The sequence below is a fragment of the Molothrus ater genome, chromosome 7, assembly GCF_012460135.2.
Source record: "Molothrus ater isolate BHLD 08-10-18 breed brown headed cowbird chromosome 7, BPBGC_Mater_1.1, whole genome shotgun sequence".
In the NCBI taxonomy this organism is placed as follows: Eukaryota; Metazoa; Chordata; class Aves; order Passeriformes; family Icteridae; genus Molothrus; species Molothrus ater.
In genome coordinates, this window is record NC_050484.2 from 35,926,960 (window position 1) to 36,214,378 (window position 287,419).

Sequence of the window (287,419 nt, forward strand, 5' to 3'; positions counted from 1 at the left end):
ACACCACCCTCTATCCAGCATCAGTAAAATATTCAGAATTACCGTTATTTAACAAATAAAAATTGTCAATTTCCAACTGCAAACCAAATATCACAATTCTACACCAGCTTTCTGAACAGATTTATTCAGAAATAAATCTTAAAAGCATGACTGAAGTTTTTTAGTCAGTAAATTGTATTAGGGATGGGAATGCATAACTTCAAAAAATAGTGCCAAAAATAGGAAGTTCAGTAATCTGTGTTTAGAAAAATAAGAAAATATTCCAGATATTGATGGGATACTCATTAGGAACTTCCTGAATGCAGTTTTAAATCATTTTATTGTTTATTATTTATTTAATAATAAATAATAATTCTATTAATAATAAATATTAGTCTTTATTTATTAATAATATTATGTATAATTTTTGTATATATTATCACCATTATTAATATATCGATTCTATCCAAAACCATCCAAAAGTTCTTGCTGGAAAATCCTTCATATGTTCAATTCTGGCTGCTCAATAAATAATTCCTGGAAAAACTGATGCTCCTTGGGCTCTGAGCAGCCCTGAATTCGTTGCTGCTTCTGTGACTCCTCAGCTATGATAAATATGCTGCAATTAAGGGCACATGAATGTCCTGAGACCTTCTCTGATATTTTTAATTGTAGCCACCAGAAAAAGGCAGTTTTAGTGCATGATTCTCATTAACAGGACATAGTGAGCTCTCAAATGTCACTGACAGCTTGTGCTGCTGTTATTTGGGTTCCCTGGGGAAGCCCAGGGATATATTATTATTATTATTATTATTATTATTATTATTATTATTATTATTATTATTATTATTATTATTATTATTATTATTTTGAACCCTACTAAACAAACAAGGGTTTGGGTTTTTTTTCCTTTTTTATCAGGTCATGAAATGGAGAGTAACTGGTGGGTAGGGGTGGATTTTATTGTCCAAGTTATGAGCTCAGGTGAAACAAGCAAAGAATAAATTTGCACAGCTGCTGGAATTTCTGGCACGTTTGACCAAGAAAATGAACTTGGCCATGGTGCCCAAAATGAAAGGGGCTCAGAGAGTTATGAGGGGAAAATGTGGGAAACAAACTTCATCCAGACCCAGATCACTCCAGAAGTTATTTCTTTTTGAAACTCAGGCTGAAACTCTTCTCAGTTTGAAAGCAAAACCACTAACAATGACTTTATTTGATGTTTCCAAGGTTTAAAAGTGTTTATTTCACCAAAATAATTTGTTCTAATTTCATAAGTGAAGTTTCAAGCAGTGCTAATGAGCCCAATTCTTCTCTTTAAAGTTTCAGTACAAATGCACACCCAGGTTTGTATCTTTTTAATGAGTTTATAGGATTTTATGAGGAGTCTTTGAGCCTCCTTAGTTCAGGCACAAAACTTCAGCTGAGCGCAGGGAAAGCAAATCATGGGCAGGAAACTCCCGCCTCTCCTAAGGACCTGCTTTTTCTGGGAGAAACAGAAACAAGGCTGAGAAAAATGATTCCTCTCCCTGCCAAGGCCTCAGTGCTTCCTTTACAGCTGTTCAAAGTGACTTTTTCAGTGTGGGTTTTCCTGCTTTCTCACCTCACTTTGGAGGCTCCCAGCCCTGGCTCCCCAGTAGCCCCAGCAGTGGCAAGCTGGGCTTGCTGTTCAATCCCAGCTGGTCAAGCTTTAGGCTAAACCCCCCTGGAAAACTGCTGTGCCCGCCTTAGAGCCCAGACCAACCGTGTGAACTGGGCCTAAGAGGATTCTGCTCTAATGCCCAGGGGAATAAGGCTCTTTAATGCACAAAAAGCCTCCAAACAGGCTCTGGGGTCACTCCTCAGTCCCCAGCAGCACCCAGAGCTACCTGGGCAGCTCACAGTGCTCCAACCTGCACTTGCTGCCCTTCCGATGCTAATTAACCACCTCAATTAGTCTCTCTTAGCCAGCAACATCCCAATTGGAACTGCTCCTTCCCAGCTTCCCAGTTTCCCCCAGAAGTGTTGGCTCCTGAAATTTGGATTTCGGGATCGCTCGGAGGCTCCTGTGCCGCAGGTTCCCAAAATCACCCATTTTATTTAATGCCCGACTATTTGGTAATTGCTCCTATTCAGTCTCACACCAGCTTGAATGATTTCAGCTTTTAATGTGCCTCATCTCATTCTGAGGCACATCAATCCAGGAGGAGATCGCAGCACCTTGAAATACTAATGCTTGTCACACTCTTTAATCTCCTCTAAAAGGTCTTGTTCCTTGTGTGCTTAAATCTCTTAATAGCTTTTCCCTCTCCTTAGGTTTTTACTTTTGTGCAACCCATTCTAGTTAGGCTGGAGTTTGTTTAATTTTCATTTCAGTGAAGAGCAGGAGCAATAATCTAAAAGCCTGGATTATTGCTGTATTAGTAAAAAAAGGTAAAATTGCTTTTTCTAAAAAATTACTTTTTTTTCCTCCCCAAGCATGAAACTCCCTTAAAATGCATCTGTAGGAATATAATAAACTTTTTAGAATGTAAAAAACCTGCAAGAATTTACACTTGGTAATATATGAGGATCACTTGGAGCACAGCTGGATCTCACAGCTAAATTTCTGACATTTTGGAACGGTGGGAATGATTGACACTGTGCTGCTAAACACCTCTTACAATAACGAGATTATTCTTTTATCCCAGACTCTTTTTTATGCTATTGCCCATTTAGAAATGCTTACCTGGTGCTGTTTTATCTCCTTGCACCATTCCTGCTCTGGCCAGGCTGCTGAGGTTCCTACAATGCACTCACAGTGGGAGGGGATCCTTACAAATTCAGCTACAGCAGAACTGATTTTTGCCATTTCCCTTCCAACATTCCAGCAAAAATCTAATTCAAAAGAATTGCTCCATGGAACAAACCTGCAGGACTTCCCAAACCCCCTCGGAGACCAGCCACACTCCCTGGGACAGAATTTTAAGGCTAAATGAACGTCACCTGCACAAGAGCAACAGTTGTTAAAATCATGTTGCTCTGGAAAGTTAAAATGATGGTTCTCTGGAAAGCTGCTGCTATCACATACAGACTTTTTAAATCCTTTACTCGTTGCTCAATCCACTGATGTGTTTCAGATTCATCAGTGTTCACTCAGACCTTCAGCTATCTCCAGGATACACAGAAACACCTGTGCCACTCAGTATTAGGCACCTGCTCTGTGATACAGAAAAAACCCCAAAAATTACATTTAAAATACATTAAAATATATAAAATACATTGTATCCCCAATGTGAAAATCTTACACAATCTTTAAAGTTTGGGCTTTTTTTCCTCTCATTGTTATCCAAAATGCTTAATGATAATTGTCCCCAGTTTTTGAGACAGCTGCAGTTCAGCCTTTATTTGAAGGGAGTGATGCTTGGTGCCTTGAAGAGCTCTCACACAGAGTTTTAGCAGCAACCAGGGATGGGGCAGGGTTAAAATATTGGCTTGTTTTAGCCTGTCAAAATACTCCTGGGAAGGAGCATATCTGACCTATGACAATATTGCTGGGGAGTGTCTGCTGAGCACTCAGGCACGGAACTGATCCAATGGAGCCATCCAAGCAGCATTTCTGCTGGCTTTTGGTTCTGCCAAAGAGAGGTTCTGCCCCAAAACCTCCACCTTGCTCTCCATCTATTCCTGTATTCCAAACCCTTAAACTCTGAGTTTCCCCCCCTGTGATATCACACACTTCTATCCAAACTGCACACCCACAATCCCAGTTCCACCATTCCATTTTGGAAGCTTCTCCACGGCCCCAGGTCAATGCAGTGTTCTCCTGGGGGTCAGTGCCTGCCAGCACAGAGAGTCTGAAATTCCCAGCATCCAGAACTCCAACACATTCCCACTTTGCTCTCCAGGAAAACCTGCCCCTTGTCCCTCCAAAACACAGCACAGGGCTCTCCCTGCACTTCTCCACAGTTCTTCCTATTTTCTTTCAAAGCTCTGAGGCAAAGGAGATTAAAATCAATACCTGGGCTGTTCATGAAATGTCACCTGGGCAGTGCAGGAATCCCACTCTGTTCCATCAAAGGTGAGACTCAATTTCTCTGTCAAAATATTTACCCAAGAAAGGATCCTCTCCCAAGGTGCTGGTATCCCATTTTGTGAGAATTTCCAAGCAGTTTTTCAGTTGGGACAGAGGGGTTTTTTCAAAGAATTTCAGATTCCTTTGGGTTGGAAGGGACCTTAAATCCCATCCTGGAAGGCAGGGATTTTAGCCTCCCAGGCTGCTCCAAGCCTCATCCAGCCTGGCCTTGGACATTCCAGGGATCCAGGGGCAGCCACAGCAATCCTGGGAATTCCATGCCAGGGCCTCCCCACCCTCCCAGCCAGGAATTCCCAATTCCAAAATCCCATCCATCCCTGCCCTCTGGCAGTGGAACCCATTCCCTGTGTCCTGTCACTGCCTGCCTGTGTTAAAAATCCTTTTCCCACTTTCCTACAAGCCCCTTTCAGTCCTGAAAGACAAAGACAAGGTCTCCAGAGCCTTCTCTGCCTGCTTGACCTCTACACACCACTCCTGTAATTAAGACCTCACCAAACAATCAGGAGCAGCTCAACAACCACCTCAATGCTGATGCTGAGCTCAGGTAACACCTGAAACCCCACATTCGTCATCCCAAACCCAAAGAAACTCAGTTCTGGAGCAAAACTTCTACTTTCTACCAAATTTTTCCAGATTTTGTGGGAAGGAAGGGAAGTCCTGAGTGTCTGTTCCACCACCCTGACTAACTCAGGGTTTCTCTTCTCTTCTCCTCTCACTGTTCCAGCAGGGCCAGTTCCAGAGCCCGGGGAAGAAGCTGCCAGTGCCCACCCCTGGCAGGGGACAGGAGTGTTTATTCCCCCCTGAGTGTGTGGGATTTCAGCAGAGCCACACTCAGGGGACCAGAGCAGGGTCACGTGTGTCCCCAAGCAGGGCTGGCTGCCAGGACCTGAACCTGTGGTTCCAGAGAGTCTACATGTCCGTCTGGGAAACCCAACCTGCTGCCTGGAGCATGAAACCATCCCCAGTTTAAACCTGCCAGCCTTATTCCTCTGGAATGTCCCTGTGCATGAGTGGAATAGCCAACCCTGCTGGATAAGCACATGAACTGGATGCTTTGCCTAAAATGATCAGAAGTAAAATAACTCTGCTGGCATTTAAATCACCAGAATTGCCTGCAAAGGCAGCACTGGGGAGGAGCAGGAACATGGGTTATTCCATGTGCTCCCACACCCAACCCCATTGCAGAGGTCACCTGCAATGAAAGAGTTGTCACAGGGACACGTGGTCACGTGGCCATGATAAACCTGGATGGGATTCCACATATTCTGTAACAATTAATTGGGAATGTTGCACCCACAGAGCTGCCTGAGCAGAAAAGAAACAATCTCAAACAGTTTTACCAATTGCTAAGTGTTGATTTTTGCCATGATCAATTGTCATTGACAATATTTTATTAATTTTCCCAACTACCAGCCTGCTGATTCCTTTGTTTTTTGTTGGTTTGTTGTTTTTTTGTTTTTTTTTTTTTTTTGTTTTTTGGGTTTTTTTTGCTTGGGTCAAGGTTGGGATTGAAAGTGTTCGAGATGGTATTTCATGTTCAGATACAGATGTTTATTATTTCTTATCTATGTCACAGTCTTAGAAGCTGTGAGTTCTACAGCATTTCACTAACAAGCTACAAAATGGCCCTGTATTTATCTCTACAAGATCTTTTAAGGAAAAGCCATTTAATTAAGAAATGAGACCTAAATTATTTTTACTTTCAATCTAATAACTAATTACTTATGTCTTGAAATGTGGACTCTTCTAATTACAAAATACTATCCAAACTCATGAAGAAGAAGGACTAGCTACTGTTCTAAAACCTCTTAGTTTTATATATATTTCTATATTCTAAAACCTTAAACTCTAAGTTTCCACCATGTGATATTACACACTTTTATTTAAAGGACACACTTATAATCTCAGTTCTATTCGTTAATTTTGGAAGCTTTCTCTATGGCTTCAGGTCAAATGTAGTGATTTCTTGAGAGTTTGTGCCTTTCAGCACAGAAAGTTCAAAACTCTTTGTATTTAGGGTTCTAACAGCCAACTGCCTTTAAAACTCTTTCAGTCACTGGTGATTAACAGCTGCAATAACCATAATTGGGTCACTGCAGCTTTAATCCCCACTTTCACACCTAAACCTAAACAACTGAAAATCAAATCAGAAACAAAGCAGCAAAACACACCTTTAATTTCTGCAGCAGTAGCACTGCTCTAACCCTCCAGAGGTAATTATCATCCTTAATAACTCCAGATATGATTGAGGCTTTTAACAAAAGGAATGCTGCCTTGGAAGCCTCTGCCACGACTCAGAATGTGACTGCTGTGAGAAGTTGTCAGCTGAGGAATAAATGTGCTTTATTAATGATGGGTACGTGAGGGGATGTGCAAACTCTGCCCAGAAGGAGCTGGGAAAGGTGACATTTTTTGACTCTTACAGGGAGGAAGTTGCACAAGAGGCCTCAGGCAAGGCTGAAGGGAAGGACTTGGAACCATGACCTCAAAAGCAACAGGTTTGGCAAGGAGGGTTTGGGCCAGGGTTATTTGTGGGTAGGATGGATTTCCTAAATATTGAGCAGAAATGTTTCTAAATATTATTGTTTAAACAACAGCTCTTTCCATATCCAGTGTTGTTGGATGCTGCAACCAACAATCAAACTATTAACCCATGGTTTTGAGATTGGAATGAGTCAAATCAGGCCAAATTTATCAGGTAAGATAATTCCATTTTTCGTACACTATCAATTCTCACATTTCCTGTTGAAAACTCATGAAACCATTTTTATTTCAGCCCTGGGAAGGGCACTGCTGGTTTTGAGTTTGAAGAAATCAGGGATGTTAATAAATGCCTGAAATAAAGGAGCTGTTCTTTGTGAGTTTTCCCCAAAGGATTTTGTGTAACTCAGCGCCAGGCTGCTCTTCTGTGTTTAAGACATGGAGCAATCCAAAATCACCCACTCAGAAATGAAACAGTATTGCAAAAAATTATGCCAAATTATGTTATTTCCAGACAGTAGCACAGTACACCTGTAAGGATGTGATCAAAAATTAGGAATATCCACATAGCCAAGTAACAGTCCCAAAAAGAAAATTCACCTGATCCTGAGAGATGCTCTGCAGATTGCTTTGTATTTTGAATTTCTAAAGCAAATACCAAAGCGGTGATTATGATCTGCTAATGACTTTTCCACCTACTCCTTGAAACTGTTTAACAACCTCGAGGTAAAAGTTTGAACAGAAACCATTCGTTTACCTGGGATACTTTCTCTGGAATGTTTAAAGACACTTCTTTTTTTTTTTTAAGAGGAAGATTATAGCGAATAATAAAAACTCTGAAAATTAACCTTGCAAAGCATTGCTGCTGGAAACTCCTGCCGTTGGGATGGGGCCGTGCCAAGTCCAGGATTGCTCCCAGGGGAGCCCTCAGCTGCAGGGCTGGAGCTCCACAAGCTGCCCTTTCCCTGCAATGGTGTTCACATGTGTGCAACGTGCAGGGGAAGCACAGATGGATTTGTGGAGGAAGATTGTGCTGTGCAATTCTTTGTGATGTTACAATGTTTTTCACTTTTTTGTGATATTCCTGACCAGTGCTGCTCACTGGAATGAAAGCTAAGTCATGGCTTCTGCCCACCCTTGCTTTCCTGACATTTACATGTTTGTTTGCAGTACTTATTCCTAAATACTACAACAAGTACTATAGAAAACCCTTTCTGTTTCTCTCTATTGTGTAGTGAAAGCCATAAAACTTTTCTTTTTTTAAATTATAAAGGAAGCCTGGGACAAACTAGGAAAGGAGCATGTATTTCCTGAATCTGTCAAGCACTGATGGCTTCCAGAAATGATCCCAAATTCACCTTTTCCATTACAAGAAAGGAAAGCTGTTTGACACACAAAATCCGGGATAACAGAATCCTGGAATGATTTGGATTGGAAAGGACCTTACAGCCCATCCTGCTGTGTGCAGGGCACACCTTCCACTATCCCAGGGTGCTGTCCCAGCCTGGCCTGGGACACTGCCAGGGATGGGACAAATCTCAGAAATATCAGATGGATCAATATCAGAAGTCACCATCCACCAGAAAAAGGGATTGTAAGAATGTGAGGACAGAAGAAAATTAGAGAAGATGGGGCAGAACATGCAGAAATAGCAGCAAAGTTGTGCAAGAAGTGAAAACAAAAGACCTCAATGCAGCATTGACTGAGGAGAGAATTCCTCTGGGAATGATCACATTATTAAGGAAAGGAAATTCTGACAGAGCTGACTGAATCCATGTCCCAGGCAATTTGTATTGTACATACACCAGGTACAGCAGCACAGCTCACAATTATGCTGCTCACCAACAGAAAGGGGTAAAACTCCATTAAACAAAATCTAATTTTTTAGATTTAAAATCCACAAACCTCAATGATTGCTGTGCCTTGAACAAGTGGTCAGTGTGAATTCTCAGAAATTCTCCCAGTCTCACTCTTCCAGCACTCTCTGCTCCACTATAAACTGTGTGATTATAAAAAGTGAGCTCAGAAGTTTTCTGTCAGAGGGTTTTTCTTCCAGCAGGGAAACACCAGCAATCACCAAGCTTTTCTACAAAGAATTCAGCTCAAATCAAGATAGATCTCAACTTTGACACTAAAAAAGTGCAGGGAAACAGATTAGCTGGCAGCTTTTTAAGCAGCTGGCAGGGAATAACTATAAATTCACTTCTCCCACTGGCTCCCAAGGAAATTTGCTTTCCTGATTACTGGAAAGAGACTCATGGGGGAGGTTGGTGCAATCAGAACATTCTGTGGTGCAGCAGCACTTCAGAGCTCAGAAATCCTTGCACTGAGGTTTAAACCATGTGGGCACAACTTTATTGTCTAATTATCCCTTTGAAATTTTGCATGGAGTTGTTTCAAAAGAAATGAACTTAGCTCCCCACATTTATTTGGTCCTACCTTTGTGGTTTTTAGTAAAATCTTTTTCCCCATTCTCTGTAGCAGCCACATAGGTGGGGGTTTGCAGTTCCTGGCTGCAAGACACGAGGGCAAATAGTTTCATTTTAACTCACAGCTCATCATTTTAAATTTTGTGTCATTTTAACTTCGCATCCCGGCTATTTCCAAGGAAATAAACAAGGCAGGGAGACGCTGCCACTCCTAATCCCCCTGCTGGTGCCAAGGTCACGGAGGGAACGCCGGGGCAGTGCATTAAGTGCTGAGTGCCAGTAATAGCTGCTCTTGCTTGGAGATGTCACTTTGCATTTGTCTGGAGAAGTCAGCAGAGGAGTTCAAGCCACCCTGATGGAGGTGATGGGCAGAGTGTGCCGTTTTTAATCAGTAAATTGGTTTACAGGAGCAAAACTTTCTGTTCAATTGGCTCGCAGCATTAGAGCAACGTGCAAGAAATTTCATTTTACCTCAGAATTATTCTTGCCTCATGCAGGTTCTTTTTGTATATTCCTAATTCAAATCCAGGCTCTGGGCTTTATCTCAGATGTGAGGTGATAAGAAAACACCACAACTGCAGTTAAACAGGGAAGGTAAGAGCCAGGCTAACCCATCCCTTCTCCAGTTTCCCAAAAAGGGCAGTGCTTATACCTCCTTTTCCTATGAATATCCAATATAATTCAGATATTTAAATGTCTTGGGCTCCTTTAAATCACAGCATTATTAGAAGGCTTCAAAATATGTCTTAATAAAGTAAATTTTTTGTCTGCTTGGGTTTGTTGGGGATTTTTTTAATCAACCTTGTTGTGCAATGTGGCGAAACGTCTGAATTCCCAGCATTTCTTCTGGAGTATTTTCTTCCTGGGAAGGAACATAAAAGGTGAAAGAATGGGAAGAGCTGTAGGATCTCTGCTCACTGTGTGCTCTGAAGGCCTCAGGAGTGCTCATGTTGACTATAACCAGATGGCTGCAGGCTGCTAAAATATTCCCATCTCCAGCACTGCCAATATTGCAGTGGTTCCTGCTTTTCTCAGCAGTGTCACTGACTGCTCTGTGCCCCTGCTTTTGTCAGGTGTCCCATACAAAGCTGAACAGTGATTCCCAACCTTTCCCAACCTTTCTGCCCTTCACACCTCACCCCCACATCCCCAGTTCTGCCCCAATTCCAGCTTTCCCCACTTGGTGACAAACCTTCTCATAGACATAGTTCTGACTTAATTTAAGTCATCCTCTTAATGAGCAAACCCAGCACAGCAATGTCAGGTCTCAAAAATGATCACAGCTTTAAACACAGAGTCTTTTATAACTCAGAGCACAGCCAGGGATTTTAGGAGAGTTCTAACAGATTTACTGTATTGAATAAGTTAACTAACATATGGATTTAATAAATAACTCTCTCAGCTTGAAAGGTGTAGCTGGGTGTATATTCTACCACCATCTGTCAGAGGTGGGGCAGTTATCCTCTGTTCATGGGGCAGTTTTTCTTTATCTCTCCCACGGCCAATCCTCCCTCAGGAGATCTCTGCTGTTCATGGGCCATTAATTATTAATTATCTTCTGTCCATGGCCAGTGAGTGTCCCTGCATGGCTGATAAAATTCCATCATCCCATGGGGAGATGCTCTGCCCAGGGGAGGAGCCAAGCATTCCTACCTGGGTACAATCTGAGCTTTGGGACAGCACAGCAGCCTCTGCCCCCTGCATTCCCAGAGGAGCAGCTTCTGCTGCCCTGCATTCCCAGAGGAGCAGCTTCTGCTGCCCTGCATTCCCAGAGGAGCAGCTTCCTGCTGCCCTGCATTGCCAGAGGAGCAGCTTCTGCTGCCCTGCATTCCCAGAGGAGCAGCTTCCTGCTGCCCTGCATTGCCAGAGGGAGCCCAGGCCCATCTCCAGCAGCCCTGGAGCTGCAGAGGAAAACTCCCCCCTTGTGCAGGATCCCTGCTCCAGCAGAGCCACAGCTGGCACTGCAGGAGGGCTGAGCCCCCATGGGATGGGGCTGTGCCACCCCCTGACACACAGGGGGTCAGCTCCTCTTCTGACTGTCAGTAGTTTTTTTGGTTTTTTTTTTTTTTTTTGTACTATTGCATTTATAATTTTTAAAATTTTTCCTAGTAAATAACAGTTATTCCTATTCCCATATCTTTGCCTGAGAGCCCCTTAATTTCAAAATCAGAACAATTCAGAGGGAGGGGGTTTACATTTCCCATTTCAAGGAAGGCTCTGCCTTCCATAGCAGACACCTGGCTTTCCAAACCAAAACAGAAACACTGTAGGATATGAAAGGGTTGTGATGTCCAACGTGCAAGGGCAGACCTACAAAGAAACCCCAATGTCCCAGTGCCCCACCCTGCTCCATTGACCCAAATTCCTGCTCCCCACACCTCCTGCACCTCTTCCAGCCAGCCCCACTCCTGGTGCACCTCAGCACCTCTGGGTCTCAGATCCCTCTCCCACTTCCCCTCCTCATTTCCCATCTATTTCAAATTGTTTCCATGCATCCTGGACCCGCACTGGGCAGAAGCTTCCTGGGACTTTGGTCACTTTTGGAGTACAATCATACCAATAAATAGACGTCACTCTTGGAATACAATCACACTGATAAACAGAAGCTTGCAAGGTCACATCAGTTTGTCACATCCTGGCTGAAGGAATTTTTCATTGCAGAGGACAAATTGTGTGTGAGAGCCTTGATTATCCAACACCAATTCCATGGAACAATCCATGAGAGGTCTCAGTCTGCTCTGGAAGGTGGAAATCATCCCGTTCCAGCCAGCTGAAAGGGACTGAATCATTTCTCTGATTGCCCACACCTCCCACAGAAAATACTGGGCAGAAAAGATGATTAACATTCCAGTTAACAGAGCCCAAAGCTATTAGTAATAAATCCATTAGAACTTTTAATTAAAACCCCGAAACTCGTCAGGCAAAATCCACCCCATACAATAAAATAAATTTATAATATCAGTAATAATTAGCAATGCATCCTGTAGGATTAAAAATCATTAAAATAATTACATTTTGAAGTATTTTTAAATAGGTATAGACTGCTTCAAAGACACTAATAAAATTATATTCAGAACCTGTAGGCTACTGTCCAGGCAGGATATACTCTGAGTGTAGTCTAAAATAATCAACTTTCATGTAATTAACATGTAGCAGGCACTGGATAATTATTTTTAATGATCTTGCCTTCCTTCTTGAAGATAACAAAGATTTGGGGCCCCTTTGAGCAAAATTTGGAGACAGTCACACTTTGTGTGTTGCCCAACATCCAAAAAGACACAGGCTCTAAATATTCCAAGACTACAGGGGCACACAAATAGTCTGGAGCCCAAAATTCCTGTTGAGGAAAATCAAAAGTCAATTCAAATATCAGTTGTCCAAGCTGATAAGAACTGGTTTTACCTGCAATTGCCAAAATTCAAGTTGTGTTATATAAGGCTCAATGGACTTGGTCAATATTAGTCTGAAACCACAGGGAAAATGAGTCTGCAGATAAATTCCTGAGCTGGTTGGAAGTTTGGGGATTTCCCTTGATCTCCACTTCCAGAATTTTTGCAGAAAATATGCAAAAGCCTGAAGGAAGGGGAGAGAATGATACAGCTTCCATGAAATGAAAGGTCAGGGGACAGAGCTCCACATTTCCAAAGCACTTCCACTCCACTCTGGGTCCCAACCCCGAGCTGAGCAGGATTTCTGGGAACTCCTGGGATCTCAACTGCCCCACCCAGCCCCAGTCTGCCAAACTGGTTCATAAACAACCCCAGGCAGAGATGGATGGAACTGCAGGACAGCTCCACCTAAAAAACTCCCAGTAGGAAACAACTTCCTGGGAAAAATTATCAGGTGCAGAGGAGTGGAAGTAGCTTGTCAAAATTAAAGCTTAATTAAAATATGAGGAACAGACCGACATTAAATGGACAAGCTGGACCTTTAGTACAAGCTTAGATGAAATGATACCACTTTAAAAAGCTCTTTGTACGGCACTAAATCTCCAAAATTCAAAGCCCAGAAGCGATGCTTTACTTTGCCTGAAATAAAGATTTGTCTCAAGATTTAATTTGGGGTTGAAAGGGAGCTACTAATTTTTAAAATTCCATTAAAAATTCCAGAATAATGCAACAGCACTGCCAAAGCAGCATGGTCAAGCATTCTCAGGTGTTTATCAACATCCCCTTATCATTTAGCTTATCTGCAAGCAGAACACCAGGTGAGATCGGCAGATGTTTGGGGCTGAGCTGCTGACAACAGCTCAAAAATGCACAGCCAGGATTGTCCTCAACAAGGAGAATTTGGGTAATAAAGCACCTGAAAGGCATCAGCACGTGGCTCCTCCTCCCCTGGTTGATGTGATCAATGGGAATTTGCCTGTTCCTGAAAACATTTATCTGATTTAACAATTTTTTTAATCGTGGAATGGTTTGGGACACTTTCCACTGTCCCAGGCTGCTCCAAGCCCATCCTACCTGGCCTTGGACACTTCCAGGGATCCAGGAGCAGCCCCAGCTTCTCTGGGAGTCTGTGTATCATCTTCCAGCCAGGAATTCCTTCCCAAGAGCTAAACTATATTCCAATCAACAACTGGGCCAAAAATTAAATTTTTTCCACACCATCCACTGGTGTTTCCTGGATATCCATCCAATACCAAGGCTGCACATCCACACAGAGACTGAAAATCACCACGCAGTGCTAATAAGCAGAATGTAAAACAGTCATTAAAGGCAAATGTAATGAACTGTTAAGTCTAGACTATTCCACAAAGACTGGCAATAGGCTGGATTTTGAGCTCTTTTATGATGTGTTCTGGAAGAAAAAGTAACCAACATGAAAATGAAGTCTAAGGAAAAAAAAATCCCTCAGAAGATGTTACAGTTTTAAGGAAGAATGATAAAAAGTGTTATAAAGAGGAATAAGAGAGAGAGCAAACTGATAGAGCAGGATGAAAAAAAAATAAAAAGAAGATTATCTGAAATGCTTCTTCATGAGAAAAGTAAAATAAATAAACCCAGTCATCAAGGTAGTGGTGAAGAGCAGCTCTGTGAGTGAGAACTGAGCTTGGCAGGAAAATAAAACTGAAGTGGTACAAACTTGCATATGCTGGGAGTCCAACTGAGAATTGTCATTACCACAAAGATTCAAATTAATGACAGGAGATTCGTGGAAGAATAATAAAAAATTTAAGTGAGCAGGGACAAATGAGAAATCATTAAAACTTTGAAAAAACCTCAGATGTAGACAGCATAGCTTAACACAACTCTGGAAAATTGGTGGAAAATGAGTCCTGCCTATTCATTTTTCAATGGGATAAATATTAGTGCTGCAATTGTAATTCACTCCCTGGGGTTCTGTCATTGGCTTTATGGGACAATGACTTGACTTGGAAGCAGGAAGGGAAAATTTTAAGGTAGAATCAGAAAGCAGCTTCAAGTTTGACTTGTTAAATCAGTTGGCAGTGGGGTATTTTGACCTGAAAAGGCCATGTAAAGGAAATTGTGGAGTTCAGCACAGGGTGCTTCCAACAGCCTGGCAAAGCCATGGCAGGTGCAGTCCTGCCCTGTCAGCTGGGCTCAGTGCTCTGAGCAAACCTCTGGGGCTGGGAAATCCTCCAGTCCTTCGCAATAAAGTTGAATGGATTGAACTTGAATAGATTAAATAGATTCAGTTTTTTTCTGCTAAGTTCAATAGATTGTGCAGAGCCAAAGTTGGTACCCACCAGCACTAATCCTAAAAATGATCCCAGCCCTCTGTGCCCTTGTCCATCCCTTCTCTGTACTCTGGCTCTGAGTTCGGGTGGTTTCCATCTCCTCCTGCTTTGCCTGGTTGGGATTGAGCTGGAATGAGACAGCAACACTCTTATTCAAACTTCACACTCGTAATCTCAGTGCTATTTTTCAATTTTGGAAACTTTCTCTACGGCCTCAGGTCAAATATAATATTCTTTTGTGGGTTTGTACCTTTCAGAACAGAAAGTGTAAAATTCTCAGCACCAGGGTTCCAACACCTGGGACAAAGTGATGGAAACTTGTGGGTTCTGCACAGAGCTCTATAAGATCCCAGCCTTTACAGCAGAGAATCACAGAATCATTGGAAAAGAACTCCAAGATCATGGAGTCCAAGGTGTGACAATCCCCACCTTGTCACGAGCACTGAGTGCCAGATCCAGTCATTCCTTTAGAACTCATGGTGCACAGGCCCGCAAGGGAATATTGGCCCAATTCCTGTCCCTAATTATTCCTTTTCAACAGAGAAGCTCCCTTAGAAAGTGAGGTATCTGTGCTGGTGTTGGGTACGAATGTGCTGTCACCCCAAATGAGCAGCAGAGCCCCCCTCAAGCAGCAGTCCCTGACGATGGAAAGCCTCCCCTGGCCCCCAGAGGATGTGAGCAGAGGGGAGGCAGCACTGCAGAGGCAAACTGGGCACAACTGGGCCCGAGTGGGAGCTTTGCAGGGACGTCAAGGACTCAGGCCCAAAGCTGGAAGTGTTCCCCTGACAAACACAGCCAGAGCTCAGCCCTGCAGAGCTGTCACGATGTGTAGAGATCCAGGATGTTTCCTGAAGCACAGTAATTCCTGTATCCAGCCACTCCTGCCGTTGGATCAAGTCTGGCCACTTGAGGGACTGGAGAAAAACAGGCAGTAATCGAGCTCAGGCTGGGATTTTTGCACTTAAAGCAGAATTATATGGACTTACATCACCTCTCCACCTGAAGCAGGCTCATATTTACCAGGGTGGTGTGAAAGAGCCCTGGCCATCTGGGATTTTTATTGAAAGAAGAGACCAAGCCTAAGAAGCAGCTAATACTCACTGCAGCAGCTGTGCACTGTCTCCAAGGAGAATTATGGGACAGGCATTGCATGCGTGGCATTGCTCTGGGAGGAGCTGATTAGACACACTTTGGTGAGGAGAAAAATGTTCTCCATCAAATAAACAGTTGGAGAAGGCAATTCTGGATGCATCCTCACACGTTTTGTTCTGTAGCACATCCAGGGTGATTCCAGAAACTCCTTTGTTGGTTTTTGTAGAAGTAATTAATTCTGGCTATGGAATAGGCAGTGGAGTTAATTACAGATGGAAAGGATCCATAAAATGAATTAAAATTCACAAGCAAACATAGCTGAAGGAGTTGACCATTTATTTTTAATGCTTTTAGGAGCATCTATACTTGCAATGAGGAGCATAACAGCATCCAGCAAAAACTTCTCTTTTGAAGAATATCATTTTAAAAAGTAAAATACTCAGTGTGACTGCATTTAAGATGTTATCTTACACGTTCTCCAGCTACTCCTGACACATATGGTACAAATTCTGTTGTCTTTGAAGTCATAAGCTGACTGTGACACTGGAAATATACTGAGGATTTAGTTAAATTCTAGCTCTACCTACATAAAGTTGTAGAAAATACCAATTACTTCTGAATTTTGTTAATTATTTATATCTATCTAAGCTGTCTGAACTGAAAATAAATAAATTCTGTTGCTGGAATACAATTCTCAATTTCTGCAGGCACCACAATTAACTCCTGCACAAATATTGCAGCTGTAAAATCGTGTTACGCCCCTTGTGATACAGCTGAAAACCCCAATTATTTAATGCCTGACACAATCTCCACATTCTGAATTTCTCTATTGCACAAACCCTTTTTCTGATGTAACATTTTAAACACCTGTAAAACTTAATGAATGGACCCCATATATTGTGCATAAATCCTCATTCTTTCCTGTTAATAGAAGGAAAAGATTTTTCTGTGGGATTGATTCTCCAAGTTTTTGGAAACTGCTCTAACAGACAGATTCCAGCATGGAAGAAGTAAGGATGCCAAGGTTTGTTGTTTTAATCCCAAGAGAAACGAGAAAAATAATAGCAATTCTCATTTATATAATTCTTTTGTACATGAGGGTGCCTGGTGCTTACAAATTATCTTGGATGGTGGTTTTTGTTCACTTTTCTAAAACTGAAGAATGAACAAATGGGAACAAACAACCTGCAATAAACAAGTGGCCATTCTTTTCTTCCAAAGATTTTATACATCAGTGGCTTGAAATAATATGGATGCTATTTCCAGCCACTTAAAAATAACTCCTAGTGCAGTATTTTCTTGTTACTATTGAGGGTGGGAGCAAGAATAGCTTTCCAAAAGAATATTTGGCATAGGAGCAGTGTGCTATATTTTTTTAAATAAAAGATCTCATGACACAAAGGCATCTGAGACTCAAGGACATGGAAATTCAGCTGGAGCCCTCACATGAAAAATGTACCTTATATCCCCCAAAAATTCTTGATTGGTAAAGAATCATTATAAATAATGATGTGGCATTGGAAATATTAAATGGAGTGCAACAAGCTGATTTATGGTAGCAAATAAAAACATACTCACAGGCTATTAACACACTACTCAGTGTAGTGTTTACTACACAAGTGTAAATAAATTTCTTCCAGTAGATCTTTATTGGGACCTGCCAGTCTATTTCCACTTGAGACTCAGCTGGTTAGATCCTGACCCGGTGCAAAATAAAATAATTGACAGGATTTCTTTATAGTGAACTTAAGAATTAAAAATAAAACAAACTGCACTGGGATTAATGCCTTTGTTGATGATTAATTAAGAAGTGCTTTCTGCCACTCTTCATTCTTAGGCAGCAGTGGATTCTTCCCAAGAATGCCAGCAAGCCCCTGCTGAGCTCTCTGATCCCCCCTCAAAGCTAAAAGTGTAGTGCAGGGTTACCAGGATGCCTGCAGGGACCCTGGGCTCAGAGCACCCAGCAGTGACTCCGTAAGGACAGCCTGGCTTAAAAAAGAGCCCCAAAGAAATAGGAAACTGCAGCAAACCCCAAAAGGCTGCAATGATCTCACCCCGCATTTCAGGAGTCTCTGCATGAGCAGCAAAGAGAATATTGGGACTATTTTGGCCCCAGCTATGCAGGGGGGTTGGTTTGCTGTCTGCAGGGAAAGCTGGGCTGTGGGAATGGCTTTGGAGTGACCCAGTGCCACAGGGAGCAGCTACAGCTCTCAGTGGGCTCAGGGAGCTGAGACAGGAGCAGGAGCACCTCCCAAAATCCAGCCAGGAGACCATTGTAATGGGTCAGAGATCCCACAGGAACCTCTCCTAAAATCTCACCTGGAGACCATTGCAATGGGTCAGAGATCCCACAGGAGAACATCCCAAAATCCAGCCTGGAGACCATTGCAATGGGTCAGAGATCCCACAGGAGCACCTCCCAAAATCCAGCCTGGAGACCATTGCAATGGGTCAGAGATCCCACAGGAGCACCTCCCAAAATCCAGCCTGGAGACCATTGCAATGGGTCAGAGATCCCACAGGAGAACATCCCAAAATCCAGCCTGGAGACCATTGCAATGGGTCAGAGATCCCACAGGAGAACATCCCAAAATCCAGCCTGGAGACCATTGCAATGGATCAGAGATCCCACAGGAGAACATCCCAAAATCCAGCCTGGAGACCATTGCAATGGGTCAGAGATCCCACAGGAGAACATCCCAAAATCCAGCCTGGAGACCATTGCAATGGGTCAGAGATCCCACAGGAGCACCTCCTAAAATCTCACCTGGAGACCATTGTATGAAACCACTGAAAGATTTAAGAAGTGCAACAGAGCAGCTCTGGCTGCAGTTCAGCCTGGCTGCAATCCCCCACTCTGTCCTGGACACACCCATTTGTCATTTCAGGACATCACCAGGTACCATTTCTCACCGAATTCCTGCATTCTCCAGCTACATTCCAGCACAAAACCTGTGAAATGTTTAATTTGTACCTGTGCTGGGAACCAGTTAAGTGGGATTGGTGGAGCTGAGTGGGATGGAGGCAGGGAAGAAACATTTCCATTACCCTGTCAAGGTGAATCCCACTGGAATTCTGACTCAGGGGCTCCAAGGTGGAATCATGGCATTGTTAAGGTTGGGAAAGCCCTGTGAGATCATCTCCAACCATCACCAGTGTCCACCACAGTCCATGTCCTCAAGTGCCACATCCATACATTTTCTGATCACTTCCAGGGATGGGGACTCCACCACTTCCCTGAGCTGTTCCAATGTTTTACAGGCCTTACCTTGAAGGAATTTTTCCTAATATCCAATTTAAACCTTCCCTGACACAACTTGAGGCCATTTCCTCAATTGTTACCTTTGGAAAAATTGACTTTGGAAAAAAAATTGCTTTGGAAACAAAACTGATGCTGTGGATTTTGATTTTCTTATAGCAAAAGACAGCTCTTGACTTTGTTTTCTATTCTTAGCCCTCATTTAATAATCCAGAATATTTATATTATTAAATAGTTATTTGTAACAATCATGCTGACTCTCAATGATTCAAAGACATTTTCCTATTTAACCATTTGCATTCTTTGTCTAATAATTATTAATTTTAGTGATCCTAAATACCTCATTAAAGACAACTGGACAGAAATTGCATGGAAGAGAACATAAATTACATCAACTGATAGAACTCAGACAGAAGAGACAGATTTTGGGGCCCTTCCTCAGGAGCAAAAGTGCCATAGAACTTTTTATAGTGCTACAAGTGTGTTTTCTGATTTATGGTATTTAAGATGAGATTTTGAACTGTAAATGTTGATAATTCACTTGTCAGGTATGGCAATATCTGCTGTAAAGAGATAAAAGGGGAGGGCAAAACTGGGATCTCACTGTGATTAGTGAAGTGCTACAGGGAGCAAACCCCAAGGAGTGCACACTGCCAGCAGATGGAAAAGTTCCTGTTCTAAGATGTTTGGAAGTAACAAAAAACATGGACAGGCAGGAAATTGAAATTCACATCTCCCAGCTTTGAATTCAAAATTGTATCAATGGACCTGGATTGATTATTCAGACACAGCAGCCAAAAATCACTTAGCAGGGAACAGAATCTACTGCAACATTCCTGCAGCAGCCTTTGGAATCTTTTCTCCATGGACCAAAAAACTTCAATTTCAAGAGCTCATGAGAAAGAGAGTGGGCCACTATTCTATTTTCTTAAGTTTTAGAATAATGAGCCTTAATTTCTTGCCTAGAAGCAAAGAAAGGGAATTTTTATGGCAAATCATTTGATGTAATACTGTATGAAAAAAAAAAAACAGGTTTTTCATTGAATTCAGATTGTCAGCAAAAGCCCAGGGATATATCAAAAACTGTCCTCAAAAGCAGGGATTTTAATCCTGATTTATAGGATTCCTCAAGGCACACAGCCTTGATAATTTTTTTTAATATCCAAAAAAAAATGGAGAATTCTTGTGAAATGCATGTGATAGAGTGTCTGGACACAGCAAAGACGAGTTCAGCCACCACCCTTAACCTACAAGGCTCAGACACAAGAAAGAAATTAAGACATGAAGCAAATGTTTCTGTCAATCCATCCCCAGGATGGATCCTGAAGGATATTGATATCAGCAACAGAAGTGCATAAAGCAACAGAAAAAAAAAAACTGAATTTACCCCAAATTTTAAACAAAACCTGGAGTTTTTTTGTGTAATTATTAATAATCAGGGGTTGTAGAGAGTTATGGATTACTAAGCTCTCACCAGCCAAGCAATGGCAGATTTCAGCATTAATGGATGGAGAGAAAGGATTCCCCAGTAATTTCAGGGGCAGCAGAACCTCAGCTTGAACTGCTCCCCAACCTCTGCTCTCAGTGGTGAACTTCAGCATCTCCAGAGTGAGTCAGAGTTTGCACAACCAGGAAAACTCTCGGGATGAAAAGGACTGGACAAGTCATTCCCAACACCACGAGTGCTCCAGGGCTGGAACTGCATGGAAAAATTCCCTCTTACTGAAAAAACAAAGGATGCCTGTGGAACATTTGGCTCCACATCCCAGCTCTCCCTCCACCTGTTATCTCTGTTATTTTTGGCAGCAGTGCTGGGGGAGTCCAGTTGAAGTGTGGATTTCACTGCTCAACCTGTTGGCAAATTCCATCAAGGGGGGTTTCTCCATGCCTGGTGTCATGGCAGGGAAGTGCAATCCATAAGAAAACAGGAAAATCAGAGGTGAGAGCCCCTGTGGAGGCATTCCCACCCAGGATAACGTGGAACTGGGAGAAGGAAGCCACAGGATGAATTCTGCAGTGCTCTTTGTGTCTCTGGTCTCTCCCAGTTTGCTGCTGCTGCTCTGGGGTCATTTCCCTTTGGATGCTGTTAAGATGGCTTAAAAAGAGAATAAAACCCCTGAGCTGAAGACCAAGGTAGATTTTCTGCACTATGGACTGATATCAACAAAATTCATTTTCTAAATGGTTCTAGTGATGCCAGCAAAGGGAAACCACGAGGTGAATATGGCCCTGACAAAATCCCTAATTGGGGCTGAATAATGTTCATCACCTCATTCTCCTGGCTGGGGATGTCACCAAGGCCTGTAACACCTCCAGCTCCTGCAATCAGCCCTTTAGGATCTTCCTGAGCAGGAGTCTGTACCCTGAGCAGTGGTTTTGTGTGTGTTTTTAGGGTTTTTGTTTCACTTCAATAGCCACTGATGGTGATTTAAAAATCTATTCATGCTTTTGGCCTCCGCAATCTCCTGCGGCAGCGCATTCCAAAATTTAATTCCGTGCTATTTAAGAACACTCCACGTTTGCATACTGCCTGGTTCTTGTATATGAAAAAGGATGAAAAATGATGTTCTGTGCACCTTTCCCACACTATTCATGCATTCAGAGGCTCCCCCCATAACTCTGCATTTCGTGTTCTCATTGCAGAGTGGAAAAATCCTAAAGAATTCAATCTCTCCTCACAGAGCAGTTGCTCCATAATTTTGATCACTGTGTGTGCTCACTGTGACATCTCAAGTTACTGTCTAAGCTTTGCAAGACCAGTTACAGTTACCAGACCACAGTTACAGTTAAAAAGCAAATTATAATCATAGCTGAAAACGTGGTTGTTGTCCCTTTTATAAATTCAGGGGAAAAGCAACACTCACAAGTGACTAACAGTGCTGTCATGTGAGATGTTGGTCCAAAGGTCTCTCATAAAAAAAGTCTAAGTAATAAAAAGACTTTTTATGGTATATAAAGTCATAAAAAGATTCTCTCTCACACATGAGAAGGATGCTGCCCTTATCTGTAACTAGGGAAAAGCAGCAGCTCCAGACAGGTAAACTCTGGGCAGTGGGAGGGCACAAATTCCCAGTGGAGAAATACCCCAGGGAGCACATGGGGCAGTAAATCAGCCCCTGGGCTAAGGAGATCTCAGACAGGCAAAAAGCAGCAAGCTGGAACAGCTGTGCCCCAGGAAATGCAGAACAAATGGATTTGCCACCTCCTGACTCCAGGGATCCCAATACCTCTGGAGAGAACAGCAGGGCCAAGCAGGGAAATTGGGAATTGTAATTGGATTTGCTAAACAAGTTAGAAACATCCAAATTGCTGCTTCATTTCAGTGCTAAATGTGTTTTGCTCAGACAGGAGAGTAGAGATGACTGAAATTAACAGAACTCTGAACTGGGCTCTGTTTCACACAGGTGTCCCAGACCTGGCACTGAGCATTCCCAGCAAAACCCATAGGATTTGCCTTTCCACACTTTTATTTACCCCAAAGCACAGAGTGCAGCTCAGAGGGACACCCCAGACTCTGATGGGTCCTGGTTTTGTGTGGCACAGAGAGCAGGGCAGGTCCTTAAGGCTGTGCAGCTGCTCTGAGGAGCCCAAACCAGCCCCAGAGAAACAGCAGGACCCCAGTGCAGCCATGGAAAAGGTGCCCAGGCACTGGGAGGGACTGGGAAAGGGGGGAATCACCATGTCTGGATGAGCAAGGAATGACTGCACAAGGCACTTGCTGCAAATGGGGTTGATGCCAGGCTGGACTCAATGCTCTTTTCCAGGCTGGATGCTCTGGGATGCTGAGGATGCTGCCAGGGCTGGAGTGTGGATCTGGGCAGGTCAGCACGGCACTGCAGTGCCTGCCATGAGACATCCTCTGCTCCCAGGGGTCTCTGCAAAATAAAATGGATGGGATGGGGCTTTAAAAAAAAATAAAATAGGGCCTTTAGCATGGAGATGGAAGGTGAGAGGGGCTGAGCAGAACAATTCCTACAGGGATGATGAGCTGATGATCATGGCCAGTGCATACCCAGGGCAAAGTCCACTGGAACTGTGCTGGGAGCAGAACGGGGGTGAGAATTCAGATTGCCCAAATTACAGCCCATAATAAGATGTATTTTTGGGTTCAGCTGACTGACTGGATTGAAAGATCACTGCCTGGCTGGAGGTGTCTGCATTGCCATCTTTATTGTCCCTAAAACCTGTCACAACCTCTCTGTCACGTGATTTCCAGGTAAATGGTCTCTGATCCATCCCTAGCACAAAGATCCAAGTTCCCACATCAATGGGAATGATATCAATTATATTACTGGGAATTGTATCAATGACATAATCAATCAATACACTTCCAATATGTCAATAATTCACTTTAACCTCAGCCATTTAACAGAACTGTATTAAGAAACTATGTGAAGCTTTGTAATGAGTTTTTCAGTTGTCTCCTGTATAACTCAAGGCCAAAACTGGCAATATTCTTTTGGTTAAATTAGAACTCCTTTTATCCCAAAGAAGATTTTTCTTGAAAAATTACTTGAGAATGAAAAGCTTTCTTCGAGTTTGAAAAGAAAAAATAATTCTGTTTTTAAATCAGGACGTGAAAAACTCAAAATTCCCTGAACAGTTCAAATTCATAAACTGAAGTAAACTTTGAAAATGCACAGAGGGGTTTATTCCAGATTGGCACATATGTTAGAGGAAATTAAGATTTATTTATGATAATGAAATTAGTAAAAAAAAAAAAAAAGCAAGAAAAAAGAGAAGGGAATCAGTAACTAAATTTACTCACATTTGACTAAGATCTTTTTCAAAGTGTTCTCACAGAAATATCCAGTTCCAATCAATTTTACTGCAACTGTTTTCATGAAGGATGTTTGATGAGTGTAAGTACATTTAGACACCAAAGTTATTTATTTTCATGTTTATCAAAACCAATATTCAGGATTTAACAAGTCTCCAAAATAGTAGAGTCAGTTAAGTAATAAAATTGATCATAAAAGTTTATTAATTTGCAGTTGTGATCAGGAAATGGGATTCAAATGAACCAGCTTAAATTAATTTCAAAGTCTTCTCTTGCCCAACCATTAAATAAATTTTTAATGTGTCTAAAAGACTGTAAGTATTAAGATATGGCAAAAAAATTCAAGCTGAGCATTTCTGTCTACCAGCAGTACATATTTCAGAATTGCAATTCTCCTTTCTTTTTCTATCCACCCATTTTAAGCAGAAATCACAGCTGAAAACAGCTGAGTCAAATATATTTTATTTGGTCTGTAATGAGCATTTTTCAATGCCTCCCTGAGTGTTCCCAATAAATTACTTTGTAATTAGAGCACTGAATTTGGAGTTGATTTGCCGATATCTGTGTGGATCACGGGACATTATGTTTTTTATCAAAATTGCCTGAGATAAGGAGCACAGCAGGTTTCTGTTGCTGTGTCTTCTGAATTCAGGTGAGGTGGAATCCTTAAACGTTATCAAAGCACTCCCAGTTTGCTTTGAAATCCAAGCAACCTAAAAATAGGCTGAAAGAGTTTCTGGAAGGAGGAAAGCGTGGAGTAAACTTATTTCAAAACAGACTTTTCCCAGCAGAACAAATAATCTCTAAGGCAGGAGATGAGTGACGTGAAAAAGGATGATGTGCCATTAAAAAATCTTTATTTTATACTAAGCAAGGTATCTTGTAAAAGTATCCTTTTCTCTTATAAAAGAATCAGTTCTGCCAATGATAACCTATTCTTAAATTCTATTTACTTGCTGTATATGCTATCATTGTTTACTTGAAGTGCCTCATAAAGATGCCTAACAAAAAATAGCATTATAATATTAAATTAGTCATTGATCAGCAGATACATGGGATTTGCTTCTCCTCAGATTACCACTGACTTCAGACCAGGTGAAGTTGTGCTGGATTTATTACAGGAAAGACTCTGGAAACTCTGAGGTTCCAAAAGCCTCCCAATATGGGGAGTGCAATGTCCCATGTCCCAGAACCTGCTGGGTGCATCAGTTTTGTGCTTCCAAAGGATCCATTCTCCTCCATGTGAGTTCAGTGGGATACTGAGATGACCCCATCCCATTAATCCACTTGCTCTACCTCAGTTTTGGGGTGAGGATGATTGCTGTGCTTCCCAGGCAGTGCTAATAGTCCCTTCCTAAATAATCCCACGGAGGCAGACGAGGAGAAGAGAAGCAGCATTAATCAGAGGGAGCTGAAATGAGTAGAATTAGCACAAAATAGTCCAAAATAGAAAAGCTCTAGACCACAAGATGAGACTTGTTTCATTAGCTATAAGTAGCACCATGTGTAGGAGCATATAAAGTGTGGCTACATTTCAAATATAAAAATATTACCATGAGGCTTCTCCCTCCCACTCTATTATACTCTCCAAGAGAAAAGAGAGTAGGTAGACAATGAAATTCTTAGTTCACTGCCAAGAATTCCAGTGCAAACAAATTATCAAGAGAATCAGGTAAGAATAATGATGTGATATTGATAGAGAAAGCAGGAGCTCCGTATAAATTAAAGTTTAAAATAAACTGTAGGAGTGACAGAAGGAAAAGGTAAAAAGGCAAGCAGAGAGAAAGCTCAGTACTTTGACAGAGGGAAGGGATGGACACAGCAGGAATGCACAGCACAGGCTCTTTCCAGCTTGGATAACAGGGGCAGCAGCAACACAATGTCACAGACACATTTTATGGAAAATCCTTTCCTTAGGATGTTTCCTCCTGAGAAGCTGAGAGACCTCAGGAACAAAATGTACCCAATGGTTATCTGCTGCTGTGGGATGCAACAGGAACAAAATGTAAATAACCAATGGTTATCTGCTGCTGTGGAATGCAACAGGTGCAGCTGGGATTGGGCTCATGTGGTTGTTTCTAATGAATGGCCAATCACAGTCCAGCTGGTTTGGACTCTCTGTCTGTGACACAGCCTTTGTTATTCATTCTTTCCTTTTCTACTCTTAGCCAGCCTTCTGATGGAATCCTTTCTTCTATTCTTTTAGTATAGTTTTAATATAATGTATATCATAAAATAATCAATCAGCCTTCTGAAACATGGAGTGAGATCCTCGTCTCTTCCCTCATCCTAGGACCCCTGTGAACACCATCACAACACAAGCCTCTCCTCATGGAAAAAAACCAGGAATTCCAGCAGAAAGCAGCTCCTGATTGCCAAAATTAGCCTTTTGGAAAAGAGACTCTACTATTATCTTCACTAGGCAGCGGGGAGCAGAGGTGAGTGTGCTGTTTCTGAGGAAGTCTGGGATTAGAGCAGCTCAGTCCATTTCCCGTGGCTCCTGGGAATATTCCTGTTGGCTCCTGAGCTGAACACACCAGCAGAGGTATTTTTACCCTGCCTGGCTTACTTTCCTTCCCAAGGTTATCCAGTGTGAAGTGATCAGGGCTGAAATCCCAATTCTGCTCCTTGAGCAGTCTCAGGGATCGTTTGCTCTGACCTACTTTTCCTCCTGCTGGATGCTCCTGCGCCTTCCTCGGCTGGATGGGATCTAAATCCCCAGGGAATTCCCAGGAAATGCAGCTCCTTCTGCTGGAAACCTACCTGGGAAGAAACTTGGTCCTTCCCACAAAGAGATAACTGCAAAATCTGCCAAATTATAAATTCTGGGATGATTTTGTTTGGTCATAAATTCAAATTTCATCGGTTTGCTGAATTCGTAAAAGCGTTGGACAGAATCACATTAAATCCATTTAATGCAAATTGGATCAGGAGACCAAAGGAATTCCAAAGAATCATTGTTAAAAGTGAAAATAATGTCAAGAAAATGAAAACAATTAAGGGAGAATATGTTTACCAACACATTGAATGTGCTCCCACTTAAAGATGCTCCGAGATGAAAAGTCAAGCACTTGAATAAAAAATTTCACTCAAACTTCTGAAGATGTGAACAGAACTGATGCAAATATTTTATATTCTTTTCCACACAAAAGTCTGCCTGTAGAAATGTTCTGCTTTCCAGCTCTACAGATGGTTTTTCATACAGAGAAAAGTAAAATTGTAAAATAAAAGTAAAATTTAAAAAAGCAAAAGTTTAGCACTGGCCTTCATTCTTATCAAGAGGAATGACTGGAAGTGAAGTTGATCCATTAATGTGGATAATTATTAAAGGAAAAAAAGGGAAAATTAAAAAAATATTACTTTGGGTATATGTAATATATGGGTCTATATGGACATGAAATGAATCACATGTAAATTAAAGGAAAAAAACAAACATTATAACCAGAGGAAAAAATGGTCTAAAATTCTGAAGACTTCCACATTTTGCACACCTTAACATGATTATGTAGAAATTGGTAGCTCACAAAACAAAAATTTCTGTTATTCAAAGAAGACCTGAGATAAATTTCATAAAATCAGGAGGGTTTTTGTCAAGATTTCTTCCTTCTGTTTTATTTTGTATATGTTATTTTATTGTATATATTGGGGCAGCATAACAGTTTCTCAAATAAAACAAAACTAAAGATTAAAGTGCTTTAATCCCCTGTGTCAGCAGTCAAACAATATCAATAATTTTGATAGAAATGTCTTAGAACTCATGGAAATTAATGTTATAAAGAGTAGAAATAAATAAATAAATATATTTATATATATATATATAACTGTTTCTCAAATAAAACAAAACTAAAGATTAAAGTGCTTTAATCCTCTGTGTCAGCAAACAATATCAATAATTTTGATAGAAATGCCTTAGAACTCATGGAAATTAATGTTATAAAGAGCAGAAATAAATAAATAAATAAATTTATGTATATATATATATAACTGTTTCTCAAATGAAACAAAACTAAAGATTAAAGTGCTTTAATCCTCTGTGTCAGCAAACACTATCAATAATTTTGATAGAAATGTCTTAGAACTCATGGAAATGTATGCTATAAAGAGTAGAAATAAATAAATAAGTATATACGTATATAAGTATATAAGTATATACATGTATATAAGAATGCCAAGCCGAGTATATATATATATATAAGATATATATATATAATATATATAAGAGATATATATAGATATAGATATAGATATATAGATATATATAGATATAGATATATAGATATAGATATATAGATATAGATATAGATATATAGATATATAGATATATAGATATAGATATAGATATATAGATAGATATATAGATAAGAATGCCAAGTGCCAAGACTGCACAATAATAAAGTTACATGGATTTGTCTGAATGGATTCTTGAGCATTTAGCATGCAATTACCCCTTTCCAAATGAAAATGTATCCTGTTATTAATGGTTTACACCTCTGTCCTACCCTGCAATTAGAGAGCACTACCAGGCTGCACAAGGTTTCTTGAAGAGCCCCAGAAATGGTTTTTTGGGAGTGTCCCCCTGCCAGGGAGGGATGTTCAGGTGAAGTTTCCCCCCCGCCCCGTGTGCAGGGTTTGTTTTGGAGGAGTTCCACTCCTGTGATTCTTTAAGCTCTTTACAACTCCCTCATCTCATTTGCACTGCTGGAGATCTTTAAAGCCACTCTCTTCATAGTTAAAAACAACATAACAAGATTAGGCTGGGAGCCAAGGAAATCAAGCCTGTGCCAACCAGGCCTGGAATTCTAATTAGAGCATCGTTTGTATTAACCTCCATTTCCCAGCAGAAGGACAAGGTGATCACTCCTGTGAGTGTAGCAGGCCAGGAATTACTGATCCCAGCAATGCACTGCAAGAGGGAAACCAGGAAATGGAATCCCAGCATTCTAGGGTAGGGTTAATAGGGAGGTCATTCAGACAAAAATATCTGTGAATGAAAAATGCTTCATAGAAACCAGAAAATGTAATCCTAACAGCTCAGCTGGGGGGAGGTTATTCAGACAAAAATGTATATTAAAGAAATAAATAAATGGATATATATGTTATTTAATAGGGGGTTATTCAGACAAAAATATATATTAAATAAATAAATAAATAAATAAATGGATATATATGTTATTTAATAGGGAGGTTATTCAGACAAAAATATATTAATTGAGTTATTTTTAAAATATATTAATTAATGGGGAGGTTATTCAGACAAAAATATAAATTAATTAAAAATATATATTAATTAATATGGAGATTATTTAGACAAAAATTAATTAATTAACAATATATATTAATTGACTAAACATATTAATTAATTAATTAATAGGGAGGTTATTCAGACAAAAATGTATATTGAATAAATAAATAAATGGATATATGTTATTTAATAGGGAGGTTATTCAGACAAAAATATAAATTAATTAAATATATATTAATTAATATGGAGATTATTTAGACAAAAATTATTAATTAACAATATATTAATTAACTAACATAATAATTAATTAATTAATAGGGAGGTTATTCTGACAAATATATATATATCTATGAATCTAAAAATGCTTCATAGAAACCAGAAAATGTAATCCTAACAGCTCAGTTGGGGGAGATTATTCAGACAAAAATATATATTAAAGAAATAAATAAATGGATATATATGTTAGTTATTTAATAGGGAGGTTATTCAGACAAAAATATACTAATTTATTTTAAAAATATTAATTAATGGGGAGGTTATTCTGACAAAAATATAAATTAATTAAATATATATATTAATTAATATGGAGATTATTTAGACAAAAATTAATTAATTCACAATATATATTAATTGACTAAACATATTAATTAATTAATTAATAGGGAGGTTATTCTGACAAATATATATATATCTATGAATCTAAAAATGCTTCATAGAAACCAGAAAATGTAATCCTAACAGCTCAGCTTGGGGGAGGTTATTCAGACAAAAATGTATATTAAATAAATAAATAAATGGATATATATGTTATTTAATAGGGAGGTTATTCCGGCAAAAATTTATTAATTAATTTATTTAAAAAATATATTAATTAATGGGGAGGTTATTCAGACAAAAGTATATATTAATTAATTAAAAATATATCTTAATTAATATGGAGATTATTTAGACAAAAATATTAATCAATAATATATATTAACTAAACATATTAATTAATTAATTAATAGGGAAGTTATTCTGAAAAGTATATATATCTATGAATCTAAAAATGCTTCATAGAAACCATAAAATGTAATCCTAACTGCACAGCTTGGGGGAGGTTATTTAGACAAAAATATTAATTAATTAATTAAATATATATATTACTTAATAGGGAGGTCATTCAGACAAAAATATATAAAAATTAATTAATTTTTAAAATATATTAATTAATAGGGAGGTTATCCAGACAAAAATATATATGAATCTAAAAATGCTTCATAGAAACCATAGAATATAATCCTAACTGCACAGCTTGGAGGAGGCTATTTGGACAAAAACTATATATTAATTAATTAAACATAGATATGTATTAATAAGGAGGTTATTCAGACAAATATATATATATGAATCTAAAAATGCTTCATAGAAACCATAAAATTTAATCTTAACAGCACAGCTTGGGGGAGGTTATTCAGATAAAAATATATATTAATTAATTAAATAAAAATAGATATTAATTAATAGAGAGGTTATTCAGACAAAAATACATATTAATCTAAAAATGCTTTCATAGAAAAGTAAAAAGGAGAGAGCCATTTAGCAAGAAGGATTTGATAGCCAGGACTATGCACAAGGGCATTTATGTCCTAATCTGGTAAAAACTCTTTCAATGGCCTTGGAATTTGGCATTTGGTGAAATTTTCAGGTTTAAATTTCACACCATCATGTGAGCCACTACAGTGAGACATTAAGTAAAGGAATTTCTAGGAAAAGGGAATTTTGTAGAAGGATGTTGTTTGGTGAGTGATCTCTCCAAATCCAAAAGATATGAGCCACAACACTTTATCATATAAAAGAATACATTTTAAAGCCAATTTTTATGAGAATTTGAATACCCTAATGAACCTACAGACAATTCTGTGACTTAAATAGGTACTGTGCCACTCACAGGTACTGTATCACTCTCTTGTATTGGAGAGTTTGAAAAACATGGCCTGAAATAAATATTAAAAATACACCTATAGCACTAATTCAACCAGCTCCAACCAGTGAAATTAAAATAACTTTCATATTTCAAACAGAAAATTGCCTAAATATCAGTATTATCAATGCCTTGCTGAAACCTTTGCCATTCTTTGCAAAATAAACTTAATACAAGTCCAGCAAAAGCTGGGGATGTGTGGAATGAATGTGTTTATCCCAAGCTGTTTACCACAGCAGAGTCATATATGAACATGAATCTCCAAGTGTGAAAACACTTATGGCACATGTTCTAGCAGTTGTTTTGCAATGGAGATGCTATTTTTGTTTCCATATAGAGACAAACGCTAAAAATGAAATTATAAAAACCTTTTGAAGTTCACTATCCTAGGAAAAAAATCAGCTAAGCTTCAAAACTTTGATGAGATTATTAATTGTGCTTTGAGTGATGGGTGTGGAGTTCAAATCATACTTCTATGTGACAAAAACTGTCTGAAAAAACAATTCAGTTTGTCATAGGATACCTTGAAATTATTTCTCATCTGTGAGAATTTAAGAACATTTCTTCTCTGTGACAGAGCAGGTTAAAAAAAATTGTGCAAGGAAGAAAGTTCCTATAAAAACAGCCATGAAAATATTGCTGAATTTTTTAATAACTCATTTCTGTCCCATGTCCCAGGCCAGGCTGGATGGGGCTTGGAGCAGCCTGGAAAATTTCCTTACCCCTGGCAGGGAATGGGAATGGATGGGGATGGGAATGGGAATGGGGATGGGAATGGGAATGGGAATGGGGATGGGAATGGGGATGGGAATGGAATGGGAATGGGATGGAATGGGAATGGGGATGGGGATGGGAATGGATGGGATGGGGATGGGAATGGGAATGGAATGGGAATGGAATGGGGATGGGAATGGGAATGGGATGGGAATGGAATGAGAATGGGAATGGGGATGGGAATGGAATGGGGATGGGATGGGGAATGGGGATGGGATGGAATGGGAATGGAATGGGGATGGGATGGGGAATGGGGATGGGATGGGATGGGGAATGGGGATGGGATGGAATGGGGATGGGATGGAATGGGAATGGGGATGGGATGGGGAATGGGGATGGGATGGGATGGAATGGGGATGGGATGGGATGGGATGGAATGGGGATGGGATGGAATGGGGATGGGGATGGGATGGGGAATGGGGATGGGGTGGGATGGGATGGGATGGGGAATGGGGATGGGATGGAATGGGGATGGGAATGGGAATGGAATGGGCATGGGGAATGGAGATGGGGATGGGAATGGGAAAGGGGATTGGAATGGAATGGGATGGAATGGAATGGAATGGAATGGAATGGAATGGAATGGAATGGAATGGAATGGAATGGAATGGAATGGGATGGGATGGGATGGGATGGGATGGAATGGAATGGAATGAGCTTTAAGGTCTCTTTTTTTCAGGTTCCTGCACAGAACTTCCCAAGTTCGGGCAGCCAAGTGGGAAATGCAGATGGGAACTTGTTGCTTTAGGCTTAAATCAAGCCCAGCTGTAACAAAACCTTTTTCAAATATCTTTCAAGGCTTTCAGAACTCAAAAAGCTTTGGTTGGTGTTTTACAAGTCACTGGGCTCAGTTTCATTTAAGAAGTTAATTTCTATTTTGGAATTATCTGGAAGAAAACCATCTGAGAGGAACTTGATTCTCCCCAGAAGTTTCTTGCCTCTGCAGCTCTTGTGAACACTGAGCAGAGCAATCTTACATTTTAATGCCTTCAGAACTAGGAAAGTTCCTTCCCCAGGAAAATATGATTGATTGTTACAATGACAGTAATTGCATTTTAGTAAAAGTAACCATTATGGTAATTTTCCTCCAGAAAGAGACATTTAACTAACTTAAGTAACTTGTTACTTTTCAACACATTAACTTTGACAAATTTAACATTACAAACGTACAGAGTTCACAGCCACAACAACGTGCATCACTTAGGGAGTGTGCACACTTTTTATTTCTATATATCAAGCAGTGTTTCCAAATAGGAGATGCTAAAAAAACTGTGCATACATAACACAGCATTAATTAAACTGTTAAGAGCAGCTCTAGCACATCCAGTGCCAAGTCTCCTGTTGAAAAATCCTGCCTTCCAAGCAGCAAACTCCTATCAGAATTTCATTGCAGGGATGCTTCCCAAGCACCTCTGAATCCCAGCCTCACCCCCTGAACTCCCTGCACCATCAGAGAGCTCCTGCATTTTCTCCAGCCTGTAATTTATAAACATTTCATGCCACTCAGCTTGTAGTAACTTATTAAAAGTGTAGTTTCTGTAATTTAATCACCCAGAGTTTCCTTCAGACAACTTTACATGACTTAAAATAAAAATGCTCTGCCTTTGCTTTAAAGATAATAATCATTCCTTGTGCTTTAAACTGGAGCTCAGTGAATTTCCATACTACTGAACATTTTTACACTAGAAAAGAACTGAAATTAATCTGGATTCAAACTTTGTTTTTAAGAAATTTCCTTTAAATGGAAATATCAAAAATTTGAATTGCAATCCAACAGATTTAAGATTTTCACTTCACTTTTCTAACTTCTTTGAAGGAACAGATTAAGTATTTAGCTGGAACAGTCAGCGGGTTTACCTTGCTCTTATTTAAAGATCCCAGTCACATTTTAAAGAAAATAATATAAATGATATAAGGTGGAAGAGAGACCAGAGAAAATTACAGATTGGTAAAAAATAAAAAGAATATTAATCTGTATTCTCTCAAAGTCTGCTGAACTGCTTTTTTCAGCAGCAGCCTAACAGCAGTTTAAAAAAAAAACCTTATTTTTCTTTTTTTATTATTTTTAAACTTTATTTTTAACTTTTAAGAACTTAAACTTGTAAATTGGTCAATGATTTTCTTGGCTCTTATAACCAAAAGCAACTCTTAGGTTGTAAGCTCTTCCTGAAAGAAAAGCCAGAGCTGAATAGTCAGAATGGATTGGAAATTCACACAGTTGAAGGAACCTTTAATTCCAATGTTTTCAGGATGTGCTGGAGTCCCCATCCTGGAGGGAGTTAAGAGCTGTGTGGATGTGGCATTTGGGGACACGGGGCAGGGCTGGCCCTGGCAGGGATGGACTCCATGACCTTGGAGGTTATTCCAGCTTCAACAGTTCTGAGACTTTCTAAGATTAAAATCTTTCCACTCCAGCTCATCATCTGCTCCATGACAGTAACAGAATATTAGAGAAAACCCCAAAATTCCTTTGGTTGTTCAAAGCTGAAGTGAAATCAGGGATAACTCAGTGGAACAGCCAGAGCCCAGGACACACGTTAGGAGCTCTCATCCCACCACGGAATTTTGTGAGATTATTTTTGTAACTCAGTGCCCCAGTTACTGTTGAGAAGAGGAGGAAACTTCCAGTTTAGACAGAATTGGCAGGTGACCTCTATAATGAGTCCTTTATCTTTGCCATGTCTCCTAAATGACACGAGGCAAACTCCACACCTGAATTTTGCTTGGCAGGGGGCAGAGTTAATTCTGCAACATTCGCTAGGAAATGGAGATTTGGTGGTGTCCTTGCAGGTGCACAGGTGATCTTTTACTCAGTACAACTCCAAATAATGGCTCCATCTTTGACCTGAGATTTAAAAAACCCCCCAAACAAACCCATCAGCCAGGGGTGTAGGGTCAGTGCTCCTGCCCATGCCCACAAACTGCCTGCTCCCTGTAAAGTTCTGTGCTTCTGTGTCTAACAACAAAATAAATGTAATTTGGGATGAACAAACCTCTGTAAATCCTCGTAATCCAAGGATAAACCACTTGTGAAACTCGCAGATTAATTTAGCAGAGTTTTGGAGAAAATGAGCTGCTCCAAGTGTCAGATTTTAACACTGATAAGTCACTCAAGTCCTGTATTTTCCTTCCATTGTTTTGTTGCATAAATACTGACTGAAACTACCTAATACAGAAAGTATCTGCTGTCAGAGGATAGAAAAATATTTCAGAGGGTGTGGGAACGTGTTTTGCTTAGAGACAGTTGGGATCACAGAAGATACAATTTGATGTTTTTAAGAGAAAATTAGTTAAAGGCAGGCAGGTGATGGAGACAAAATTAGTCCAGGGTCACACCCTGGGTTCTCTCCAAGGTGTGCCTTGGGAGTCAGGGCATAAAAATAAGACCATTAATCCTCTTGTAGAATATTTGGCTGCTTAACAAGGAGCCACAGTTTAAACTGCAATTCCTCAAGCCCTTTAAAAACCAGCCCTTGCAACAAAAAAAGCAGCTCCTGGTTTCCTGCACACACTTGTTGTGGTGTGTTCTCAGCCTGGGAAGGTGCAGACCTTCAGGCCAGCATAAATATTGGAGAGGCTGGGGAGGAGCTGAGTTCAGAAAGGAGTTGAAGGCTGATGTTTTTGGCTTCTTGGCTGGGCTGGTTTTAACCCAAATCAGTTCCCCAATCAATTAAATGTGCAGCTGCAAGAACATTTGTGCAGGGCAGGGCAGCATCTCTGGCTTATGCTGGCTTAAAGTGTTTGTGGAAGTGCAGCAGGAGTGTAACTGAAGAGCTGCTATGGTCTAACATTGCCAATAATCCACAAATGCCATTCCACAACACAGGAATAGTTAAAGCTCCTGAATGCTCTGGCCATGTGCTTGCCAGTGGGGCCTGACAGAGGAGAGCTTGGAAATGGCTGTAACAGCTTGAAAAACATCTGAGTTTGGAGGTAACTGCTTGTTCTGAGAGCAAGGACAGAACTCTGCTTCCCAGAGTGGTCACAGGGTGCTGGATGAGAAATGTGCTCTGCAGAAGGCACAGAGCAGCTCCTGGGAGGCAGCTGGGACCCAGCTGGGCTGTGGTCCCCAGCTCCCTGAGCCCAGCCTGCGCTGCCATCACAGGAGCCTCTCACAGCCCGACTCTGCCACTTGCCTGCTCTTTATCGGCCACTTGGAAACCTTCCTGCTCAAAACTCCCACTCATGATCCAAAGGGAGCAGAGAATCCAGCTGAGGGAACAGCAGAAGCACCAGGAGAATCCCCCTGGAAATGACACCCCCATTTTTCCATTGCTACTTTATTATAATATCAACACAGGCCACAGACACTCTGATTGCTGGTTTTGTGTAATTACACAAAAAGTTGGGCTGGACATGTGCAGATCCATATTTGTTGTCTTAACCTGGCCTCAGGGTACCCTACATTTTCTATTCCATCTGAACACTATCTTCATTTCTATATTGACATAGAAGTCCTACAATAAGTATTATTCCAAATGTTTGAAGCTGTTTATAATGGAAAATAATGTAATTACATTCCAGTTAAATTAAAAAAAAAACCAAAAAACTTCAGCAGAAAAGCACATCTTTATCTGGTACAAATCTCAAGTAGAATTTAACTAAACCAGTAATGGAGAAGAAAAGTCACCTGTTAACATAGGTTACATATTGTGCTCATCCCACTGAGTTTTTCTCAGATAATAGCTTTTATAGATAACAGCATGCTTATTTTTTAAAATAATCGTTTTTTAAAAGGTAATTTCAATATTTTGAAGCTTGTTTGTTAAACATTTGGCAATAATTCTTCAATGCAGACAGGATTCTTCCAGATAATGCCAGGTAATATGGATGGAACATCCAGCCACATCTTAGTCCTCTCCTCCAGCAGCACAAAACACGCATGGCTCAGGGAATTGCCTCATATTTTAGTGATAATAAAAGCTGGAAACCAATCTAGATTGGGACTATTGGCTGTAAGAGGTCATTGAAATAGAAATATTAACCAAAAAGGAAAAACCTGCCTGTTTCTTGCCTTGGCCTGAGAACTCCCATGGCAGTATCCATTAAACCTGGGAAGGGATCTTGTCTGAGCTTCCCCAAATCTGAAACCTCAGCAGGACCTGAGCAGTCAAACATGGAGCATCCTTAACAACAACAAAAAAAAAGTCAAACCAAGTAGTGCCATGCACAGTTCCAGAAGAAAACCTGATCTTTCAACCCAAACTGCAGCCAGGCAACTGTTCCAGAGGAATAAGCCTTCAAACCCATGGGAATGTCTCTCCTGGGAGCTGTTTAAGCTTCCTTAATGCTCTTAATCCACCTTGATATTGAGCTGCCAGACACTCTGGCACCCACCTTCCCACTTCCAAATAGCTGCTCAAGTGCTGGAGCATTTCTCTCCCCTCCGTGGAGATCCTGACAGCTCTAGGACACCAAGAATTAGCCAAGTTATCAAGCAAGTTTTCCCCCACTGTGCTTGTGGCCTTCCACCTCGCTGGAAGTGAAAACCTCTGGTGAACTTTGAGAAAAACCAAGCCATGTTTTAGTTAAAAACTCCAGGATCCATGTGTGTGTGTCCTTCAACTCTCCACATGAAACAAAAATACTTTTCCCCTTGCAGTTTCATGAAAGTTAATTAGTTGGTATTCCTAAAACTGGCTGCATGCACTGTGTATCACTACAAAATTAGAAGTACATTTTCATTGCCTAAAGAATTTCAAGGCAAAAAAAAAGAGCCTTTCTATCAGAAAGGTTGATGCTGTGTACAAAATTTTTTAAGTAAATGGAAAAAATTTTGTTCATTTAAAAGAGCCTGAACTGAAAAAACTTCTCACTCTTGGGGGTAAACAGAATTTTGCCATCTCAGATATTAACATTATCTGTTCAATGTCTGAATTGGAATTATTATAAAATTATTTGCAGATGAATGAACTCCAAAACAATTCAGCAGTAGAAGCTGGAGGAGGATTTAGCTCCCCAGTGGCCTGAACAATGGGTAAGAGCACCAGGCTGGGATGTTCTGCTGGTTGCAGAAGAAAGATTCTGGGTTTGAATTTACAGGATTTCAAATCCCTGGAATGGCTCAGCCCATCCATCCTGTCAGAGCACAATCACCAGAGAGAAATGTTCCAGCTGGATTGTGCTCATGAAAAAAGGAGTGGGCAGCTATTAGGGGCTCCCAAGCTGAGAAACTTGTCCTTCTTAAAATCTGAAATAGGTCAAATTTGGGAATCTTCCACACTTTTTCCTCTGAAACCTGTAACGTGCCAGATTTTCAGGAATTACAGCACTTGGGGAGAGGAATTATTTCTGTCCCAGTGAACAGGAACAAAGGGGTGCCTGAGCTGCTGTTGGCAGGATTATTTTAATGCTACTCAAATTCTGTGCAGAAATTATGAAATCCCTAAATCAGGGATTATGGGCTGCAACCAAAACACATTGACTTAGAGCAATTCACAGGCATTGTCCCAGAGTCACACCTGGGACTTGATCAGGATTCCTGCTCCATTCCCACATAACTCCTCTAACAAAGGCTTCAGATAAGAGCAGCAACAGCAGCAGCTGCGTTGCTCTTAAGGAAATGGGCCTCCAATCACGGTTCAATCATTTTCCTTTGCAGAAAGGCTTTAGCAGCCTAAACCTGCTGCCTCTGGAAGCGGGATAACTGCTCGTGCCACGGCGTGTGTTTGTAAGGGTTAATCCTGCACCCCCCAGTTATCAGCAATAAAAACGATAACAGTATTAGCAGATTGGCCATTGCCATGGATCTTCACCTTCCTCTTGTAAAATTCCAAATGGCAAATTGGCAACTGCAACAGCCGGGGAGGATCTGATCAACACTTGACTCTCTGTTGCCATCCCTTTCTGAAGCCGATTAGGCACATTCTGAATCCTCAGCTTTTGTAGTTTTTAGCAAAACCAGTAACTAATATTTGAGTCCCAGAATCCTCCAGTCCATCTGAACCTTGCAGAATTCCACTTCCCATTATCATTCGATAGCAACACTGCAGGAAACTTTATTATTTTCTGTTGGAGCAAAAACTGGCATTCATTTGTGCTCCCCAGCACTCATCTTCTCTGTGACATTGATCTGAACCAAAAAAAATATTTCCAGGAATGTTCTCCTTACTGAGGTTTTTAATTCCCAAAGTATCAGCCAGCTCTGCTGATGCCACCCTCCAGAAAGCTTCCAGGATATTTTGAATGACACCAGAAGTAATTACAGCTATCCATGGATTTGTATTCCTAAACAAGCAGAAGTCATATTGACACAATAATTCTGAAGAGCACACAATTGAATGCTCTGAAGATCTGACAATCTCTCCACACTTGGCCACTTCACACTCCTACTTCTTATGACTATTTAATTACAAATTGTTGGCCTAAAATATTGAAATCTTTATCTACAAATATATGTATCAAGCCTTTCAAAGGCAGTGCAAAAGATCTTTAAAATCTGCTATCACTGTCAGGACGCTGTAGCAAAAAAACAACAAACACTTGTCACATATTTTAAGAATCTTTCAAAAATAACGTTGAAAACATGACAATGTTGCAGAACTTTTGCATTCTGTGATGAACACAGAGTCAGTTTATAACTGAATATATAAATTATGGTGTATTCTGAGAAGGGAGATCTCCACACAGACCCTGAGAACTTCCTTTTCATAAAAAAGGATTCCACAGTACAAATGAGGACTAGAGAAAAATATCCAGAAAATGCAATTTTGCTGTGAAAGATGGATGAAATCATAGCTGATAAATGCCACAGTGGTAAAACCCTGTGACACAACAAAGTGCCCCTAAGAGACAAGGGAGTGTCTGAAAGCAACCAGAAGCTGCAGGGGGATGATCTCTTCTGACAAGACTCTGGAAATCCAAGAAAGAAACCAGGAAAATTTCTCCTCCAGGAAATGAGGTTAGGTAGCTTGGAATCCCTGTTCTAAGGAAGCAAAAGTCTGGCTAACAGGTCAAAATGGAAAAAGAATCCTTGATTTAAATGTAGCTTTTGTGGAAACAACTCGATGAAGCTTGTATCAAGGTAATTTCTGTAATATTTTGTATCTTTCTTTTTAAACCTGAGGCAGGAACAATCCCTGGTGGTGTGGGGTCTGCAGGCTCCAGGTGTTTAATTGAACAGGGAATTTGTTACACACAAACTCACTACAAAAACAGCTTTACAGAACATGATCCAGGCCAAATCCTGACTCTGCTCATGTGAACAAAATGATCCCACTTTAGCCCAGCACCAAAGCAGGGCTGTGATTTCAGCCTGTATTTCAATTTGTGGATACTCAGCTGGATTCAACAACAGCCTCTAAAATCTGTAAGTTTGGTTTAAAACATTTTGATGGTCACCTATATTGCCCCAACCCAAAAGCATTGCAGAAGCAAGCTTTGGATTTCATTTCAGTCCAGCAGCAGCATTTAAAAGGCTGATTAATTCCACATTCTCTCATGTTTTCAAGTTGTGCTACTCATATAACTTTAAAGTATCTCAATAGTTTCGGAGCAGAGTATAAAGTGCAAAATAATGAATAATTTGTAGGAATTTTATTATCTGTCCACAGCAAGAGAACTGAAAATTTGTATTAAAACTCTTGTGGAACATGATGAGTTTCATGTAAGTCATACATATGGAAGTAAAAATACTTGAAGGCAGTTATTTACCTTTTCTAAAATAAAATAATTTAGGCTGTCATCCAGCACAGTTTCCCAAAGGAAAGTGAAGCTGGCTGGTAAAGAGGGCAGCCCTGGGAGACATTAATTTCTTGCCATTTTGGTCCATTTTTTTTGGTTTGGTTATATAAGGACAGTGCCTGAATGGGGTCTTCTCTTCCTCCAGAGTTTCAAAGGGGGAATGACTTAGACCACAAGGAAAGATGAAAGAGATAATGATAAGGATTGTCTCTGTTGGTGTCCCTCCTGATGTTATAAACCCCATGGTTCCCATTTTCCATTCAGAAATGCTTCTCTAGGTGTTGTGAATGAGTTCTGCACAAAAACTCCTTCCCTACCACGTTGGGTTTTGTGTTGATTCACTGCTAAGAGTGGGAATAGCAAAGGCACAGCTGAAATCCTCAATTCCTAGCAGTGCTCCAGAGAGAAAAATGAGCCATTGCTGGGTTTTAACTCTCCTCATTATTCCCTGGAAGGAAAAGTTATATTTGTGCTGCCTCTAGGCAAAGGCCCATCCCACATGAACAAAAGACTGAAGCTAAGATCACATCCATTTCATCTCCTCCTGCTCTCCACAGATGCTTAAGTCCCTGACACTGTGTCTTCAGTGCTCATATGTCACAGTAAATGATTCATTAAAAATGCAGAGACAGATTGATCTTGGAAGGGGGGAAAAAAAAAGATCTGGAGTTGAAGGCGAAAGGAAAATAGAAATGAGGAGCCAAAAGGTGAAAAAGGGAAACACCCCCAAAATTCACATGAGAAAGACATTTAAAAATAAAGAGCAGACAGCAACTGTGCTGACATTTAATGTGTCTGCTTGGGATAAAACTCATCCTTTTACTAGCAATAAAACAACAGCCTAGCCCAAAGCCCTGGGAGCATTTTGCATCAAGTCCCTCATAAAAATGCTTGGCAATTTCTCCTAAGGTCCGTACAAGATCTGCACCAAACTTGCTTTTTTCGGGTAATTCAAGGGAGCAAATCCCCAGTGCAGGTAGGGAGAGCTGTCTGATCCCAGGCACCAACACTCATCCTCCTTCCCAGCCCCCTGGCCATGCTCCAAAGTGGGAAGGAAAAGGCAGGAGCGAGCCCTGCTTGTGATTCCCGTGGTGCTGATAAGCAGGGGATTGACAAGAGCAGCCCCACAGAATTTGTTGGTAACATTTCCTAGGTGGCCAGAGGGATTTGCTCTGCCAGAGGAATCCTGCAAGCAAAAAGCAACCCCTGCCTAAGGATAATGAGCTCCTTGAGTAAGAGACACCTCCTTGCCCTGACATCCGTGCAAATTCTCTTATATAGGTGACACGTTTCTTCTATTTTTATCAAAAACAACTTGTAAAATAGAAATATGGACCATAATTTACATTCTTTCACAAAAAAAAAAAAAACAAACCCTCTGACAACTAAGCTAAATCCCTGCAATGGGAAGTACATATATAAATATATATATATTCACACACACACCAGCAATATTTTTAGCTATGATTTCCTACTCATGTGGCAACATGACCAGTGTTCTGAAGAAGCTGAGCCAAGTGAAAACACAACCTGCAGAACAGGTCACGTTTAAATATTCTGCTATTGAAGAATATTAAAAACTACAGATTAAGTAGGAGTGTTGTAACATTTAACATTAATTAAGGCTTGTAAATCATTCTGAAATACTTGGATAAAAGATGGCATAAAAGGTGTTGCCACATGTCTTGATGCTTCTAGATGTGCACAAGCCCTGACATCTTATTTTGTGTTTGGGATGTTTCAAATCATAAAAAAAAATTATGGTCACTGGATGAATTTAATGCTGGGAAGCGTTAGGACACGACAGAGAAACACCAGGGTTGTCTGATTAAGAACTCAAGCAGACATCTCAATGCAAAAAAACTGAAATAGATCCATTTCTTGGATCCTGGTGGATCACCAGATCTGTGAGTTAGAGCTTGGCAGTGTTGCTAAGCCTTGACTTGGCTGTATATTCATATATGTGAAATACAGATCATTTTCTTTCCAGTCTAGTACCACCAACTATTCACATCCCCAAAGACCCCTCTTAGTCCATGCCACCAAACAGTTTGAAAAGGAATCTGGAAGCACTTAATACCTATCTGGGGTTGGTGAACAGCATAACCAGTTCTCAGAGAACTTGGCACTTGTTGCTTGTGCAACTACAGGTCTTTATAGAATACAGAAATCAAAGGCCAGCACTAAGGCTCTTGTGCTTTCCCACGTGGATCTCCAGATCCAAGAGCCACATCTTCCTTTTTATCCAGAGACAAGAGATGTATGTTATGGCATCCATTTAAAAACAAAACAAAAAAAAGGTGTAAGGAGTGACACCAAACTCCTGAAGGAGCAGAGCTAATGAATTACCTGGACAGGACACGCTGGGCAGCTGTTCATGGTGCATCTCACATGGGGCTGAGGCCACAGACACACTCCAGGCACCTCCCAGCACCTGGGGGAGCCCACCAGAAACACAGAGAGAACAGCACGGAGTCACAGGGCAACTGGAATGGATTCCAACTTAAAAGAGGGCAGGTTTCAATTAGATGGGATATTGGAAAGGGATTGTTCCCTGTGAGGGCATGCCCTGGCACAGGGTGCCCAGAGAAGCTGTGGCTGTCCATGGATCCCTGGAAGTGCCCAAGGCCAGGCTGGAGAGGGCTTGGAGCAGCCTGGGATGGTGGAAGGTGTCCCTGCTCCATGGCAGGGGGTTGGAAATTAATGACTTTTGAAGGTCCTTTTCAACCCAAACCCTTCTCTGACTCTGATTCTGTGCTGTAGCAGCAGTGATGCTCCTGAGCAATGTGCCCACAGCCGTAGCTCTCACCTGGACTACCCGTGGGACATTTTCAGGGACATTTTCAGGCTGGGCTGGGATGAGGCGGAAGATCAGGCTGACATTTGACCCCAGAGGCAGCGCCCCCAGCCTCACACCGTCGTGTACACGTTACACCGCTCTGACCCCTCCCGGCGAGGTCCCACCGCGTGGCTGCCGGCAGCGCTTTGCCTCCATCACCCGAGTTTGGGAGCACAGCACAGCCCCCCGACACCCCGAGGGAGCCCCGCGAAGCTGAATTACGGACACCGAGGGGGTCGGGGCGGAGCAGGGCGAGGGCGCTTGAGGGGCCGCGCCCTGAGGGGCGGGAAGGGCGGGCAGGAGCGCGCCCGTGAGGCGGCGCGCGCGGGCCGCGAGGGGCGGGGCCAGCGTGGGGAGCGCGCTCCGCCCCGCCGCCGATAGGAGGGGCGAGCGGAGGTGGGCGGGGCTAATATGCCAAACCCGCGTTGTGATTGGGTGGTGTGGCTGTCAATCCGGGGCGGCCGCCGCGGCCGTGGGGAAGGAGGGGGAGGCGGAGAGGAAACAAAAACAATCGCCCGGGCGCCGCCATCTTGGGCCGGTTCTCCACACGCCACACGGGTGAATGGGTAGATATGAGATTACCACGGGGGAGCAGCGGCAGCAGGGCACCGAGGGCTGTTCCGCGCTGCCAGCGACACTCGGCGGGCTCTAGGTACGGCCGCCGCCGCCCGGAGAGAATCCCCCGGCTCGGCCTTTTCGCCTCGCCAGCCCCTAAGCTGCACTGCTGGAGGGACAAAGTTGGGCTGAGCCGCGCTGCCTCCGCCGCCCGGGAGACCGAAGAGTTGAGCCGGGGTCAGAGTTAGGGGAGAGGGTGACGAGGGGATCGCTCCCCGCTCCGCCGTGTGGGAGGCGCGGGGAGAAGGCTCTGCCTCCCCGCCCCTGCCGTCTCCTGCTGCTCGCTCCTAGGAGGAAAAGAAAAAAGAAGAAGAAAAAAAAAAAAAAAGGCAAGAACTGGATTGAGCTCGGAGGAGTGGATTTTGTGGAGTCTCCGTTTGAGCAGCGGCGGGACGGCGAGGAGGAGATGTGTCCGTGAGGAGGGAGAGGAGCGTGGATCCATCCAGGACCCGTGAGGAGCCAGAGGAGCCTGGATCCATCCAGCCCCAGCCCGCCGTGAGGCGCAGCCGCCTCCCTTCCAAAGAAGCCCGGTTCTCCTGGAAGCACGGCACTCGGCAAGGATTTGCCACAAAGAATATATACCACCCTCCTCCCCAGCGCCTGGATACTGTATTTTAATTTTTTAATTTTTTTTTTTTGTTACCCCCCCCTCCCCAGCCACTCTTGTGTGTTAAATACCAAATATAGCCTCTCGCGGGGGGAGGGGATGGAAATCTCCTAGAAGAATTGGAAATCTTGCTGGGATTCGGGAGTGCTGGTGCTGGAGAAGGGCGGTGAAGACGGGGGGATGCACTGCTCTCGCTGCCTGGCCAAGGACTAGAGATTTGCCACTTCCCGGGGAGCCCGAAGGTTTGTTTGTTCCCAGACTGTTGTTTCTCCCCTTCCCCTCTCCTGGGCTACGCTAAATCCCTTAGCATTTATTAAAGAAAACCCACGTGTAGCTGGTGGCTGGTTTATAAGGTAGTTTTTCATCGACAAACTGACAAAAAAAAAAAAAACCACAAAAAACAAAACTTCCTCTCTTCGCCTCGAGGTTTGGAACTGGAATGGAGCTGCTCTTCTCCCAAACACTACACGGGGTGTGAAGGGGGGGAGGCAGGACGAAAACATCGCCTCGGACTGATCCCGATCCGACCCCCGACACTCGCACCCACGAGGGATGATCCTTCACGGCGCCTGATGTGGAAAACACTTGGAGACTCAGAGACTTCGTCGTGCTCAGCAGCTTAATCGTTGACTTATTTTGTTTTGGTTTTTATTTTTTTTTTTTTAAGTGGATTCGTAGCATTACTTTTATGAATTGAATTTTGCCACCGTTTGTACAGAAGCCAAATGACACGTGTGTTTTGAAACACGGTTCCAAATATATTTATCCCTCCCTCAACCCGGATTCTCTCTAGAAAGAGCCGCGGGGAGGTCGTCAGTGTCTAAACAAACCTGATTTTTAGTGTTTTATGAACACTACCTGCTGCAGAAATGTTGCTATAAATTGCTTTATAACGGTTCAGCAAGAAGGGAGATTTTTCCAGCTTGCAGGACCCAGAAAACTGGATACTTAAAGTCACTTAAATGTTTTAACAGCATTGGAAAATGGGAGCTGCTACTAAGTTGGCGTTCGCTGTTTTTCTTATCTCTTGTTCATCAGGTAAGTGAATGTTCCTGGATTTGTCACTTTAAACTGAGGGCTTTGGGGTCAGCGCTTGGGAACTTGGGCTGGCTCTGTATGAATGGGAAGAAATTTTTTTTTTTTTTTTAGGTGGCAAATGTTCGTGGATGGCAGCGACTGTAAAGGCAGAAGCTGCTTTCGTGTTTATTCTTAAAAATATATATAACGTGAGCACTTGAAACGCTCCCAGCGCTTGGATTTCAGCTCAATTGTGTGGAATAAATGTGGAGACATAACCACCTAGTGTCACATAAGTAACCTGGCAGCGCAGTTATCGGTGTTGGATGCTGGTTTTAAATAAGAATTACCCAGCTGAAATTGCTCTTTCCTTCAGTTTGATCTCTCTTAGCCCGGACTATTCACTGGTGAATAGCGACCTTGGTTAATGCTTCATTAATTTGGAATAGGTGCCGCTCTGAAAGGCTGAGCTCGTCCTTTGGTGATAGCGAGAGGGGTGTGTGCGTGTAGAGATGTACCAGCAGAATTGGGGTGAAAAGCCAGGCTTTCCGTTCCTAAAGAGTCATTTGTAACCCTTTGTGTTTTGCTATTCGTTATATCGCAGAAAAAAAAAATCTACTGATTTTTCTCTTTAAAACAGTAGAGTTTGAGGTGTTCAAATGCCAACTCTGAGTCCTGGGAAGCGAGCGGGGTGTGAGGACTTCCCCACGCTTCTCCAGGAGGAAAATTGTTACGGCAGCAACCAGTGGTTGGGCAGCTGTTGGTCCATTTGTGCTCGGAGCTCCGTCAGTCCCACAAAAACCCTCTTAGGAGCTGTGCGAGGATCTCACGCGAGTTTCCAAGCCAGCCTGGCGCTCCGTGCCCGCATTTGGAGCGTGCATTTGGTGCTCTGTGGGGGTTTTTAGCATCCTTGCAGGGTGTGCAGAGCTACACTTGTTTACCAGGCTAAAAGCGCCCAGCCAAGTGCCCAGGCTGCCCGTGTGACCGGGAGAAGGGAGTAATGAGATCCCTGTAAGGATGCCTTTTACATTTCCAGCGTTAGGAGCTGCAGGATTTTGCTGAAGAGGCCGTTTTGCTGTGGTTAGTAAATGGAATAAGTCTCGTCTTGTGTCTGTAGTGCTATCGATCCGCGCTGTGTGCGCTAAATGTGCTGTGAAATGGCGAGCGCTGCCAGGAGAAACCCAAAAACCCTGCCTGTGCTAACCAGGGAAACAGCTCAGCGGGTTAACGACGGCCAGAAGGGTGTTCGGGACGTTTAATTTTTATTCTTCTTTTCAAACCAAACATGATTTCTGACAGCTTTAGCCTCGCAGTAAGGACGTGTGTGTGTCGTCTTTTCCTAAAGCCTGGTTTTTCAGCTCAGCAGCGTTCCCTTAATTCAGCAATATGTTTTGTAGGGAAACTTTTTTCCCCCCTCTCTCTCGAACAGTTTCTGAAAGACTTGCTGCCATCTGCTCTCCGTGGCTGTCTCTCTTCCACGTCCACCTCCAAGATCCTTTTGCCTAGAGCACAGAATAGTGGTTTTTGTTGACATTGCCTATCAGACTTCATAAAAAAGAACAGCTAAGCAATAGAGAACGTCTTTTCTTGAACGTTGCTCGCTCGGCTTGTCCTTGGTAAGGTGAAAAGAATGTTCCTCTTGCCTGTGAAGAATTAATCTTGGCTAAATGAGCAGGAAACTGCCTGCAATCCGGGCTGCTTCTCATGTTAATGACATTGTTTTGGTGGTTATTCCAGTATTACACATTAAGTGTTCCGGTACTTAACAATTATTATACTATTTTCTACTCACACCAGGACTGCAGACGCTCTACAATTTTAGGCAAGTCTAAAAATAAATAAATTCAACAGTAAACTGTTGGGTTTATGATCAGAACTACAAGATTATGTAAGATTTTAAGCTTGAAGTGCAGGCGTTTTTATGAGTAGTGTTTCTTAACTGACTTATTTCAGTTTAAAACCCTACCTGATGGATTGGTTCTAACATCATCATCACCAGGATTTTTTTTTTCCAGTCTTTAGTGTGAAAATCAGTCTGCCCATGTCCTATATTTCGAAATATTGGCAATGGTTGAGAAAATCCTGGAGTTCAGGTGTGGAGGTGCCTCTCTCTGGTGTGCAGCTCCAGCTCCCCTCAGCCTCTTTCAGCAACTGGGGGTTTGGTTTGCTGTATTTGTTCATTTATTTTTAAATACAGCTATTTTCTGCAGATGTTTACATGGCCAATTAATACCGGGGTTCTTTTAATAGGTGAAAATGTTGTGGTTTTTTTCTGCGTGGTGGGTGTGGAAGTGCTATTTAGGTTCAAAGCGATTTATTTTATTATCTGTAAACTGCACTATGAAATCCTGTAAATGTACTGCAAATGGACAGGAATTTCCAGTGAGTTTAATCATCTTTGTTAAGAGAGTGAAAATATTTCCCTGTTCTGACTAAGATATTTGAAAAAGAGCATCTGTGTTGTTATTAGGCTTTAAAATATTTGTAGATGCCTGGATAGAAGTGGGTGTAGGTTTGCACCCATCTGTAGGAACTCCAGAGGCTGAGATGAGTGCACATTAACTAAACAAGAAAGCAAAGTGCCCGGGTCAAGGTTCTCCGTGTGCCCTCTAATACACTTCTCAGATAAACCTGTGGGCAGGTTTGATTTCAGAGGGAGCAGAAGATCCTGAAGTAAGAATAAAATACTTCAGAGCAAGCTTCCTGTGCCTCTGCTGTAGGTGAGGCAGGATTGGAGGGAAGCTTCACAGGAAAACTTGTGACTGAAGCAGCTTGTTCATCAAAGCAGGCTCTCTGCAGATATTATCTGGGTGCTCCCCTCCCCAGGGAAGTGTGGTTGTGTTCTGGTGGTTTTGTGATTGCTGAGCTGCACTTCAGAGCATTTCAGGAGCAGAGAATGGGCGCTTCCATCGTTTTCGGAGATTTTTGAAACGTACACCCCGTGCAGCTGAAAGTGTGGGGCGTGCTGAAGGAGTGGATTTTCCTCAGCCATAATCTTAGTTTAAAACCTCATCGTTCCTCTTGTTGCTCATAAACTCCTCATTTCCCAGCCCATCAACTCACCTGAGATACCTGCCCTGCCTTTGGTACCTGGGTGGTCCCAAATCCAAGTAGCTCTGCAGTCTCCTACAGGAAACAAGACCCGGAGTTTTTGGAACAAGCTAAACCAAGCTAAAAATCACCTAAACAAAAGGAACCATATCAGAAAGTGTTGGTCCTCTCTATTTCTCCTGATGCCAGATCATTCCCCAGCCACTCAGAAGGTCTTGAGTAATTTAGTGAAGGTACTGGCGTGTCAAAGACACCTTTGTAGTTAAAGTAGTATTTTCACTGCATGGAGGATGTTTCATTCTCTGATTTTAAATCTATCATTCTCCTGTGTCACGGCGATTATTATCAGAGAATTTTTTTTTTAATTGTATCTTTCCCCCCCCCAAAAAAAAAAAATCTATTGAGAACTGTAAAACCTACTTTCCATGGTATGACTTTACAAGCTGAATGGTTGGGTGTCCTGAAGGAATTGAGGGGGAACATGAGACTTTTTCTTTGATTTACTTGTGTAAATGTCTTTTTTTTTACTGTCCTTTCATTATAAACTTGGTAACCCTTGAAAATCCTGCCACAGGTTTGAGAATGTTTGTGGAGTTGTTTCTGCTGGTGTGTTCCCTGTGAGCTGTCCATGATTGTGGTTGGACTCTAATCACTTTATTCACTTTATTGTGGGATAATAAACTACTTCAGAGTTAGTGCTGCTTTTAAAGTAAAGATTCCTTTATTTTATCAGAGTGTATAAGTTCTTTATTAAATGTGTTACCACTGTGCACTCCTAATGTTGCTGTTAAGAGCAGGACTTGTTTCATTCAATAAAACTCTTTAATACTGTTTTCAAGCATAGAGTGAGTTATGGGGAGCTTGATGTTATAAGTGACTACAGCTCAAAAATCTGTTAACTATTTCTAAGTAATCTGTTAATACTTAACAGTTATAAACCCCAAATCTTCTGGGCTCTGAGGAGAGCTGTAATTGTGCAAATGCAACATCGGAACGTGTGAGCATCGTTTGGAACTCTGCTTTCCAAACATTTCCAGGGAGATGCTGCTGTCCTGAGTTTATTTGCATCTCTACCCTTCACGCACAGGGCTTTGCTGGAGAAAAGCCTTCCAGAAGTTTGTCTGCATATGCTGGGTGTAAGTTGAGGGGCAGGTGTTCTGTGTGAGGGAAAAGCTCTTTCCTGCAAGAGGAGATCACTGTTTGCAGGAATGATAGTTTTCAGCTGGGTTTCATGAAGAGTGTTTGAATGGGTTTTGTATTTTTCCTGTTCTCACCTTTCTGGAATTTGAGGGTAAAATCCATTAGGTGATGAGTTTGGCTGATCAGCAAATGAGGACAGACTCAGACTCAAAAAAAAACCCTTTTTTTCTTCTCTGTTTAACCTTAGACATTAACTTTTGTCATATTATTACTTCTAGGGAAGCGGAAAAATAACAGCACCTCCAATATTTTTCATTCCTATTCATTCCACCTTTTCTTCCAACCTTCCCCACTTGTAGTTTTTCCAGGCTGTGAAAAGGGAGAGGTTGACAAGGAATCTGATTGTGGAAGAGGTTTCTTGGTGTAGGAGAGATGCATTTCCACCACTTAATTAACTGAAAGCAGCTTAATGCAAATGCCTGCTTGAGCTGGTTGGTAGCATCCATGAGCTGTTAGCTCTCTGATGTTCCTGAAAATGAAAACTCCCTAAAAAGATCAAGAAAATTACGGATTTTACAGCCAAGTTCTTGTGTGATGAAATCTTAATGTGTTTTTGTTGCCTTGGTGCTTAAAATTCAGCACATCTTATTTCCTGTTATTTCCATATGGAATCGAAGTGGTATTGGATGCCAGTGACTTTATGTGGCATCTCTTGTCTTCTCTCCCTGCACTGTCTGTGTGGTGGTGGAGGGGGTTTTTCTTAGAAATAGTTTGTGACTACAGTGCCAAACAGCAGAGCACATTTAGGCTTAATCCCACAGAAAATGAATATTTACTGCCATGTTGTTTACGTTGCATATCTCTGAGGCCAGGAATCCCAAATGTAGATTAGATGCATCAAATCCTTCAGTTGTTGGTGCAAGGAGAGCAGGGAAGGGTTTTTCCATTGCATAATTATCGTCGTGGTTTCACAATAATTTCATTCTTGATGAGGAAAGTCAACATTTATGGTTTTCTTCAAAATTTCCTAGTTAAAGCTGTAACTGGAAACAAGAAAAACAGACAATTCACGTACTAACTGGAGCAACCAATCTTTGGTTCACCCCAAATCCTGGGGACTTCACAGCGAGGCCCTGCAGCAACAGCAGCACTCGTGGGGTTGCCACCTCCTTGTTTTGTTGGGTTTGGGAGGGAAATTAAGTGTTTCCAAATTCTAAAAAACACCTTGTGAAAGGCTTGGTCATTTTGTGTTCTGCTGGTGTTTCTGGTTCAAGTGGTGCAGGATAATTTGTTTCGCTCAGGATGCAAAATTGCAGTGAATTTCGGTGTTGTTCCCGAGTTACCACAGTGCTCGTTGGGAGCTGTTAAACTGCCCTGCCTGGCCCCGATGGGATGTTGGGGACTGTCAGTTGGCAAGAGGGCTACAAGCCCTTCAGTTCGTTTAAATGGCCACAGATCACCTTTGGAGATTGCTCACTTTGTTAAAGCATAACTTCTTCTTTTAAAGGATTTCTGTGGATCTGTAATTAGGCGGTAATTCAATACAAAATGCTAAAATGACAATGTAATTAAAAGCAAACCCCTATGTACTCTTAACTGTGATGGGCATGTAAGAAATGCCAAGATGCATTTCTCTGCTTTTATAACTCTTTAATTACATGAGGGAAACATTGTCTGTAGTTAGTGGATAGATAATGAAGATGAATGCTATATCTTGGCCAAAAAGAGTATTTCTCAAATTCTTTTGCTTTCTGAACTTTGAGATATTGATCTGCCTCATTAAAACTAAGAATTAAGATTGTATTTTGCATTTACAGCGAAATTGTGTATCGTAATAATAACAACATTTAGGCATTGCTGGCTGATCTGGTTTGGGTTTTTGCCTAAATGAGGCTGTTGTCACACTTGGGAAGATTTCCACTTTCTCTAATGATGGCAGCAAATGAGTTAAGTTTTGCTGGTTTAATTCTGAGCATTGGCGCTGTTTTAAGCTGATACCTGAAAAGTTACTGAAGATGTTTAATCTGAAGGTTCTGTTAGAAAGTATCTGTATAATTATTTTGAAAATGCTAAGAATCTGTATAGCTCAGAAGTGTGTTACTTTTTTAATAACTTTAACTCTTTGTGTGCCTTTTATCCCTGAATGGGATACAATGGGATAAGAAAACAAATTCATTTTTCTAACAAATTGCAGCGGTTCTTGTGGCAGATTGACTTTTAAAGTTGGATGCTACATCTATCCTTGAAATGCAGGAAGGAGACAGTGCTCAAAACCATTTATTTAGGATATGATTTGTGTATTTTCTGAAAGATACCAAACGTTTTACGAGAGCAAGACATCAGTTTTCATTTTATTTCTGCTTGTTTGGTTTGGGGTTTTCTTGTTTGTTTGTTTTTTCTGGAAAAAAAAATGGAAATGGGTAAGGCAGCTTAGTGATTGCTGTTTAATTATTTTGTGTGAGTGACTGTGGATGTGAAGAATGTTTTGGAGAAATCCGTGGCTGGTCTCTTTTGCCCGTTTCTGGAATTCCCGGTGAAATGAGGCTGCGGGGGGAGCAGCAGCCCTGCTCAGTTCCCAGTGCAGCCCTGATAGTGTTGTAGCCGGTGCCAAGTGGTGTCTAATGAGATGACACAAAGCACGGTCTGAGGGCAGTGCCAGGAGGCAGCGCAGGCAGGGCTGAACCACAATTCCTGCAGCTTCAGCACTTCAGAGTTCCCTCGTGGAGAGTGTGCCATTAGTGTGCTGTGAAAACATTGGCATCATTTACTGCCTCCCAGCTCAGCCCTGCCTTCAGCTGGGAGCTGTCCCACTTAGAGAGCAGCTCTGGGCCAGGGCAGCCTTCCATGGAGCCCCGGGCAGGGACAGGGAGCTCCAGGGCTGCATGGGCTCGCTGGGACCAGTGCTCTCAGGGGAGGCAGCAGTCCTTGGCCCAGCTGGGATCTGCAATGTAGATGGATACCTTTCTTTGCTTCAATTATTTATTCAGGTTTTTTCTTCAAGTTATCTATTTCATGTTTAAAGGTGATTGCTGAGATGATCTATTTCATTTTTAAAGGTGATTCCTGTTGGAGGTGAGCATTGGCAGTTTGGGTGCAGTTGATTTCTGTAGTCTGCTGCCTGCCTGGTTTTAATGTCACTTCTTAAATGTCACCTCCTCCTAAGGGCTCTGAATAGAAATGGCCATTTCCTCTTTGAAATTACCTTTTATTGTGGTGCCCACCACCCACCAGGTTGTTTTCAGCAGAGCTGGCACCATCCTGGCAGTCCCCACTTGCGCTGGTGCAGTGTCCCCGGGCTCAGGACACCACATTGATCCCTGTGCAATTCCATGGAATTCCCGCGTGCCCACCCCTGGAGTGCCAGCCCTGCCCCTGGCACCGTGTGCCGCCCCCGGAGCTGTTCCCCACCTCAGGAAGGTCTGAACCAGGGTGGGTCCAGGGAAGTCCTTGAGGGTCCCCGTGGTGCTCCTCATCCTCCCCCAGGCCGTTCCCCACAGGATCAGCTCTGTCCCGTCCCAGCCTGGCTTTATCTCCACATCTCTGCTTGCTCACTGGGCTGATCTGGCTGCTTTCAGCAGCTTCCTGCCTTTTGGTGCCTCACCAAGTTGTGATTTAGAGGTGGCTTTTATTTGGAACTGAAGCCTGGCCTTATTTTTTCAGGTTGAGAGCTCTTATCTCACCTAGATAACACTAATCTCCATTCCTTAAATGCTGCCTAAAGATTGGAGTGGTCTTCATTCTTTTAGCTGGATTTTGAATTCTTAGATTTCAATATCAGCACATAAGTTCAAATTTGATCTGTTGTTGAAAGCTATTTTTAAATATGACCAATCAGTTTATCAAGCCTTCTAGCATGAAAAGCTGTTTCCTTCTAGGAATTTCCACATAAACAGGGAAGTGGTTTAATTTTGTTGTTGAGTTACAGTGTTGAGTGTACAAGACAAAATTAAACTTTGCAGTAACTGTTAATTTTAGAAATTTTTGCTGGTGTTTGTCAGTAGAGGGTACAGATAGTTCTCTTTAGCTCACAGCAATTACATGATGGTAGAGTTTTCTTTAAATATTTCTGTGTTTCAGTGTTGAAAAACATTTAGGCTGTGAAAGTTGCAAAATGGCACACAATTGTTTGAATTACTGTACTTTATATAAAGAATTAGGTGATTTATTTGTCATCATTTGTTTATAAAGCTGCTTTAAAAGTAGCATAGAAAACACTACTAGTTAAATATTTTCATTTAAACTCTGATCTTAAATTTTGGAAAGGGTCTGTTGTGCAAGTTGTCCCTGGGGATAATTGAATTTTTATTACATTGAACACAAAGCCCGTCAAAAAGAAAAATTGTAACAGCTTGGTTACATTTTATTTAACTTCACCTTGTGTCGCTGGGACAGACCCCAACACGTGAGGGCTCATCTGACCTCGCCCATTTGGGGTGATAGAGATCAGCAGTGAGCTCTCGATGGGTTTTTATGTGCTGTGCTTGTACTAAAACCCAGCTGTGAAACCCTGATGAATTTGTGAGAAGGTGATTTCAAACCACGAGATGTTTCTGCTTCCATTCCTGCCCCAAACTCAGCATTTAGCACTTCTCTGGAAAAGCACCCATGAAAACAGAGCTTTCAGGTGAAAGTTTTCTTTTGCTGTTCAGCTGAAAAATTCTGACTCACATCCTCTTGGGCCAGAGGCTTCCAGGGAAGCCAGGAGAGCACAGATCCCACTTTCCATTCCAGTGGAAATGGACTGCATCCCTCCTGAAAAATCCTGATGCTCCAGAGTGCAGCTGGACTTTTCCAGTGGCTTAAAAGTATTCAGATGGATGGCAAATCAAGCAAAATTAATTTCCTCGAGTCCTGTTTGCATAAATATTGTTCTGAAATTTAATTATCCCAGAATTTTTCCTCTCAATATCACAAATACTTTGGTGTTGGAAGCTCGCTCATTCAAAGCGAAGATGGGAGAGAGGAGGTAAATGATGATCTCCCATTTCTCTCATGTGTAAGAGTAAAAAATGTGTTGGAATTTGGCTTTGATGGATTGGAGATATTTACATGCTGACACAGTGTGTTCTGGGGGAGCTTCTGTTGCCCATCTGAGCTCTTCTCCCCACTGTTCTCCTTCTTTCTGAACCAGAGGTTCAGGAATGCAAAAATTTTAGAAGCAAGCCCTCAACATCCACGATTTTTAGTTGTTCCTCCAGCAGTTCAGCCAGTTTCAAAAACCTCTTAATCACCTTGTACTTGTCCAGAAAGGTTGTTTTAGTTGTAGGCTATTTAACAAAAACTGCTGGGAGAACAGTGAGAGGAGAGTTCCTCTTCTTTGTATGTGATTCCTCCCCCACATCCCCATTTTGTGCTGCTGTCACTCCTCACTCCGGCTCAGCCCTCGTGGCTCTGCTGGGTTTGGGCTGGGCTGATCCAATCTGCTACAGCAGCAGAAATGGCTGGAAAAACAGCACAGAGCTTTCTGCACTCAGCATCTGTTGGATTAGGGGTTTTTTTTTGACTTAGAGATGGGGTAACAGAGGTGCTCCAGAAACTTTTATTCCATTTTCAGTCTCATGAGAAGGGTGAGACAATACAGATGTTGGAATTCACACCACCACAATCAGGAGCTAAATATTTCCTAATTACAATACATTGTAAGTGCTTCTTGGCCTATCAGCTTTTGCCACACCATGCTGTAAATGCCTTAAAGCCAATCATCTAGAATTACCCCTCGTGGCTCCTACTACAATGCATCTTTCATAGCTCTATTCCTCCAAAGTACCCAGTCTTGTTTACAAAACCATCCTTTAAAACTTGTTTCTAGTTCCATTTCTCTCTCAACAATGTCTGTCCAATTCCATGACATTTCTAAGTCAACATTTCTTATCTCAAACAGTTACATACAGATACACACTATGTGAGCTTTCTGTCAAGCTTGAAGAATTTCCTACAAATCCATTTCCCACGAGGATCAAAGGCAGGAGCTGGGTGAGAGATGCTGGAGCAAGGAGAGGCATGGATGGAATAAGGGCTGCCAGGGAGGCCTGCATTGTCCTAGCAAGGGAATTGTCAGGGCAAAGCACCTCAGTGTTGGGGAATGGAGCTGTTCTGGGGGTGAGAAAGGGAAAATGCCACAATTCAGTATCATTTTTAATAACCTCCATCTTCAGAAAGAATTTGCTTCTCTTTTTCAGCGTTCTTCTGAGGATCTCAGTGCAGGCCTGTTCTCACAGGGTTTTTGTCCTCTTCCCTTGCTTTTTAAGTATCTCCATATCACATTTTTCTCCAGGGACTCTAGACTCAAGATTTCCAGGCAGAACAGCAGAGGGGCCTGGCACAGGCTCCCAGAGAAGCTGTGGCTGCCCCTGGATCCCTGGAAGTTTCCAAGGCCAGGCTGGAGCAGCCTGGGATAGTGGAAGATGTCCCTGCCCATGGCAGGGGCATGGAATGAGATGAGCTTTAAAGTCCCTTCCAACTCAAACTGTTCTGTGATGCTGTCATTCCAAGGAATAGGTGATAAAATTCACTCCTGTCTTGCAGGTTCTCTGGTAACAATGAGGTGGGAACTAAATAAAAGATTCAGACTGACACAATCACAGAATGGCTGATACAGTGATCAGTAAAATGCAGTTACATCCCAGGTTGAAGAAAACTGTTTGGAAAGACTATTTGCAACATAATCTTAGCAGTATCTTAATTTATGTTACTCGGATTTTGGCTGCAGATGTCCTCAGAAATTTATTCTGAGCAGGTGGGCATAAAGCTTTGTGCTAAAATCAGATCCAAGAAGAGAACAGACAGCACTAACAGGTCTGGAAATGTTGAGGGGAGAATGTAGGGGATGTCCTTTAAATGTAGAACCCTAACTGATAATGCCTGTATGTACTGAATCAAAACCCAGCATCAGGAATCCCAGTTACAAACAGGGGCTGGTGAATTTTGCAGCTGAACAGCCACGAGACCTGAGAGGTCTCAATCCCAGGGGCATCTTCAGTTGCCAGGGGAGAACCAGGGCACTTGTCAGGAGCTTGTAAGCCATAAAGCAGGGATACCTTCCAGTCAGCAGGGCACAGTTCTGGGCAGAAAAGCTCTGGATGAGTTTGTGGTGCTGAGAGTTCAGCTGTGAGCCAAGTCCTTGGGACAGCGCCTGAACTCGTCCCCTTTGTTGCACTGCAGGGTGAAGCCAGCCTCGGGCTGTTGTTGGGCTTTCTGCAGACATCCTGTTACTGTTAATCTTCCCTGAAATTCTACATGAGGACAGCTTCTGTGCTGAGATCCAAGCATGGGCACTGAAATGGAGATAAATTGGTCTCTAGTAGCTGTGGTTTGAAGTGCTGCATAGAGCGTGACTGAAAGTCAAATCAGTTTAAAAACACAGGGCATTCTTACCTGAGGGATTATCCCAGCCATGGTCTCTCCCAGCTCAGCCTCCCTTGTGGGGAAGAGAGAAGCCAGTGTTCCAAAGCCCAGGCTGCTATTTCCATCATCCTCTTGCTTTTTCAGTTAGCTGTGATATTCAAGTTGATTTTTACTTAAAGCAGAATTTTTAAACCCTTCTTTGAGGTGGTGGCTTCTGTGGCGGTACAGTGCCACCACTGGGGAGCAGAGGCCTGAATGTACATTGGTTTCTTCTGTGCCCACCTTCTCTCCAGCAAGGCTGATCATTCTTGGCATCCGTGAGGATAATGTTAAATAAATGGTTCTTGGCATCCTGGGAGGATAATGTTAAAGCTTTTCTGTGGAATTTCCAGCAGGTGCCTTTTGCAGGAGAGCACGTATGTGGATTCCTTAAAAAAGTTGTTGGTGATCTAAGCAGATGGCCTCAGTCCTGGGAAGGGGTTGTACAGATATGTAATAGTTGGCTCTCACAATTAAGAGATAGATATTGTATAGCTGTATAGTAATATTATTATAATATGGCATTCCACAGTCCTCTTTTCCTCCCCCTTGTAATAGCCTTGGTAGCCAAGACATGTACAGGAGGCTGCCTTGGTACCAGGAGGCACAGCAGAACAACAGCTGACACCACTCACGGTGCCAAAGGTAATCTGCACCAAAGGATGGCAGAGAAAGAGTTGACTGACAAAACTTTCAGGGGACTAAGGGTATAAAAGGCAGAGCATCCATTTTGTAGATGGCCCGTGTGGCTGGTGGGGACTCTCAGCACTGTAATTTTTCTTTATTTAGTCCTCTGTTGTAGTTTTGTTCAAGTTTAATAAAATTCAACTTTAACAGTTTAGCTTAAACTGTTAACATTAAACTTAAAATGCAACTTTAGCAGTCATTTGTCACAGGGTGGCTGGCTGAGGCATCGAGTCCAGAAGTGCAATGGCTGTGGGCAGGGTTGGTTTGTGTGCTCTGTGCTCCCTTCTGAGGTGCCCAGGGCAGCTCTGTGGTCAGGAGTGCTGCATTCCTGCTGGGACTCCACAGGGAAGTGGGATGCCAGAGTTCAGGGCATTACCAACCTTGGTATCTCTGCATAAATAATACTTAAATAAACATCCCAAGAGGAGAAGCTGCAGCGTGACACCCACCTGAGCTGTGGGACACGCTGCTGACTGATCCAGGGTGGAGGGAGGTGGCAGGCTCTGCCTCAGCTGCCTTTTCAAGGAAGGGAGCTCGGGAAAGCCTGGCATTCCTGGTGTGGGCTCCATAGCACGAGTCTTGTTCCTGATAGGACACAATTAACCACTCCTGAGGGTGCTACGCTGAAAGTTGAGTCATTGTTGCTGTTTGGCCAGTGATTTATTAAATATCTGTTCCTGTGTTGGCTGTCTGGAGGTAATCATTGTCCTGGGGGAAGAAACCCAAACAACAAAAGCCAGCCAACCGAACAACAAAAAAATCCAAATGAAAAACCAGACAATTTTTCTTCTCCTTTGCAAAGGGAAATTCTCCTTATTGATCTTGCTGATAGAACTGTTTGTGTTCACGTTCAAACGCTCATCGACTACCACAGGATAAACACCTGGAGCAGGCAAGACAGGAGAATTCTCCCATAAATTTTTTTGTTGCGTTTGTGAAGCTTTGGTGTTCTTCTGGCCTGCCAGGAGGATTTATTGCTGAGTGAATTCCTCAGCTGTGACAAGAGGAACACCTGTTTCTGTGTGAGCACAAGCACTTCTCCATCAAACACAACATCTGGCAGTAGAAGCCCTTAAACTTGTGTTTATGACTGCTCTGGGTAAGAGACTCCAAATACAACTTGGGAATTTCTCTGGAGAAAGTCAGCAATCCCCATGACACCGATGCTTCCTATCTTAAGGAAAATAAAGCTGTAACAATACAGCATTACTCTGTCCCTTAATACCTGGAAAGTTTTCATTTTGCTACTAATGAAAGACATTCTTTTGGATGTAGATATTTCTTTATTCCCAATAGCTAAGAATAAAGGTTCCATATGAGCACATATATAACTTAACTAAATATAAACAACTTGAAATCTGCTGAGTTATTTTCTGTTATAAAAATTCCCAGCATCAAACTTGAAGGATTTCCTTTTAAGCATCATTCTGGTTTAAATCAGGTTGGGAATTGGAAGTGAATAACCCAGATACTGCTAAATACCTGTAATTCCTCCATCCCAGTCCATGCCAACATCCTACCTTTGTGTGAAAACCATGGAAATGCATTTCAGGCTGCTTTGGGGGCTGAGTACTTTGGTAACTTGTCCTGTCTCCTGCTCAGCCTGCTGGCCAGCTGCTTCACATCAAATCCACCCAAATGATTGATGAAGGTACTTTAAACAGAAAAAGTACATCTACTAATGATGGGTAATTAAACTGTAGAACTCAGTGTTTCAGAACATGTGGAAATAAAAAATGATCTCACAGATGGACAAATTCAGGAAGGAATAGTTTGTTCAGAGGTGATTAAACTTGGGTCTGCATGGAATTTCCAGATCAAATAATTGCTGAACGCTGCTGCCATAAGCCTTTAGTTCACCCTACAGTTCAGATTGTCTGAGGCTTTTGAAATTCTCCTGAAAAGGAGAATCTAGCTTAAAATTAGGCCGACCTTCTGTTTGTGTTTGTGTGTTCGGACACGTTTGTTTCCTCATCTCTTCCAAGCAGTTGTAGCCTCAGAGTTTGCGCTGAGGAACTTTCCAGAGCCAGCATTGGAGCAGTGTCCCTTGCCCTGGAGATTCCCTGCTCCCTGTCACTGGATTTCTCTGGAAGGGAGCAGTCCTTCCCTGGAGCCGGTGTGGCAGGAGGGAGGGAGGGAGGGAGGGGGTGGATCATGGATCAGCCCTGCTGAGCCCGAGCAAAGTTCACTCAGCCCGGTCACCGTCTGTTTCTGTGGAGTTCACTCCTGTTTCTGTGGAGTTCAGTGTGGCTGTGCTGGTGATTCCCTGCTCCTTCCCTGGGCACTGTCCTGGGGAGGATCCTGCAGGGGTGAGCAGTGCTGTCTGTCCCTGGCAGTCTGTCTGTCCCTGCCAGCCTGGCCTCATGGCTGGATTCCCTTCACACTCAGCGAGCCCCAGACGTCCCTGTCAGCAGATTCAGTGCTGCTGGCTCCTCTGGGTGACTTTAGGCACACTGAGACATTGATTGCAGTGATATGGGCTAATCCAAGCTGGGTGTCCTGGGCTCTGCTCACTTGCTTTCATCTCTCAATCCTCTGCTTCTTTATTAGCAGTGCTGCTTGAGCAGAACAGATCAAAATGAGTTGATGTGATTTGTACTCCTGGACTCAAGTATAGTTTTTTTTTATTTCCCCTGGTCTTAAGACTCATGCATTGATAAGTTCTGAATTTCTAGTTTCCACACCCTGGCCTGAAAAGTTTCTTCGTATATTTATTACACAGGCTACTCCAGGCTGCTCTGATCTTCCAAAATGCTGTGAAATCCAGAATTTCTCATGTTTAGTGAGTGTTAGCCCATGGGAGGTTCCTTGAAGAGATCCTTCTTTGCCTCTTACTCACCTGCCTCCACGTGCAGTGGGTGGAATCCTATTTCTAGGGAATCCTGCGTATTGCAGGCAGCCACTTCACTTCTGGGGAATTCATACTTAACAGAGGATGGCATTAATAGACAGAATTGTAGCTTAAATGTCTTTTTTTTTAATCTTTCATGCAGCACAGCTTAAAAATTGTCATTTTCTTCTCTCACTGATGTTCTGGTAATTTCCTAGGAGTGTTTTTGAAGATGTGTTAGCAGCTCACCTGTCTGGCAGGTCCCTCCCAAATAAACTAATGCAGTAGATCCACAGTCATCTTTGTCCTCTTATCTTTGAGAGGCAGGAGAGATTCACCCCATTGCCTCTGGGCACAGGGAGTACCCGTGGAAAACGTGTTCAGGGAACCCTCTGGAGCCTTTTATTGCCGTGGAACTTGGAGTTTCAATCATCAAATGTAAGGCTGTTACTTTGTCAAAGTGTCAAGAGGCTTTTAAATGGAGTAACAGCATTCATATTTTGGCTTTGAATGTGTTCTTGAATAAGAGCTAGAAGGTCAAAACCATATCCTAAAGTGCCTTCCAGATTTCAGGTCACTAGATAACATTTTCTTAATTGTTATCTAAATTTAGAAGACAAATTATCTTGTAGTAGCAAGTGCAGTGCTTTTGCCTAAAGCTTTTGTTTGTGGTGTTGTTTTCTTGGGTCACGTACCCGAGATTCCCTGATTCATCCCTGGACTTTGGAATTCTGGTTTCCTCTGAGAGTTCAGTGAGAACTGTCAGAACCTGCCTTGTCTTTAAATGGCCACAGTGTTATTTCTCCTAGGCCACGTGGTTCATTCCATGAGATGAGATAATAAAAATTGAAGTTCATCTAGCTGGAGTTAGGATTGAAACTAAATTTTATTTGCTGTTTTAAAAGCAGCTGTCTAGTTCTAGTTATTCTATCAAATTTACCTCATTAAAATTTTGCAGCCCAAACCAATCCCAGGGTTTTGAAGATAAATAGCCAAGCTCTGAGAAAGCCTCTGCATTATCCTACAGCACTTTGAAATTTCCTGCTCTACCTAAATACTTGTAATTTGTTTTAACTTAAAGAACTGTGGTGGTATTGATCAGATAAGCAAATTAAAAATTGGCCAGAAAATAGATTGCCTTGGTGTGGCTCTATGAGATGCCCAGTTAAATAAGAAAAGAACACCAAGAAATGAACTTAAATCATAGTATAGGAGGGTATTTCTCCAAGCATTCCAATTTCCACAGGTGTAGGAGTCTCAGAAGGTGTGCAGAGTCTCTCTTTGTTCAACTGCTTTTTGTGGGAGGTTAAAGTTACATTAAAAAATAAAAAAAGTGTTGTCAGCAGGCCTAAAGATAGGAAATTCTTAAAATAGCTCAGGCAGATGAACTCCAGCACTCCAGGAACGCTGCAGAGCTTCAGGAGGATGCTGCAGGCCTGAGCAGGGAGAATAAACCAGGTGCTTTTCCACAGAAATTCAATGAAATCTCCACTCCTCAGGGTGGGATGAGTGACTGGGGCTTTGCTGCTGCAAAACCTCTGTTCTGCAGCTGAGAGTTGCAACAGCAAAGCGACCAGACCGGGGAGGATTTGGGGAAAAAAGGATTCAGAATTGCCTTTTTGTCTGTAAGTTTGTGGGGAGGAATCTCAGGAGCAGCAGGATGGCCAGCAGTGCCTGCAGAGAGATCTCCAGAAGGGATCTGCAAAGGGATCTCCAACTGAAAGGTATCAGTAGAAATCCTAAAAATCCCTTTTCCCAGTGACTCCTGCTGCAGGGGAGGCTGCACACTCTGCCTGCTCTGAACTGAGGAATTTAACACCCAGATTTTTGAGTAAGACTCATAAATTTTGGATTTGCTGCTGCGTTTCACGAGCTCTCCTGTGGGATGTGGGGCTGCTGGAGAAGCTGAGTTTAGTGCAGAAATTCCCAGTTTTGTTCTTTGCCTCTGTGGGTTTATAATGTTGTAAATTGTCACAGCTGTTGCCTCAGGGTTGTAAGATGATGGATTTTTTTTGTGGATTTGTCTCTGCCAGGCTCTTGTTGAAGGGTAGATTGTATGAAAACCTTGGCAGAAGGGAAAACTTTAATGCAAGACACTTTAAATAAAATAAATTAAATGATTGCTAGTGAGTAGGCAAAATCATAAGGGAGAATGGACCAGAATATAAGCAAAATAAACCAAGGTAAACAAGAAATAAATTGCTTTTGTATAGAAAGATGTGCATTATCACATAAATACTCTATATGTAGATATGCACCATCTCTCAAATTTTTAATTCCCCTCTAAAGTGCAGGAGCGAGATAAATGTTTTTTATAGAAAGAAAATTGAAGGAAAGCTGATTATTTATATTCTCAAGTTATTTTCTAAAGCTAAAGAAAACTGTACAGAAAATGTTTCACTTTATTGCTGTCTGCTGAGTTGTGGTCTGAAATGCAGAGGAGCAAATCAGAACTTAATTCAATATTTTGAGAATTCCCACTCTGTACCAGTGATGTAAAATAATTGTTACTGTTCACCAGGCTTCCTTACCAATACTTTATTCCATTTTTTGTCCAGGGAGCTCTGCAAATGTATTTCAAATTACATCAGCTTATTTCAAAGTGAACAGAGCAGCTTTGTAATCAGTGATAAATATCTAATTTAAAGATAATTAAAAACGCTTGTCACATAGAAGCATATGACTTTTAAGTAAAAGTTGTTTCTGCTTGCTTGGGAGGTGATAAGATTGTGGACTAAATGTGATTAATGTTCTTTGCAGATGTTGCTTTATATGCTTAGGCTTTCAAAGTAAAGCAGTCTAGACTGTCTGTCTGCATTCTCCTGCAGCTTTGATCTTGATTAAAACTGGTTGTATTACATTTATCATCTTCCTTTCTCGAATGCCAGAAACTCTCTTAACTGGTTTTTTGTATCTGTATTTGTTTGTAGAGAAAGAGGCTCAGTATCATCCCTAACTGCTAGAAAAATGGCACATTTGGATACCTTCAGCGAGTGGCAAAAATGGGGATTTTGTATCTAGAAAGGCTTTAATGAGTCCTTTGGGTTATTTCAGATGCAGCAACTGTGCTGCTGAACGTTCAGCTGGCAGGAGGGAGCCAGGTGAGCCCTGAGTGGGTTTTCCCCTGCTGCTGGATGCAGATCTGAGGGAAGGTGCAGGAAGCTTTGATCTGGATCTCTGCTGCTGGTGATCTGCTGCTATCTGCTGCCTGCTGCTCAGGAGAGATTCTGGGGCCCCATTTTCCACCCTCTCAGCTCCGGGGGATGGAGCTGGCTTGCTTCAGGCTCCTGAAAGGGGTCAAACACAGCCAAGTACCCAAATAAAGCACATTTTCTCGGGGTACAATTTCAGTTCTGTGTGGCTGCTGAAGAGCTGAGCGAGGGGAGTTCCTCAAATCTGTGTTCAGGGGTTAAATCTGCGCCTGCTTAGGGACGTGACTGCTCCTCATTTGTGTGCACCAAGGGCAACTGAAGTGATTTCTCTGAGATCTGAAATATTCACATGTGCTGCTTGTTCCCTTCTTTATTCATTAGCATTGTTTAGGGCCCATTTGAGAACTTGATGTATTTTATGGGGAGGTTTGAAATGAAGGTAAACCTTTAATACTCAAACAATTTGTCAGTGAGTCAGTAAAACTGGGTAGTTCTGTTAAATAAATATTCAAGTTGCATGGGGTTTGTTTTATATTTCAATTTTTGTTGGTGCTTTATTCCAGTCTGTTGGTTAGATTCTAAAAAATATTTGTAGCTTCTAGACCACAGTGGTGTTTTAAATCCAAGTTTGGGAACATGAGCTCATCCAATACACAAAACGATGGAGAAGTAACCAGAACATAAGTTAAATAATATTTAGCTGTCAAAAACCACTTGGAAATCCATTATAGGAGTCAGTGAGTTGTGCATTGCTCTGTATTTGGTCATTACTTAATTTTTTTTCACCTGATCTTTATGAATTCTAAAACTGTTGTGGCTTTGTTGTGACTTAGCAGTGATTTAAAATTTATTTTTCTTCAGTTCTGTAGCAAAAAATAATATTTTTATGTTGCAGCAGGGTTATCATTCTGGAGATCTGTAATCTTGCCTTGTTGATGCAGCATGGGGGGGAAAATGAATTAAAATAAAACATTTTAATGCAAGTGTCAGCCAGCAGATCTGGATTGCCCCTGATTTAAAAGCATCACCCAGTACAGAACTGATGGACTGGTTGAACTGGAGTTGCTGTTCTAAATATAGATCCTGGTGTGCTGGGATCTGTGCAGGGCCTCCTGAGAGTCAAAATTCCTGGAGATGATTTAATATTCCAAATCAGCACATTGGGAAGTTAACGCTGCAGGTTTGTCCAAGGTTTTTGTAACAAATGGGGTTCTAAGGCTTTCTTGCCAAGTGAAATGAAGCAAAAGTGGCTCAGCTGAACATTGAAGGCAGTTTTATCATTGAAACTGAAACAGTTTGGGATTATTGTGCTGTGTCAGGTGTGGGCTGGAGGATCAGGGGGGGTTTTACCAAAATTCAAATATCCAGTAACACTTTTTAGTTTTGGATACTTTTCCTAACAAACAGTGATGCTCCTGTTGACTTGCATTCCCCATAGCTTGTGTGAATGGTTCATAAATGAGATTTAATTTAATTAATTAATTTTTAAATGCTTAGATGCTTAAAACTTTTAAAACGTGACTTAATTTTTTCATACTTAGGGAGAATTCCAGCAATAGCCTTGAGTTTCTAACAGGTATTTTTGTGCTGTTAAATGAGATGGTGGAGATTAACATCAAATTTGTTACTCATACAGAACCAGAAATAAGAATATTTTTTTATTAGTTGGATTTTTCCTTGATGTTAGTATGTTATATATATAAACTACTTGATGTTAGTAGGTTATATATATATATATATATATATATATATATATATATATAATTCTTTTTTAATCCTCTAAATTTTTATTTTAAGGAATAGAGAGATTATTTACAGGTTGTTAGAATTGAACTGCAATTCTTTCTAATGAGGTGTTTTCTTAAGAAGAACACCTAAAATGGAAATCTAAACCATTTTCAAGTGCTTTAGGCAGGTAAGAGAAATAAACCCCACTGTCCTGGGTTACTTTTGTGTTGATTTGATTCTCATGTTAAAGCAGAGCTGATTTATTTAAAGCAGCTGTTGCAGGAGTGGCTGAATATAATGTTTTAATGACAATAAATGTGCTGGATGGCCAATGTGTAGCATGTTTTAAAGTCTCTACTACAGATTTGTGCTCTGAAAAGAGTTTTTAAATGGTAATTTTAAATTTTTCCCCTTTCCAGTCAGTTGTTCCTAAAGTTCTGATAAAAAATACAAAAAGAGTTAAGTTTTAGTGTGTGTTATGCTGACTTTAATAACCTCCTTTTGGTCTTGAAATGCTTCTTTTTTGGATTTGTTCTTTTGGGTGTTGATCTTGCTTTTCTGGATATAATTAGTATTAGTATTAGTAGTAACATTTTTAAGAAGAGGATGAGTGGATCAGCTTCATGGGAATCCATAAAGACTAGAAAAATTGAACAGAAAATTAGTTTTTAATTGAGGTATATGAGGAACTTGCTTTGCTGTTCCATTGCTGTTTTCTTCTTCTAAATCTTAAATAAATGATATTTTCTCTAGATAACTGGTCACTTAGATCCAAATTTGTTCTCTGTAAAGCCAGTCCTAATAGTGACTTGTAGTGAAATCTGTCAGTTCTCATTCCTGAGGGAAGCTCACTTGGAGTGCCCTTGGAGCAGGGCAAGGCGATGATGGGGGTTAAAAATGCTGAGTATTTAAATAATGAGTGAAAACATTTACTTAACGAAGACCCCATAAGGTAGTTGCACTGGATTTCCCTTAACCCATTGAAAACAAGTCCTGAATAAGAAACTTGAGGCAAAAAAAGTCTTAGTCCTCTTTTCTTGCCTCCCTCAGAGGTGGCAGGATCTGCTCCCTGGGGCTGGGCTGCAGCTGAGCCTGGAGTTGTGTTTGGAGCTGGCTCTGGAGGGGATGTGCTGGCCATGGCAGCAGTGCTTCTGTCTGTCTGTCTGTAAACAGGGTTGTTTCCAGCTCTAGAAACGGGATTTTTCACTTAATCTTCAGATTACAGTCTGGCAAAATGAGGCAGCCTGAGAGGGGACAAAGAAAATCCATTTCAAGTGACAGCCACTTTAGCTGGAGGTAAAGAGGCAGTTGTGCTGGATTCTTAAATGTAATCAACACTGATCTCAGAGCATGAGGACACAAATGTTAAAACTCTTCCAGTGTAGACAAGGTTTGGAATTTGATCTCAACAGGACTGGACAGTAGAAATGGAATGAAGCAGACCCAGTGAAGTTTGGGGTTATGTAGATGTTTTTGCTTTAGGAAGAGAGTTCAGCAGTCACAAACATATTAGCATTTTTGTGCTGATAGGTATTTACTCAGATGTGTACTGCTGCAGCCTGACATTTATTTAAGTTTAGTGGCTGAAGGAAGGAATTACTTCCACTCATTTGTGCCACTTCAGCTGTTTGAGGCCGCACAGCCCAGTTGGATTTTTGATTGTGCTGCAGCTCCAAAACGCTTTTCAGACTGGGCTCCTGCATCAGGGCAGACACACGAGCTGCCAATGCCATCCTTTAGAGATGCAGCTGATCCCAAAGCGCTTCTGCAGGAGTGTGTCCCAGCAAACAAACCCAATATCCATCCTGGAGAAAGCCTTGGGAATGGCTGAAGGGTGTGAGCAGGATGAGCTTGGCAAGCCCTGGTGGGATGAGGTGGGGAAATGAAAATGGAAATGAAAACACAAAAGCCCGGGGTCACGGGCTGTGTGGAACCAAGACTGAAGCTCAGAGGGCCCATTCTCCATCAAATGGAAGAGGAGGAGTAAGGCAGGTTCCCAGCTCAGTGGAGCAGGAGCAGTGGAAGGGTTGAATTTCTCAGCACTGAGTTCTGCCTTTTCCCCTCCACTTATCCTGTTTGCCTGCAGCTCCCAGGTAATCCCTGTGTGTGTTTACACAAATGTGGGACCTGTGTCTCCTCCTTTGAGCTGCCATCTGGACAAGGGCAGCTGGAGCTTGTCTGGCTGTGCACTGACCATCCAGCTCCTGCCCATGAGCTCAGCACTTGGGAATTTTGCTGGGCGAGCTTGAAGGAAAAAGATACAGCTGATGCTTTAAAAATTAAAAAAAAAAAAAACAAACAAACAACAAAACAAACAACAAAACTGGTTGTAAGTGTGTTTAGGCTGGGGTTTTGGTTGTAACCACAGAAAAAAAGAGACGTATAAGGATGGCTAAAGAATTAGAATGTAAATAAGAAGCTTGATCAGCACATGTAGGAGAACTGGGTGGTGTTTTTGCTTGCAATAGCACCGAGTGGGACACGACACCCACAGAGAGATTTGTTGGAGAGCTGACTTGAAGGCAGAATCACACTGGTCCTGTTGTCTTTTAAATAGTTACATAAGGTCCTGTAAGACAGAAAAAGAAGTGGGGGTTGGATATATCATGTGGAGGAAACATCAAATGTGGAGTTGGATGCTTGCCTCTTAGATGTCTTGACTGTGTTTTTGTTTGACTTGGTGTGTGGTTCTGTTTGCTTTGCAGTCAAACTGTTACATTTGCATTGTGCTTGACTGATTTGGGAGGCAAAAGGTAGAATATTTTGTTGTAATTAGCTGGAATTAACTCTCCTGGGTGTGTCTTTGAGGGGTCAGGAGGGAATCTGTGGAGAGGAGACTCCTTCTTTGTCTTTTTAAATGCAGGTGAAATACTGACACTGATCCTGCTGAACAGCCCCTGGAAGGGGTGTGAAACAAACAGTACAGGAGGAGGGCTGGAGAAAATCTCATTTCTTGATCCTCTCTTACAGCCTAACCAGGGAATGAAATTTGAAGACAGCTAAAATTGACAGCTAAAATGAAGCTTTCCCAATGCTTTTTAATGAAGTGATTAATATGTTCAAATTTCCCATCTCCATGAGGCTGCAGGAATTTTAACCCTCCACTGGAGAAAATTCTAAATGTTTCATAGCTCACAAGTTCTCAGGAAGTTTTGTAGCTCAGAGAAGAACCTCCACAAACACCAACCCTAAAAAGGATCATTTTGATCCAAAATCCTTTGGGATTCACAGCTGGATGTTCCTGAGAGGAGCTCCCATATCTGATGAGCTGCAGGATTGTGCTGGTTGGGGGTTCTCAGATCAGAGAACAGCTCTGACAGGTATCTGAGATCATTCCTGGGAAACTCCCTGGCAGGTCCCAAAATAGAAATGCTGCTGCTTGCCACCAGCAGCATGAGACTCACCCCTGAGAAGGATTCATCATTCCTGATCCAGTCTGTGTGTCCCTAGGTGGTTTATTTAGCTGCTTAATTGGTGCCTTTAGTGCTGAAGGGCCTCTTTTTGAGTTTAGTAACAGCATTCCAAGACTCTGGGTGGGAATGGTGTCACTCCTGTGTGCACTGGGAGAGAATCCCTGGCTCCTTCCTGGGCAGCTGCTTCCCTCAGCTTCATGCAGAGGCAAGAGGAGGTGAACCCTCCTGGATAATCAGGGTGCAACTTTTATTGTCAAATGAATCAAGTTTTCTCCTTATTATTATGCTTTGTGTTTGGGGTTTTGCGCTGGGGAGAGGACGATAATCCAAACTGGGAACTGAGTATTTCTACCCAGCACCTGTTGTTTGATTGTTCTTAGGTTTTTAGAGCTGGGGCAGCTGAGAGGCATTTTAAAAGATTTTCTTCTATTCTCAGATGAAGAGTGAGACACAAGAGATGTAAAACTCAGTGCCATTCTATCAAGAGCAAACCAATTTCTTGGTTACTGTTTGGCCCTATTCTATTTTTTCCAACATCTGAATCTTGTAGAATTTCAACTTTTCAGTTTTGAGCCCTGTGTTAGTGATATTGGAATATTTTAACCATCTGGTAATCATGCCAGGAAGGGGGGATTGGACCAGCAGTGACTGAAAGCCACCAGCACCTGAGATGAGTGCAGCCCCAAGGCTGTGCCTCAAACCCAACCATTTCTGGGATCTTGGGAGCTTTTTCCCCCCTACAGAACTCGGCAGGCAGTGGCTGGGAGGTGTTTGTGCTGTGTGCTGCTCACACCTCGCAGTGACAGCAGTGGCATGTTTGAACTTGAAAACATCAGCCTCTGTTTTACTGTGTTCCCTTGAAGTCAGGGAGTGTGAAAAATAACACTTAACTCCAAGTCTCTGGAGATCCCCAAAGGATGACAATCTTTATCTCAGGGCTGACAGCTCTTGGTGGCACTTTAATTTCTACCTAAAGAACAGAGATGGCCACTGAGCCTTTTTCTCCATTTTCTGCCACGTGCTTTGCTCTGAAAGCATTCCGGAAAACTCGGCCACCAGAGATCTGGGGGTTTTCCCACTTCCTGAAATCCAGGCTTAAAGAAGATATTTGGAAGTAGAAGGCAGAAAATGGAAGTTCTCTGCAAAATCCCATTACAGCATTATTAATTTCTTCTATCAGTGGCACAAACTGCTGGGAGGGACTGAGGGGAGCACATTGGAAAAATAATCCCAGCTTTTTTTTTTTTTTTTCCTTCAGCCAGAGCACCATGCAAATAAACCCAAGATATATCTATATATGTAAAATAACATCATCTAGTGGTTAAAGCAGCTGATTTATTTTCCATACTGTAAGTCCTGAAGACTCAGAGTAAAAAAAGGTTTTTTTTTTTTGTTGTTACTGTCCACCAAGCAAACCAGGGGCTGCAAGGGGGTTTTTTAACAATACAGATATTATTCCTCTCACCTTCCCCCTCTTCACTCTCAGTTCTATTCCCTGTTTTAGGTGACATCATCCTCCATAGTTTCCACTCTGCTGTAGAGCCTTTGGCTTGATCATCCTTCAGTTTTCCAGCACTTTATTCTTCTCTCCTTCTTTTTCAGAAGTGTTATCTCAGCTACAGAATTTCATACTTCCATGGCAGGCTCGTCCTTACAAATTTTCCATTTTGAAAAGGTGTGAACTGCAAAAAAATTGAAATATTTTCCAAGTATATGATGAGATATCTTAGCAAATACAGATTTCCTGTTGCTCCCCCCACTCCAATCCTGGAGAAAAATGCAGCTCTTGCTGTACAAAACTACACTAAAGCTTACCAAGTTTACCCCTGTTCAAGTTGCAAACTCATTTATTTTTAAAGACTATTTTAGAAGAAGAAAGCAGCTTTCTGGAGCATCAGGTTAATCTTTAAATTTTGAATATTTACGGGGCAGGGTGGCAGCAGTGCAGGTGATTTGGTACCTCACTGCCTTGTTTATCTTTGCTGCAGTTCTTGCCTTGCCTGAGCTAATTGCTGCTGTGTTTGGATTTAATGAATGTACTTTGGCTCAGCTCATCTGAAGTACAGTCCTTGTTTGACCTGGGAGCATTGAGAACAGGGATAATAGCACTAATATTAGTCTAAAAATCAACAAAATCAGTTTGGGGACATCGTGGCATGTAAAAGGAGGACAGAATCCTTTCTCTTGGAACTCGGTTTGCTTTATTAGGTTGGAAATAACTTCTTTCTTCTTCCTTTGAGAAACATTCCCCTGGGTGTTATCAGAAAAAATAGAGAATGATAAAACCCTGCTTCCTGCTCGCAGGAACATCAAAGCTGGGCTTTTTTAGTCTGTATTTGTAGTCTGTTCTTAGATATATTTGTAGGGCTAGGAAGTGTTTGAGATCACTGTGGAAACAAATAGAATAACACACATGGGCAAGTACTTGAGAAAAGGTACCTGTGCAGCAGCTGAAGGTTTTTTGTGTAAGGTGTTAATTCTATTTATGCTTCATTTTCTGTTCTTTTCTGCTCCTCTGGAACAGCGTGTTACAATTCTGGTATTTTGGTGAATGGGCCATTCTATCTATAAGTTACTCAGTCCCTGTGGTGCTCTGCTGGTTTATTCTAATCAACTGCTCCATTCCTTGTATTTCAGTACTTAAAGAGTTCAAATTCATCTCAAATATAACACAATTTAAGTAACCTTTTGTTACAGGCAGAGGTGTCTGCCAGACTGAACCTCACCCTTCAGTTCTTTTATATATTGTAAATTCTCTAGGCAATAGCAAAAAAAAAAGTGTCCTTGGCACCATTAAACTAATCTTTGCAGGCTTTTCATCAATTTTCATGACTTCAGCTTGAAAATGTTGTTACATTTCATAAAGCAGTGAGAGATCACAGATTCAGTTCCTTTGCCCTTTGTGTCTTTCCGTGGTGTCACCAACTAATCACGCAGCAAAAGCAGGGTTTGGAGTGAGGGTAGGACGTGGGAAGTGTTGAAGTCTTCCCTGGAAAGGGAGGGACATGATCATTATCACATCTCAGATAAAGTATCAGGAAACCATTCCTGCAGCACAGACCATGGGCTTGTGTTGCTCAATGTTAGGTTTAGTGGATGAAGCTGGATGATGAACTCCCAGCAGTTCCTGTCTTTTTTTTTTAACGATACCTGCAAGAGACAATTCCTATTCCATCCAGCGCCTTTTCCCAGGGATCCTTCCTGAATTAAGGCCATGTTAGTCCTTGGGAGCTGTGCACTGTTTGCCCCTTTTTAATTAATTAACAAACTGGTCGATTTTTTTCAGTCATTCAGTCTCCCTGTTTGAGAAATGGCAGCCAGTGCTTCCAGCTCCTCCTGGGGTGAGGTTTTCCAGGCTGCTCTTGAACTGTCTGATGGAATTGCTCCCAGGTCTGCTGTTTCCTGTATTAGGAGTGGTTCACAAGTTCAAATGTTGGTTTTGTTCCCCGAGAGCAGCTGTGGTGGATGGACAGGAGTGTGAGGGATGGCAGCACTGGGATGGGAATACTCAGATATCCAGTGGGATCTGGCTTAATGGGCCCAAAGTAAACTCAATTCTGTACTTTATGCCCTTTGCTTTCCCAGTGTGTTTACCCCAAGCTTTCAGACCTCCTGTTCCATCCACAGGACACTGCTGGAGTTTGGCTTCTTTCAGCAGCACCACTTTCCTTTTTGAGATTCAGGAATTGGTTTCTGAGGACCTGGCAATTCCCTGTGCACTCAGAATGGATACAGCAGTTCCATTAGAGACCTGCTCTGCCTAATAAATTCACTTTATTGTAAATGCCAGCTGCCCTTGTCCCCTGGGAGCTCCATCCCTGTGGAGGGGGTGGCAGAGCTGCTTGGAAGCAGATGGGCTCAGGGCTGCCTTCTTTGTGTGGTTCCCCTTCTCCTCTTACCTTGCTTCCACCGCGTTCCTGCTTTTCTGCTTTGAAGGATTAATCCAGGATTGTCCTGCTCTGCTCAAGCCTGGCTTAGTCTGGCCAGACCCATTGCAGGTGCCTGCTCAGGTGAGAAGCCCCAGCCAGATCCAAGGTCATTAAAGCAACAGTGGCTGCTGCCAGTCACTGATTGGAGCATTAATGGATTAAAAAATAGGTGGATAAGAAAACCTGACTAGAAAGAAGACAGGAACAAAGAGAATATTTATGCAAAGTTAGTTTTACTGCAGTTGTTGAATTTTATAAATTTCAGCTTGTCTGTGGTCCTTCAAAGCTGGGCTTGGCAGCAGGAGAAAAGCAATGGCACGTGTGAGAGAAATCCAGGACTTCTGCTTTATTGCACTGACAGAACCAAATTGTTCAATCTGTTGCCTCATCTGTTTCTTGCCATAGCTGAGAGCTGTAAAGGTCAGGCTGTGGCAGCACAAGGAATTTAATGGTTCCCAGGCTGCCCCTCGCAGCGTTCCCAGCTGGCTCCTGCCCCTCTCCCATTGATCCTCCAGCTCCTGCCTATTTTGGGAACACAGGCAGAGCAAGGTGGGATGCTCAGGACGGGCAGTGCTGGGCTCAGCTCTGCCTTCCTGTGCTGCTCTCCCAAGGCTCAGGTGGGAATAATCCTCATTCTCCTCAGGAATGGCTGCTGGGTCACATTTATTGTGGATAAACGTGGGTAAAGGAGGTAGTGAGTGATGCAAATAAACATGTCAAAAACTGCTGTGGGAAACCTTTTCTCTTCCAGTCTGGTCTTCAGTGTGCTGGGCAATGTAATGTCTTAAAAATTGTGACTGTATGGATAAATACAGGCAAAGTGCTTTGGCATCCTCCTGAGCCTTCCTCAGTGGATGCTCTGGTTCTCCAGCTCCTCCATCTCCATTTTCCCATGGCTTTAACGCATGTTAAATGGTGGAGCTCCCATGGAGATGAATGGCACGCTCTGGTCAGTGTCTGACAAGAGAAAAACAGAAATAAAAGGCAGTTCTCACTCCCTCCCTGTCTTCTGTTAACAGTCTTGCTTCCCAACAACCCTCCACCTTTGCAGGAGCCAGGCTGGTGCTTTGCATCCCATTAACTCTGGAGGGATCTCCACCCAAATCCCAGGAAGTTCCTAGATGGTCCCTAAATGCTCTCTAAGGTCCTTTCCAACCCACAGCGTTCTGGGATTCTGTAACACTTGCCCCTAAACACTTGGCTTTTTGGGGCTTTCTGAGATGAACTCCCTGCTCTTTTGGCTCCTGTAACAAGATAAGAAGCACAAATGCCTTTTGGTGAATTTTCCTGGCTAAAGCTCCTGGTTTGGCGAATATTTTAATTAAATCTTCCCTGCTCAGCATTCTAAATTTTCTCTGCTATTGCTATTCATGGAGAAGTATTGCCATGACTTGTTCTTCATTTCTGCAAATCTTGCTAAGTTATGCAAGTCACTGTTTGACTTCACAGAAGATCTTTGTTTTATGTTTCAACACTTGGAATGCTGCTGAACTTTCCGTGTTTTCTCTCTTTATTAAAAAGGGGGGAGAGAGGGCACATTGGTACGTGCAGGAAATGATATTTTTATACAACCTGCATTTCTTCATGTGCCTGATCCTGCAGAATTCCATTGAATTGTGCTTCCCACCCCTCCAGGTGCCATCCTGGGCAGATCAGAAACACAGGAGTGCATCTACTACAACGCTAACTGGGAGAAGGACAAAACCAACCGCAGTGGGATCGAGCCCTGCTATGGTGATAAAGATAAAAGGAGACACTGCTTTGCCACATGGAAGAATATTTCTGGATCAATTGAAATCGTGAAGCAAGGCTGCTGGCTGGATGACATCAATTGTTATGACAGGTGAGTTTTCCTAGGAATTTTTGCAATTGATTTGTCACTGTAAACTCTTTTGCCTCTCCATAATTTCTACGTCATCCCCTCCACAACCAGTGAGTCTGGGAATAATTATCTTAGTTTCAGATAGGGACCAGATTCCATGTGAGTACATTGTCTTGGTTGCAGAATAACATGTTCTACCTTCTTGAATGAGCCCAGGTATTTCATTTATTCTTTTTTAGTCCATTAATAATGGATTCTGTAGTGCCTTGTTATTGCCAAACAGTGCAAATATAATTATTGCAGCCAGGATGCAAAATTCTCTCGTTGATATTTCCAAAGTCTTTAGAGTTGGAAAGTCAGCACTTTGTGTCTGCAATTTACCAGATCATGGAAGTATTTTGGCAGTTTATTAATAAGCTCAATGGCAGCTCTAAGAATATTCTAAATTTCCAGTTATTTTGTTGATAACAGATGGTCCAGAAAGAACCCACAAGCAGTAACAGCAGGACTTGGGGTTTGTTAGATGCTGACTGAATAAAGGTCATGACTCTCTTAAGCAACGGTGTTGCAGCTTTTTAAATACTCTACTGGGTTTTATTGGCCCAAAACATTTATTATTTGGGAAGGCAGAGAATTAAGAAATAGATCCACAGAGGATCATCGTTAAAAAGTATTGAGGAATTATTTCAGTAATTTTTACAGAATTTGTATTTCTTTAAAGTTGAATTTTTAGAAGAAAGCCTTGCATTCCTTTCTCCCAAATCAAATTGTCCCCCAGCCCAGGCTGTTTTTTGCTTTAATGACAAGTTTAAAGCTCAGTCCCACAATCTAAAAAAAACCTAAAATCATGAGATTAAATTCTCCCTTGAGCAAAGAAAAGAAATTGGAAGAAGAAAGGAAACGCAGGAAGGACAGTGAGGAAGGAGCTGGAAACTGAGTAAGTCCTCATTAAGTGACTTGTGCTAATCACAGGCAGTGCTGTGTTTGTCCAGAGCTGCCCAAATCTTATCTCTGGGGCGTGGGGTGCTCTGGGAGTTGTGGGGGTGACTCCAAACAGCAGCAGATTCAGGACATCAAAGAGAAAATGTTCCCTGGAAGTCACAGGGCAGGGTGACAGCCAGAGCTGGCTCCAGGGAATAACCCCAAGTTTTGAAGATGAGCCCAAAACCTCCCTGACAATCTTCAGCTGTGTTTAAAATCCTGCAGTATTTCTTCAGCCTTTTCCAGTTCTGCTGTCAGGTTGGCTCCTGGTTGCTGCTTTTTCTCTCCTGATGGGAATAGTTTCAGTTTATTTGTTAGCAGAATATTAATGAAAAAGCCATTCCTGCAGTTAATTCAGGGAATAAAACAAGCTCTGTCCCTGAGCATAATGTAGGCAGAGGAGATTGTGGAAATTTCATCATTTCTTTCTACAAATACAATAAAATTTAGAAATCTTCCTTCTCACTTACCTCCAGCCTTGTTTGTCCTGTTTAAATCTAGCTTGTGAACTGCTCCTCAATCTGGTGATGGTGGTGGTTTTCTTTAACTTTGTCCTGCTGGTGGTTTTCTTTGACTTTGTCTTAAAAATGACAAAAATGTGTTTCTGCTTTAATAAAATTTCATTGCAACATAAAATATCAAAGTTTTAATTTATCTCATTAGGTTTAGCTGTTATTTTGGTCACGGTCGATTTAACAAAGTTCACCTTGGAAATCTAAAAGATGGGCACAGTATTTTCTCCTGAACAAAGACAACCCAGCTGGAGATGAATGAACTTTTCCCCCTTCTCTCCTGCAGGAATGATTGCATAGAGAAGAAGGACAGCCCTGAGGTGTTTTTCTGTTGCTGTGAGGGCAACATGTGCAACGAGCGCTTCTTCTACTTCCCGGAGATGGAGGTCACGCAGCGTAAGTTCCTGCTGACAGCACCGCTCCACATCCTGCTTCTTCTGCAGCTCACACTTGCCCAAAAGTGCTGCCTTTCCTGCCACAGGGTTCTGGGACAGCTCTGTGCAGTGCCACTTCATTTATTCCCCTTGGAAAGGTGCTTGCCTGTAAAATCAATAAAAGGCACTTCAGCTCTTTCCAAGGGTGGGAAGGAAGGATAATCTGAAATAATTGCCTGGTTTGAGATGTAGAAGTTACTGTCAAATCTTACCTTAATTACATGGTTAAGCTCCTTTAAGGGTGTAAATTTTTGGGCCAAAAGCTTTCTTATCCCTGTATGTTGCAGACATCCTTTTTCACTAAAAATCTTTCCTTGAAGATTTTCCCTTCTGAGGAGCTGAAGCCTCAGAGACAGAATGTAAACAATAGTTACCTGCTGCTGTGGAATGCAACAGGTAGACTTTTGATTAAGCCATCCTGAATGTTTATAATTAATAGCCAATCAAGACAGAGCTATCTCAGACAGAGTCCAAGAGAGCTGCCTTTTGTTTTCATACTTCTTTTTCTATTCTTAGCTTAGCTAGCTTCAGAAGGAACCTTTCCCTTCTTTTTAGTACAGTTATAATATAATACATATATATCATAAAATAATAAATCAAGCCTTCTAAACATAGAGTCAACATTCTCATCTCTTCCCTCACCCTGTGAACACAGTCACACCTGTATTCCTGTGCCAGCCTAGGGATGCTCCTTTTCTTCAAAAAAGAAGAAAAGGAACAGAAAAGGTTCCTTTTCTTTCTTCTCTGTAAATGGACACAGTAACCTCTAAAAAGGGGAAAAGAACTTTCTCCCAGATCACAGGATCCTTGTGGGTTCTTCCACTCAGCACATTCTGTGGTTCTGAAAGACAATCAAATTAGCCAGACTTAACAAATAACTATTTTAAAAAACAACAGCTATAAGGTGATTGGATTTTTTCTTGCCCATCTTCTTCCAGTCAGGAATCTGCTGGAAAACCAAGGGATGTTAATAACTGAGCTGAAACCAGCAAATGTTTCATGTATCCAATAGCCAGAGGAAGTTGTTTATGAAATGAAAGAACATTTTCTGCAAGATTAAAATAGCCTTTGTTGACCCAGGAGATACTGTTGTCATTTTTGTCAGTGATGCTGCTGAGGCAGTAATTGACATTCCTCCCTCTCCTGAGCCCTCTCTTGCCCCAGGGGGCTGTGGCTGCCTTGGAAGCAGCTCCTGCTCCTGCCGAGCCTTTTCTGAGGTCATGTGGAAATGTCTTCACCTGGAGAGCTCCTCCTTGCAGCCAGGCACAGGAGTGCTGGAGCTTGTTGCCAAATCTCTGTATTGATTGGTTTTAGTTCATGAGGTGATGAATTCTTGCAGTCCCCTGGGAGTTCAGCCACCCCCTGTAAGCTGCCTGGAGGCCCAGAATTCCACTGGGATCTGAGCTATTCCCCTGCTTTCCAGAGTGCTGCCTTTTAACCAGGTGTTAGTTTGTGCTGGCTAATCAGGTACTGGGAGCCTGCTGTGATGATGGCAGCAGCTGTTAGAAAATCAGGCTGCTGCACATTTCAAACACTGCCTGGTTTTGTTCCTTAAAAGCTGTGTCTTTTTTCTTCCCCCTTCAGCAACTTCCAATCCTGTTACACCGAAGCCACCTCTGTTCAACACCTTGCTCTACTCCTTGGTGCCTATCATGGGGATTGCAGTGATTGTGCTCTTCTCCTTCTGGATGTACAGACATCACAAGCTGGCCTATCCTCCCGTGCTTGTTCCCACCCAGGTGAGCCCCTGCTGCAGGATTTGGGGTTTTTTAAGGGCCAAACCATGCCTGAAGGGGATCTGTCTCATGGCTGGTCTCTCTGTTCCCCTCCTGGTTTCCAGGTCCTAACGCTTGCTCTCCCCTAAAGCAGAGAATTAAGCTTTACTTAAACAGCCTTATTAATTATTCTTTGATGAACAGATGAGCAACTACTTCATGTTTTTATGCATCTCTTTGTTCGGGAGGAGAAAAACTGAATACACAGTGAAGGCATGGTGAGGGCTGAGCTGTAATGCTTAGCTGGAAACAAAAAAAAGAGTTGCCAGTTCATCTTGGCCATTTCAGGGGTTCAGAAAATAGCAGCTAAGAGAGAATGAGCTGTGTTTAAGGACAACTAGAACTGGGATGCAGGTGTAGGGAATGTTAAGAAAATCTTCATAGCTCAGCTCGTGCATTGTGGTTCTTATCATCTTTTTCCTCTTGTTTATGTGTTTTCTGTTTTGTCTTGAAACGTTTCAGCTTTAGGGGTGTTTGTGTTTCATTTCAAAAGGATGAGGTTGTGGGCTCCACACCTGAATGTAACCTGGCCATTGTGAGCCCAGACAAACCTTCTGGGGTTCTTGTGTGTGGAATTCCTGCTTTATCATGAAACATTTCAGTTTTAGGGGTGTTTGTGTTCCATTTCAAAAGGATGAGGTTGTGGGCTCCACACCTGAATGTAACCTGGCCATTGTGAGCCCAGACAAACCTTCTGGGGTTCTTGTGTGTGGAATTCCTGCTTTATCATGAAACATTTCAGTTTTAGGGGTGTTTGTGTTTCATTTCAAAAGGATGAGGTTGTGGGCTCCACACCTGAATGTAACCTGGCCATTGTGAGCCCAGACAAACCTTCTGGGGTTCTTGTGTGTGGAATTCCTGCTTTATCATGAAACATTTCAGTTTTAGGGGTGTTTGTGTTTCATTTCAAAAGGATGAGGTTGTGGGCTCCACATCTGAATGTAACCTGGCCATTGTGAGCCCAGACAAACCTTCTGGGGCTCCTGTGTGTGGAATTCCTGCTTTATCATGAAACATTTCAGTTTTAGGGCTGTTTGTGTTTCATTTCAAAAGGATGAGGTTGTGGGCTCCACATCTGAATGTAACCTGGCCATTGTGAGCCCAGACAAACCTTCTGGGGCTCCTGTGTGTGGAATTCCTGCTTTATCATGAAACATTTCAGTTTTAGGGCTGTTTGTGTTTCATTTCAAAAGGATGAGGTTGTGGGCTCCACACCTGATTGTAGCCTGGCCATTGTGAACCCAGACAAACCTTCTGGGGCTCCTGTGTGTGGAATTCCTGCTCTTGGGAGGCTCCAGCTGATCCTGGAGCTGTAATTAGTGCTACCACTGGAACTCCTCTTCCTTCAGTCTGGAGATCCAACTGAGATTAGGAGGCTTTTATGGAAAGAGTTAAAGCAGGAAATTCTAGAGACCAAAGCAGAAAAGCTGGAGAAAATGTGGTTGTGGAAATGAAGAGAGAAATTATTTGGATTTTTGCAGCAGAATTAATTTGAGCTTCCAACTCAGTGCAGTGACCAGAATACACGACCTGTCCTCCAGTGATGTTCTTTATGATGAAAATGAAAACTCCTGTTATTTTGGGTAGGGTTGCCAAGGATTGATCTCTGTGTGCTCCAGCTCCTGGGATATTTCCAGTGCTGCTGCTTGACAGGAGGGTGCTGCAGGAAGCAGCATTGCCTGGGGTTGATAGCTCAAGTGTTTTGGTTTCAGTTTCTCAGTAATAGATAAGAGGAATTTGGGGAGAGGCAGTGGCCATATGTTGTTGCCAAATGAAAAGAACATAATTTAGAGGAAAAAAGTCTGTTTGCTGTCCTTGCAGAGAGGATTGCAGCTCCTCAGACTCCCTGCAATCTGTCAGCATAATTAGTTCATCCAGCTCCCATTTTATGGATTTGGGACTTTACATCAACCCAGTGGTCTTTGCTGGGTGATCAAATTCATAACTGCTAATTGTGGGGATCATTCCAGTGTGGGATTGACTTCCTGAAGAAATTAAGTCATGGATAAAGCCATGGAAAAGCAAGAGAATGTTAAATATGTGTGAGGTTTCAAGAACTTGAATTCTGATTCTCCCTTCTTTTGCTGCAGTTTTTTCCTTGCATGGATTGTGTTTGGGGCAGGATTGACACCTGAATTTTTAATAAATAGGATAATCAGCTGTTGTGTTTATGCTCAGATCGTATCTTTGGGATAAATGTACCTTGGTGCTTGTGGGGCAACAACATTTTCCTATCTTGTGGTGAGCAGGCATTAAGGCTCATGTGGAAAGTCAGGAAAAGCCACTTGTGCCTGAAAAACTACCCAGAATTATTATGTAAATCCAATGTGTAAACACTCTCCCTTATGCAGCAGAGCAGTGGTTCCCACTTGAAATTTAATTACAGCTGGTTGGAACAGGAGACAGGGGAAGCAGGAAGGGAGGGAAACTGTTGGGAACTTCATAACCACGAATAAACTCTGAAATATTTGTGCAATTAATCTGTTAATAGTATATTTAATAACTGGGGCATGAGTGGAGTTTGTAGGCAAATGGATTTGGTTTCATTCTTTATGTAGCAGTGGTAGAATGGACAGGTCAGATGTACAGTAGGAAAAAGAGATTGCTCCATGTGAGATCCAGAGAAAAGTTATCCCTTTTCCCTTGCTTTATTCCCAGAAACAGTGGGAATGCTGAGCTGGTACCCAACTTCCAGGAAAAAATGAATGGGTGGATGGATGAGGAGTAAGCAAAAGATAAAAATGAAGAAAAATAAGCAAAAGATAAAAAAGAAGAATGAGAAATGGTGAAAGAATTTGGTGATAAGTAAAAGATTAGAGAGCAAAGGGAAAGAAATAGTTTGGAGTATTTAAAAAGGAAAAAAAAAAAAGGCAAGAAATACAATGTAAGAAATGTTTGAACCTGTAAAGAGACACAAAGGACAATTAGTCTTGGCTTGTTTGTGCTGCTCACTGTGCCTCACTGCTGTGTGGGGAAGTATCCAGTGAAAGCTGTCAAATTCCATCAAATCTGTCACTTTCTGTGCTCTGCAGTGAGTTATTAACAAATCCATGTTTGCTGAATGCATCTGTGTGTATGGAAAACACTTAGGAACTGTTCTGTCTCCTTATTTCTATTTGCTTTAGCAAACATAATAAATCCATCAGCTGATAAAATTCACCCAAAGAATCAGATTGCTCTTTTAAATATTTGAATTTTTCTGCAGAAGGAGCTGCTGGGACCTGGTTCCTTTTCCCTGGGGGATGCAGTTAGGTGTGATCCAGGTTTCCCCCCAAACATTCCCGATAAATCTGGGGCGAGGCTGGCAGGGAGCTGCTCTGTTGTGCCCCCCGGCTCCTGGCAAGCCTTGAGCTGGTGCCAGCGCTGTCAGTGCAGGGCCCAGGGGGCTCCTGCCACCCTGGCACTGATGGGTGCCACTGTCACCCTCCCACAGCGCTGCCAGCAGCCCCACCGAGCAGGGAACCGTTCCCCTCCCAGCCTGGCAGGGTTTCTCTGCATCACTGCTGCGTTTTTGGGTTGGTTTTCAAGTGATCGTGGTGTTGAGAGGCTTGAGAAAAGGCTTTGCAGATTCGCTCCATGTCTTGGTGACCTGTTTGGGGGATTTCTTCTGAAATGGTTGAGCTCTCTGGGGTCAAAGATGCATCAGGGTTTGAATTTCTGACCACAGGAATTCCTAAATCTACCTGAGGCACTTGAAATTTCTGGGAAGGTCTTTCCACCTGGGAAAAATCCCAGTTTCCTGCTGAAGAACAAAGAACTAAATCAGCTGTTCAGGTTTTCCCCATTTTGGTCTTCCAAAAGCCACGTTTTTTCTTCTTGTTGTTACAGATACTTTAGTAGAAACATCTCAACACTGGAAAAATGCAAGGGAGAGGGTGGGTTTTTTCTCAAGGATTGAATCCAAACCTGGGAAGATTAATGGCTGCTTGAAAAATACACAGGGAGAAGCCAGGTGCTTATAGAAAATGGGAAAAGAGATTGGAAAGTTACTGCACATCAGGACCCCTGAATGTGAATGTGCAGTGGGTGAGGAGCTTGAACTGGATCCTTTCTTTTTCTTAATAGAATCCATGGGCTGCTACAAGTTAAAATCTATAATAGAGGGAAGAATTTGTATGAAAACACCCAAAAGCCAAGTGCAGCTTTTACAGATCAGAAAATGGTTGTGGGTAGCCCAAATTTTGGGAAAAACCCACACTACTTAGGGTTTTATTGTTCTAATTGCTTCCAAATATTGTAATAGACCCATTAGAGTTGGTTTTCAGGCAGCATAAACAGCAGTGAGTGTGTTCATGTACATTTGTGTGGGTGACAGGGGTTCTGAGGGGGGTTAACTGCTCCCAGCTTTTGTTTATCAGAGGTAATTCCTGACATAAATCTCAGCTTTGCATTTCTCTTGTAGCCTGACACCCTTTAACTGCTGCCTCCTGGATTTCTGCTGGGAGCCCGAGGTGATGCTCTGTGGGCTGCAGGGGAGGACACTGCTTTATAATCCAGAGGTGTTAATGAGCATAAATACATCCCTGGGAAGTTTCCATGTGTGTGGAATCTGTCAGAGTTTGGGGGAAGCTGATCCCTCGGGGGAGGAGTGAGAGCTTTGGGACAGGGCTCATTCCTCAGAGCTTCATTTTTGCAGTTTCTCATTATGGTCAGAGCACAAAGGTTGAATTCATACATATTTCTGCTTATTGCTGAGGAATTTCCATAATTCTCCAGAGCTGGAGAACTTTAATAATGAATAGGCCTGGGAAAAGAAAAGACTTTCAGCCCCTTGGGGTGGGTTTTGCTCTGCTCTGGAGCTGCCCTGATGATGGTGGAGGAGATCCTGGTGGATCCCAGTGCTCTGAGTTCTGTCACAGGTTTATGGAATGAATCCTCCTGGATTAATTATTGGTATTAATCTGGTGAATGAATTATTTGGAGAAAGGGAAGTGTGTGCTCAGCACTGTCCAGGCACAGGGAAAGGCTCCTGTTGGCTCCAGAGCATCCTGAGGGTGTGAAGGCACAGGGGGAGAAGGAATGGCAGCTGGAGACAGGGGCTTGAATTCCCTCTCTTCCAACATCCCATTATAAAGGACAAAGGAGATGGCTCAGGTGAAAGAGCCACAGAATTCTGGAATAGTTTCGGTTGGGTGGAAACTCAAAACTCATCCCATCCATGGGCAGGGACACTTCCACCGCCTCAGGGACAATTTTCACCATGCCAGGCTGCTCCAAAGCTCATCCAAGCTGGACTGAGACACTGCCAGGGATCCAGGGGCAGCCCCAGCTTCTCTGGGAATGCTGTGCCAGGGCCTGCAGTGCAGGACACAGAACGAAGGCAACTCCCCTGAGGTTGTTCAGGAAAAGGGATGAAAGCTGCACAAACAAGGGGTCACTGCAATCCTGGGATGTGGCTTTATCCTGGATCTCATTCCACTCTCTGTAAACTCCTCACAGGATTGTTTGAGGGAATGAATCTTCAATACTGGGATTTATCAGTATGTGCTGATTTATCAGTATTTGCAGAGTGTTGGAGTTCCCCTCTCTGGGGATATATTGATCAGGTTTGGTGCTGGAGCCCAGCTCTGAGGTACCGTTCATTGATCAGGCCTGGTGCCGTTCATTGATCAGGCCCGGTGCCATTCACTGATCAGGCTCAGTGCCGTGCATTGATCAGGTTCGGTTCCGTGCGTTGATCAGGCCCAGTGCCGTGCATTGATCAGGCCAAGTTCTGTGCATTGATCAGATCCAAGGTGCCGTTCATTGGTCAGGCCCGGTGCCGTGCATTGATCAGGTTCGGTTCCGTTCATTGATCAGTCCCGGTCCCATTGATTGATCAGGTTCGGTTCCGTTCATTGTTCAGGTCTGGTCCCATTGATTGATCAGGTTCGGTTCCATTCATTGATCAGGCCCGGTGCCATTTATTGATCAAGCCCGGTTCTGTTCATTGTTCAGGCCTGGTGCCATGCATTGATCAGGTTCGGTTCTGTTCATTGCTCAGTCCTGGTGCCATTCATTGATCGGGCCCGGTTCCGTTCATTGCTCAGGCCCGGTCCCATTGATTGATCAGGTTCGGTTCCGTTCATTGATCAAGCCCGGTCCCATTGATTGATCAGGTTCGGTTGCATTCATTGTTCAGTCCCAGTGCCGTTCATTGATCAAGCCCGGTTCGGTGCATTGCTCAGGCCCGGTGCCGTTCATTGATCAGGTTCGGTTCCATTCATTGATCAGGCCCGGTCCCATTGATTGATCAGGTTTGGTTCCGTTCATTGCTCAGTCCCGGTGCTGTTCATTGATCAAGCCCGGTTCCGTGCATTGCTCAGGCCCGGTGCGTTCATTGCTCAGGCCCGGTGCCATTGATTGATCAGGTTCGGTTCCATGCATTGTTCAGTCCTGGTTCCGTGCATTGTTCAGTCCCGGTTCCGTGCATTGTTCAGTCCCGGTTCTGTGCATTGCTCAGGCCCGGTGCCGTTCATTGATCAGGTTCGGTTCCGTGCATTGCTCAGGCCCGGTGCCGTTCATTGATCAGGCTCGGTTCCATTCATTGATCAGGCCCGGTGCTGTTCATTGCTCAGGCCCGGTGCCGTTCATTGATCAGGTTCGGTTGCATTCATTGTTCAGTCCCGGTTCCGTGCATTGCTCAGGCCCGGTTCCGTGCATTGCTCAGTCCCGGTTCCGTTCATTGCTCAGGCCCGGTTCCGTTCATTGATCAGGCTCGGTTCCGTTCATTGATCAGGCCCGGTTCCGTGCATTGCTCAGGCCCGGCTCCGTTCATTGATCAGGCCCGGTTCCGTGCATTGCTCAGGCCCGGTGCCGTTCATTGATCAAGCCCGGTTCCGTGCATTGCTCAGGCCCGGTTCCGTTCATTGATCAGTCCCGGTTCCGTGCATTGCTCAGGCCCGGTTCCGTTCATTGTTCAGTCCCGGTTCCGTGCATTGCTCAGGCCCGGTGCCGTTCATTGATCAAGCCCGGTTCCGTGCATTGCTCAGGCCCGGTGCCGTTCATTGATCAGGCTCGGTTCCAGCCGGGCCTTTGGCGGTTCCGTGGCCAGGCCGGGATTTCCCTGGTGCGGCGCTGCCCCCTGGCGGGCAGCGGGAGCGCTGCAGGGAGCAGTGCGGGTTCTCATCCCGGGCTCTGGAATTTCACCTTGGGAAGTTCCACGTGTCTCTGTGCTGCTTGCTGTAACACGGCTCTCTACACCTGCAGTGGACGCTTCTCTATGTAATTAGGAAATAATTTCGTTAATTTTCTATAGAATAATCCTGTTTTTCTCATTTTCCTTTACTAACAACGCTGGATTTCTTTGTTGTTTTAAATGATGTGTTTCTGCTGTGGGAAAGTTTTGCTGTCCCCGTGAATATTCCTGTCATTAACTCACAAATAATTGACTTTGTCTCCTCTAAGCTGTTTTTGCATCCCATTCTGGTGTAAATAGTAATTTCTCTTGCCTGTGTTTTTTCCCTCTCTGCAAGCACGCCTTTCATATAATGATTGAGGTAAGAGGATGTTTGTTCCTGGCTCTGGGGCTTTCTGGGGATGTGGGAGACGTTGTTTGCTCTGAATTGTGATTTCTCAGTATTTTGGACAAGCCATCTGTCAGCATGTGTGGTTTAAAAATGCAGTTTTAGCCTGTGGTTTGTGGATCTCCCAAAATTCCCTGGAGTTCCTGAGTGGTGGGGTCAGGATGTGCAGTCTGGGATGGATCCTGGAACATCAGCCCAGCACAGGGCTTCCCTGGAAGCAAAGGCCACATCCCACCCACCTGTGCCCTGTCCTTGGCTCTCCCTTCCCATCTCCCCCCTGGGACAAATCCATTGGAACTCTGGGCTCTCCACGTGCTGATCTGGGATTTTGTGTGGTGCAGGAACTCCCAAAAATGGATCATCTGGAGAAAAAGAAAAATACTCCTTCACCACTCAGTCTCTTCATTTTTCCCCACCTTTCCCAGGGAATATTTATATTTATATTTATATTTATATTTATATTTATATTTATATTTATATTTATATTTATATTTATATTTATATTTATATTTATATTTATATTTATATTTATATTTGTTTGCTCCAAGTCACTGGGCTCCCTTAAGTCACAAATTGGGTCATTCCCACTCAGCTTTTCAATGGAATATTGAATACATTGAGATTTGAGGTGTAATAAAAATGTTCAATTCCTGTCCTATCAATTCTCTAATAAATGCCTTGGAAATGCAGTTTAGAAGAAAATGTAATGGTTTCAATGTATTATAAAGGTAAATATTTGAATATTTTCCTGCCTATGCCTCTGTAAAGAGTTCCCAGAGTTCCTTGGATCTCTGTCCATGTTTGGCCTCCTTATCCCAGCCAGGGATGCAGGTGCTGCCTCCAAGGAGCTGCTGTCCCTGGCTTTGGGTTCCACAATGGCTGAGCAGCTCTCTGATCTCCAGAGCCATTTTTGGGGACACTTGAGGAACCCCATTCCTGGAAGTCCCCTTTCCTTAAGGAATATTTCCCCTATGACTCAGTCCAAGGGGAAGGGCAGGAAAAGGGAATTGGGCCCTGGGGTTTTGGACAGCTGGGAAATTTAAGAGCCCAGTTTATCCACCCCTGCTGGCATTGTGGCCTTGGCACCACAGAGATCAGCCCCAAAACCTCACAGGGATAATGGGGAACATTTCTGGAACATTAAACAATTTTCCTTGGAGCAGAGCGAGTTGGAAATATTGTCAGGGAATGTTTCTGTGTAAAATCAGTCCCTGGAGCTGCAGAGTCTGGAGTTAGATTTCAACCAAGGTGCTTAGAAAAAATCAGAGGGGAAAAAAAAAAAAAGGAAAACTTTTCTTTCCAGTGGTGTTAACAGCAGGAATTCTGCTTCCCACGTGGAAAGGCTGTGGCAGGTGCTGGGAATGTGGTGAGGAGAGCCAGGGATTTCTAGGAAATGGGGAATTTGGTGTATGGGAAGTGTTGTGGGCTAATGGGGAGTTAGGAAAGCATCAGGTTTGCCTGCCACTTTCACTTGCAGCTCTTGGCAGAGATGCTGGAAGTGGGTTCAGCAAATCTTGGAGGTGTTTGGTTTTCCTGGTGGTTGGGGAAGAATTCAGGCACCAGGTGCTTCCAAATCCCAGCAGTTTACTGGGAGGAGGCTGTGGGAAGGAAGGGGATCCAAGCCACCAGAGCAAAGGGGGATTTGGGATTATTTCCCACCAATTTCTCTGCTTCAGACAAGGCAGGAGGTTCAGAGCTTGAACAGTTCATTAAATCAGGGCTGCCTTTGGGGGATAAATTCGAGCATCTTGTTCCCACTTCCTCTTCTAACGACAACAAACTGGATTTACAAATATTTCTTGAGTACAGTTTGTATTTTACAAATTGAGGGCACTGCTTTCCCTGGTGCCTGGAATATTCCAAGAGGGCTCTGGCACAGAATGAAAGGCAGCAGGGGAGGGAAATCTTTGCTCTCAAACTTGGTTTTCTGTGCTGCAAATGTTGATGTCACAACTCCAAGTGCCTGTCGCTGTCACACTGACAAAAGGATTTCCCCCTTTTTGGGGACAGAGCTGCAGTGTGTCTCTAATTTGAATTTCAAATGCTATTTATTCTTTGTCTAGTTATTAATTTGTGCAGAGAGGTTATTCTGCTCTGAATCTTTCTCTGGAACTTGTTCTTTTAATTGATTTGTTGTTGTACAAGCAAGCAGAGAGGGGATGTTGATTCCTGCACTGAAACTACTCAGGACTTGCATTCTCAGCACTTGTTTCCATTCTCCCCATAGCAAAGGGTTCTTACCCCCACAGTTGGTCACAAAATGTCTTCAACCTGCACAGGATTTCATGGTTTTGATGGAAGTGCTCAAACATTTAACTCTTTAACGAGCACTCTCCTCTCTCTTGTAGAAGCAGCTTCTCTGGTGGTTTTCATTCTCTTGAAAACTGCTTTTCACTTTGGGGAAAACAGAGGAAAAGGGGATGTTGTGGAGGGTTTTTGAAAACTTTAGTGTTGGTTGCTGGGGTTTTTGTAGAGGGAGAAGCTAATCCCACCTGGAGGGAAAGGGCCAGCCCAGAAGGAAGCAGAGCTTTGGCAATAAAATTGAGAATCTGCTTGTTCTGTTCAGATGATGTGATACAGCAAAGCAGAAAATCCAGGGCGTACAATGAACTGTTCCTGCCCTTTCCTAGGAAGGAAATGGTCCCAGGCTGTAGTGTGGGATATGGGGATGGGGATGTGGGGTTGTGGGTCCATGGAGCGCCCTGTGGGAGCTGTCTCACCTCCAGCTGGACAAACCCTGCAGGGCAGGACCAGATCACCTCTGCAATGGCATTCCAGCTCATTTCTGGGCGCTGGGAATTCAGGAGCTCCCTGGCAAAGCTGGGAGCAGGGAAGTGGGGCAGGAGGGGCTGACCCAGGTGTGGATCTGCAGGGTTCAGAGGCCCCACGCTTCAGATAAACACAGAAACCTCCAATGCATCCAAGGGGCTCATTGCAATTCCAGCTCTTAAAAATATAACAAGTAAAGCTTGATTATCTTTGGTCCTTAATTTCTGCTGTGCTTCCCCACCTGGTTACAATGTTCCTTAATTTTTGCTGAGCTTTCTTCCCACCTGATTAGACTCATCCTTAATTTCTGCCTTGCTTTCCCACCTGGTCACATTATTCCCTAATTTCTGCCTTGCTTTCCCACCTGGTCACATTATTCCTTAATTTCTGCCTTGCTTTCCCACCTGATTCCATGATTCCCTAATTTCTGCTGTGCTATCCTCAGTAATCACATTATTCCATAATTTCTGCTGTGCTTTCCCACCTGATTCCATAATTCCCTAATTTCTGCTGCGCTTCCCCTCTTGGTTCCATTATTCATGGATTTCTGCCTTGCTTTACCACCTATTCCCTAATTTCTGCTGTGCTTTCCCACCTGGTTACAATATTCCTTAATTTTTGCTGCGCTTTCTTCCCACCTGATTAGACTCATCCTTAATTTCTGCCTTGCTTTCCCACCTGGTCACATTATTCCCTAATTTCTGCTGTGCTTTCCCCCTGATTCCATTATTCCTTAATTTCTGCCTTGGTTTTCCACCTGGTCACATTATTCCTCAATTTCTCCTGTGCTTTGCCACCTGATTCCATAATTCCCTAAATTCTGCTGTGCTATCCTAAGTACTCATATTATTCCTTAATTTCTGCTGTGCTTTCCCACCTGATTCCGTAATTCCCTGATTTCTGCTGTCCTTCCCTGGTGCTCAGTGGTTCCCTGGTTCCTGCTGTGCTGTCCCACCTGTTATCCAGGTGTGTCCCATCCCTGCTGGGCCTGTCTCACAGTCCCATTCCCACCCCGTGCAGCAGGGCTGGGCTTTGTCCCTGGGTGTTTGGGATTTGCAGTGGGGTTTGGCCGGGTGATCCCAGGCTCTCCCCGTCTGCAGTCCTCTATCTGTAGTGCCCTCAGGGATGATGTGAATGAATGTCATTAATTAAAGCAGCATTAATTAGTGGTCTCTCCTGATTGCAGGATCCTGGGCCTCCCCCACCATCTCCCCTGATGGGTCTGAAGCCGCTGCAGCTCCTGGAGATCAAGGCCAGGGGGAGATTTGGGTGTGTGTGGAAAGCTCAGCTGCTCAATGAATACGTTGCAGTCAAAATATTCCCCATCCAGGTGAGCAGAACTCTTGGGCTCCTGGCTTTTCCTCACATTAAAGCAGCTTTTCTTGGCCCAATAATTCTGTAAATCCAAGTGGAAATGGCCTTGAGGTGTAAGAGATACAGGAAGAATTTAGTGATTTAAAATAAGTGTTTTACTGCAGTAAACACATTACTGAAGCATAAAGCCTGTGAAATGTGGGTTTCTAATCATAAAAATATTCAGCATCCGTAGTTTTAAGCAGCTCTAACCCACCTCTTGGGCAGTTAATAATCAAATTAAATTGTGCTTAGAAGGAATGCCCTGAAATGCAGACCCTGGAGTGATTGTTCCAATTAACCATGCCTCAATTAAGTGCCACAACACTCATTGCCCAGCAAGTGCCCTCGCAAAGCCGTGGCTCGCATTAAATGGATTGAAGAATTTGGAGAGCACAGAGTGGTGCTGGATGCTGATACTGGGATGGGTTTTGCACTGATTAAAGCACCCCCTGCTGCTGGAGGTGCAGGGATTTGTTCCTCACACTGATCCAGGGGCTGCCTTGCAGAATCAGCACTGCAGGCTCTCGTTATTTCACAAGAAACTCCATGGGTTTTCTGACAGAGCATTCCCAAACTCTGGTAGCTGTCAGAATTCAGGAGATCCCTCATCCTGGACTGCCAGGACCCTGCCAGGGGGCTCAGGGACCCTGGCACAGAGCCCAACACACCTGTGACTTTGGTTATGACCCATGGAGCAAATTACCAGCCTTGTATGAGGATCCAGCAAGCCATGACAGTTTAAGTAGAATGATAGTGAATTTATCACGGGGTGGAAAAATAGATTTTTTGGGGTTTTTAGAATGGGGGTTCAGGGGGCAAGATGGAGGAATCTGGGCGTGTCCAGCCTTTCTTCTTCTTTTGGCCTCCATCTCCTGCTGTGATGGTGGCACTTTTGGATTGGTTTAGAGTAGAAGCTCACTGTCTAACACAGGTGATGGGTATTGGGAAGTCATTGTAAATATTGTACAGGTGGTTTTTAGTATAAAAAGATAACACAGCCCCAGGGTGGGCAGAGTGCCTCTGTCTGTCCTGCTGAGCAGGCTCAGCTGGACAGGAGAAAGAATTTATAGATAAGGAACAATAAACAACCTTGAGACTGAGAACTGAGGAGCTCTGGCTCCTTCTTTGAGCACTGGGCTGGGAAAAGAGAATTTCTGACACATCTCAGGGGCACTCTGAGCAGCCAAAGCCCCGAGAGGGAGCAACCTCCCCTGAGGGCCAGCCCTGAGGTGCCATTTTTTGGTGGGTAACTGTGCCTGTGCTGCTGTGCCTGCAGGACAAGCAGTCGTGGCAGAACGAGTACGAGATCTACAGCCTGCCCGGGATGAAGCACGACAACATCCTGCAGTTCATCGGCGCCGAGAAGCGCGGCTCCAGCATCGACGTGGACCTGTGGCTCATCACTGCCTTCCACGAGAAGGTGGGGCTGGCCTGGCCAGGGACAGCAGCCCCACACAGGCTCACGCACCTGGGGCTGGGCCGGTGCAGCAAGGAAATGGGGAGCAGCTTTCGCTTTGCTGCTGGCTTTTCGCTGGATGTGAATTCCTTGCAGTTGGTTTGCAGGCAGCTGAGAAAGTTGGCATCGGGTTTTACTGACAGAGGAGTTGTTTTAGGAGACAAACAAAAATTGATTCTGCCTTTTTTTGGCTTTTTAGAATATGTCTATTTTAACATCCCCACTCTAAACCTGCCTAAAATACATAACCTCCCATCTTGCAGAGATTTTTTGGGGGTTATTTTTGGTTCCCTTGTTGGTTGATAAGAATAAAGATGAAGCGATACAGATAGATTCTATTGTGACAGCAAAAGGAAGAAACACAAATACAATTAATTAAGAATACATTCAGTTTTCTGTTGAATAATTTTGTTCTCTTTGGATTGTTCAGAGTGTGTGTTTCACTCTGAATATCTCTTTGGATTTGTTCAGCGTGTTTCACTCTGAAACTGTGGTGTTGAATGATTTCATCTCAGTTTATTCAGAGTATTTCACTCTGAACCTGCTGTTGGTCCATAAGGAAGGACAGTCAAAGGTCCTACGGATGTGAATTGCAGGAATTGCAGGTTTTCCCTGGAGGAGTGAGCTGAGCTGGGTGTGTGCCTGTTTTCCTGCAGGGGTCCCTGACAGATTTCCTGAAGGCAAACGTGGTGTCGTGGAACGAGCTGTGCCACATCGCCCAGACCATGGCGCGGGGCCTGGCCTACCTGCACGAGGACATCCCGGGGCTCAAGGACGGCCACAAGCCAGCCATCTCCCACAGGTACTGCCCTGGGAATGCAGGGACACAGGGCAGGCCTGCAGGCAGCCCAGCACCACCTCTTGCTCCTGCAGGAATTCCTGGATCTCCCCTCCAAGCACATTTTCCCCCTGTTATTTAAACAAAGTTGCAGTCGCTGCACACTTGGATTGCAACATTCTCGTTCCATCTCTGGATCCAACCTGCATCATCCATATCCAGATCTCCATATACATCCCTATATCCGTCATACATCTGTATTTATTTTAACAACAAGCACAAAATTACAGTTCCAAGGTCTGCAAAGGCACTCTGAGGTTTTATGATTATTATTTTGTTGCTTAACTTATCTGTTTCTTTATTATTTTCTTGTTTTTTGCTGTTCCTTTTTCCTTCGTTTTTTCTGTATTTCGTGTTCTAGATCTCTAATTTGTGGTTTTTTCTTGAACTTGCAAGGGACATCAAAAGCAAGAACGTGCTGCTGAAAAACAACCTCACGGCTTGTATTGCTGATTTCGGTCTAGCTTTAAAGTTTGAGGCTGGAAAGTCTGCAGGAGACACCCATGGACAGGTAAATCCTGAGTTATTTCCAGGAATGATCCAGCTGTTACCTGGATGTGAATGGGAATCTCCCCTCAGGCTCTTTTGCGTGGCCTATCCCCACTTTTATCCTGACAGGACAATTTGGACAAGAACTTTTGTGATATTTTATTAATTATTTACTTATTATTCAGAAACTGAGGGATGCAACTTCCAAGATTTAGTCCTAATGTGGGGGATTCTAGTTGTGGGTTTCCCTGGGTCTGGACTTGAGATGGTAGTTTCATGTTCAGACTCAGTAAAACAGCCTCACTACTGGGAGTTCAGCAGCTTTTCATTAGAAGGCACAAAATGGCAACAATCTCTTGTTCCAAGGTCTTTATAGACTAAACTATCCAATTAAGAGCTGACACCTGGATTATTTTGCCTTTTAACCCAATAACTGATCCCACAGAGCCCACAATGGGGACTTTTCTGCCCAATTACAAAATGCCACCCAAACCCATGGAGAAAGAGGAAGAAGAAGCATGAAGAAGAAACCCAGGATGACACCCTGTGCCCTCCATCTTGCTTCCATCCACAACACACTAAAAATCCCAAACCCAAAATTTCTCACCAAGTGACACACCTACACTGCTCTCTACAATCTATTTCACACTTTTGTGGATTCTGGTCAATCTTGAAGTCCAGGAAACTTTCTCCATGAATGAGGGTCAGAGGCAGTGCTGCCCTGGGGGTCAGAGGCAGTGCTGCCCTGGGGGTCAGGGCTCCGTGGGGGTCAGAGGCAGTGCTGCCTGGGGGTCAGGGCTCCCCAGAGCAGATGGAAATTGTTGTTCCACCCTGAGGTTGTTCCATCCTAAGGCAGCAGCAACCAGAGCCGCGTTTAGGCTGGGCCAAAGCAGGGGTTTCGTGTGGCAGCAGGCAGGGTGGCGCCCGTGCTGGGGATGACTGTGGGCACAACCTTGGGTGTTCTGTGCCCCTGCAGGTGGGCACCCGCAGGTACATGGCTCCCGAGGTGCTCGAAGGTGCTATCAACTTCCAGAGGGACGCGTTCCTGAGGATCGACATGTACGCCATGGGGCTGGTGCTCTGGGAGCTGGCCTCGCGCTGCACGGCCGCCGACGGTGAGTGAGCCGCCTGCCCTGGCCCTGCCCCGCCTGCTGCAGCCCCCGGCGGGCGGGGAGCCCCTGCCAACACTCACCACTCTGGCTTTGGTTATGGCCTGCACTGCCAACATGGCAATCTTCCCTTTCCTCTGGGGCTGTCACAGGGGTCCCAGCAGGAGGGAAGAGACGAGAATCTGATCCGTGTTTCAAAAGGCTGATTAATTGTTTCATGATATATATTATATTAAAATGATATATTAAAACTATACTAAAAGAATCCTTTCATCAGAAGGCCAGCTAAGAATAGAAGAACAATGGAATGATAACAAAAGCTCACAACTCTGAGAGCCCGAGCCAGCTGACTGTGATTGGCCATTAATTAGAAACAACCTACATGGACCAATCCAAGATGCACCTGTTGCATTCCACAGCAGCAGATAATTATTGTTTTTCTTTTCCTCTGAGGCCTCTCAGCTTCTCAGGAGAAAAATCCTGGCAAAGGGATTTTTCAGAAAATACCATGGCTGCACTTTCCCTTTTCCCTTTCCTGTTTAACTGGTGTTTCCCTCTGCAGGCCCCGTGGATGAGTACATGCTGCCTTTCGAGGAGGAGATCGGCCAGCACCCCTCCCTGGAGGACATGCAGGAAGTTGTGGTGCACAAAAAGAAGAGGCCTGTCCTAAGGGAGTGTTGGCAGAAACATTCTGTAAGTGTGACCCAACCGACTTTGAATCTCGTGTTCTGTCCATGCCGTGTTGTGTCCATCACACTGGGGTTTGGGAGGGGTTTCATAATTCCAGTAGGAGTTAAATGGGCTGTAAACATTTCTCATCTTAGACTGCTCCTTCTTCAGTACTAGAAAGTGAGGGATTTTTTGTTTTTTGATGGAAGAGGTCCTGGAGTTACTTTGTAGTGAAGTCCCAATTGGTGTCTGAGGGATTCACCTTTTTAAAACACTGGGAGGCTCCAGCAGTGCAGGGAAGGATTTGCCCCCTGCAGTTTTTGTTCAATAGCGCAGAGCAAAGCAGAGCTGAGGCCCCACGGGACGCTCCAGGTTCACACCAACCCCACCCCACATCCTGTGGGACACAAAGGCTCCCACCTGGCAGGTGTCCCCTGCAGTGCCCTTTTTGATGGGAGCTGTTTCCCTGGCTGCTTTCCGCAGGGAATGGCGATGCTGTGCGAGACCATCGAGGAGTGCTGGGATCACGACGCCGAGGCGCGGCTGTCGGCGGGCTGCGTGGAGGAGAGGATCATCCAGATGCAAAAACTCACTAACATTATAACAACAGAGGACATCGTGACTGTGGTCACAATGGTGACAAACGTTGACTTTCCTCCCAAAGAATCCAGTCTATGATAGTTGCACTGGTCATGGAAGTGACCACAGGACTCTTCACTGGAGCTGCTACAGCGCACGGACTGCTGGCGTCACTGCTGTTCCGGGTGGCAAGAACGGATGGTAAGTCTCTCTGGAACATCACCAAGAGGTGTTTATCCTTTGTTTTCCCCCTCCTCCTCCTCCTCCTCCTCCCCAACGTGGATCCATGAGACTTTCTGCATTCCCTGCTTACACCTGAAGGACGTGACTGAGAACCCCTCACGTGCTGATAAGGAACTTACGATGAAGAATCCGGACCTGAACAGGCTAATGAGCATTTTAAACACTGACATCCGATTTCTTAATCCCTGTCAGAAGAGACTAATTCCTTTAAATGAACTACTGTTATTTTTTTTAAATCAAAAACATTTCATTTCAGATTTAAAAACAACAAAAAAAAAAAGGGTAACTTGTTTTTATTGCATTCGTTGTTGTTTTTAAAATGACTATTGTAATGCGACTACGACACAGCTTGTGAATGTTCCGTGTGCTGCTGTTCCGTGTACAGAAACAAGAGTAATCAATGGGATAGAGCAAAGAGGCTTCCAAGTATTACTTAACCTCCCTCAACCAGGTATACCTCAGTTCCACCTCGCTAAATTATGATTGACAACACTAATTGGAATAATAAACCGCTCCGTGTTTTGTAAATGATGTATTCCCAATTCCCTGTGTTATTTAAGAAGGGGAAAGCTTCATGCCCCCAGGAAGTGGCCATTCCTAGAGCCGTGTTTTTAGCCTTTTCTTGTACTCGCTTGTTGTGTATAAAAAAGAAAAAGTGCTGTTTATTGAAAGAAAATTTTCCTTCCTCTTTTAGTTGAAAGCTTTTCCCTCCATTTCCCAGAGTATCTCATCCATTTATTTAACTGAATACTATTTAGGTTTGCTGTGTCTGAGGAATATTTGAAACCTTAAGCATGACTTTTCTTTTTTTTTTTTTTTAATTTTCTCTGAGCTGTGACACTGGAAAGCTCTGAATTCTTATTGTTTTTTTTTCTTTGAAAAAGAGTCTTTTTCCTATTTATGTTTGTGCCGAGGTCGCCGCGCGTTCCCTGTCCCGCCAGGCATTGGGGGCTGTGTCGCTGTTTCAGGATCACCTCAGGAAGCTCAGTTCCCCCAATTTCTCACCCTCTGCTTGGAGATTTGCAGCTTCCCTCCACTCAAAGCTCGGTGCCATGGGAGGGGAGTCACAGGTTGAGCCTGGAGTCACTCACCAAGTTCTAGCCACAGATTGCAGATCCTAAATGTTACAAATTTCAGGGATAACCTAGTTCTGCTCACAATATATGCAATGACCATTCCGAGGTAACGAAAGGAATTTCAATGGCCAGAGCGCAGACTCACAGAAAACGAGGAAAAACATGGGAATTCACAACTCCAGCACTGGAGGTCAGGATGTCAAGCCTTGTGCTGGAATTACAGTGACTGGTAGCTGGGTGCCAAAGCGCTTCTCCCAAATGCTGTCCCACTGCATTGATTGGATCCTTCCCACCAAATTCCAAGGGAAATAAACGCTGTGAGCCCCTGGAGCAGAGCTGGCAGCGGCCCGTGCTGTGCTGTGTGTCCTTGTCTCTGCGTGTCCACACCCAGTGTCCCTGGAAAGCAGCTCCTGAAGGCTGGCTGGAGCCTGGATCTGGGAACTGCAGCCCTGGGAGCAGAGGGATGTGATGGACAAAGCAGAGCCAGCTCTGGGCAGGCAGGGAGGAAGGAAGGGCTGATGTTCCAGCCAGGGCTGTGGCACTGCCGATTGCAGCTGTGCCCAAGGATCCTGCTCCAAGGGGCCCTTGGAAAAGGGAAGGAAATCCAGTTTGTGGGGTCCTCCTGGCTGGACACTTCCCTTTGGCTTCCATTCGTGCTCCACTTGTAGTTAAACTTCACACAGAGCAGGGCAGGACTGGAGTTCTGAACAAATCCCAACCACGGACTCCTCGGGGCTTTTGGCCCTTCCCTGGCAGAGCCAGAGCCACGGCCTGCTTTCATTTGTGCTCTTGGAAATCCCGTGCAAAAACCGAAGCTGTATCCAAGTCCCTCCTTGTGTGTGAGCCTTCCCAAGGAGCTGCTGCGGGCTCGGGGCTGGCTCCTCCTTTTGGGAGATCCCTGCTGTGTTCCACTCCCAGCTCCCTGGGATTCCCAGCATCATGTAGCGTCCCTGAGCAAAGGCTGCTCCTCCCCACAGCTTTCAGGGGCTCAGAGTGACCTCCCCGAGCTGCTGTGCTCCAGGGCTGGGGAATGAATTCCTGCTTCGCTTCAGAGCATTCAGTGAGTAAGCTGGGAGCAGCAAGGGCAGGAGCCAGGGGTGCCTGGGAGGATTCTGGCGTTGTTTGGGCAGTGCCCTGGGTCCCTTCCTGCCTGGCCTCACCAGCTGTGACTGCTGAGGGTGACAAGTTCCTGGCCCATGTCCCAGAGCTGCTGGAGGGGGCTGAACCAGCACTGCCCTTCCTGGGGTATTCCCAAACTCCCCTGAGCGTGGAACGACCCAGGAACTGCAGCAGTGCAGTTCTCAAACCTCACCTGTACCTAGTGCTGAGACTTGTCCTGCTTCCATCAGCATCCACAATCAGTCATCACCCCCTCTCCTCTTTTCCAGCTTTTTTAACCCTTGTAAAGACATTTCTGTTGATCAGGAACACTTGGTACAAAACACAGGAAGCTGCAATACACATCCCTGGGCAAAAGGACTCCAGTAGCATCCTTGATGGAACATCTGTTACCTCAGATACTCAACCAGCAGGACTGCTTTGCTTTCTCCCTCCAGTTTGTTTTTTTCAGTCCATCTCCTCTTCGTTACCTCTCAAGTTTGGTGAGCGATTACTTTAACTTTCCTCTTTGTATTTGTCAGTGTTTTGGGCACAGGTTGTTGTACTACTGTTAAAAGGCACTTGCTGCTTTTCTGCAGGTGCCAAAAACCAACCAACCCCCCCTCGCCCTCAATAAAGTGATTGTTAAATATTGTACAAATACAAATGTATACTCTGCCCTCTTCCCCAGCAGGAAAATAAAAAATGTGACTACTCTGACTTGCAAATGTTTCTTCAAAAACTTTATTTTAAAATAAACACATGGGGCTGGTCCTAGAGCAGCTCTTGAGCCAAACTCTTGGGTTTTGCTCCAAAACATGGAAATGGGTTTGGGTATGGAAAGATGTTACCTTGTATTTGGCACAAAACAGCCCTCACGGCTGAAGCCTGTTGGATTAAACCTTTAATGAAGTAAATTCAGTTGTGATTAAAGATTTAAATGGATAAATTTTCCATGTCAAGTCAGATTTGAGCTGGAAAAGTGCAGTGTGAGCCGTGACCTGATGGGGCTGTAGAAGGGAGCCAGGAGGGCAGCACGGCCTGAGCCAGGATCCAGAGCCCTCAGGCACAGGGAGAAACTCCAGAGCTTGGATTTCTCCAAGTGGGAACTGAGTGTGAGAGCAGGAGTTGGCACCGAGCTGAGCTAAAGCACCTGGGAGTGAGTGAGGCACAGCTCTGGCTGCTGGGAGGGAACAGCAGCACCAGCACCGTTCTCCCTAGAAAATCCCAAATGGGATCAGCAAAGAATCCTGATCCAAAACCTCATTGATCTGAGCACCTTCCTGTGGGTCACCACTGCCTGTGCTGGAGCCCCCAGCAGCCCAGCAGGGCTGGTGGGGCTCAGAGCCAGCTGAGGGAGGAGGCTGCCCACTGCTTGACGTCGGTGGGGCAGTTGGGGTACACCTGCAGCGCGTCCATGATCTGGCTGCTGTCCAGCAGCAGCTTCATCAGCAGGAACTCGCGCTGCGCCCGCGCCGACGGCCGCTCCAGCGGCTGCACCAGCTCCAGCTGCAGCAGGTGCTCAAAGGCCTTGGGGAGGAAAAGGGGCACTGGAAGGGAACAGCATTCCTGCCCCAAACACCCCGCTCCCTTCTAGGGCTGGGTCTGACCACCCCAGTCTGTGCTCGGGAGCTAAAACCAAAGTATTTCACAACTCAAACAAACAAATGTGTTTCAGGCTCACCTTCATGACAACTGGCTTCTCAAAGTTGTACATAGAATGTGCCTTCCTCTGGATGAACTTCTGGAATTCTGCAGCAGCAGGAGAGAAAAGGGGCAGTCAGAAGGAAGTGAGTGGGGTAGGGTTTGTGAAGCTCAGGCACTGCTCTCACCATTGTAAACCATCTGGAAGTTGAAGGGTTCTCCATCATAGACCTCATTCAGGTGTTTCATGGCTATGATGAGGCAGATTTCCAGCACAGACAGGCCTGCAGGGAAAGACAGGAATCCCATTTCCCTTGAGCACATCACAAACACAGGCAGTTCACCCACTCTGTTTATTCCTCTATTTTTATATGCTCTGGGGCTCACCCATTGCTCTTCTGTATCTTTATTATGTAAAGAAATCCCAGAATTCAAAGTCTTAGAGAATTCACAGAATGAGCAGGCTGGAAGAGACCTTCCAGATCATGGAGTCCAACCCAGCCCCAGCCCCTCAGCCAAACCCTGGCACCCAGTGCCACATCCAGGCTGTGTTAAACACACCCAGGGATGGGGACTCCAGCACCTCCCCAGAACTTTATCACCCTTTCTGTGAAAAGCTTTTTCCTAAAATCCAACCTATACTTCCCTTGGCACAGCTTGACGCTGGAGAGGATTGATAAGAGAACATTTGTTTACTGTGTGTTTGAAGCAGAAATGTTCAGGATTGGGCTGTTCCCACCAAAAAGCAAGAACTGGAAATGCCCAAGTTGGCATTGCTGGAACCACGGGCAGGTGTAACTCAGAGCAGGCTCCCTGGGCAATGCCTGTGCAGCTCACAGCCACAGGGAACACTCCCTGCACTGCATCTCCTCCACCAGGAGAATCCCAGGGAGGGACTCGACACCTGCCCTGCTTCCAGAGCAGCTCTGGGGAGCAGCTGGGCTTTACCATGGACAATGTTGGCCTTGGAGTCAGTGCTGTGCTGCCTGCTGGCCTCCTGCAGGTCTGCAGCCGTCAGCAGAGGGTGGTGCACGGTCACTGCGCTGCTGGCCAGCATCTGCAACACACACAGAGCTCACTGCATTGCTGCTGGGAATGGACACAGCCCCCTGGAGTGACCTGCATCAGGATAAACCCCACACACACACACACACACACACAGAGCTCACTGCATTGCTGCTGGGAATGGACACAGCCCCCTGGAGTGACCTGCATCAGGATAAACCCCACACACACACACACACACACACAGAGCTCACTGCATTGCTGCTGGGAATGGACACAGCCCCCTGGAGCGACCTGCATCAGGATAAACCCCACACACACAGCTTCACACTGAAAACCCTGCAAATAGCTGGCACTTCAATGTCATCTTGCCAGGAAGGTTTTCCAGACATAAAGCCTTAAAGCCCCCTCCTGAACCTGTTTATATCCATGTCAATGGATCAGCACCTCAGAGGCTGCTGCAGGAATGACCTACAGCTGTCCTGCACCTGCTTTTGTACCCAGGGACACCTCCCACTGTCCCAGGGACACCTCCCACTGTCCCAGGTGCTCCAAACCCCGTCCAGCCTGGCCTTGGGCACTGCCAGGGATCCAGGGGCAGCCCCAGCTGCTCTGGCAATCCCAGCCCAGCCGGGAATTCCCAATTCCCAATGTCCCATCCATCCCTGCCCTCTGGCACTGGGAGCCATTCCCTGGCTCCTGTCCCTCCATCCCTTGTCCCCAGTCCCTCTCCAGCTCTCCTGGAGCCCCTTCAGGCCCTGGAAGGGCTCCAAGGTCTCTCCAGACCCTTCTCTCCTCCACAGTTTGTCCTGGAACTCCTTGGCTGCCATCAGCTCCTTTGCTGGCCTCCAGCGCAGCCACAGGGACAGATCTGGGTGCCCTGCACTAGGAACAATCTGCAATCCTGTGACCAACTGCAGTGCCCAGAGCAGCACCAGAGGGCTCTGCTGTGGTTCTCAGGGTGGCTCTGAGCCCTGCAGGAGGAGCTGGGAGCACTGGAGCCTGCCCAGGCCAGCCCAGAGCAGGAGGTCACACATCTGGGCTGGCACAGCAGTCAGGGGGCTTTTCACACTGACACAAGCACAGGGATAGTTTAGGATGGTTCAATTAGTGTTATTGAAATTAGTGTTATGTATCCTCTGCAAAAGTGTCAGTGCACTTCTATGAGCTGAATTCCAAAGCAGAATTAGGGAGGCAGCTTAAATTTAAAAAAGACCCTCCAAGAGAGCTGCAGCTCCTCTGTAGTGATGGAAGTTCAAGTAGAAAAAACAAGTTTCAACATGAGCAGATGTCAGGATTCAGCAGGAACCAAAAACAATCTCAAAGTAAAATAAAAGGTTTCAAAGGGTTTCACCTTTTGTTTTATAAATGGAAAGGCTTGGAGAAAGTGAAATAGCAAAAGCTCAGCCCCATCTGAATGGGAGAGTCCATCCTCACAGAGTAACTGCTACAGAACTGGAGGTACCACTCACTGACCCAGCACAGGCTGACAGAGCCTGCCAGGAGCCAGCCCTGGCTCAAGTTCAGTAAAATGCTGTTTCAGGCACAGCTCAGCTAAATGGCCTGAAAACCACGAGAGCTGCTCATGAATTCGTGCAAGGAGGTGTTTCCCAAACACCCAAACACACACCAGCAGCAAGTGCAGCGAGCGCAGGTCCTTGGTGTGGTGGAAGAGGTTCTGCAGCACGTCCTGCACAGTTTTATCCTCTGAGAGATGCTGCAAGAAACAACACAGGGATGTTTTAACCATCTCATACTCACTTCTAGTCATTTCATACTCACTGGAAAAATAACAGGTAAATATATTTTTTAAAGAGCTCAGCTTACACCTGACAATACAATTTTCATGTCCAACCTCAACTTTCTGGTCTTTCCTGTGACAATTTAACCTCCAGACTTCAATAAGCAAAGATTCTCAATAATAACTTAATTTACTCCATATCACACTCAGCCAGTGAAAGGAAATGCCATTCTTAGGTAAAAGCTTTACACTTCTGCTGGTAAAGGATATATGTATAAAGTAAACCAGCTTCACACTGCTCTCACTTTAGAATTTTCCCTAAAATCAAGTATAAAACGGTTGAAGTACCTGAACATTATTGTTCCATTTTTGTGCAAAAGACTCATCGGGAAATTCAGCAGGAAGAGAAAGCTGTTTCTTAAATATCTTAATGTATTGTTTAAAATCAAAGGAATTCATCAAATATATCTGTCTGTGGGAGAACCTTGACTTCACTCTCTTCTCCAAGAGCTCCAGGATATCCTTGATGGGGAAAAAAAAACCAGTTATTAAAAAAGCAGATAAATTTGGTGTTTTCTTTGCTACAGCACAGACAAATCACTGAAGTAAAGTGAGCTGAAAAAAGAAAGAACTATTGAATTCTCAGGCTTAAAATGTTGTAACCTAAGTTAACTGTTCTATCGAGGCCTTTGCTGATGATTTTAACTGATGTGCCTTGCAATGGCACCAAGCCCCCCAGGCCACGTGATGCTGCACATCACACAGGACCGTTTGTTGCTAGGAAACCCAGCCAAGTGTCTGCACAGATGATGGAAACATTTCAGCTCCTTAAGGCTGAAGCAAACCTTGCAGCCTATCAGGGCTCTGGACAAGTTGTGTGCTCACACCGGGGCTGGCAGCTGACAGGCCACGTGCTTTCTGTCAGCCTGAGAGAAGACAGCTTAAAAATCCCAAAAAACACTTAAAAGCCACAAAAAACCCCTCAGAAAGAGCAGCTGTCACTCTGGAGACACCTCCTTAATTACACTCCAAACAGGGGATAAAAGCTTCTAAATAATAGGTGAGGAGCACACCAGACTCAGGACAGTGATGAGGCAAAAGGAAAGATTGTAATTTATGAAATCAACAATTAACTTTTCTATTAACTTCCAGAAATTTGCCCAGCTGGGTATCTCCTGATCCCAGGCAAACCCAGAATCAGGCTTTGATAAGAAATTTTAATTATTCTTCCTGTCACAACCCAACCATCTCCAGCACCAACAGTTCATTGTGAAAACAGGAGCAGTTTGATCCAATTCCCATAGTGTTCCCCAGGAATTATTTCACACACCCTGCCCACAATTCAACATAATGGCATTGTAAAAAATCAGAGCAAATTGAAAAGTGAACTTTTGCTAGAAAAACAAATCCTGAACTCATTTTCTTTTTTTTTAAGAAACTACCCTACTGAAGTGGTTTCTTAAAAAAAATAAAAAAAGAGATTTAAACACAGTTACTACAATTCTGTCCTTGCCAACTGCCAACCAAGAAATTCAGGAGCCCCTCCCAAGAGTGAACCACGGTCTAATATTGAATGTGTGTCCTTAGAAAAGTTGGTTTGCTCCTTTAGCAGTGAGCCTGAAGTCTTTGGGCATCTTCAATTTGCTCTCAGCACAATTTTTAATTTTTTTTTACATACCCTTTCCCAATTCAAAAGTTACAAAAATGGATAATTGAGCAAAGTCTCTTAGGAAATTAAGGTTCCAGGGGGGAGAAGTCATTCCAACAAAGCAAAGAGTCCCTTTAAAACAGCTAAAAGCCTGGAGTGAGGAAATGCCATTTCTCACCTGCCTGCAGGTGAGCCCAATAACTGTCACTGGGGTCTGTGCAGACTGGGAGATGTCAAAGAGGTTGTAGAGCAGGGTCTGATTCTTGTGGTGGACAAACAGATCAAACTCATCCAGGACAAACAGAATTGGGCAGCTGCTGCTTCGGTCTCCTGAGAGAAATGTGGAGAGTTAGCAGGGCAACTCCAGCATTAGGCTTCCATTCCTGCAGCTTTCTTTATTAATGGGGTTAAAAGTGCACAGATTTCCTTTCAGCTTTTCATTGAGCCCTTCTTTCCTACAACTCCAACAGCAAAAAGTAAAATGCATGGAAAAACTGGGAAGGTTTTGTAGTGTTCTGCCAAACAGCATTTCTGGCTGCACTTGGCCAATTTTATTTGAAAAACAACATTTTTAATAGCACCAATCTGGATAAAAAGAATCTGTCCTTCACAGCTAACATCACATGCAAGCTTTAGAACTTACAGCAGGTGTATATATCATTATCAGGTGTACACACTATATTCAGGGTAGTAATCAGTATTAACTATTCTTTACATTATTTTGTAACCACCGCACATTTCTGGGCTAAGTTTCTTCATTCCAACTGTAAAGCAGAAGAAAAACCTCCACTTTCCAATCAAGTGACCCAGAGTTTCACAACAGGGGTTTTTAGTGCTTACCTTTCCTCAGAGCTTCAAGGAGGAAGGCAAGGTTCTCAGCAAAACTGCCCTGGACAGAGAATAAAGACGTTTCAGAATAGATTTGCAGTGTCATTCTCAGAATTGTTTAATTACAGCAAATTCAGAGATGCAATGGAGGCCACTTCCTTCCAAAAATGTCCAGAGGTACTTCATGCTGCATAACCAAACTCCAGGACAAGAACAATGATGGCTAACTCTACATTCATCCACTTTTTCCCAGTCTGAAATCCCCAAACTGCCCCAGACAGGCCAAAATGAGCGATCAGGAGAATGCCTGCCATCAGCTAAATTCACAGGCAGCTCCATCCTTCCTGGAATAGCTGCTGCATCCTCATTTTCCAGCCACACACATGGAAAAAGTGGCACCTAACGTGTTCCACTGAGAGGGAGCAGGGTGCAGGGTTTCACTGGCAACTTGATGGGACAGATGGAAGCACCAAACACTTCTGACAAAAACACTGAGTGGCTGTGCCCACCCTGGGCCAGTTCCACAAATTCTGCCACCCTGCAGCCCTCCAGGTGTGAGATGAAAATAATGCACTCAAGACCACAAGCCCTATCAAAGGGGGCAGAAAAGCCAATTTAACCTCTGGATGTGAGTTACAGATAATGAGGGAAATTTATTTTCAAACCCTTTGGTCACTCTCTTTAGGACTGTCCTCAGTACTCATGTAAACCAGTTTACCTGTGGGAAAAGGGAAATAGCAGCAAGTATTTTAATAGAAATTCCATGGAAAATGAGAGTTCTAGGAAGCCTGGATAGACTTCCTTTTTGGTTAGACCAAAAAAGGTTGATAATATATTAAAGACCCTGCTTTTTGGTTGAATTCTTTGTTTCGAAATGTTAAAAACAAGATTTCCAAATTCCCCATACCTCTGAACAAAGTTTCTTCGGAATACAATTAATAATAAATACTTAAGGAATACTATAAATACTTAATATTTTGGAATACTTAAGTTTGGAATACTTAAGAAATACTATTAATAATTAATACTTAAGGAACACTCTAAATATGTAATACTTTGGAATAACTTTGGAATACTTAAGTTTGTTTTTCTGGGGCTTGTTAAGACAGACTTCCCTTTTTCTGTCCTGTAAGGCACAAGCTGGTGTGTTTTTAAAAAATACCAAGGATGCATGAGTAGTGCTCCATCAGCAAAGGGAAGCCCAGTCACAGCCCAAGAGGTGCTGCAAGCTCCATCCCACACAGCCCCAGAGACCCAGGAAAGGGTTTTGGAGGCTGAGTGAAGTCACTCACAAAAACTTTGTCCCCAACCACATTTTCCAGCTGCAGCTGCCTGGTGATCTCCTTCAGGGCCACTTTATCATTTGTCTGCAGAAGCCCTGAAAGAAAAGGATTCTTCATCAAGAACTGGCAGCTGTCCTGCAGTCCCACTAGAAACTTAACAGTAGCTGCTCTCCCCTGCCAGCCTTACAGAGGCTTTTGCCTTTTCAAAAATCAGGCTGGACAGGAGTTTGCTGTACCTGACAAGTGATTCATGCTGTCACTAAGAGCACAGAAGTTCCCTCCATATAAAGAAATGCACAGAGAGGCACTTTGGAGCTCACAGACAAACATGTCCATGATTTAGGCTGGACTAAATTGCTGAAAGCAAGAATTTCACTCAGTACATACAAAACACAGAACTGAACACAACAGAAGCCTGGATCAATGATGTTTTACTTGCCGTTCAGATGGACTTCCAAGAGGTTCTCTCTCACTTGTTCCATTTCCCTGAGGTCTTTTAAGACATGATTTAATAACTAGGAAAGAAAAAACACAGAATTTCTGTGAGAAGATGAATTTTTTATCAGCAAGGAAGGTGCAATTATAGGGTAGGAAACAGTATGTGAGGTTTCATTAGGGAACATGTTTGAGTAATTTCCAGACTGAAACACTAAATGACAACCTTGCATTCACCAGCCATGACTGTGGCATTACATTTGCTCATTCTGCTGAACTGGGAGGGAAAGGAAAATAACTCTGGTATTTCAGTCACTTATTTTTGGAGTAATATCTGGGGGTTTTGCCTTAATCAAAAAGCTTTATGAATTTGAGATGTGAGGGAATTTGACTCTTGAGTTGGTGCCATATTCAGCTTCATGGCTTCTTTGGCTGCTGTAGAAAGAAACTCTCTCTGCTTTAAATCTTAAAAGAAACTCTGCTTATTCTTCTCTTCTGGAATCAAAAATTAAAGCTGCACACGATTACAACAACTGCTGCTTATAAAACTCCCAAATTTGCTGTCCAGCAAGAACTTACTACTAGTAAAAACTTGTATAAAATATCTGTAAGTGGTGGAAATGTCAAATTTAAAAATTAAAAAGCTACTATTTGCTTTGGCTTCTTCAGAGGAGGATTTGTAGCTCCCACCAATAGATATATATATAAAAATAAGTATAAATATATATATTGTGCAAGTATAAATATATATAAATATACACAGACATGATTTTCTTTACTCCAGCATCTTTCACTTGATATATAAAAAGGAAGTAATTCAATCTGCATAGGGGATTTTGCTAACTTACATTCTGTCTGAAAGGACCACAAATTTTCATCACATCATTTACTGTAAACATTAAAGACTTGAGTGTCTGAATAATGTTGAAGTATTAAGCACTTGAGTTACAAGTCATCCTTTCATGTGCCTCAGCTAAGGGGAATTCCCCTAAAATACAAACCCTACACTTACAAACCATAACAGCCAAAAATATCCTGCTCTATGACAGGTAGCAATAATCCTGCCCATTCCCTGCATACACACAGCTATGGAGAAACAAAAACCCACCCCTCAGACTACTCCTTTTAGAGCTTTTGGATGCCTTTTCATCATTTTTATGAGGAGGACCCAAAACCAAGTTCATTAAAGAGTAATCAGAACATGGCTTTAATTGCAAAGCCAAGTGTTAGGAGCAGATTTCTTCATTCTGCTGCTGAACAGAATTTCCACAGAAAGTCCTGGAACGTTTTGCATCTCTATCCAAATCATTAGCAATTCTCTCTGTAAAACCAGGCAGAGCTGCAAAGGCTCCCAGGAGCTCAGTGAGGCTGTGCTGGACCCACACAGAGCTCCAGGAGCTGCTCCTACCGCGGTTTTCCCGGATCCCCGGGGGCCGATGACGAGGGCGGAATTGCTCTCCCCGTGCACCGTGGTTCTTTTCAGCAGCTCCAGCAAGTGCCTGGGTAGAAAACAGAAACGGGCTGAAATCCTCAAAGCTGACAACATCCCCCAAAGCCAGGGAAAATCCAAAGGATAAAACTCCATCCAGTTCAGCTCGCTCTGAGAGCCAACACTCAGGGCATGCAAAATGGAATACAATAAAGTACAAAGGGCTGAGTGATCAGAGCTCTTAAAATACTTTAAAATATTAAAACATGCTGAAGTTGAGAGTATCACTAATTCATAAAGTTCTGCAGTTCTCTGCCGTGAGAGGACAGACCTCAAGAATTATTTCTTTCTTTCAGAAACAGATTGCTTTCTGTGCTACCACAGCTCCTCCCCGGCTGTAAATTACCTGCAGAGAGACTCATCACCTCAAACCACATTTACAGTGCTTACAGCAGCCAATGACACCTGCAATCTTCCCCAGCAATAATGTGGAGTATTGGAATGGGATACTGACACCCTGCTGCTGCTTCTGCAGGGCTGAGGGAGTCAGCCAGCACCTGTGGGTTTGGCCCCTGTTTGAGAGGCAGCCCCAGCCAGGAGCCCTGGCACATCCTGGGAAGGGAAAATCAGAGCTGAGGGGCTCATTGTGCTTTCCCTGCAGGATAATTCCCTACCAGCGGCACACTGAGTAGGACACAGCCTGGAAACTGCTTTTCAGAATTCCAGTATAAATGGGGGAGGCTTGTTTTGTAAAACTGGCATCACAGAAATACATTTCCTCCCAAGAGCAATAAAATGCCTGTGTGAGCTCTGCAGGTACAGCACTGTTTTAATACATGGTTTTGTCCCTCTTGTAATGAAAACTCATGCTCACATCAGGTGATTCCACTTCATTTAAGTCAGCCTTAGAAAAATTAATTGTTTAAAACAAGTTCTTTAAATACATGTTTGTTATCTGCAGAATTTGACCTGCATCTGTAAAATGATCAGTACTGGGACAGTGCCATTGTCCCACTAAATCTCTTCTTCCTAGCCCTAAATTCCCCCTCTGGATGGCTCCAGAAGTAGGTTTAAATATGGCTTTCTGCTTCAACAAACACAATGTTGGCACAGGAATTTTAAGATTTACTTCTAACACAGTTCACCAACAAGCAGGAGAAAATCTGAAGTAAAAATTAACTATCACAGCAAGAGAATTCAACTTCTTGCTTTTCCAGGCCATTACACAAAGTCTTAGGACATGCAGTGAGAGCATCAAAAAGAAAAGTGCTTCATGAATGAGAGATGCAAAACAAGGACGAGAAATCCAAAACTCAGAGCCTGACAAAACCAGAAGGGAACAGCTGAATAAAAACTGTCAAAATCTCAGGCAAATAATTGCTAGAAGTCATTTAAACCTGCATCACTTAGTAAAAGAGAGAGGCAGAAAATTCTGACTTCAGCAGACTATTTCACTGCTGCAGTGAAATTAGGAATCCCTGAACCCTGGAGCTGCTCACTCACCTGTACTGCTGCTCCATCCCAAAGAGTTTTCCAGCAGCACAGTGGTGACAGAATCTTTCTCGTAAGATTTTCTGCACCTGCAGATGTAACACAGCACAGGAAAAATGTTTGGGGCTGCAAACAGCAGAATTTACCAATAATGTTACTGCAGCAATAAAATAACAGTAAATTAGGCACTTTTGTGGTGTTGCAAATATTCTATAATACATAATTGTTTACTGTTATCAAAGATAGAAGAGTCTTGAAAGTAAAAACAAAGTTGCAGGAGGCAGAATATGGTATAAATATTATAAAAAGGAGAAAAAGCAATTAAAATACATAAGAAATCATTGATCCAGGGATAATTCCTTGCAAGACAAGATGTGTTGCAGTTTTTAACCAGCAACTTTGGGAAAACAGGAGAATAAAGGCTTAAAAAAACAAACAAACTGCAAGCTGATTTGGCAGCTGCTGTCCTGCTGCCAAAATGCCACCTGGGTTCTGATTCACCCTACAAACCAGAAGATAAAAAACCTAAATGGATAAAAATAGATTCATGCAAATCTGTGGCCACAAACAGTTGCAAAAGCACAAGACTATCCTTTAAGTTTTTTACTACATTATTACTGTAACACCTGAAGTAAGCAACAGGTGGGAAGCTGAAAGAAATACAGAAACAAAAGCCATTTAGTGCCCTAACAATTGTATCCAGGATCTGTACAAGTTTTTCTAACTGGTCAAGGGACAAAAAAAAAATACCATGACATGAATGAAGAGGGTGGAAAAGTTCCATAAGTTGAAAAGAAAATAATGAATAAAGATGTAACTGACCTGGGAAATGCACTCAGCACTTTCTGCACTGCTCTCCTTCAACTTTCGCTTGCTCATTGCAGAAGGTTTCATCTTTGGAGAAAATAAACATTTTATTAAATAGCATTCCTTTCCAAACAATCCCAGTCAGAAACTGTGCTTAGATGTTGGTCATTTTTAAGGACTGAAATGAACATCTGTTCTTAACTAATAAAGATGCAGCAGTCCATCTTCCTAGTAAAAAAGAAAAGCCAAAACGTTGAAATAATTTTAAATTTATTCCTGATAACAGTAATGTTTACACACTTCTCCTAAACAGCACTGGCTTTAGGATGCTTTAGAGAGTTTAAAATAATGTCCTTATGTTTCTGCAGCTGGAACAAGCTACAAGCACATGGGAACACATTAAGACACAAGAATTCAGTTTTTACAGGAATAACTGGCCATTCTTGTTTATAACAATAATCACAGCATCTCTCTGGACAAGCTGGCTCTGAAGGGGTCCTAAGGGGACTGGGGGTCCCTAAAGAGATTTGGGTAGATGCAGAGTGGGTCTGAGGGGAAACATTTGGGGATTGGGGGACCTTGGAGGGGATCATGATTGAGAAGTTTGAGTGGGTTCTGAGGGGGATTCAAGAGGGTCTGGGGGAGGCTCTAAGAGGGGATCCGGGGGGGAATTACAGGTCTTGAGGGGGACTTAGGAGTGGTCCTGGGAAAGGTTTGGGGGTGGTCCTGAGGGATTTGGGGTGAGGGATTTATAGGGGCTAGAAGGGTCTGGGAATGCTCTGAAAAGGAACGGGGGTCGGGGAGAGAGTGTCCATTTGGGGAGGGATTTGGGGAAGGGCAGTGGGAATGGGGAAGTGGGGGGTTGATTTTTCGGGGCTGGGAGAGTCTGTGACGACCCCGAAGAGGGAATGGAGCGGCCACAAAGATCTTGGGAGGGTCCATGAGGGGCTGGGGGGACGCTGAGGGCGGGTGTGGGGAGGACCTTGAGAGGTTCCAGAAGGAAATGAAGGGAGGTCCTACAGGGCTTGGAGGGTCCTGGGCTATTGTCCGGCCCCCCACCTCCCCTCACGACGTTTCCCGCCTCTTCTCCATCACCTGAGAGCGGCCACCGCCGCTCACACGCTCCCCTCAGCCCTCACCTCACCCCCGCACGGCACCCGAGACCCCTCCCCGGCAGCCATTCATCCCCTCAGAAACCGCTGCCCCGTTACCCTCCTCACAGGCTGCATCCGCGGCTCCCTCAGAGACGCTGGAGCCCGAGCAGATGAAGGGCGGGCGGGAGGGCGCATCCTCCGCTGCTCGGCACGTCCCTCCCGGCGGAGGCGGCAGGCGGAGGCGGACACAGACTCTCCTTCTGCCCGCCCCCCTCACCTGCCCGCGCTGCCCTCACCTGAGGGCGGGACCCGCCCCGCGCGCGCGCCCGCTCCCACCGGCCCCCGCGCGCGCCGCCCCCTCACGTCACCGCGCGCTCCCCGCTCCCCTCCCTTCCCTTCCCTCCCCTCTGCTCCTCTCCCGTCACTTCCTCCCCGTCCATTTCCCCCCCTTCTTCCTCCCCCTCATCCACTTCCTTCCTCCCTGTCCCGGATCCGTTTCCGGGAGCGGCGCGCGCGGCGCTGTGGGAAGTCGTCGTCTCCCCCCCCCCCCCCCCCCCCGTTTCCCCCCCCCCCTTCCTCCCCGCGGCCTCCCGAGCTCCCCCGGGGCGCATGCGCGGTGGCGGCCGCCGCTGCTGCCTCCCCTCCTCTTCCTCCTCCTCCTCCTCCTCCTCCTTCTCCTCCTCCTCCTCCTCCTCCTTCCCGACAGCGGCGGCGGCGATGAGGAGGAGCGCGGGGGGGGGCGGCGGCGGGACGGCCGGTTGTTCGCGCCGCTGAAGGGACACGAAGCAGCGCCGCGCCGAGGCGGGGGCGGGGGGCCCCGAGTCGCTGCCCCCCCCGCAGCCCCGCCGGGGAGTTTCTTCCACATCCCCCCCAAACACACCGAGACCCCCCCCCGTCCCTCGGGGGCGGCCCCGCGGAGCGCCGCTCCCTCCTCCTCCTCCCCCTTTATTACCCTTTGTGTGCGTCTCCGCCTTCCTCCCTGCGCCCGGGGGCCCTGAGGTGAGTGCGGGGGGGAGCGGCGGGGCGGGGGGGGCTGTTTGTTTACCCCGTGTTTACCCCCTGTTTACCCCGGGGGGGCACCGCCTGTCACTCCGGGCCCCTTCCCGGCGCCCCCCGCCCCAGCTTTGTTGTCGGGGGATGCTCCGGGGATGCTCCTCTGGGCCCCTCCGGAGCGGGAGGGGAGGGGGGTGATGGTGGCGGGGGCGCCGGGCAAAGTTCGGGGTGGTGCGGTGGGTGCTGAGCCCCGGCCGAGTGCCCAAAGTGTTGTTTTCCCGGGATAACACGGAGCCCCGGCGTTGCCCCCCAGGTTCCAGGCCGTTGTTTGACTTATTGTTTGAGTTATTAAACCCCTGCGGTGGTGAAGGTACAAAGACCACTTGTACAAAGACCCTTTCCCGAGCTGAACTTCCAGGGGATAGACAGTCCAGGAGCTGGACTTGGTGTTTGCGGGGTTGGGATGTGCTTCGGTGGCAGCCCCTGGTTTATCGGTGGTGCCCGGCTATATTTGGTCAATGGTTTGTTCAGATATATATGTCGGGATGTGTTTTGCCATGGCTTTCTGCTGGCAAGGCCAAGTGTCTCCATCCCCGCTCACCTGTGTTGGGCAGGTGCTGCTGGTGGACTGGCCTGACCATGTTTTCTGCTGGTTCCAGGGAAACTTACGTGTTCAGATGTCTGAAATAGGTTAGAACGTAATGGCTTTAAATGTCAAACTAAATTCTGGACTCGAGGAAATGTTGGGAGAAGCCTTCTAGATGTTTGCAAGGATCCAGAAGTAGGAGTTGGGGCATTAACACCAAGTTGAGATGAGACAGTCCCCTACACAAGTAGGATGTTTATATTGAAATCGCTGTTGTCTGCTTATTTCTGGAGCTTAATTATGTCCTCTGTAATTTCCAAAAGACGGTTGGAGTACTTTGGTTTATTTTGGGCTTATTAGTTTTGGTTTGTTAAGCGCTGAGTGCAGAACCATGGAGTAGCCCATGAGTGTGTGTTCCAGAGGGGCATCCCAGTTAAATGGTGGCCAGCAGAGAGTGTGTGCCCCTGTGCCTCATGCTGAAGGATGCCCACAAGAAAGAGCTCTCCTGGCATGCTGGGCTGTCTCCCATTTCTAGTTTGTACCCACGTGTCTGGTGGGAAGCAGCACTTCTGGGGTCAGGCTGGGAAGAGTTTGAGAGAGCCACAATTTGATGGGGTGGAAGGAACAGGAGAAGACCAGAGCTGGATTGATACTGGACAATGTTGTGATGGAGAATTGGAGGCAGCAGCCATGACTGTAGCTCTTTCTAACAGTTTGCTGGTAGTTTTCTTTTTGCTTGTAATAACTTTGGGTTTAAAAATGTGGGGACAAAACCTTGACAGCGTCAATCCCCAAAATCAGCAGATCTGTGTATAAACACCCACGATTTAAACATGTGACTCTCCTTTTAGTTTACTACAGGTGGGAGCTGGACAGCAAAAGCCTGTCCAAGAGGGAAGGACATAATTTCATTATTTTATTTCATGACACTGCTGCTTTTCTCAGCCTGAGATCCCATTGATCTGCTTTCCTCTGTACATGGAAGCCTACAGTGGCTGCAGGATTACATTCCCCGTGTCTGTAGAGCTGCAGCTCTGCCCCCAACTTCCACATCCCACAGTGATGTGATACAGTAGTTATTACAGGGATTTCACCATCTCCTTGTGTTCGGGGCTTTAAGTACCTATGGTTTGGTTTAATATGGTTACACAGTGAATTTGAACAGGATTCTGAAGCTGGGCAGAATAATTCAGGGGTTTTTTTTTCTTGCTTTAAATCCTAGAGATAAAATTACTGATAAACCTTCATTTCCATAGGCCTCCAGTCCTGCAGCCCAGTCTGTGCTGGAGGGAGAGCTGTGGGATGGGGTGGGAAGGGCCCTCTGAAGGAAGCACTGCTGGCACTGGGATTCTGGGTGGCAATTCCTGCATTCCTGCAGGTTTAGCACAAAGGGGTCTCAGGCTAATTTGGGCCTTCTGGCTGCTGTCACAGCCTTCCAGGAGCTGAAGGAATTGAATCTTTCAACCTGTGCTAGGAAAGATTGTGAGTTACCAAACAGCTGTAACCGTAAGGCAACACAGTTTCCTTTTATTTGGGTTCCTAAGCTCTTTTTGCTGCTCTTATTGAGATATTTATGGGTGCTGATTGCTTTTAGGAAAACTTGCTGCTTCCAGTTCTTTATCTTTGGGGACAGAATTAATAATTATTTTGCTGTATTCTGGGTCAGTGGCTTCCTGGGCAGATAGTTTGGAATTAGCAAGGACCTGCCATGGCTGTGCTGAGCATGAAGATGCTGTTTAGGCCTGACTTTAATAATGTTTCTGTGGAGTTTGCTGCCATACCCTCCTTCCTTTGTGGACAAATGAGTTGGTCTCTATTTGGATTAGGGAGGCGGATGTTTGAGGAGAATCTTTATGATGCAATACCTTCAATAACTGAACTTTTCTTGCTGTCCTTTCATTCTTGGGCTGTGGAGGGATCAGTGTTCCTCCTTGTTCAAAAGCACTGGAGATCCTGGCATCATCACAGTCCTCTCCAGGGTGGAATGCCTTGGGATTCAGCTGGCTCATCTAATTCTCTTTGTCAGTGGATTTATTATTTTTTTTTTCCCTACTGTTCCTCATGGTTCTTCCTTCTCTGTGGAAGATGAGTCTGTGAGCCCACCATGAGTTTGTGGCTCAGCAGCCAGTGTTCCCTGTGGAAAGCAGCAGGCCAGGTGGGAGGCCCCTCGTGCCCATCTGGAGCCCCACTAATGTCCCAGTGTCTCTCTATGGGCTTAAGAGGCCACGTGCACAAAGCAGTTCAGTCTCATCTGTTCATGGCCAGGGACACACATTTTGAAAGTGGCCGAGCTTCCTTTGCAAAAATCCTGTCAAAACTTTGGGGAAGTGGGGAATTCTGTTTGTTCTTTCAGGCTTGTTGGGTTGTCTGAGGGTTTGGTTTTGTTTGGTTGTCCGTGTGTTGGTTCTTGTTCCGTCCCAGTGGAAATCAGAATTACCATTGATTTCACAAATAAAAAGATACAGGATACATTTATTTCCTTTTTAATGCTCTTATGTCATTAAGGACCTGCTTATTCTTTTAAAGAGTTATTTGAACGTTGGAAACCACAGGCTCTCATTGGCTTTTGTTTGTATTTATTTTTGGAACTATTAGGTGCAATAATACTGCTCAATCAGTTTCAAATGGGCCTGCACAGGAACCAAGGCTGGTATTAGGAATGAAATTTTGGAAGAGCATTGGAAATAGCTTTCAGGATGCTTTCATTTTTCTCTGTGTATCTGGAGCTAAACGAAGAGGGAATAAAACAAAAAGCAGCAGTTAAGAAATTGAGAAGTGCTGACTCTTTCCCTCTTTTGAATCCCAAGTTCTTTATTATAGCAATTTCTATTTTCTTGATGAATCGTCTAGAAAGGAGTTCAGACTTGGTACTATTTTTAAATCAAGGTGAAATTTGTCAAAATCACTTGGACTTGCAATGTTAAAAAGTGTATGAGTACACATGCAAATGAGTTTAGCTGCATACACAAATACGTAAATATATAAATGAGCATCTACAAGAAGTAGTAAAAGGCACTAATTGGAACTTTTCAGCGCTGCTTCAGGGTCCATTGTGAGCCCCTGAGCTCCAGGCTGGCAGCAGGAATCAGGAGAGCCCTGCCATGGCTATTCATAGAGCTTTGTGAAATGAGCTGGTCATCTGGGTTTATCTGCAGCCTGACAGGTGTTCCAGCCCCAAAATCTCCATTGCCTCCCATCCTTCCCATGGGAATGACTGAGGAACAAATCCTGTGCTGGGTTCAGTTGTTGGCAGAGCTGGAGATGCCCAAGATACATTTCTTGTTTGTTTGAAGGGGTTTTTTTTCTGAAATATTCTGTTTCAGGAGCTTTAAATGTGCTTAAAAACGAAGTGGTAAAGTGCTTGAAAATTCTTTTTTATGTTTCTAAGCAAACCTTTATTCTTTCATTTATTACTCTGGTTAAATTAAATGTGCTGTTTATTTTATATATTTTTATTTTCCAAAAAATGTTTTAAAGTAAGCGAGCAATATTTTAAAAATTCTTATCCTGCCACAATATCTGATAACCAGAACTCATAGAAGCAATATATTAATTCATTACTTTGCTATGAGGTAAATATTGAAGCTTGGGCTAAAAAAAAAAACAACATATATTGTCATAATTTTTGCTTAGTCTACATTTTCAGTGGCATTAAATGCAGAATTATTTTGGTGTCTGAGTAATCTGAAATGTAAATAGCATCTGAAATATGAGGGCCCTTCGTTTGCAGCATCAGTAGCGTGGCCTCGCTCAGGAAAATTCCCAAGTGAGGGAAGCAGAACAGTTGTCAATTGTTTGCACAACAAATCCTGCTGGATCAAATGGTGATATTCCCAACGTTTAGATCAAGGAAGGCACGAGATAATGTTGCCTTGTACCCCACTGCCAAAGGAAACAAACACAGCCTAAGTTAGGAGAAAATTTGGCCAGCTACAACCTGGGCCTACATATCAGAAACACAGATAGGCAGAATTTTCCATTCATGCTGCCTAATGGTTGAAAAACATGGAAATTCAATTTCACTTGGCCAATTTTAGACTTGGTTTTTAAGCTCTGGTAGATCATTGCCAACGTGTAATTTAGGATTATCTGTTGTGACAAATTAAAGGCTTGATCAAAATCCGTGAAATGTTTGGGTTTGTCTTCATCCTTGAAGCTTTTATCTATCTACCTCATGTATATTCTATATATATCTGTATATATCTATATATTTATATAGATACTTATCTATATATATATATCTGTATATCCATATAGATATCTATATATAGATATTATATATATATTTATATAGATATTTATATAGATATATATATCTATATATTTATATAGATATCTGTGTGTATATATATTTATATAGATATCTATATATTTATATAGATATCTATATAGATATCTGTGTATATATATATATATATATACATATACATATAGGGGACTAGGCCCACTAGAATGAGTACAAATTTCAAGTGTTTTGGTAAGACTGATTGTGTAGCTCCAGTCCAACCAAAACACATGAAATAATGAAAATAATAAACATAGCCTTTATATTTTTGGTTGTGTTTGTCCCTAATCTATTTAATTTAATTTCATTTTTATTTTTAAGCCTGATGCAATGTAGCTTTATGCATCATTTTAATTTTTTTGTATAAGCACACTGTCAATTTAAGGAGATAAATTTTATTTATTTTAACTGTGTGTAGAAGAGAAGCACAAAATAATATTGTGCTGGATCCTCCCATCCAAACTCTAGATAAGAATAATTTTTTTAGTATCTGCTATTTTTGGAAGAAAACACTGCAAAAGTGAACAAATGAGATCATTGATTCAAGAAACAAAGTAGTCAGGAATCTGTAGTGAGCTGGTTTTTTTAGAACAGAACTTCCTTTTGTCTTTTAGGGGTTGGGGGCAGGAGAGGGATACGTTGTTCCCTCGTAATCTTTATGGGGCAGAGGCTTGGATCAGATTTCAGAGGTGGATGTGTTGGTGATGCAATGTGGTGTTGTCTTGTTGTTCCTGAACGTGCCTGCCTGGAATGGCAAATATTGTGAAGTTTTCTGGCTTTTTAGTTGTTTCTGGAAGGCTCATCCCATGTTTCTTAAGGAGTAGCTCCCTTTGAAAACTCAGGAAATAGGAATTTTCCCCATTTGTGCGATGCTAGGAAAGGTTTGGTTTTTGGAGATGCTGTTTAAAATGACTTTTCCCCCTGCATTTTGTCCCAGGGGAGCTGATTGCTGGCTCGGGGAGCTGGAGCCCAGTGGAAGGGTTTGTTGGTGCTGATGGCAGGAAAGCCCCGGTTTTCAGAGAGCTGAACCTTCTGTGGCCTCAGCTCAGCCTGCTCAGAGCTGCAGAGGGGATCACAGCCAAGCAGTGGCCTCTGACTGCCTCCAGAAATTCCTGTCACTGCTTCCTTTCAGGCTCACAACTGGACAGACTGGCACCTGTGTTTGGGACTGTGGCTCTTCAAGGTTTTCAGTCGAAGTTTTGTCCTAAATACCAGTGCAGGTATCAAAATCCTTCTAGCACAACCCTTGAGTTGTCCAAAGTCAAAGCACTTTGGCTTTTCCCTACTAAGATGATTTAAACCACTGAGGCTGGGAAATCCCACCTGCTCCAGGTAGCCAGAAGAGTCAATAAAATGAACCAAAAACTAAACCCAAAAATTCCACGTAATACTTGAAACTTGGGACTGATGTTTGAGTTTAAGGAGCGTGTCCTTAAAAATCTGTGAGTTGTTGGAGCCTTTTAAAAGCCACGTGGCTCCCCTTGAAGTTGCCTGGGTGTTATTAAGTCATAAAGCAGGGCTGTGTCTGTGGGCCAGCTGAAGCAAACCATATCTGGGCTGGAGGCTATTGGTTCCTCACCTCTGTTTTAAAATTAGTCCAATGGTTTGCAGCGTGATTCATTTCTAAAAATGACTTGTCCATCTGTGCAGGGTGCCCTGGCTGGAGCCTTGCAGTGCTGCTGGGGCTTTGCTGGCACTTGTGTTACTCTCAGGACATCTTGGAGCCCTGTTGTATCCCACTTTTCTTTGATAAATGTGTTAATTCAGGCATTAAGCTGGGTATAAAAACTGTGGTGCGAGTGATTTTGATTTTTGGAAATATCTATCCAATGTTTCTGCTCTTGAGACTCTACTAGTAAAAATACAAATATGAAATCTTCAAGAAAAAAAATAGTAATAATGTCTATTCTATTTTCACTGCTAAAATATTTATCAACTTCTTAGGTGCTGGATCAAGCCCTAAATCTGAATTTTTATGAGTTGTAACCTCACAAAGGTCTTGGGGAACAAAACTTGTAACAAAGTAATGCTCCCCCCAAAGTTGGGCAGCTCCTTCATCAGCTGCCCTGTGGGTTCCTGGGGGATCCCCTTCCACCTGGAGCTTTCTTTACAGAACTCTGGGGATTCCTGGGCTTTTCCCTGCGCTGCTTTCCTTAAAAACTTCACAGTTTTTATGGATCAGTTCTTAATCATCTTCTGTAACTCAGCTCCTTTGATGGAAGAGTCCTGCTAAGGATCTGCAGACGTTTAGAATCTGCAGAATTTAGGAGCACGTCTCTGGAACTTAAAAGTAAACAGAAAATCAAGACAATATTTTTAGTTTTCATTTTTATGTTAAAGGAACTTACATGCCAGTAGAAGTATTCCCATGTGTAAGAGCATCATCCTTTTTCTTAAATAATAATTATCAGACCAATAACTGTTGCTTTGTCAGAGAAGGAATATCGAAACTTTGGAGAGCCTGTTGTTACAGTTTTTTAATTTTCAAAGAAAAAAATCAAAAAGAATTGATCAATACTTTCTCCAAGTATTGATCTATGCTAAATAAAACTAAGTTTAACTTTATTCAGGGTGGTTTTTTTGATGTTACAGATACTACAACCTGAGAGAGATTTATCCCATAGATGAACAGTTGGAAGTAGATTATTCTCATTTTTAATATTATTATTGCATTCAAAAAAACAGTAAAAACTGTTAATATTCAGCTTTTGCTAATTATTGCAAATAATTATAATACTTTGTGTGGAATTTATTGATGGTGTATGTGAGTCTGGAATGTTTCTGTGCAATTACAGAAAAAATGAAATGCTTTTTAGTTTGTGTTTTGGTAGATAGTAGTCAAAGGCATTTGTAATACAGCAAAATGTTCAGTACAATGGTGGTGAATGTAAACTGAATTGTTGCTGATGGTGAACATTAAATTGAGGATATTTTAAGGCATTTCCAGTTGTTGTCTCGAAACAAAGCTCTTTATAGAGGTTTTTAGTGAATGTCCCAGTGTTGAGAGTTGGTTGTCCTGTGCTCCAGAGGTCTTCACAGGCAGGTAGGATTTTGGGATTAGGTTCTGTGGACCTGGATATTCATCAGAAATTCCCAAATAATTACTGTTTTTTTTAATCTCTGCATTAATCCTGTCCAGCGTAATCCGTAATTATTCTGTCCTCAATTTGCACAGACTCTCCTGTTGTTTACTCCTGCTTTACTCACCTACTTTATTGTGCCCCAATAGACATTCCTGACAAGTTACTAACTCTGAGTTGCCCTGGGAATTGTCTGTGTGTTTTTGGGGCAGCGAGTTTATCACCCCACCAAAAAAACCCATCAGACTTCAGGGAATGCATCCGCTAGGCTGAAATATTTTGATTTTTGTGCACAGGATGGTGAGGCTGCTTCAGGGGAGGGGGAGTTCCGTGGAGCTGCAAGGTGCAGCCTGTGGATAATAACCCTTCCTGCTGCTCTCTGTGGCTTTGGGGTTGGGGAACAGGGGGTTTGGCTCCCCAAAAAGGAGCAGGGAGGGCAGGACTGTAACTGAAAGCTGCTGCAGGGGCCTCGGGGCTGCAGGAGGAAGGAAGCGAGCGGGGAAACGTTCGGAAGAGGCAGAGCCTGGGGAGAGGGGTTGGTGGTCAGGAGCAGTGAAGGGGGATGTGGATGGCAGCAGGGAGGGCAGGGGATGAGGCAGAGCTGGAGTTTGGGGCAGAGTTAGTCAGGGCTGTAATGAAAATTAGGGGAATGTGGGGAGCAGGGGCCTGTGGGGGTGTGTAAATTGTTTGCCTTGACAGAGGGCAGCAGATCAGAGAACCATGGAGAGGTTTGGGTTGAAGGGAGCTTCAATCTCATCCCATTCCCCCCCACTCCGTGGTTGGGTTGTCCAGCCTGGCCTTGGACGCTGCCAGGGATCCAGGGGCAGCCACAGCTTCTCTGGGCACCTGTGCCAGGGCCTGCCCACCCTCACAAGGAACAATCCCTTCTCAAATCCCATCCATCCCTGCCCTCTGGCACTGGGAGCCATTCCCTGGCTCCTGTCCCTCCAGCCCTTGTCCCCAGTCCCTCTGCAGCTCTCCTGGAGCCCCTTCAGGCCCTGCCAGGGGCTCTGAGCTCTGCCTGGAGCCTTCCCTTCTCCAGGTGAGCACCCCCAGCTCTCCCAGCCTGGCTCCAGCCCTGGGATCCAGACTATGATGGAAAGGGGAGCTGATGACTCTTGGTGGGAAAACCCACCTGGCAGCCTCGCTGAAGCCACAAGTATCAAGAATATTTTCACACAGTATCAACCAGAAAGTGCTGCTTAATCACAGCCTTTACATCCAGCAGCCTTAGAATGATTTGAAAAGGGAAGTAAACAGGCCTGTGAGTGTATAAATAATTCCATAATATTGCCACTGTTGCTGCCTCAACTTGGAAGAGCTGGGAGTTGCTGCTGAGCAGGCCTGGCTGGGCAGCCAGCCCTGCTGCTCTCAGACCAGTGATGCCTTGTGCAGGCTGACCCAGAACAGAGACTAGACAGAGTCCCAGAATAAAGCAGGGATTCATTCCAAGCATCTCCTCCATGGATCCACCTTGGGCAGCACCAGAGCCCAGCCAGGGCTGCACCCAAGATGAACCAAAATGGCCCCAAAATGCACCAGCGCTCCCGGGCTCTGTCCCTGGGATCAGTTCTGCTCCATTTGCATCTTGCAGTTCATTGTCCCATTCCAGCTTTAGCCCCTGCAGTCCCACCCTGCTTGTTTTTCTCTCTCCAGCCCACGGGGTTTGTGCTCTGGGCTGAGATTTGGCTCATTTGTCCTTGGTGCCCAGCTGGAGCAGGAATTGTTTTGTCTCCCTACTCTGTGCAGAGAGCCCTAATGTGAAGCCTAGACTTAGACACTAAAGCAGCACAGAATCTGAAAAACATGAAAGTTAAACCTGGGGCATCCACCAGGACCTGTATCCGTGCCCCAGAAATGCTTTCACATCTTGGAGGACTTTGGCCTGGATGTTTGGGTTTCCAGCAGGGAAGTCTCCAGCACTTCAGTCCATGACTGGAGCTGGGTTCTCCTTTGTCCCACCATGGTTCTGCTCTGCTCCCAGCCCATCCATGGCTGAGTTTTCCTAGGAAAGCATCCCAGTGTGGAGAGGGTGGCTGGAATGCTGTGCATGCCTTGCCTGTGTTGTGTTTACTTTGACTTTATTCTCCTTGCTCGTCCCCTGAGTAAACAATCCTAATCCAGTGCTGCACATCCAAGGCAGCTCTGCTGGGTCTCACAGAACCTCCCTGCCTTTCTGTGCCTCCTTTTGCCATCAAACTCAGTATTCCTAGGCAGGGAAAACCACTGATTTATATGGATTATTCTAATCCAACATCATGCAAGCAAAATCAAAAAATAGTTTGACTACCTAATGATTCAGAAATGCAGACACGTTGCCAAAAATTTTAGCATTTGTTAGCTTTACACTTGAGCAAATGCATTCTGGTAGAGAATTGAACTTCTTTATTTTAACTCTTATCTGTGGAGTTTTAAGGCTTAGGAATTTATCCCATAATTCTAACAAATACAAAAATTAGTCTTTAAATTTCTTGTATCTTCCTCTTTTTTGGAATAAATATTTCTGAATTTATAAAGACGGGGACAAACATTTTTCCTTTAAATACAGCCAGAAAAGTTTCTTCTTTTGTTGAACAGGAGCTCTAATATGATTTAGCATTTTCTACTTTGAGATAATGAGTTGAAGCAGGGCTTTAATGAAATAAATTCAGTGCAGCTTAGTGAGGAAAGGGGGTTTCTCTTGAATAACTCAGTTTCTTTCCAGTGCTTAAGTATTTCAATAAAAACAGGAACTAAATTTTTGGAGGAACCTCAGCAGAAGAAGGAGCCAGATGTGTTGATTTTGTAAACATTAAACAATCTGCATTCTAAGAATTATTCTCTGATCCCTTTGAACTCAAGGAGTGACTAAAGGATTTTGTGTCTCTCTATTGGACAGTGTTTTTCTGTGCATTTGCCAGTCATAACCAGAGCCTTGATATGACTGTAATGTATAAAATATCAAGAACAACGTGGGGTTTTAATTTTTTGTCACTGTCTTCTGTAAAAATTATTTTGGACCTAATACAGGGGGATGATTTTACATAGTTCCATGAAGAATCAAAAAAGAAAAGTGGTTATTTAGGATGAGCAGAGCTCTTATCAGTGCAGAAACTTGATTTCTGAATTTAATTTCTATTGGGTAATGTAAACTGAAAGTACTGATATTAATCTGTGTTAGTTTCTGGTTAGCTGGAACTTACTAATAATTAACTAAATTTTAATGTTTTTTTCCTGTTCTACCTGAAAAAAAGCCCAAACCTGTCCCAAAATACTGTGCTTTTCTCTAAATTACCACAGCTGTACATTTCAAAGAAATATTCTCCTGTAGTTCTGTCACAAGCAAGAAAAAGGGATTTGTTCAATCAGCTGAAATGAAATTATCTGCAAACCAGCAATGAGTTCCTTATGCATTTTCCCCATGATTCACTATCTGATGAAAAATATGTCAATATTTGTTATAATTTTGAACCAGATTTGAGAGGATTTGGGGTTTTATTTAGGTTTTTATATGGTAGCACACAAGTCAATTGAGTCTTTGACATCAGACAGACTGGGAGGGACTTGGTTCAAGTGAAATTACCTGTTCTGCATGAATCTCTCTCAGAATCTTGCTCGTTAACAAGTTCTTCTCACTACTCTAAAACACTAAATTTTAAATTCAAACTAGATTGTTTTGGATAAAAGTAAGGAAAATAGAAAATTCCTGCAACATTCCAGTATAAAAAATTACATGGAAAATTCATGGTGTTATTCAGTGTTTAAAAGTGCTGCTTTTGTTTTCATTCATAGCCAGGGAGCTTTGCATTACTTTTACATGATTTTTATTTATTTTACTTTTTTTATGTCAAAAAGTAATACATTATTTCCTTTTTTAATATTTTTTATCATTATTTCCTCTGATTTGGTGCTGCCATAAATAATATTAAATATTTGGGTACGAAAAAATATTAAAATAATAATATTAAAATAACAATAATAATATTAAAATAATAGTAATAGTAAAATAATATTAGAATAATAACAATAATAATAAAATAATAATAATAAATGATAATAATAAATAATAATATTAAATGTTTGGGTGCAAAAAGTTGTAATTAATGTCTGGGCAGAGCGCTGTGTATTTCTGGAGAGAAATCTCTTCATGTTTAGGGGAGCAATTACTTTTCCCGTGTGTGTTGTGGGGTTTTGGGGTTGTTGTCCCCTAGGCACCACTTCCTTGTGGGCTGGTGCCTCCCCCAGAGGTCAGCTGATGTTTCATAGTAGAGTGCAGCATATTTTTCTCTGTGCAATGAAAAAAAGAAGTTTTATGACCTGAGCAAAACACTTTCCCCATTTCTGTAGAGACTTTTAGTGTCCAAAAGCTTTTCATAAATACAGCTATAGAATACCTAAGGCTATTCAATTCATCTTCTCAAGGGCAAAGGATTTTTTTTTTTTCCTTTTTTTGATTAAATTTTTTGGAGAAAGGAAGCTGTCAGAACAGACTTTATAGTTTTGCCTTTGTTGAATTGACACTCTATAAAATTTTATTTTAGCAGATTCGATACGAGAGGGAAGCAAACGATAGACTCCAAGTAGGGCAGGGAAGAAAGTTGTAGGTTATTAAATCTTTTCAAGGAGAAAAGGAAGTAGTTCAGTGTGCTCACAGAGGTTCCTGTGTCAGCAATTGGGGAGCCTGGCAGACATTATCTCCAGGCAGCAGCAGGTTAGGGAGGACAGGGTGGGAAGGGGATGCTGAACTTCCAGCAAGAAGGAAATTGAGATATTTAACCTGATTCAGAGCTGGGCTTGCTTTAGATCTCCTTTTACTCTGCAGGCCTGAGCTGCAGTGTGGGAGAGTTTGGAGCACGCAGGTTAAAAAGTGAATTTCAGTGTGTTGAAGTAGACATCTTAATAGAATTGTTATTTTTTTCAGAATGAATGTAGCATTAAGGAAAAATGATAGCAACACAGCAGATAAATTGGAGTAATTTAACATTTAACAGGTGGGTTGGGTTTTGGGGAGGGAGGGTTTCCACCCCACCCTGCTCTCCATGGACATCCATCCATCCCCAGGGAAGGGTTTCCACCCCACCCTGCTCTCCATGGACACCCATCCATCCCCAGGGAAGGGTTTCCACCCCACCCTGCTCTCCATGGACACCCATCCATCCCCAGGGAAGGGTTTCCATCCCACCCTGCTCTCCATGGACATCCCCAGGGAAGGGTTTCCATCCCACCCCGCTCTCCATGGACACCCATCCATCCCCAGGGAAGGGTTTCCATCCCACCCTGCTCTCCATGGACATCCATCCATCCCCAGGGAAGGGTTTCCATCCCACCCTGCTCTCCATGGACATCCCCAGGGAAGGGTTTCCATCCCACCCTGCTCTCCATGGACATCCATCCATCCATAGGGGAGGCTTTCCATCCCACCCTGCTCTCCATGTACATCCATCCATCCCCAGGGAAGGGTTTCCATCCCACCCTGCTCTCCATGGACATCCATCCATCCATAGGGGAGGCTTTCCATCCCACCCTGCTCTCCATGTACATCCATCCATCCCCAGGGAAGGGTTTCCATCCCACCCTGCTCTCCATGGACATCCATCCATCCCCAGGGAAGGGTTTCCATCCCACCCTGCTCTCCATGGACACCCATCCATCCCCAGGGAAGGGTTTCCATCCCACCCTGCTCTCCATGGACAGCCATGAAAGTTTTTCGGGGAGCTGCCCCTGTCCTAAGGACGTGGGCGGGATTGATGGGATTATTGTGGGGTCCCTTGGCCCCGGGGTCCGTGCTGTGCTCTGCAGCTCTGTTCTTTGTGCCCCCTGAGCTGGGTGTTTGGGGGTGAGCTCAGGGAGGCCCCGAGCTGGGTGTGTGCCCAAAGCTCAGCAGCATTCCCTCCAGCAGGATCCAGGGGCTGTGCTGCCATCCCTGGAGCTGGCAGAGCCTCTGCAGCCAGCGGGGTGTGGGTGGGAGGTGGAGCCAGGTGAGCCATGGAGGCTCTCAGAGCAGTCGTGCCCCTGCCAGTTGGGACTTGTGGGAGACTGGCAGGGATCAGGAGCACAGCCCTTCACTGCAGTGTCATTCTCACACAAAATTGCTGCTTCTTTCAGGGGTTGGCCTGGCTGGTGCTTGATACCCATTGTGCTAGGGAGGGGAAATCAGAGAGGTAAAATCCTAGGGAAATGTTTGTGTAGTCCTGCATGGGACTTGACTGGGAGAATTCCACTTGTCCTGTGTCTAGGCAGGGCAATGAGAAATGTTGAGCAGGCTGACAGCAGGTGAATGTTATCCAGACTGCAGCAGTTTGGGAATCAGCCCTTCTGTTTTGGGAAGTTGTCATTTCTGCAGTCATGGAGACGCTCATTAGACATCTCACATTCAATATGCAGCTTATTGAGCACTTGGCTGAGAAATGATGAGCAGAACAATTGCATCTTGAGGGAAAGCTGCCTTTGGAGAGAACGGGCTTCCCTGGGTTAGTCATGGACACGTAATTGTTTAAATTTTTTAAATTAATCTGAAGATGCTGTGGGCATGGATGCTTTTCTGATGGGATGGGGTAGGTCCAGGTGGTTTAGGGTCATGCTTTTGCTTTGTGTGAAGATCTAGAAGGAGCAAACCCACTGTGGTGGCAAGGATGTGACCTGTAAGTTTATTTTTTATATGCTGGTGTTAGAAACCCTGAGACCCTTCAGTAATGAGGTGAGATGGTGCCGTTCCCTGATTCTTCTTCCAAAACTTAAAATGACATTGCATTAAAACATCAATGAATAACAAATCATGAAACAAACCATGGGATAACATTCTGGTTACTTGTCCACTGATAAATTCACAGTTAAAACAGTGAAAAGAGAAATTGATGTAAAATTGTACCCTTGGACACATTCTACTAAGGGTTCAGAATAGTCATTTTTTATGCACTGAGACTTCCACTAAGTTCATATATTCTACAGCTTTCCTAGCACAGATAAAAGGGCCTGCATCAATGATATAATTTACCAATTTAAACCTTAGTTTCTATTTTTAAGTAAGTGATATCTAATATTTGGTAGGGGGTTGGGAGCATCTTGTGTAGAAACAGTTATCTCTAACCATTTTGGATTCTAAAGCCAGAATGAATATGGGAGAGTAGACTGAATTTACAAAATATCAGTCTGAGCACAACAAAAGGACTGGGGCTTCTTTTCTTTGAGGTGTTTTATTTTGTTGTTGTTCTTTTTATCTCCCAACTGAAAAATAGTCCAGTTCTTCCCCACCCCCAAGTGAAAGAAGAATTGGAGTGCCCTGCCACGGGGAGAGAAGCAGAAAAGGTGAAAAGCCCCGAGCAGCAGGGCAGAGCAGAGGAGGCCATAAAGGGTTTGTTGTGTGGTACACAGGTTGTTAATGCTGTTAATGATTGAGCTGTTTATGGGGGATTACAAAGGGATAGGAAACGACTCTGCTCAGGAATTCCACTGAACCCCAGAGACATGAACAAAAGTTTAGCAGGATGCTGGACTGGGCTTTGCCAGCAGAAGCTCCCAGAGCTGGTGAGGAGCACAAACACAAGTGGCTGCAGGGTCATCCTGCTTTAATGGGCCACCAGAGGTGTCCCCCGGGCCAGAGGCTCCTGGGACACCGAGAGTCCCTGGCACTATTGAGTTACAGCATGGCAGGGTTACAGGAGCTGGGAGTTCACACAAATATGCTGTCATACTTGCTAGACCTGTACATCGAGTTTGGGGGTTGGGCATTTTGGGGGTTTGTTTTCTAGGGGGTTTTAATAAATGCAAACTTCCTAAACCCCACTGATGGGTAGATATTTGTTATTTGCTCTGTTGGGAGTGCATTTTAGTTGTTAAAGATCAGGAACATAGCTTTACTATTGGTTTTATGAATGCTTTGGACATCCAGCTTGTTTCCTCAGAAGTGTAATGTTATGGTTTATAAACTGGAAGTCCCTTCTCCTATTTTCCCACATCATAATCGAGTTTACAGCAGCTCTGGCTGCTTCTCTTCTGGTTGTGTTTCAGGCTCAGTGACTCTGGTTCTTGGGCTGTGTCCCCACGGGTGGTGACCTTAGGGAGGGCTCTGAGGAGTGCTGGGACTTGTGTGCTGTTGCAGTCTGAAATCATCCTGTCCTGCTCACAGAGCCATCATGCAGAGTCTGATCACCAGGGCTATGTTTAGAAATTGAGGAGGAACCTTTCCAGCTCCTCGTAGTAGAGATGGGAAGAGGAGGAGCAGCCACTTGTCATTTCCCTGCAAAAGAGGCTCCCCAGTTTCTAGAAACGTTTCTGGTGCTGTTGAGTGGTTTGATCAGCCTCTAGCTGTGTTTTCAATAAAAAATGCATCTTTTTGATGTCTCTCCCAAAGCCATAGACTTGTCTTTACCCTTATTAGTTCTTGGGCACATTATGATGATGGTTATAGATGATGCAAAGTGGTGAAAATGCTCCTTTGAGCAGTGCCAGGTTTTAGCATTAGAAGGTTCAGGGAATACTGAGCAGAGAGAAAAGCTGGAACATCCTGGCCATTGTAGTACTCTAACATATCAAATTACACACACAACACCCCCATTTGTGCAAAAATCATTAATCCAAACCACCTGTTTGTTGTACATGATTTTACCTCACCTTTTGATGGTACCAGCTCTGGGGTGAGACACCTGGGAGTGAAACTCCTGCCATATTCCAAATGGGAATCCAGCTGTGAGCCATGGATCAGGTTAGCACCATTTACATGAATTAGCAAAACCCATCAGGTGCCAACCAAACTGCTGCAAGCTCCACTTCTGGCTGGAAGTTCAGGCTTCCTGGGCTAGGGTGTAGGAACGTGAGTGCAGTGGCTGCTGCAGCATTTGGAGCTGGCTCTGCCTGGGAAGGGGAGCACTGGCTCGCAAGGAAGCTCCCAATAATCCTTGGAAGTGGTTCCTGCAGCAAACTGTGACAGTGTTTGGTGTGCAGGCTCCCTGCTCCTGGCATGCTGGCTGCTGGCTCTCCATAACCTATGAAATACAGAGTGCATGAATCCATCAGCTGGGGATGAATGTCTCTGTTTTGGGGGTTTGCTCAGAAGTTGTGCAAAACTGGATGTAAAATGTTGCATTAAACCTTGGCAGGCAGCAATGTGCCACTTTGCTATTTAAGTTTGGGTTCATCTGTGAAGGGGATTTTGGAGAAATAATATTCATCTTTTCCCTTCCTCCAGAGAAAACAGAAATGTGCTGCTAAAATCTGGTGATTTTTTTACAGCTGTTTTGGATACTGGGGAGAAGGGGCAGTGGATGTGTCTGAATTCTCTCTGGAGCATTTCAGAGTATCATTTAGGAATATTTCACCGTACAGTTGTGTTCTGCCAAAGTCACAGGATCCATACTCATAAATAATTTGTGCTTTTTGTGAAGTGCCCTCCTTTAGAGGCTGCTCTGTTCAGCAGCAAGTGCAGAATGAAGCCTCACGTGATGCACGTGGGTTTAGCAGTTGATGAGCAGCTAATTAAAGGCTGCTCTGGACCTGGAAGGAGGAAGTGTGTGTCAGGAAAACAGGGTCCTTAGGCCACCCAAAACATCTCCTGGACTTCTGGGATGGAGCTGAAAAAAATTTCCCATTTGCCCCAGTCAAGGAATGAGTGATAGTATCACGTTTTCTATTTCATGTGTGGATTATTTACAGACAGATTATGCATCTCTGCCTTTTTCTCCCCAGTACAGGAAGTTTTGCTGGCATTTAAGTAGCTTGTCTCAATTTGGATTTTTTTTTCTTCCTTCTAAAACCCAAAGCATTTCACTGCAAAAGAAACCTAAGGGAAAAGTTCTCTGAAACCAGGATGTGTGTGCAGAATGATGGCTGGGTGTCCACCCACAGATTAAAACATTCCTGCCAAGGGTAGCTCTGTTCAGATACAGCAAAATAGTTGTGTGGGGATTGTAAGTGGTAGAAAGTTGTTGCCTGTTCTAAGAAAGTACAGAAGAGAACAAAAAGCTGACTTTAGTTTAGAACTTGAATTAAAAGCCACAGAGAAGCAGGATGGAAATCCTCCAGCCTGCAGTGGCGTTTATTGCCCAGGATACAGATTTGTGTTGTTCCCTTTAAGAAGCTCTGCAGGACTGTTTGTGTCTGAAGTTCTGTACCTGTTACAGGTTTTGGATGTTGCTGCTAGAGGATGAAGTGGGTTCCCTTGGAAGTTCACAGCTAAAGCAGCCTGAGCTCTCCTTGTCACTCCCTGTGTCTGTCAGGCCTGGCAAAGGTGTTGGGAAAATCCCCTCAGCTGCAGGTTGGGAATTGCAGGCAGCTGCTGCTGGGCTGTGCTCCAGCCGAGAGAGGAGCAGGGCTGCAGGGCAGGGCAGGGCACTGTCACTCTCTGTGCCCCTCAGGTGAGACCCCACCTGCAGAGCTGCCCCAGCCCTGGGCCCAGCACAGGAGGCACCAGCTGTGATCCCAGGCAGAATCGTGAGCTTCCAGCTCTGGGCTGTCCAGAGGGACCTGGAGCTGCTGGAGAGAGCCCAGAGGGTCCCATGGAGCTGCTGCAGGGCTGGAGCCCCTCTGGAGCCAGGCTGGGAGAGCTGGGAATGCTCCCCTGGAGAAGGGAAGGCTCCAGGCAGAGCTCAGAGCCCCTGGCAGGGCCTGAAGGGGCTCCAGGAGAGCTGCAGAGGGACTGGGGACAAGGGATGGAGGGACAGGAGCCAGGGAATGGCTCCCAGTGCCAGAGGGCAGGCATGGATGGGACATTGGGAATTGGGAATTCCTGCTGGGCTGGGATTGCCAGAGCAGCTGGGGCTGCCCCTGGATCCCTGGCAGTGCCCAAGGCCAGGCTGGAGCAGCCTGGGACAGTGGGAGGTGTCCCTGCCCATGGATCAGGATGAGCTTTAGTGACCCTTCCAACCCAGAGTCCAACCTCCAACCCAGTTCTATGACTTTTTACACCTTGGTGCTGCCCAGGCTCCTGCCCTTACCTGTGCAGGTGTCACAGGGCTGGGGTGCAGCCGCCTCCACCCTCCCTTTGCCAGCAAAGCCCAGGTGCAAGAATGACACAGTTTTTTTGAGGTTGGTGCACAGCCTCCCCTGTGAACATCTCCAGTCACAAATCAGTAATTCCTGGCAAGATCTATTTGGATCCTACCAAGACTTTTCAGTCACCACTTGTGTGTTCAGTGCTCTGTAACACAGAAATATGAATTTCTCACAACCCTCCAACAATTTGGGAAGGAAACAGATACTGCAGGTGTGTCAGGTAGCTGAGTTTGTAAACCCAGAGAAGCTTTGTGCCAGAACCTTTTCTGAAACTCAAGGTGTGGCGGCTGCTTTTTAATACCTGGTGTGTCTGATTTGAAACCATCACCATACTAGCAATTAAAGAACCAAAAAGGGCTGGCTGGTATCGTGTTGTAGTCCCTTTGGAAGCTGGAAAAGTGCCCCTGGATACAGGCTTGAGTGAGTGCAGCTGAGGTGGAGATGCAGAATCCTGAGCAGGATGCTCTTGGCTCTGCAGTGGTGTCTCTGATGGACACAGGGGCTCATTGTGGGGTTTCTCACATTAAGGTGACAGAAGAAGTAAACTGAGACAGCTTTGTCCCAGTGATGTCTTCAGGCTTTGTCCCAATGATGTCTTCATTTTCAGTTTTCCCATATAAACTTCCCAAACTTTAAAGGGAGAAGAGTGTTTCATCCTTCCTTATCTTTCCCTCTCCTTGCCTTTTCTGGCCCAGGAACTTTAATATTTTAAGGAAGGGCTTCAGCATTTTGGCATTTTTAAGGACACAATCCTTCAGTGGGAAGCAGCACTTAGGTGTGGGATCATTGCTGGGGATGGGAGAGAAGAAGAAAATGAAAAAGCTGCCAGTCACTTTGTGCTGTTTCATGGAGAGCAGAGCCAGGTCTCCAAAGGAAATGGGAAGAGAGGAGCTCTGCCATGAGCCTTTAGGAGACAGATCTCTTCATCTCAGTCCTCAAGTGGCTCTGCAAGGAGTGCTGGCCTGGAAATGGCCAGAAATTCACCTCAGCTGGGCTCCTTCCAGCAGTCTCTGGGATTCCTGCAGCGTGCCTGGAGCAGGCTGAGCCACAGGAGCCCCAGAGCTGCAGAGGGACAGGCTGGGACACGCTGGAGCCACTCGCTCTGTGCTGCCTCTGCCGGGCTGGGGACAGGGAATCTGGGTCATGTCTGTCTGTCCGTCCCTCACCACTGCAGCCTCGGCTCAGCCAGCCACACCTGAACAGGGCATTTCCTCCCCTGTCCCTCTTTTCTTCCCCAGGCACCCCAGAGCAGGGACAGTACAGGAGGATCCAGTGTTAAAGGCTCTTCTGCTGTTTTGGTAACACATGAGGGATTTATTGCTGTGCCTGCTCCTGAGAGGCAGCAGCACTTGCTGGGTTTAGGAACTGGAAAATGAGCGTGGATGCCTGTGTTCATCAAATATTTAATTACAGGATGTCAGTGGTGCCATTACCTGAGCATAGGTGGGTGTCTGAAAGCCTGAGCTGGGCTCTTTTCCATGGCCAGCATCCTCACATCCCTGCCTGGCCTCCTCCCCAGTGCAATTCCCAAGCAATTTCTCATGCCCACGTGTCTAATCCACAGCAATTCCAGGCTATGGTCATTATGTCCTAAAAAGAGAAAACATTTCCAGTCCAAAATAACCAAGGTTTACTGAAGTCATTCATATTCACACTGGCAAATATCCAAACATCTTTCTTTTTGCCTACTTCCTTTCCCATCCTCCAGCCTGCATGGGTTCTTCTCCTTAAAGAAAATAAACTTTCACTTCTAGATTTCAATGCATTTTATTGCTGTAAATCTCAAAATAGGAAGGGAAAAAGCCTTCAGGTAAAAATCAGAATTTAAAAGCTAATTCTGTCCTGGCTGGGACATTCGTTCCTTATTTGTATCTTCAGTTTTAAATATGCAAATTTATTTATTTTTATCCTGCTGAAGCTGCTTCACAGAGGCAATGTCAGAGTGGTGGTTTCTACCTGAAGAGGGGTTTTTGTGTGTGGAATTCCTGGAGCTGTGAGATATGTTGTAATCAGATAGGAATTTGGGAAATGTATAGGTCTTTCAGGAGTGCATAGCTCATGTTGTCATCATTTTTCAGCTCTCCACCATCCAAACTTTGCTTTAGCTAATGCAAGCCAGATGGGTTATTGCTATTTTATACACTAATATTTGTATTTAGGGTTTTTTAATGGTCTCTGCTAATACTGCTGAGGCAGTAGGAATTGTATAATCATGATTAAGGAAATTTTTTTTACTTCAGTTGTTTTGTTTGTTTCTCGGTGCTGGTTATGGATCAGGTGTTGCAGAGATTTGATTATTTTATGTTTCACTAGAGGGAAAAAAAAAAAAGGTTGCTTAAAGATGGATTTCTGGTCTGCTTTGGGAGAAAGAAACAGAGTGGTTTATACAAATGCAATAAATAAATAAATAACTCTAGGAAAAAAAAAAAAAAAAAGCCCTGCATGTGAGTACAATACTGCAGGAAACATGAGACAGCAGAAAACCAGCCTTCCTTGCAGAAATACTTGATCAAGCATTCTTCTCCCCTGAAGTGAAATTCAGATTCATAATGGTGACAGTTGTCAACTCCAAGCCACCATCAGTTTTAGAAGCTCAATTACAATCTATTTTCTTTGTAGATAATAATTCCAGATAAATATTGCTAAAAGCAAGCCCGAGCTGAGGAGACAAAGCAATTAAATCCCACATTAATTTGTTTACCAGTGTCACACAGAATAAATCGACTGTAAGCTTTCCTAAACGATCTGGAGGTGCTGGGCAGAGCTTTTTTGTGAAATGCTGGAGAGGGGGAATGTGGATTCTTTGCTGGAGTCACGTGCTTAATTAGACATTATGTAAATGATACTTTACATGACGAAAATAATCTTGGCTGAGTTCTGTGGTGATGCCAGGGCTGCCTTGGCCACGGGAAGGTAAAAAATGGGAGGAGGGAGGGAGACACAAGTGGGCAGAGCTCTGTGAACAGAATTTCAACACCAGCACTTGCTCATTCTCTCTTTTTAAACAGTGCAACATCAGCCCCATCCGTGCAGGAGTACATTTTAGCTTGAAAAGATCAATTTTGAACTCTTTTGGTTTTAAAGATAACCTTTCAAATGTGTGCCAGAGCAGCCTGGAGTTCCAGGAATACAAACAGAATCAGTGCTTCTGCCTCAAACCTCCCTGAATGGCAAAGCAGCAGCAGGAAAAAAAATTGTAAGGTTGTTTTTTTGGGTTTGATTTTTCTTTTTTTTCCTTCAGGCAATGTGAACATTAAGACAAACATCTCGATTTTTATACTGTTTGGAAAAACCTGTGTGTAGGAAGGGAAGCTTCATTTCTGAATATCCTTTGGTTGTTATTCTTTGCTGTAATTATTTTATGATACCTTCAGAGCACCTGATTTGGTTTTTATCTTTTGTGATACTTTGGTTTTTTTGGGTTTTGGTTTGTTTTTTTTTTTTTTTAATGATTTCAAGGCTGTATCTATTGCTGTATCTTCATTGTACTTAAGAGGCAAAGAAAAAATATGTCATTTGCCAAGTGGCAGCTGAGAGAGAGATTAAATAACTTGCTCAAGTCAGTGTCAGAGTTGGGATTAGAAATCTGTCCCTGCCGTGGTCTCTGAAAATAAGATTATGTTCCTTGTGCCCTGAATTATAGTCAAATAAAAGAGATTTTAGAGCCTTCTGTGGTAGGCGTGTCCTGTTGCCATTTGTCATGTCTGGGTAATAAATAGGAATTTCTAGAATGAATTTAGTGGGAATTTTGAAATGGATTCAGGAGGTAGCAGGAGCATACCCATGCTGCTTTGTGGGTTCGTCATATTTTTAAATCATGGATGAGATGTTAAATTCACCATGTGAAATTACCTGGGCAGGGCTAAAAGTACAAACAGGGATTGGTCTGATAAAGGGCAGGGGGAATTAAGATTTTAGGCAATAATTAAGCACCATCATTATGCAGATCACTGTACTCATGAGAGGAATTAACAGCAAAAAATAATAAGGGAAACTTCTGCTGCTCTTTAGCATTTTTGTGCTACAAATAGAGTAAGGAAGAACAATTCAGGAGACTTTTAATGACTGGGATCTAAATCTAAGAAAAGACTTTGAAAGCAGAATGTTTTTCATGGTTGTCACTATGCTGTCTAAATAATACCAGGTATCAACAGAGTAAGCAAAAAAAATTTGTCTCAAACAAGATTATTTATTATCTCTAGAAATTAATGTTTTAGTGAAAACTTGTGTTTTCACTAAAACATTAATTTAGTGCTCAGGATACCGAAATTATATACTGATTTTTTAATTTTAACATCTTTTAAATTTTGGTCTTTGAGTAAAAGTACGTTGTAGATAGATATGTATTATTCATTTAAAAAGATGAAAATGGGGAGTCAACAGTCTCAAAATACAGGTTTGTCAAAAAAAGTGCCCCAAATATCCCTTTACTTTTCCAATGGACAGAGAACTGGTAATTTTTTAGTGGACTCTGAGTTTGTCAGAAGAGTGAACAGTGCTCAGGTGAAGAACTTGAGTCTGCCCAGATTTGAGAGCTGTGCTAATTGTTGTCTTACAGGAGATAAAACACACCAGGGCTTTAAAAAGGCAAAAAACCCTGTATTTTTCTGCCCCTTCTTCAAATCTTCAGAGTCAGCCCATCCTTTACAAATACCCCTTATTTGTGTTTCCTCTCTCGACAGGTAACTATGATGCATTCTTATCTTAGTATGAGAACAGCTTTTCTCCAAAAAAAAATCAGAATTTGTTATCAGAATCCTCAGTGTCTGCGCCTCACCTGGAGGGCTCTGGATCCCTGACACATCTCCAGGACTTTTTGGGAGTTGTGGAGCCTTTGGAGAAGGATGGAAGTTCTTTCTCTTTGTTTTTTTATTATTTGCAAACAGCTTTTCCTTTCTTTTTGGTGCTTCCTGATGTCAGTGGGCAGGAGGAGCGAATGTTGCGATCTCAGAGGAATGACTGGGAGAGAAAACCCTGCAGATCCCTTCCCAAGGAAGATGAGGAACATGGTAGAAGAACAGAATCAGGATCATTTAGGCTGGAATCATTTAGGCTGGAAAACAGAATCCGGATCATTTAGGCTGGAAAACAGAATCGGGATCATTTAGGCTGGAAAACAGAATCGGGATCATTTAGGCTGGAAAACAGAATCAGGATCATTTAGGCTGGAAAACAGAATCAGGATCACTTAGGATGGTAAACAGAATCAGGATCATTTAGGCTGGAAAACAGAATCAGGATCACTTAGGCTGGACTCAGACCATCGAGCCCAACCGTTCCCAGTTCTGCCAAAGCCACCAAGTGCCACATCCCCACGGCTTTTAAACCCCTCCAGGGACAGGACTCCACCAGTGCCCTGGGCAGCTGTGGCAGGGCTGGATTCCTTTCAGTGGAGTTATTTTTGCTGATTGCCAGCCCAAACCTGGCAGCATTGCTGCGTCCCCCGTGTTGGAGTGGCTGTGGCAGGAGTGGGAGCTGTTTTGGAGCTCGCAGCCCTTTCCCTCGGCGCGTCATTAACAGGCACCGGGGGTCTGCGAGCTCCCTGCCACGTTTGCGTGGCTAATTGAAAAAAGGAGGTGTGTTTGGAGCAGTCTGGCTGCACAAAACGAGTGTGGGAAAAGGTTGTGTGGTTGTTAAGGACGTGTTGGGATGCCAGGGGAGCATATGGTCCGTGGTGAAAGGTCCGGGGCGCGCGCGGCTCAGCCGGATTCCCAGCGCTCTCACTTCCTTCCCCTGTGCTCCCCTCCTGATCCCACCCTCCCGCATCTGTGCCTGCAAAAGTGACTGATGGCAGCCCTGCGTCACTCTGAATAGAATGTGAAATTTATTCCTGTGGGGAGAGGGCTCGGGATTACAGGAGCTGAGCACAGGCAGAGGCTGCGAGCGAGTCTCCCTGACAAGGGTTTGTGGTGCTGTAATTTCCAAGTGGCTCGGTGAAATTTCAGCCATGTAAATTATGTCTGACTCACGCTCGCAAGGATTCAAAGTCAGCTTTTAAAAGACACTTTTTGAAGTTTTCAGTGTTGCAGACACACGGCTGAGGCAAAGAGCAGAACATGCGAGCAATAAACAGAAGATCAGCAGGCTCGGAGCTTTCTTGGCACTTGTATAACACCAATATAAATTTGCATTCCTTTATTTTGTTTTGCTTTTAAGTGGCCTTTGCGTGATATCTTTGCTTTTCCCATTTATAATGAGGAAAAAATTGACTGCTATCAGAGCTGAGATGTGCCAAAAAGGGTGGGAGCTTATCACTTGTGAACTTGCAGAATGATTTTCTGTCATACTCCGTGTGTATCACAGGAGTTCATCATTGCAAGTATTGAAAATGTCACAGGAGAAATTTCATGTTTGATTTTGTAATTAGAGAAGTTCCAACATGATTTGTTTGGGGTTTGTTGGGGCGGATTTTTTTTTTTTTAGATGAAAGGAAGACAAGGCTCAGCCCTACATGCAGTGCCTTGTTTGACATGAACAGCTCAGATTTGTCTTCCAGCTCTGCATAACTTTGTAAGGAATAAAGTGTCTAAGTCATAGAATTATTGTAGGATCATGGAATGCTTTGGGTTGGAAGGGATCTTAGAGATCATCTTGTTCCAGGGATACCTCCCACTATCCCAGGTTGTTCCAAGCCTTGGCCTTGGACATTCCAGGGATGGGGCAGCCATGGAGGAACCTGTGCCAGGGCCTGCCCACCCTCCCAGCCAGGAATTCCCAATTCCCAATGTCCCATCCATCCCTGCCCTCTGGCGCTGGGAGCCATTCCCTGGCTCCTGTCCCTCCATCCCTTGTCCCCAGTCCCTCTCCAGCTCTCCTGGAGCCCCTTCAGGCCCTGCCAGGGGCTCTGAGCTCTGCCTGGAGCCTTCCCTTCTCCAGGGGAACATTCCCAGCTCTCCCAGCCTGGCTCCAGAGGGGCTCCAGCCCTGCAGCAGCTCCATGGGACCCTCTGGGCTCTCTCCAGCAGCTCCAGGTCCCTCTGGACAGCCCAGAGCTGGAAGCTCATGATTCTGCCTGGGATCACAGCTGGTGCCTCCTGTGCTGGGTCCCAGGGCTGGGGCAGCTCTGCAGGTGGGGTCTCACCTGAGGGGCACAGAGAGTGACAGTGCCCTGCCCTGCCCTGCAGCCCTGCTCCTCTCTCGGCTGGAGCACAGCCCAGCAGCAGCTGCCTGCAATTCCCAACCTGCAGCTGAGGGGATTTTCCCAACACCTTTGCCAGGCCTGACAGACACAGGGAGTGACAAGGAGAGCTCAGGCTGCTTTAGCTGTGAACTTCCAAGGGAACCCACTTCATCCTCTAGCAGCAACATCCAAAAAATCTCCAGAGCAGAGGAGCTGCCCATGAGCAGAGCCCTGTGTCCCTTATGCTGGGAGGACCTTTGAGCCCAGCAGGGATATCCCTGTGCCCAGCAGCCCCCTGTGTGCCCCTGGCCATGCCAGGTGGCCCCTGGCCCTGGTGACAGAGCCCTGCCCAGCCTGGCAGCCCCGGGGGCCTTTTGGTGCCGCAGGCAGCAGCTGCGAGCAGAAAGGGCCTCGCTCGGGGCCATATGGTTTGTGGGGACGTGGGGGTGCTGCTGGGCTGGCAGCTGGTGGCAGCTCAGGGATTAATGCAGAACGCAGCTTTCACTGAATTCTCTGAGAAGCAACGTGAAGAAAAACATGGTTGAGCCTTAAAAGTGACTGACCTGCCCAGACAGCCCTGTTAGAGCACACCGAGGGAAATGCGCGTTTAAACTTCCTTTCGTGCCATCTTGAAGAATTTTAGTGCTAAATTGAAGGATTTTGATGTTATGTTTAAGAATTTTAATGCCATATTTAGGGATTTTAATGCCATATTTAGGGATTTTAATGCCATATTTTAGGATTTTAATACCATATTTAAGGATTTTAATACCATATTCAAGATTTTCCAGCGCTCGAACTTCTTCTCTAACTTAGCATTCAGGACTTTGGCTAAGATGGCTCGTTCTTGTTTTGTATTCTATTTTTATATAATAATGGATATTATATAAATATAGTGGTGGATTTAAAAAAAAAAGGAAAAAGTAAGAATATCATGAACTTTTATGTGTTTGTAGTCAGCAATTGAGGAAATTGAAGAAAAACATTGAATTGAGAAAAAAAACCTTTTTTTTTCCTGATTTGAGAAACCAAACTACTACAGGTGAAAATATGTAGTAGAAAATGTTACACAATTAAGTGTGTAGCCCAAACAGTTATTTTTGTAGTTCTATTTATCACTGATGATAAAGCATCCTTAAAAATGGCTTTTTTTCCCTTCCATTTTGAGGCCACTCATCTTTCTATGCAGCTTTAATTGGGCAGCTCTAAAAGGGATGTGGGAATTTAGTATGGGAAATTGAAATGGGATCCTGTTTAGATTGACTACAATTGGAACAGCCCTCAGAATTTAGAAAGCTTTTTTTCCTCTAATTAAGGGATAGATGATAAGTCAACATTCCCTAAAAAAACCCCATCAGCTCTTCATGGAGGCAGCAATTGTGGGACCAATACCAATTTAAGGGATCTGCTGCAGGTGTCTGAGATGGACCTCAAGCCTGAAACCAGATTTTTTTCTATTATTTAAATTCTTAACCAATTGGACGGAATAAAACAAAAATTACAGGGAGAGAGGAATAAAACACCCCCCAGTGGCATTGAGATAGTTTTTATTGTAATTTTTGCCCATGGTCAATGTAGAGACCCCAGCCATTTCTGTGATGTGGTCCATAGTTGGGGAGCACAAGTTGAGTGATGGTTGTTGGGTTTTTACCTCCTCATTGTCCAGCAGGGAGTCCAGGATCATTGTTGGGTAGGTGCTGCTGCAACCCAAAGTCAACAGCAGCAAAAATAATGTGGAAAAATGACGTGCAGTCACTGGCCCTTCTTATCTTGAATTTTTCTTCCAGCTTCTCCCCAGCAAGCTTGGGCAAATTAAAATGGGGCATTTTCCAGGACTCCTTGATGATTTGATCCAACCTGTTGGGATACACCTTCACGGGATGAGGATCCATCCCAGCTCAGGGCAGACAGCCCAGTCAGCACTCAGCAGGCCAAGAGAGATTTAGCCTACAGATATCACCTCAGTTCTGCTGCTCAACTCTCTGTTAAAAGTAATTAAAACACTCAGTGACAGAAGAAAAATCTGTGATTAAAATCCTAGGGCTTCATCCAGCCATCTCCAGGGCAGAACCACTCGTGTCCTTCCATTGCCTCCTATAAAATCATGTCAGTTTGGGAGCAGGGAGTTCTGGATAGTGGTTGAGTTTTGACCCATAGTGTTGTGATGGGATAATTTTAGCTTCATCCTTTCCTAGATAAAAAAATAAACTTTGAGATTTTGATGAAGGTTGCTGTGGTTCATAGAGCTGAATGATTTTAATTATGGTTTAATATCAAAATAAACGGTAGATGATGCATCTGCATAAACATTTCCATTTTTATAGATCTGAATCAGTGTTTGGTATCTAAAATCAATGTGCCCTTAACTCCTCACATAGGATGACATTTGAAAAGTGGCACTGTTAGAGGATGTTGGAGCAATCTCATAAAAGGTGGATGTTGGCCTCTCCTTCCAAGGAACAAGAGGGAATGGCCTCGAGCTGGTCCAGGGGAAGTTTAGGATATTGAGGAAAATTCCTTCATGGAAGGGGTTGTCCAGCCCCATCCCCATTCTTGGATTTAAAAACCACGTGGATGTGGCACTTGGGGACATGGGACAGTGGTGGCAGTGGTTGCACTGGATGATCTTCAAGCTCTTTTCCAACCCGAATAATTCCGGGATTTTATGAAAAGGTATTGGGTATCTAAATATCTCCTGGTGGCTTTGTCCACACTTTAAAAAATGACCTAAGCTCATAAAGCAAACAAGCAAACCCAACCTTTTCACTGCCAACTCTTGTATTCCAAACATTTGTGTTTGAAAGTTAAACTGAGTATTGTGCTCATGGAATTGAAGGTGTGGTGGTGCAGAGCAGAGAATGTCCAGGACAGCATCCTGAAAACTGACACCGTTTCTCAGTAGCTTTTGAAAAGAATTCCTGCAGAGTGGACATGAGGTTTTGCCAATCACAAATAGATTGCCAAATCTAAAATATTTACTGAGGAGAAATCTGTTAATTTCATTAAATTTTTCATTGGCTAAAGTCAAGAATTCTTGGTCAACTAAAGCATTTTTAGATTAATTTTTGCATTCTGTAATTTCATAATCTTTAGACACAAAGTAATTCCCTCTATTACATTATCTTTGCCGTTGGGTTACAATGTGCTGATACAAATGAGGATATTGTGATGTTTGCAGGTGTCAGAGGTTGCATTTAAATGAAGTCCAGTTTAAATCAAGTCCATCTGCACTGGCTATACATTGACCTTCTCTCTCCCTTTATTTTTCCCTCCACAAGTAAATGATGTCATTTGAGATTCCTGGTAGACCCTACATAAATTCACCAGCAAATAAGGAATATTTGCTGAATATTACTATTATTAATCCTGATTTTTTTTTTTTTTTTGATGAAAATCTTCATATTTTTCTAAACAACGGCAGATTCTCAAGCTGGCTAGTTCAGGAATTCTCAGACAGTTTTGTGCAGGAAAAGGCTGAACTGGGATGTGGACGCTGGGAGCGGTTGATGAGTGCGATTCTCCGGTGTCCTTCTGGAGGTGCCGTTCCCAGCTGGGGTTTCCCTTTGTGCACAGTTGGATGGGCTGTTGTGGAGCTCAGCCTGGTTGGAGCTGTGATTTATTGACTCCCCTGGCAGCCCTGCTCTGCTCCCCCCGATGGCTCCGTGTGATCCCAACCACGGAATCCGTAGCTCCGGTGGGATCGCGGCCACCCGGATGCGTTTGTGCCGTCACAGGGTCCCCACTGGATGCATCTCCACAACCTCAAATTCCTCCTGTCCCATGAGCCATTCCTGGGGCTCTGCTGCATCCTTTTGGGTGTCTCCTGCTGGAATTCCCATGGAGTGTGACTCCAAGGATGGAACCATCTGGAATGGCAGCGGAAGTTGCGCGCTGTCATCTCTTGATGTTCTCCCTAAAGAAACTCTCCTTCATGTCTGGTTGGTTGTTTCCATGGGGGTTTGTCCCTGGAGCTCATGGTTTGGAATTTCCTTAGTTCTTCTGAAGAACAATTCTGAGTTTTCAGCAGCTCTTTAGCAGCTGACGAATGTCATGAATGATTGCTCTGGATTTAGGGAATGTTTGCCTTTTTCCTGGTGTTTCTTTTCCTGCCTCACCTGTTCCTGCAGCATTTTATGGAACTGCTTTGCTCACTTTGCTACAGTTTCTTCTTATTTAAAGCCCATTTTTAAGTTACCTGATGCCTACGGAGAATCTGCCTTTAGTCTTTGGTCCTTTTATAAATATTCTAAATAGTTACTTTGTCTAGACTTGTAACTCATTTGGGTTTCTACTCTCAACTCAATATCCATGCTAGATAATATTTTTTGTTGCCTCTTTGTAACTTTTTCTTCATTAATTCAATGGTCTGCTCTCACTTTGTGCCCAAAGCCTTGACATGGAACACACTTTGCAATTTTTTCAACACCTCAGTTATTTTTTACCTATTTTTTATAAAGCAGATAATACCAATAAATATCTATTGTCTTTATTTCCATTTATTTGCTTTCTTATTTGCAAGCACAAATTTACAATCTACATATTCACATATTTTAAACAACTCTAAGATATATAATCACTCAAAATAGTAAATAATGTAATTATCAGTCCCCATAATTGCCCTAAAAGTTGTAGCAAATAATTTCTTTGTTATCTTTAGACTTTGTGGACTCTAATTTATGCGTGTACCAGGCCTTACCTTAGGTTTACTACTCATGTTGGTTTTAAATGCTCATGGAAAGGGAGTTTCTTTTCCCAAATGCAGCAGCAGTCCGTGACTTCTTCAGCAAAGAAAACTCCAAAAAGAGGGATCGTGGAAATATTAAGTTTAAAATAGTCCCTGTGGGATCTAAACTTCGTGTTGACTTTTCTCTGTTGTGCTTTTGGAATTTTTTTTGTCTTCCTTAAAGGCTGTTGGAGTTTAACTGAGGACACAGTCCAGAATTTAAAATTTAGTGGTTCAAATACACAGAGGTTAAAGATTGTGACTCCATCTCAAATCATGCTTTGAGTGAAGCTTTGCAGAAGAGTTTTGCCACACAAATATTTTACTTGAGTTGAATATTTTTTTCTGCTTTACACTTATACAATTGTAAAATTTAGATTGAACATTGTGTCCTGTTTGTTGCTCAGTTTTAGTGAGAGCCCAGTGCCTGTTTGATCCAAGCTTGCCCTCAGTTCCATGGAAGGAAATAAATGCTGCCTGTGCAGGAGTAGGGATGGAGCACATCTCAGCTTTTCCACCTGTGGCACAGCTGGATCAGTGAGAGAAAATGAAAGCCAGAAGATCAAATCAGTTTGGACAGGAGAGCTGGAGGGGGAGGAGGTCAGGGGGTGCCTCATGTGAGGAATTATCACCAGGCTAAAATGTATTCTTAGTTTATAAGATTCTCATTGACATACATAAGAAAAGAAGGGATGATGAGGAGGACTTGCATCAATGGAGGGAATACAGAGGGAAAGATTAATGTGATTTAATTTGGGGGAATGAAGAAATTTCAGGAGCCCAAACTCTGGTCAGAGGGAAGAGATGGATTTGGGGCTGCAGAACAAGGCTTAAAGAGGGAGGTAAGGGGCAGAAAAGTCATAAAAATAAATTAATAACACTCTGAATTTTAAAGATAAAAATCTGTCTCATGTTGTTGGGCTTTGTGTCTGGCACCTTCCACTATCCCAGGTTGCTCCAAACCCTGTCCAGCCTGGCCTTGGACTCTTCCAGGGATGGGGAATCCACAACCACTCTGGGCAAGTCACTGTCCTTGAGACACTGAGGAAATACCTGATGGAAAAGGCTGGGAAAGGAGCCTGGGGAGGGCTCAGGCAGCCTGGAGTGGGTTATTCAGAGAGCCTGGAGTGGGTTCAGGGCATGCTGGGGATGTGGAAGGAGGCAGGTGAGAGCAGCCAGGGAGACACAGGAGAGATTTCCATCTTGGAGCTATTTTAGACTCCCTTGTTTTCCACGGGGAATTCCCATTCAGCAAGGAACAGTGCCATTCTTGTGGAGTAATTCAGTAAATCCTTGTGATAGAATCTTATTTAGAAACTTGTTAAACTGGAGAAAATACTCCAAGAATTATCCATCTCATCAAAGCTTTTAAATATAAATGAGTGTTGCAGAAAAGGGGAATTGTCCAGGTAGCACAAAGCTAACCCAGGAAGCAACTTTGCCTTCTAACCACATTAAACCCAAAGATTATGATGATAAAACTACAGCATTATTTATACTAAGTGATAGAATTCCTGAGAAATCCATGGAATCTGTGCCTTTTCCTAGCAGAAAGCAGTGACTCAACAACAAACTGGCACTCTGACCTCAGCTGCCTAAAAGGACTCAACTTGCTTTGAAAACCATTTCTTTATGTTACAAAAGAAAGAAGGAAAATCTTGCTGAGGTATTAAGATTTGTTGGCAGTATCTCTTGCTCCTACAGTAGGCACAATTCAGAGTATCTCAGGCCTTGACAACCAAGAAATGAAAAGTTATGGGACAAGAAAATCCAGATTTAAATCTTCCCCTGCTGAGCTGGCAGTTTGAGTGAGAATTGTTTGCATGCTAAGGTGTGGAGTTGCTGTGAGCAGGGGAAGGAGCAGTTGAAATGTCTAAATGGAGCTGTTGATTGGATTTAAGGAGATTTATTAAACTTCCCCTGCTCACCTCGTGGACAGTCTTCCTGCATGTTTATGTTTCATTTCCATGGTAAATGGGGCCCGTTTTCTGTCAGGAAGATGGATGTGAAGGAGAGGTGTGGCTTTGGTGATACTCAGGGTACAGAGCTGGTTGTCATCCGGGGAGGGGCAATCACAAAAGTGCATTTCTTCCAGGAGGGTGTGGAGAAGGCAGGGACAGACGTGTCCTGGATGTGCTCAGGGAGAGGCATGGGACACAGCTTGGGGAAAAGGACATTGCAGTTAGGTACAAGGAAAATAAAAACTCCGGAGAAGTTGTAAAATCTGTGGTTTTGTAGCACGTGAGACTGGATTGAGAATGGCCTGAACATCCTGATCAAGGTGGACCTCCCTGCAGCAAGAGCTTGGGTTGGAGCCCTCCAGAGCTCCTTTCCAGCTGGTGCATTCTGTGATCCCAGCCCATAGGAAATGTAGGTTTTCCATGGAATAAAGGAATCACGAGGTGATGGGGCAGGAGATCAGCACAGGGGGGTCACTCTGGCCTGGCACCACTCCAGGATTTACAGGGCCCCACCTCTGTCCTGCCTTTTGGCCTCAGTGTGTTAGCAAATTAATTCAGATTATATTAGTACAGCAGGAAGTCAGGTGTAAGGCTCAGCTCCTGGTGCTGAGTGCTGGGGAGGGTGAGGAGCAGGGCAGGAACAGGAGGCAGTGTGAAAATGCACAAATGTGGCATCAGTTTCTCATCGATCATAAAGTTACATTTACTCTGTGCTAATTATTTTTTTCTGCATCTAACTATTGGATTTCTTGCCATCACACTGGTTTTGGATGGCAGGATTATCTGCAAACACATAAACATTTATCTAGGTTGATTTCCTATAAAGCCACATCATTCTATATTAACTTTACACTGCAAAAAAACATTTTAGACTTTCTGTGAAGAGGATTTTGAGATGAGATTTTTGTCCTGCTGATATCCAATGTATATTTTCATATCTGATTATTTAGTGTATATTCCTGCTTTCATTATTTGCTGTTCACAGGCTACCAAAATCAGGGATTTCAGGAAATACCTGGGTTTTTTTTACAATTTCAGTACCAGAGGCTCACAGATCACAGGGTGAGTGCTGGACACACGAATATCCCATTTTAGGAGCTCGGTGCAATGCCCTGGAAGGGATGTAACTGCTTTATGACTTATGGCCATGTCTGCATGGACACTCACTCCAAGGGATTCCAGCCACATGATTTAGGATTCCTACTTCAGGGCTAAAACGCTGCTTTGCCTTATTTATCAAAGGCACCTGAATGTGCTTTGTGTGGTCTCTTAAGGAATAATGGCATGGAAAGAGGAAGAGGGGGGAATTGCAGGACAGGGTTTAACAGCCTCCCTGGATCTGGCATTGTAAACAGGGGAAGATAACAGGGAAATGCTCAGGCTGGAGAGCTGGAAATAAAGAGTGAAATGGAGAAAGAGAAGATTAAGACTAAATGTCATGGAAGAGCATTCAGCAGCACTCATGGCTTTTTAGATGATTCTTCCAAGGAAAGCAAGGGCAAAACTGGTTTGGGACAAAGGCCCTTCTTTTTTCTCTCTCTCTTTTTTTTTTTTTTTTTTGTTTTGTTTGCTTTTTCATTTTTCTCCTGTTTCTTTCCTTCAGCTTAACCGCTCAGTGTAAAAGAATCTCATCTGGGTATACAGAAGAATGCATCACATTTTTGAGGCATGGCTGTGGACCTCAGCATCCCTGGATTGCTGCAGTGACGCCTCAGAGCTCCACCAGGCCCCTGGGGCTCTGGGGGTGTTGGGCACCTGCAGCAGCTGCAGGCACTGGGGTGTTCCACAGGTGTTGCTGGCTGGGGCTGGGTACAAATCCCAGACAGGACAGGACTGCTGAGGAATGCATCTCTAGATGTTTTATTTTTTAGTGTCACTCTGGTGACATGGTGGTGACAGTGGGAAGATGCCAGCAGCTCACATCCCGGGCTGCAGACAAAGAACTCAGTGATACAACTTAGTTTAAAAGTTTTTTGGCCAATCACACAAAGCAAAAGCATATTGACGGTAGTTCTATTTAACTTATAGTTCTATTTTTTGCTTGTATTAAGTATTGTTATATTACAACAAGTTGTGAAAGTCTAGTGAGCTTAAAGGGCACAAGTTATGTTTGATAGCAGTTACAAGTTATTGTTCGAAAAAGTCTCGCTGGTTTTAAGGTCTTAAGTCAAAATTTCCAAATGATTGAATTGTGGGAGAATGAGGAATATAAAAGATGTGCTGAATTTGTAAACCTTAAAATACAGTACACAAACCTCCATTATTAAGCTTAGAACTTCTTAATATTTTGCTAAATATACTTTTCTGTAACTTAAAGAGTTATTCTAGACAAATGTTAATACACAGACCAGTTTTCTATTTGTATTTACTTTTCTACTTCTTACATAATTTTTCTGTTAACAAATCTTACGTCTACTACTTAACTCTAATCACAGTTCTACTATCCCTAAAGCCTACCTTTTACAGCTTTCCCAAAACTCTCTGATTTTAAATATTCCCACACACAGGGAGGGATCTTAAATCCCACCCCGTTCCAGGGACAGCCTCCCACTGTCCCAGGTGCTCCCAGCCCTGTCCAGCCTGGCCTTGGGCACTGCCAGGGATGCAGGGGCAGCCCCAGCTGCTCTGGGCACCTGTGCCAGGCCTGCCCACCCTGCCAGGGAAGGATTGATTTTACAGAGTAAAGAATTCTGCTGTTTAATTCCCCGTGGTAAAGAATGCTGTTTATAGTGAAGAAATCTTTATTGTAGTAAAGAATTTCCTCCACTGATTTCAGTGGGACTTGGTAGGAACAGAGAGATTGGGGTAGTTGAGAATTTAGTTTTAGGTAAGTTGAAAAACATAAGAGTAAAAACCAAGCTGGGGTTGAGATGTAGAGAGGAAGATGGGAAGGAATTAAGCTTTTGTAGGAGTGTTCTGCTTTTTTAGTTTGTTTTTAATGCCTGTAAATGCTGTTGCTGTATTTACCACAAGAAGGACCTGGATGACAATTCCAGCAGTGGAATTAATTAATTTGAGATTAGAATAATTCTGTAGGAGCAAAAAGAGGGTGCATATTTATGGGTGGCAAAGAAACCACCCAAACTTAAACTTTTAAATGGGTCAAATAGCTGAAAGTTTTGAACAATATCATTATTTTGACGTGGATACTCCTTGGCTAAACTTTTGATGCCTTTCCTTGAAAACTTTTAGTATTGTCTCTGATGGCATAAAATTCTTGCAGATCAAAATTGCTTTGGTGGTTTAAACTGAGGAGTTAAACTGGCAACACCTCCCTGAAAAGCATAATTTCCCTTTCTCTCCAGCAGCCAAACTGTTGGACAGAGTTCTGCCCACTTCCTCTTGCCCATTTATTCCCTCTCCACACCTCCTCTTTTTGTGGTGTCGTCTCTGTGAGCTAAAGAAATGGAGCAGATAAAAGAGATTTTTGTGTGTTTTTATTGGGAGGGATGATTTAGATGGATTCTACAAAATCTCCAATAAGTTCAGGTTTGGGGGGAGTTGTTTGTTTTGCATTTCTCTTTTTCCCACGTGTGTATTTCCAGTCTTCTACCTATCCCAAATAACCATTAGAAGCTAAAAGATTTTAAAACATGAAGAACTTTGAAGAAACTTTTAAATTTAAACCACAGCTTTATCTTTGGGCTCAAACTCCTCCTTGCTGTCCTGGGATGTTTTATGGCAGCACAGACACTCCAAATTTCCTTTTTTTGGAGAGCATCCTGTGCTGTCCATTAATTCCATAACCCAGCACTCATCCAAACAGATTTTCCACAGTTAGGCTGGGAAGAGGCAAAAATCAGACAAATCCCTTGATCCATGGGGATCCTGAGGGAGTGAAGGCAGCACAGCCCTGGTGGTTCCTCCTGGTGACACAAACAGGGATGTGACAATTGTGGCTCTCCAGGGAAATGGCTGGAAAAATGAACAAGGTCATTTTCTCCCCCCCCCCCCCCCCCAAAAAAAATTCAAAAATTCCAACCCTCGTTTGAGGCAGGCAGGAAGGAATTGTGCTGTTATCTGCTGCAGGTTTAATTGTCCACGTGGCTGTTGTGGAGATGTCTCGGTGATAGTGGTGCCTTCTGAGCCCCCAGAGGAGCAGGCAGTTCTCCTGGAAGGTTTTCTTTTTACTAAAGATAAGATGGAAAGAGTAATGATGGAGACAAAACTGATAAGGGCAGGAATATCAGAAGGAATGGCAGAGTAAAGGCAGAGCTTTGACTGAATGTGCCTGAAACAGGGATTTGTGCCAGTGGGAATCCTTGTGGCTTCCTGAGCTTTGGAAAGCACAGATTGCTGGGAAAAAAAACCCAAAAAACCATGATGCCCACCCAGAATCATGTTTTTCCTTATTTTAATAAAAAATAAAGAGGGGCAAAAACCTATTAAGACTTTTTCTTTAATGTGCCTAAACCCTCTGCTTTTCCAGCAGGCAGCAGAGTGAGCTGTGAGGAAATAGGATTTTATCTTCATTTCACAAGGAAGGAATATGGGCATGGCTTCAAATAAATTTGCTATTAAGAAAAAGTCCATGATTACATTTGAGGAGTGTTGTGAAGTTTCCAGGGGTGATTTGCAGGCGCTGATCTGGATGAGCTGCACACGCAGCTGAAAAGGGAGATAAATTCCTTTCTGTTGGTAACACAATCATCTCTCAAGGTATTTTTTATTAAATTAGATTGGTGTAACTAAAGTGCTCCTGATGTCATTTGTGGATGCTCCTAAATCATCAGCTAAAGAGCAGCTGATCTAAGTTTGGCCAAAGGAAGGAATGAAGTTTTGGAAGATTATATTCCTTGTTCCTGATTTTAATCAATCAGAATTTGATATTTGTGTACGGGCTTGTTTTAAAAGCATTGTAATTATGGCAGTGCTATAAATCTGATCTTAATGGAGAAGGAAAAAATATTAAATGTGACCCATACTTTAAACTTAAATATTCAGTGGGTGTTCCTTACAAAATGAGGATGAAGGTGGAAGCAGGTCTGTGTGAATGTAGGCCTGGAAAAGTGGGATACATGGATTAAAAACATTTTAATTTTACATTAAGTCTTTTCCTAGATTTCAGTTTGATGCTGAACATGTCCTGATATATAAAGAAGTATTCCTCTGTTAAATCTTGGGGGATTTGGAGGCACTTATGAATTAATTTGTTTCCAGGAGTTCCATCAAAAGAGAAATCCTTTGTAAAACTGCAGGTGTTGAAATACAGACCACAAAACATTCCTTGCTCTGGGAAATTAGACACAGTTCTTACTGAATATTGAAATTAAAATGCAGAAAAGACCCCTGAAACCTATTAATTATTACTCTCAGATTTCAGAGAAATACTTTTCTAGACTTACTTTCAGGTTTATTTCCTTAAAAATAAACAAGATATTTGTGATTTCATGGAAACCCTTCCAATGACACCAAAATTTATTGTTTAAACATTGATAGCAGTAAAATAAATTAAAATATCCAGGAGAGGAGGGAGCAGTGCAGAGGCAGGGCAGCCCCAGCCATGGCAGTGCCCAAAACCAGGCGGAAACTGCTTGAAACGTGGTCTAAAACTCTGCATTTTGTGCTGAATAATTATAATTCAGTGAAAAGAACAGGAAAGTACTGTTGAATGGAAATTGTCATAAGATCAGCCAATTAACACAATTTTTCTGTTGCATTTGATTGCCTTTTCTGTCCTTGGAAGAAGCCAGAAAATAAACCAAGAGATGTATCTGAAGAGATGCATTTTTTTTCTTTTGGCTGCGTAACCACGGATTGATACATTCATAAATTTACAACATTTTGGGCTTCTGAATGTTTCTAATTTCATTTTGGAGGAGAAGAGTATTTCTTCAAACAACTGAGGCTCAACACTGCCATTTTTTTTTCCTGTTTAAAAGGAAGTCTCTGAAGAGATGTCAGTGTTTTATCTGCACTGAAGTGTCCTCTTTTCAGGTTTTGATTCCATGTCATCATTCCTGGTACCCAGTGTTTGAAAGCACAGGAGCATTAATTATTTTATAATAGTAAATGTCAGTGTGCAGTTGTCTCAAAACCCACCAAAAATAGAACTTTTAGCCCAACTTGCACCATCATTGCAGCTTTTAAACACGTTTCCTGCTAGGAAATAACCATCCAGAAATGAAAGCTTTGCCTCCACAGTTGTTTAATTCATCCCCTTCAGTTTTTAGCTCTAAGTTTAGCAAAATGGGAGTGTGGCATCAGTTGCCTGTGCAGATTTGTTACAGACACAGCCTGCCCTGGAGGCAGCAAACGCTGTCAGGGTGACAGCCACTGCCACAAACCAGAGGGGAATATTTTTGGAACCATCCAAACAGCAGAGGAAGAACATCCTGTTATAAACACACTGATACTAGCATGGCTGCAAAAATATTATTCTCTTTTCTTCCTCAAACACACACACACACAAAAAAATAAACAACAAGGGAGTGTTCTCACCCTTCCATTCATTTTTCTGGGTTTCACATTTTTGGGAGAAGCCTGGCTCTTCACAGGGTTGGAGCTGACAGGAATTTGGTGTTTCCCTTCCAAGTGTGTCACCAGCATAGCAGGGATTTGAGGAGGTCACTGAAACTCTCTGTGCCACCAGGGTTTTGTGGGAGTGGAGCGAGGCTCTGTCACCTCCACGGGACTTGGGAGGAGAGTTACTCTTGGGAGGGTATTTTTGGATACAGGAGATGTTTGGGTGAACAGCAGTGGAGACGCAAAGGGTTTTTTTTTTTTTTATACCTAGAAATTTTAAAAAGCCCCCAAATCCTTTTTTTTTTATTATTTTTATTTTGAGATTGTTGAGTTTGCTGCTGTGTCGCTGAGAGGTGAGGGACGTGAGAGTGGTCACTTGGTGGTTATTTTAATGAGTCTGAGTGCAGAGAGCACTTGGGTGAAATATGAGTAAATCTCATTACTCTGACGGTGGTTGCCTGACTACAAAGAAAGTTTATATTTAGTAAACTACTCACTCCTGTGACCTAGTTTGCCGGGGATGATCATTTTCTTAGCGTGGCACTGAGCTGACTTTTCCCTGTTCAATTTCCATGAATGAGAGATTCTTCCCATCTCTGCATTTCTCAGAGCAAGGAGGACTCTTGGAAGTGAACTCAGTCCAGGAATTCCTTCCCAAAATCCCACCCAAAGTGGGAGCCATTCCCTGGCTCCTGTCCCTCCATCCCTTGTCCCCAGTCCCTCTCCAGCTCTCCTGGAGCCCCTTCAGGCCCTGCCAGGGGCTCTGAGCTCTGCCTGGAGCCTTCCCTTCTCCAGGGGAACATTCCCAGCTCTCCCATCCCAGGTGCTCCCTACCCTGTTCAGCTTTACAGGGAGATCAGCCTCTCAGAAAGCATTTAGGAGTCATGCAGAAAGGAAGAAAACGGTGATATTCATGTCTGGAAGATAAATGGGATTTCCTTCTGGAGTTTGTGTCTTGTTGAAGGCTGTGGGAGCCATTCCCTGGCTCCTGTCCCTCCATCCCTTGTCCCAGTGCCTCTCCTGCTCTCCTGGAGCCCCTTCAGGCCCTGCCAGGGGCTCTGAGCTCTCCTGGATCCTTCCCTTCTCCCTTCTTCACCCCCATCCCAGGTGCTCCCTACCCTGTTCAGCTTTGCAGGCAGATCAGCTGCTCAAAAAGCATTTAGGAGTCATGCAGAAAGGAAGAAAACGGTGATATTCATGTTTGGAAGATAAATGGGATTTCTTTCTAATGGAGTTTGTGTCTTGTTGAAGGCTGGGGGATTTATTTCTTCCAGAAATATTTTGGTTCTCAGAAATTTTGGTAGCTCTGGGATTTTGGCTGTAGTAAAAAATAATGTATCTGTTTTCTATTTACATGGAGAAAACACATTTTTTTTTAATTCTATATGCTTATGTACATATAATACTTATTTAGTATTATTTTGGGAGTTAGACTTTTTTTTTATTCTACATACTTATGTACATATATTACTTCAATATAATAAATGAGTTAGACATTTTTTATTCTATATACTTATGTATATACTTAAATATAGTATGTGAGTTAGACTTAAATTTATCTATTAAATTTTGGTAGCGCTGGGATTTTGCCTATACTAAAAAATAAAGTATCTGTTGTCTATATACATGGAGAAAACACATTTTTTTAAATTCCATATACATATATGCATATAATACTTAAATATAATATGTGAGTTCGACTTAAATTTATACATTAAATTTTGGTAGCGCTGGGATTTGGCCTGTAGTAAAAATTAAAGTATCTGTTGTCTATATACATGGAGAAAACACATTTTTTATTCTATATGCTTATGTACATAGAATATTTAAATATAATATGTGAGTTAAATATTAAATTTAATATATAAATTAGTAAATATATAAATATATATTGATATACATATATTTATATAAATTTAATATAAATTAGTAAAAAATAAAGTATCTGTTGTCTATTTACATGGAAAAAACACATTTTTAAAATTCTATATACATATATAATACTTACATATAGTATCTGAGTTAGACTTTTTTTATTCTATATACTTGTGTACATATAATACTTATGTATAATATGTGAGTTAGATTTAAATATTAAATTTATCTATTAAAATTTGGTAGCACTGGGATTTTGCCTGTAGTAAAAATTGAAGTATCTGTTGTCTATTTACATGCAGAAAACATTTTTTTTAATTCTATATACTTATGTTCATATAATACTTAAATATAATATGTGAGTTAGACTTAAATTTATCTATTAAAATTTGGTAGCACTGGGATTTTGCCTGTAGTAGAAAATAAAGTATCTGTTGTCTATTTACATGGAGAAAACACATTTTTTTTATTCTATATGCTTATGTACATAGAATATTTAAATATAATATGTGAGTTAGACTTAAATATTAAATTTAATATATAAATTAGTAAATATATAAATATATATTGATATATATATTTATATATATTTAATATAAATTAGTAAAAAATAAAGTATCTGTTGTCTATTTACATGCAGAAAACATATTTTTTAATTCTATATACTTATGTACATATAATACTTAAATATAATATGTGAGTTAGACTTAAATATTGAATTTAATATATAAATTAGTAAATGCATAAATATATATGTTGAGATATATATTTATATATAATATATAAATTCATAAAAAATAAAGTATCTGTTGTCTATTTACATGGAGAAAACACATTTTTTTATTCTATATGCTTATGTACATATAATACTTAAATATTATAATGTGAGTTAGACATTTTTTATTCTATATACTTGTGTACATATAATACTTATGTATAATATGTGAGTTTGACATTTTTTATTCTATATACTTATGTACATTTAATACTTACATATGATATGTGAGTTAGACATTTTTTTATTCTATATACTTATGTACATTTAATACTTACATATGATATGTGAGTTAGACATTTTTTTATTCTATATACATATGTACATATAATACTTATGTATAATATGTGAGTTAGACATTTTTTATTCTATATACTTATGTACATTTAATACTTACATATAATATGTGAGTTAGACTTAAATATCAAATTTAGAGACAAGTATCCGGTGCAGAGTACAGCACAGCGTTCCCAAAACTGCCCTTCCCTAGAATACCATGAAATTTGCAAAATTAAAATTAAAATCCTTCTCTTAGTTAAAATATCTTCTTGTTTTCTGTAAGGAATTAGCAAATTCTGTTCTGCTGGTGTCAGTGAAGTGGTAAAGAGCAGTGGGAAGCAGGATGGAATTCTTCCTCAGGACGGTCTTGGAGTGGACTCATCTGCCATGTGATCTCGTTAGCCCTTGCTCGCTCATCTCTGACAAAAACAATCTGACCTGCTCTATTTCTTTCTCACTTCAAACTATTCATTTCAAAGAAAGGTTGAGGCAGCCTTTTCAGCGTGGTTGTGGAACACAAAACCAGGAAAACACTCGTGGTTTCCTGCTGCTTCTTCTGCAGGGCTGGCTCTGGAGCTGAGCTGGGTTCTGAGCTCGGAGGAGAATCCAGCCCTGCTCGTTCCTGCGTGTTCCTGCTCCTGTCCTGCTCCTGCTCTGCACCCCCAGGGCTGAAAATACAGAGATCCCTACAGTGTTTTCCAGTCTGCTGCTCCTTTGCATTTCCCACTACAAAAAAAAAAAAAAAAAAAAAAAAAAGGAAATCTTTTCCTCCTAACTCTCTGTGCAGATATTGTGTTATGCATTGAAAATTCTGCTGTTTCCTGCCTGCATTTATCTTGCTGTGGAATAATTTTCATGTGACTGGAGGGATTTTTTTTCTCACAAACAAGAAAAACACCTCCCAGAGGCAGCAACTGATGGAAATCGCAGAGGCTTTGGAGTGTTTCTGTGGTGGTGCATCCCAAATATTCCCTTATCGAACAGAAAATGATGTGAGATTTTGCACCTGTCTGAGCTGATGGGTTTCTTTTCATTCCTGAACATCTCTAGGAAGCTCAGGCATGTTTGTCACCCATGAGATTGGAGAATTATCATGGAATCCTGGAATGGGTTGGGTTGGAAAGGACTTCAAATCCCATCCAGTGCACCCCTACCAGGGGCAGGGACACCTCACTCTGTCCCAGGCTGCTCCAAGCTCCATCCAGCCTGGCCTTGGGCACTGCCAGGCATCCAGGGGCAGCCACAGCTGCTCTGGGAATTCCATTCCAGGGCCTCCCCACCCTCCCAACCAGGAATTTCTACATTAATTTTGATTTAGTAATAAATTTTTGAACATTTAATAATTCTTGTCACGTATTCAGACAGTTCAGCTTCTACAAAGTTATTGCATGGGAATAAATGAACAAAAATTTATAGGAAGTTTCATGTCTCAGAAGACACTAAATGCTGAGTTGTATCTAAAGAAATGTTTTGTCCCCAGTCCAGGAAGAAATTTCAAAAAAAAAAAAGAGAAATCAAAACAGTTTCTTCCATTTGAGCAGAGACATATGTTTGGTGGGTTGGCACCAGACTAGGATGCAGAATCCTGTAGAACCAACTCTTCATACTCTGGGATATTTAGAGGAACAACATTCAAAATAAAGTGCTGGAGAACAGAAGAAAAAGAGAAGAATTTTAAAAGAAGAACGGGGAGCACCTGAAGAGCAGCACAGAGGGATTCCAGGCACTCCTGGGCTGTGGTGAGCAGGAAGGGGAGTCCAGGATCCACAGGGATCTGTTGGACAGGGCTTGGAGCAACCTGGGATAATGGAAGGTGTCCCTGCCCATGGCTGGGGTGGGCTTTGAGGTCCCTTCCAACCCAAACCAGTCTGGGATTCTGTGGAATTCTGTCTTTATTTGTGTGACAAATGTCTTAGAGGAGTCAACACTGTAAATCACAGAAAACATTTAATTCCATCAATAAATTCCCAGTAATTGGAGGTGAGGTCATAGCGACTCCTCCTGGTCTAAGGGTGATGATCATAAAATCATATTTAGAAAAAATGAAGCTCTCGGGTGCCATTCAGCAAAATGAACAAGTCCCAAGAAATTCAGCAGATTTCCCTTGAAAGATGTGGTTAAACACAGAAGAAATTTCTTCCCAGTGCTGTGGTGCTCCAAGCCCTTGGAGAAGGCTTAGAGGTTTTGAGAACAAAATTAATGATACCCTTACAATTATTGCAGTTGTTCTGTTTGAGAGTGATGATTAAATCTGATCAGAAATAACATCTGCAGTGGGAGCAGAGTTTAAATATCTGGATTGTGGCTGTGCAGTTCACAAAGAAAACAGAAAATATCATCTATTAACACAAAAGGCAACGTGAGAATGATTTACTTGTCAGTGGAAAAAAATAAAATACAGATCTTTTCATGGCACTGAAAAAAATGTGGGGAGATTAAGAACTGAATGGGAGGTTTGAAGCACAGTTGATAGAAAACCTCAGCACCAAATTATGTGAACAAAGTCACTTTAAGGGAAGACTCAGAAGACTGCAAACAAGATCTGTTTAAAGTGGCACAATGAAATATTTCATCATCATCCCAGAGCTGCTCCATATTATGTGTTCTCCCTTTAAAATGCCATTTTCACTCCAGTTCTCAAACCAGTTCCCAGTTTTTTGCAGGTGGGCTTTCCTCTTTGGAGCCACTGACCCAAACTTCGGTTTGGCATCAGCTGTTGGGTCCTGCCTGGGCTTCTGTACCAGTTTATTCCTTGGACTTTGTGGGGTTAGGCTTAAGGATGATGGGGTTAGAGGCCAAATAAAGGGCACCAATCCAACAGAGCTGTCAAAAAGTGGTACTGGTTGAACTTGGTGATCTCAGAGGCTTTTTCCAACCTTAACTACTCCTGATTCTGAGGGGTTGTAGCTTTTGGCTGCACAAGGTGTGGGTTTAAAGGTTTGGGTTTAGTGGTTTTGGGGGTGGGAAAGCCCTCCAAGGTCATGGAATCCAAGCTGTGGCCATCCCCACTTTGTCACCAGAGCCCTGAGTGCCACCTCCAGGCATTCTTGGTCCTCAGTGCGCCAACATTTGGTGGCCTGGCTTGGGTTGTTCAGCGATGCTGAGCTCATCACCAGATCTCTTCCACCTCCTGTTCCACAGAAACTTTGTGACTTCAATTATGAAGAAAACCTTTTCCCATTCCTCTCCTGCCCCTCAGCCCCACCTTGAACCACATCTGGACGTTCCTCACCAATCTGTGGGTCGCTTCCAGAGCCTGCCCAGCAGCTTTTTGGGAGTTCCCTGGCTCATTTTGGGTCTGGGATGTTCTCCCCAGGCTGACCCCTCCATTCTCAGCAGTGGCTGCAGGGACAGCCAATTCCTTTCTCAGGTCTCAGGGAGAAGGAGAGGGAACAGATTTGTGGCAGTTCTATTCAGACACTGATGGGAGTTACTTCCTCTGCCAGGATTTGGCATTTCTGGAAGCTCTAGAAGGAGCAGAGTGTCCGTGCAGGGATTCCATAACTTGCTGGTTTGTGGCAGAAGTTGGTTTGAAAGGGGTTTTATCTCAGGAGGGTTTTCTTTTGCTTAGACTTGGGTTCCTCCATGCTCTTAGAAAGTCTAAACCGAGTGGAGCTGACTGAGTAAAAAAGAAAAACTGTTTACAAGACAAAAACTTTTGGGCCTGATGAGTTTTCTAGTGATTGAATTTTTTATATTTATCTTTCCATAGCTTCAGTGCTGAGATATGAAAGCAGCACTAACAAATTGTGCTCTGGGGTTATGTTGTTGAGTAATTTTATTTTTTAAAATCATAACTGGCATTTCTTGTGACCTTGTCTTAAAGTTACCTTTAATTTCAGCCTAGGGAGGTGGTTTAACTTTTCATAATCTATTAGTGCTTATAATATGTCACATTTCAATGCTAATTTGTAATCTTATTTAATTGAAATTTTAACTCGTGGGACCCGTGCTGTTGTTATTTTGGTATAACAGTGAATTCCCCAAGTTAGGTGTATTTTTAAATATATTAGTGCAAAATAATCATCATATTCCTCAAGCAGACCAATCCCTTCCCATGTAGTGACTGTTTATTTTGAACAGCAGCTCCTAAATTCACGTGTTGCCTGAAATTGTGCCTTTTGAATCAATAAATCAGGCAGTGTTCAGCTCTCCTGGCTGATTTTGTGCTCTGGTGTTGTTGTGCAGATCCTTGCTGACGATGGTGGTCGCTGGAGGCAGCACTGTTGAAGATTATATCATTTACAGACAAGATCTCTGAAATCTGTTTCCTTCAGACAGCAAAGGTAACTCAAATAATCCACATTATGCATTTATCTCAACAAGTTTGGTTCTGACCTTCAAAACTGAACAGCAGCTGAAGTTGGGGAGTCTGACCACTCTGCCAAATTTTAACCCCTTTTTTAATAATAATTTTAATTTATTCTGAAGTGAAAAATAATAAATATCCATGGAAAGGGCTCAGTTTCTTCTCCTCCTTTTATTACAGGAATATCTGTCCTTCCTTAGCTTCTCTTTTTTTCCTGCACTTAATGTTTTTCTTTATTCTTAATGTTTTCCTTTATTCTTCTTTTCTCATGAGTGTTTTGACCTGCAGATCAGTTACAATATTTTTTGTGGTACTGATGAGAAGCAACACTGCCTTAAAATCTAAAGAGTAATTGAGGATGGGGCTTGTACTCAAAAAGACAAAAATTGGGTGAAAAAAGAGTAAAACAGTGGTAAATCTCTTGAAAATTGCTATAGAATTTTAGAAGTATAACTTCTTTAAATTAAATATTGAAAGCACAAAATCTGATGTTTCCTGTGCCATTTATTTTCTCTGCTTGTATTATTTATTATCAGTAAATGATCTAAAGAAACGTGAGGATATTCAAGTTTATGGATCATTTTTTCCTATTTTGAAACTAACTCTCTATAAACACCATAGGTAATATGGGACTTTTTTGTTTCTATTATGGAAATAGAGCTAATTTTCCCACTCATTATCTGCTGTTAATTTAATGTGTGGCAATATCTGAAATTTAGTGCTGATTATGGCAGTAGATTTTTGGTTAGCAGTACAGCTCATCTATGAGCAAACCAATTAAGACATCATTTCAGAATATAATTGAGCTCCTAATGGGGCACTTGAATTCACTGGGAATTTACATATTTGCTTTTCTTTGCTTTAGCAGAGAGGTCCAAAATGAGGCTTCAGCTTCAGTTTTGAACTTCTGGAGGCACCAACTCCAGAGCTGAGGCTTTTCAAAGTGAAGCCTCTAAAATGCTCTTGAATAAGGGCAGGGATGAATTCATGGATAAGCTCCTTAATTCTGAAATCTGAACTTTGGGTGGCTCTTAGGAGGTGGGAATTTGAGGAACACAACCTCTGGTGCTCTTAGGATGCTGAGGCCCAGGTGATGCTCTGGTGCAGCACAGTTGAAACTGATTTAAATACCAAGTTTGCTCAGTGTTTGTAATTAATTTTCTCCTTTTAGTCAAATCAGGATCTGCTGGGAAAGGGCTCATTCTGCAAAGCTTTAGAATACAGATCTTTCTATACATATATAATATATACACATATATAATCTCTATTTTGAAGCAGTATCAATAGAGAATTCTTGGAAGTGCTGTGTTAGCCCACACAAATTAAGTGTGTCATTTATGGAGGCTATGAAAATGAAGGAAGAAAATGAAGGCAGTTCTCTTCCCTTTTCATTTTCCCTTCATTTGGGGATTTTTTTGACCCTCAGAAGGAAAATTTCTCCATTTAAAAGACAAGAGAGGTTATTTATGCCTCTGCCTTATTGAGGGGTTGATTTGTGTTGTTGTTACTCTTCCCTTCCAGGATAGACCTTTGCATGTTTCCATTCGTTCTAAAATGGGAATCTACACCATTTGGAAAACCAAATGTGCTGGGGAAATAATTGTCAAAGTCTGTGTTTGGGTTCTGAAAAACCCCTTTTTTTTCCTATAGGAAAAACTAGGGCAGGGAAAGTAGTTTTCTCTGTAAGGTTCATGTTGTACTGGTTATTTCCTGAAAGTTTTAATATGTACATGTGGATAAACCTCAGGATGCTCCAGTGAACTCTAAGAAAACATTTAGTTCTCATTCTCAGCATCTTAACTTGTATTTTGTACTCTTTTTTCCCCCCGCTAAAGTGCTCACAGCTGTGCAGGTATTGCAGCCACTGCTGCTGTTCCATTTGATCTATTTTTAAAAGCAGGGGCTCTCTGGATGGAATCCACATTCCATGTGTAGTCCAATACTCCCAAACCTTCCTGACCCTGCCTCACCCACTCAGACCTCGTGCATTATCTTTAATTATATGATAACATTGCAATTTTCCTCTATAGAAACCCTTCCATTAAACAAATGGAATTTAACCAGCAATCTGCTGCCTTTAATTGTTCAATCCTTCCTTCCTCAGAAATGCTCAGGCCTTTCCCTGCAGATGGAATTCTCAATTTGTGCTTTCTTGCACCTTTAACAGCAGGTTTTAGAGAATCCCACACTGGTTTGGGTTGGAAGGGACATTAAAACTCATCCAGTTCTGTGGCAGGGACACCTCCCACTGTCCCAGGCTGCTCCAAGCCTTGTCCAGCCTGGCCTTGGGCACTGCCAGGGATCCAGGGGCAGCCCCAGCTGCTCTGGCAATCCCAGCCCAGCCAGGAATTCCCAATTCCCAATGTCCCACCCATGCCTGCCCTCTGGCACTGGGAGCCATTCCCTGGCTCCTGTCCCTCCATCCCTTGTCCCCAGTCCCTCTCCAGCTCTCCTGGAGCCCCTTCAGGCCCTGCCAGGGGCTCTGAGCTCTGCCTGGAGCCTTCCCTTCTCCAGGGGAACATTCCCAGCTCTCCCAGCCTGGCTCCAGAGGGGCTCCAGCTCTGCAGCAGCTCCATGGATTCCTCTGGGCTCTCTCCAGCAGCTCCAGGTTTTCCTTGTTTTGGAGGCAAATCCATCATTAATACCAGGGAAGCCTGGCCCTGCACACCTGGGAGGACAAGCAGGGTTTGCATCCGTCCATCTTTTCCAACATGGCAAATGCCAGGTGGAGCTGGGAGCAGTGTGGTGCTGACAGACACAGGCAGTGCCCTGGGCCATGCCCAGCTCCAAGCCTGCCTGGCTCTGGGCCATTCCTGAGCCAGCTGCAGAATTCCATCCTCCATCCCCTGCAGAGCCTTGGCTGTGCTCCCCTGCTCTGGGCAGGGCCTGCTCCCACCCTGTCCTCGCCAGGCTTTGGCCTTGGCTCCTCCTGGGACAGCCTTGGCTCCCAGCGCTGCCCTCCTCAGCCTGCTTTTCCTGAATTGTCTTTAAAAGCAGGAGCCCACTTCCCTTTTCTGAAGGCCTGATGTTTTTCTGAGAACAATCAATTTTCTGTCTTGCTCTCTCTTCTTTCCATATGAAAGGCTTGGAGGTTTGTGAAATCCCAAGGTGCTCTCTCTAAAGTGAGGTATAAACGAATTCTACCTTCTTAAATTTAATAAAAGGAGACCTACTTCATTTGAATTTTTTTTTCTACAGAAATTATTTTAAGGATTTGGGTTAAGAAAAAAGATATTTTGCTAATGTTGCTCTTTACTATCACAACTTTTAGGAGCATTTTAGAGCCAAATTTTCAAAGTACATTTGAAATGTAATAGATTTGATAAGTTGTTCTCTGCCTGAGCAGAAGTTTTTGTACCACTTCTGCCAAGTTTTTGCAAGAAGTTTGTTTTCCATGATCCCCATTTCTCTTCCAGCTGCTCCTTCTGAAACTGAATTATGGGCTGGCATTTTGAATTTTTCCTTACACAGATATTGTAAATAAAACCAACTACAAAGGCTTTTCATTTTGAAAAATTGGAGCAGCAGGCACCCTGAACAAAAGGAAATGCTCCCAACACTCCTTTTATTGTAACCAAATTAATCAAGCTCAGAGATTTGGTTGTAATTTCAAAGTTAAATGTTTAAGTAATGCAAAACTTTTTAATCCTGCAGTGCCTCTCTCTTTAGAATTCATAACAAAATAGCAAAATTGTTACAGTTAATTTTTTTAATAGTTAATTTTTCTTAGCAAAGCTGAAGATTGGCTTCCTACAACCCCAGGAACCTGAATACCTCCAGAAAGTTTTGAGGTTCTTGGGATATCTCCAGAAAATGTTGAGGGTTTGGATTATTTCAGTCTGTGGTAGTAGAAAATGTTACATATCTCCATCCTTAGGTTTTCCTGAAATATCACAAGAAATTTCTGTGAAGTAAAAGCCAGATCTTTTTGCTGAAAGGGCTACTGGTTTAAAATAATAGATAGGAGCTCCTGTCATTCATTATTAATTATAAATTATATTTAAAAGAAAAATGTATAGTCTAGTACTTAAGATAAACCAAATTATTCTTTCCTGTTGAACCACCAACCAAACCAACCAAACTCAGATCATTGATTTTTTTGTTTTAATAATTCCTTCTGAAAAAAAAAAAAAAAAAAGAAGCTCAAGGAAGGGCAACAAATTTAAAATGTAGCCATTAATGAAAACCTAAAAAAAGTTGATTTTTTTACATGAAGATGGCCTGAAAGGTTGTGAAGGGATTATTATTTTCATTTGGTGTTTCAGTTTTGTTTTCTTTTCCCCTCCCTATCAATTCACATCCTTGGAGGGCCACAATCATGGTGAAAAATGTATGGAAATGCTTTAGGAAGGCATCATCGTTTTTGAGATTCTCAACTGGCCTTTTCCTAGAAGGATCCTAGTCCAGGGAAATGCTTGAAAATTAAAACCAGGGACGCTTTCAAAATCAAACACAGCAAGTTTCTGAAGAAAGGAGCCTCTCTTCCTCCCCAAACCTGTGCTGATCCTCCAGGGCTGCACACAAAAAGGGTTCTTTTTATTTCTTACCACATTCCTGAAAAATATTCCTGAGAGGGGAAGATTCTCACCAGGGTGGGGCAGGAATCGCCACAGTTGGCTTTGGCTCAGCCTCCCAAACTGAGTTTGGATCACTTGAAAGGATTCATCTCATTTCCTGGAGGTGGCACCTCAGAATCAGGGAAGCATTTGGGTTGGAAAAGACCTTTAAGGTCCCAGAGTCCAACCGTAACCCAAACCAAGTCCACCCTCACTTTATTGGTGCCACTCTGAGAGTGGGGACAGAACAGCTCCCCCCACTCTCAGAATGGCCCAGAATTCAGGGAAGGGGAAGATGAACTCAAGTTTCTGTTGAAAAACTCATCAAAAATTAAAATATCCCCTCTTTTTTTGATCAGTCCTTAATCCAGGAACTAAAGCTGTTCAGGACACAGGTCCCAGTGAATTTTCCATGGCATAGGAATCTATTTGAGGTGCTTGTTGTTTAGATGTTGGAAAACAAAATGCTCTTGTTTCTGTACCACATAAATGGGAGTTCAGGGGTGAATCTCTGTGTGATTTGACAATAAAAAGTTCATCAGGAAGCAGCTCCAGGAGTGGATTCTTGGTTCATTCCTGTCCCAACGAGGGAACAGCAAAACCTGGCCACAGGTGCCCCTTCAATAAAAGGCAACAGAGGAAAATCATAAATATTATAGGTGTTATAATGTATATTTAACCTCCTCAAGATAATTCCAACACCATTTTTTATGCTGCTAATTCTTATTTGGAAGTTTTATGCCTTTGCCAGTGCAGACATTTATGCTGGTTCAGGCCTATATATATATTTATTATTTTTTCCCCTTAAGTTTTCTTTTTATCTGCAGCATAATTTCAGCACTTGAGTGGCAGCAAGTGACATTTGCAGAGGACAGATCCTGCAGGCAAATGAGCAGGTGACAGGAGGCACAATGGCACTCAGGAATAGTCTGACACGTGGGTGTTCCGACTGGAGGATCCTCTTTGTGTTCCATGGAGTTCTCATGGAGCAGCTTGCAGTTGATATTGTATTCTCAGAGTACAGAATTCAATGTATCCCCAGCACACACAGCCTTCAGCTGGGCTTCTTTACACCTTTCTGCCTTACAACACCACCTGAAGTGCAGGAAGCCGAGTAAACTGCCTCTGAGTGCTGGGTCACATTGATATGCACATGCCTTCATCAGGTTAATATTTATTACTCAGTTGCCTGTGAGCCTTGGAAAACAGTTCTTGGGAACTGCTGGTGGGAGAGAAAGAGCTTTGTTCCTGTAAAGGTCACTTCAAAACTCACTGGAAACCACAAAACTTTTATCTTCCAGTGAAGCAAGTTAGCAAATCCCTGATTCAGGTGATTAAAAACTGTTAATCAGGCTGCTTAAAACCAATAAAGTCAAATGATCAATATTTGATTTTTCCATGTCAGGGGTGTTATCAAGGCTGTGGGTAGCCCTGCAGTCCTGTAAAATCCAGCTCTTTCACAAAGTCTTCTCTTGGAAAGGATTGGGAGGGTTTAAAGGTGAGCCAGGCACCTTCCTGAGCACGAGGATATGAAATCTGGGGGTTCCTACCAAATGTTTTTCCATAATTCAGTTGGTTTTTCTCTTTCTTAGTACTTAAAAGGCCTTTTTCTAATGCCTTTCCTAATGGAAATTATGGTTATAAACCAGTCCATACATAAAACTGATTTTTCTGATTCGTCTTAAATTGCATTTCCTTGATGATCTAAAATCTAAAATACATTTCAAGCTTTTAAAAATAGACCAGAGAAGGGGACAAGTCCCCTGACACAGATGTTTCTGCTGGAGGGCCAATGCCCTCAGATTATCATGATGGTCCCATCTAAACATATTTAAAATACAAAATTACACATTCTCCATGAATAGTTTTGATTTGGGCTGCAGGAATGTGGAGCTAAAATTCCACTTAAAGATGGTTTATAATTATGAAGGAGCAGCCTGGCTGCAGCTGCAGGGACAGGGATAAGGACAGGCTGATAAGCCTAGAGCAGGAGATGGGAATCACAAACCTGATCCCTGGAAAAACACACTCTGGGAGCCAGCTTTAATTCCCAAAGTTATTGTGATGCCTTGAGGCTGCCCTGGAGCAGGGGCTGGGCAGAGTCCCAGAATAAAGCAGGGATTCATTCCAAGCATCTCTTCCATGGATCCACCTTGGGCAGCACCAGAGCCCAGCCAGGGCTGCACCCAAGATGAACCAAAATGGCCCCAAAATGCACGAGCGCTCCCGGGCTCTGTCCCTGGGATCAGTTCTGCTCCATTTGCATCTTGCAGTTCATTGTCCCATTCCAGCTTTAGCCCCTGCAGTCCCACCCTGCTTGTTTTTCTCTCTCCAGCCCACGGGGTTTGTGCTCTTGGGGCTGAGATTTGGGTCATTTGTCCTTGGTGCCCAGCTGGAGCAGGAATTGTTTTGTCTCCCTGCTCTGTGCACAGAGCTCAGCATCCCTTAAACATTATCCCTTTTACACTGAAACAGCACAGAGTCTGAAAAATAGAAAAGCCAAACCTGAGGCATCAATATTCAAGTACTTTTGTGAAGAGGGGAGTGTACCTCATCCATGAGAAAATCCTTCAAACCAGGAGTACTTTTTGGGAAACCTGTCCTGGAGTGAAGATGGGAGTGAGGGCATGGCTTGTGTGATTGTGTCTGACATCTCTGGATCTGCTCCCTGCAGGATTTGATTTCCTTCCCCAGACAGGTCCTTCTGCTGCTCTAGGCATCCAAGGGGAGTAAGGAAGGGCTCTGGGGTGACTCTTCAGTTCCTAAAAGGGCTCCAGGAGAGCTGGAGAGGGGCTGGGGACAAGGGATGGAGGGACAGGAGCCAGGGAATGGCTCCCAGTGCCAGAGGGCAGGGATGGATGGGACATTGGGAATTGGGAATTCCTGGCTGGGCTGGGATTGCCAGAGCAGCTGTGGCTGCCCCTGCATCCCTGGCAGTGCCCAGGGTTAGAGCAGCCTGGGGCAGTGGGAGGTGTCCCTGCCAGTGCAGGGTGACACTGAGGGTGGCACGGTGTGATCCTGGGGACTGTGTGAATTTCAGAGGGCAGCCCAGTGACTGTCCCCAGCCTTCCTGCAGCTCCCAGGCTATCGCCTTTCACAGGCCCTGCTCACAGCTCCCTGATCTTGTTTCAGAGCCTGGCACTGACACTGAGCTCAGCACGGCACCCAGAAAACTGTTTCCATATTAATTACCCATAGTAGCAACAAAATGCATTTTATATAAAATTCCTCCTCTTCTGCCTCTCACCTGGATGATCTTAGAAATCTTTTCCAACTTTCACCATTCTGTGATCTGGACTGAGCTATTTTCTGTGGTTTATACATACTAAATCCTGCCTAACTGTATTTTTGCTTCTTGTTGTTGCAGTTTATTATTCCTTGTGCCCCTCCCTCAGCTGTGCTTGTGCTTCAGCCTTTTCTTGCACTTCTTGCAGAAAGGAAAAATGAACCCAGTTGGGAAAAGTTTGTGCAAGGCATTTGTGTGTGAGTGATCTCCCAACCAGGGAGCTGAGGAGCACAGCCCAGTGTCCTCCTGCTCTGGCTCTGTGGCATAAATTTGATTTATAAAGTGCTGTGTTTTTAGCTGCACTCCTGATGTGCCTTGGTTTTTATCCCCTAAATTACTGACACACACCATGTGGTAGGTTTTAAACAGAGATTTTTTTCAGAGGCTGAAACATTTGTTAAGGCGAGGCTTGTGGTGTCCCAAAGAAACAGTTACACACCAAATTGTGAGGGAGATCAAATGGCATTTCTGTGCATTGAGAGCCTGTACTCCAGGTATGGAGTGACAGAATTCCAGCACTGCCTGTCCTCTCCCACTGTGCAGAAATTCTGGAGGAAGAGCTAAAACCATAAGTGATTTTTGGGTTCAGGTCAGGGGGATTACATTGCAGGCTGGAAGGAAAGAAGGGTCTGGCTTCCCCCTCTGTGATCAATCCCTAAATCCAGAAGGATGTAAGAAGCTGAAAGCAGTTTAGCCCCTCAGCCTGGGAAGTGAACTTGAAAAGGGGGATGAAGGGAAGGGGGGCAAGGAGAGCTTGCAAGGATTACAGACTCTTCCTTCTCAAGGAGAATAGCAGGGCTGTGCTCCTTGGAGTAAATTCTAGCTTAGATTCAAGTTCATGGAACATCTACAATAACGGGAAATATTCTTGCTGTAGTTCCAAAAAGCTTCATGGATTAAGTTTTTTAGGGTGTTACTCTTCAAGAGTGGGAAATTTTAAAAACAATTTTCAAAAGGGAGGAAAAAAGCCCCAAACCACAACATAGAAAAGATCTGCTGGACTGACACAATGGTAAATTTTTTGTTTAGGTGGAAATAGGAATTTATAAAATACGAATCTAGGATTGAACTGTGTGTTCTAGCAGTGAGCTAAATGTGATTTAGTGATGATAAAAAGGTGATTTTAAAGCAGACAGATTGAGGATTGTCCAGCTGGAATTGCTGAATCCTGGAGTCCTGATTCTTGATGGCAGAGCTGAAAAAGCATTTCAGTTACATGCCCAAATCACGGAATCACAAACACAGCAATGTAATGACTGAATTTCACTGTTCCATTCCTCAATTTCACTGTCCTATTCCTGAATTTCAGTGTCCTATTTGTGAATTTCGCTGTTCTATTCCTGAATTTCAGTGTCCTGTTCCTGAATTTCACTGTTCCATTCCTGAATTTCATTGCACCATTCCTGAATTTCATTGCACCATTCCTGAATTTCACTGTTCCATTCCTCAATTTCACTGTCCTATTCCTGAATTTCAGTGTCCTATTTGTGAATTTCAGTGTTCTATTCCTGAATTTCAGTGTCCTGTTCCTGAATTTCACTGTTTCATTCCTGAATTTCATTGTTACATTCCTGAATTTCATTGCACCATTCCTGAATTTCAGTGTTCTATTCCTGAATTTCAGTGTCCTATTCATGAATTTCACTGTCTTATTCCTGAATTTCAGTGTTCTATTCCTGAATTTCACTGTCCTGTTCCTGAATTTCACTGTTCCGTTCCTGAATTTCATTGTTACATTCCTGAATTTCGTTGCACCATTCCTGAATTTCAGTGTTCTATTCCTGCATTCTGGAAGGGCCTCTCATCCCAATTCCTGACCCTTCTGCTTTTCAGACATTTAGGTAACTCAGGTTTTGCAAGACAAGCTCTAGGACAGAGATTCCAAACCAGTTAAATTTCTTCTTACCTGTCTTTGAACTCATCTAGAAACACTGTCAATGCTGAAGCCATCCCTGCTGTTCATTTCCATAATTCTATAGCTCCAATAAAAGGTAAAAAAATAAGATTTTTAAGAAATATTGAAGGTGTTTCTGATGAGGTTTTCTTGTGAAGGTTTAGAGAAAATAAGCATGAATTCTTCTATCAGTGAATCTTGATGTAACATCTGCAACTTGATGATTTAAGTTTAATAAATTATCAAATTCAGGGTTTGGACAACAAAAGTGAGTGGTGGGACAACCTGTGGCACATCTGGATTTGTCCAAATGGATCTGGAGTTTGTCCTTGTCCACAGCAGCTCAAGGCCTGACAGTAGAAGAAAACAGAATATTTCTGAAAGCTCAGAATGCTGAGTTGATGCTCTCAAGACTAGAAAGTAAATAATACAATAAACCAAAAACCTGATCTGTGCTTCTAAAGAAAATGCACTGAAATAGCTGAAAACCTGTGACACCTTCAAGGCACCCTTTGAACATTAGAAAAACTTGGATTTTCTTTCCTTTTCACTCAAAGGCATGGTCTTGGTGTGGTTCAAATGCAGAGGTTGGTGATCTCCAGGGCCTGGATGGTTTTTCCTTTTGACATTTCCTAAGCACCTAATAACGAGTGGGAGGGCCTGCTGGCTGCCTAATTAGGGTGATTTAATTTTAGTAGGTGTCACATGTGGTACCTGTGGATGGGTTCTGACAGGGCTACAGGACTGAAGGCCTTTGGCTTTGCAGGAGCCAAACTGTCTCCTCAGCTGTTGCTTCATCAGAAAAAAACCAGCTTGAGGGATTTGGGATGTGGGAGCAGAGCTTTCCTCGTGTCCCCGACCTCCCTTGGGGTCACCCTGGGCTGTGCTGCTGCCTGCTGGCTCCCCTGGAGGTTTCCCTTCACTGGGAAGTTCTCTGGGGGTGTTTGGGAGCAGGAAACCAACGGGAGCTTTCACCATGGCCACCGGCAGGGGCTGGGCAGGGATTCCCAAAGCTTCACATCCCACATTGCCATGGGATCATGGGCTGGGTTGGGATGGAAAGGACATTGAATCATCCCAATCCATGGGCAGGGACACCTCCCACTGTGCCAGGGAGCTCCAGCCTGGCCTTGGGCACTGCCAGGGATGCAGGGGCAGCCCCAGCTGCTCTGGCAATCCCAGCCCAGCCCCTCCCCACCCTCCCAGGGAAGGTGCCAAGGCTCCCAACAGGTGATTTTCCAGGAGGATCATCTCTGAAGGAATCACTCATTAGGTGGTTAAAAACAGCAGGATTTGAAGTGTGCCAGAGAACACTTCCAGAAAGAAGTTTAGTAGCTGATAGCTTCACAATTCACATTCCAGAAAGTTCTCTGGCATCTCTGGGAATGCACCTGAGTAGCAATATGACTTTTTGCCTACAAAATAGAAGAATATGTTAAATTGTGTTGATATTAACACCAAAAGCTACCAAAAATAAATGAGATTCTTGTTCCTTTCTGTCCCTTCCAAAAAACAAAAACTAAGCCTAGAGTTAAGTTATATCCCTAGCACTTTATTAAATTTAAAAAGGGGGAGGAAGACACATTGGCCCTGTTAGATTTTCCAGTGGTTTGAGAAAGAAAAAGTCACTTTTTATTGGAAAAAGAAAATGAGCCTTGCTTTGAGTGCTGGAAGCCCAACAGTTAAAAGTACAAGAAATCTTTTACTATTGCAAATCCTGCTCAGTTAAAGGGAATGTGGCAATTCTGAATCCTCTGTCCCAGGAAATCAGCGCTGGTTTGAAATGTGTACAAACTGAAAACAGTCTATGCCAGAACTCCTTGTGCTAGTGCCAGCTAAAAGCAAGAAAGAAAGGGGGAAAAAAAATCAAATTGATGGGTTTCAAAGCTGATAATTGTGCTTGAGTGCTGTGGCTGTAAATCACTGAGTGGCTTTTCCTTGGATACAACAGTCACTGCATGTAAATGTACACATGGTGCCTTTGCAACAGCACAAAATACCTGAAATCCTCGATTCCAGTTATTAAAATACAACCTGATGCAACATTTCACCATTTGCCTTAACCTGAGATGATTCCATGAATGACAAATACCATCATGCTGAGGGAAATCAAAATTCATGCACAACATGATGGCAGAATGTGTGACCTCAACTTCAGAGCAGCACAACGTGTTAAATTATCTTGCTGTAGTTCCAAAAAGCTTCATGGATTAAGTTTTTTAGAGTGTTACTCTTGAAGAGTGGGAAATTTTAAAAACAATTTTCAATTCTGTGTGAAGAGACTTTTCAGTTTGGCTCAGCTTCTCCAAAATCTTCTCTCAAGTCCCTGCCTGTGTGTGCAATCATTTTGGGCTGGGAAAATCTTTGCAGGTGTGTTGGATGTGTTCTTAGGATGACTCCACACCCCTGGTTACATCCATGGCCCTTCCCAAATCACCTCCTGGTGCTGATCTCACAAAAATTTGAAAGTAAATGTTAAAACAAGATTCTGTTCCTCTTTATTGGTTTTATGTCTTCTGTATTCAGGAAGAGCAGCTGGAAAATGAGCTACAAAAATGGATTTCTATCAAACTTGCTGCAGAATTTATCCAGAGGTGCAGAAATTGTACAGAAATTCGTGGAATCACAGGGTGGTTTGGGTTTGGAGAACCTTAAATCCCAATCCATCCCAATTCTGGCAGGGACACCTTTCACTGTCCCAGGCTGCTCCAGGCCCCTTCCAGCCTGGCCTTGGGCACTTCCAGGGATCCAGGGAACCCTCACACCACTAATGTTGATTCCTTTGTTTCTTATTTGTTAAGGTTGGGATTAAATGGTGAGATGATATTTTTTGTTTGTACTCATGTTTATTAGTTCTTATTTATTTTATTGTATCATAGAGTGTGAGTTCTGCAGCACTTCACTCTAACAAGGTAGAAATGGAGCTGTATCTCTCTCTAGAAGGACTTTTAAGGATAAACTGTTCAGTTAAGAAATGACACCTACATTATTTTTACTTAATAACTAACTACTCATATGTTGGGATGTGGACATTTTTATCCAATTACACGAAACCACCTAAATCTAGAAAGAAGAAGGTGAAGAAGGAGCAGCCTCCACCCCAAAACCTCCACCTTGCTCTCTATCTATTCCTGTATTCTAAACCCTTAAACTCTGAGTTTCCCCCCCTGTGATATCACACACTTCTATCCAAACTGCACACCCACAATCCCAGTTCTACCATTCCATTCTGGAAGCTTCTCCACGGCCCCAGGTCAATGCAGTGTTCTCCTGGGGGTCAGTGCCTGGCCAGCACAGAGAGTCTGAAATTCCCAGGGTAGCAGCACCGGGGCAGCCACAGCTGCTCTGGCACCCTGTGCCAGGCTTTGAGACTTCTTCTGCAAAGCCCAGGCTGCATTCAGGGTGTGCTTGCAACAGATTTAGAGCTTGGTGTGGGTTTGGGGTTTGGACCAAGGCAATTAATTCAATTAACAAAGCAGAAGGGATGTTTGTGCTGTCACATCAATTGTGCCATAGTGATGTGGTTCCATCGAGTGGGGAGAACCACTGATGTAAAATATTTTGGGAAATAGGTACAATAATAGCCCTTGATGATAATTTGGAGAATGGGAGAGGACAGTGTTATTGCAGGTGAATTCATGTTTTCTGTATTTAATGTTACTTTGGACAAACAAACCAAAAGTCTCTTAGGGAAAAACCTTGATTTTAGCTGCTCATTTTTATCTGCTGCTGAAATACTTGAAGGGGCTGAGGAATAAACTTTTTTACCCTCCTGGGTTCACCATCATGTGCTCAGTTGGGCTGACCTGCAGACCTAAAAGCCAAATTATTTGGTGTGTCCATCCAAAACATTTTCATGTGTGTTTTAGGATAAATTCTTACATTGAGCAAGTTTACACCACTTTGTAGTGAAGCCCTAGTATGCAAAGTGAGCATCTGCCTGCATGAGCAGATTCTTAATTCTGGTGGCTTAGCAGAGGACATGGTTATAGTTCAGAAAAGAAATCATTCAGGAGCCTGTATCTGCCTTGTGTTGACTCTTTGTAACCTGACTTGAGATTTACTAATTCAGTCCTTCCACTAGTACCAGTTAACTGTTACCTGCAAGGACCTGGGCACTGTTATTTGAAGCTGCTAATGAAAAAGTATCAAAATAATAGGAATAATAATAGGAATAATAATAATAGGAATAATAATAATAATAATAACAATAATAATAATAATAATGATGATGATGATGATGATGATGATGTCATCGCCATCACCATCATTATAATTATTTATCTATAATATAGTCTCTATTCTATTATATATTATATATTATATATTATATATTATATATTATATATTATATATTATATATTATATATTATATATTATATATTATATATTATATATTATATATTATATATTATATGCTATGTGTTATGTGTTATATATTATGTGTTATGTGTTATAAGTTATATATTATGTATCATATGTCATATATCATATATATCATATATTATATATTATGAGCCTGCTAAAAGCTTTCGATGGTGCCACGGAGCAGGAAACTCACCTGATGTAAAACCTGATAACTGATGATGTTAAAAGAGTCCCAACAGGTGCACAGATCTCAGTTCATGGAAAATTAAAGATGCTCTTACTGGTTTTCAGGCTATCTTGATATTAGGGAGAAATACTGAACTTTCAAGGAATAATTCTTGTTGTCCAAACGAAATGTTTCCATCTGTTCTCTGCAACTGAGCAGGAGCTGAAATAGGCATTTTCTGTGCTCTGGTGCCATTTGCAGAATGGCTTCATTTTGTCTTTATGCTCAAAACCACGTTTTGCTGGCATTCCTAAGACTTTGGATGCTCAAGTGAAGGTCCTGGTCCTCACACTTGCTGATCACATTCATCCAAAGAAGGGGAAAAAGTAGAATTCCAGTTTGAGGTTATTTTAGGTCCCAGTTTTGTTTAGGTTTGGTTGCCACTTTTGCACATTCACACATTCCAGCAAAGCAGATTGAAGTTTTCTCCCCTGGCACAGCGCTGCCATCACTTGAAAGGTGCTTTTAAAATCCCACCAGGTTCTTTGTGCATGGAATTACTTTCAGCCTTGAATTTTTTCAATCTGATGGGACCATTCAGATCCTTTAAATTGGGCTTGGTTTGGATCTGCTCAAAAAACAGAGCCCAAACATTCTGAAATACAGGAAAGGCTGATTGGAGAGCAGCAGCTCACAGGGGTCATAAGGTAACAAAGAAGTTTCTGGGTGAAGCCATGTCCAGATGTTGTATTTCTGTTTTCTGGTGTGGAAGACAGATCCCAATACAGATCCCAATACTTGGGTGACATTCCCAGTGTTCCTGCCCCTCAAGGTCCTGGCAGATCACAACCAACTACCCGGACTTGGCATGTCCAGCTTGTTACACATCACACCAAGGCTGCTGCCCAGAATTTGGGAAGAGTTCTCTCAGAGCTGCCAGGCTGAACTCAGCTTTGCAGTGATGCCTCAGGTTTATCTTTTCTATTTTTCAGGCTCTGTGCTGCTTAGAGAAAAGGGATAATGTTTAAGGGATGCTGAGCTCTGTGCACAGAGCAGGGAGACAAAACAATTCCTGCTCCAGCTGGGCACCAAGGACAAATGAGCCAAATCTCAGCCCAAGAGCACAAACCCCGTGGGCTGGAGAGAGAAAAACAAGCAGGGTGGGACTGCAGGGGCTAAAGCTGGAATGGGACAATGAACTGCAAGGTGCAAATGGAGCAGAACTGATCCCAGGGACAGAGCCCGGGAGCGCTGGTGCATTTTGGGGCCATTTGGGTCGATCTTGGGTGCAGCCCTGGCTGGGCTCTGGTGCTGCCCAAGGTGGATCCATGGAGGAGATGCTTGGAATGAATCCCTGCTTCATTCTGGGACTCTGCCCAGCTTAGGACACCCTTCTGAAGGCATCAGCAGGAAGCTGAAGGATCCTCACCCTCAGCTCACCATTGGTGCTGAGCTCCTGGATGGAGGTGGAATCTTCTCCTCTCCCACACCGGTGGTGCCACAGGATCTGATTGTCCAGCAGTTCCAGCCTGATGTCATTCTGTGTCTGGTCACTCAGAATTTTAGACTTTCTGTGTTAACAGACACGACATTCAAGAAAACACTACATTCAACCTAAAGCCATTGAAAAAACTTCCAAAATTAAATAGTAAAACTAAAATTACAAATATGTCATTTAAATAGAAACATGTAATATCACATAGTAGAAAACATAAAATTTAAAGTGTCAAAATATAGTAATATATCTATAAAACAAAAGTTGTAAAACAAAAACTAGTCCTCCTTCTTCATAAGTTTAAATAGTATTATATAATTAAATTTAAAAGTCCCCATTACAAACCACAAATAATTAATTATTAAGCTAAAATAAAAATAAGTATAATTTCTTAATTAAACAATTTATCCTTAAAAAACCTTATAAAAAACACAACTCCATTTTTTACTTTGTTAACATAAAATACTATAGAACTCACAGTTTATTAAATTGTAATATAAATAAAAACTAATAAACATCTACATCCAAACAAAAGATACAATCTCACACATTTAATCCCAACCCCAACTAAAAGAAAAAATAAAACTAAACATCAGTTCTGGAGGAATTTCAAGTTTTTCTCTCTGTCTCAGACTCTCCTTGGGAGATGGAGTCTCTCATCTGGAAGCTCCCTTTAACCCCTTCCTGCCAGACCTTTGAATTAGGGAAGTTTGCAGGTACAGGAGAGGAAACAAAAGCTTCAGGGGTCAGAAACTTCGGGTTTTATTACACCTGAAGCCAGAAAGTGCAAAAAAACAGGCTGAGAATGAAGGAACTGGGACACTTTAATTGTGGTTTCTGTGAAGGAGGAAAAATTCAGTCATTAAATTGACATTTTGCAGTTCCCTGTTCCTGGAGCCATACAAAATGGTAAGGCTGTAATGTTATTGCACTTATATTTTAATTATTAAATTATTGTTATTATAATAATTAATCTAATATTTTAATTATTTTAATTATTAAATTAATATAATTTAATTCTTAAGCTAACTTAAGCGAGGCATTTAAAATTGTTCAACTTCTTGTATATTAGAAGTTCCTTTAGCTTGAAAGGGGAATTTTTTAGTCATAGAGAAAACTTAATATAAAATAATGAAATAAAAAAGCAAATTGAGGTTTAACCAAGTTGTCTGTTGACTGCTACTGAAAGTCTTGTTCTCAGATCCTTTTCCTTTGTGTGCTCTGCTGATGTGAAAGTCCTCCAATATAACTTTAAAAATCTGCAATTCAGTTATTCCTGTTGATGATTTGCTGTCAAACACTTGACACCTTTAAATCCTTGTTTTTACTGTGCTTTTCCCCAGTGACATTTGGTACATTTGTCATTAATAATATTTAATATTTCTCTTTGGCCTTAGTGCTGTTGTGATACATATTTCTAAAAATCAGAGGAATATTTGATTATTTAGTTCCATACCTTAAAACCAGGACTTCATAAAATCTCTCAAAGCTTTCTGAAAACTCATTCGGTCCTGGGCTAAATTTTGATAGAATTTTGAGCTCTATTTCTGAATAAATAAGAGAGATATTTTTAAAATGATCAAACAGATTGAAATAGTAGGGCATTTTTATATAAATATAGACTCAGGAGTGATCCGGTGTGAATTACATTAAACTCACTGGGGAACCATCCATTAACCTGAGCGAGAATAGAATCAGAATTCCAGAAACTGAATTCTGCTGGAGGAGCCCCGGGCCTGGGGATTATTCAGATAATTTCCTGATACTTTTATCAATGCATTGGGCAATTAGTTGTGCTAATTAGCAGCATCACTTTGGAAGAACTGCTTGGAGGGAGTGGAGTGACAAGGACAGAGCAGGCAGGGATGGAACTGGAACGGAATTCCTTCTTTGTGAAAATTCATTGGGAATTTTCTCAGCCTTTCCAGCTTCAGGATAATTTCAATTGGAGCCTGAATCCAGAGCAGAGTCTCCTCTCTGCTCAAATGGCGGCATATGCCCTGCAAGAGAGTTTAAAATAATCAAGATTTGCCAGTTATGGAGATTTGCGCCAAGAATTTTGAAGTAAAAAGTAACAGAGTTTAGAGAAGTTTATGTTATTTTCTTTGGGGAAGGATTGAATTTTAAACAATGGCATAATGTCATGTCTAAAAGAAGACACTTTATTATGTGATGATAAATTGTCATGAGGCAAAAATATAAACTGTTGGTGTGCTTGCTGCATGAAATTTCTTCTCTCCTAATGAGTTTGGAGTTGGGAGAAGAGATTCCTCTGGAAGTCCAGGTATCCTTTTCTTCTCCTCATGCTGTGGGTGTGTTTATCCAGGTCTTGGTGTGTCACAGACACATTTTATGAAAAATCCTTTCCTTAGGATTTTTTCTCCTGAGAAGCTGAGAGGCCTCAGGGACAAAATGTACCCAATGGTTATCTGCTGCTGTGGGATGCAACAGGAGCAAAATGTAAATAACCAATGGTTATCTGCTGCTGTGGAATGCAACAGGAACAAAATGTACCCAATGGTTATCTGCTGCTGTGGGATGCAACAGGTGCATCTGGGATTGGGCTCATGTGGTTGTTTCTAATTAATGGCCAATCACAGCCCAGCTGGCTCGGACTCTCTGGTCAATCAAAAGATTTTATTATCATTCCATTCCTTTCCTTGCAAGCTTTCTGATGAAACTCTTCCTTCTATTCTTTTAGTATAGTTTTAATATAACATATATCATAAAATAATCAATCATCCTTCTGAAACATGGAGTCAACATTCTCATCTCTCCCCTCATCCTGGGACCCCTGTGAACACCAGCACATTGGTGGAGTTGTGCACCTTGTGGAGAAAAGGAAAAAGTTCTGACCTTGGGGTCAACACAAATGTATTTATATACAATAATCTCAGTTAGGAGATAGAAGTGAAGATATTCCGGTGGGTTGAGTTAACTTTTCCTATGGAGGAAGTGTTCCTTTGATGCCTCAAGTTTGGCTTTTCTATGTTTTCAGGCTCTGTGCTGCTTTAGTGTAAAAGGGATAATGTTTAAGGGATGCTGAGCTCTGTGCACAGAGCAGGGAGACAAAACAATTCCTGCTCCAGCTGGGCACCAAGGACAAATGACCCAAATCTCAGCCCAAGAGCACAAACCCCGTGGGCTGGAGAGAGAAAAACAAGCAGGGTGGGACTGCAGGGGCTAAAGCTGGATGGGACAATGAACTGCAAGATGCAAATGGAGCAGAACTGATCCCAGGGACAGAGCCCGGGAGCGCTGGTGCATTTTGGGGCCATTTTGGTTCATCTTGGGTGCAGCCCTGGCTGGGCTCTGGTGCTGCCCAAGGTGGATCCATGGAGGAGATGCTTGGAATGAATCCCTGCTTCATTCTGGGACTCTGCCCAGCCCCTGCTCCAGGGCAGCCTGCTCAGTGTCACCAGCAGTGTGGGAGCAGCAGGAGCAGCAAGGAGGGCAGGAGGAAAGAGTGGACGCTGGGCTGGGAGACAAATGTGACAATTGTTTCTCTTGTTTAGGTTGTTTTACCACATATCTTCACTTTTGGGGGATATTTATATTTCCTATGATAAGGCTAAAGTAGAAACACTTGAATAGAGAACCTGAGCACCCTGACCCATGGAAGGTGGCACTGGGGAAGGGGATGGGGCTGGATGGAATTTCAGGTCCCTTCCAACCCAAACATTCTGGGATTCTGGGGTTAAAACAGCAATTATTTGTGACCATGGAGTAATAAGAATTGATTTTTTACCAATTCATTCTTTTGTACTTTTAGCAACATAGGAGAAATAGGAGGAAAGGCAAATTGGCATTATACAGACCTCAGATTCTTTGTTTATCTTCTCCGCTCTCATCAGTTTCTCAGTTATCTCTATATTAAATTAAAGATCAGTGAAGGAGAAAAGTTGATTGCATTTCCATTGTGAGCCAGAAAACAGCAGTGCTTGTACACCAGGTATGCAAAGGGGCTGAGGGAAACAAATGAAGTTTTCAAAATGCTGCGTTACAGATGAATGAAAATAATTTGTAAATTATTCATCAGATTTAATTCTAAGTTGTTTTGAGAAAACTGAAGTAAATTGGGATGTGTGATTGTTGAAGAGACCTTTGTTCTCCAGCCTTTAGAGGTTTAAATCTTGAGAATGAACTTCTTCAAGATGCGGAGACTGTCCAAACTGCAGGGAGAGGTATCAGCTACTCAGGATTTACAGGATTGAAATATTGACTCAACTGATGGCTGATATTTTTTCCTCTTGCAAATTAAAACTCCTTTTTTTAATTTTTTTTTCCTGGAACTGGAGACACAAAAAACCAGATAATATCCCTTCTTACACCTTGTGTGCTCAAAGCAACAACCACTCAAATGACAGCACTGCCAAACCTCTGAAAAATGTTCCTTATATCTTTATATCACATTTGGAAAGTAAACATGTCAGTACCTTAGCCTTATGTATATATCACATACATAAAGGAAATGTAGCAGTGTATTTATAACAATGGATCACAGAATTCACAGAAATGTGATGGTTTGTTGGCCTTCCAGCTGATTGCTGAATTAACTTCTCAGCAAGACCTGCCTGGTTTTGGGTGTTCCTTTGAGCTCTCACGTTGTTCACGTGGTCCATGGTGTTGTTAGGCAGTTACAGTTCATTTTCTGAAGTTCTGTTCCTCTGGCCAACTTGTTGTCATACACAAGCCCAGGAAAGGCCATATGTTCCTGCAAAGGTAGCCTTGGAAGGTGGGATAGCTGCTTCTCCTTTTCCTTCTGCCATCTGTTCTGCTTTAACTTCATTTTCTCCACATACCATGTCAAGCAAATACTCAGATAATAGATGGGAATTCTAATCAGTATGGAAGCAGGATTATTGTTGCCAACAATAGCCAGGTATTCCGATTTTTTTAGACATTTCCCTTGCTCTTTGGCGTTGTAACACTTAACATTTAGAATTAGGAAACTGTAAATAAATAAACATTATTTTTATTTAAACCACAAATACACTGAGATGTTCCCATGAACACAGCAGAGATTTTCAGAAATAAAAAGAGCAAACATCCTGCATTTCTCCAAGTGCCTGCTGCTCTTTCCACTTGGAGTTTCTCCTTGCTGTCCATGTGCCACCCCTTGCTGCTCCAGCCCAAGCATTCCTGCAGCCACGGGGATTAGGGGAGGATCTGGGTTAAGACTAATCCAGAGAAATACACAAATCCTGGGCTGATCCAGGAGGGACTCAGGGAGCAGGAGCACAGGCATGAGTTGTGCCCTCTGACAGAGTGAGGGACTACACCTCAGCAATTCCCCCTTTAGGAACTCCCTAAAACTCCAGGGAAATTGAAGAGTAAGGAAAAAATCAGAGTTTTCAGGCTTTCTCCCGAGGAGACAGCAGAGCCCTGATTTAGGCCAGACCTGAATTGAGTCTGAATTGGGGAAACCTTTAAATCCTGTGAGCCCTGTGCTTACTCCAAGCACAATCATGTATATAATATGTATTTTCATATTTTCACCCACTTTTTATGCTGCTTATAGGAATAAAATTAAATGTAAGGCCGTGCTTAGACCGAGGTCATGATTTGCCATCACTTGTCAAGTCACAGGATTCTGCTTGGTTTAGGGGGAAAATCTACAAGGCATTTGGGAAAAAAAAAAAGTCTGCAAGTCTGTAACCTACTTTCAATGGTTCTAAACTACTTTGGGGGTTGTTATATTAATTTATAGAAATGTCCATGTGTGTGAGTATATATAAAAAGAGATGTGTGTATAAATAAACAAAACTGGGCGTCTTTTTGCTATTTTAGTTCTCTGAAATTTGGTGGTGGATCTTCTCAAGAATATCTCTTTTTAAAGTCCTTTCCTCCATTCTCCAGCTGTGTGGGCTCTGTTTTTACAGCCCTAAAATCTCTACAAGTGTAAAGCAGGGGAGGATGCAGCCAGACCTGGACTGTGGGGAGCTCTCCTGGTTCTGTGTGCATGGGCAGTGAAGTCAGAGATCCTTCCAGAGGGAATTTAGGAACAATTTCCCTTTCTGCAAATCCCCCTTTAGCAAAACATCTATTTTATTGCAGGAAGAAGAGGCTTTATCACAACAAAACGGGCAAAAACCACAAAGACTTGAAGAAACAGCACTTCTCTAATTCTTCCCAAAAGTTCCCAGAAGCACCAAATCCTAAAGGATTACACCCACCAGTCTTCCTGATTTCAGGTGGGTGAATTCTCTCTCTGCCTCTCTTTCTGAATTTGGGGATTCCTGGAATGTCCAAGGCTGGGTTGGACAGGGCTTGGAGCACCCTGGCACAGTGGAAGGTGTGGAAGGTGTGGGATGGGATTTATGGGATTTATTTCCCTTCCTGTTATCATGGTAGTCTTAGAGGTTGTGGGATTTTACAGTAGTTGGTTATAGTTTAAAGTAGTTATAAGATTTTTTTGTTACAAGGTAACATATAACTTTCTAATTCAATGAACAGTTGTTACAAGGTGTATTTTGGTTTTTTAACCTATTACTTGTACTTATTTTTACGGCATTGTGGATATTTTTATTCCATATATTGGAACAAAATGGGTTCCATATATATTCCATATAATGAGTTTTTGTTACTTTGGTACACCTACATATATGTGTGTATATATACATATATCTTCTATTACAACTGTGTATATGTGTGTGTATATATATATATACACACAATATATATATATACACAATATATATATATATACACGCATATCTATACTTCTGTTACAACTGTGTATATGTGTGTATATATCTATATCTATATCTATATCTATATCTATATATATATATATACATATCTATACTTCTATTACAACTCCCAAACTCCTAGCTTGCTTAATTGCAATTACAATTACTGTAATTGTCTATACAGCCACACCCCTACATTATAAACCCTTCACCATCTTATCAATAGTTTCTCACTTAAGGTATATTTGTTCTTACAACTATAGAAATGTAAGTTTATGATTTTTCTGCTCAATGTCTGTGTATTCTATTTTTACATCAATCTAAGGTTGCAGATCAAACTCTTCAGTGTCTCTGGAAGTTTCTATTTTTCTGATTCCCACACATTCCCACCCAAACCAGTCTGGGGTTCCCTGATTTCTCTGAAATGAAAGACAATGCAATTAATAATTATAATTTTGTGTGACTTTTTCCCTTAACAAAATAACAAACACTGTAAAGAAAATCAGACAGAACTGGATGCTCCCAAACAAAAGCTGCTGCTGTTATTTTCCAGCATGGAGCTCATGGCTCTAATTTGGAATTAACTGGTTGGGAGGAGAGGTTTTCAGTTATGCCACAGAGTAAATGAGAAAAATAACATAAGAAACAGCCAATAATCAAGTTGTTTGATTTAGAAGAAATGCATTTAAAAGCTAAAGTAAAAAGAGAACTGGCTGACTGCCGCCCTCTTTTTTACTCACTTGTGACAGCACACAATTAAAAAGTTCAGTTTGTTGCTCGTACAGGAATAACAGATTTTGGTATTTTTTATGTTTACTCACAAAAAGTATCTTTAATTTTAGATCCTCCAAATACTGTAGTTGTAAGAATATTGTTTGTATCTGGAGAGATTAGATGGGGACAGGATTTTTTTAATCTTTTAGCGCAGATTTGTTATGTAAATAGGAAGCTCACAAAGGAAGGAGACAGCAAAAGGCTCTGAAAAAACAGATGTGTCTCCCCCTGAAATAAAGCCACCACTGGATTCCTGCAACTTTTTGGGAAGTTTATTGTTAGGGATGTGCATGGAATCAAAAAAAACCCCAAATTCTGTAGTCACTGTGTAAGTCCATTTCCATACCCTCAGTACAGATCATTTTATCATGAATTTATTGTTGCTGTTTAATTTTGGTAAGTTCAAAATCAGATTATTCATTTAAATGAATTCTTCTGATGCTTTGCTGTGGATTTCTCGAGGCTCCTTTCCCTGCTGTTCCTCCAGTCCTTAGCACTGGCCATGTGACCCAGATTTTTTAAGCCCTGCTATGACTTTAGGTTTTATTCTTGGGCTCTTTCATCCATCTCTTGGAATTGTTTCCAGTAAATTAGAGTTTTACAGTGGTTGCTGTGATTAGCATTCTGTGCTCATGGGGAATTCTTCATAAAAATGTCTCTGATCAATACCTTTCAATGTGTTTAAACATTAATGTATAATTTTGTATGAAGAATGTTACATCTATAGTGGAATTATGATCTAAAATACATTTTTATGCAAATTCTTTAATGGTAGGTTATACCATCTTTCTATCTGTTTTTGTTACTGTGAAGATAAATTATAATTATATGAATAACCTGCATAAAATGGTTGTGTTTTTAAATACTTCCATTCAGTAATATCTGTATATTCAATAATATCTATGGACTGAATGTTCCTTGTTGATACAGGGTATTAAAAACAGGTAAACCCTCTACAGAGCCTAAACATTGATATTTTCTAGTGTCCCAGTGCTTAAGAAAATCTAAATATATCTTCATCATTTAGAGGGTGTCATTTATGGAGTCATATTGGTTGGGGAAGGACTTTACAGAGTAAATAATTTTTATTTTAAGTAGTTTGCATGTGAAAAAAACCCATTCCTGAAAGGCTCTGCCAGGTTTGCAAATGCATTTTGAGACAACCAAGAGACTTTAATGCCCATTTTTTACAAAATGCTGGGCCCTAATTTGCACTGAAATTGGGAAAATCGGTTGAAAACTCAATTAAACTGGGGACACTGGTGAAATCAGTGAAGCCAAACTGCAGGGTTTGCTTCTCAACTTCATTAAGACATTTAAATAATCATGGGAAATACTGTATTTGGTTTCACAGCCAATGCACTTGGTGACTTTCGTTGTCACAGGGTGGTGTTGCACCCTGTTTGTTTGGCTCATCTGAAACTTCTCACTCCCATTCCCTGTCAGGCTTTTCTGTGGCAGGAGAAGGTTTTAACAACAGCCCAGACCTTCACTGTGATGATAAATGGCTTTCAAAGAGATTCCAAAGAGGGGATCTGAAAATCAGAACTAATTCTTCCCATCTGCTGAAGGATTCAGAAATCAGTGATTTTGCATTTCCTTTTAATGAAGATTTATTTGGGGAAAAATGTGAAATGCCCAATTCTTGTGAATTTGATGCCTAACTGTGCCTGTGCTGAGTCCTCAGGCTCTGGGATCTGAGGGTTTCACTCTTTGGGATGTGCCTTTAACCTGATGAGCTCCAATCCATTCCACCTCTGGAAAAATCCAAATTATTGCCTCCAGTCCTGGGCAGGCTCCTCTGGGGCTCAGAGGGATCAGTGCTGGAGGCACCTGGCCTCTGGAGCAGCACAGGGAGGATGGAAAGGGCTCAGGAGCAGGCAGCTGTTAGGGAATAATGAGCCATCCCCTATATTCCTATAGGGAAAAATGAGCCATCCCCTATATTCCTATAGGGAAAAATAAGCCATTCCTATAGAGAATAATGAGCCATCCCCTATATTGCTATATGGAAAAATGAGCCATTCCTATAGGGAATAATGAGCCATCCCCTATATTCCTATATGGAAAAATGACCCATTCCTATAGAGAATAATGAGCCATCCCCTATATTCCTATAGGGAAAAATGAGCCATCCCCTATATTCCTATAGGGAATAGTGAGCCATTCCTATAGGGAAAAATGAGCCATCCCCTATATTCCTATATGGAAAAATGAGCCATTCCTATAGGGAAAAATGAGCCATTCCCTAAATTCCTATAGGGAATAGTGAGCCATTCCTATAGGGAAAAATGAGCCATTCCCTATATTCCTATAGGGAAGAGTGAGCCATTGCCTGTATTCCTAAGGGAAAAATGAGCCATTCCCTATATCCCTATAGGGAAAAATTATCCATTCCCTATATTCCTGTAGGGAAAAATTATCCATTCCCTATATTCCTGTAGGGAAAAATGAGCCATCCCCTATATTCCTATAGGGAATAACGAGCCAAGTCCAGGCTGGATGGGGTTTGGAGCTACCTGGACTAGGGGAAGGTGTCCCTGCCCATAGCAGGAGATGGGATCAGCTGATCTTTAAGGTCCCTTCCATCCCAAACTGTTGGAATGTGAGCCTCTCTGAGTTCCTCACAGAGAGAGAGGTGAGTGCAGGGCTTGAATTAAAGCCTTCAGAGAAATTAAGATATATTAAGCCACACAGATGTGAAGTAGCGAGTGTAGGTTTAAGTTTTAAGTGCAAGTTGTAGTTTTAAATAAGTAGAAATGCATTTTAAGTGCCTTAAGAAACTGTGTTAGCTAGTAAAGACCCTAAAGCTCAGTTTAAAGTTCAGTAACTTAGTTCCAGACTTAACAGAAAAGTAGCAGAACTTTGCTTGGGTCTCTAGAACAGATTCCCAAAGCCTTCTGGGATTCTGTGATCCAATAGTTTCTTTTCCAACTGGGGATTCACCAATGTCCTGTACTTGAGCCAAGGCTCATTTATAGCTCATCATTTATAGCCCATCATTTATAGCACATCAGTGGATCCTTGCAAGTTTTTGGGAAGTTTATTGTTAGGGATGTGCATGGAATGAAAAAACCCCCAAATTCTGTAGTCACTGTGTAAGTCCATTTCCATACCCTCAGTACAGATCATTTTATCATGAATTTATTGTTGCTGTTTAATTTTGATAAATTCAAAGTCTGATTATTCATTTAAATGAATTCTTACGATGCTTTGCTGTGGATTTCTCGAGGCCTTTAGAGGAAGCTCCTTTTCTTCTGCTGGTGGAACCATAGTTTTGGTTTGGAAAGCCAGGTGTCTGCTAAGGAAGGCAGAGCCTCCCTTGAAATGGGAAATGTAAACCCCCTCCCTCTGAATTGTTATAGTATTTGATATTAAAAGGCTCTCAGGCAAAGATATGGGAATAGGAATAACTGTTCTTTAATAGGAAAATTAAAAATACAAATGCAATAGTGCAAACAAAAATAAAACTACTGCCAGAGTCAGAGCAGGCCCTGTCCCCCTGTGTGTCAGGTGGTGGCACAGCCCCATCCATGGGGGCTCAGCCCTCCTGCAGTGCCAGCTGTGGCTCTGCTGGAGCAGGGATCCTGCTCAAGGGGGGAGTTTTCCTCTGCAGCTCCAGGGCTGCTGGAGATGGGCCTGGGCTCCCTCTGGCAATGCAGGGCAGCAGAAGCTGCTCCTCTGGGAATGCACTGGGCAGCAGAAGCTGCTCCTCTGGGAATGCAGGGCAGGAGAAAGCTGCTCCTCTGGCAATGCAGGGCAGCAGAAGCTGCTCCTCTGGGAATGCAGGGCAGCAGGAAGCTGCTCCTCTGGGAATGCAGTGGGCAGAGGCTGCTGTGCTGTCCCAAACCTCAGATTGTACCCAGGTAGGAATGCTTGGCTCCTCCCCTGGGCAGAGCATCTCCCAATGGGATGATGGAATTTTATCAGCCATTCAGGGACACTCAGTGGCCGCAGTGGCCGTGGACAGAAGATAATTAATAATTAATGGCCCATGAACAGCAGAGATCTCCTGAGGGAGGATTGGTTGTGGAAGAGATAAAGAAAAACCTGCCCAATGAACAGAGGATAACTGCCCCACCTCTAACAAAAATAAAATACACACCCAAAGTGTGTGAGCTTCTACCTCACCAAGGCCTTTTGCAGCATCACAGCTCCAAAACTCATCTTTTTGTCTCTAGCTGGAGGTTTTTGTGTGGATCAGTTCAACTCAAAAGGCATCTTCAGTTCCAGTCAAAGCCATTCCTTAGAAACAAACCTTGCTTTGTTTATGCTACAAAGCAATTGTGTAGGGGCTTACAAAGCAGTCAGGACAAGTGGAATGAAAACCTCTGGCTCATTGTTTTAACTGAAACCCTGTGATTATCTCAGCAGATGTAAGTGGGGTGCAGGAGTTCCTCGCATGAGGGGTGGAGGGAGGCAAGGACCTGGCCCCAATGGACATAGCCCATCATCGAGAGCACCACAGGAGACTGTCTAGAGCAAAGCTCAAAGTGCAGCAGCAGTTCTAAAAAGCCTAAAAGATCCCCAAGATAACTTGAAGCAAGACCATGAGAAGCAATGTAGGTGAGTATTCTAAGGAAGCTGTGGAATTTTTGGTTTTTTGGGAGTTCTGCAGGGCAGTGGCGAGGTTTTAAGACAACGTATTTGAGGCAACATTAAAAAAACCAAACAGAAGATCAGCCATCTTCAACATTTGATGGTGCTGAAGTAGAAAAGTAAAGAGCTCAGCAGTTCATGCCTTGGTGGAAGGTAGGCAGTGCACCCAAACATGGACTTTCAGATAAGAGAACAAAGAAAAAAAACTTTCCAGACCTCAGTTTAAGAGATTGTATCCATCCAGCATGTGAAGCACAGCATTTTAATGGGGGAAAAACCACCATTTTGTGCTGCTGTGATTCAGATGGAGCATTAGTCATAATTGGGAGGAATGTATTTTGACATAATCAAACAATAGAACTCCAGTTCTCTGTTGGAAAATCTGCAGCACCATTCCTGCCATGGATGGTGGTGGAGGAGCAAAGTGGAGCTGCCTGAGGTGGAGCCAGGCCTCTCCAGCACAACATCAAATCAAATGCTCTTATTCTTCTAGATTTTCCTGATCAAAATACAAGGTTACACCATGTCAACAACCAGCAGATGGGGAAAAGGAACGTCCTAGGAAGCTCAGAGAACACGCTTGGAAACGGAGCTATAAATACCAGGCTAATTCCATAGCTTTAAGATTTCTCCAAAGCTTTTTTAAATCCCTCCAGAAAAGGCTGAAGAGATCCCTAATCTGAAGTGGCCCAGTTGAAGGAATGTGTGTGGTTTTATTTTTAAATAAAGTTACTTCTACAATAGTGTTGGGCATCTTAGTGAGTCGCTGTGCAATATTTGTTGGATCAAAATAAGGATTTCAAACACATTTTCATTCTTGCCAGGACTTTTTTCTTCAGAGGAAAGGTGGAATTCTGTCTGATCCCCTCTGAACTGATGTGTGCAGCATTCCCACAGGATCATTGATGGCCACAACTCATTTGGAATCCCTTTTTTGAGAGCTGTCCCTGATTAGGGAGAGCTGACACAAGAGCTCCCAAAATTCCTTGGTGGAAATTTTTGTAGATTTCTTCTTCCCTGTGAGGGTGGCGAGGCCCTGGCACAGAATTCCCAAAGAAGTTGAGGATTCCTCATCCCTGGAAGTGTCCAGGATGGAGGAACATGGGATAGTGGAAGATGTCCCTGCCCATGGGACACCTGGATGAGCTTTAAGGTCCCTCCAACCATTCTGGGATTTTCCTTCCATTGGAATCTCTTCATTCCTTAAAAATACCCCAGAGTATCTTGGTGTGTCTTCGCTTTTGGTGAGCTCAAAGGCAGGAGATGTTTTGCAATATTGGACCTACTCCTATAATTAAAAAAAAATTAATACTATAAAAATATTAAATATATTTAAATATTCTTTATTTATTTAAAAATAAATTTTGATGTTTATTTATTAAATTTTAAGAAATAAATATAATTGAAATTTGTATTAGCCAGAGGAATGCAAAGCAGAGCAAACAGCCCGTGCCAGATTTAGAAATCAGGGCTCTTAAAGAACAGCTGAAAGGGTTGGGTTTGTTTATTGTAGGAAAAAAGGGAACACTGTAGGATGGGCAGAAAAAAGAGATAAGAGGGTTTTATCAAAGCAGTGGTGGGGGTTGCTCTGTAGATTAAAAAAACCCGAAAACTAAAAAGCAAGTTCAGGTTGCACCAAGTGTAATTTAGGAGAGATGGAAAGAGAAAACAGGCCAAGATGTTTTTTTGTTTTACCTTATAACTGACTGCAAATATGGATGGAAAACTGGGATATTTTACCTGTCAGTGTCAGGAAACTTTAAAAAACACACTAAGAAGGAGCTTCCAGAGAAAATTTCAGTAATTTTGACTTTCCCCACTGGCCATGGGCTGAGCATTTTCCTCTCCTGGGATCCCTCTCCATTCATATCCTCAGTTTAATCGTCACCTTAATTTTGGGATTCAGTTTGTCTCATTTCCCTGCAAACCTTTTCCATCCATGACAGCACCTTTTAGTTACAGGTGTGCAGTAAAAATGAACCAAAGGACTTTTGTTTTCTTAAAGAAAATGCTTTGAAAAGCTTTTATTTCAAACAGAGGAAAATTTGGGTTCAGCAGCCTTTGGAAGTTGGAGTCCAGGAGCTGCTGCAGAGGAGCATGAGAAATAAATACCTGCAGCACCAAAATTAAATATGTTGTGATGAAGAGCTGCCTGAGTGCTTCTTTGCCCACATTTCCCCAATAATTCACTTTTTGGAGCAGAACATCCTCAATATCTGTGTTAGGCAATTCCAGAGCTGGTTTTGGGGGCCCTGTCAGAGAATAAAGAACTGCTTGAGTTGTGAGTTGGGATATAGATTGTCCTTCAGCTGGGATGAAGCAGTGCATTTTCCATGCTCTTATCTTTTTTTGGAGCTTTGTTCTCAGCTCTTGGATGTGCTGCATCCTTAAAGGCCGCATGGTTTTAATTTCTGGGTGCCTTACTCTCATTTTTCTTTCCCCTGCTTTGATGAGCTGGTGGAATTCTCTTACTCTTGACTGTGATTCACCCTTTTGTGTAGCTCCTTCTGAAGAGAACCAAACATTTTCTGTCTGCTTTGGGGTGATTCCTCATGCAGGAAAATCAGATTTTTCAGAGCAAAGCCAGGGATTCCTGGCAGGGCAGAGCTGAGCATCACCAGCAGGTACCACCTTGCTGTGCATTAAAAATAAATGTATCATGTTTAGATAAATAACATCAACAAATATGCATATAAATATGTGTATATATGAAATAAATGTATCATGTTGGATAAATATTATATATATATATATGTGTGTGTATATATATATAGTATATGTATTATATAAAATAAATGTATCAAGTTGGATATATTTTTATATATATATATATATATATATATAAATATATCCAACATGATACATTTATTTATCATATATACATATATACATATATATATATATATATATATATATATATATATATATAAATATGTATTGTATAAAATAAAGGTATCGTGTTTGGATATACATAAAATATATGTATATATAAAATAGATGTATCATGTTTGGCAAATCCCCTCCAAGGAATGTTTCACCTGCTCTGAAGCAGGGAATGTTTTATCCTAAAATCAGCTGGTTAATCTCCCAGGAGCCAGGCTCCACTCCTCACTTTATTGGCTGGCCAAGGAAATTTATCCTTATTAAGGTGATGGTGTGAACACATCTGATCATTGTTATGTAAGAATTCATCCCCACAATACACAGACACCAACTTTGAGACACTTTGCTCCTTTTGGTGGGCTAAAAATACCTTGGCTTGTTGAAAAGTAATTCTGAGTGAAGGGGTCGGGGCAGCCAGACACTCCTGAAGCACAAAATTTTATTTAAAAGTAGTAGGGGGTGTGTACAGGCAACACTTTTGGTCATTTGTGTTGCCAGAATTCAGATTAAATGGAGTAAGGCTGATTTTGTGAATAGAAATCATCCACTGACAGTTTCTTAAATATTAGATTCTTTGTGATGTTTGATAGAAATGAAATGTGTACAAAACAAGAAGTGGAAATAGTTGCTCCATCGTTTGTCCTAAGAAACCTTTCTAAGTGTTTAGAAATATGAAGAAATAATTGAGAGTCATTTAATATTGGAATCTGAATGTCCTTAGCGGGGTGTGTTGCTCACTATTGCTTATTTTTTGCTTTAACTGATTCTTTTCCAGCTTGGAGTGAGCAAGATGAACAGAGCCACCTTCAATCTAATCCTTAATGAGGAAAAAGGTCAGGATTTTTTCATTTTCATCTCAATCCCCTGTCCTGCTCTTGATTAGTACATTAAAAATTACTTTCTATGGGCCTTACTGCTTTCAAAGGTTTTAAATAGCAAAACAAAGGTGATGTTTTGATGGCAGGGTGAGCAAGAATATTTTTAAATCAAATGGAGAATTCAGGAAAGAGCTGACTCAGAGCAGAAAGAGGGGCTGGAGAAGGAAAGGTCATGTATACAAATCTTCATCAAGATTGATTTAAAAATGATTAAACTCATAACTAATAAATCTCTGCTACAGCAAGAAGGAAACATTTGGCATTTAAAATAATTAAAATCACTTTAAAAAAATCCTTGAACTTTTGCATCTTTTTTTTTTTTTTTTCAGAAAAAAGAGAAAACTCTCTCAAATAAAATAGTGGGGCCAAATTCTCCAAATACTTCTACATTCAAGTAGTAAGTAATTATCTGCTAATGGAGAGATTAATCAGATTTTCACGGCCCAGAGGCAATCCAGACTCTCCAATATTATTCCATTTATGCCAAATAAGGCAGGAGGGTTTGCACTGAGGTGTCTGAAGAGCTGATTTTTATTGTTCCCATATATTTTTTTAATACCTTAAGTGTATTTTCATCAGGGAATTTGCTGAGCAGAGCTACGTAATTCAATAAACAGTTGAAAAAGGGGCACTTGGAGAAAAAATTCCAAGGGCCTAAAAATAGTACAGTCACATGATCACTACTTTGGCACAAAAGCATAATTTATGGGTTTAATTTGCAATCTTGCTACAGTTCTGACATTCTCCTGCACAGGAACTCGGGCTGAATAATTCAAATTATTGAAATATTGCTCCATCCTCACCTTCAGGTGTCTGATACAAAGGAGGTTGATATTGTTTCTTGAGACCTCTGCACTGAAAATATGGGAGGATGGGTTTCATTTTTGCCATTTATTTCTTCATTTTTGGTCTCAGAATTAGTGGAGTTTTGGGCCTATTCAAAAATTGTTGTTCCAGCGCTCGGAGCCTTTTCCCAGATTTCCAGGAATCTTGATTTTTTTTTTCCCTGTTTTTTAATCTGACTGAATTTCCATGGCCATTTTTTGAAAATGTTCTGTTCAAATATATTTTTTTCCTTTTAAATTCAATCTTTATTTTCCCAAATTTCCATTTCCCTGGTAACCTCTTGAGTCAATAATGTACAGCAGAGCTGAACACTTACAAATAGTTATTTCCTCCTCAATTTCTGCATCAGTTTATTAGATATTTTCTGAACATTCTCTGTCAAAGATTCCTGAAATTCATATAATCTTCATTTTAAAAGCATTGCAGAACTGTGCTGAATAATACCAGCTTTTTGGAAGGCTGAAACATGAGAATTGAAAGAAATTCCCTCATTTCTTTATCCAAATTCCCCTAAAATAAAGTGGATGTGAAGCTTCTCCATTCTCATTAACATATTCCTGATAATATTCCATTCAATAATATTCCCTAGGAAAGGCTGGGATAACAGTGACATCATTCTTAGCTGATTTCTGGTGTACACCAAATATTAACCCTAATTTTGACAAAATCTGAGTGCTGCTGTCGTGCTGACACAAAGTAGGTCTGGGTCACAGTTCTGATCCATTCCCCTTGGAAAGAAAAAATTCCATGTGGTGGAAAGCCTGGAAGAGCATCCTCAGTGTCCCTCCATGGGGTGGACTTAATAAATAAATGTGTTATTAAATTATAAATAATTATTCATAAATCCATAGTGAACAGCCAGGGATGAGCATTAAAAACAAAACCCTTTTATTTCCTGCCCTTCCTTTTGGCTTTTTTTTTGTGCAAAGCCTTTCAGAGATCTCTGTATCTTGGGAGGATGGACTTCATCCATTCCTTCATTGGAAGTGACAGCCTCAGTTGCTCCCAGCTTTGGGAATTGCACAGAAAAACGGGCTAAAAGAAGATTCTAGGGAGAAGATTTTAGGGATTGGTGCTGCCCACGAAGGAATCCTGCTCCTTCCCAGCTCAGCCCAGTTGTCCATTGCCTTGGATGACTTTACTGGCACAATTTAATCCCCAAAATTGAGGATACTCTGATTTTTCCCTGGTGGGAAGGTATCTGATTTCTATCTAATTACTGATATCAGATTTCTAATTACTGATACCAGATTCCTATCTGGTCACTTCGAAGCACCCTGATCCAAAATGCTCCAAGGAAGGCGATTTATGTGACAAGTTCCTAAGGATCAGCTGGATTCCATGCAGATAAATCAGATTTTCTCCATAAAAATAACTTTCTTGTTGTTTTATAGTGTAGGGCTGAAGTGACTCCTTTGGAGGCTTGGGAAAATGAATTTCCCATCCCTGTGCTGGGAGCTGGGGAACATCCAGGGGGCTCCTGGCTCTGGAGGACAGGGCCAGGAATTCCAGGGGCCTGGAATCCTTGTGGATTTTTTTGTTATTTATGGATATTTATGGAGTTTGTTATTCATGAACTCACCCAGATGGCTGCCAGGGAATCATCCAGGTTGGAAAAGGCCTCCGAAGCTGAGTCCAACCTGCGGCCAGTCCCCGCCTTGTCACCAGCCCAGAGCACTGAGTGCCACATCCAGGTGATGCTTGGACACCTCCAGGGAATTATTTTATAGAGGGGTTCAGTCCCAATCCTGAAAAACTCCACGGCATCAAGAGTGGTGTAAAATAAGAGACCATAAACCTTGTTATAGATCTAAAACTGCTTTAAAAGACAGAAATAATATCAGAGCTGGTTGGACTGTGAAGTAGCTGGCACTGGGGCGATTTAAAATGCTCATTTTAATGAAGTCATTCAGTGCAGAGCAATTTCCTGGTTGTGGTGAAACATTCTTAGTACTCTGTATTTACAAGTGAGATGTGTTTTCAAGATATATCACGAGTATCTCATTTTAATCATGAGTAAACCATGAGTAAATCGTGTGTAGAGCTTTGCCATGGCCCTGGACACCACCCCAAGGAAAAGAATCCTGAAGGATTCAAGGTTTCCTTCCTACTTCAGGCACTTTTGTTTGTTGACTCACTGGCCTAAAAATAGGCCCTCATAAAGAATTCACCACTGATCTAATTAGTCAGGAGAATGCTGCTTTTCAAACTGGGAAAGCATTCCCAAAAAATGATGCAACATTTGTATCTAATTAGATGATACAGGAGAATCCTGGCTAATTGCTTTGATAGACTTAGATTAATAATGTGCAAGTGGTAACTAAATAAAAACTCCTTTTCACTGAGTGCTTTGAAAGTGATGCTTTTTAAGAAGCTAAAATTCCTTATTAATCCTGAAACCCCAGGACTGTGATTTGAGAGCATTTCTCATTTTGGAGGTTTATCACTGCTAGAAAGGAAAAATCTCAGAACTGAGATTGTAATTTGTGTCTCTGAGCAGTGTTTGGTGTTTTTTCTAAGTGTCTGCAATGCTTTCTATCCAAAATGTGGCCATTGCATAGGTGGGAACTGGGATTTGTGCCTCAGAGAGCCAGGCAGGGATTGTGGAGCCCCTTTGTGATCCATGCAATTGTTGGACACTTCAAATTCATGTAAGAAAACAAGCAATGGAGCACCAAAAGTATTTGGAGGACAAGGGAAAGATTTAGATTATATTTGAATAGGGAAAAATTTGTTACTCAGAGGGTTGGAGCAACCTGGGATAGTGGAAGGTGTCCCTGGGGGTGGAACAAAATGATTCCATCATTCCATGATTTGCAATATCAACCTGTCAAAATTTGTCTTAATTGGCTCAACATCCACTTACTAATAAAATAAATATTATTAACATCATATGTAACAGATTGGAATCCAGACAATTAATATCTAATTTAAATTTCTTTTTACATCCCATCGAGTTTTCTGGTTTTCCCACTTGACTCAAAAATTGTTAAAGTAAATATTAGCAGCTGAGTGTGCAAAGAGGCTGCCTGAAATCCAACATTTCAAAAAAAAAAAAAAGGGAGAGAGTCCCATTAAAAAGTGAAACCACACTTGCAGCAGATGAAAAGGAAGGAGGAATTTTCTGTGTGGGGAAGGGGACAGGGGGCTAAAGGGGGGAAGGAATTCTGTGTAGTTTTGCATAGTTCTGCAGTGAAATCTTTTGAAGGATATCCTAATGAAACTGGACTACAAAACAAATCTAAACATGATGTGCTGGCACAGGGCAGAAAGCAGTCACTGCCTTGGATGTGGGAAGCTGTGGTGAGATAACAGGGCTTTCCTGGAGCTGCCAGGAGATTACTGAGGAGAGGGATTTGTTCCATGGCTGATGGAAATCAGCCCTTTGGATTCCTTCCAGTGTCCAGGATCCTTTGGGCTTGGTCCAAAACCCAACTCCTTTGCATCCCAGTCCAAAATACCTCAGAGAGTGCTGGGATGGGGAAGGGGCAAATGGTGCATCAGGAGGTGGTGGGGGGGCTCTGCAGTCACAGAATCCCAGATCCCTGAGCTGGGAAAACCCTCCAGGACCATGGAATCCCAGCTGTGGCCATGCCCACCCTGTCCCCAGCCCAGAGCCCTGAGTGCCACCTCCAGAATTCCTGGGACACCTCCAGGGATGGGCACTGCAAACCTCCCTGGGCAGCCCCTGCCAAGGCCTGGGCACCCCTGCCAGAAGAATTTTCCCCAAAATGCAAAAACGGGACTTGAAGGACTTTCAGGGCTCCTTTTCTGTTGTTGGTGTGAGGAGATTGGGGAACACAAAGTGTTCCCTGCCAGAAGGGGCTGGGGCAGGGACACCTCTGCTGCTGGGAACTGGATTGATGGATATTCCCTTCCGGGAAAAGCCTTGGGGATTCTGGTGCTCAGGATCCCAGAAATGAGGTGGGAAAACAGCTCCAAGGTCCATCCAGTCCCAGCTGTGCCCATGCCCCCAGTCCCAGCCAAGCCCTGAGTGCCACCTCCAGAATTCCTGGGACACCTCCAGGGATGGGCACTGCAAACCTCCCTGGGCAGCTGCAATCCCTGAGCCCCCTTTGCATGGGGAAATTCCTGCTGTGCCCACCCTGGGCCAGCCTGAGGCCGTTCCCTCTTGTCCTGTTGTTGTAAATCTCTGCTCCAGTGGAGCTTTGAGTTGTGTGGTGTTATTAAATTAATTAAATAACACCCAGGGACTTCCCATGTGTGGCTTACGATGGAATTTCAGCATGGAAATTCTGGCCTGCTTTTGATGAAACCTCATCTGCTCCCTCCTTAATCGGGATAAAACCACTCAAACCCCCAAATTTCTGAACTGAAAACCTGAGCAAGCCCTGAACTGTTGCCAAGAGCTCTCCAAATCCTATTTCTGTGTGGCAGCCTGAGAGATTAAAGGGTGGATTGTGACATGACAAGGTGTCCATGGGACATCCGGGTGACCTTGGTGGGGCAGGAGCTCACCAGGCCCCTGTCCCTTGCCCACCCTGGGCTGGCCAGGGATTGCATCCTTTGGGATGCTTAGGATCAGATCCTGCAGAGCAGGGCCAGCCCACTCCAGCAGCCCCCAGCCTGCAGAGAAGCTGAAATCACCCTCACTGAGGTTGGGAAAAGCCTCCAAAGATGGGAATAAATCCCACAAACTCCATTTCCTTCATGATGGAAAAGCCCATTCTTTATTCACACAACTCCTTTTTATACAGTTCTGCTGAGCTCATGTGTGGCTTCAATTGGTCAGGAGCTTCATTGCCAATTACTTTGTTGGTAATTAACAAGTTACTATTCTCTGTTGATTGGTCACTCAAACTCCTGATGCAGGAGAAATTGTTTGTGAGAGATAGTTTTCATTTTTCTATCTAAGGTATAAAAGCAGTGTCTACAGGTGTAAGTTGTTTCTCACCCAGCAATAAGCAAAAACAGTTTCTACAGGTCTAAGTTGATTTTAACCCAGGAATAAGCAAAACCTGTTGATATACAGGTGTAAGTTGATTTTCACCCAGGAATAAGCACAACTAGTTTATATACAGGTGTAAGTTGATTTTCACCTAGGAATAAACAGAAACAGTTTCTATACAGATGTAAGTTGTTTCTCACCCAGCAATAAGCAAAACTAGTTTATATACAGGTGTAAGTTGTTTTTGACCCATCAATAATCAAAACCAGTTTATATACAAGTGTAAGTTGATTTTCATCTAGGAATAAGGAAACTAGTTTATACAGGTGTAAGTTGTTTTTCACCCATGAATAAGCAAAGATAGTTTATATACAGGTGTAAGTTGATTTTCATCTAGGAATAAGGAAAACTAGTTTATATACAGGTGTAAGTTGATTTTAACCCAGGAATAAGCAAAACTAGTTGATATACACGTGTAAGTTGATTTTAACCCAGCAACAAGCAAAAATAGTTTCTACAGGTGTAAGTTGTTTCTCACCCAGCAATAAACAAAACTAGTTTATACACAGGTGTAAGTTGTTTTTGACCCAGAAATAAGCAAAACCAGTTTATATACAGGTGTAAGTTGTTTTTCACCCAGCAATAAGCAAAGATAGTTGATATACAGGTATAAGTTGATTCTAACCCAGGAATAAGCACAACTAGTTTATATACAGGTGTAAGTTGTTTTTCACCCAGCAATAAACAAAACCAGTTGATATACAGGTGTAAGTTGATTTTCATCTAGGAATAAGAAAACTAGTTTATATACAGGTGTAAATTGATTTTAACCCAGCAACAGCAAAAACAGTTTCTACAGGTGTAAGTTGTTTTTGACCCAGCAATAAGCACAACTAGTTTATACACAGGTGTAAGTTGTTTTTGACCCAGGAATAAGCAAAACCAGTTGATATCCAGGTGTGAGTTGATTTCCACCCAGGAATAGATCGTTCTGTTAAGGACCTGCCCACACCAGGGTTGCTTTCACCTGGGAACATGCAAAGTGCCAGCTTGCCTTAGAAGCAGTGACAGGCCAGCTCCTGATATAGCAGAGCAGGTTTGATTTTATAAAGCCTTTCTTTATGGTTTTTCTACCTTACTGCAACATCCAAGATTCCAGCCTTTGGCCAATTTAGATTCCAGCCCCTCAGTGGAGGGGGTCTGGCCAACCAGCTCCTTTTGTCCACAGCCCTGCTTGGAAATACCCTGGTGAGGTTTTTTTTTTATTTTTGGAGCATTTGGAACTTTACATTTCTAAGCAGCACTTCTGAAGGGAATGTTCTGCATGAGGGTACTTAAGGGAATATTTTCCAGGACTATATTTATGCCTCTGTAGTCTTCCTTTAGTGGTCTTGAAGGAAGGAGCTGTTATTACTGTTAAATATAGATGTAATGTGGTGTTATTGCAGAAATGTCTTTATGTTCCATTTCTGGCTTTAAAAGAAAACCCCTTTTCTTATTAAAATCAGTCAGGTCTATAACATTTATTATGTTTTAACATGTTGGCATAATGTTAGTGTTGGGAATAAGGCAGGATTGACACCTGATTCCAAATAAACTCTCCTAATGATGTTGCTACAGCAGTCGTCTGTGTCATCTATATTTGAATTGAGGATTGTTGCCTTTTTCTGGTGTATTTACTGTTTAAATCCCATATTCCACGTTTGCCTCACCTTAATAAAATGTCCAGTCTCAAGTGTTAAGTCTCACCTGGTCAGCTTGAAATGACTATTTTGGGGGAAATGACTCAACTCCTGTCATGAGAGAAAATCTCTGAGGGGAATTATTCCTGAGGATATTCAGATTGTTTCAAAGGTATTCAGAGATCAGTCACTGCTGCTGGCTTTTCCCTTTTTATTACCCAATTTTTTGTGGGATGATTATTTTAATTCAGTTGAAATGCAGGAGGTTTGCATTTTTATGGATATTACCAAAGCCTAGAAGCAGCTTCCTTCCCATGAAATTCATTCAGTTTTCTAAACAATTTTTAAAGGGCATTAATTTAGTCATCTGCTGATGGTTCTGAACAGAAGCATATGTGAAAATATTCAGTGAAAAGATGCATCCCTTAATTCACCCAAACTTCACATCAACTATTTAACAGCACTTGCACTCTTGTAGCTTTTAAGATGTAGCTCAATTACATCCACGTATAAATAGAAAATGCTGGCAGGATTTTGTTTGCTCTGAGCCTTGTTTTTGATGGTTCCATTGACATTTAAAACTTTGATTTGAAGCTCTGGAAATGGCTGCAGCTGTAAACGTCTCCCTGAGTTACTGCACTGGGCTGGAAGGCTGGAGAGGAGGGCTCACTTGTTTCCCACATCTGTATCTTTCAGGCCGTTTGATTGGAGCCAAGGAGTCAGCAAAGAACCTCAAGAAGACAACTTGGATCATGACCAGAAGATAAAGAAAAGAAAACAAAAAGAATGTGGCATATAAAGGGTGTAATACCTGGAGGTATTGGATCTGACTCATATTTATAAAAATGAGACGAGCTTTCACAAAACACAAGTTATCTTAGACAGTCATCAAGCTTGGAGCCATCATGCTGTTGAACTAGAAATTCTCCTTTTCCCCATTCTCCTTTCTGACAGGTAACAAAGGATTGGTGAATTATGATTTTCCCAAGTTGGAAGCACTAATTTTTATCTATATAGTTCATCCTTATGAATATATAAGGAGTTAAACATTGCATATTTAATGTGGATTATAATGGGAAAGTGACTCATTAACCAAAATGGCCACTTTTAAGGACTTGGTTTCAAACTGAGCTGGAGCCTCCCGATGCACTTTGTAGGATTTGGGGGAAGCTGTGCTGCAGGGCCTGCTTTGGGAGGCCAGGATGACATGTAGTAAAAGGATATCACCTTCCTGTTGATATCTCTGAAGACTCATAACCAGAAACAGGAAAATGAATGGTGGGAAGGAGTGTGACGGAGGGGACACGGATGGAGGGCCACCAGCAGTGCAAGTTCCCGTTGGTTGGCAGCGGAGGGTGGACCAAAGTGGAGTTCTCTACATCAGGTAAGGTCACCCCAGGGGCTGGGCTGGGCTTTGGGGCACTTTGGCCAGGATGTGCAGGGAGTTCCTGACTCAGCCCCTTCCTTCTGCTCAAAAACGTCCAGGAGTTGTTCCTCGAGCGCAAGATGGTCTCAGAAGCTGAAGGAGGGGAGATATAGGTGGGATTTTGGGAAGGAATTCCTGCCTGGGAGGGTGCAGAGGGGCTGGGATGGGATTCCCAGAGAAGCTGGGGCTGGCTCTGGATCCCTGGAAGTGTCCCAGGCCAAGCTGGACAGGGCTTGGAGCAGCCTGGGACAGTGGGAGGCTGTCCCTGGGTTGGAACTGGATGAGCTTTAGATCCCTTCCAACCCAACCCATTCCATGATTTTGTGATTCTTTTCCAAGTAAATTTGGGCTGGGATGGGACTCCCAGAGCAGCTGTGGCTGGCCCTGGATCCCTGGAAATGTCCAAGGCCAGGCTGGACACTGGGGCTTGGAGCAGCCTGGGGTGGTAGAAGGTGTCCCTGGGCAGGGGCAGGAACTGGGTGAGCTTTAGATCCCTCCCAACCCAAACCATTCCATGATTTTGTGATTCTTTTCCAAGTAAGTTTAAGTCATGTGACCACTCAACAGCTCCAAACCCATTTTTATGCCTGTGAAGGTTCTGTGTTCACTATCACTGACATTCTCCAGCTTTTATGGATCCCTCACGTTTCTCATGTGGGAAAAAACCCAAGAACATAAACCCAAATCCAAAGTTTTAGTTACTTTATTTGTTTATTTTCTTAGCTTATTGGATTTTTTTTTTTTGCTTTGCCCTGGAATGGTCACAAAGAAATGCATGGAAATTGCTATGAAATAAATGTGTTCAGACAAAGAGAGCCTAAATTAAATGTTATTGGAAAAAAGATCAAAGTTAGCTTTATAAAATGTGGGGACATTGGGTTTGCATCACACAAATTTGTGATTATCACTCAGTTATTTGCTTAAATTTCTTCCACTGTTCTGTGATTAAAATAACCACTCCTCCCAACATTTTGTGTTTTACCAATCCAAAAGTCTTTAATGAGCCAGAGCACACTCCAGTTTTACACTGAGCTACCATGAAGGATCAGCTGCACTGCAGGATTTCTTGTTCCTGTTCTCCATGAGCAGAATCAACCCCAGCCCATGGCAGTGACACCCAAGGCACAGAGAAACCTCCCTGCCCTTGTATTTCTCATTACAGCTCTAATTCCCTGGGCCTCTGCCTCTCTCACAGGTCAATGGGAAAGGAAAAGTTGTGGATTAGGGGCTTTTTTCCCCAATAATCTCTATATCCAGACATCAGGAAAATAATGCTGTGATACTTTTGTGTACCTGGTGACCCCACTCAGCTTTTGAATTTGATTTTCCACAGCCCTCAAAAGTTTTACACCACAGCTTTGGGGAAGCTCATGTTATTCCTGCCCTCTTCCCAAGTTTTCCAATGAACTTTGGTATTCCTTGGTGAATTTTCTGGTAGTTTTATGTACCTGATGATCCCACTCAGCTTTTGAACTTCATTTCCCCCAGCCCTAACAAGTTTTACCCAACAGCATTAATGAGGTTCATTCCTGCCCTCTTCCCAAGTTTTCCAATGTATTTTTTCTTCTTTGAATTCCATGATTTTGTGGCATTTTCTTACAATTTTCTGAATAGTGAATTTTCTGGTAGTTTTATGTACCTGATGACCGCACTCAGCTTTTGAATTTGATTTTCCACAGCCCTCAAAAGTTTTACACAACAGCTTTGGGAAGCTCATGTTATTCCTGCCCTCTTCCCAAGTTTTCCAATGAATTTTTTTATTCCTTGGTGAATTTTCTGGTAGTTTATGTACCTGATGACCCCACTCAGCTTTTAAACTTAATTTTCCACAGCCCTAACAAGTTGTACACAACAGCATTAATGAAGCTCTTTACTGCCCTCTTCCCAAGTTTTCCAATGTATTATTTTCTTCTTTGAATTCCATGATTTTGTGGCATTTTCTTACAATTTTCTGAATAGTGAATTTTTTGGTAGTTCATGTACCTAATGACCCCACTCAGCTTTTGAATTTCACTTTCTACAACCCTAAAAAGTTTTCTACAACAGCTTTGGGGAAGCCCACATTGTTCCTGCCCTCTTCCCAAGTTTTCCAATGTATTTTTTTCAATGTATTTTTCTTTGAATTCCATTATTTTATGGCAGCTTCTTACAATTTTCTGAACAGTGAATTATTTGGTAGTTTATGTACCTGCTGACTCCACTCAGTTTTGAATTTGGTTTTCCACAGCCCTAAAAAGTTTTACACAGCAGCGTTAATGAAGCTCTTTACTGCCCTCTTCCCAAGTTTTCCAATGTAATTTTTTATTCCTTGGTGCATTTTCTGGTCACTTTCTCAGAGTTTCTGATGAGTAAAACTACTTTGCACTCGTGTGTGGTGCAAGGGCCAGAGCAGGAGGTGTTGGTTGGAAAGGTGGAAGTGCAATAATCCAATCTCCTGCCTGCCATGGAGCATCCCCAGGGCTCTGAGGGCAGCTGAATCCTCCAGGATTGAGTTTCCACAAGCTCCTCTCTGCCCTGCCAGCGTGCACAGCCTTCCTGGAGGCAAGGAAAGGTCAAACAATATTGACTCCACAGCTATCCCAGGGAAAAATTAGTGGATATATTAAGATCTGACATGATTCAAGTGGAATAGATGATCCCAGCTGAATAAAGACTCTCTGTTTGTGCCTCCTTGGAAAGCACAGATGCTTTCCTGTCAGCTGTCAGCAGTTGCTTTGGATTAAATCAAGATTAAATCCATTCATTAACTGGTTTTCATTACCTGGTAGAAGCACTGAGCTGACTCTCAGGACTTTTCTTGGCACAACAGAGCTGCTAAGTGGGGCCTAAATCATCCCTGCAAGTGTCCAGGGCCAGGTTGGATGGGGCTTGGAGCAGCCTGGGATGGTGGGAGGTGATTCCAGGGCTGGAACCAGCTGAGCTTCAGCTCCTTCCCAACCCAGAGCAGCCTGGAATGCCATGATTTTGTGGCAGTTTCTTACAAAGCCAGCTGTGGGTTATCCTTTGTGTTACACAAGTGTTAATAACTTTGTGCACACTCAAGAGACTTTGCAGTTACAGCTGTGCCCAGGATCAAGGCAGAAGCGGGGGAAAAAATGGCCCTTTTTTAAATTTAGTTGGGTTTTGGGGTGAAATAGCCCTGCCTGTGTGTGCAGTAGGAGTGCTGGATCCCACAGATTCAGTGGATTGACCTTCCTTCCCACTCCCTGATGGCCAGCACACTCCTTTTCACTCCAGCATCTCCTGGAGCCTGCACTGGCTGGCTGTGCCCAGGCCAACAGCACACCAAGGTTATTTCAAATCACTTTTTTTCTAAAAATACCCCAGGAAAAGTAGCCTTTTTTAGCCAATGCAAATAAAACAGCATCCTCGCTGCAGAGCATATTCCCAGAATGCCTTTTAACAGGAGGTTTTAAGGATTACAGGAAGTGTCTGGAGAGATTTTGGTTGTAGATGGGATGGTCCAGAGCCAATGTCAGTGTGGGATTCTCCCTAGGGAAGCTGTTACAGCCTCCAGTGTGGAGTTTGGGCTCAGCATGATCAGGACAGGTGGGAGCATCCAAAGGGATCAGCCAGGATCCTGCTGTAGTGAAAAGAAATAAAAGCAAAGAGTAGTTTCCCTCCTGCTCCCCAAGGATTTCAGACAGGGAAGGTTGGACTCCTGACCAGTCACCAGACCTGGACCTTTATTTTTAGATTGCTCTTTCATCTTCCTCACCCTCCAAACTGTCACTGCTACACAGATTCAACCTGAGCACTTCTCCCAAAAATAACTATTTCAGGGCATGCCTGGCAAAGAAATGACTTATTAAAACTGTCAGCAGGACTTGAAATGTCACTTGCAGATGTTGCTTTAGATGTGACTCGTGCAGGATGAGGTGTTTATGGGTTGGATTCTAAGCACCAAAGTTCGTCACAGCTTGGAATTTTGAGTCAGGAGTGTTTTTGTGATCCAAACTATTCCACTTGAGCTGTTTTTGTTTGAATTAGGGCTATTTACAGCTGCCATTAATAACCAGTGTTTTATTCAGGATAAACAGTTCAGCTGGCCCAGCAATAAAGAGCAATCTGCAAGTTAGAGGCTGGGGACACGAGAAGGTTTTTTTCATATTATGAATTAGTGATTTTGCCATAACAGAGTTCCCAGTGCCCTATTTTGGGAAGTGGAGATAATGATTTTCTGGTGGGAGTTGGAGAAATCCAAGTGCAGTTTGTCAGGAGCTGTCTGGCCTGGCTCCTTGGTGTAATATTTCTTAATTTCAGTGAGAAGGTCAAAATTTTAGCTGAATGAAACCAAACATTGTGCATCAAAGAGACCCAGCTGCAACAGTTTTGTTTCCTTTAAAATATGTTTGGGGTTTTTTGGGTTTTTTTTTGGTTGTTGTAAGTATTATCTCTATTCTTGAATAAAAGCAAGAAGTACTATGAGAAAAAAAATACGAAATGTGATTTTACCCACTGTCCTTGAGAGCAGATACAAGCCCTGACCTATACACGAGTCTATATTCATAATTTCTGTTCCTTTGCAGTCCCAGTGGGTCTTTATTATCCTGCTTGGAGCAGGTGAAGACTTACTTGCTGACTGATGGAACGTGCAAGTGTGGCCTAGAATGTCCTCTCGTTCTTCCCAAGGTAAAGCACAGCATCGTTTTGGGTCTAGGTGCAATCGTATTTATCAGCTGCCCATGCTGGTGACTCAAACTCTGTTCAGATGAGCTCTAAAATAAATGGTGTCCACCCAAAGTTAGACCTTAAAATATAAAATTCAGCTCCCCTCTGCCTTAGCCCCTCTTGCAGAGGATCTGACTCAGTTATTATAAATATTTTCATTTTTTATTTGTTGTCTCCAAACATCCTGTCAAGGAATCCCTCGGGCAGTATAGGAGCAGAGGAGAATTCCTCTATACTCCTTATAAAATTCCTAATTTATGTGAATTTGGTGACTTTGCTGCCTGTAGTCATTCTTTTAAACACTGGAATTTTCACTGCCAGGTCTTTAATTTTGATCCTGGAGCTGCTGTGAAGCAGAGAACTGCTGAAGATGTTAAAGCGGACGAAGATGTCACCAAACTATGCATTCACAAAAGGAAAATTATTGCTGTGGCTACACTTCACAAAAGCATGGAAGCACCACATCCTTCACTGGTTCTAACTAGTCCTGGTGGTGGAACAAGTGAGTAAAAATGAAATCATGTCATAATCTGATTTTTATACACATAATTACTGTGCAAAACCACCCCCAAAGTCTGACCACAAGTGCAGAAATAAGCAGATTGGAGGAATAAATAAAGGGAGTAGGCAGAGATGGAGGTAGATAGAAAATGAGTCTAAAAGCAGGTCAGCCCAGACTAAGAGCATGATTTTCTTGGAAAAGATATCAGATTGTTCTAGACAAAGAAAATACATTAGCTCTCATCTTTTGGAACTGTAGTAATATGTCTGATATTCTGTCACATGGGAAATTAGAGGAGCAGAATAAAGTGATTATGAAGGGATTAGGATGTGGCTAAGGACTTGGCTAAATGGGAAATTGTATTGTAAAGGAGAATAGACAGCAAGAGGAGATCTCCACTGTCATTTCTCAAGGATTATTTTTGGCCACCAACCTGGATTAGCATTTTAATTATCCCCATCAACTAAAAAAGTGAGGAAATTTGTTGGTGGCTGAAGTTGACAGGTACTCTCCAAACAAAGGTTGTAAAACCAGGCGGGTTCCCTGAGACCTGGGGTGAAAGCAAAGTTAGCACCGAAACAGCTCCAAACCCAGAAATTCACCCAAAATTAGGGACTTTGTAAGGATCACAGGAACAGCTTCTGAAGAGAATTACAGACCCCAGTGTGCAGGACAAAGGAGAGAAGGGCCTGAGTTTATATTTTTGTACTCTGGGGTTGCAGCTCCTGGGAAAAGGCCTGAGCTCTCTGCACCCCTCGTTGCTGTGAGAGCACCTGGCCAACTGATCTTCCTGAAAAAATGCAAGGCAACCAAGAAATAATAAATTTTAGAGAAGTGCCAATGCTAAGAGACCCATGCTGTTCATAGTACTTATGTGCCCCTGCCTTTTCACATTGAAATTTAGGATTTAAAACTTTTCTTGAATTTTTTTTTTCAGGGTAATTTTGGTTTTAAGTAACAGTGGAATTCCCCAAGTTTCTGTGCATTTCCCTGCTTAATTTTTTCAATGAGTAGCAGTTAAATTACATTCCTGTTTTCAAAAAATCAGGAAAATTAAGGGGGTAATTTATACATTTCTGTGCTCTTACTTTCTCTGTCAGTCAGAATTTTGTGCATAAGCAAAGAAGAAAATTCCCCAATAAATCCCTCTGAAAGCAAAACTTTTGCACATTTATATGTGACCATTTGCTTCTTTCCAGCACTCAAGGTGAGGCCTCTCATAATTATTTTATTTTGCAGTTCAGCCTTTAGTTTTTTCCCCTAAATGAGACTTTGGTTGTATTTTGGGACAGGGGAAATGTTTGTTTCTCTCTCGTTGGAGCAAATAGGATGAAGGCAGGATTGTCAGTGCTGTCTGACCAGGCTGAAGGAAAGATGAGTAGAGGAGGCACCTCTTGGTTCATTTAAACACAGAATTTTTAGCTCCCAATTCCAGTTGAATTTTGCACATCCAGAGGCTGCATGCCAAGCACTGCAAGCTGAATTGCAAATTCCCAGAGCTGTAAAACTGGCAGAAAGTGCCCCAGACTTGGAGCTGCTTGTGCTTCTAGTCTGGAAGTAAAACATTGGGGAAAAAATCTTCTTAAATAAAGATGGAAGGTGGTCTTGTGTTTGTTGGAAGGTGTAGCCTCAAAAGCAGGATTTCCAGGGAATTTTTCCATCATGTGCAAACATCCCCAGGGCTTTTATCCTGAAAACAAACAGAAAGCATTCAGGATGCCTCATCAGGGACAGCATTTGGGGCAGGGCCTTTTTTGTGGGAATTGAGTCTCAATCCTGGATGGGCTTTGTTCCTCCTGTCCTCAATAGATGGTGCCAGAGGCTCCTTTTCCCTGCCACAGCCATCCCGCTCCTCCTGCCAGAGGGGGGATGCTGGAGATGCAGGAGGCTGCAGGGGGTGCTTGGAAAAGGCAAAAGGCAAGGAACAAGGTTCCAAATGGTCCATGTTTCTATGGGATATGGAATTACAGCTGTGTAGCTGGGGACAGGCACCGTTCCAGCTTGGTGATTGAGGGTTTATTTCTGCTGAAGCAAAAGTTTAGCCAAAATCTCCCTGAGCTTTTGGGAATGTTTTCACCCTCAGCAGCTTTGCCCTGAAACGTGGGACACTGGATTTGCAACCAGTGGTAACTGTTGCGTGTTTCCCATGCCAGGTGCAACGCCAGTAGTTCCCACCCGAGCAGCAACTCCAAGGTCGATGAGGAATAAATCACATGAAGGAATTACAAATTCTGTGATGCCGGAATGTAAGACTCCTTTCAAGTTGATGATGGGGGCATCTAATGCCATGGGTAGGCTTTATGTGCAAGAAATGGCTGGAAGCCAGCAAGCAGAGCTCCATCCTGCCTATCCCAGGCAGAGATTGGGGAGCAATGAACTGGGGCAGAAGTCTCCGTACCGCGGCAGTCACGGGGGGATGCCCAGCCCGGCGTCCTCGGGGTCGCAGATCTACGGGGACGGCTCCATCTCGCCCAGGACCGACCCTCTCGGGAGCCCCGACGTCTTCACGAGGAACAATCCCAGTTTTCATGGAGCGCCCAACTCCAGTCCTATCCACATGACCAGGACGCCTCTGTCCCCGCCGTCAGTCATGCTCCACGGCTCTCCCATACAGTCATCCTGTGCAATGGCTGGAAGGACTAATATACCTCTTTCCCCCACTCTGACCACCAAGAGCCCAGTCATGAAAAAACCCCTGTGTAACTTTTCGGCTGGTATGGAAATACCACGAGCAATGTTCCACCATAAACCCCCCCAAGGCCCACCCCTGCCTCCTCCACCGCCTTCTTGTGCTCTTCAGAAAAAGCCATTAACATCCGAGAAGGATCCGCTTGGCATACTGGACCCCATTCCCAGCAAACCGCCGAACCAGAACCCCGTGATCATGAACCCCACCACCTTCCACTCGAGTGTCCACTCTCAGGTACCCGTGATGAATGTAAGCATGCCCCCCGCCGTGGTGCCCCTGCCCAGCAACCTGCCCCTGCCCACCGTCAAACCCGCCCACATCAACCATGGCGCTCACGTCCAAAGGGTTCAGCACTCGGCTTCGACGTCCCTGTCGCCCTCGCCGGTGACGTCCCCCGTTCACGCCATGGCGCCCGGCATCGCAAGGATCGAGGCTTCTCCCCAAAGATCGCGCTCTTCTTCCACCTCGTCCGATCACGGAAACTTCCTGCTGCCTCCCGTGGGGTCGTCCTGTAGCGGTATCAAAGTCCCTCCCAGGTCCCCGAGGTCAACCATAGGGTCGCCGAGGCCATCCATGCCATCCAGCCCTTCCACCAAGCACGACGGACTCAGTCAGTACAAGGACATCCCCAACCCGTTAATTGCTGGAATGAGTAACGTGTTAAATCCTCCCAACAATGCAGTTTTTCCCGCTGCATCGGCCGGAAGCGGTTCCTTGAAGAGTCAGCCTGGTTTGCTGGGAATGCCTTTAAATCAGATCTTGAACCAGCACAACGCTGCCTCTTTTCCAGCAAGCAGTTTACTCTCAGCAGCAGCCAAAGCACAGCTAGCAAATCAAAATAAACTTGCTGGTAACAACAATAACAGCAGTAGCAATTCTGGACCTGTTGCCAGCGGCGGCAGCACCGAAGGACACAGCACTTTAAATCCCATGTTCCCTCCTGCTGCCAACGTGCTCCTCCCCACCACGGAAGGGCAGAGCGGCCGGGCAGCACTGAGAGATAAATTGATGTCTCAGCAAAAGGATCCTCTGAGGAAAAGGAAGCAGCCCACCACCACGGTGCTGAGCTTGCTGAGACAGTCTCAGCTGGACAGCTCTGGCCTTCCCAAAGCTGGGTCCGATTTGATAAGAAAGCCAAGTCAAAGCTCCTTCCCCATCAGCTCCATGTCACAGCTCCTGCAGTCCATGAGTTGTCAGAGCTCCCACGGGAGCAGCAATAGTTCCTCGGGCTGCGGGGGCTCCAGCAGCGCCCTGCCCTGCCCCGGCGCCCAGCTGCACCTGGCGGAGCCCGCGCTGCCCCCGGGGCTGCCCTGCCCCAACCCCAATCCTAACCCCAGCTTCGGGCCCGGCGCTGGTGCTCCCCCCTCCAACCACCTGGCGGGGCTCCTCAACCAGATGCAGGCCGGCGGGAGCTGCGGGATGCTCCCCCAGGCGGGAATGGCCTTAGGGAACTCCTTACATCCCAGCCCGGCCCAGGCCAGGCTCCAGGCACCCTCCACGCCAGGGATCCCCAACAGCATCGGGAGCAGCTGCAATCAGAGCAGTCCTGAAGCAGGTACGTGGCTGTGCCCGGGGATTGTCACAGATTTCCGTCCTTGGGAATCGCTGATGGCTGGTTTTGAATGTTGGTCTGGGTTTGAACAGGCAGGTGTCTGCTAAGGAAGGCAGAGCCTCCCCTGAAATGGAAAATGTAATCCTCCTCTCTCTGAATTATTGTAATTTCTGAGATTAAGGAGCTCCCAGGCAAGATATGGGAATAGGAATAACTGTTCTTAAATAGGAAAATTAAAAATACAAATGCAATCGTACAAACAAAAAAAAACCAACAAACCCCTGCCAGAGTCAGAGCAGTCCCTGTCCCCCTGTGTGTCAGGGGGTGGCACAGCCCCATCCCATGGGGGCTCAGCCCTCCTGCAGTGCCAGCTGTGGCTCTGCTGGAGCAGGGATCCTGCACAAGGGGGGAGTTTTCCTCTGCAGCTCCAGGGCTGCTGGAGATGGGCCTGGGCTCCCTCTGGCAATGCAGGGCAGCAGGAAGCTGCTCCTCTGGCAATGCAGGGCAGCAGGAAGCTGCTCCTCTGGCCATGCAGGGCAGCAGGAAGCTGCTCCTCTGGGAATGCAGGGCAGCAGAAGCTGCTCCTCTGGGAATGCAGGGCAGCAGAAGCTGCTCCTCTGGGAATGCAGGGCAGCAGGAAGCTGCTCCTCTGGGAATGCAGTGGGCAGAGGCTGCTGTGCTGTCCCAAACCTCAGATTGTACCCAGGTAGGAATGCTTGGCTCCTCCCCTGGGCAGAGCATCTCCCCATGGGATGATGGAATTTTATCAGCCATGCAGGGAAACTCAGTGGCCATGGACAGAAGATAATTAATAATTAATGGCCCATGAACAGAAGATAATTAATAATTAATGGCCCATGAACAGCAGAGATCTCCTGGAGGGAGGATTGGCTGTGGAAGAGATAAAGAAAAACTGCCCCATGAACAGAGGATAACTGCCCCACCTCTGACAGATGGAAATAGAATACACACATATCTTACAACCCAGGACATTATTCCTTGTTAAACTTCAGTTTATCCTGGTGAAAAGTGCACCTGGTTCATGCTGAAAGCCACAAACTCGAAAATAAAACAGAAAGGAAAAAAAAAATAGTGGTAAACTAAAACTTATCTTCCTTTTTCTGGACAAAACCATCTTGGCCTGCTTCCTGTGTCAGCTCTTCCTTCTGCTAACTTCCACACGCTCTCCATGAATACAATCCATTCACTTCTGGACATTCCCACACCTCTTTTGTCACTTCTCCAGATAAATTGGAGGGTTTTTGCAGCCTGCCCTGCTCCAAGCCCAGAAGGTTGTGGCTCACCTAGCAGTGCACGTCCAGGTGATCCATGAGCTCTTTCCTGCTGGAATTAAAGAGGTGGTGTCAGAGACTGGAGCAGATCCTGGGAGCACCAAAATGTACAAAATCAACCTTTTCAGGGCCAGCAGGAGGGAATGCCAAGCCTGTGTTTGCTTTTATTGAGGTAATTTTACTAAGGTGGTAATTAAATGCTTGAGTGAACATTTGGAGGAGTGTAGGGAGAGATTTCCTGGTTTGTTCATCAGGGAAGATTTGGAGAGGAAATGGGTTTGCTGCTGTTATCATCTCTGGGGGTTTAGAGGGAAGAAGGAATCAGCTCAAAAATGTGAATTTTATCGAATGTTACTGGTTGAACAAAGTATTAGAACACGGTAGTGGTGTAAATTTCTGAAGGGCAATGAAAACCCAGGTCTCACCAAAGTGTTCAAGTAGCCTCTCATTAACCTAAGCAGCAACCCGCTCTGCATTCCTCAGCTTCCTCCTTTAAAATGGAATGGAATTCTAGAAAAGCTGAATTATAGTCAAATAATGTTCCAGTATTTCTCTGGTTGTGGTTCCTGATGACTTTTAAGGGTTTCTCCCCATCCCTGTGATGAAAAAGTTTCATTTTTTCTTGCCTGGAGTGGTCACAACAAGCAGCTCTCAGTCCGTGTGTGGCTCTTCTGCCTTGTCCTGCTGGCACAGGGGCATTTCCTGCTGCAGCTTCTGAGACTTTGCACAGAACAATGGGCTGGGATGGCCCTGGGAATTCCCTTCCCTGTCCCACTGAGCACAGAACACAACCCTGGGGCAGGAGCCCCTTGGCTGCCACCTTGGCTGGGCTTTGCACCACTCCCAAAGGCTCCCGTGGTGCTCCTGTGTCCATCACAGCCTGCGCTTGTGACCCCACTCAGATCCAGGCTGAACTTCCCCCCAAAAATACAAATACAACAGAACAAATGGGTCAAAGCCTGAAGGAAGGCTCCAGCATCATCCCTGTAGCACCAGGAACTGGGCCATGACCCACCCTGGGCACTCCTCCTGCCGTTCCCCCTCTCTGGGAATGTCTCACAGGGGATGGAGCCACAGAATTCCAAAGCCTCAATGACACTTTTTTCCCTTATCTGGAGATAAAAGATAATTCTGTGTGGGCAGAGGCTGGAAAACTGGGAGCTGTTCCATTCTCTGCTGCTGAAGTTGCTCCTTTAGTTTGGTGCTTGCAGGATACGCAGCCTGCATTCAATTATTTATTGAACATCTGTGGGGAAAACAGTAAAGGTAAAAAGGCTGAGATACGTTCCTTACACTTTATTACAACATTAGTCTCATTACATGCTTAAAACAATTAAAAAATAACAGCAGCTCATGTCTTACCAACAACAACCCAAGATTTCTTTGTTACAAAACATTTTTAAAACTTTCTAGCCAATAGCATATTACTAAAACTTACAGATAGTTATTCTAGCCAATATTATTATAATATATATTATATAATTATTATATAATATTATTCTAACCAATCACTATGAACACACATAACTTATTTCAAACAATACTGACTTACATATTTTCTATTAACAATACACAATGCTCCATTATTAAACTTAAAACCTTCTACTATCTTACTAAACATATTTTTACAGTTTTAAAATCTAATTTAACCAAACCTAAAACTATTATTTCATCTCCTTACTTACTGTACTATTGTAACTTTTCTACTTTGAAGCTTTACAACTACCACTAACTAGAAATTCTTTGCTCTATTTTTAAAACCTACTTTCACAACTTTCTGAAAATCTTTCTGCCTTTACTATTTCCCCCCCAAATATTTCTGATAAAGCCTGGAGAATGTTGTCTTCTCTAAGGAGGTTGTGTTATTTTTGTGTTATTCCCTAAAACTCTGCAGAAACCTTCACTGAGCCTCTTAGTGAGCCCTCCCAGCAGCACAGAGCTCAGGGCTGAGCTTTAATCCAGAGAGGGGAATTCTCTTGGATTTCCAGGAGAATGGGAATGTTCTTTCCACGAGACTCACGTGAAATGTTGAGTGGTTTGTGGTATAATTATAATTTTTTTTTGTTAAATAAAAGTGAGTTGCCAGTCTGCATCCAGCTCTGTAACAAAACTGGAGGAGGAATATTGGGATTTCTGCTCTGTCAGTTTTGGGGCTGGAGCTTCCCAACTTCCCCGCACACTGAATTTCCCAGAGCAGTTCAGCAGAAGAAGATGTCCAAAGGAACCTCCCATGTTCATATTTCAGTTTGTGGCTTGTTTTTTTTTCCCCTTTGTTTTGAGGTATTTTAATTGCTAAATCTCTTTTCTGTGTCTGTGCCAGCAATTCAGAACAGCTCCTCCTCAGAAATAGCTCCTGAGAGAAAAAACCCTGTGAATCCCCACAATTAGCTGCTTATTGCCCAAGCTTTTAATTATATTTCAACCACATGGACCAAGTTCTGGTATTCCAGCTCTTGTTTTCTTCTGCCACAGATAATATCTTTAATTCCCAGGTAATTTTCAGGGTGTGTGTGGTGGATTTTGTTATTTTTTTGTAGGATGGAGCTGCATCACTGGGTGATGGATTTGATTGTAGGGTTTTATTTATTTCCCTTTTTCTTGTGGTTCATGGGGTAGGAAATCTGTGTTTGAATGTTGAACATTCAACATCCAAATCCTGCTAAGAAAGCAACCATAAATACCCATAAATATCCATATCCATAAATATCCATGTCCAGAAATAATGGGATGGATGGAAATGAGTGAAAAGATTTGGGAATAGAAGCTCTGAGAAGGGAAATTAAGGGAACCTCAATAACCACAGCAATTAAAGATATCAGTGGTGTCAAATATTAATATTATAATATAGGAGAAACTCTGGGTCTAGAAGTTCAGAAGTTAACAAGAAACTGGCAGATTTGGCAAAAAAAAGGCTGAATTTCCTTCCCTGAAATGGGAATTTTTCCTGGTGAGATGCACAGAATAGAAATAGTAAAATATAATTAAACAGGGAGGAGCACAACACCAATTACTGCGGGTGGGGAGAGGAATTTGTTTTAACACAGCCAAGAAAATTGGGAATGGATGACGGTGCTGGAAAACAAAACCCCCCAAAGAAGGGATTGGGAGGCTCTGATTTAATCACCTCAGTGCAAACTGTTGGAAACACAAATCAAACCAAACAAGTCTGGATTTGCTCCCCAGAATTGCTTTCTATAACCTAGAATTGCAAAATCAGAAGAACTTTTGGACTTCAGGGTCAGAAAGGTATCTGACAACTTTTTGGGACTTAATGTGTCTGAGAAAAAATTTCTTACTAAACTGGAATGACCCCTAGACAGGATGGCAAGAACCTTCTCTTCTAATGATAAAGCAAATTTAAATATCCCATTATTTGGGGTTTATAGAAACATCCAGAGGCTCTTTGCTCTCCTGGGGAAAGATTATAAGGATACTTAAATGTATTGCTTAAATTAAAAAATTAACTTAAATTTACACTAAAGTTGCTTCTTTTTCCCACTCTTATTTCTAAATAATAACTTATTTACCCTTGTTATTATTTTGGGGAGAGGAAAGTGATTTTTTTTCTCTTCAGGTAAGAACTGTGAAGAATAAGGAAAATGTTCAGTGCTTGATTGGGGTTTTCTGGTGTTATTTTAGCTCTTAAAATTTGAATTTGCCAACAATTGACAGTCTTTCAGTTACCTTGTTGGTGTTTTAACTGCCATGCAATTTTCTAGGATTTTATATTGATAAAAGTCAGGGAGTGTGTAAAAAATAATAACAAATTAATGTAGAAAGATGAGTCTTATTAAAGATATTATTACAGAGAAAACCTGAATTCATTCCCTGGGATTTCCCACACATATTTAGCTGAAAATGGAACCAGTGGGCAGCTCCAGCTTTTGCTGGAGGGAGGAGTGGGGATTATTGGAGGAAATAATGCTTTTTATTGAATTTTTAACTTCCCAAATGCACAGTGGAGAGCTTTCCTTCATTTGCAGTGCATCTGCCACAGCTGTGAGTGGGAAAATCCTGAGTTCCTGCTCCTGCACTCATGTGCTGTTTTCTTGACTCTTTTCTACTCAAACACTGCTCTGCTGGCAGCTGAGCACATCCCAACGCTTTCCTCCAAGTAATTTCCAACCCAGCACTGATGGGAAAATGCAGAAATCACAGGAGATGGGCAGGGAGAAGAGCCAAGACTGAAACTGGGACAGGTATTAAATTCTAAAAATTAAATTAAAAAAAAAACCTAATTGTATTAATTTTTTAAAAAGCCTAATTTTATTAAATTTTTTAAAAGCCTAATTTTATCAAATTTAAAAAGCCTAATTTTATGGACTTCTGTTGTCCTGGGCTTTTTTGCCCTTCCCCCAAAAAAATAGTTCTGGGCTTTTTGCCCTTCCCCCAAAATTTTAGGGAAATTTTTCAGATTTCAAGGATTTCAGCTTTGTTATACCTGAAAACCCCCTGTGATCATGGAGTGTGGTGCACAGGAATTATGGGCAGGCAGGTGAATATCTCCCAGCAGAGCACACTCCAGGGCCATGGAGTGCTGTGCAGGAGGGCAGGTGAGGATTTTTACTGGTTCTGATGGGGATATTTGATTTATTGGGCCGTTTTTGGTGATTTCTGGGCTGTCTCAGGGCACTGCAGCATCTCCAGAAGGAGAATGAGTGACAGCAGTTTGTGCTTAACTGCTGAATTATGGTTTCTTTGGAACTGTAGGCAGTGTAATAAAGGAGATATCAGATAAGGATCTTCAATGTTTTCCATTCCAGGAGGAAGAGGGGGAATAGAACTGTCAAAATGTGTCACTGCTGGTTCCAGGTGTGCAGGTGAGGGGTGGGGAGGGACAGCAAGAACTCCTGCTCTGGGATCTTGCAGGACTCAGGCTGTGCTTTCCAAGGGGGAGCTCTGGAAATCCCTAATTTGAACAATCTCCCCACTAATGCAGGCTCTGAGGTTTTATCTCTAATTTGTGATTGATTCCAATTTCACCCCGCTGTGGCAGCAGCTCTGGAACACCTCAGGCGTGGCTGGGGGAACCCCGTGAGGTGTCACAACCCCTCTGAGATGGTGGTAATTCAAATATCCGAGTGTTTTCTGTGCTCTCACACCCTCCTGACCTCAGGTCAGCTCTCTCCACTCCCTCTGGGGGTTCTGAGAGCATCCTGCAGATTTCTGCTGCCCGAGCTGGGGAGCTGCACCAGGAGGGGAGTGAGGAGTTCCTGAATGACCAAGCAGTGGAAAGCGACATTCCAACAAGGCTTTCCAAAACCTGAAAGGTTCAAAATTACAAAAGCAGCCAAGAAAATGTCCAATCTAAGCAAAGCTGGCTGTGGTTTCAATGGATGTGCAGAGGGAGATTATTTACAAGGACTTGGAGGGATGGGACGCAGGGAATGGCTTCCCATGGGATGGGAATTTTGGGAATTCCTGCCTGGGAGGAGGGTGGGGAGGGGCTGGGATGGAATTCCCAGAGAAGCTGGGGCTGCTCCTGGATCCCTGGAAGTGTCCAAGGCCAGGCTGGATGGGGCTTGGAGCAGCCTGGGACAGTGGGAGGTGTCCCTGCCCATGGCAGGGGTGGCACTGGATGGGATTTAAGGTCCCTCCCAACCCAAACATTCTGGGATTCTCTGAAAAGCAAGGAAGTGGAATTGATACTGTGAAAAACGCCAATCACTTGTTTTAAAATTTAAGTTTAATAGTAATAAAATTATTATAAAAATAGTAATACAGTTAGAGTAATAATAATTTGGACAATTTGAATTAGGACAGTATGAGACAATAGAAACAAAGAGTTATGGACGTCCGGGTACCTTTTTCTGGGCAGCATAAATCCGAAAAAGGACACACACTAACAAAGGATTAACCCTTATAAACAACAGCCTGTTGCATATTCATACATCTCATACATGATGCATAAATTCCATTCAAACTCAGGATTCTGTCTGGGCAGTGTCAACTTCTTCCTCTGAATCCCAACAGCGCCTTCAAGGCAGGAAGAAGTTCATTTCTCCTGATAATGGAGCAATAAATTCTCTTAATCTGAAAGATTCAGGTGTCCTGTGGCTGCTATTTCACTGCAAGTCCTTCCTTTAGAAAAAAGTATCCTACATAGCATCGTTTCTATTTTAACATTTTGTAATACCCTAAAACTATGTTTAACACACTACCTAAGAGAATTAATACAGCATTACTTTCTAACACAACACATATAATATTCATTTTAATATTTGTGAAAAGCCAATCATAAAATATGCATTTTTCACAATACCATTTATTTGTGTTCAATTCTAAAAATGTTTCAGGTGGTAATGGCTGATGAGTGAGTTCTGCCCTTCCACTTCTCTCAGTGCTTCTCACACCTGCTTTAGTGGGTAGTTTTTTCTCACAAATTCCAGCACTGTGTTTTTGAGATTATTTAAATACTGGGATTTGTAATGGAGAGCTTCTCACAGGGAAAAGATCTGTAAAATAGCACTTGAAATATTCTTCTCTAATTGATACACTCTAAATGCAGTCCTTTTGGAAAATACATCTATGGTTAGGAAGAACAATTCTGAGATACTAATGATGAATATCTTCCACTCTGATTTCTTTATTTTAAGTGACTCTTCTCAAACACAAATTGATTCCATAATACCCATTTATTTTATTGTCCTTGCTTAAGAACACCTGTCAAGCAGTGCTTTAAGAAAAGGAACACAGCTAAAATGCGACAGGAAAATGAACCTGCTCTGAACAGAAAGTGGAATTAAAAATGCTCATAAATAAAATCAGGAATAAATTTTATTTGCTATTTATTTGCTCCCAAAACATTTCTCTGACCCTGTGAGTAAACAATAGCTCTGCTTTTGCTGCATTCTGGATATTTCTTCTTTCCACTGTGTTGCCAAGTTCATTTTTCCCAACAAGTGGCAGAAGAACCTTTGGCAGAATCTGTGGCTGCAGGAGCCGGGTTTGCCCTGGGCTTTCATGGCTTTTAGTCTGGCTCCTTCATTTTCCACTCTGAGTATTAAGGACTGTTGTTTGCTGAGCTCACACATGCTTGGGCTCCCTGGATCCCAAATGCCCCGTGTTTGTGGAACTGGGAACTCCAGCTGGGATTTCCTTCTGGTGTTCAACTCCTGTTGGTATTTCTCATCCAAAACCTCCCAAGTGTCATCGTAGAGCCTGAGGGTGGGCACAGAAAACCCTTGGGTGGTGGATGTTTGAGGTTTTGGAGTTTTAGGGGTTTTAGGGTTTTGGAGCTTTGGGAGTTGAGTGGTTTTGGAGTTTTAGGAGTTTTGGGATTTGGGGGTTTTGGAGTTTTGGGATTTTGGAGTTTTAAGGGTTTTGAAGTCTTGGAGTTTTGGGGGTTTGGAGCTTAGGGGGTTTTGGAGTTTTGGGGGTGTTGTCACCATTCTGTCCTTTGCTCTGGGGCTAGCCATTTGGAAGCTCTCACAGCTCTGTATTCCAGTGAAAATGACTTTGCATGGATGTCCTCACAATTGAATGTTGACTTGTTGGGATGGTATTTTGATCTCTGGTGCCACAGAGAAATTTGTCCCCAGCTGCAGCTGTAAATTCTGTAAATACACCCAGTCCAGGACTTCTCCAGCCCAATTCCTGCTGTGCCAGGCTGGACAGAGGCTGGGGAGGATACTTATTGGTGTTTTATTTTCCTGCTCAAGTCTGGCTGCTCATCCCCTCTCTGACTCCCAACTTCTCCAGTCTGGATTGAAATAAGAACACATTTTCTGCCTCCTACTCAGTATCCATCAAGACTTTTTTTTTTTTTTTTTTACTCAGTAGCAATAACTTAATTAATCTAGAGAAAGGTGTTGAATGCACTTTGGACCTCTCAGAAGATGGGGGTCAGGAAACAGAGCCATTTCTCCCCAAAACCTGGCAGCAGTTTTCCAACTTTGAGATTTGCTGCACAGCAAATCCTCTTGCATGGGGTCATTTACCTGAGCAGAATGGGAAACAGGAGCAGGAATAAATTACAAACACAGATGAGGAAAATACCCAAGTCAGAGTTGGTATTCAGGAAGGCTCTCTAGAATAATTTCCTCATGCCTGAATTAAAAATCTCTCTGTGTGCTCCCTAACACATACAGGGGGAGTGGTACAGCTGATTCTTCCAGTGGGAATTGCTTAAATCTGCAGGTTGGTCTTTGAGAGTTCTCATGAGTTTTAAATCTTTGGGGCATTAGTTCTAAATACTGATTTTAGTTCTAAAAATACATGAATAAAATTTGCTTCTTGTGAAGATGAAGGTATTTGACCCACTCACCCAGAGTGGGATTTGCTCTGCTCTACAATTGCACTTTGCTCTCACCTCACCTCACCTTTTGTTACTTTATTATTTAATTTCTGCTCTGAAACATGATAATGGTACTGGGAGAGAGATGGGTGAGATTTGTTCTCTTGGGTTCAGGGCAGTGCAAAGTGTTCTGTGTTCATTTTGTACCTCTTGGAGTTATCACAACATTACAGCACTTTAAAAAATGGTTATTTTAGTTTAAAATGTGGTAAAGGTTTGGCTCAGTTCTTTTCAGTTGAGTGTGCTGGCAAATCCCTTTTTAAAGCCTATTTGTTCAGAAAAATGGGAATTGATATTTTGTGATTATTGATGCCTTTCATTCTCTCATCCTAAGAGCTATATGAGGGACCACTGTCAATTCAAAACTGCCTTAAGTAAAAACATAATAATAATTTATATTTCAGCTTTGCTAAAGGGGTATAAAGATATCCAAATGAACTTTTTTACTCTTTCTTTGTAGCCTTCTCATGGTAAATTTACCCAGTTGCCCTTTCTTTTCATCCAAGTGATGGATTTTACACCACCCCAATTTACAATTTTCCTTTACAAATTGTGAATTCCTGCTGACCTGGAGTAGTCTCATCATACCATGTATTTTTTTTTTAATTCAGGACTCCAAAACAATGCCCTAAATAATAATCTAAAATCCAAAACCCATTCAATCCAAATGAATTAAAACTGGAAGTGGATCATGGACTCAGTGTTTCACCCAGCATCGTTCCTGTGATCCTTCCTCCTGGTGGTTAATTCCAACCTGGTCCATGACTAACTCTGTTAAGTCATGGTTGGTTTTGGGTTTATGCTGTTGAAAATCTGTGATTGTATGTGAATTAATGCTGTTATAAGCCTTCTCCAAGAACTTTAGGGAAGTACAAGTGCACAGTGCCATAATCTCCAATGGGGCGCGGCACAGAGTGGCTGGAGCATTTCATGGCAGATCCATTCCTGTTTTTCAAGTGCTTCAGTTTGGATCCCCCAGCCCCTTTTCCCGTGGCAGGTTGGGCTGAGCCTGGTGCCGTGTGCCCTGGAGGTGTCCCCAGCAGGCAGCACCCCGTTAACATTGCTGCTCTTCCATTCCAGGGGGTTTGGGCCCGTCCTCATCGATAGCCATCGCTGGGGCCAGCCAAGCTGCCATCACCAAGACCACGTCTGTGCTCCAGGACGGTGTCATTGTCACTACTGCAGCGGGGACCCCTCTGCAGCAGGGCCAGCTGCCCATGGGGGGCGAGTTCCCCTTCGCTGGCCACGAACACTCGCTCCACTTCCCGCAGAACAGCTCTTCGAACAACAATCTGCCGCATCCTCTGAATCAGAACCTCCTCAATTCCCTGCCTCTCTCTCTGCCGGTGAATCAGCAACATCTCCTGAACCAGAACCTCCTAAACATCCTCCAGCCTTCAGCAGGAGAAGGCAAGTCTGAGGTCAACCTCAACCCTCTGGGTTTCCTGAACCCGAACGTCAATGCTGCTTTAGCGTTCCTCTCCGGCGACGTGGACGGGCAGGTCCTGCAGCCCGTGCACTTCCAGCTGCTGGCGGCCCTGCTCCAGAACCAGGCCCAGGCAGCCGCCATGCTCCCCGTGCCATCCTTCAACATCTCCATCTCCGACCTGCTGCAGCAGCAGCAGCAGCAGCAGCAGCAGCAGAACGCGCCCGCGCCCCCCGAGCCGCTGCCTGAGGGCGGCCGGGTGGAGCCCCTGCTGCCCGCGCCCATCCCCGGCTTCCCCGAGCCCGCCGCCAACCCCCTGCTCCTGCCCGCCGCCCCCGGCGCCTCGGCGCTCATGGCCCTCAACCCGCAGCTGGTGGGGGGTGTCCTGAGCTCGGGTGGCCACCCCGAGGTGGCCATTGCCACCTCCTCGCAGGCCACCACCAGCACCACCAGCACCACGTCGGCGGCGGTGGCGGCGCTGTCGGTGTCGGCGCTGGGCGGGGGCACGGCCGTGGTGTCCATGGCAGAAACGCTCCTCAGCATCTCTGGTGGTGCACCCGGGCCCGCCAAGGTCAGCAACAGCTCCGTGGTGCCACAGCTCCTGAACCCTCTCCTGGGCACCGGCCTGCTGGGTGAGTGCAGCTTGGGGGAAACAAAAGCTGAGCTGGTTTGGGGAGGGACGATTCACCAGGTTGGAGGAGGCCTTCAAGATCGTGGAGTCCAACCCAGCCCCAGCCCCTCAGCCAAACCCTGGCACCCAGTGCCACATCCAGGCTGTGTTAAACACACCCAGGGATGGGGACTCCAGCACCTCCCTGGGCAGCCATTCCAGAGCTTTATCACTTTTTCCTGATATCCAACCTGAATTTCCCTTGGCGCAGCTCGAGGCTGTGTGCTCTGGGTGTGTCAGTTCCTGGAGACAGAGCCCAGCCCCAGCTGAGCACAGGCACCTTTCAGGAGCTGTGAGAGTGATGGGGGCACCCCTGAGTCTCCTTTTCTGCAGGCTGAGCACCCCCAGCTCCCTCAGGGGTTCCTCTCAGGGTTTGTGTTCCCAGCCCCTCTCCAGCCTCCTTGTCCCCTGGATGCACTCAAGCATCCCAATGTCCTTCCCAAGCTGAGGAGCCAGAGCTGGACACAGTATTTTCAGATTCATAATTTCAGATTCTGGTTTTATCTTCTTTTTTTTTTTTTTCTTGGTGTTGTTGGAGCTTGTTTGTTGAGCAAACATTCTTGTTAGAAATTAAAATCACGTTCTGCTTTCCTTCTTTAATGTTTAATACTGATCTTGGAAATTATTAATCCTGCCACCTAAAAACTAAATCCACCTGAAAATTGTGTGAGAAACTGGATTTATTTCATTGTTCAAGGAGTGGCAGCTCAGGAGCGTCCCTGGGTGAGCTGGGAGTGCCTGTGGCAGCACAGGGTTAGCAGGAGTAGCTGTGTTGGAGATGGCAAACAACCAACATCCCAAAGCACGTGATGAAAAACCCCTTAAATACAAAGGTTTTCCCTCCTGGGTGATGATTTTTTCACTTATTTTTACCAAAAACATATAATAGAGTAGGTACTCCTCTGTTTGTAATCTACTCCTGGTGGGAATGAAATAATAATTAAATAATGCCTCACCCCGACCTAAATGGCTACAGAGAACCCAACCTACTTGGCATTTTCCATACAAAATGCATCTAACAGTGACTTTTCAAATGGAACTTTTAAGGAAAACACAAGATTTTAAGTTTAGAAAAGAAACAAACCAGCAAATTGATGTATTTTAAGCTTTATTATTTCGTACAGTAAGGTTTGACAGTGTGGGGTTTTTTTAAGAGGTAAAACGTTCATGTAAAGTGAAATTTTCATGTAATAAAAAATGTTAATTCAACTTTTACTCTAGAACATAAAAAATGTGTTGTTTAGGGTGTTGTGTGACATGGCTGAGCCAAACAGCCCTTTCTCCTTCACAGCTGGTGAAAAACTCACTTTGTTTGGGGTTTAAATGTTTCTCTCATTCTCTCCCTCTCCCCTCCTCATCCCCATCACCACCCCAGCAGTGTTCCAGTGAGATTCCAAGGCCTGGGATTCCACAGAAGCTCCTCCTGCCATCCCTGCTGTCCCAGGAGTCAGGAGAGGTGACACAAAAGACCCAATATTGGAGAATTTAAGAGCAGGAGAGCCCCATTCCCAGGGGATGGAGGGAGCAGGGTTGTTTTCCAGAGGTTTTTTGGCACTCAGTGGGATTGGAGTGCAGGGAGTTGCTGAGTGGTGTTTGCCTGTGCTTGCCTTGCAGGGGAAATGTCATCTCTGAACACTACTCTGAACAACCATCAGCTCAGCCATCTCCAGTCACTCCTCAACAACAATCAGATGTTTCCTTCAAATCAGCAGCAGCAGCAGCAGCAGCAGCAGCAGCAGCACCTTCTCCAGGGCTACCAGAACGTGCAGGGCTTTCAGGGCCAGCCCCAAATTCCTGGCCCAGCCAACAACCCAAACCCCATGGCGTGTCTGTTCCAGAATTTCCAGGTAGAAAACAAAAGTAAATCAATATTCAAGCAAGTGTGCAGCTCTCAGGCAGTAAAATTCCATCCTCCAGAGTTTGGTTTCTTTGCTGATTAAGACAATATCAATTATATAATTACATTAATGTAAATACATTTATTGCATAGAATATATCCTTTCAGTAGCTGATGGATTTTGCAAATCAGGAACATTTGTTATTGAAATTTTATCCCTTTCTCCTTAGGAACTGGGTTTAGTTGCTTTGGAAAGAGTTATGTTGCATGTATTGAGAAAAAGTTCCTCTATATGCTGACAATCACTATAGAATGTTAACAGATCTCTTTTCCATCCCACAGAATTTACCATCAATTCCTGTTTAGCCCATTTTGATAATTCAGCAGCAATTTTCAGTAATTAGAATTAGTAATTAATAGGTCATTCTGAGTGACTGTGTGCACCAGTCCTCTCGCATTCCCACTGCAATGGGATGGAGGAGCTGTGATGGGGATTGTGCAGCCTGGAAAAACAGGGATGGGAGCGAATAAACAATGACAAGCTGGGCAAAAACGAGACTTGCCTGCTCTCCACATAACACAATTATTCCTAATTCAGGTTGGAGTTAAACAGAGCAAAACCAGGTGACAGAGCCAGGGTGCAGGTAGGGGTTTGTTGTTGCTCAGCATTGCTGCACAAGTGCAGGTGTGAGGAGAGGAAGGCAGAAGGGCCAGGCAGTGCTTCCACCCTTCCAGGAGGAAAAAGGAGCTGGGGAGAAGCTCCCCTGAAAAATCTCAGTTCTCTGCCTGTTCCCTCTCTTGTAGGAATTCTGGTGGCTTTAGCCCAGTAATTTTTTCTGTCCCATTTCCAGTTATAGAAACAGTCACAGTAAGTAGTTAAAGGGCTTTTGGAATATTTTCCCTGTGGAAAATTTTTGCAGGTTTTTTTTGTGTGCTCTTGTTGATATTGTGTTCCCTGCCTGTGGATGTGATGAGGAGTAGCAAAAGTTCAGGTGGTTGAATCTGGAGGTGCCAGTTTGCTGTGGCTTAGTGTTGGTTTTCTTAGTTTTATTTTCTAAAATATTTTAACAGATTTTATTCTATTATTACTCTCAATAAGTAATAAAACACAAAAAATATAAAACTCAACACTATTTTTTTAAAAATGAACTTATTTCTTAGTTACAATACTATAAAAATATTTTTTAACTTATTAACATTTGCTACACAATATTACTATTATTTCTAACACTAATCATGTTTTTTCCCACATAATCTTACTACAATACATCTTTCACAATTCTAATTCTCTAAAATATCGAGTCTTTTTACAAAAACATATATTACAACTTATTAAAATTTATTTCCAATTCAATCTTTCTCCCAGCAATATCATCTCTATTCCACAGATAATCATCTTCTTAAGCCAACACACCTTATCTCAGTATTTACATACAAATATACAAAACCATATAAACTTTCTATCAAATTTAAAATTCTTTATAAATCCATTTCTCGCAGCTTAGAGCGCAGGGGTGTGGCATACTGGGGATGCCATGGGAAAGGCACACAGCAAAGGGGCAAATAGGATTGTGGAGCAATTCCAAAAGCACAGTGGTGGCATTCAGGAACTCCCTGAGGAGCACACAGGGACAGAAGCAATGCTGGGGTCTGGGAAGGAAAGAAGAGGAACTGAGGGCAGAACCCAGAGGTTGTGGAGTTGAGGTCTCTCCTCTCTGGAGCTGCACAGAGCCCGCCTGGCTGTGGTGCTGTGCTCCAGCAAGGGGCTGGGTTGGATCAGCTCAGCTGGAGAAGAGGAGGCTCCCAGGAGGCCTCAGAGCATCCTCCAGTGGCTGGAGGGGCTGTGGGGAGGCTGGAGAGGCACTGGAGGGACAGGACAAGGAGGGGTGGGTTCAAACTGTCAGAGGGGGGATTTAGGTGGAAAATTGGGAAGGAATTCAGGCTGGGAGGGTGGGCAGGCCCTGGCACAGGGTGCCCAGAGAAGCTGTGGGTGCTCCTGGATCTCTGGAAGTGTCCAAGGCCAGGCTGGACAGGGTTTGGAGCAGCCTGGGACAGTGGAAGGTGTCCCTGCCTGTGGCATGGGGTGGCACTTGTTGGGCTTTGAGGTCCCTTCCCACCCAAACCATCCTGTGTCTCTGAGTCAAGAATTCTGACCCTGGTGTTTAGGACTTGAGAGAAAACAGGAGCCTGCTGACACAAAGCCTGAGAAAGGGGCTTTGTTTTCCTCTCAATCAGGCCCTTAATTCTCTCTCTACCTTGTTCAGTTTGTACCTGGTGCATAACAAAAGGAAATGTGCTGTAGTGAATAACCACAGAGTTTATCTGCTGAAATCCAGCTGGAGTTCCAGCATCAGTTCCCATCCTGTCTCTCCTTTCCCTAGGTGAGGATGCAGGAAGACGCCGCCGTCCTCAACAAAAGGATGATCACCCAGATGGGCATGGCGCCGCTTCCCGAGAGCTCCAGCGCTCTCCTTCCTCCCTTCCAGGAGCCCCCCTGCGAGCTGCAGCAGAGACCTGACCCCTCCCTGGGCCAGCAGGCCAAGGACACCCCCAACAACGCCGTGGCCGCGGCCGCGGGCGACGCCTCGGTGGACGCCATCTACAAGGCGGTGGTGGACGCGGCCAGCAAGGGGGTGCCGGTGGTGATCACCACGGCCGGCTCCAGCTCCACGCAGCCGAGCCCCATCCCCGCCCTGAGTGCCATGAGTGCCTTCACAGCCTCCATCGGGGACCCCCTGAACCTGTCGGGCGCGGCGCACGGCCGCGGCGCCGAGCACGAGGGGCGCGCCCGGGGCGGCCGCGGCGCGCGGGGCCCCAAGAACGCGGAGCACGGCAAGGGCCCCGGCGAGGGGGACGGCTACGAGTATTACAAAGCGGCCGCCTGTAACACGCCCAAAAAGCAGTGGGAAGGGGAGCAGAGCCCCGTGGGGGAGATGGGCAGGTGGAAATGCGAGGAGTTCCTGGAGCACTCGGCCCACGTCCACGGCAGCCCGTGCCACGAGAGGCCCAACAACGCCTCGGCGCTGCTGCAGGGGGAGCAGCACCAGGCCCTGCTGGCGCAGCGGAACTGTCAGAGCGAGAAGGCGCTGGAGGAGAATTTCAGGTATAACAATTACAAAAGAACTATGATGAGCTTCAAGGAAAGACTGGAGAACACTGTGGAACGATGTGCACACATCAACGGGAACCGCCCGCAGCCCAACAGGGCCTTCGGGGAGTTGCTCAACGCTTCCAAACAAGACCTGATCCTGGAAGAGCAATCCCCCAGTTCCTCCAATAGCTTGGAGAGTTCCTTAGTGAAAGACTACATCCATTACAATGGAGATTTTAATGCCAAAAGCATTAACGGGTGCGTGCCCAGCCCCTCGGATGCTAAGAGCATCAGCAGCGAGGAGGAGCTGCGGAACCCCGAGTCGCCCTCGTCCCACGAGCTCATCCACTACAGGCCCAGGACGTTTAACGTGGGCGACTTGGTCTGGGGCCAGATCAAAGGACTCACCTCCTGGCCTGGCAAACTTGGCAGAGAAGAAGAGGTTCACAATTCATGCCAACAGAACGCTGAGGAGGGGAAGGTATATTTATGTCTCTATGCACATCTCTCTTTCTCCCCCCCCTGCCACCGGCACACAAATCAAAATTTTGTCTTTATTTTGTCTCTTCTTTTAATGGCGTTTTTTTCCTAGCTGTAGCTTGTAGAGCTGAATTTCCCCTTCATTTCCTGCCAGGGCCACGAGACAGGTTAAGTTTGGGCTTTGCTAAATGATTTTTTGGTGTTAACAAGAAGTGGTTCTCACTTAGGTGGTGTGTTCAGACAAATTCCTGGCTGTGTCCAAAGCATCTGATACGGAAATACCTGAAAGTGCTGAAACTGCAAAAAGGAGAAGTGGCCTCATCAGATTGAGGAATCCTTAATGAGTGAAATCTTGCTGATTGACACACACTTCTCACAGGAAATGCACACACATTTCCAACTCTAAAGGAGGTTTTGATCATCATTTAGTAATAAGGAAAGTGTTCCAATTTGGTCTTTCATACTAAAATTCTTCTTTTGTGTTAACAAATCATGTGCTTGTTGGGGAATATACAGGAAATGCAGTTATCAAGGAGTTATTGGTAATTTTATTATGAAAAATTCTCCCAAATCTGGTCTCCACTGCTCGTGTAACATTTTATCTTTGTAGTTCTTACAAAATGCTGCACATCCTCCACCTAGAAATATTAAAAAATTTTAAAATGCATAAGCAGAAAGTGGAGATTTAAGGAAATAAAGGTTTGTCAGTGACACAAAGAAATCAAATCGCTTAAAACTGAGGAGAGTGGGTTACACCAAAGTGTTCCTTTCCCCAAAATTCAGCCAGGAGCAGATACCCAGAGGAGAGAAGGGACAAGAAACTCATCCCATCCCACCCCTGCCATGCCCAGGGACACCTCCCACTGTCCCAGGTTGCTCCATAGTCCCATCCAGCCTGGCCTTGGACATTCCAGGGATCCAGGGGCAGCCCCAGCTGCTCTGGGAATTCCATCCCAGCCCCTCCCCTCTGGAGCTGTAAATCCTGGATGCTCCTCCACTGTGGTTTCACCCCCAGAGCAGGAGAGCTTCAGTGTCCCTTGGCAGGTGAAAGTGCTGAATATTCCAGAGCTTTCCATGGATTAATCCATCCCAGCCCAAAGCAGGAGAGTGTTTCAGAGCTCATCCTCAGGAAGCTCAGAGCCCTGAGTTACCAGTCAGGTTAGGAGCTGGAGGATCACAAACCTTTAGGGCTGAAACAAAACCGGAAGAATTCCATGTTCAGTATCCCTGTCTGAGTCAGGAGCACAGGAGCAACATTCCCATTCCCAGTGTGCTTTTGTGGATGAACAGAATCCGTGTGTCCAAATCTCTGTGAATGTTGCATAGAAATGAAAGGTTCACTTGTGTAAAGAGGGGGATTTTCTTACCTGCATTCCTGAGCAATTTCACGTTTCCTCCCTAATGTGTGGCTGCCAGGATGTGCTGTTGGATCTGTGCAAAGCTTTGCTGTGCTGGGGTTTCTGTGCATTGTGTGGGGATTGTGGGGTGTGAAATCCAGTGGCACCCATTTTATTGGGTACTGAACACCAAACCAGGGAAGCAGATCCCTGGAATGCTCACAGCAAGGTGGAGACCAGTCCAAGTTCTCCGTGAGGAACTCCCACATCATGGATCACCTCTGACATCACATCACCTTGAATTAATCATTTTAAATGTAAATATGGAAGAAATGTCTTTAATTCCTTCATCCAGAAGTGTGGGGTGAGCAGCCATTCCAAAGGGCAGGAGCTGAGGGTGGAAGGTGGGATACACAGGGAAAAACCCACACCAGACCAGAAGGAATCACCTGGAAAACCACAAAGAAACACCCTTGGAAACCAAATATTCCTCAGGAATTCTGCACCAGCCCATGGTGGGAGTGACCTGCAGCACTTGGGAAAATTCCTTTTCCTCTGGAGCTTCCTGAAAACATCTTTAAAGTCTTTGTGTAACCAAATGTGGCCCTCCTGTGTTACATTAATTTGCTGTTGGGATTTGTACATTCTCTGCTCTTTGGATTGTTTATTATTTGGTTTTTGTTCTCCATTTAAAAGACTTTGGGCATTCAGGTATTTAATGGGATGATGGATCTGTTTGGGAGATCCAGACAGGAAAAGCAGGAATTTTGCACTTCTTTTCCTTGGATTTGGCTGCTGGAAATTAGAGGAGCCCAAGGAAGTGCAGCAGAAATTTCTGGGAGGAAAAGGAGAAGCCTGAGTCTAATCCCAAACCAGAGGAGTTGTATCTCATTAAGCAATTAATTTGATTATTACCCACCTTGGTTATTATTCATCACCTAAACAGAACCAGAGCAATCAAAGGTTTTGTGGGAGCTTTTCATGGTGAATTTTACCAGGGCAAATCCTGCTCTCAGTGTGATTTTCCAGGGGTTAAACTGGGCTGGGTTAAACTGGGCTGGCTAAACCGAGCCTTCCTGGTGCTGCAGGTAGAACAGGGAGGATTCCTCCCATCTGTGTGTGATCTGGTGTTGATATTGATGATTATTAATTGTGATTTCTGTTGGAGTTGCTTTCCATACCCTGTTTTGTAGCAATTTGATACTTCCCAAAAAACCCAAGTGTTTTTTTTAATGTATAACCATCACAAAATGCCAATAATGAAGATCTTTTTGTTGCTTTAAGAGGTCATTTGTTTCCCAAACATGATATTAATTCTTGATAACATTATTTACACGGAACTTTGCAATTTTTCTCCTGGCAGCCCTTGGCAGTTTGTTCCTTATGTGTTTGTTCCACATTTCCATCGTGGATAGGGATAATTCCTTTTCTCTCATGCTTGTCCTTAGAAAAGCTCCCCAGGTTCTCAGTTTCTCCTGAGTTTGTGTTCTTCCAAAATCCAGTGAGGGGAGGAGTTATTGGAAATATTTGCATTAAAATGAGCAGCTTTTAAGGGAAAAACGCTACAATTTGTGGCAGAATTGAATTTATTTCATGAAAATTGAAATCTCAGCTCTCCAAGTGCAGATTTCTCCATTAATGATTCCTGGAAGTGCCTGGATCAGCACATTCCCAATTTCTTTAGCACAGGTGTGACTTTAAGACATGGAAATCTGGTCTGAATGTGTAATTTTGGGCATTATTTCAAGAGATTTTGGCAACTGCTCACTCATGACCTCCACCTTGTCGTGTCCACACGTCAGACCTGTGGTGAATATAAATTATTTAGGAATTGGAAGGCTGAATTTGGAGGGAATTTGCATTCCCACTTCATTTCCAGGTTGTGTACAGGCACACACTCAATACATTTGTATTTATGGAAAATGTCAAGTAAGATGTAGCAAAGAAACAGGAACTGAACCATTTCTTTTCCTTTAGGTTGATGTGTTCTAAATATCTGATTTTGTTTTTACCAGCAGGAATGACTGAGCCAGATCAAAATAACAGAGAGATGTGGCTTCATGTATTGAGATGCAAATGATGAAATTACAGAGATGTTATCATTAATTTTCTGCTTGTATTGCTTACACTGGGACTTACTGGTGCCCACACAGTGCTTGAAATTGCTTCAATTTAAAATATTCAAGGTTTAAATTCCCAGTTCTCTTGAGTACGTGCCCAAATTCATCCCTGATCAGTAAAAAAAAAAAAATAAGAATAATTAAAATAACTGATTTTAAGACAAATAAATAAAGCTCTGGTGAAGATTCCTGGATTGAGAAGGCAAAGAAGGATTTCCTTCTGGAATGGGAATGGATTTGGCTGTGCCATGAGTTGAGCAGAGACCTGGAATTCCTCACCCAGGGGCTGGCGGTGATGGGAACACTTTGGTGCCCAAATGGGATCATCATTCCCAGGCACTCAGAATTCCAGGTGTAACATCCATGTGGGAAGGCAGTGCAGAGTGAGCCACTCCACCAGCACTGCCAAGAAAGGGCTTTAAAAGATTCTTCTCCTCAGTTTTGTGCCATGAGTGTCCCAAATTTGGGTTTCTGTTGCCGCTGTGAGAAATTCCAGCGATGGATGGATGTGGGAGGGGTGGGCAGCTCCAGGTGATGTTGCTGCCCTGCTGGAGGGGCATCCCTGGGCTGGCAGAGCAGGAAGGGGGCATTTGCTGCTCTGGGTAACGAGTTTGGTGTCCATCCTTCCCCAGGTGGAGCCGGAGAAGCTGAAGACACTAACGGAGGGGCTGGAGGCGTTCAGCCGCGCCAGGAAAAGGAACAGGAAGTGAGTCCATCCTGCCTCCCCACCTAATCCCCCTCATTCCCTTCCCTGGGCCCTCCTGGGCCAGCCCAGCCCAGCTGAGGCCTTCATCCCTTGCCATTCCTCATCTTGGTTCTGGAATCTGAGGCGTTCCGAGTGCATCTCTGTGAAATATCCCCGTGGGAGCTTCTGGTGGCACTCCTGAGCTCCAGCACCCAAAAAATTCATCCCATCAAAATCCTTCTAACTTTCTAACCAGACCCTGACCTCCTTCCTTCTCCAGGGTTGTTCTGGAAATCCCCTTTATCCCACTGCTCAGAAGGGCTGCAGGATTTGTGGCTGAGCTCTGCCTCACACCTGGGTCAGCTGCTGGGCTTTATCCAACTTTCACCTCTTAGTGACAAATACCAGCACAGAAAAACTGTGAAACAGGAAAAATTGGGACATGAAGCTTCAGGATGGGCAAAAAGAGGAAAATTATTGAATTTTGGGGGGAAAAAAACTCCTCTGGACATCCTTAAAGGGATGGCAGGGTAGGAGCTGTGCTGTGATTGGGTTTGTTCTGTGATGGTGCTGGTTTACTGTCATAGGGAAAATACATTCTTAAACCTGTGAGAATTAAACTCAGCTCTGAATGACCACAGGCTGGAAGGGATTAAATAATTCCCTCTCTTCCCCTCCTTTTAAGGTGTGAGCTTTGCTTTTATTTCTGTGTCCCATGGGGCCAAGAGAAGGGATTTTCATACCACTGAGACAGTGGTGGCGGCTGTTTCTTCCAACATCATCCCCAAAATACCTTCCTGGATTTTAAGGGAACTCAGAAGGGTTTCTGGTGACTTCCCAGTTATTTTTTCATGTCCCTGAAGTGAACTCAGTGACTCAAGGAGCAGATTTAAAGTGGTTAAAGCTGACAGAAACTGCTGCTTTACAGCCCTTACAGAGATCCTTCTCCATATTTCAGCTTACTTCCTAGTCTGAGTCCTTTGGTGGACATCTCCTGGTTTCCCCATTCCTGCTGTAGATTCATCTGGCAAAGTTCATGGGTTTGTTTCTGGTTTGTGATGCGCTATTGGATTTTTTTCCAATTTTTTGAAACATTTAGTGTTGAATACAATTGCTGCACGTGGAGTGCTCATCACACGGGCCCAGGGCTGGTTCAGCAGAGCAGCATTGGTCTCCAAGCCCTTGAAATGACGTTCACATCCCACAACAGTTCATGGAATTGATGATTCCATGAATTCTTTATGTCTCAGTTCCATCTCAGCCCTTCCTTTCCTGCTGCAGCCACGTCCCTGCTTTGCTCCCCAGGCCATTATTGACCCCCAAACTGGGAATAATGAGCTTTGACTCTGTGATTTAGAAGGCTGAACAATTGTTTTATTAAGCTGTGCTGTATTAATACTAAACTATACTAAAGAAAAACTCGTGACCCTTTCTAGACACAGCTTTGATGTAATTGGTCAATCAATCTGAGCAACCATCACCAGAGTCCAATTAGCAAATCCCTTTTGGTAAACAATCTCCATAACACATTCCCCATGTGCCAGGCAACAGGAGCAGCAAATAGAGATAAGAATTGTTTTCTCTCTCTGAACTCCCTCACTGCTTTCCCCAGAAAAAACCCAGGGAGAGGGAATTCTATCTCTCCCTGTTAAAGGAGTGTGTGAGTGCCACAGGCCATGGCACAGCTTCCTCAGCTCTCCAGATGTGCTCTGCTGTGCTTGTGGGGTGCCCCATGGCAGGAAGGAATGATGCATCTGACTCCATGTTCTCAGAAGGCTGATTTGTTATTTTATGATCCTATATTATATTAAAGAATACTAAACTGTACTAAAGAATACAGAAAGGATACAGACAGAAGGCTAAAAGATAATAATGAAAACTCAGAGTCCTGACACAGGTGGCTGTGATTGGTCATTAAGTCAAAACAACTCACAGAAACCAATGAACAACCACCTGTGGGTAAACAACCTCCAACCACATTCCACATGTGAGCACAACACAGGAGAAGCAATCAGATAATTATTGTTTTCCCATTTCTCTGAGGCTTCTCAGCTTCCCAGGAGCAGAATCCTGGGCAAAGGGGATTTTCCAGAGAATGTGACAGTGACAGTGCTCTGCTGGAGCCTCCCCTGGTGCAGCTCTGCCCTCCCAGGCTCTGGGTGATCCCTGCTGTGCTGGGCACCAGCATTCCCAGTCCCACTGCCCACAGAGCATCTCCAGGGGCCACCCCCAGTCCCAGCTCCTTCTCCCGGCCTTTGCTGCTCCTCTGGCTGCTCCCATCTCTCTGCAGTCAGGAATGTGCCACCTCCCATCCCCTCCATGCCATCCTCACCTGTCCTGCTCAGCTGTGCCAGGCTGGAGTCCCATCTCTGCTGTCCCTCCTGCTGGACACGTGCCACGGGCAGGGTGGGACTGGGCTGAAGCTTCCAGTGCCTTCCCAACCTCCAGGGTTGATTTAAAATGGATATTGGGCAGGAATTCTTCCCTGGGAGGGTGGGCAGGCCCTGGCACAGGCGCCCAGAGCAGCTGGGGCTGCCCCTGGATCCCTGGAATGTCCAAGGCCAGGCTGGAGCAGCCTGGGACAGTGCAAGGTGTCCCTGCCATGGCAGGGGTGGATGGGATGGGCTTTAGGGTCCCTTCCAACCCCAACCATTCCAGGGTTCTGTGGTTAAAAGGAAAGGTTTTTATTGGAAGTGTCTCTGTGAGGGACAGGCCCGGTGTCCCAGCAGGGGACAAGGTGCCATCACCTTCCCTCGTGACAGACGCGGTTCTGCTCATCCTCCGTCTCCTCCTCCCATTTCCTCACCTCCACAGCAGGACCTGTCACCATGTCCAAGTGGAAAAGTCCTTCAGGAGCAAAGAGACCCCATAGAATGGTCCCTGTGAAAGGAAATGTGCTTGGAGCTGCCCCATGACCTGGGGCAATTGGGGTGGAAAGAAGGAAACCTTCACCCCACCTCTCCCTCAGCCTGTGGGATGCTGCCATTCCAGGGGAAAATGGGATATTTGAGATAATTAATGCAGTTCATTGAAAGTTAGAAGGATATTTAACTTTCCTTCTGTAATCCCAGCACAAACATTTCCTTTCCACAATATTGTCACAGTTCTGATCTTGCCCCTTGTGCCCCCAGCCTGGGGGGCTCCAGGGTCAGCACATCCCCAATGAATTCATGTGTTTGTTATTCAATTTGCTCAGGTTTTCTTTCTGTCCTTGAGAGTTACTGATGCCTTTCATCTTTTCTCCCCAGAAGTGGAAAGCTAAATAACCATTTAGAAGCTGCTATACACGAGGCCATGAGTGAACTAGACAAAATGTCTGGGAATGTAAGTTCCTTTTCCTTGGGAATATTCTCCTTTTCCATGTTTCTGCATGTGTGTCCCTTGGAGGGAGGCTTGCTTTGGGTGGCTTTCTAACAAATCCTGGTTTTATTTTCTGGAATAATGAGGAATTTTCAATATTTCCCCTGCATTAAAAACTGTTTGCAGAAGTGTGACGGTTCTGAAAAATGGGAGAAGTTGTAGGATTTTAGGTGCATTGCAAATGTTATTGCTTTTGACAAAAGAGATTTACACATCCAGCCTGATGATACTTGGATGAGTTCCAGTCCTGCTCCTGTTCCAGGGGGCTCCTCTGGCTGCTGACACAAAATCAGGCTCATTTCCTTCTCAGCTGGAGTAGCAGGGTAATGAAACCACATTTGAAAGCACCTTTCTTTTGAGTGCAAAACTTTTGGAATTCAGTTATCCCCATGAGAAATGAAAGGTAGTGTCATGAAAGGTAAGTTTAAAAAAAAAAAAAAAAAAGAATATTTCTAATATCACACCCAAGAGTGGTTTTTCCACACTAATTACACTGTCACAGTGTAACTCCAGCATCTTTCCAATGACAAGCTTGGTTTATAAAATATCCTCATTTCTGTTTCTAAAGCATGGCTGTAATTTCATCCCAGCCAACCTAAAAATAAAAAACAAATCTATCACAGCACATGTAACCTCCCACATCTTCTATTTGGTCATTAATTATTCAAATTATTAATTATAAAATGTTTCAACACTGGGGGAAAAAAAGGTTTTTTGCTGATATTCAGTGTTCAGGACTGAAGATGTGCAGGTTTGGAAGTTACAGTAACACTTTTGGAGCTTCTGGAGCACCAAAAAGGAAATATATTTATTTATATATTTGAAGAACTGAAGGCTTAGAGCTTATTTCAGGCCCAACAAGAAATATTTAAAAAGTTACTGAGTAGCTTCTAAGTAAGAACTCAACCAGATCTTTTATTAAAGCTGAATTTAACAAACTGAGATTTGAGCTTTGATATAAAACAACATTATTGTGTTTCCCTCCTATGGAAGGACAAGGAAAGCAGGAGGTGATTGGGATAAATTTGGGATGGGTCTCTGGGCTGGCCCATCCTGCTGCCACCTTTTCCCACCCATAAATGCAGGAATATCAAAAGCTGCCTGCTCTGGGCATTGGGAGCAGCAGAAAGTGCTCAGGGGAAGTGCTTGGTGGGATTTGCTGCTCTGGTTGTTGTGGCACCAAACTGGACCTGCAGTGCCTTGATCGATCCTTTGATCCTGTGGGCACAGGATTTGGGATCAGGGCTGCTTTCCATAGGGATTCTCATTCCCAGAAGCACTCCCAGGGCATCAGCAGCTCTTTTTAGTGGCTTGCAGCTCCTGCTGCTCAGCCCCAGCCGTGGTGAAACGTGCAGCAGGATCCTCAGCTCAGCAGGGAGTTCTGGCAGGAGCAGTGGGAGCAGGAATGTCAGGGGATGGAGAGCTCGGGAGGGAGCCAGGGAGGGCCGAGGGTTGGTTCCTGTGCTGGGAGCTGCAGCTGCTGCCGACAGATGGTGGTGGAATTCCACACCAGCTCAGCCTTCCTCCTCCTCCTCCTCTCTCCCCTCCTGCTTCTCCCTGAGCAGCCAGCAATGCCAGGCTTTGCCTCTCAAATCATCCAGCATTAGCTGGGAATTGAATGTTTCCTTTTAAACACAGAGTTTCCTGGACATCCCTCGTTCCTTAAGAACAGCCCTGAGCTGAACTTACCCAATTTCCCATTACCAGCATTTTCTCACCATCTTCTCCCCACCTTTTATCACTCTGCTTACTAAAATGTGTGAAGGTTTGTCACTAAATTTGCCATTATTGCAGTTTGGGGTTTCAGTCCTTGATTTGGGGGTTTTAGTCCCTGATTTGGGGGTTTTAGTCCCTGATTTGGGGGTTTCAGTTCCTGATTTGGGGGTTTCAGTTTCTGATTTGGGGGTTTCGGTCTCTGATTTGGGGGTTTCAGTTTCTGATTTGGGGGTTTCAGCTCCTGATTTGGGGGTTTCAGTCCCTGATTTTGGGGGTTTCAGTCCTTGATTTTGGGGGTTTCAGTCCTTGATTTGAGGGTTTCAGTCCCTGATTTTGGGGGTTTCATCTCCTGATTTGGGGGTTTCAGTCCCTGATTTGGGGGTTTCAGTCCTTGACTTTGGGGGTTTCAGTGCCTGATTTTGGGGGTTTCATCTCCTGATTTGGGGGTTTCAGTCCTTGATTTGAGGGTTTCAGTCCCTGATTTGGGGGTTTCAGTCCTTGATTTGGGGGTTTCAGTCCTTGATTTGGGGGTTTCAGTGCCTGATTTGGGGGTTTTAGTCCCTGATTTGAGGGTTTCAGTGCCTGATTTGGGGGTTTCAGTCCCTGATTTGAGGGTTTCAGTTCTTGATTTGGGGGTTTCAGCTCCTGATTTGAGGGTTTCAGTCTCTGATTTGGGGGTTTCAGTCCTTGATTTTTGGGGTTTCAGTCCCTGATTTGGGGGTTTCAGTGCCTGATTTGGGGGTTTCAGTCCCTGATTTGGGGGTTTCAGTCCTTGATTTGGGAGTTTCAGTCCTTGATTTGGGGGTTTCAGTTCCTGATTTTGGGGGTTTCAGTCCTTGATTTGAGGGTTTCAGTCCCTGATTTTGGGGGTTTCAGTCCTTGATTTGGGGGTCTCAGTGCCTGATTTGGGGGTTTCAGTCCCTGATTAAGGGGTTTTTCCCCAGCCTCCTCAGCTGCTGCCTCTCTCAGGATTTGGGATGCACAGGTTATGGAACCAACCTTTTCCTCTCTCAGAGTTGTTGAGGTCCCTTAGTTCTGTGTAGCTGTGAAGTGCCCAGAGCTGGTTCCTGACAGCCCCTCTGCAGCCCCTGGATGCCCCTCACCAGTTCCTTTGCTAACTTGTGCATGTATTTATTTTTAGGTCCACCAAATCCCGCAGGGAGACAGACAAGTGAAGCCTCCAAAACTCAAGAGGAGGAAGATCTCTAGATAACATTGAATGTCTTTGTTACTGGTCCAGTCCTTATCACAGTGAGCGTGCACATGAGTCTATCTGTAGGTATTGATCCAGACGTGGCTCTGTCAGTGTTTCTGTGGAGACAGCTCGCTGCCATGGCAGGGCACCACGAGGAGCAGTGGTACCAGATTTGGGGTGATTAGGAGGGATAGAGGTTGCTGGATAAGCCAATCAGAAATCGTGAAAGGTTGCAGTAACAATGTCAGATGATTACTGAGATTTTTTTTTTTTCTATAATACTAAAAAATTGTGATTATAAGAAATAGTCCAAATGTTTCTGAGAAATTTTCATTGTGTATATAGATAATACAGAATTTCATGGTGATATCTGAACTGTAAATATTGTACAATATTGTCATGTACAAGCGTACCTAATGCACACTTTATCTTTTATTGTACAAAAAATAGTGTACAAAATTCTTTGGTTTCTATTGAGTACACATACAAGAGACTACCAGTGTAAAGTGATAAATAAAAATACAGCCTAAATGCTTTTATATGATAATGTAAAAGATGCTGTTTTTGTATTTAACAGCAGAGAGAAGGCATGATTATGTAATACCTTAATTATGACATCCACTTCACGCCACTGAGTGTTCATTGCTCTGTCTGTTTGGAATGAACCTTGCCTGGAAGTGCTGGACTCCAGTTCAGGCCTTTAGGAGAGCGCAGCCTCGCAGATTCCCAATGTGGGATGTGGGATCACAGCTCTGAGTAACAATTCCAAGGCTGCAACCCCTCGGTTGCGTTTTTATTTACGTAGCTTTGAACGTAGAACGCTGTAGGTTTGATTAAAAAGGACAAAAACAAAAAAAAAAAAAAAAGAGAGTAGAGGGACTATTTTAGTCGACCATTTCTGTAGGAGAAGTTTCATAGCCACCTGAGGAACTAAAGAGTCGATCCCCCCTAACGTTGAGCCCCTCCAACCACCCCCTAGATCAATTAGCTTTGATTACCTAACGTCATTAACACGGTGTTTCCTCGGAAGGGGGCAGAGGCCCTGCTTTCAGGAGTGATCAGGATTGATTGCTGGTGATTACCTTTGGTTTGGCAGTAGGATGAAAGGGCAACGCTCCGCAGCGTCCGGGAAAAGCAATCCCAGGATCCATCTCGCAGTATTGAACCAGAAAAAAAGTTAAGGGTGGCTTACAAAACTATTAGCAACAGTAATTTTTATCAGTATTATGTAACATATCAGATTTATTTTATTTAAAAAGAATTATTTATACCATTAACAGATTCTTATATATATTAATGTGGCTGAAATGCGCAGGTTAAATCTATTAACCAAATTATTTATGTTATATTAAGTGAGAAATGTGAAACATATGTAGAAAAAAAAAATTAATACACTACAGATTTAAAAGTCTAAAGCTATGAGCCATTATAAAATTAACGAACGGAAGTGTAGCACAACATTCTTTCCATTTGATTTCATTTTTCTTTTTCACACGGCCGCTGGCGATGGTGCCGAGGCTTCCCCAGAGAACTCCCAGCCACATTCCCAGTCCTGGGGGAGCTTTCCCTCCCCGCCAGGGCCGGGAGCAGTGCTTACCTCAGATCTCCTTGTCCCCGGGTCCCGCCCGTGGCTCTCTGGCTAAGGACTGGCAGTGATCAGCACCCCGGGCAGGGCGGCCTCCCGGGCTCCCAGGGTCCCAGGATGTGGCTCCTTCTCCTCCTGCCCGAGTCCCCTGCTGGGTGCCCAGGGCAGCGCTGGGGCTCGGTGCTGGGCACGCAGCTACCTCGGGGCTCCCGGGCTGGCTCCTGTCCCGGGGTCCCTTCCGCGGGCAGGTTCATTTGTCTCTCCTCCTCCTCCTCCTGCTCCCGGAGCTGTTCCAGGGCCGCCAGCTCCCGTTTGCCCGTGGCCGTGTCCTGGTGGCCCTTGGCTCTGCCCGTCCTGATCCGCGCGTGGGCGAGCGCTGGAGCCCCTCTCCCTCGGGATTCCCTTTGCCTCCTCCCTCTGCTTCGTGTCCCAGAGCTGAGTTTGTGTCTCCTTTGGCCCTTAGGTCTGTGCTCCCTCCCCGCTGTTTTACTTTACATCCCTAAGATTATGTAAAGTATTCTCGTGCACTTGATTTCCTCGGTTAATAATGGCATTGATGTGGGTGCTAGGAGTAGTTTGTTTCAGTCCATACCAATTTTTTTTTTTTCTCTTTTAGAGTTTTTATGGTTTCATGTAAGCAGTTAATGTAAATATTGTGAGCATTACAGGTCATGCAGTGTTGTAACATTTTAAGAAATGTTGCACCGACTTTACGATTAAAAAACTGGTCACTCATACTTGAATTTTGCCCATAGAGCCATTTCTTTCTCTTTGCATTAAAGCATAATCTACTTTTTTGATGGAGGCCCAACCCTTCTTTCTACCTTATTATTTTTTGTTTAATAAATCTCTATTTTTTCTAATAGAAGACTTAAAAATGAAAATTTAAAAAAAAAATACTTTTTGCCTACTTTCTAATTTAAGAGAGAGTTCCTATATTTAAAAGGTGGAGAAAAAAAAAAAAAAGACAAAAAAACACACAAAAAAAAAAAATACTCCATTGTGGAAAGTGGAACACCACTGGATTTGTCATTAACATGGCACAATCACCCGAAAGTGGCTGAGTACAGCGAGCCCACGACGCCGATCAGGACCTCGGTAGATTTAGGGAACGCCGTGATTCCTTGAGGATGTAAAGTGTTGCATATTCTTGTCTATTTATTTATTTATTTATTATGCTTTCTTTTGCTTAAGTGGGTGACAATGTGGTCGAGTCATTCAGATGACATTCAAATTAAAGGAAATATTCCTCTTTCTATTATGGTGTGTTGTGTGAACACCATAAACAAAACGAAACAAAAATATTTTCATTTCTTTTGATGGATTTTCTTCGTATTTTCAACTTCCTGGCTGGTATCAGCTGCAAACAAAAAAAATATCCACAAAGTTTAAAAATAATTTTAAAAAAAGAAAAAAAAAAAACCAAACCAACCCACCCCACCTCTGATGTCCCAGGTCTGTTATCCTCACAGTCTAAGGTTTTAGGGGTTAAGAGAAACTTCAAATTCCAAGGTCTTTCTGAAATCATCTTTGCAGAAGGTTTATAAGTCATGTGAAATCCTTTTGGAGTCCCTGAGTTTGATGGTCTAGAGATATTAGAGGGCTCGTGGTGGACTGAATTACCTTAGGACTGAATTACCTTTCTTAGCTACAGTTTGTATTTTGCTATGTAGGGTTGTAATGTGAGAATTCCAGAAGAGCCGTAGCATAAAAGTGCTTTTCTATTTTTTAAAAAAACCCATTCTAGTCTTACTAAGAATTAGAGAATTTTTTTAATATCAGTTTTGTAATTTTTGATAAAGTTGTCAATATTATGATTAAATCACCAGAAAAAACAGTTCCTGTGCTGTTCTCTTCGGGGCAGGGACTTTGTCTTCCGACGGATTCTTCGATGCCACCATGGGATGCCCCCTCTTAAACGGGGCCACGGGCACCGCTGTGGAATTAAACAGCACCCCACAGCTGTGAGGCTGAGTCAAACCCATGAGAGCCAAGGCAATTCCCAGGTCAGGCTGCAGCTCCCCTGCCTGTCCGTGGTCCGTGCGCTCCGGGGAGGCCTCGGCGGCACCGCCGCGTCCCACGGGTAAGTTCGGGGAGCCGGCGGAGGCTCCTGCTCGCAGCAGACAGGATCCCATCCCAGGCATTCCCATCCACCCATCCCACCCCTCTGAGCGAGCAGCTGCACCTCCGGGGGCCAGGATTGCCCCCAAAACACCCAGTGCTCCAAGCAGGAGATTCCAGCAATCCCAAACACCAAACATTCCTTCGGTTCGATACTCACCGTTCACACCGGGGTCCAGTCAGCGATGGAAAAACACTTGGAGGCTAAAAAAGCCAAAAAAATCCTACAAAAATAATTTGTTCTATCCCCAGGTCACCAGCCTGGGAGCTGCAGGGACTTGCAAGCCCACAGACAGCCCACCGAGCGCTCCTGTCCTGCTCCTGGTGTCTGGTTATCCTTGTGCTCCCAAGGATAAAGAGCAATTCCATGCTCTTGTGTGTCCTCAAATATTGCTCAGCCTCAGGCTGGGTTGGTGGTGATGCCATAAATGCCTGGACAGCTCCCAGAAATTCCCACCAGCCTGGTGTGATCCTGCATTACAGCCTCTCCTTCAGCCTGCAATGGTGACACTTTGTGTTGTGTAAAGCTCAGCACTGGGAGCTCAGAGCCCTCATTTCCCTCTGCCAGGTCTTGGCTTCAAAGCAATTTTTGTTGTTCTGTGTTCTGTTAAAAAAAAAAAAAAATTAAAAATCCAACATTTGATTTGGAATCCCCTATGTGAAAGAAGATCCTGGAGAGATTCCATCTCCCACGTTTTTACCTGCTGTGAGATAAGGGTTGGTTTGTAATTGAGTGTCATCCCAAAGGGAGGTAAGGGGTAGGATTTACAGCTGGAAAAAAAAACCTTTCATTTAGAGCAGCACTGTCTGGAAATTCCTGCTTTGGGAAAGATCTGGGAAGTGGGAAGGGTTTTGACTGACCCTGGATGGAATGGGCAGGGAAGGAAGAGCAGGAGCATCCTCAGGAATTGCTGGGTGAAACCCCAGGGAAGCGCTGGCACAGGGTGAGGAGTTCCAAAATTCCAGGCAGGAATTGATCCCAGTCAGTGATGCTGGGCTGAGCTGTGGGGAGGTGAACCAGGTACAAATGGGATGGACAGCAAAGGCTTTTCCGGCCACACCCACGTCCATGGTGCAGGTAAGTGGAAAGTCCATCACTGATAATTCCCTAAATATCTGAGGAATCAATTCTTTGGGTCACAAAACCACAGAATTCCTGCCCAGCTGCTTTCTGCTTCACTTGGACCCACAGCAGGTGACAGGGGGGCTGAGAGGAGCCAACTTGCCAGGCACCAAACAGGACTCTGGAACAGAGTTCTCTTCATCCCACTTCAGAAGTTTCTGTCTCATCAAACCACAATCATTTGAGGCCTTTTTGAAGGAGAAGCAATTCTCAACTCCCAGCAGAAATACAGCTCATTTTCACTTCCAGGAAAATAAGTTCTTGCTTCTCTCGGTGATTTTTCTCTACAGAGGGAAAAAGTCTTAAAAATAACAATGTTTTGGGGGTTATCATTATCTGTTCTTAGTCATGGGATTGAGCTCTCTGCTTCCAAGGAAAAAGGGAAGAGTTACATCTGAATAAAACTTTATTCTTTTCCCTTTCCTTTCCTTTCCTTTCCTTTCCTTTCCTTTCCTTTCCTTTCCTTTTCCCTTTTCCTTTTCCTTTCCTTTCCTTTGTTTAATTGGGATCAAAAGGAGAATCTGGACTTCCCAGCCTTAAGAGTTTCATGAACCAAAATAACAAACAGGAGATAACAAATGGGGTGTTGGGAAGGAATAAACCTTTGTCATTTACAACTTGGTTATGGCAACAATAAAAAATAGCAAAGTGTTAGACAATAATTCAATAAATACAATATCATTTTTTAAAATATATTTTTAAATTTTGGAGAAGTAGAAATTTGGGTTTTGCCACCCTAAAACCAGCAAGGGGACAATGACTTTTATAGAATTGCCCATAAAGTCCTGGTTTTGCAGCCACCTTGCCAAGTTTCTGTCCAGATGTGGGGTCCAGGTGTGGCTCCCAACACCTTTTGTCCTCAGCTGCATCCATCTCAAGAGTGAGGTGGAAGGAGTTTGTCCTAATGTGAGGCATGGAAACACATGTCCAGGGCACATGTGATCCTTGTTAAAATACTTGGAATGCTTGTGGGGGAATTAGGCTGAAGCCTGGTAATGGTGCAAATCAAATCTGTGACAGGCAGGGAGTCCTGGCCAGGGCAGGTTTAAGTCAGGTTTAGCTAAAAAGAGAGTCAAGCTTTGGGAGTAACAACAAAATATCTGCATCTGCTGGAACTGATTGGCTCTGCTGAGAGCAGAGCTGATATCACTGAGGAATAAAAGAAAGGCAACAAAGCCCAGCAAGCAGCAAATGATGAATTATTCAATGCAAATGTCAACTTTTAGTAGTGACTGTGGCTGTAAATCTTTTTTTACAAGTCTGAGCGTTGCCATTAAGCAACTCCATATGATGCTACATCTGTCAGATTTCTTTTGTATCATTTTATTTTTATGGATGCCGGGGAAAAGTATTGGGAATTTCCACATTCAAATTTTATTAACATCATTTCCCCAGTTTCTGTCATCCTCTGATTTAATGTTTGCTGATTTTTCTGGCAAGGGTTAAATCCACGCCCACTTCTGTAACATCCCAGGCCGTGAGTCTTCAAATGGAAATCAGCTTTTGCTGAGAAATTTTAATTTTTCTGTGTGTTGAACCCGAGCTGAATTCCTGGGGAAGAGGGGGAATGGTGGGGGAAGAGTGAGGAGGTGCCATTACTGTGCCAGTGCCGGGGGATTCCTATCACATCCATATCATCAATCTGTCCAAGGATTTCTATAGCTCCCATTATCCCCTCTGCCTCCAGGATAAGAAGCTGGCAACAATTGCCCATTGTCAGTTTATGAAGGAACTATTTCATCTTCTTTCCCCAAAGACTCGATTCTTAATTAAGTAAATTAAAATTAATTACGGAATGTGTACAACAAGATGTTATCAGGGCTGTGGCCCAAAGTGAGCTCTGTGTGCTGTGCCTGCATGTCACACCAACAGGGAATGGCTTCAAACTGAGGCATGGATGGGATTTTGGGAAGGAATTCCTGCCTGGCAGGGTGGGCAGCCCTGGCACAGGTGCCCAGAGCAGCTGGGGCTGCCCCTGCGTCCCTGGCAGTGCCCAAGGCCAGGCTGGACAGGGCTGGGAGCACCTGGGACAGTGGGAGCTGTCCCTGCCATGGCAGGAACGTTCCCATCACCTGGTCAGGGCCTCAGCCTTGTGAAAACCTCTCTGTACATTTAAGGCCAAGCTCTGTGGAATGGAACACGGTGGGAGATTAAAAACACCTTCCAGCCCTGAGGCTGAAAGAGTTTCAGTTGTTAAAAGATAATTTAATATTAAGCAATTCCTAAATATCCAAAGGACAAAGGATGTTTCCTAACAAAGCCCAAAGCACCTCTGCATGTTTTGTAATGATTTCTTGTTCTTTGTTAGCCAGAGCTTTGAACTGAGCCACATTCCAAAGGATGGGAATGCTGCACTTCCATTAATTAGTTTCCAGAGGAAGATGTTGACATTAGCTATTGACAGGGATCCTCTTATTAACTGCCTGATAAGGATGACTTCAGTGTCTCATAAAATCATGGATTAAACAGCAAAAGTGAGTGAAGTGTAGCCTGAGGATCATTGGACCTGCAGCAAAATGAGCACAATTATTTACTGAATGAAAGGAAAGTGATTGTTGATTTGGATCCTAAAACTTTTAGGAGATGGACATCTCAGAGATGTCAGGTGTTTTCAGAAGAGCAAATAAATCCCTGCTCCAGGAGCTGGTCAGAGCCAGGGAACTCCTCCTCAGTGTGAGCTGGGCCAGGCCAAGCAGGGACCATGGCCAGCCTGGGAAGGGGGAAAAGAGAAGGAAAAAAAAGGGGAAAAAAAAGGGAAAAAGGGGGAAAAAACGGGGGGGAAAGGAAAGGAGAAAGGGAAAGGGAAAGGGAAAGGGAAAGGGAAAGGGAAAGGGAAAGGGAAAGGGAAAGGGAAAGGGAGGAAGGAAAGGAAAGGAAAGGAAAGGAAAGGAAAGGAAAGGAAAGGAAAGGAAAGGAAAGGAAAGGAAAGGAAAGGAAAGGAAAGGAAAGGAAAGGAAAGGAAAGGAAAGGAAAGGAAAGGAAAGGAAAGGAAAGGAAAGGAAAGGAAAGGAAAGGAAAGGAAAGGAAAGGAAAGGAAAGGAAAGGTTTTGTGCTCCCTTCCTTCAACCCCACCTTTTCCCATTCACAGGACATTTGGGTTATCCCTTCCTCCCAGCCATCAGGGGGAAGCTCCCTGAGTGCAGCTCTTGGGGCACCATTCAGCTGATCTGAATGCACAGATTCAGTGTTTTCCCAAATGTGGTTAATGACATGTTACAGAGCTGTAATTAATTACATGGCCTTTAGTTATCAGGTCCAGGGAGTGGTTCATGGGCTTTTTTAATGATCCTTAAAAGATGGAATGAGACTTCTTAAAAATTTCCCTCAATTAGAGACCTCCTAATTTCTAATTCTTAATCCTCAAAGAAGATTTATTTCTACTTCTTTCTTCAATAAACCAATCCCTGGTAAGGCACAGCTGATCAGAAGTTTCATGTTCCCTTTACTTGTTTCTGGAACCAAAGAAAGAGTAAAGTGGCTCAAAGTTTCTGCTTCTAAGAAAAAGGAAAGTTAAAGAGCAAGGTTGTTTTCAATCAGCTGCTGGTGCTGCAGAAGGGCATCAAGACCCCTCATATCAGGTAAATAACCAGGAACTGAGAGCTTTGCTGGCTCAGAAATTGCTGTGTTTAACTCCAGTAGCACGATCTCTTTTTTACTGGAAATCTGAGCGCACTCTTCCTCCAGCCCTGCAGACAATTGCACCTATTCAACTTCTGGGAGAGTTCAGGAACACGGGGGTGTTTGGAAGCTTTTCTGGAGCATCTCCTCAGCAGAGTGTGAGAAGCACAGTCTGATCTCCAAACAAACCCAGCTAAATTTACCCTGCTCCCACCCACCCTGGCGAGCACTCTTGCCACAGTTCCCTGCTCACACGTCTGGGTCAGGCCTTGAACGCTTCGTGAAAATTGGATTGCCATTCCACAAAGCCTTCCAAAGACTTTTGGAAATTTATTTCTCCTTTCAATCTCACTGCTCTGCTTTTCCCAATTGCTCCACTGCTCTGGCTCCTGGTGCCAGGAGGAAACCTTGTTTGTTTTCTGCATCGCTGAGGCTAAAATGTTTTGCTTAAACCCAAAAATTCCAGCCCCAAAATAGTGCTGCAAAGGCTCTGCCTGTGGGGAAGCCTCAGCAGAGCGTTGAATAATCCTTGGAAGTTTTTTAGCTCCATCAGAGCATATTTGAGTTTTTCCTCCTGTTGTTCTGATTGGGATGTCACCCCACAGCAGCAATTGTCTGCTGATTTCCAACCTCAGCGTTGGTTTTCATCTGCTCTGAGGGTTGTTCAGCCTCTCCCTCTGGATGTGTGAGCAGTGCTTCCTCTCCAGGCAGCCACCACTTCCCTCTCCAGCCTTCGTTCCATCTGAGCAGACCAGGCCCTCTCCTCTCCTCTCCTCTCCTCTCCTCTCCTCTCCTCTCCTCTCCTCTCCTCTCCTCTCCTCTCCTCTCCTCTCCTCTCCTCTCCTCTCCTCTCCTCTCCTCTCCTCTCCTCTCCTCTCCTCTCCTCTCCTCTCCTCTCCTCTCCTCTCCTCTCCTCTCCTCTCCTCTCCTCTCCTCTCCTCTCCTCTCCTCTCCCTGTGATTTTTCCTGCAATCCTTGCTCATTTGGGCAGCCACACTGGGGGATTTGTCACCCCTGGTGTTTGAGGAGCAGGAGTTCACCTCTCAGTAGTTTCTCTCCTAAACACCTTTACCCCATCTGAGCCACACGTGGAGCTCGTGCTCCTCTTGGGATCCACTGAAGTGTGTAGATGTCTGTTGGTTGTTCCCAGTCAATCAGATTTGATTTTAGTGTCACAATGTTTATATCAAGAACTAGAATTAGTACGTGGCACTGGATTTCAGAATAAAAAATATTGATCTAAAAGGAAGGAAGGTAAAATTACTGTTGCTGCACAGGAAGACATGTGAGGTTTGTGCCCTGATGGAGGAATGGCACAAACCATTGGGGATTGATTTCCCTGTGCCATTCCAGGTGAGAACCCTGCCAGCTCCTGCAGGAAGGTGCCCTCACTGAGGGTGGGACTTTGCCATGGAAGCCAGAGAAGTGGATTTGCAGGCAGAACTGCAGACAGCAGCTCCAGCTGCTTCCTGAACAGCCTGTGGGGATGGAATAACGTGGCACCTCCATGTCCTCTCATTTCCCATCTCTTAAAGGCTCTGAGTCTCTCCTTGCTCTGAAAGCATCTTTTCCACAGCACCCTGATCCATGCCTTAGAGAAGCTGTGGCTGCCCTGAAGTGTTCCAGGCCAGGCTGGACAGGGCTTGGAGCCACCTGGGATGGTGGAAGGTGTCCCCATGGGATTTAAGGTCCCACTCTGCCATCCAGCACTTTCCCAATAGGAGCTCTCCTGCACTGCTTCCCCTAAAGCAGGAATTTCTCCTGATTGTGTGTGAACATCTCATAAACACCCGTTCCTGTCCATTGGGCACTGATCAAAGATCACACTCCACTTGTGCAAGGAAGAGTCACAGAATCCCAGGATCACTGAGGCTGGAGATCTCCAAGGCTGAGCCCAACCTGTGGCTGATCCCTACCTTGCCAGCTAATGAGATGACCCAGAGTCATTTTCCATTTCTCCTCTTTGTTTGCTTGTTAATTCACAGCTAAATCCTCTTTGTAGTGGGAATCCTAATAATCTTCAGTTATAGGGTATTATAAACTACTGGAGAAGAGTAGGATGTCCTAAGGTGGCAGGATTTACAAACCCACAGAGGATTTTCTGGTCAATAAAAGAAATAAAAGTACAGAACTATCTGGTTTTCTCATCTTCTGGCATGCAAATGTTGCAGTTCTGAATATCACATTAAAATATTGCCTAAATCCCTTTTTCAATTTCCAGAGGACCTCACATCTGGCAGCAACTTGCAAAACATTGCAGAACATTCTGGAAAAAAATTAAAGCCTGTCAAAGCCTCATCTTCTGCTAGGATGGGACTTAGCAGAACTCTTCTGTAAGAGACTGAGTTATGTTTTCTTCCAGCAAGTAATTGCCTTCATGTCTCTCAATACGAACCACTGCAAATGATGTTCCTCCCCTGGATCCAGAGGCAGCTCACATTTATATCCCAATAAGCTCCTAATATTGGAGAAATGTGTCAGATTTCACGTCCTGCATGGCAGCTGCAGCTCTCTCAATCATTGTTATTAAAGAATATTTGCACACATTGCCATCTCTGTCAGCTTAGACAATTTTTTTTTTTTTTTTTTTGCAATTTTGCAAAACAATTTCCCTCCCTGGGTCTCTGCACACTCTGGAAAGGCTCTGCTGATGGAGCTCAGCAAGTGGCACTTTTGGATGGCCTGTTTCCTCTTGGTGAATCAGCCTGGGCTGGAGTTTCAGAGAAAATTAAAGGTTTTGTTTTGAGAAAGTTCATTGTTCCTGGAGCCCTGCTCTCCTCTATTTCAGACAAACAGACGCTCCCTGCTTTGCTGGGATCGATGAGTGAGGGGATATATTGGGAAGTGGTGTGGGTTTGAAGTGGGATTTGCTTTGATATTTCTGTGCAAATCCATGTGATGGCTCACTGACTCATACAGCTGAAAATAGGTGGTGATATCAAGCCCAGAATTCTTCACAGATTTTTTTTTCCCCCCCTTTTCTTGCTTAGCTAGCTGCTCTTCCAAAAAATTCAGGTCATTATTCAAATCTGTGCTTAGATTAAAACTCCAGATAACATCACTCTTACTCATTGATGAATCACACTGGAGCAAATTTTGGTCCTACTGAACTCACTCTGTGTTGCCTTAGTCATAAGTTTGTTTGGCAAATCACATGTCATGCTCGAATTAAGCACTTGCTTAAATAAGATACTTTTAAAATACATTCAGGAAAGTTTGCACATAAGATTTATATAGATAGGATTTATATTGCAAACTTGTCAAAGCAAAACTAGAGAATGAAAAATTCTGTTAATTCTGAGTTAAAACATGAATTTATGTTGTCAGCAACAGATCTAAAGGGATTGTTAGATATACATGAAATTAAACTTGTTTTCTAAAGTCTATTTATAAATTAATTTTAAATATGGGCTTTTGGGAGGCTTTGGAGTAGCAAACTCCCCCTGCATGTAGTGATGCCACCACCACCCACAGGGCTCAGTGTCACCACAGCCTCTGCTCTGCCACTGCTGGCACCAACTTGACCTTTCCCAAAGATTTTTTTACATTGCATGATCCCTATGCCAATATCAAATTTGCACTGAATCTTTTAAACTGACACCCTTTACATTAACAGGGCCATTTTTCCCTGAACGAGGTGAAGAGGAATTTACTGAAATTATAATTTAAAATCTAAACACAAAATAGACAACACAAATAAAACCATTTCTAAAAATAGTTAGAAAAAAAAAGCTGTGAAGTTGTATAGAAAGGAAGAGCAGGAACTGAGGTGGGGATGGTTACAATAATTCATAGGTTATCAATCTCATGGCAGATGGAAACAGGGTTTGGTTGGATGCATCCCTAGCTCCAGCTCCTCCCTGCCTCCTGCAGGAACATCCCAGTGAAACGAGCCCTGTAAGCACTGACATGTTACAGGTATGGCTAAAAGAGGGGAAAATGGAATTTAATATATTCCAAGCATGCTCTGAATGATGATGTGTCCATGGGAATAGGCCAAATGTGGAAATGAGGTTGGCAAATTGCAATTGGCAAATTGCAGCCAGACCACAGCAGGATCCATGGGAAAAGGGACCGTGCAACCCCTGGTGCTGCAGCAGCCAGGGGCTCCCCTCCCATCCCCGCTGGGGAGCAGGAGAAGCCCCAGAGGTGCTGCTCAAACACCACCAAGCCTCTGCCACAGGAGCTGAGAGCTGAGAGCTGCTCCTCAGGAGATTCACCACTCCACGGGTGCCTTGCTGGGGCTGTCCTGTCCCAGGGAGAGCCTGCTCCCTCTGCAGCTGCCAATGGAGCAGAACACAACCTGCTATTAAAGAGGTGCCAGCAGGGAAGGAGAGCTGGGCATGGAACCACAGCTTCCCAAGCTGCAACATTTTAACGTGTCCCAGGTGATGTGAGGTCACTGTTTGCTTGGTCCCTTCCAAGTGGAGTTTGGATGATGCAAGCAGGTTGGGATTACAGCTCCTCGCAGCTTTATGGAGCAGTTTCCTCAAAAGGATTAACCTGTGACTTCAGGAAAGGCTCACAAAGTACCTGTGTGTTTAAAAATCCAGAGAATTGTGCAAAGAAATTAATTAACAACCAAGCACTAAATACTTGGGGGAAAAGGGAATGGATTCATTTGGGATCCTTGAAAACCTACCTATTGAACAGGCTTTTTTTTTTTTTTCAATTGAAGAATGAAACTCTGATGCAATTTTCCTATTATATAATGGCATTATTTTGCACTCCTTTATTCCTCCTTTGTTTCCAAGAATGATTAATTAGTGACACAACTCAGGTACCTGCAGAAACATTACCAAACCCAGCAATTCTTTTGTCTTGGAAGATTTTTTTCCTATACCTGGAGTAGCCAGAAGCACCAACGTCCTCTTTTGTAATCTCATAGGATTATTTAGGATTTCAGAGTTAGAAATTCCCATCACACCTGTGGCATTCCCTGATTTTCCTCTGGGAAGTCTGTGCAGGTTCCACAGAAATGGTCCCACGTGGTTTGGGCACTTCTTCAGATCTCTGAAGTCTCAGCTGCTCCTGCTCTTCTCTGCATTGGCTGTCCCATAAATCCTGCCTCTTCCCAAGGACCTGGCCTTCTGCAAGCTGGGTGTTTGCAGTGCCCTGAGAACCACAAATATTCCAGAATCACACCATCAATCAGATTGGAAAAGACCCCTGAGACCTTTGTGCCCAGCCCATGACTGATCACACCTTGTCAGCTGTCACAGCCAGATATTCATTAACACCTCCAGGGATGGGGACTCCAGACCTCCCTGGGCAGCCCCTCCAATGCCCAATAACCCTTTTTGTGAAGAAATTCCTCTCATGTCCAGCTAAACCTCCCCTGGCACAGCTTAAAATTTTGTCCTCTCATCCTGTCACTACTTTGAGCAACCCATGATTTTCATTTTCAAGCTTCCAAGGCTCACATGTCAGAACTGATTTAAAGGAATCTCCATTCCCCCGCTTTCACCAGTGCCCCCTTGCCCTGTCTGCTCTACCCCGTGGCCACAATTCAGTTCCCATTTTTCCCTCTTTTCTTCCTTTTTTTCTTTGTGAAGTTCAGAGGAATTTTATCAGCAGATCTTGCTCTGTCCATGCTCTGGTCTGGGACACAAGGAACACACCATTCCAGGGATCCAGGGGCAGCCACAGCTTCCCTGGACAATGTGTGCCAGGCCCTCCCCACCCTCACAGGGAACAATTCCTTCCCCATCTCCCCATCCCTGCCCTCTGGAAGTGGGAAGCCACTCCCTGTGTCCTGTCACTCCAGGCCTTCATCCAAAGTCCTTTCCAGCTTCCAAAATAAACTCACTGCTGCCCCTTCCACTGAGCCTTTTAACCAAAAGCACAAGAGTGAAGGAGCTGGATGTGCCAAGGAGCAAAGCTGTCCCCTCTTTCCAGGGAGCATTGTGGAGCTTTTAGTCTCTATTTGAGAAGGAATTGCTGAGCTGAGCAGGGCTCCCAGAGGAAGCAGGAGCTGCTGTGGAGGTGAGACTCAGATCATTTGTGTGTTTGTGGGACCTGGCTGCCCCTGGAGCAGCAGATCTCACTGAACAGAGGTGAATGGCAATTGGAGGTGGGAATACTGCACAGCTTTGCTGTGACTGCTGTCTGCACACTAAAAGTGTCTTTTTAATGCTATTTTCCTCAAAAAACCTTTGACAAGGAAGTACAGCAAAGTGAAGCTTGAATACATCTTTAAATCTGCATGTTGGTTGCATAACTCCTCAGGACAGCCCAAACTTCCTTTTGTTATTACAAATGTGTGCACAGAGCACTGCAAACATTGTCTCCATTCCTCACTGCCACAAAACACTTTCATTTTCCTTTTGACTCTTCTTGCAGCCCAGCAAATATTTGTGTTTCCTGATGCCCAGCAACGGTGGGAGAGATTCTGGTTTTGCTGTGGAGGCCTTGAGCCCCATTTTGCAGGAAATGGGGGAAGTACAGAGCACAGGTGACACTGACCCCACAGCAGTGACAAGAAGCTTCCCTCTGATTTGCATCCCAGTCAGATAAAAGTAAAATCCTCCTTTTGAGGGAAACATCCCCTGACTCCAATTGGCACCGACAGTTTGGAACAGGGAATTGCTTCTAGGAGTGAGACCTGGGTTGTTTCTGCACAGCAGGAAATGGTTCTCACCATGGTTCTACCCCAGCTGGGGAGAATTTTGGGGAGAATTTTGGGGTTTTCAGGGTTTTCTCTGCATGGAACATTAAACATTCCCAATCCAGTGGGTGCTGCCACTCCAGATCAGCACAAAGCAATGACACCAACCTTAGAGCAAGGTGGGCAGGGAAGATGTTGCCACTGTGAATCAGGAAGAAAAATTGTTAAATCCAGGCCATTAATCCAGAAGACAGCAGTTGTCAAGGGGGGTTTGTTGGGGTTTTGTAGGTGAGCTTTTAGGTGGGTTTTATTTTTAAGAAAGGTACACTTGGTGTATTTCCTAATTTCTTGATTTTTTTCTAGTGGAAGGTGTTCCAGCCCATGGAATGAGATGACCTTTAAGGTCCCTTCCAACCCAAACCATTCTGGGATTCTGTGATTTTCTTATTTTCCAGTTGTCTGAAAATATATTTTTAGAAAGCAGCCCCACTCCTAGCGTTGTGCTGAAATCCAGCAGAACTACAGAGCTCTGAGGAGGAAAGGGAGCATCTCTTACTTCTGGGACAGAGTTTTCCAGAGTCCTCTTTATGGCAAGTCCTTCACTCTGGCTTCTGCAATCTGAATAAAAATAAAAACAGTTTTCAATGCTCCATGAGTCTTATTGATATTTTAAGTTGCAGGATGGGGGTTGCTGTAATTTTTTGACACAAGCTGGGGAGCTCCCAGCTCCTCAAAATGCACTGATTAAAAAAAAAATAAATAAATAAAGAATTATCTTGTGTTTGCCTTCTGAGGTGTGAGATTTTGGGATAAATTTGCATACATTTGTAAACTTGGTTTTCATGATTTTTCCCTGCTATGTTTTTCTAAGTAACAATTGTGTAAATCTCTCTACTCTTATTTTCCAAAGTTGAATGTCATAAATACCATCCTTATTAGGTGCTAACAATACATTTCTGGTTCCAGTCATAATCATTATTTTCCTCACTGGTCCCTGCTTTGTAAAGTTACCTTTTTCCTGGTGGTAAAACCCCAGGTTTCTGGGGGTTTGAGCTGCACTCCTGCAGGTGCCCAATGGTTTTACTTGAGAATTCCAACCAAAATTCCTCTGCATTATTGTTAACTCACTTGTTGAATTGGGCTGTAAAAGAGCCCAGTCAAGAGTAGATTTATCTTTTGAGTCAGAATCCAAGATTTCATACCACAGGAAACAGCTGCAGCAGGTTCCTTTAAAGCGCTCCCGATGCCTGTGGTAACCTCCACACACAAAGCACAATTCCCTTTCATTTTAAACCTATTTCTTGACACAAATAGTTTTGATATAAATCTCTCAAATCAGGAGCTTCCTGCTGCTTTTCATCATTGTCCCTTCCTGCTGTAATTTAGGGAATCTGCTATTTTCATAGCTGCCCTTTTATTTCGTTTTATTTGGTGTCGGGCTTGAGATTTTAACTCCATTTTCAACTTTTATAATTTTCATTCAGAGCTTTAAATCTCCCAGGAAGCTATTCTATACTGGATTTCAGGGCTTGGCTGATAGGTTTGGGTGACCTTCGAGGGGAAAATGCACAGGCTGCCACTTCCCCAAACCCTTGGAATAATTGGAAATAGAAATGGTTGGGAATGATACATTAACTCTGAGCATTAGGCACTAAGCATGCTTGCTGGCTACTTTGATCAAGCTCTTTTTTCCTGACAAAACCCCCTTTGAAATGAATAGGACAGAGGTTCCTTTCACTTCAATCAGAGTTCTCAGACACAGGGAGAAAGAAGGACTTCATAACCTTTAAAAAGGCTCCCCTCGTCCATTCATGGATCTCCTGGAAAGCTCAGCACTTTCCCTTGTGCTGGAGTTACTAAGCCAGCTCCTGGATAATTTCAGCCTTCCTTCGAGGGAGGATTTGCTTAAACATGAGATCAAACCCCTCTGTAAAGAGCTGGAATCTGGGATTTACAAATATTTGGTGATGTGCACTGTCAGCATGGCTTTCCTGCTTGCACCTCCTGAGCCCGTGCCTGGCACATTGCAGGAGATGATGCTTTGTACACTTCATATCCTGATTATTTGTGTATCTTTACAGCCAGGTCAGCAGCACCCTAAAAATTCCAGTTCTCTTTTAACACCTTGACTGAAGGTTTTGGGCAGTGGCCATTATCAATTCTGGATTCTCTGTTTCTGCACTCTTTGAGCTTTTTTTTTTTTTTTTACTTTTTGTACTTAGAAGGTAACACGTGGAGTAAAGAAGTGGTACATGCTCCTCCTGCAATAATGTACACTGAGATAATCATCCAAAAGTGATGCTTCTGCTTGGAGATTAATGCAGCGAGATATGAAGTATTAGGGAAAAAAAAAACCCAACAAATAAACGGGATAAATCTGCAAAAAATCTGCAGAAACATCCCAGGCTTTGGGCAGCTATGGTGAGAACAAGGATTCCTTGTGTTAAATGTCACTATGGAGAAGCAGAACCAAAAGCAAGGATGTGATAAAGCCCCTGAGCCTATACAGCTCTGACATTCCCACTGATATATATGTTTAAATAAAATTTGAGGATTTTTGGTCAATCCAGTGTTCAAATGTGCATATTCAATTCCATTAGCTCTATGAAGATGAGTCAGAACTCAGGTATTGAACAAATAAATTTTGTTTGAGACATTGTTTCCTTGATTTGTGCATGAAAAGTAAATTATTTTATCTACAGGTGAGTTACAGCTCCTCATTTTTTTACAGCTGCAATTCTTCAGAAAACCTATGTTATTTTACAAGAGGAAGAGATCAGATTATGTGCTTAAAAGATGGATGGTTCTGGCTTAAAGCTAAACTAATGCAAGCTGAAACTTTACTTCTGCCCATGTTCAGCTCTGTGCAATGGCTTTTTTGACTACATAAAAAAACCCTTCTGTACCCTACAGGGCATAATTTCTTTAAAAAATTGCATTGCTTGTAGAAATAAAATAATGGGATGAGTTTAGGACTAAGAGCCACCTGGAGGGTAAATATGTTCCATTTTTGTATTTTTTTTTTAATTTAAGTAGTGAAAAAGAGCAGAACATGCACACAAAGGGAAAAGGTTGTTATTATCTATTGTTCAGCCGTGCTGACTGAAAGGAGGAAAAGTCTTCCAGCAGTGTGTAAATGCCTGTTTCTTGCAGAAGCAGAAGGAGCAAAGTCATGGTGTCTTTTAAGAGCTGGAGGAAGGGCTTGAGGAGGAGCTGCCTGTTCCTGTGCCAGGGATGTCACCTGTGCCAGCTGATGGCATCCAGGTGGGAAACACAGCTCCTGCAGGACGTGTCACAGTCAGCCCTGAACTGCCAGCCCTCCTCTGCTGCCAGCTCATCCCCAATTGCTTCAGGGGCACCAAACCCAGCTGGGGTCTGGGAACTTTGGCTGCTTCTAAAACAGTGCTGAATTATAAATTCTAAGCTAAACCGTACCAATTTTCAATATTCACCTGTTGATTCTAATCCAAGGCAAGAATTGCCTGTCTTGTGAAATAAAAATACTCTAAGGGAATTATAAATAAGTGCAGCCTATCACACTTTTGTTCTCTGCTCCTTCTCTCATGTTTTTAAAGCTTCATTTGTTCACATGACTGAACGCTTACCTGATGCTTTCATAGCAGTAGTTAATATAATTTCCAGATCTCTTTCTCAAGCTAATTTGTGTCTCTGGCTGATGAACACAATGTTCTTGCTGCTTCTGTTTCCCTCCTGTGTATTCCTGTGCTTGTTTCATCTTCCTTCTCTCTCTCTCTCTAGTTGACACAATTCTTTATTCTTCATTTTGTAAATCATGTGTTTGTCACGAACAGCAGTTGTATTTGCTATACAAAACCATGTAAATAAAAAACACAGCAGCTAACTAAAAATAAAAGGCAATTCAGAGACTGAACCTATTTTTTTCAAATTAAAAAAAAATGGAAATTAGGTACAGTTGGCACAGTGATCCAAACAGGGAACTTTTGAGTAAGAGTTTCAGTTTATTTCAGAAAGTAACACTGACAACTCCTGTGAGAGCTCTAAGGTGGAGGTGAGAGAAGCAGCTGCTTGGTCTCAGGGTGTCAAAATTAAATGGAAGTGAGGAGATATTCGAGGTTCTAAGGATCTTTGATGAAGGGTTTTGTAGACTAATGTCAACTCATGCAGGAAGCTCTGGATGGGCAGAGGACTGAGGCTCTGTCCAGGTGAGAATTTGGGGTTACTCAGTTCCAAGCTGCAGGACATTGTTTTTGATGGAAAGAGTGATGAAGGAGTTTAGTAAACTAAAACATGAGGAGTTCACATCAGAATGAGGAAGAATTTTTCATGAGGGTGCCAGAGGATGGGAACAGGTTCCCAGGGAGAGAGTGGTGTCTTCAGAGTCATTCCAAACCCACCTGCTCCAGGTGACCCTGGCTGCAGTGGATGGTTTCCAGAGGTCCCTTCCATCCCTGGATATTCTGTGATGCTCTGGGAAAAAAAAAAAATAAAATTGCACAGGCGTAAGTTTGTTTCTGAAGTGTTGGTTTGTGTCAACCCTCCTGATGTTTTCATGGCTGGAACTCTTCAAGCCCACATTGACCAACACGCTGAGGAGAAAAACCTGCTGGTTTGTCCAGAGAGTGGGGACACTGTGGGGACATGGTGGGGAGACATTGAGGACTCTGTGAGGATTCTGTGAGGGCACAACAGGAACACTGTGTACACACGGGGCGGATGCTGTAGGGGAAACAGTGGGGACACTGTGGGGGATACAGGGGGGACACATCAGGGACAATGTGAGACACTGTGGGGACACTGTGGGGACACGGCAGGGACAATGTGGGACACTGTGGGGGATACAGGGGGGACACGGCAGGGACAATGTGGGGACACCGTGGGGGATACAGGGGGGACACGGCAGGGACAATGTGGGACACTGTGGGGACACTGTGAGGACACGGCAAGGACAATGTGGGACACTGTGGGGGATACAGGGGGGACACGGCAGGGACAATGTGGGGACACTGTGGGGGATACAGGGGGGACACGGCAAGGACAATGTGGGACACTGTGGGGACACTGTGAGGACACGGCAGGGACAATGTGGGACACTGTGGGGGATACAGGGGGGACACGGCAGGGACAATGTGGGACACTGTGGGGGAAACGGCGGGGACTTTGTGAGGGGAGAGTAGGGACCCGGCCGGGACACTGTGGGGAGCAGGGTGAGGAGACATTGGGAAGAGAGTGTGGGGACAATACAGGGACACTGTGGAGAGACAGTGGGGACACTGTGGCGACACCGTGGGGGCACGGCAGGGAGACAGCGGGGACACCGCGGAGGCACTGCGGGGACACTGTAGGCACACTGTGAGCGCACCGCTGGGGCATCCTAGGGACACTGTGGGCAGCGGGAGGGGACACAGCAGGGACACGGCGAGCACGCTGCGGGGACACTCTGGGCAGCCGGCGGGGACACCGCGGGCTGGCTCGGGACGCTCGGAGCGCTCCGCTCCTGCTCCGCTCCCGCCCGGTCCCACCGCCCCCCTCAGGCTCCCTGAGGCTCCCTCAGCCTCCCGCCCTCGGCTGCGCGCGCAGCGCCGCTCCCGCCGCGCGGGCTGCCGGGAGGGCCGAGCGGCTGTGGTTAATGTCCGCCATGTTTGCCATGGCGCAGGGAGCGGACCGAGCGAGCCCGGCGCGGATCTAGGGCTGCGGGGCGTGCGCTGCGGGCTACGGGCGGCCCCGTCGGGAGCTGCGCCGGGGCGGCGGGACCCTCCATGGTGGCGCGGGCGCGGCGCGGGAGCGGCTGGGAGGCGGCGGCGAGGCCGCACTGAAGGCCCCCCCCCCCCCCCCCCCGCCCGCCCGGCCCCGGGGTGTTATTGTGAGGGGGAGACAATGAGCAAACTCTCCTTCCGCGCCCGGGCGCTAGACGCCGCCAAACCGCTGCCCATCTACCGCGGCAAGGACATGCCCGACCTCAACGACTGCGTCTCCATCAACCGGGCCGTGCCGCAGATGCCCACGGGGATGGAGAAGGAGGAAGAATCGGTAAGGGAGCGCGGCGCAGGGGGGGCACCATTGTTTACAGGCACCCCCCGCACGGGGAACCGGCCGCCGGTATTCACCAAGCGCGCTACGCTCGCTCCGCCGCGGGGCGCTCGGGGCGCTGCGCAAACGGCGCAGCGTAAGCCGCGGTCCGGCGCCGCGAGCGGGCCCTGCCGCCGTCCGCCATCTTCTGCTGCGCGTCCCGGGCGCGGGTGAGCGGGGGGGGGCTCAGGCGTGAGCGCGGCGGGACGGGCCGGCGGCGGCGCGGAGCGGAGCGCGGTGTCGGAGCGGCGGAGCGCGGTGTCAGAGCGGCGGAGCGCGGCGCCGGCCCGGCGGAGCGGAGCGGGCAGCCGGACAGGCTCCGGCTGCCGGAGCGGCTCGGGATGTCAGAGCGGCGGAGCGTGCGGCGCGGCGTGCCGGAGCCGGCTCGGGGTGTCAGCTCGGATTGTCGGCTCGGGGTGCCGGAGCCCACTCGGGATGTCCGAGCGGCGCAGCTGCTCGCCGTGCCGGAGCGGCGGAGTGCGGAGTATCGGAGCCGGGCTGCCGGAGCGGCGGCTCGGGGATGCGAGAGCGGGCTCGGGCTGTGCCGGTGCGGGGTGCTCGGGATGCCGGAGCCGCTGCAGCGGGCTCGGGATGCCGGCCCGGTGGAGCGGCTCGGGCTGCTCGGCGCGTTGTGGACTAAAGCTGATACTACTCCTGCCAACCCTGTAGTGAGTGGCTGTCAAGTCGCTCGGTCTGGGGAGGTGGTGGCGGCGTGAAAGTGCTGGGGCTGTGCTGAGCCGCTCCACGAGGAGCGAGCGGGTCCGGGCCAGCTTCTCCCTCTCTGAGGGGCAGCAGGACGCGCTGTCCCTCTCCTCCGGCCGGGTGTCGCCGAGCCCGGCGGCAGCTCCGGGTTCGGGCCGCTGTCAGTCCCTGCGTTGGTGCACGTGTGGGGCTGAGGGCACAGCGCTGTACACACACACACACACACTGTGCACATGTGGGACTGCAGGGACAGCAAAGCACAGCCGCTTCGCTCCCGGTGTGGGACAGTGTCTGTGTTCCTGCGGCCAGCCCCGGTGCTGCTCGGAGTTATTCAACACCGCTGGTCTGTGCTGCTGCTGCTGCTGCTCGGTGTGCATCGCACGGCACAGGCGTCAGCTGGACGCGTTGCGTGAAGCCTCGGAGCTTTAATGTTATTTCCAAATCAGCCAGCCGGTGTTCAGCGTGGATGGACGTGTGATGTGTGTTCTGCTCATAGTGTTAAAGGGTGGAAAAGCTTTTGTGCGCTGAGGTAAATATAAGTTTGTGGGGGTTTTGGTGAGCAGCAGGACAGCTTTGAGAGCGCTCGCACGCAGCTCTGGTGTCCTCCGAACGTACTGCTTTGTCTTGCCGATCTTCAAACGCTTTTCTGTAAGAGTAAGGTTTATTTTCTGCTCCTGGGACTTGTGTAAGCTCAGAGAGAGGCTGTCGCCTGATGTGTCTGTACTTGCAGAGCCGATAGTAAATGCACCCTCCAGAATTTCCTCAATGAATCCGTGTCTCCGCCTCAGCCAAACCTCTGTGCCTGTGGATTGGCTTTTCCGAGGTTACAGCTGTCAAAGGAGGCTCCGCGCTTTCCTCGCTGCTTTTTCTCACCTGACTGTTGGTATTAAAAGGAATCCTCTGTCTTACCATGGTGGGCTTTTATTTTTTAATTTACTGTGTATGATACATTGTGCTCAAAACTTCAGGAATTCCCCGAGAGTAACGCTGCTAGAAGCTGGGATTGTAGTTAAAAGGAACAGCACTGGGGTACAAATGAAGCAATATTGGAGACTAATTTGGTTTTCTCAGCCTCGAAGTCTGTCTTGCAGTGCTGTGTTCGCATTTAATATTGAAATTAATTCTTTAAAATTGCTGTTATTTTGATAAATCATGTTTAAAATAAAGTTGTTAATGGAAAATTGCTGTACGAGTTCAAGCAAACAAGCTGCTTATGGGCTGCTTAAATGATTGAGAAGATTAGATTTATACTTCAATAAAACTACTTTAGTGTTGTCCTAAAAAGTTGTTTTTCTGTGTGAGTGAGGTTTGTTTTCTCAGCCCTGACATGTGGCTCTGTTTGATATATTATGTAATACTCTCAAAATGAAATGACTGAAGCAATATATAAACATAGTGTGAGATGCATCAGCCAGGCAAGATTACAAACTGCTATTCTTAGATTATTCTGATTATTGCCATGTGGTGATGGTTTCATTCATGGCTTGTCTTTCTCAGATAATTCTTAATTAATACTTTTTAAAAAAATTATATCAAATCCCTTCTAGGAACGGCTGTTGCGGGTGGCAGTAGTTAAACATTTGAGAAATACTTAAACAGCTTTAATTCATAGCAAATACTGCTGTGATCGATTTGATCTATTTGTAAAGGCATTTTTTGGAGCGGGTGGAAATCCCTGCCCGCTCATTCCTGCCCCTCAGTTTCTGGGTTTCTTTTCCCGAGTGGGAGTTGTTTGCAGCCTCAGGGTGGCCGCTGCTCTCCCTCCGCTGCTCAGAGCCACCAACCTCGTGCTCCTCTGGCCCCAGCTCGCCGCTCTCCTCCCGCTGCCCCCTCCGGGAAGCCTCGCTGGCACCGCAAAGGTCTTGTAGCACACACGGGGTCAGACAGCACCTTCCGGGATATATTCCGCTGGAAATCAACATTATTCACAGATTTGCAGGATTTAAAACGCTCGGGTGACACGTCTGCCCTGTTCTTTACAACCCAGCCTCGCTGGTGCAGCCATGTGGTTTAATTAGCTGGTGATTGATCTTTTGTACATACAAAAGTGCAGATTTTGGTCCATTTATTCTTGATGAATATTCTGGAACTGTTTCTGTATGAGTATCTCAGAGATTTTTATCCACTCGCAGCGTTTCACAAATCAGCAGCTCATTTCTCTCACTTGGAGATTCCAGCTGTGAAAGAATTAGGTTTCTCTTCTGTAGCAGCAATGTTTATGTTACAAATGTTTATAATTTACTCTAAATTAAACCTGAGGAAGAAAATTGTGTGGGTTTGTTTTTAAGCTCACGTGAGAGCGCGATGCTGTTAAGCAGAAGCAGGGAAGTGTCCTTTTGGGACTTCAGAAACTGAGCGGGGACACTTGTGGGTTTTCTTTTTTTTTTCTCCTGATGAGTAAGACTCGTATTTCCTAATGCTAATGAATTGTTTTGACTGGAAAGGGAGAAAGTTGCAGAATAGATAAGCCTTGGGTTTGTTTTTTAGCACATAACTGTGTTTTTATTCGAATACCTATTACTGGAGATTGCCGAGTTGCACACTGTGAGGTGAAATCGTGCTTGGTAATGAGGCGCATTCACACGGGAGGCTCTGGGAAGTGAATTTACCTGAGGTGTGAGGAAGCTGAAAATGTGGTGGTAATGGGTGATCCCGGGATTGCCTGGTCGGAGCTATCTGAGCCTTCATCTCAGCGCTTGTTTGCACATCCGTTCATTTACACTCCAGCTTGGCTCGGCGTCACGGGCCTCAGGGCAGAGAGGAAAAGTGCAGGAATGGCAACTTAAGGACGCGCTTTGACGCTGCAGAAATGCTGACACCGAACCCGTGGGAAGGGACTTTCCTTCCCAGCCCTGCAGGGATCACCTCGGGATGAGCCTTCTCTGATCATTAAATACAACGTTCGCTGCTGATTATTTTGACTGGAAGTAGTTAACTTGAATTTTTTTTTTCCCCTTAGTTCTTTCAGTTTCTTTTGTAATGCGGGAACTTGAAGTGCTCATCCTCGGGCTTTGAGGTGGTGATACTCCTGGAACAGCTTTTTCATTGCAAAATCCTGGTTTTCCTGTTAAACTGTATCAGCAGAAATACCCACAATGAATATTTCCCTCTGCTACAGGGAACTGAGAGAGTATCGAATGTGTGGGGATTTACTTAGGCTGCTGCTCAGAGGTACCTGCCTGCTGCTGTCTGATGCACTCAGGTCTGGGTTTAAAAACACAAATACACATAAATCACTGCCCACACGGACACAACCTGCTCTTAACTGGATGTTTGTGTGTGGGCTGTGCACTCATAACCTGTGGTTGAACCCTCAGAGTTCCTACAAACGAGAGGCTTTGCAGAACAAAGAAACCCAGACAGCAGTGAGAAAAACTGGAGGCCAACAGAGGATAAACTTCAGCTCCAACCATGCAAATATTCTGTGGAGCAGAAATCCCTCGGAAAGACTGCACGGGAATCTATGTGAGAAACTCCCAGGATTGTATTTCCATGCAAAACCAGCTGAAATCAAGAGCATGCTTTGCTTAGGAAAGGAATTGGGTTTGTTTGACTAAAATCAGCTGGGTTATCTGCTGGGGAAATAAAATTCCCAGTGCGAGTTATTCCTCAGATTAAGCACCTGTATTTATTTACTTACTTGGGGAGTATTTGGAGGCTGCTGAGATTACTGAAGTTTGTTTGGCATTAGGCAGCAAATTGCTGGGTTGTGATTTTTATTCACAGAATTTTGAACTCCAGTTTTGTTTGAGATCTTTCCCTGCCTTCATCTCCTGTGCTTTTCTCCCTCCTCCCGAGTCCCATTGCCCCGTGCAGGGATGTTCCTCCCAAGTGCCCATTTCAGTTCCATTTCCCAGGCATTATTTCAGTTTCCAGCTCTGATCCTTTATCCTTGCTGTGCTGTCACCTGCAGCATCTCTGGGCCGTGTTTAATGTCCCGTTTGATAACGGTGAATCAGAATTAACCTCGACCAGCTGAGCTCTGGAGAGCTCTTAAACTGAGGAGCTCCACGTTTAATTTGTTGTGGCTGAAATTAAACACGACCGAGATTTGCTCTGAAGCCTCCACCTCACGAGCAGTTTATTAGGGCTTATCACATTAACACCTATCAGCAAACCTGTCACAAGTGCTTGGGGTATCAGCTCAGCCCGGGACAAAGGTCATTGATCCCGAGTGTGCTTTTAAGGTAGAGCCGAGCCAGAGGAACCCACCTGCAGCTCGAGGGGACGTTCTGCTTTTTGGGGACTCGGTAAGGGGCGGTGACAGCGCATCGTGCGTCCTTTCATGGGGAGCACGTGGGGATAGAGCTGGGAGCAGAGCGCGGTGTCACGCCGAGGTGAGATGGCTTCAGCCCTATCTTAGCACCGCAGGGTAATTGAGATAAAGCTGCGCTTTGCTGCGGGCCAGAGGCTGCGCGGGGTCAGCGGGCAGGGCCGCCCGGGCGGGTTCCGTGCCCGTGGCCCTGCGGCACAGTGGGAGCCGGATTGACTCACACCTCGGGGCATTATGCAGCAACTTTCCCTGATGGCGGGATGGGGCAATTCCGTGACAAAAGCTTAGGAGAGCGCTCAGTGGCTCGGCTCTGGGACGTCTCGAACGCAGGGAGCAGTCTTTCCTTTTCCTTCAATTTAAGGAAACCTTGGAAATAAATCGCTGGGGCTTCCTTGGATTTACAGAGTGCCAGACTTCACAGCGCTCCTGCTTGGCAAAACTGAGCAGGAAGCAGCTTGGTACAATTTCTGTTTTGACTGAAACCGGTTGAAATGTCCTGCTTGAACAATTTGGATCAACAGACATTAAATCTGCTTATAGTAACCTCTCTTCATAATTATTTTTCATGAGAAAGATCATTTTGACTGTCGCTAGATGTTCAAAAGGTTATTTGTAATTTATTTTGCCTACAAGGCTAATAAACAATGCCTTGTTTATGCCATAGCATATCTGTCATTCTATCTGTAGCATATCTGTATTTATAGATGACTAGTATATCTATGATTCTAACACTTCAGCTTTTTGGAAGGTAAATAACTCATGTAATATTTACATAAACCTTGGGTGTCCTAAAAGCCAGTGGAGGTGAAGATCAATAGTAGAACTGAAGTTTCTGTAACAAGTAGAGAAGAATGGAACTAGAACTGAATTCCTGTATATATAAGGGTGTAAGATCTAGGAAGAATAATTTTTTGAGACTAAAATATTATCAGTCTGGACTGTCATAATTTTGACATAATTTTGAAGGTACTGTTGACTAGTTTCGAGTCAAAGTAATAAAGTATTTGAGAATATACTATTTAAAGGCTTTGATTTTTGATCCATTTTGCATACTATTTAAAAGCTTTGATTTTTGGATCCATTTTGCATACTATTTAAAAGCTTTGATTTTTTGATCCATTTTGCAAATTCCTGCTTGTTAATGTATAATAATCACAGTGTAGTGGGGCTGAAATGGATTAAAATACACTCCCTGTCCATGGCAGGTGAAGTGCTGCAAATGTAAGGGAGCAGAAATTTGCAGCAAAAAAGTCAGACTTGTTAATTTCCCTGATTAACTTTGTGCAATTCTAATTGTGATTAACACATTTACACCTCTGGTCTCTCAGGTTCGGGTGCTCAGCTCTTCCCCATCGTTAGAATTGTTCTGTGTGAGATGTTTTTGTGTCACCTTCAGTGGAAGATGGGCTCAGCTTCACTCGGAGGCTCTCCCCCGTTGGCGGTGCCGTTTTTCCATGGGGTTTCCATCTCAGTGCCCTCCTCCCTGCTCCTGTCCCGTGGGACACACACACAGCTTCATCCTCGGATCGCTTCTCGGCCAGCAGAAACGCCCCCTTTCCTCCCCCTTTCTGGGGTGTTTGCTGCTGTTTGCATTGGAATTTCTACTTCGTTTTTCTCAGCTCTGTGCCGTCCCTCTGGCTGCAGCTCACACTCGCTGGATCTCAGACCGGTCTGTGTTGCATCAAACAAACTGTTGCTACTTTGAAGCGAGCCGGTGATGTCGGATTCCCTGTGCCAGGCTCGGATGTAAACAAACCACTCTGTCTGCAGTGGCAGCCAGAGACTGGATAATTAAGGGAGACACTGATACTACAGAAAGTCAAAAAAATAATAATTCATGTTTGCTGAGTTCAAGGTACTCGGTTTAAAATGGAAATTTGTCGGTAATTTTTAATAATTTGGATTACTATTAATTGCTATACATTTGTTTTAATTTCCCTAACCTTTTCCTGAGTTGTCCAAACTGTAGAACCAATCTCTGACATTGTTTTCTTTATAAAATGAGGGATTTCTGTGTGGTTCCTCAGGTCTCCATCACTCCAGGTAGCATCACTCTGGTGATGAAAACCCCATTTGTTTACAAACTCTGTAAAATGCAAATTCCCTGCTGTAGGTGTGTGCCTCAGCTAAATAAAAACTCTGGCTCTGAATGCTGGGGTGAAGATGATGCCCACAGGCTGAGGGTAAGTGCAGAGGAGAGGGAGAGGGGCTGTGCTCTCCTGGCAGCTCCTGCTGGACAATTCCCAGCTCTCCCTCGCGGTGACTCTGCTGTTGTGTGACTCACGGTCACACGGAGGTGCTGCTGAGAGCAGCCAGCGCCCAACAGAGCTGGGGCTCCCTGGGCAGTCCTGGGTTTGAGGAAGGGAGAAGCTCCTCGTTGGGGGCCTCAGCCTTTAAAAATGCATCGTGGGGTTCATGATGTGAAAAATGAGTGAATACTCCTCTAGCTCAGGGCCTTGCCATCCTGCTTGGACTGGGATAATCGAGATTCCTAATTCCCATTTTTTACCTTGGGAGTGATACCACTGTATCCCAAGGAGCTCTTTGAACTACATGTTACGTTATTTGTAACAATATTCTCATAAAACTTTTTTTGGAAAAACATCCCACTCAGTAAATGCAAATTTCTCTTCTAGTATCACCAGCAACTTTTCCAAAAGGATTTTAAAATAATTCGATTTATTGTTATAACAATAATTTGATTTTTAATAATCAGTTTATATTAATGTTTTGGTAGAATGGGCACTTGTGTAAATCATTGTAGCTTTAAAATCCAGAGTTTTAGTTGCTGTGGGGTTTTTGACATTTCCTAGACAGTGACAGTTGTGTGTCCATATGCTCATAAATAGTGAGTAATCATTATTTACAGGGATGAGAGATTGCTCATGTTCTCAGCCATTACTGCTGTTGCACTTGGGATGAAATTTGGGATATCTCCCAGTTGTTTCATGTCCAATTTGACATGGAATGCCTGAAATGGGCATTGTTTCTTTTTCTGAATTCAAGTTATTTAGAGAAATATTTACTCCTCCTTTTCTGTTGGGTGCTGCAGAAAGACACACAAAAGTGGCTCTGATCTGTGCTCATGTCCCTGTCCCTTTATCAGCTCTGTGGGCTGATTGCCCCCCTCATTTCCTAAAGTGCTTCCCTTGCACCCCAGAGGGGGAAGAAAGGGATTCCTGGGCATTGTTTGGGACAAACTGGAGTTTCCTCATTCCCATCTCTCCTCTGGGGCCATCTCCTCCTGGACAGGAGGTGCCACCGGGGCTGCAGGGCTCAGGAGTGCTGGGGGCTGTTCCTTGGCTCGATCCAACGTGCAGAGCTGCCTTCAGGGCATGGGCATAGCAAACATTTGGATGTAAAGTAGTCCAGAGTGGCTTGGCTTTGCTGCTGCTTTGGGAAGCTGCAGGTTCTTAGCAGCTGGGGAAGGGAAGAAGGTGATGGGAAAGTCAGCGAATCCCAGACTGGTTTGGATTTCAAGGGACACCAAAGCCCCTCCAGTGCCAGCCCTGCCATGGCCGGGACACTTTCCATGGTCCCAGGCTGCTCCAAGCCCTGCCCAGCCCAGCCTTGGCACTGCCAGGGATCCAGGGGCAGCCCCAGCTTCTCTGGGCACCTGTGCCAGGCTCTCTCCACCCTCCCAGGGATGGATTTCGCCCATTCCAGGGACCTGTGTGAGTTTTTAGGATGGAGCAGCCCCTTTTGATTCACTTTCCCCTGCCTCTCCTCGCTCAGCCAACCCTTAGTAGATTTTTCTGGCCTGTAGTCACAGCTCAGCAGTCTGGAAGGCAAGTGTGGGGCAAGTGCTTCTTGGGATTATTTCTTTTTTAAGAAAAGCTGGAGGATATCATGTAGGAAAAAACTTGATATGGCCAAAAGTGAAACTGAGAAGTGGTTCCACGAGCCCTTTCCACTTGTGTATCTTCTGTTTCTTGTGGGTATCCTCCAGCCTCCTTCCTCTGAGTGCTGGAAACTCCTTAAGGAAGCTGAGTGCAGCTCAGCTCAAAAGCCTTGGTATGGGTATGTTGGTTTCCATTCAATATTTGCATTTTTATGGTTTTCCCGGTGCCCTGCATTACTTGAGAATTAATCCAACCTTTTAAGAGGATGCCCTATGCGAGAGGAAACAGCTCTGATTCCTGACTAGATCAAGTCTTCATCAAATCAGGAGAAAAATGCAATTATCCACTTTGCCAATGACTGAAATGCTCATTTTTCAAAATAAATTGGGAATCAAGCAGTGAGTTTCAGCTCCCAGGGGTGGAATTCTTGTGGTGCACACACTGATTTCCTGCTCTGTGTGTGCCTCCTCGCTTCACCTGTGCTCTGTCCCTCCCACAGCAGAGGGAAACAGCTCTGCAGCACTGCAAGGGTTAACTGCACCAGAAAACAAAAGCTGCTGCTCGAGTTTACACTTGTGCTCTTGGGAATCTTATCTAAAAAAAGTGTTTGTGTGCAGAGAGGGAGGAGATGGGGCTGAGGCTTTCCAAGGCAGGGAGGCTCCTGACCAAATTAGCTTTTGAGCTTTCTGACACTTCTTTCTGGAAGTGCTGTCAAGAGGTGTTACTCACTGTGCTTGAGACTTTGCAAGATGAGTCTGCACATTTCCCACTACACTGCTGTACTTTCAGCTTCTGAATCTCAATATTAAAGATAAAAAAATTCCTTTTTTAAAATTCCCCAATTCCTATAGAACGTTTAACAAGTGAAATATTGTAGTGCATTTGAATTGTTTTCTTAATTTTAATTCTGTTCTTGGCACAGGTAGATTGGAAAGCTGACTTCAGGTTGGCCTAGAAGTATCTTATTTTGAGTAGGAAAAATTGATCAATTTGTTGATAAATTCATTGATAAAATGATCAATTTGTCGATAAATTGGTCAATTTGTTGATAAATTGATCAATTTGTTGATAAATTCACTTTTATCCCACTTGTTTGGAGAGCTCTGGGGTTAAAGCAGTGAAACAGCCTAAGGAGGTGTAGCTTTGCTTGTATGGTGTAGTTTTAAGGAATGAAGATGGGAACAGGTAAATTTAATCCAACAGCTTTGTTGTCTAGGGATTTGTATCCAATATGGAATTGCTCCCTGGAGTTTGGGATTTAAGATGAACTTTTCAGTGTAAGATGCTGTTCAGCCATGGGCATCTCCAACCATGCTCAGCCAGAAAACTTGCAATTATTCCAAGTTTGATAAACTCTGTTTCTCAGAGATTACCTGGGGGTGGCAGCAGGGGACTCAAAGATTAAAGGAAAGGAAAACCCTGCCTGTTCTGTAGGGTCCAAGTGCTCTGGTTTGTGGGATAAAAGGAAATAGGAGCAGTTTGGGGCATCCCTGCTCATGGCAGGGGGCTGGAATGAGATGATTTCCACCCAAAGCATTCTGTGATTCCATGATATTGGTAAAAAATAGGTAAAAAGTATCATTCAGTATTGATCACCATTTGCCTTAAAGCTTAACAAAAATAACTTCAGGGTATTAGGATCAATACCTGTTGATTTATTACTGATTGCCTCTGGTTTGTAGTGCAGAAACTCCCAGGTAGGAAGGTGAGGGGAACATGAAATCTGTGGGGTTTCAGGGATGAAGGGAATGGCAGTGAAGGTGCCTTGCTCTCAGCTGGGCTTGGAGCCTGGTTCTGAATGTCTGCAGCCAAAACTGAGGGCTTTAGATACCAGGATTGCAGGAATTTTGGGGTTTTCCCCTCTGAGGAGAAATGGAAGGAAGGATTGGGGTGACTCAGAGAGCAGCTCTGGCTCAGTGTGTAAATGTACAGAATTGCAGGAATTTTGGGGTTTGTTCCTCCTGAGGAGAAATGGAAGGAAGGATTGGGGTGTCTCAGAGGGGTTCAGAGCTCTGGCTCAGTGTGTCAATGTACAGAATTGCAGGAATTTTGGAGTTTTCCCCTCTGAGGAGAAATGGAAGGAAGGATTGGGGTGTCTCAGAGAGGTTCAGAGCTCTGGCTCAGTGTGTAAATGTACAGAATTGCAGGAATTTTGGGGTTTTTTCCCCTCTGAGGAGAAATGGAAGGAAGGATTGGGGTGTCTCAGAGAGCAGCTCTGGCTCAGTGTGTAAATGTACAGAATTGCAGGAATTTTGGGGTTTTTTCCCCTCTGAGGAGAAATGGAAGGAAGGATTGGGGTGACTCAGAGAGCAGCTCTGGCTCAGTGTGTAAATGTACAGAATTGCAGGAATTTTGGGGTTTGTTCCTCCTGAGGAGAAATGGAAGGAAGGATTGGGGTGTCTCAGAGAGCAGCTCTGGCTCAGTGTGTAAATGAATTGCAGGAATTTTGGGGTTTGTTCCTCCTGAGGAGAAATGGAAGGAAGGATTGTGGTGTCTCAGAGAGATGGGTTCAGAGAGCAGCTCTGGCTCAGTGTGTAAATGTACAGAATTGCAGGAATTTTGGGGTTTTTTCCCCTCTGAGGAGAAATGGAAGGAAGGATTGGGGTGACTCAGAGAGCAGCTCTGGCTCAGTGTGTCAATGTACAGAATTGCAGGAATTTTGGGTTTTTTCCTCCTGAGGAGAAATGGAAGGAAGGATTGGGGTGTCTCAGAGAGCAGCTCTGGCTCAGTGTGTCAATGTACAGAATGGCAGGAATTTTGGGGTTTTTGCCCTCTGAGGAGAAATGGAAGGAAGGATTGGGGTGTCTCAGAGGGGTTCAGAGCTCTGGCTCAGTGTGTGAATGTGCTCAGGCAGCAGTGTTACACACACTAAACATTTACAACTCTCTAATGCTGCTGGTTGAAGAAATAGCCCAGTCTAAGCTGTGTTTGTTTGAAATTTTGTCTTCATACTGGAGAGGGAGGTCTGGATGTGCTTTTTAAGGAATTAATGGGTAATCACTCTTTGTCAGGGGCTCCTTTTTATTGCCATGGCAGCACGTTCTGTTTGCTGTCATCACAGGTTCTCTAATGCTCCTTTATTTTGTGGAGGACCTTTGCATCTGCCCTACTGCAGAACAAAGTGTGAGCTTAAAATACTGTGTGTCTTTCAAAACCATCAGAAAAAAGTGAAAACTAGACCAAATGTTCTAGTAGTGTAAAAACACTACTTCAGGTTTAATAAATCCATTTAATTAGCCCAGCTTTTCTATAAAAAGCTTCACGGTTGGTTTAAACAGAGTTGTTCCAGGAGTTAAAGTTTAAATTTTCCTGTACTTGATGCTCAGCAGAAAGATTAGAGGTTTCCCCCCTAATTTTAAAATTTGCAAAGCTAATCAATCTATCTGTTTTGGAGCCGTGCTTTTTGAGGAGTGCCAGCAGCAGTGCTGAAAGCTGAAATCTCTGTTTGAAAGCTGTGTTCTGCTCCAAGGCTTTTTATAGTGAAAGAAATGCTAACACCTATTGTCAGGAGTGCCTTCCTTGGGAACTCCTGTGCCTGGATTACTCATCTCAATTCCCCTTCAGTGGCTGCAGAACCCAGAGGTGCTCTGAGCTGAGGGCACATCAAACCCTTCCTTGCAGCAGTTCTGGGCTGTTGGTACACAGCTCCAGGGACAGCAGCAGAAAGCAGCCCAGTGATGAAAGCATTTCTGTGCAGTTGAATTACTCAGCACTGCCAAGCTCTCCAAGACACGTTTTAATGGTGGAGTGACAGATTTACTCAGTGTGGAGTAACTCAGGCAGATCACAGCAGCTATTGGATTGCATGCTTGTCTTAATTCTAATAGCACTCACTTGGGAGCCTGATTGATTTAATGTTGCTTCATCTGCTGCAGGAGATTCCCAAAGCTGCTCTGATTTTGCAGGAATTGCATTATTTGTGTTTCTGGAAATCTTAACATTTAAAAGAGGATCGCTCATTAAGTATCATTTACATATTTTAAAAGGGTTTTCTTTCTCTCCCCCTTTTTAAAAACACCATTCTGTAGCATTAAAGAGGAGGAAATCTTGTTCTTGAGAGAATTTCCAAGTGGGTAGCAGAGTGTGTGAGTGCCAGACTGCCGTGTGTGCCAGGCTGCAGTGCCAGGCAGGCGCTGGAATGCTGGCACCTTCCCATTCCTGGTGTTGATCCTGGCCTCTTGGGAGTGCTAACCGTGGGGAGGGGCACCCTGGAGAGCCAAAGGGAGGAGCAGAGAGCAGCAAACCCTCTGTGTGTGTGTGTGTGTGTGTGTGCTTTGCCCTGCTCAAACAAGTGCTGTTCCCCAGTGGGCTGTGTGGGAATGGCTGGGACAGCCTGCAGCCCCTGGAACAAAGTGAGCTCCCATGGATCTGGGACAGAGCTCAGCTTGGATTGCCAGCTGATATTCTGCTCACCCTCCCTCCCCTCAAATCTGGGAAGCACTAAAAGCAGAATGAAACCTTCACTCCTGTTCATCTGCTGGCAGGCTGCACTTTTCTCAGTTTCCACTGGATTTGGAGAACTTGGTGCTTCACTTTTCCCAAGGGCTGTGAGGGTCTGAGTCTGTCCTGGTGAGGCATGGCAGTCCCCTGGACACACAGAAGGCAGCCTGAGATATTTTTTAGCAGTTTAAGTTTTAACATGAAAAGTCTTTCAAGATGGAAGTTACAGCTTAGCTCTGACTTGAAATAGTAGATGCTTGTCACCGAGTTAATTAATAAATTAACTAATAAAATTATGTGGGGAAAAATCTTTGTGATCTGCTACATTTATTGTGATCTCTGTTTCACCTGAAGCGATTCTGTGGAATTTGTGACTTCTGTCCCATAAGAATAAAATGAAGGGATACCTGTTTGGGGAGCCCTTGCTTTTCAGGTGTTACTCTGTGAGAACTCTTCTTCCTGTTGCTCTTAGCTTGCTAAACTTCTAACAGCAGGCCACTAAGGATTGCTGGGAAGACAGGAATGATGAAATTTGCTATTCTTTTGACTTTAAAGGCCTGATCTGGCATTCTTTTTTTTTTTTTTTTTTTCCTGACAGGTTTGGGTGGGTTTGTCTTTCCCCAGCACTAATTTTCTGCTGAGGTTATTTTGTGAAGTTTGAATGTTTGTCTTTTTCCCAGTCTGGTGGAAGGTGTGGGCTGTGTCTGAACAAAGTTCTCTTCATCTCTTTGTGGCTCATTCACTGCAGTTTTAAGATTCTCATCAGTTAGGAGCCCTAAAAGATGGAGAACACACCTGGGAACAAGCATCCTGCTGGCCTCTGAAACCCAGCAAAGCCTCCACTCTGTTATCCTGTAGGAAAACAGCGGGAGAAGAGGCTGGCTGTCTTTATATGCACTTTGTACAGGTATTTAAATGAACTCTCCCATTTTCCCCTTGCAGGAACATCATTTGCAACGGGCCATCTCAGCACAGCAAGTTTTCAGAGAAAAGAAGGAGAGCATGGTTATCCCAGTCCCTGAAGCAGAGAGCAATGTCAACTACTACAACCGGCTGTACAAAGGAGAGTTCAAGCAACCAAAGCAGTTCATCCACATCCAACGTGAGTTCCAGGCACTGGCAACGTTGTGGGCTCTGTTCAACCCCTCCTTACTTAACCTGAGGAACCTTTCTCTTGTGGTCAGAGTTCCCACAGTGGGAGGACTCAGAAATCCATTCAGAGGTGTAAATTCCAGTGCCTTCTCGAGTTCTGGAAGAACTGAGTTGCTGCTGAAGGTGGGGTTTTGCTGCTGGCTCTGTGCTGATGCTCTGTCCATGTGCAGCAGCTGCTCAGCCTCGTCCTGGCTCTTGGGCTTGCAGTATTCTTGAGCCAGCCTCACTTCTGTGGTTTTGTCCCTCCTGGTCCTGAGAAGGAATAACTGAGGCTGCTTGGCTGCCTCCTGGTGCTGGCACTGATGCAGGGAGCACGACAGAGGTTGTCTTGCTCACCTGTTCACTCCAGAGTTCTCTGTTAGTGCAGATCCACAAACCAGAAGAGGTTTTGGGGTGAAATCAGCCTTGGTCCTGCTGCTCATAACAGAGCTCTGGCAGGGCAGGGCAGCGATGCAGCCACTGGGATTCAGGCTGTTCTGGGTAACAGTCACTTCTCTCTGAGCTTGGCTAAAACTGAACAATTCCATTTCAGCACAGAGCTCTGAGTTTATTTTATACATAAAACCAAATATTCTGCATGAGCTTAGTTTATGTCTTACAAGATCTCATTAATCTAAGCTTGTGGGCTGTGGATGAATTCTCCCATTTCTTTTGGTTGATGTTCTGTTGACAAGTGACACTTTTGCAGTTCAGTTGTTCCTTGGCACACAATTGATGTTTGTCCTTTGCAGGATGTGGTTCAGGGGGTTATTTGGGCACTTGGATTCCTCCCAGCAGTTACCTTTGTAGCCAAACCTTTGATTCAATTATTGCATCATTTCTCACCAACGTGCTGAAGTGTCCAATTTTTACTGTTTATTTACAAAATAGGAGATTTTGGAAAGAATGAAATCTCTGTGATGCAATAGAGACCATAGAGGTGATGGAGAAAAATCAGCTAAAAGGAATTGTTTCTCTCCTTAATAAAAGAAACAAACTTGGAAGCAAGGCAGGCTGAATGAACTGAAACCAAGCTGCTGGTGGAAGAATGTATTTTATTCTGTTCTTTGTTGGACACTGCCAGAAACACTGTGAATACTGTTAATAAACATGTCTAAAAATGTTAAATATATTATGCCAAGGTTTTCATTGTCTTGTTGAGACTCACAGTCTTTCTGGACAGAATTACAGAAGGTATTTGAGCTGAAGATAAATATCAGATACTGCTCCAAGATAATTTTTCCCACATATTCTGGATGGACTAGGTGTGATACAAGGCAGCTTTATGCTACATAAACTGCTTAGAAATTCTGTTCTAATCTTAAAGCACAAATAGCAGCAATACCCACTTTGGCCAGGGAAGTTATGTAAACTGATGGAAAATGCCAGGAGGACACATGCTATAATCCATACTTACTGGGGGGTATTTCTGGCAAATTATGTTTTGCTGGAATTCTAGTAGCCTAAGCTTTTAATATTTTTTTATGTTTGTTTATTTGGATCAGTGGTTCCAAGCAGAGAAAAGTTAATTTATTTGTAAAGGCTGGAATTTGTGAATAAGCAAAGTTCCAGGTGTTAGCTGACCACAGTGGCACCAACACAGGTGAAGCTGATCTGAATATAAAGAAAAAAACCTGAACTGTTAAAATTATTCCAGCATGCTTCATAATTTTCCAAGAATATTTGTAGCATCCATAACATGGAGATGCATCTAAAGTTATTGATAATTAGCAAAGAGATTAAGCTGGCAAACTTGGACCTAAATTCGAGCTAAGGGGATGGAAGATGAGTCAGAAACAATGAAACAATTTTCATTAAGTGGGGAATGAACTGCAGTCATCCTTGAAAGGAACTTTTTGGCAGGAAGTGTCTCTTCCATTTTTTGGTTGGGTGACCCTCAGTGTTTATCAGTTTGCTGCCTTGGCTCAGGCCTGGTCGCTGCTGGTGGCACTGGGGGGTGGCAGGGAGGGCTCTGGTTTGCTGGGGAGGGAGGGCACTGGAAGCTCTGGTTTCAGTGGGAGCTCGTGCCCGTGGCAGCTTCATGAGCCACAGCCTTGATTTAGTTAGCTAAATGAAACGAGTTAATTTAGTGAAGTTCAACCCAGTTCAGCGTCACTTCACTGAGAAACAAACTGCATTTGCATGAGTTAGTGTAAACTGGGTCCTAGGGGAGCTCAGGTAAACAAAAAAGCAAATCCCTCTGGCAGGTACTGCTGGGAGAGGGTGGAGTAGCAGAGGGTGGGAGCTGGATGCTGTTTGCAGCAGCAGTGAGCAAACTCCTGAGCATTCCTGGAGAAACTCCCCAGCTGGGGTCACTGGGATGCTGTGTTTGCAGCAGCAGATCCTGAGCATTCCTGGAGAAACTCCCCAGCTGGGGTCACTGGGATGCTGTGTGTGCAGCAGCAAGAACTGAGCATTCCTGGAGAAACTTCCCCAAACTTCCCCAGCTGGGATCACTGGGATGCTGTGTTTGCTGCAGCAAGAACTGAGCATTCCTGAGGAAACTTCCCCAGCTGGGATCTCTGGGATGCTGTGTTTGCAGCAGCAACTCCTGAGCATTCCTGCAGAAACTCCCCAGCTGGGATCTCTGGGATGCTGTGTTTGCAGCAGCAAGAACTGAGCATTCCTGGAGAAACTCCCCAGCTGGGGTCACTGGGATGCTGTGTTTGCAGCAGCAAGAACTGAGCATTCCTGGAGAAACTTCCCCAGCTGGGGTCACTGGGATGCTGTGTTTGCAGCAGCAGTGAGCAAACTCCTGAGCATTCCTGGAGAAACTCCCCAGCTGGGGTCACTGGGATGCTGTGTGTGCAGCAGCAGATCCTGAGCATTCCTGGAGAAACTTCCCCAGCTGGGATCACTGGAGCCTGACAGTGCCCTGTAGAAGTGCAGATGTTCTGGAGGAGAAAGTCTGGATTCATCCTGAGTCAGGAGAATGTGCCAGGATTTAGCAGGAGGTGTCCATCAGGGCTGGCTCTCCAGCAGCTCCTGCAGGAGCAGCTCCCCCAGCTGCCATGGCAGGGGCAGGAGCAGGGACAGGGAGTGATGATGGATGGTTCCATGGATCCATGGCACAGAAACACCTGGGTCTTGTGATGGCTTTGGAAGCCAGGGAGCTGCCACACTGCAGGCCAGCTCCAGGGTGAAAAATGGCTTTTTCTGGAGCAATTGCAGTTCACTCAGTGCTTGGGGAAGGAAGAAAACTGGTGATTAAGGATGTTGCTGGAATTGTTTTGAGGAGTGGTAAATGAACATCAGGGAGGAGGACACTTCCATGGGAGTGCCAGTGCTGGGACAAGCCAGCTTTGGGCTGATGAACTCCAGGGGAGAAGTGGTAACCCTGCAATTCCTGAGGCCCTCACACCTCCCCAGGCTGCTGGGAGCCTGTGGCTGTCCTGTCTGCACTGAAACAGGTGGTGCTTCCATCCCTGCAGTGCCCTTAACCTGCACCCCATGTAAACCCCCATCTGAAAGGAGCTGCACTGATAAATACAGGGCTCAACAAACAGAACAGAAAAGCATGAAAAGTGGGATGTGTGACAAGGAAGGGCTGCTGATGTTCTCACAGGAATGATGGGGGTTGTTTGACAAAATGAGTCTGGATTTGTTTGATGGTGGCAAGTACCTGTTGGATGCCTTTTATCTTATCTTGAATATTTATCAAAATATTGAGCAGAAATAGGGAGGGACCCCTGCTTCCATCTGAGTGCACCATGAGTACTTGAGGTGCAGGGAGTGACCTGCCCTCCCTCCTGGAGACTCATCCCTGATATCCACAGTGTGCTCCTGAGGGTGATTGGTGGTTTCAAGTACTTTTTGATTCAATTGTGGGCTTTTTCTTTTCTTTTTGCTTGTCTTAGCGTCTTTTGGTTGCCTCTCACTTGATCCTGGTTTTATTCTGGATGGTTCAGGACCTTTTAGTGACTGACTCTTCTTTTCCCATTGTGGAAATGAAGGGAAGTTTCCTGGCACTGCTGGCAATTTACAGGTGAACAACATCACATCTTCTGTCACACATCCTCCTGCTCACTGATATTCTGGCTTGGAAGAACTGGCTGGAAACGTTTTGTCCACAGGGGATTATTGAATTATCTACTGACAGGAAATAGGCTGACATCTTTTCTGATGTGAGACCAACATCTGCCTGAGGGCAAACAAGCTTTTTGTGGGCTTGAATGGTTTCCAGTGCACATGTGAGCAGCGATCTGCTGGAGAGGCAGATGTGATGTTGAAAGCTGCAGTTGAAGTCTCATACACAGTTAATTGTTGGAGAGCTCTTGGTCACATGCCCAGTGACAGTGTCTCAAATAAACTTGCCATGCAACTTGTATTACTGAATTAATATTGCCAGCAGTTCTTGACACATGGTTACAGCCTGTTATTATTTTCTCCTCAAATAAATTGTTACAGTGTGTGGTAGGTCAGAGAACTCTTCTGGCCAAGTGCTGTTGGCACACTTGGTACAGTTGGGCAGTGTCTCCTCTGAGAGGTACCAGCTTGAGCTGAAGATGCTGAGGAGCTGCTTTTTAGCCCTTCCCAGCTGCATCTGGCCGAGTTTCTGTGCCTGAATAAATAAATAAATAAACACTGGTAGTGGTTTAGCTCATTTATTGCACTGGTTCACAGGGAGAGTGGTCTTGGGCAAAGCTGAGATGGAAGGACACTGCTGACCACCTGCCTGTGGCAGGGAAAACACTGGGATTTGTTTTAAAGACTTTTTTGGGGGTTTTCTCTGGCTTCTGGTTTTCCAAGTTTTTGTTTTAAGGTGCTCTCAAGGCACACAGGGCAGCTCAGTAGCAGAGGTTTTTAAATTAGCACTTGGTATAGCCACAAGTTAAGAGCATGGAGATAAGATAGTGCTGTTTGTCTGTTAAGAACAAAATATATTTCATCAGGCCTATTAAGTGCTGTTATTGCAGTGCTGATTGAATGACTGGGAGTGTTGTTCCTGGTGTGCCACCCCTTCAAGGTTTTATTAGGTGTACAATTCATGTTTCTATTAACAGTTCTTACTGCCATGTGCAATTTACTCATATAATTGTTGTAAAATTTTATTTTGACCGTGTTACCTGAATGGGAACTTCCTTCTGCTTTTAGTAGCACCAGGAACTTTGTCAGGTATGGAAACTAATTAGCACAATTAGTAATAAAGACATGAGCTTTGCTGAGAAGTTGAGAGCTGACTGTTTGGAGAGCCTGAAGGAATTGTCAGGCTTTGCATCCACAACTGAGGTGGTTTTGGAAAAGAAGTAACAATTCCCATAGGGTTGGTCTAGGATTTCTACAGTTACATAAAACCAGAAAAAGTTTAGTCTGTTCAATATTTTAACACTTCAGGTTTGGTGTAGTGTTTAAAAATGGGCAGCAGAAATTATATTGGGACTTCAGTGTTTTCTCCAAGTCTGGAATTTGATTGAAAATGGTCTTAGTTCTTCTTATCCTACCATGATATTCTGGAGGAGCTGTATTATATCAGTACTGTCAAGCATCTTTACTCTTCTTTTGCAAAGATACATCAAAGTTTCTGTGCCTATCACCCCTTCAAGTCACTTCAAGTGAAACTTCTTGGATTCCTTCCATATTGGAAGGTGGAGACAAGCAGCTTCTACCTGCTGTGTGTTACATGGGGAAACTTTTCAGCATTAAAAAAGTGTGCTGGCAGAGAAGTGCTGGTGTGGAATTGGCTCAGTCAGTTTTGGTTTCTGATCACAGATGTGTGTCCAGAGTGTGTTACTCACCCAGCATTTCAATTTCTTGTGTTCCAGCCTTTAATCTGGACAATGAGCAGCCAGATTATGATATGGACTCTGAGGATGAGACCCTTCTGAACAGGCTGAACAGGAAGATGGAAATCAAGCCACTGCAGTTTGAAATAATGGTTGACAGACTCGAAAAAGCCAGTTCTAGTCAGGTATGGTGGGAAGAAATCACTGGGAGGTTTTGCTTTCCTGGGGGGTGCTTGGTTTTATTTCCTGCTGACAGGAGAAGTGTGTTTGTGTGAGTCTGCAGTTTCACAGAAATCACATTTGTCTCCTGTGTCAATATGGTAACTTCAGATGAAACAGGTGGGGAAGGAGCTTTTGGGGTTGCAGGGACTGATTTTAGATTTTAACTCCTGACCACAATGTGTTAGACACACGCAGCTCCTTGTAGCACAGTTGGTATGGAATCAGCTTGTGATGATCAGGCTATAAACACATGAAAATCCAAATATTCTTAGACTTGTTTCTGCTGGACATTGACTGACACTGGTTGGTTTTTGAGGGTTAGAAGCACAGGCAGCGAATTAATTTGTACCAGTGTTAAATCAGATTCTGAGGTGTTCCAGGAGGGCAGTGTCTGCAGAAGGGTCTTACAACCCAAAATATTTACTCCAAAACTAAACCTGGGGGATCAGTTTGTGCAAGTCAAGTTTGAGCAGGTGCAGTTATTTCCCAGTGAGATGAGGCTTTGTGGGAGGAAAAAAGCCCAAAATATTTACTCCAAAACTACACCTGAGGGATCAGTTTGTGCAAGTCAAGTTTGAGCAGGTGCAGTTATTTCCCAGTGAGATGAGGCTTTGTGGGAAGGAAAAATCCATTGTGAGATCCATGGCTCTGCCTCAGTTCCTTAACCTGATTTAGTTCAATGCTGTCTGTTAAAAGGCCAAAGTATTGAATTTTTCTCTGTCTTCGAGCAACTTCAGAAAGGCAGAGATTTTTTACTATGCTAAGAAAATGGGAATGAAGGGAAAAATAGGAAATACTTGGGATGATACTTGTTGAACATGTACTTGGGCTTGTTGGAGCTTTGATAGACGCCCCTGTTCTGGCTTTCAGTTCAGGCCATTCTGGTGGTCACTTTTCATGTTCAATATTCATCCCTCTGATGCTGCTCTCACCTTTCTTTGCTGGAGTAATGAAGTTCAATTTAAGATTTGAAGATGCTTTTCAGAAATAAAATGTTACAAGAACACAGGTTTTTCTCTGTAGACACAAGTCACTCTTGCAGGTTATTGGAGCCTGGGCAGGGCAGTGGCTGGTGGGGTTTGAGTGCTGCTCCCAATTCCCAGTTGCCATGCCTGATCCCTGGAATATTAAATTCAGGATATTGCTGGGAATGCCTTCTCTGCCCAGGAGGGGTTCCAGCTTTCCACCTGGCATTTTGATTTAAGCAGGGAATACAAGGACTCTGCATCTGCAGGCAAACACAGGCTCAGCTTCACTTTCCCAGCTGTGCACTCAAGGCTGAGGTGATTTCTTAAAAATATTTTCATATTTTTTATTTAAATTTTTTTATTTATTATTTTTTAAAATATTTTTATATTTTTTATAAGAAATACGTTAATGGAAAAAAGGGAGCAAAAGACAAAACTGAAATGATTTCTAAGCAATGCTATTTCCTTTTTTTAAAATGAACAGTTCAGTGCTTTTTAAATTCTACCACAGATTGCAAAGGTTTTATTCTGCTTGTGCTGGAACTAACACTTGCAGAGTAGCCATGGTTACACTTAGGATTTCCTTATTTTTCCCAAATGTGTTGTTTCCTTTTTTCGCTTCTCCTAACGTAGGAATGAGATTAAAGTTTGACATGTTGCAAAAGTGCAAATTAAGTTGTTCAGTTGATGTTTTTCAAATTATGGGGCAGATGAAGTGCTGCCTGACTTTCTTTTTAAGTAATACTAGGTACTATTTCCTTTTTGTCTAATGAATGGGTTGAAGATGATATGAGCCTGTTAATCCAATGTACTATTTAGTGATACTTCTGCATTTATTTAGAGTCTGATTTCCATATTAGAAGCTGAACACAGATTTCATTTTTATCTTTAAATGATCTGCGTAGAACTACCACCTACTGAAATAACTTAACAAACAAGTGAACATCCTTATGTCTCCAGGCTGGAATAAACAGGGATGGGCATTGTCCTGTTCTGTTGCAAAGTAAACATTTGGGGGAAAATAATTAAGAAGTAAATTTGCTTCTAGGGTAATCAGCATTCAACTGCAAGGAATTACACATTAGTAAAGGTTAACAAATAAGAAACTTCTTTTGTTTGTGATTCCCAAATCATGACCTGCAGACTGTAGTAAGTTCTCTCTATCCTCTGCTTGTAGTTGTTTCAAAGTGTTTTCAGATTCATGAAAGATTGATGGTGTTCTAGACCATTGGATGAAAGAGATGCTGCTGGTTCAGAAAAATTGGCAACACTAACTTGGTGACTTCAATTTCCATGAATGTTTTTACATCCCCTTACTCTGGTGCTGAAAAGTAACAAAGTTTATCCAGAAAGTGCCCAACTGGTGTGAGTGTGGTGACTTTCCCTGCAGCCCCATCTCAGGTGGGCTTGTCCCTGTTCCCCTGCAGCTCGTGACCCTTCAGGAGGCCAAACTGCTGCTCAATGAGGACGATTACCTGATCAAGGCTGTCTATGACTACTGGGTGAGGAAGCGCAAGAACTGCCGGGGGCCCTCCCTCATCCCCCAGATCAAGCAGGAGAAGAGGGATGGCTCCACCAACAACGACCCCTACGTGGCCTTCAGGAGGAGAACTGAGAAGATGCAGACCAGAAAGGTGACTTGGCAGACTCTGCTGTTGGAATTGTACCTTTCTCCCTTGGGAGGGGTAATTTGGATCCCTGTCCAGCATTTTGCAGGGGACAATTCACTGTCCAGCCATTTTTTGAGCTGGAGCTCAGAGTGATGCCTGGCATGCAAACAGCCTGCTGGGTTGGGAGCTTTCCTTTCTGTGGGCAAAGGGGAAACTATTCCCAGTTTTTGTATTTGTAGCATGGAATGATTTGAACCAAGAAATCTGTAATCACCCATCACTCTCCTTTGTACACATGCACGGCCTTACTGTGTGTGGAATCAAGGTGGGGAAAGTGGTGTAGGCTTGAATTCCTTGTTCTGACAAACTTCACTGGCTTGATCAGAAATCTGAGCAAAACATGCAAAGTTCTTCTCAGCTTGCTCTTCAAACCTGGTTTGTTTGCTTTTTGGGGCTTTGTTTGCCAAGCAGGATCTGCTTTAGGAAAAGCTGCTTTGGAGTGTCCTCATGAGCCTCATTTGCAGCAGCATTATATAACTTTATTTTTGTAGTTTGTGCCTCACGGCGTTTGCTTTTGACTAAAAATTTGTTTCATCTCTCAACAGAACCGAAAGAACGATGAAGCATCTTATGAGAAAATGTTGAAATTAAGGAGGGAGTTTAGCAGAGCCATAACAATTTTGGAGATGATTAAGAGGAGAGAGAAAACAAAACGGGAGCTGTTGCATTTAACCTTGGAAGTTGTGGAGAAAAGGTAAAATTCCAGATTATAAAAACCAAGGTTTTAAATTTTCCTTAGATAGCTTTGAAATCATCTCTCATTATTTATTGTAGCAGCATAAACGTCAGACATTAAAAGAGAAGGGGTTTGTGTAGACAGTTGGAAGACACTGGTTTGTGTCTCTCAGACATTTCCCAGTGGAAATGCAGCCCTATAGTTTCCATTCTGATTTTTCAGGTACCATTTGGGTGATTATGGAGGTGAAATCCTCAATGAAGTGAAGCTGAACAGACCCGACAAAGAGATGGGCACAACTCCATCATCTCTCCACAATGGGAACCACCACAAAGTCCAAGAATGTAAAGTTAAGGTAAGATTTTTTCCCTGCCATCAATCTCTTGTTCCTGGGATCAGAATTCCTGTGGGATCATCATCCCCTTGGATATGCTTTGAATTCAAACCTGTCCCTGAAGAAATAACCTGAAATATTAGGAGTTAAAATGCTTGGGGGTGAGGCTGAGAGTTGGAAGACCTCTGGAAATTTGTATTTAGCACCTGCGACACCTAGTGGTCCCAGAATTCCATACAGAACCCGGAATTCCTCCAGGAATTTTGGCATTCCTCGTGTTCCTCCTCTGCTTCCCAAGCCCAGCTCCATTTCTGCAGTTAGTTTCAGCCAGGCTGTTATTGAAGAGTGTTAATCCAGGGTAAATTTCAACACTTTTTAAAACTGCACTGGTGCTTCTCCTTCAAATGGAGAATTTTGCAAGTGAAATAATCTTTTCAAATGGGAGCTTTGAAGTTTAATAACATTTGTGTTCAAGTGGACAGTTCAGTATCGATGGAATAATTGCTCACTGCAGAGGGTTTATGTGAGAAAAATCTTAAGTAGCCAACCCAAATACCATCACATCTGTTCAAAAGTGTCAGCTCTGTGAGAAACAGGAAACAAATTAAATTGTTTCTTTTGAACATGTCCGAGCAGTTCAGAAAATTGAAAGTGCCAGGGAAAAATGAGATCTCAGAAAATAATTGGAAGAGGATTTCAATGACAATACACAGAGTGTAGTGCAGAGTGAGGAGCCTCTCAGGCAGTGACATGGCTTGAGAGCTCTCTGATTATTAATAAATCCCTGTAAAAACAATCAGAGGAAAGCTTCTGAGGTTTAATGTCTCCAGTACCTTTTGCATTACATGTCTCAAGCATCTGCAGAGCCTTTGGAAGACAAGCAGCCTGTCTTGAAGCAATTCAATTTGCTGATGCTTAATTTTTAGAATTTCCTGTTTGTTTCCCTGAGCAGCACCCTCACCACTCCTCTCTGAAGGAGGAGGTGTCCGATGTGGTCCGTCAGAAGAAGAAATACCTGAAGAAGCCCAAGCTGGAGTGTGTGGTGACCCCCCAGCCCCTGGCTGAGCCCTTGCCTGTGCTCAGCAAGAGTGACATCAAACAGTACGACTTCCACAGCTCTGATGAGGATGAGTTCCCACAGGTAACCCCCAAAATCTCAGTGTACACGAGGCAGACATTCCTGTCAGCTGGCATTTGGCCAGTCTGGCTTGTCCCAACTCTGACTATATTTAAAAGCTCCTTGTATAAACTGAATTTTCCTTCCAAGCTGTGATAAACATGGCAGTTCTCATATATAAACACAAACTTTTATAGTAAATACAATTATACAAATGTAGCAGTTGGGAGAATGACATTGTTTTCTCATTACATAAACACAAACTTTTGTAATAAATACAGTTACACAGATGTGGCATTTGGGAGAATGACATTGTTTTCTGGTCTAGGTACCCTCACCAGTATCAGAAGCAGAAGAAGAAAATGATCCTGATGGACCTTGTGCTTTCAGGAGAAGAGCAGGATGCCAGTATTATGCTGTAAGAATATGCAGTATTCTGCTGTGCTGTTGGGTTTCGGGGTGGTTTCTTTAAATTTAGGTTGGCATAGTGGCAGTGTTGGAGTTCTGTTCCCACTCTCACCACCAGAACTTTGATGCTTTGGTGAGTCCAAAGACAGTTGCAGGAGCATCCCCTTTTCTGCTTGGCTCTGAAGAGTCAAAGCTGAACTTCCCACTTGCTTAGAATTCAACCTCCTTTCTTTTTTCCCTAGCCTGTAAGTTGATTTCTTTGCCAAATATGTTGAGATGACCGAAAAACTTCTATTTTCCTTTTCTCCAACGTTACCATTGCTGTTAGATGCAGAGTATTTAACAGCCTAAATATTAGAGTTTATTTTTTAACTACTGAAGCTGTTATTGGTGAACTCAGCATAAGCCATGTGTTCTGTCCTGAAGCCTGGGCATGACACCCAGCAGTGGCCTCATCAAAGCACCCTTGGAGTATAAAATTGCCTCTTCTTTCTTCACAGCCTCGTTTGGACCAAATGAATTCTTCATCCGAAAGCCCAGAATTGGCAGAATTGGACAAACTGAGGTTCAGGCATTGCCTTACAACCCTCACAATCCCAAGGAGATGTATAGGGTTTGCAAGGAGGAGGATTGGCAGGGGTGGAAGGTACAGTTGGGTGCTTTTAATTCTTCATTCCCCTTCAAAGGATAGAAGTATTAAAGAGAGCTGCTGAAGCTAATGATTCTCCTCCTCCTCTTTGCCCAGGGTGATCATGGACCGAATATCCACAGAGCACGATCCTGTCTTGAGGCAGATTGACCCGGAAATGCTGAGCAGTTTTTCAAGCTCTTCCCAGACTTTAGACTTTTCTTCTAATTTTTCACGGACCAATGCTTCCAATAAACCTTGTGAAAACAGACTGTCCCTTCCTGAAATCCTAAGCAATATCAGATCATGTCGACTGCAGTGTTTCCAGCCCAGGCTACTCAATCTCCAGGACAGTGATAGTGAAGAATGTACCTCAAGGAAAGCAGGGCAGACTGTGAATAATAAAAGAGTCTCTGCAGCATCTGTAGCTTTATTGAACACCAGCAAGAATGGCATATCAGGTAGGCAAGGATTTGGCTGCTTCTGGGATTTAAAATGCTGAATTTTGGTTTTCTTTGTGGCTGGACTGGTGAGATCTTCAGCACTGCTGTGGACCTAACCACAGGTACAACCTGACATACAGAAACTCCCCACAAACACTTCTTCCTCCTGCTTTGCTTCCATTAGAATTTGAAGTGCTGGATTCAGACCTTACTCAAAGCAGGGATTCTGCTCATATGAAGAATTGTTTAGGTCTAATTAAATCTTAATGGCACTAATTGGCCTAACCTTGTTTAAGGGTAGAAGGATGCTCGTTATGAATGCAAAACAAATCTGGTGGTTTCTTGGGGAGGGTAGGTGTGGCTCATTTTTGTTGGCAGTTTTCATTTTTGACTCAGACAAATGTAGGAAGTTCCTGAGTGCCCTGAGCAGGCATGAAAATGGTAAAAATGTTGATAGTGGAAGAACTCAGTGAGGAAAAAATTGCTTTAAGCTAAAATTGAGCAGTGTTTGCATCACTTGCTTCGTGAGCTAGAATTGTAATGGCTCGACTTTTAACACTGTCACTTCTTTATAATTAGAAAAAATCATAAGCATTTGATACTTCAAAAATCTGAAAAGTTGGAGATCCAGCAAATGAGATCTCCCACAACAGCAAGCAGCTGAGTATATCCCTCCTCCATCCTGCTTTGTAAACCAGGACAATTAAATAATAGAATAGGCTGCCTCTGAATTCCATAATTTCTGTGGTTGTGGAATGTCCCATCTCTCTCAAAGCTGCAGGAGTGGATATTTATTCTCCAATAATGTATCTCTAGAATTCTGGGCACTATTAAATTGCTCTGACAGAGGCACAGGATATTTATTCCAGCCCAGTACTTCCCCAGCTTCTCAGTATGGTCACTGTAACCTTCAGATTGTTCTCTGCCATGAAAAGATTGGCACAGGAGCATTTTCCTGCTGCGTGAAAAACCAGATCTCATGTGTTACATATTTCATATAGTTATTTCTGAAAGACCTTGTAGGCCTGAGGGATCACAGCTGGGGCAGAAAGGGGCACTTCAGTGGGATGGGACTATTGATAAACATCAAGAGCTGGTAAAGAAATAGCTGAAAAATGAATAAAACCAAATCTGATGGATCCAAGGCACTTTTTGGAGGAATAGTCATAAACCCATGGTGTAATTTTAGAAATCATCTGAGGAATGCATTTAAATTAAATGGAAATCCCTCAGTAGTTGAAGTACATTATGCATGGAATTTATGGCTGGGGAGGACCTTTTTTGTCACAGATTTAAATGACGAACCAGATCCTGCAATTCTGGAACAGGATCAGACACAATAGACAACAGAATTCTTCCCCAAATAACTGAACCAGCAAGAGGCACTGCTGATGGGTTTTCTCACTAGTAAATAGGGAATAAATTTTAAAAGAGCTGGTCAGTCTGGTTGTGCATTAAATGAGCACAGGCATTGTCAGTGCATTTATTGAAGTCATTCTCTTTGGGAAGTGATTGTTGAAATCAGTTAATTTTACAGCTGATTTGATATTCCCTCCAGAGGAAACGGTGGCAGTACTTAAAATGATTATTTTTATTTTTTTATTGTTTTATTTCAGAGAGAACTGGGGAGTTCCTTGGATTTTTGGTACACAAGAATATTTAAAATTACCTCTGGGTTATATTTTTTCCCTGTACTAGTACTACAACTCTGGTATTTCCTCAAATGCATTGTACAGACAGATTTTATTTTTTTTATTTTTAATTTGAAAAGCCTGGGACTAGACTTTTCTTCAAAATGCCTAATGAGTGCATGAACCAAGAACCAATTTTTGGAGCTGAATTATTCTCTTGCTCATGTTGGAAGCACTGCAAGTGGGAAAAGGATGTCCCTAGAGAGAGGTCACCTGCACATGATGCTATTCCCAGCTGAAAGGTTTTGTTTGTGGAACAAAATTTTACTTTTAGAAGTATTTTTTTCCCCAGCCTTAAATGCCACATAGGAGTAATTGAAGCAGTGCCTCTTTTGGGGCAGCCTGCAGAGGATGATCTTTGGTTAAAGCCTTCAGGTCCTGAGAGAAGTGACACAATCCAAACCTCCCAAGGAGAGAGGAGCCTGGAAGTGAAAGCTGAAGTGACTTTTTCCCCTTTTGTGGGGCAGTTTTTCAGCCCTGTCAGGCTCTGATAAAATAAACCCCCCCTGAAGCTGCAGAGCTCTTAACCCTGCTCAGGGCTCTGCCTTGGGACATGCTCAAAGTTTGCTCTTTTTTTCTCCAGGACCCTCCAGGTGTTTGATTTGGCAGAAGCAAATGATATTTCATGTGCTAATGAACATCTGCTGGTTTATAACAAGGTGAACAGCTTGGCCACTGGATAAATACCTGAAATTCAGGCACATGCAGGCAGAGCAAGGGGTTACTGAATTCTGGATTACCTTCCCTGTGTCCTGTAATAGAGTATTGCAGGACTTTGTGGTCTGTGACAAACTGGGAAGGAGAAGAGATTGAAAACATGAAATCTCACCTTGTTCTTAAACAGCTTTCTGTAAAACAAAACACATTTTCTGTGACTTGTTACCTCAGAACTTAAAAATAGAAATATATGTAATATTCCATGATGCTGTTCTTGGCCATGGTGCCTTCAGCAGTGCCATGTGTTTTGTGAGGGAATGTAGCAGGTGGAGCTGATTTAACTTGGAATTAAATTCTAGGTAACAATCTGTGAGAGGAACAAAGTAAAGCTAAATGCAAAATAAACTTAGGTTGGAAATTATAATATTGCTACAGTTTAAGAGGAGTAATTTTTAAGTAATTGGACTTTTAAGTGCTCTCCTAATATGGTTGGAACCTGCTTTAATAATGTAGCAGTAAAGAAGTTTCAGTTCTAATTTCTAAGCAATCCTGATTCTGGTATTTTTTCCCAATGGAATTTCAGGAGAGCCCTGAGTAGTAAGAGTGAGAAATGGAAGAGCCAAACCCTGCAAGATGGATAAAACTCTGTGTTTTAATGCTAGTCCCTGGATAAGAGGATATTCCTGAGAATCCAGGTGTTTGAGGTGCAGCACAGCTCCAGTCCTGCAGAAACAGAGCTGAGGATGAAGTGTTGAAATGTATTCATGGGAATCTTTGGGAAGGGAATTCTCTCCTCCTCACTTGCTCCCCAGAGAGCTCAGTTCTTGGGTTAACTGCACACAGCTCAGGTTTTAGCATCAAAGCCCTGTTAGTATTTTCAGTTTACCAAGTGTGCAGACTTTCCAGGGGGAGAATATTAAAACCAGCTTTTCTAACTGCATTCCCTTCATGTGTTGGGCCTGGGAGATTACTGGCGTGGCATTAACCTGGTTCTCAAAAATAAACTTATTGTGGCACCCCTAAACTCTTCGAGCATTTAAAACAATAATTGGCAGAGAAAATCCCCCATGCCAGACGAGTGCTTCCCTCAGGGCAAAGGGACAGCAAGGGGCTGTGGAAGGGAAATTGTCCAGCAATCCTCTGCCAGTGTTCACTGGGAGAGAAGGCACCCAGCTCAGCCCAGGGTGCTTTGTCCTCTGCTCTGGTTTTTAGGCTGTGCTTCTTTCCTGAAAGCCAGGCAAATCATTTCTCTTGAGCTTTTGCCTAAAGCTCCTGGGGATAAAACCACCAAAGATAGAAACTGCTCAAAAGCAACGAAAGCTCTGAATTCTTCTGTTAAAAATGAACTCCATGAAAGGACACAACAAACAAACACAGCTTGACCTCTCCTTTACATAACCTGTGAAGATTTTGGGTGCAGCTGACATGATTTGTGTCATCCTCACCCACCTTAGCTGCGCTCTCGCCTTTCCCAGGTGTGTTTTGTGTAACTGTGGCTCCTTTCTTTCCCACAGTCACAGGGGGCATCACAGAGGAGCAGTTCCAGACACACCAACAGCAGTTGGTGCAGATGCAGAGGCAGCAGCTGGCCCAGCTGCAGCAGAAGCAGCAATCTCAGCATTCCTCCCAACAGACACATCTGAAAGCACAGGTACTGCTCC

At 43.6% G+C, this 287,419-nt stretch overlaps 4 protein-coding genes across 8 annotated transcripts in view; 3 read left to right on the forward strand and 1 right to left on the reverse strand.

Annotated features, from left to right (window-relative positions):
- Positions 1 to 43,783: 43,783 nt before the first annotated feature.
- Positions 43,784 to 98,258, forward strand: ACVR2A (activin A receptor type 2A). Of its 2 annotated transcripts, XM_036386468.2 has the most exons (12): positions 43,785 to 45,535; positions 74,463 to 74,670; positions 76,429 to 76,538; positions 78,161 to 78,315; positions 85,806 to 85,829; positions 89,812 to 89,955; positions 91,258 to 91,401; positions 92,094 to 92,239; positions 92,672 to 92,786; positions 93,741 to 93,879; positions 94,436 to 94,566; positions 95,026 to 98,258. In XM_036386468.2, exons 1-12 carry the CDS (start codon positions 45,481 to 45,483, stop codon positions 95,218 to 95,220), a joined length of 1,566 nt encoding a protein of 521 aa, XP_036242361.1. In that variant the 5' UTR covers positions 43,785 to 45,480; the 3' UTR covers positions 95,221 to 98,258. The 2 variants fall into 2 exon arrangements, with proteins under 2 accessions (XP_036242362.1, XP_036242361.1); XM_036386469.2 differs by lacking the exon at positions 85,806 to 85,829 and having other exon boundaries at positions 43,784 to 45,535.
- Positions 98,259 to 98,266: 8 nt separating this feature from the next.
- ORC4 (origin recognition complex subunit 4) lies at positions 98,267 to 111,233 on the reverse strand. Of its 2 annotated transcripts, none has more exons than XM_036386471.1 (14): positions 111,070 to 111,233; positions 109,865 to 109,936; positions 109,055 to 109,131; positions 107,531 to 107,621; positions 106,127 to 106,202; positions 105,697 to 105,782; positions 104,417 to 104,465; positions 103,755 to 103,906; positions 102,277 to 102,450; positions 101,818 to 101,904; positions 100,131 to 100,239; positions 99,371 to 99,466; positions 99,223 to 99,290; positions 98,267 to 99,068 (listed from the first exon to the last, which is right to left on the reverse strand). In XM_036386471.1, exons 1-14 carry the CDS (start codon positions 111,136 to 111,138, stop codon positions 98,880 to 98,882), a joined length of 1,395 nt encoding a protein of 464 aa, XP_036242364.1. In that variant the 5' UTR covers positions 111,139 to 111,233; the 3' UTR covers positions 98,267 to 98,879. The 2 variants fall into 2 exon arrangements, with proteins under 2 accessions (XP_036242364.1, XP_036242363.1); XM_036386470.1 differs by having other exon boundaries at positions 111,061 to 111,233.
- A 309-nt stretch (positions 111,234 to 111,542) lies between these two features.
- Positions 111,543 to 239,153, forward strand: MBD5 (methyl-CpG binding domain protein 5). 3 transcript variants are annotated; one of them, XM_036386466.1, is made up of 15 exons: positions 111,543 to 111,942; positions 158,238 to 158,335; positions 180,181 to 180,317; positions 185,961 to 186,155; positions 189,847 to 189,904; positions 198,083 to 198,770; positions 203,342 to 203,444; positions 203,805 to 203,985; positions 206,139 to 208,229; positions 218,895 to 219,872; positions 221,525 to 221,757; positions 224,129 to 225,319; positions 229,408 to 229,481; positions 232,709 to 232,784; positions 235,678 to 239,153. In XM_036386466.1, exons 6-15 carry the CDS (start codon positions 198,658 to 198,660, stop codon positions 235,747 to 235,749), a joined length of 5,112 nt encoding a protein of 1,703 aa, XP_036242359.1. In that variant the 5' UTR covers positions 111,543 to 111,942; positions 158,238 to 158,335; positions 180,181 to 180,317; positions 185,961 to 186,155; positions 189,847 to 189,904; positions 198,083 to 198,657; the 3' UTR covers positions 235,750 to 239,153. The 3 variants fall into 3 exon arrangements, with proteins under 3 accessions (XP_036242359.1, XP_036242357.1, XP_036242360.1); XM_036386464.1 differs by having other exon boundaries at positions 185,964 to 186,155; XM_036386467.1 differs by lacking the exon at positions 185,961 to 186,155.
- A 17,227-nt stretch (positions 239,154 to 256,380) lies between these two features.
- EPC2 (enhancer of polycomb homolog 2) overlaps positions 256,381 to 287,419 on the forward strand; it is a 37,617-nt gene continuing 6,578 nt past the window's right edge. Inside the window, exons 1-11 of the mRNA XM_036386837.2 lie at positions 256,381 to 256,794; positions 271,033 to 271,192; positions 276,984 to 277,129; positions 279,562 to 279,768; positions 280,350 to 280,498; positions 280,703 to 280,835; positions 281,767 to 281,955; positions 282,260 to 282,349; positions 282,840 to 282,985; positions 283,085 to 283,428; positions 287,273 to 287,409. Coding sequence (XP_036242730.1) covers positions 256,642 to 256,794; positions 271,033 to 271,192; positions 276,984 to 277,129; positions 279,562 to 279,768; positions 280,350 to 280,498; positions 280,703 to 280,835; positions 281,767 to 281,955; positions 282,260 to 282,349; positions 282,840 to 282,985; positions 283,085 to 283,428; positions 287,273 to 287,409 — 1,854 coding nt within the window. The 5' untranslated portion in view covers positions 256,381 to 256,641. The remainder of the gene's footprint in view (positions 256,795 to 271,032; positions 271,193 to 276,983; positions 277,130 to 279,561; positions 279,769 to 280,349; positions 280,499 to 280,702; positions 280,836 to 281,766; positions 281,956 to 282,259; positions 282,350 to 282,839; positions 282,986 to 283,084; positions 283,429 to 287,272; positions 287,410 to 287,419) is intronic.

Excerpts from the sequence above, each read along its gene's own strand:
- ACVR2A (XM_036386468.2), top strand. The coding sequence starts at position 45,481 with ATGGGAGCTGCTACTAAGTTGGCGTTCGCTGTTTTTCTTATCTCTTGT. Across the intron at positions 93,880-94,435 it reads GCGCTGCACGGCCGCCGACG|GCCCCGTGGATGAGTACATG; the intron begins GTGAGTGAGCCG and ends TTCCCTCTGCAG. Across the intron at positions 94,567-95,025 it reads AGTGTTGGCAGAAACATTCT|GGAATGGCGATGCTGTGCGA; the intron begins GTAAGTGTGACC and ends TGCTTTCCGCAG.
- ORC4 (XM_036386470.1), bottom strand. The coding sequence starts at position 111,138 with ATGCGCCCTCCCGCCCGCCCTTCATCTGCTCGGGCTCCAGCGTCTCTG. Across the intron at positions 105,783-106,126 it reads CTTGGAAGTCCATCTGAACG|GGCTTCTGCAGACAAATGAT; the intron begins GCAAGTAAAACA and ends CTTTTCTTTCAG. Across the intron at positions 101,905-102,276 it reads AATGGAACAATAATGTTCAG|CATCTCTCAGAGGATAAAAC; the intron begins GTACTTCAACCG and ends TGTTTCTTGCAG.
- MBD5 (XM_036386466.1), top strand. The coding sequence starts at position 198,658 with ATGAATGGTGGGAAGGAGTGTGACGGAGGGGACACGGATGGAGGGCCA. Across the intron at positions 198,771-203,341 it reads AGTGGAGTTCTCTACATCAG|TCCCAGTGGGTCTTTATTAT; the intron begins GTAAGGTCACCC and ends GTTCCTTTGCAG. Across the intron at positions 232,785-235,677 it reads TAGACAAAATGTCTGGGAAT|GTCCACCAAATCCCGCAGGG; the intron begins GTAAGTTCCTTT and ends ATTTATTTTTAG.